This window comes from Aedes albopictus, chromosome 2, assembly GCF_035046485.1.
Source record: "Aedes albopictus strain Foshan chromosome 2, AalbF5, whole genome shotgun sequence".
Classification (NCBI taxonomy): Eukaryota; Metazoa; Arthropoda; class Insecta; order Diptera; family Culicidae; genus Aedes; species Aedes albopictus.
This window is the reverse complement of record NC_085137.1, coordinates 196,615,137-196,842,964: the sequence shown is the minus strand read 5'-3', so window position 1 is coordinate 196,842,964 and position 227,828 is coordinate 196,615,137. Positions and strand designations below refer to the sequence as shown.

Below are 227,828 nucleotides of genomic sequence, written 5' to 3'. Positions count from 1 at the left end.
TTTGTTATTGAGGGCCTTTGCTGCTCCGCGATTCAGGCGGATGTGCAGCTCTGCCACCGATCCAAATGTTCTGGCGATAATGTCCATGTCGTCCGCAAAGCACACACATTGATCGGATTTTGTGAAAATCGTTCCCCGGCTCTTGAGCCCGGCTCGTCGCATCACACCTTCCAGAGCGATGTTGAAGAGTAGGCATGAGAGTCCGTCACCTTGTCGCAGTCCCCGACGAGATTCAAATGAACTGGATAGTAATTTGTGTACAACCCCTAAGGCTATGGATCGCCAATCCGGAGACGAGATATGGGTTCGATTCCCGTCCCAGTCGGGAAAATTTTCTCGACTCCCTGGGCATAGTGTATCATTGCCCTTGCCTCACAAGATACAAATTCATACAATGGCAGGCAAAGAAAGCCCTTTAATTAATAACTGTGGAAATGCTCAAAGAACACTAAGTTGAAGCTATGCAGGCCAAGGTCCAGTGAGAACGTCGAGGGATAAAGAAAAGAAGAACCATCCTTTGCGCGGATGAATGGCACCCTTAACATCCTTCAGCGTGGGTTTTTTGGTATCATGTGCACGCGATTCAGGTGCTTCCACTTTTTGATCACCTCACGTCCGTCCGACCAAACGAATAACTCGATGAGCTATTCTTTGTCGGTGACTCAATACCTACACAATATCAAAATAAGCTGTTTCCAAGACATACCAGGCTATCCATCCAATACCTGGTCTTGGTATAATACCTGACTTTGGTATGCTGCAGTTATGTGTCAGGTATTCGTTCCAGCTCGGGTACAGCGGCGTTTTATGAGATTCCGGAGGATCTAGGCGCTTTACAGGGTCCGGGGTGGTTCCAGAGTGTTTTTGAAGGCATTTTGGGAAGTTTCAGAGGATTTTCAGCGGGTTTCGAAGGCTTTATCCCTTTCGTGACGGAGCGCAAAAATGTTAAATTTCCATACAAATTGCTCATCTTTGGCTCTCCAGAACTCTTAGATTTCCCAAAAAAGCAACAATTATTTTTCCTCATTTGAAAGAACTACTCTTTATCTTTCGATTTCTAGCTTTGACTACCTAGATAAATCGGAAATAATATTGCGCGCAAACCCCAAAATTTTATTCCCACCTTTGGGTTTCCGCGCCGAAGACCCAGCGTCACATTCGGCGACAACGGAAACTGACAGCAGTCGCCGGACAGTTGGCAATCCTGATATTTGACGGCGGCAGCCCGGTAGTCATGGGAGTGGATTGTTGTCACGCAAATAGATCTTTTCGCTGAAAATACATGTGTATTGATTTATTGTTGACAGATTTTCTGCAGTGTTAGTGTGAAATTCAGCGATTTTCTGTATCGCGTAAGTTTTCGCTGGAAGGAAACGTCATGTTGTTCAGCGAAACAAGAAAAATTTTCAGTGAAAAAAGCAATAAATATGCGACAGATAAAACTTTTTCATGTTTTACGGATTTTGGTCACTTTTTGTTTACCTTGTTGTGGTAAATTTCACAGGCAATGTAAACAAAAGTTTGTTTACACACAAACAAGTATAAATAATGGCTGAATTGTTGAAATAGTTTACATCACATAAAAACATAAAACAAAGTATGAACAGATGAAAAAAAATGCAAAACTGTTACCGCTCAACAGCACAATTGTGCTGGTTCGTCACGAAAGTAGACATGGGTAACTCACTCGCGAATCGACTCAATGAATCGATTCGCGGAACCAGGTGAGTGAACCATGATTCTTCTCAAAAGAGTTACGATTCACTGATGTTCATTACGAGTCCCATGAGCTTCCGAAAAAAGTTGGGTTGACTGCGCACTTAAATGATGATTACACACAGAACATCGCAATCTGTGCCAATCGATCATTGTTTCGTTCGTATATTCAATAGCCGAGCCGCACCAGTGATTCGATTCTTTAGTGGAAGGAACTTTCTTAAAAATTTGTTGAGTCGATTCGTGATTGAGTTACCCATGTCTAGAACGAATAAAAACTTACGTAACCTGCACATTACTGTGCCATGAAATGTTGTTCGGTGCAAGCGACTTTTCTAGGAAACTGGACAATTAAGAGAGGATTCGGCTAACATAGAATAATTAAAATTTCATCAGATTCCGGAAATGAGTTACTGAATCGATCAAAAGAGTCGATTCTTTTTTGAGAGTGAATCGGCAGCGGTTCACTTTCAAAATTGAATCAGATTCCCATCTCTACGAAAGGGTTATAAGGGGCCTTTACGGAGTTTTATGAGTGTCTCCTAAACACACACGAGAAAGAGCGCGATGAAAGAGAATGAAAGAGTAGGCAAGTTGCCTCGTCTTCTATCTTTCTCTCTCTCGTGTATAGTAATGAGAGTGAGTAAGAAAAAAGAAAATATTGATTCCGCCAATGGTCTCAGGTTCATCACAAGGTGCCCGGGGGTATCAGAAGGCAATTCAGGAAGCTTCAAGGGATTTTTAGCGGGTTCCAGACACGTTTTCGGAGAGAGATTTCGGAGGGTATCAAGGGCGTTTCAGGGGTTTTGAGAGGGCGTCAAGGGGCCTACAGTTTTTGACAATACATTGTGGATCTTTGCTATCGGGTGAGCTCCAAAGGGAGGATATCAGAGGCGTTTTAGAGCGTTTCGCAACAGTTTCAGGCGGTTTAGGAAGGGACCCAAAAACTGGACATGCACTGCGTACTGTCTATCAGTTAAATTATGGCTCAGAGCTTAAAAAACATGTTCGCAGTTGTAATGCTACCACCTTTCAATACCGAAGAGGGAGTCGTTAGCTTCGTACTTTTTAGATGATGTATTGTTTGGGTTTAGTTTTACCTAGAGGGAATTTGAGCCAACGGTCTGGAGTTTATTGGTACAAAATTTAAGTTCTCAGAAAATAGTGCCAGGCTGCCAGGTATGACAGAGTATGTCGAAGCTATTCATTTAAACAGGCAGCTTTACAACAATCCACGGTATTTCAGTACGCCTAAAGTGGTAGCAATTGTGTCTTTTTTTTTTCTTCTTAACCATAAGGGTAAAATCTGCTCAACAGACACCCGAACAGCTTATCCGGTTAGTCTAGGGTTAAGACCGTCTTCTACAACAAATATTAAAGCCAGGACTACTCTCTTCTCGACCCACTTAACACATTCCTATGGTCGCTAAATCCTTCGCTCTGCGGAACCACCCAGAAGACATTGCTTCAGAGAGGGGATGGTGCACATCGCTTAGCTGCGTAGCCTGCAGCAACGAACATCGATGACTCTCTTTGGAGAGTCCATCACGGTGTTATGCTGGCGTTTAGCCAGTATCCCGAGTGGTCCTCACCTCTCCCTTTGTCCTCGGAAGGCGGGCAGGGTCAATCCCACACCCGTGCCCAACTGTTTTGCAGATATCAAGAACTGATGCCCACGTGCAACCAGATCTGACCTGCTGAAGGCAAGGGTGTCACTACCCTTCAGGCCCTATAAGCTGCACCAGAAGGTTGCTGACAGCAGGGTCTTCATCTGCCGTGGCCCTTGCCGGGGACCCCATTCCAACCGCAGGCTCGGATTCAACCCAAGTGTTTGACGGAGCGCTTTGACAGGATAGTGCACTCTCCTACACTGATCTCCGTCTGCTGCTCTGACTTCCGGTTGTTAACAACCGTCACCTCTGTCTTGTGGTGAGCCAGCTCCAGTTTCCTGGACCGCATCCACCCCTCCACAACCTTGATCGACTGGTCGACCTCCTCGATCGTTTCACCGTAGACTTCGAGCGTAATGTTGTCGGCAAATCCGACAATCTCCACTCCCACTGGGTACTCTAACCTCAACACGTCGTCGTACATGACATTTCATAACACCGGACCCAGGATGGAACCTTGCGGGACTCCTGAGGTTATGTGAAAGCACTTCCGACCCACTTCCGTGTCGTAAACTAGTATGCGATTCTGAAAGTAGCTTTCGAGAATCTTGTACATACAAGTACTCCGGTATCCCCAGACGCAAGAGCGCATCGGCAATAGCAGACCAGCTGGTGCTATTAAACGCATTCCTTACATCCAGTGTCACTACCGCGCAGAAGCGGATTCCCCTCCTCTTAGGCTCGAGTGCTTTCTCGGCGGTTTTTGTAACCGACAAGATAGCGTCTACGGTGGACCTCCCCTTCCGGAAGCCGTACTGGTTGCTCGAAAGACCATTTTCGTCCTCAGTGAACCTCAACATTCTATTGAGGAAGATCTTTTCGAGCACCTTCCCCGCCGTGTCAATCAAGCATATTGGCCTATATGCCGACGGGTCTCCGGGTGGTTTCCCCGCCTTTGGCAATAGTACTAGGCTCTGCCTCTTCCAAGCTTCTGGGAAAACTCCCTCGTCCAGGCATTTCTGCATAGCAGACCTGAATATCTCGGGAGCCTCTGCAATAGCTACTTTTAAGGCCAGGTTCGGAACTCCGTCCGGTCCAGGGGCCTTACTTACACTAAGGCAGGGGTTCTCAAACTTTTTCAGCTTGCGACCCACTTTTGATTATTATAGAATTTGGCGACCCACTATTACACTAGTTTACAGCATTTTTGAACTCGGTAAGCCGATGATCATTTTTGGTGTAGAATCATGCCCTGAGTTCGAAAACGCGAAAGAAAAAATTACAGTAGAGCGGAAATTTTTTCGATTTCCCATACAAGGAAATCGAATTTTTGTTCTATTTTTAAGCAAAGTCGCTCACTTCAAACATCTTATTCTCCATAATCAATGCTCCGATTGAGCTGAAATTTTTACTGTAAGTCGCCTACATATGATATGTCAAAAAAACGTCGAGAAAGAATTTTTACGTTGGTTTTTTTCTTATTAAAAAAAATACATTTCTTCAAAAAAATTAGAGAATTTTGCTAAAATATAAGAAGATCGTCCCTAAAACTCGCTAATATCTTGAATTTCATCAATCTGACGCAAAACCTGTATTCAGATGATCGAATGGTATTGCATTCAGCTTTTAATTTAAGGAAAAAGATTTAAAATTGGTTGAACAAAACGCAATATATGTGAATTTTAGTAGATTATATATTTTGAAAAGTTGCAAAACTCGATATTGAGCTAAAATTCAAAAACTGTTCTACTTAAAATTTTTTGAAGGTTGGTTTCGAAATCAGTACTAAATTGTGCTTCAAAAATTTTGGTCGTTGACAGAAGTTCACGACTTTCGTTTTATTTTGTAAACTTGTGTTATCAGAATATACGTCATTTTAGAAAATTTGGGCTATTTTTTTATAAATACATTATGTCACTTTCATAGACTTTGATAAACTTACATTACAAGGCACTTAATTTGAAAAAAATTCAAGTTTTTCAAACTCACATTTCTTTATCGCTTTTTGGAGAAGTCAAAGCAAGGCTAAGACGCTCAAGTGATTAATTTAAGTAAGCTCTCAAAGAAATTGAGATAAGTGTGCTAATTTCTAATACAACTTTAATTAGCCTGGCTCCATGAAACACTACCGATTTTACAAGATTCTTTCACTTCCTAATCCAAAACTCATAGAATCAGAATTGAATTCAGAACGCAGACATTAGTTTCAATATTCGATATTCTCCAGACTTAGATTTATAATACACACGTTTGAATAAAATTAAGAATAGAAAGAAATAATGAGATGCCTAATTTCTTAAAATAACTGCCAATTCTCCAAAGTGAGTATTTCTAAATTAGAACATGGCCAACAATATCATTTGACTAACTTACGTCAAGGCAATTAATAAAATATCACCAAAGCCTTCGCGACCCACCAAAAATCGACCCGCGACCCACCTGTGGGTCGCGACCCATAGTTTGAGAAACGCTGCACTAAGGGACTTAGCTATCCCCGCAAGTTCCACGTCGGTGACCCTCTCCTCATCGCCAGCCCCAGTCCCCGGCTGTCCTACGAAAGGAGGCCAAGGACTAGGATCATGACGCGGAAAAAGTCCTCCAATGATCCCCTCCAACATCCCTGGAGATTGCTCTGTATGAGCCATTACACCTCTCGTCTTGGCCATCACGATCCTGTACGCATCAACCCACGGATTCACATTGACACTCTGACAGAGACCCTCAAAGCAGGCCTTTTTGCTTGCCTTCTCGGTCTTCAGCGCGGCTTTTGCAGCGGTGAACACCACCCACCGTTTGTTCCGCTCTTTCTCAGATCGTTCTCGCTGCATCCGCCGCCTAGCCCATAAGCAGGCCATGGTCACATCGCACGCACGCTAGAGCACCGCTACCAGCTCGTCGCCGTCTAAACTAGACATGGGTAACTCACTCGCGAATCGACTCAATGAATCGATTCGCGGAACCAGGTGAGTGAACCATGATTCTTCTCAAAAGAGTTACGATTCACTGATGTTCATTACGAGTCCCATGAGCTTCCGAAAAAAGTTGGGTTGACTGCGCACTTAAATGATGATTACACACAGAACATCGCAATCTGTGCCAATCGATCATTGTTTCGTTCGTATATTCAATAGCCGAGCCGCACCAGTGATTCGATTCTTTAGTGGAAGGAACTTTCTTAAAAATTTGTTGAGTCGATTCGTGATTGAGTTACCCATGTCTAGAACGAATAAAAACTTACGTAACCTGCACATTACTGTGCCATGAAATGTTGTTCGGTGCAAGCGACTTTTCTAGGAAACTGGACAATTAAGAGAGGATTCGGCTAACATAGAATAATTAAAATTTCATCAGATTCCGGAAATGAGTTACTGAATCGATCAAAAGAGTCGATTCTTTTTTGAGAGTGAATCGGCAGCGGTTCACTTTCAAAATTGAATCAGATTCCCATCTCTAGTCTAAACCGAGTAGGTTTCGCTCACGGCGGAGCGCCTTCCTAAATACTTACCTTTTCGTCGAAGTATGATGTCTTCCACCTGCGAGGACTTGGCCTAAGCCTAGCCGCCTCTTCCTCTACCCGTTGCGTGCTGTTGTTGCAGTCGATACTGTAGCGAACCGCTATCGTCTACTCTCCAGTTCGAACTACTTGCTAGGCCAGGACTACAAAAAGCAACGTCAATGATCGACTCCGCAGCATTCTGACTAAAGGACTCTTGGTACCGACATTAGCCAAGTCGACATCTAAGATGTCCAGCGTTTCTAGCAGGATCTGACCCCGCTGGTTCGTGGAACGGCTTCCCCATTCCACGGCCCAGGCATTAAAGTCACCCGCTATTACCACCGGCCTTCACCCTGTTAGCACGGTCGTTAAGCGGTCCAGCATTTGCGTGAACTGCTCGACCGGCCACCGCGGAGGCGCATAACAGCTACAGAAGAAGACCCCGTTTACTTTGGCGATCGCGAAGCCCTCATAGGTAGTAGACATCAACTCCTGGACGGATATTTATTCATCGTCCATATCGCCGCCATTTTTCTGGACCCATCCGCGACCCAGTAGCCGTTGCCGGCGGATACTCCGGTATGCGTCCGCTATGATAGGGATATCGCCACTCCGTCCCCCACTCAGAAACCGCTTGACAAAACAGTTGCTGAACCGCACCACAGTGGTGCAGGTTCAGCTGCTTTACCTGCACTGTGATTTGTTCACTGCTGCTTTCTTGAAGGCCGGACACCTTGGACCACCCGTTGGATGCCTGTTGTTTACGGGTTTCCCGGTACAGATCAGACAAATGGGTGGACACGTGCAGCCTTGTGCCTTACGGCCTTCAGCGCCGCATCTCCTACACAGTTTGCTGCTGTCAGGACCTTTTCAGTCCCATGACTTGTGCCCTGGTTCCAGACACCTGAAACAAACCTGTGGTGGTTCGTGGAACGTCAGATGGCATACGCACCAGCCTACCTTAATCCTCCTTACTTTAACGGACTTGTATACGGTAGCTGAACCAAAGCTACATGTGTCCCTGCCGGCGTGGCCTACGACTGCGATGGCCACCTGCACCTCGCACTGTTGCCACAGTGAAATTGTGTGTCTAGTGCACATCGAGTGTCCACTTTATGCTACAATGTTACCGAACATCGTTAGCCGAAACGCTATGGCGAAACTTCAGCTACCCCATTGCCCCATATTTCTATTCGCATATGATTGTGTTTCATTTATGGTTGTGGCTTTAAAAAATGAAACTGATAAGGTATTGCGATGGTATTGTGTTTGTTCCAGTGCTGCAACCCAGGAGTAACAAATCAAAATGACTTATTACTCGTCAAGATACTTTGCCATTGATCTCGCTTCACGTTCCTAATAACTTTTATGCATCTTATCGACCCTGATCAAGGCACGATCTATAATGTATACCAAATGGTGGGACGTACTAACAGATTAGAACAAACTAAGCAAGTCTTTATGCGAATGTTCATTGATAAAGTATAGGGTTGCTCCATGTCGCTCCACACTGGCAGCTTCTAATCACGGTTCGCTGTGCGATGGACAACAACTAATCTATTATAACAGTAGGTATAGGTTAACCATGTGTGCAAACCCGGCTCAAAAAACGGCCGCCAATGTGTCACAGTGTTCGCGCGCGGATTACTGTTTGAAGCACTGCAGCACTATAGTCAGCGCTCGATTAAAAACAACGAAGCCCATATAATTAATTAGAATACACTGCATTCAGAAGTGGATCGGGTTCAGTCCGTGAAAGTACGCGTGCGAGTGCGGATCTGTGAGAGACGATTGGGTTCAAGTGGAACCCCGCTCGAGTGCGTTTGCTTTGCATCGAATTTACGGTGCTCCCACTGACTGGAGAACGCGAGAAGCTTTGGTGAAATTGTTGCGTGATTGACCTTTGCTGGGGTGGATCGTTTGCCGGCGATAAGAACAAGGTGCGATAGTATTTTATTTTTATTTTTATTTGAGGAAGGTGGTTGATTTTTGGTGATAAAAGACTCAACTTGTTTTTAATCAGTGAACCCAGAGTTTTGGGAAGACTCAGGTTTTTACCTTGAAGTAATACTGTTACGGTTGAAACAAATAAAATATACTTTATTAACCCCGCTAGTGTGTTATTCTTTTACCAAAAAGGTTTTTAAATGTTCATACTTATTTTCAGAAGTAACTTATTTAAAAGGGAAAATCAATTTAAGTTAACAGTTTTTGCAGCAGATTTGTTATTTTAAGTTCTAGAGTTATGGTACCGTAATCCGGGGTCAAATTGATCACTTTAAAACAACTTTTGCGGATAACATCAGTGCCTGTTCAAATATTGCCAAAAGAATTTCTGTAAAACCAGTACCCAGTGGATCTCCATGGAACCATGTGACAGAATTTTGTTCAACAAACTTAAACCTTATAACGAATTTTAATCGATCGTAGAATTGACACGAATCGATTGCCGACCAGCTCAAAACAAAAGCGGATCAAAAGCCCGAAACACAAAACCACAAATACTAAACATTGTCTGGCATATATTTTCTCCTACGTACATATTATTCTAGCCTGTTTTCCCTACTGCGCCTCCTAGTACAAATGCGCATCGCTTTACAATAAATGCATAATGGGTTTTTACTCACGGGCCCGTTTGTTTACTTAATCCTCTACTGCAACTGCATGTCGCTCTCTCGGCTTGCCGCACCGTCGCTCGCATGCATCGCCACTCGCCGTCTGCCGCGTCACTCACCACCATGCAACACCACGGCTGAAGTTGAAGCTGTATTCTGCGCTCACTCACACCACTATTCCTCCGTATCGACCTGGCTCACGGTCATCACACGACCCACAATCTCGCGAATGCACTCTCACGTCTCAGCAACCACTGCCGGCGTCGTGTTTTTCTCCGTCCCCACACGACGACGGTTAATTTCTCGAACACCGCGCTGTATCGTGGATCCCGGCGATACTACACACCTCACTCTCGTGATGCACTACCGAACCGACGCCTGCAAACAAAGCCCTGAGGCAGAAAACACATTACTCTTGGTCGTACATAGCGGGCGCGTCCACGACTTACCTCCTACAGTAGGAAGGCTTCGTTCGTTGTGTGTGTGTGGATCTGCATATACACGATTGCTGGGGCGTACACGATTCTCGCTCTTGCCGCGACTGCTTGGTGTCAATATGGGGTGCCAGTGAGTTCCCGTGTAGGGTGATCGTTCTATCCTGGACCTGTTTGGAAGTCGGAACTGATCGTGAGAACTTTCACGTGATGCAAATTTAGCTTAATGGAATTACCTCGCCTTCGTTCTTTCCTATGTCGATCGGAAACGTGCAATTGTTGGAGCTTCCCGGTAATGCTGAGATTCGAGCACTGGAGAAAGAAATCGTTTTGATAAAGCAAGTCTACTTCGGATCGACATCGCACTCACGTGTTAGACAGGTTTTCTGCCCTCGAAGATCTGTTATCGTTACTGTAGGTTGGCCCGCCCTAGCCTCGGCGTCTAGCCTCGATACACCACCGTGCCGATGATGGTACCGCGTACAGCGTGGACGTGCGTCCTGTCTGTAGGTTTCTTCTGAGGACTAGAGATCTGCGAAAAAACGTAATATTGTGGTGACCAGGTGATGCCTATGGTTTCTCCATCTTTTCAACGGATTCTCTCCGATTACCCAGCGAAGCCCGTCCCTCGTCGAGCACGTTGTTGAACGGTCTTGATCGGTCGGAAGGGATCTGCGGAAGTTTTCAGGGTTCGTGTTATGCGCAATTCTGCTGCGAATCATGTTCAACTTACGAATCTTGCCGAATGGGTTTTCAGCGTCTCACCACTTGTAAAACGGGCTTTCTGCTGTTTCGGACACTATGTGACCGCCTACGACGAGGACCTATAGATGTTCTGATGCCAGCGGAAATAGTGTCTGATTGGTGTATGTGTGGCAACGGCGAAGGTACGTGCCAGCGATTTGCAGGCAAATTTTCTTTCTTTTCTCATGTTCAAGCTAGACCATGTATTCCCTTGTGGCGCATTTTAATTATCAATATACATGTTTATTGAGTTTTCTAGATTTCGGGTATAAATTCATGAATTTAGACTTCATATTCCTAGGCTAAATACTTAAACGTAACACACACTGTCGCAACGAAAAAATTTTTCATGAGGCAATAAAAGTTGGCTCATGAAAAATTTAAGCTACTTTCCATAAGAAGTCGGTCGGAGACGCAAAGATCAAGCAGTTTAAGAGTTTGGGTAGATCCCATAGTATGTCATAAGCATAACGCAAGCCTCTTGCCTGCCAGATTCACTTACATCTAATTATCGTACTTATCGTCTAATTTCCAATGGTAACACCAGCGAGTCCTGGTAAATGTGGCTTGATCGCACGCCATTTCAAATGGCCAGAAGTCTCCGATAAAGTTCTTGAATCCAGCTGCTTTAATTCTGTACTGTGTTGCGACTAACATTCAATTTACTCTTAATCCCTTAAAGGCTAAAAGGGCTAAGATAAGTGTATTCTACTATGCACGAGTGTCTACTATTAGCTGTACATATTTACACTTTGAAATTTTGGATTTTGTAGTTGTGAATGATCACGGGAAAGGAGGATTTAGTTTCCTGTATCGACAAGAGCCCATGTAGAGAGGTTTTACCGCGCCTCGGGTCGCGTTACTTTTGGGTAGTACCCGGGAAGAATTTCTTGCCGAACCCCTACATTTCAACTACTAATTTAAGTTTGGGATTTGTTGTGCCGTTTTGAACTGTCATATGGACCCATCGACTAAATTGTTGCCGCCTTCAGATCAGTGATTTCTCTGCTTCATCTGTTTCCTCAGTGACGGTCTTGGCGCTTGCTGATTAGGTAGGATGCCGGTGAAAACCTAGCGAAGTCGTTGTCTAAGCATCCTGTTGGTGTTGGTGGAGGTGCTTCATCAAGACGGAGAGGTAGGAATCTAACTGTTTTTGCTCATCACGTCTGACTACTTGGTGTTCCCTTTCCGGTGTTTTCAAGGCCTGCGGCTCTTTGTTGACAGGTGTTACCCATGGACATAGCTGTAGAACAGAGGTTCTAGTATGCGAACCTCTCGTTGGTGAGCGACTACTTCTCTGGGACTGAAGTAGAGCTTCTAAGCTTAGTTGGCCTTTATGTCTTTGGCGTGATACTGGCCACGTTTTCCTGTGACGATGTCTTCAAGAGTATACAAATTACTTCCACGTATCTCCCTCACAATTGCCGGGATGAATTTTGGGTCTAACTTCCGGTTGACATGGTCCACTTTCGATGATAGTGTGAAGCTTCTGCGCCAGACAACATCTCCTATTTGGAACGATACGGCTCTTGTTCGCAAGTCATATCGCTGCTTTGTCCTCTCGTGATTTAGGCGAATCTGCTGCACCACAAACTCCTGGATGCGACGAATCGTTGAGAGCCGGATGTCCTGTGCTACGTTAGGGTCATCTGGAGTGTTCAGGTTTTGTTGGGTGTACAAATCTGTATGGAGAATCAACTCACGGCCAAAATTAGCTACGTGAGGACTGACACCTGTTGAATCATGTTTGGCACTGTTAATTGCTGCTACTATTGCCGGAAGCTGTTCATCCCAAGCACGATGATCCTCGTTAAGCAGTGCTCGTACGCATGTAATCAATACTCTGTTGACTCTTTCGCAATTGTTGACCATCGGGCAGTAAAAAGCTGTCCTCATGTGTTCGATTCTGTGCTTTAACAACAAGGATTTAAATGCGACCGACAGGAATTGTTTGCCATTATCAGAAAGAATGATTCGTGGGCGCGAGAATTTGAGAAATACTTCTTCTTCCAGGAATCGTACCATTTCCACTGCGTTGGCCGACTTCATGGGGTTCACTACCACATACTTTGTAACCCAATCCACGACGACCAGTAGAACTGTGTTGCCTTTCCGAGAACGAGTGAAGGGACCCACAAAATCGATGGATATTAGTTCCCATGGTATTCGAGCCGGCTTTGGTCCTCCCATGTTTGGCATCATCGTCGAGTTCGGTGCCTTGCTCGCCTTACAAATTCCGCAGTTCCTCACATAATCGGAAACGTCCTGCATCATTTTTGGCCAGTAGAAGTAGGTTTGAAGCTTTTGCCATGTTTTGTGGAATCCCAGGTGCGCGGCGGATTCAGTATCGTGGAACCTTCTTATGCACTCTATCCTTTCTTCCATCGGGACGACTTTCTTCCATTTGTGTACCGCAATACCAGTTTCGTCCTTGCTGCTGCAGTTCTTATAAAGTTCGTCGTTGATGAGGCGAAAATCAGGGAATTTGGCCTCATTTTCCTTCGCCCTTTCTACTATTTTCTCAAACCAGGGATCTTTGGAGCTACCCAGCGAAAAGACCATGGTTGATACGATGCGGGATAGGGCGTCTGGAACGGTGTTGAAGGCTCCTTTTCTGTATTTTATGTCAAAGTCGAATGAATTTAAGCGTAAGAGCCATCTGCTCATGAGGGCTGTTGGGTTTTTCATAGTCTTCAGATAACTTAGCGCTGCGTGGTCACAGAAGACAGTGAACTTAGTTCCTTCTATGTACCCTCTAAATTTCTCGATTGCTCTTATTACCGCTAAGCATTCCCTCTCTGTCACGGAGTATTTTCGTTCGGACGGCGACAACTTTTGGGAGAAATAACTTATCGGATGCTCTTCACCCTCTACCTCCTGCGTCAGTACAGCACCGATGGCTACGTCACTTGCATCACATGCTATGCTGAAAGGCCTCGCATAATCCGGCATCGTGAGAACTGGAGCAGATACTAAAGCGGATTTCAGTTTTAAGAAGGCTTCTTCTGCTTTTGCGGTCCACCTATATTTCTCCTTCGTTTTCGTTAGTTCTGTTAAAGGTGCAGCTAGCCTGGAAAAGTCAGCAATGAAACGCCTATACCAATTGCAAAGGCCCAAGAACCTCTGAACCTCCTTCCTTGACGTTGGTGCTGGAAACTTGACGATACATTCGATTTTTTCTGGATCCACATTCCACCCTTGCTCGTTGAGAACATATCCCAGGTATTTCATTTCTGCTCTGCAAAATTTTGACTTCTCTGGAGAGATGGTTAGTTTAGCTTGCTTCAAGCGCCGAGCCACTTCCTTAAGCAGCGCAATGTGTTCTTCAAAGGTCCGTGTACAGATGATGATGTCATCCAGATAGCAAAATACCTGTGGTTCCAAATCCACGAATAAGTGGTTCATGAGGCGTGCTAAGGCTTGGCTTGCAGTGCAGAGTCCAAATGGAACCACTTTAAACTGAAAGTGGCCCCGTTGGGGTATTGTGAACGCTGTTAGTGGTCGTGAGGACTTGTCGAGAGGCAGTTGCCAAAATGCATCCTTCAAGTCGATTGAAGAAATGTACGAACAGCCACTGAGGTTGTTGATAATAGCTGCAATTTGTGGTATGGGGTAGCCTTCGTTAATGCTGATGGAGTTTAAGTATCTGGCATCCAGACAAACTCGGTATTTGCCCGTTTTTTTCTTCACAGCTACTAGCGGGTTATTCCACGGGGAGAACATGGCTTCTTCTATAACGTCCAATTCCAGCATCCTATCCACTTCACGGTTTACCTCGTCTAATATGTACTTGGACATCGTGTAATAGCGCTGCTTTTTTGGTTCAGCATTCCCAACGTCGATCCGATGTGAGTAGAGGTCTGTTCTCCCGAGTTTTCCTTTTTCTGCCCTTGGAAACAGCTCAACCACTTCCCTTAGTTGTTGACTTTGTTCCGAATTCAGGATTTTCATCGGCTCTTCCTCTTGCATTTCGTCGATGTCAATTGATTGCAGCGCGCAGCAAATAGGTTTCACTCCAAATTTCTCCCAGAAATCCATACCTAAAATAACACAGTCCGGTATGGATGGTGCTAAGAGCATTGAAAGCATTTCATTACGATGGTTATATGCGATTGGAAGTCTAGCGAAGTTTGTGATAGTGTGCCTCGTACCATCCGCTGTCCTGATACCTCCTACGACTGCACCTTTTCTTAGACCCAGCTCTTCCACTATGTTGACATACTTTCCTCCCAATAACGAACAGTTTGCACCACTATCAAGTAAGGCTGTCAATTCCCTTCCCAGCACTCCAATAATGGCATGTGGTCTGTTGTCTTTTCCTGGATTTACGATTATAGCGCCTACGTTTGCAAGTTTTATAGTTTCTGCGAGGGGGTCTGATGATTGCGGAGATTCTCGTCCCTCTACTGAAGATTCCCCGCCTCCATGTTTTCCGCTTCAGCTAAGCATATGTAGCAGTTGCGTAAGGTATAGCCCCTTCTTCCACATCCATGGCAGAACAAAAACGTTTGTGGCTTCTTGCAATCGGCATGACGATGACCGTCCTCTTCGCAATTCCAACAGACTACCTGCATTCGACTCCTTTCCTGCGTTTCTTGATCCGCTGCTCGTGTAGCACCAAGCTGACGGTATCGCGGCGGCTGCTGATGATTCTCCTGTTGCCATGTTTGCTGCTGGGGTAATGCCGTCGCTGCACCGGACTGCTGATCTAGTTGACGTTGTATGAAGTGTTGCTGAGGAGCCTGTTGTGGAAACCTGGGCGTAGGACGCTGCCACTCCGTTTTTGGTGTAGTAGTACTTGTTGATGCCTCTTTTTTGTATCTACGGTCCACGTATGTTCGGATTGCGTTGACTTGTTCCATCAGCTGATCCATTTTTAGGTGCCAGTACTCTTCATCCCCTTCCGCCGCCTGATTCGCCTGGGTATACGGTTGAAGTGTATGTGATTCGCCTAGCTGCTCTAACTCCACGGCGTGTATTCTTCCAAACCTTTGCGAAGATGATGCGTTTCCTGAATGTCTCTGCGGTGCGTTTGGAGCCGGTGTCGCTAGATTTGGTTCGAGCAACGACTCATGCGGTATAGTAACCCGCCGCTGCTGCCTGTTCAGAAGCAGTTTGGTGTCATCATAGCTCGCGCAAACTTCCACAAGCTCCTCCAGAGTCCGTGGTCTGGCTGCTGCCACCGTGGGTGCATATTCTGCGTTCATGTTTTTCTTTACAATGAAAAACTTTTCTGTTTCTGACATCTTCGGCTGAGCAAAACGAAACAGTGAAACAATTTCTCTGTAGTACTTCACAAATGGTTCTGTTTGTCCCTGGTAGCGAAAGAATGCTTCCGCTCGAATAAACTGCCCGTACTCTGCTGGCAAGTACTCCCTCCTAATCTCTTCTTTGAACGCTTCCCAGGATGTAAGGAGACCTTGAGAAATTGCTCGTGCGTACCAATCCAGTGCATCGTCTTGAAGAAGGTGCTTTACCGATGTTAGCAACACCTCTTCGCTCACCCCTTCCGACATCGCAAAAGACTCTACCCGATCCAGATACGTATTTAACGATTTTGTGTCCTTTTCACCCCTGAATTTAAAGGGCCAATTGTGGATTGCTTTTTGTATTCGCCTCTCTTCTCCTAGTCCTGTACGCTCTCCTCGTTGTACGTGAAGCCGTACCAAATCGTTGATCAGATCGTTTCGGAGTTGGTTGTATATATCTCCACTGTCGATGTTTCTCTGGTCCTGTCTTGCCATATTCTCTCCAGATGCTCGTCGGATCTCGTCCATACTGCTGCTGTTGAAGCGTTGATTGAGCGATGTCCTTTGTGGCGTAACAGATCCTCTTCCTCGGCCACGCCCTGTTCCTTCTGGAGTTCCCAGCAACGGAAGCTGAGGGAGTTGTTGCTGGTGTCCTTCATTTTCTGTTGGGTAATTACTTGCAATACCAATTGCTGCTGATCCATCCTGCATGCCAGTCACCTGCGTAGCTGATAGCACCTGTGGCGTTTTCTTAATTGCACCTCGATCACTGTTCACTGATTGGTTCACTGACTTAACGGCAACATCACTGACACTCGCGAATAGCGTGTTGACAATTTGACGAAGTGAATTAAGCGTTTCAACCGAATTTTCCGGTGGATTGATTATTGCCAATCGGTTTTGGTAGTGTATCAGTCTCGAATGTGCTTGTGTCAAATCATGCGAGTTGTCTAATTTGTGTGCTCTTTCAATTACGATTTGCAGCTGTTTGATGCCTTCGACACAAACATCTATATTGACAGATGGGTCCATGACATGCTCTGAACTGTTGTAAACAGTATTCTTGGCATTATCTTCATCAACAAGGTCTTTGAGTCGCATTACCTTGTTGCGATGAGTCATACTGCTTAAGTTAACTACATGTCGTAGTGCTAACTCATAAGCGATTTCCTCGCTTGTTAAATGTGTGAAATTCATGGCTTTAATTGTAAAGCAGACAACTAAAGCTCAAATCCCAAACTTATCCAAAAAAAAAGACAAGAACTAATGTTTAAGCAGTACTAGTGTGTGTTTGTGTGGGTAATTTGTGTTGGGCGCCAATATAACGAATTTTAATCGATCGTAGAATTGACACGAATCGATTGCCGACCAGCTCAAAACAAAAGCGGATCAAAAGCCCGAAACACAAAACCACAAATACTAAACATTGTCTGGCATATATTTTCTCCTACGTACATATTATTCTAGCCTGTTTTCCCTACTGCGCCTCCTAGTACAAATGCGCATCGCTTTACAATAAATGCATAATGGGTTTTTACTCACGGGCCCGTTTGTTTACTTAATCCTCTACTGCAACTGCATGTCGCTCTCTCGGCTTGCCGCACCGTCGCTCGCATGCATCGCCACTCGCCGTCTGCCGCGTCACTCACCACCATGCAACACCACGGCTGAAGTTGAAGCTGTATTCTGCGCTCACTCACACCACTATTCCTCCGTATCGACCTGGCTCACGGTCATCACACGACCCACAATCTCGCGAATGCACTCTCACGTCTCAGCAACCACTGCCGGCGTCGTGTTTTTCTCCGTCCCCACACGACGACGGTTAATTTCTCGAACACCGCGCTGTATCGTGGATCCCGGCGATACTACACACCTCACTCTCGTGATGCACTACCGAACCGACGCCTGCAAACAAAGCCCTGAGGCAGAAAACACATTACTCTTGGTCGTACATAGCGGGCGCGTCCACGACTTACCTCCTACAGTAGGAAGGCTTCGTTCGTTGTGTGTGTGTGGATCTGCATATACACGATTGCTGGGGCGTACACGATTCTCGCTCTTGCCGCGACTGCTTGGTGTCAATATGGGGTGCCAGTGAGTTCCCGTGTAGGGTGATCGTTCTATCCTGGACCTGTTTGGAAGTCGGAACTGATCGTGAGAACTTTCACGTGATGCAAATTTAGCTTAATGGAATTACCTCGCCTTCGTTCTTTCCTATGTCGATCGGAAACGTGCAATTGTTGGAGCTTCCCGGTAATGCTGAGATTCGAGCACTGGAGAAAGAAATCGTTTTGATAAAGCAAGTCTACTTCGGATCGACATCGCACTCACGTGTTAGACAGGTTTTCTGCCCTCGAAGATCTGTTATCGTTACTGTAGGTTGGCCCGCCCTAGCCTCGGCGTCTAGCCTCGATACACCACCGTGCCGATGATGGTACCGCGTACAGCGTGGACGTGCGTCCTGTCTGTAGGTTTCTTCTGAGGACTAGAGATCTGCGAAAAAACGTAATATTGTGGTGACCAGGTGATGCCTATGGTTTCTCCATCTTTTCAACGGATTCTCTCCGATTACCCAGCGAAGCCCGTCCCTCGTCGAGCACGTTGTTGAACGGTCTTGATCGGTCGGAAGGGATCTGCGGAAGTTTTCAGGGTTCGTGTTATGCGCAATTCTGCTGCGAATCATGTTCAACTTACGAATCTTGCCGAATGGGTTTTCAGCGTCTCACCACTTGTAAAACGGGCTTTCTGCTGTTTCGGACACTATGTGACCGCCTACGACGAGGACCTATAGATGTTCTGATGCCAGCGGAAATAGTGTCTGATTGGTGTATGTGTGGCAACGGCGAAGGTACGTGCCAGCGATTTGCAGGCAAATTTTCTTTCTTTTCTCATGTTCAAGCTAGACCATGTATTCCCTTGTGGCGCATTTTAATTATCAATATACATGTTTATTGAGTTTTCTAGATTTCGGGTATAAATTCATGAATTTAGACTTCATATTCCTAGGCTAAATACTTAAACGTAACAACCTTTAGTTAAATAACTTCAAATATCAAAATATTGGAAATTCCACTTTGGGGCGAAATTGATCAGTATACATTTAAGCATCGGTTGGAAAGGAAAATTTCCATCACCGCTTAATTTTGCTCTTCTAAAACCGAATAACGCGTCTAAAATATTACAATTAGTGAATTTAATACTTTAAATGCAAAATTAAATTTCGAAATTTCCCCTTAAACGCCTGAAGGTAGGCAAGTTTATTTGAAATAAGTGATTTCTATTACAATAAATGACTATTTCTTCAAAAAATGAACCTTTTATAACAATTTCATGTTCTGATTAGCTGCATAACATCCCAACCAAGGCTCCACAAAAATGTTAAAACAGAGAATTCACAGGAAGTCCTATTAGCAATTGATTGTTTAGCAGCAATGATTTCAGCTAAATGAAAAATACATTGCAAATTCCTTGAAAAAATAAGGCAAAACTAATTTTTTTCTAAATATTATAAGTCTACACTCATCTCTAGACATCTACGAATCAGATGACGTAAAAAGTTTAAGATCATTACGACGCTTAAGAGTTCCTAGTATGGAATTACAATGTAGTGATCAATTTCACCCCGCTGAATAATTTGACCCCGGTTTACGGTATCTTAGATAACATATATCTGATTCTCTTTTTGAACAGCATTATCGTACCAATGTTTTTGTCAGTTTTATTTTTGCTCTAAAAGAATTTCTGGAAGCGTTTGGTACGGGAGGTCCACGCTTCCATCTTTCCCCTCGATTTCAAGGTGTAGAATGTTTTCAAATATTAGCTATGTTGAAATCGTTCTATCCCTTGAAATCTTCTCTGCGGTACATGCTGCGCAGTTGGCCTGGCCATTAGACAAGAAAAATGATAGACTGAAGTCTTCATTTTCCAGGATGCATTCAAGTAATGGCTGCGTTAGTGTGAGATTAGATTAGATTAGATTAAGACACTTGGTTGAAAAACATCTGGTCGAATGACATTTAAACGAAAGGCACATGGAAATGTATTCGAACGGAAAGATTTCAATATTACATTGAATAACAGCCTGTACTTTAAAGAAAAAAAAAGTACCTGATGAAAAGTCAGCAGCTATAACATTTTAACACAGTACGGAAGAATAGCATGTATGCAAAAGAAGGATAAATCTCTAATGAATAAAAAAATAGCAGCTATAATAATAAAACAAAGCAAAGAGGAAACTCGGAAGAACTGACTACGTTCAAAAGAAGGCGAAATCTTCGATTTAAAAATCAATATTTACCAAATAAAACTTTTACGGATAAGTTAACTTGAAGGAACAGCATATGTTTTGAAGAAAGAAAAAACATCTGAAAAATCAGGATCTCCAACATAGTGGAAACCAGTGCTGCAATTTTTCGACAGGCCTTTATGATAACGATATTTTGCTTTTTTCATTTTCTCCGTTTTGGTTTTCCTGTCAATGTTGCTTTCCGATCAGCAACATGGGAGCGAAATGAAATAGGTACTCACACTCGCACGCAGCGTGCTGAAAACGAGAGCTGACAGGGCTAAATTTCCATTCAATTTTCTGTAGTTGAGTGTTTTCACCCGTGGTAGCGTATAGGGCACTCACTCTCACAAGCCACCGCTTGAGATGAATGGCCTTTCAGCATGAGTAGTGTGTGGGTGATTGGGAATTGATCTTGTTGGGTCGCTCACGAATGGAGCTCTCAGACTCTCAGTTCTCACATCGAGGAACTGAAAACGACCGCCGCAGTCATTCATTTTCGGCTGAAAAACAGGCACTGAGACTGATATTTTGCAAGACTGGTGGAAACACATTTGGCTCTTGCCTATGTACAAAGGAAAAATAAATCTTAAATGTAATTCAGTAACTCAAATACTGCGAACAAAAACTACACTTCGGAAACAAGCTATAAAATGAGCAACTTCAATTATACAACCTCACTTCGAATTACTTTAAGACCAAATATCTTAAAACAAACTTTCTACCAAACGTCCATTTGGTCAAATGTCTTTTTAGCTAAAAGCACTTTCGACCATTCGACCAAATGTTCATATTCTTCTTCTTTGTAGCTCTACGCTCCCATTCGAAATCAGCCTACCTCTCTTCAACTTAATGTTCCTTAAGCATTTTCACAGTCATTAATTGAAGGGCTTTTTTCTTTTTTCCCTTATCTATTGAGCCTTTGAACCACTGCTTCCATTCTGTAGGAATATTGTGGCATGATCCATTTTTGCTTGAGTGCTTATCAAATATCCTGTCACAATTGAGAGATGATGGACATTGATGGTTGGTGTAGAACTCGTTCCCAACTAGGCTCGGCTCGTATTATAAAGTCAATTACATTGCCGAATCCCCAAGGGCTCTAATAATCCTTTTCCTAATATTGACGACCTTAAATTATATAATGTACACCACATTTGCATAGAATGTGTTCGGTAGTTTCGTTTTCCGTTAAAAAAAAGCGACATTCAAGGGATTGCATTTTCCCAATGAGCTTGAGCTTGAGCTTGATTGACCGCCCGTAGATGCTACTCCGTTATTGCTAGATCAGCTGAATTTACACAGAGAACCAACAGATAATATTTGGGATTAATATTTATCATCAACGTGTAACTTCTGGTGATCTGACATATTAAGCAATACCGGCGCCGGCCACGTCCGAATGCAGGTCAATTTAGGGTACGGGGAGGAACTGCTGTTGTGATACTCGCTTGGCCCCCAACCGCATCACCGCCCATCCGACCCAAATAGAACAGAGTGTACGATTCGGGTCGACGCGACAGTAATGCAAAAGGACGGCCAGTGAAGCCGAATATACCTCTGCACTTCCACGAGTATCACGGAGTTTGGAATGATATGGGAAAGAATTTTATGATCTGGATGCACTTTGGTAAGTGATTTCGACCGGCGGATAGGGTAGCACACTCGCGACGAAAACACTCGAACACACGAACGATACTCTGCGCCAATAGTTTCTTTCTCGTTTATCCAGGGCGTAGCACAATACCGAACAAGACTGCGACACCCAATCCACCTACGCGGCATTCTGTTTCTATAGGCAATAACTAGACCTCTGTCTTCCCGTGATGTTTGGTGCACTTAAGAGCCTTCCGACCGTTTATGATTCACCATAAAAATATCAAGAAATACTGTAATTTATAATCTAAAAAAAAACGGCATTTCGACTTTGGCTCCAAAAACACACTAAACCGCCCCGTACGAAGATGAGCACTGTGAAATAGACAACGACGACGACGACGCGCTTGCGGCCGATCCGAATAAAAAAGCGGCATTTCGATTTTGCCTCCAAAGACACACTCCGAGTCGGAAATCATGTTGACGAACTATACAAATTCACAAGAATAAATGATAAACAATTAGAAGTCAAATTCAAACTAATGCTTAAGCCGACCCACATAGTGACGGACCTTTCAATATTAGATGATTAAATTCTTGTAAATATTTTATATATCTAAACACGAATTGTTAACAATAATATGAAACGAGCTCACCCATTTGCGTCCATCCAATCGTCCACCAGCGACAACTACACCAGCGCTTCCGACAAAATAACAGTCATCATGATGACCAGTCAATGTAGCAGAAATACATACACGACCTCACAAACATAACTGATTTTTCCATTGATGACGACGGAATCGCGTAACTACGCGATCGAGTAGCAATTTCCCCGACCGAACCTCACTTTTACAACTTTTGTGCACGCACACAACCCATTGACGACGACGACGACACCGCGGACATTCAAGGGATTGCATTTTCCCAATCTTTTTCAACCCGTCAACGCCCAAGGTGTCTCACAATTGAATTCTTTATAAAGATTCGTTATCAACAGTCAAGTTTCAATAAAATAAACATGATATCATGAGAAAATTGGAAGTCTATGGTGCAGTTCCAAAAAAGTCTTCAATGTGAGTCCTTCACATCAGATAATTTTTTCAAGTTCTATTTTGGCACAACTTTTATACTCTCGTTTTATCCGGATCCGTATAGATACAATGCATCTATAATGAATAAAACAGAGGATAAACACTTAAAAATAATAAGAAAATAAGTTTCAGATGACATCATGGTTAACTACTCATATATATGTGTATCAAAAAGCCTATTTCTCTTTGATTCTCCATTTTTTTTCCTTACTCTCGCACTCTCATAAGCAAGTTAGAGCACTGTTATAGTACTCTTTCTTTCTTTGTCAAAACAAATTAGAGATTCTTCAAAACCTACGTAACGCTATTGAAGGAGGGGATGGGTCCACAACAGTATTGCGCCTCATAAAAAAATAAATTTTTTTGGATTTCTTTCAAAATCAAGTCCGGCAGAAATCCCTGACGGAATCCCGAAAGGATTCCCTACAAGAGTTCTGGGAGAAATATCTGGTAGAATCCTGAGAGGAATCGTGACTGGAAGCTCGGCAGGAATCTCTGATAGAATCACAGAAGAAACCCCGGAGAAAATCATGGGAGCAATTCAGGAAGGAAACCTTGAACAAATCCCAGAAAGAATTTTTCAAGAAACACCAGCAGTAATCTCAGCACTTATACCTAAAAGAACTTCCATTGAATTCTCTGAATATATCTTGTCAGAAACCATTGAAAGAATACCAGGAGAAATCCGTGAAGTAATCCCAGCAGGAATCCCGGAATGAATGCCAACTAGAATTCCTGAAAGAATCCTTTCAAGATTTTCTAAAGCAATCCCGGCAGAAATTCCTGAAGTTATTACTGAAGAAATCCTGTAGATAATACCTGATAGAATCATTATACGTAGAAATCACACGACAGGAATGCTGGATGAAAGCAGAGCAAGAATTCCTGAAAGAATCTTAGAACACATCCCGGAAGGAATTATTGAAGATATCCATAAAAAAACTCGGAAAGAATTTTTGAAGGAATCCCATCAGAAATTCCAGGTCGAATACCTAAATATCCAGGATTGCCGGCAGAAGCCAATATTCTTTCATATTTCTTTTCGGGAGGAATCCCTTGAAGAATCGGTGCAGAAATGCCGAATAAAATACCTAAAACAATCCTCTTAGAATTTTCTAAAACAATCCCTGCAAAAATTCCTGTAGAGATCTCAGAAGCCTGTAGGAATAGAGGAATTCCGGAAGAAACATCCTGAGAAATTCTGAGAAGATACTCGAGAGGAATGCCCTTGGGAATGCCTGAAGAAATTTCGGGAAGAAGTCCTGATGGTATCTGGAGAAAATCTCTTCTCCTTTAATTTTATCTCATTTATTCACCCTACTCTCTACCTTTACTCTCTACTTTACCGTCTCCCAACCTTTTATCCTAACCCTCTATCCTAACTCAACTTTCTGCCTTACCCTCTAGTAAAACTCTCTACCCTACCCTACTACACTATCCTCCATCGTATCAGCTGCCCTAACACTTTTTCTCTATCCTAATCTTTACCCTAACCTCTATTCTAACCCTCTATCCTATCATCTACACTAACCATCTACCCACTCTCTATCTTATGTCGTTTTCGTTTTTGCGGCAGTGCTATACCGATGCAACACTTTTGCACCGAAAATGTTCGTGTTCGATTTTCGTACCGCAGCGGTGTAGCACAGAAGACAGTATTTTTAAATTTTGCCAAATTTTGGATATATTCCCGTAAAAAAGTAAGTGATATTTGCTCGGGCAGTGCTTAGTTATCAGACCGGTTATTGCCCTGAGAGAATTTTGTTCAGATTCAATATGTCCTTGGCTTTTGCTGCACAGGGTACTTTTAAGGTATTCGTAGCACTATTGTTAGATTTTTATGTTCTATAACCTCCCGGTTCCTTGCTAATGGCTGGCAATAACATGAGCCGTGAAATACTAAGGCGCATCATCAGTGGAAGTCGTGCCTACTACGGGCTCCAGAAGAAATTGCGGTCACTCCCGCACCTAATGTACTATGTACAAGATGCTAATAGGACCGGTGGTTCTCTACGGACACGAGACATGGACGATGCTCGAGGAGCACCGCAAGCACTCGGAGTTTTCGAGCGACGCGTGCTAAGGACGATCTTCGGCGGCGTGCAGGAGAACGGTGTGTGGCGGCGAAGGATGAACCACTAGCTCACTGCACTCCACGGTGAACCCAACATCCTGCAAGTGGCGAAAGCTAGACGGATACGGTGGGCACTGGGCAGGGCAGGTGCAAGAATGCCGGACAACAACACTGCAAAGTTGGTGTTTGCTAACCATCCGGTTGGTACAAGAAGGCGTGGAGCGCAGAGAGCACAATGGGCGAACCAGGTGGAGCGTGATCTGGCGAGCGTTGGGCGTGTCCGACGTTGGAGAGCTGCAGCTGCAAATCGAGTATAATGGCTGCAAATTGTTGATTCAGTGTTATCATGAATTGAATGTTGAACTAAATAAATGAAATGAATCTAAGAGCATCCGGAGCTCCACAAAATAGCTCAGGGCCAATGAAACAAGATGCTGCGCCCTGTCTTGCTAAGTTGTCGAATTTTTTATTTCTTTGCATTCCACAATGGCCAGGGACCCGATACAATAAAACCTCGTTCCTTATGACCAATTGCTCCAGAGAAGGAATGCATTGCCACACCATTTTAGATTGGCACGTCAGCACGTGGCATTTAGAGCAGCTTGACTGTATGGGAAAATACAGATTTTGGCAAACCTGTAGTTTCACTTGAGGCATGTATCAGCACACCTCAAAATTGCTTGAAGTTACCCTTGAAACACAGTGCGACTGTATCCCATTGGTATAGTTTTATTGGTGCCAGAGCTCACAATTCCAGCTCCTGTATTCTCACCCACTTTGGAACCATCAGTATAAAATACAACAGAACTTGGACGTAACTAGGCCCACCAGAATTCCATGTATAGCGGCTTTGTTTCACCACTTCTAAGGGAACATCACCCGGGTAGAGGTGAATGGCAAACCAAAAACAAAAGAATAACAAATTTTATTGTTATAACTAATTTACCATTCATGAGTTCTTCATGAAGAGCTTAAAACAACATATCAATAGCTAATTTTGATATCATATCAAAATATGTCATTTGCTTGTCATTTATCAATTGATTTGAAAATTTGAAAAAAAAAAGCTACTGAATGTCTTATTTTGCTATCATAACTAATTTTGCAATTGGCGAGATATTGTTGACCTCTTTCGAGTTTGATGAACCTTTGCAGTTGTGGCACTTATTAAGAACAACATAATGACAAATTTTGAATTTTTGTTATTCTAAAAGTAACATTTGATATTTGTTTGCAATTACATTCTATCCAGAAAACTTATAATATTTTTATTTTCCCGGGCAGAAGAGAATTACAAAGCAATGGCAAGTTTTACCATTAAAAAAGAATTACTGATTGGTAAAATTTGCCATTGGTTTGGTAACAAAAGGGCAAAAATAATTACTGACATTGTTCGACGGAATAACTGAAGAATGTCAAATTTTGACATTACAATGGCAAACCAAGAACAAAAAAAAATTAAGGTTGAAAATTGCAAATTATACCATTATTGAGTTATTGAAAACCGAACAATAACAAAATTTGTTATCCGCTTGTCAACCAAAACAATGGTATATTAAGTTGTTTATTCCAATAACAAAATAAAAATCTTATAAGTTTTCTGGATGGAATGTAATTGCAAACAAATATCAAATGTGTCTTTTAGAATAACAAAAATTCAAAATTTGTCATTATGTTGTTCTTAATAAGTGCCACAACTGCAAAGGTTCATCAAACTCGAAAGAGGTCAACAATATCTCGCCAATTGCAAAATTAGTTATGATAGCAAAATAAGACATTCAGTAGCTTTTTTTTCAAATTTTCAAATCAATTGATAAATGACAAGCAAATGACATATTTTGATATGATATCAAAATTAGCTATTGATATGTTGTTTTAAGCTCTTCATGAAGAACTCATGAATGGTAAATTAGTTATAACAATAAAATTTGTTATTCTTTTGTTTTTGTTTTGCCATTCACCTGTTCTTAATAAGTGCCAAAACTGCAAAGCTTCATAAAACTCGTAAGAGGTCAACAATATCTCGCCAATTGCAAAATTAGTTATGATAGCAAAATAAGACATTCAGTAGCTTTTTTTTTTCAAATTTTCAAATCAATTGATAAATGACAAGCAGACGTAAAAACTTGAAGTATTTTTAGGCAACCCGGGCAGAAAAGAATTACAAAACAATTGCAAGTTTTACCATTCAAAAAGAATTACTGAATGGTAAAATTTGTCATTATTTTGTTTGAAATAAGTGACAAAAGGGCAAAAATAATAACTGACATTGTTCGATAAAATAACTAAAGAATGTCAAACTTTGACATTACAATGACAAACCAAGAACAAAAAAAAAATAAGATAGAGAATTGCAAAATATACCATTATTGAGTTATTGAAAATAGAACAATATCAAAATTAGTTATTCCCTTGTCATCCAAAAGAAGGGTATATTAAGTTGTTTATTTCAATAACAAAATGAAAACTTATAAGCAAGCTTGCTATTTGATGAAAACATTCGCGAAATGATGCGATCTGCTTTCGACAACGAATACGTTTTCACCCATCCTCGCTTTATTCAATCAACCTCCCATACGAGTAGCACACGAACGGACTCAACACTAATCAGCATAGTTGACTCTTCCTTTTCGCCGTTGAGCCGTTGCGTTCTAGCCAAGCATCTCTTTTCATCGCTTTCGATGCTTTTCGACAGCTTATCGCGAAGCATCGTTGGCTGGAAGCTTTATTAGTATGGTATCGGTACATGCGAATGTTGCTTCTGTGTGCGTGTCGAGCGTTCATGCCGTAGTTTCGCAAACCAACCTATTCGGTATGGTTCGGCTGTTCGGGCGAGCGTGTGACGGCCCAGTCAGATGTGTGCAAAATCGTTTGTGATTTACATCATGTTCGTTTTGCCACCTCTTTGCTGCTGGTCATCGCTGATCAGTGCACAGTTCAATCGCACGCGATAAATATACAGTTGATGAGTTGTGATGAGCACTAGTGAGGTGATCATTTGCATCATTGCTTATAAGTTTTTTGGATGGAAAGTAATTGCAAACAAATATCAAAATTTACCATTAGAATAACCAAAACTCAAATTTTGTCATTATGTTGTTCTTGATGAGTGCCAAAACTGCGAGTTCATTAAACTCGCAAAAGGTCAACAATATCTCACCAATTGCAAAATTTGTTATGATAGCAAAATAAGACATTCAGTAGTTATTCTTCCAAATTTTAAAATGACAAGCGAATGGAATATTTTGATATGATATCATATTATGATATTCACATGTTGTTTTAAGCTCTGCATGAAGAACTCATGAATGACAAAATAAGTTATGACAATAAAATTTGTTATTCTTTTGTTTTTGGTTTGCCATTCACCTCTACCCGGGAAAGTACGTTTAATTGGCAAATTGAGAGATAAATTTGTGAAAAAATTACCACTTGTTTTGGTGGGATTCGAACCCACGACTCCGTTATCGGTAGTCTGGCGCTTTAACCAACTAAGCTACAGAACAAGTTACAACTCTGCAGAATAGAAAGTCAAACTGGATTCGAAGCACCACCCTAAACCGGGTCCGTCTTTCACAACTTTATCTCTCTTTCGGCTCTTAGATGCCAATCAGTCGAGCTTCAATATCAACATTCTAAAAACAATACGCGCACACTTGTTGTTCGTAGGCCGCGAGAGTGCGGGAGATCCGGAAAATTGCCCGTTGGAGACGAAGCAAACTCAAGCTCCTCAATTTTATCATATAATTTGTTTGCACCGGATTTAAACGCATCTGAAGAGAATTCAGTTTTCTATACCTAAATGGCTTGTTTTATCCTCTGAGGGGCATATAACGATTAGAAGTAGTGGCACAAGTGAAATTTAATTATTAGGCATGTCATTTTTTTTAAGGGGTATTCTGCTTAGGGGGTTCGAAAGGTTGGTACGCATATTGTTGGTTCAAGCCTCAAACGAAGGCTAAAGTTAAGCATAAATATGCACGAATCTACCATGACAATAAGTGGACTGGTAAACCATCAACCACAAATATTGTTGATGTAAGAATAATCAAACATACTTCTTGTGCTGATCAGATCATCAATTCTGTTTAATTCAAGCTTCCATTAATCTCCAACCTATCATATCATACGTAATACAATCTCTAAAAAGGATTATGTAAAAGTCAGTGCATAAATATGCTTGTTTTTGACCACAACTTGACTTGACTTTATTTTTTCTCCGTGTTCATGTGCAATGACCGTGGTGATATGGTAGCTGCGGTATCAGGCAATAAGGCCGAAGCACGTTAGGCCAAAGTACGTTAAGCCGAAGATCATTAGAGGGACTATGCTTGGAGTGCGCCAATTACCGAGGAATAACGCTCTTCAACTCGGTGGTCCAAATTATGTCATGTAAGTTGTTCAAAAGATTGAGATCGTTGCAGGAAACCTTCGTCGGCAAATACCAATCTGGTTTTCGTGAAGGGTGCTCAACGACGGATTGAACGTTTACTTTGGGACAAGTCCTAGACAAATTCCTACAGTACAACTTGCAGATCTACCATCTTTTTATTGATTTTAAATTGGCGTACGATTCAGCGCAAAGAAATGAGTTTTGCAGATAATGATAGAATACGGTTTTTCGACGAAACTGATTAGACTGATTCGTGCAACGCTTGATAGATCGAAATCAAGTGTACGGTTTACGAATGAGATTCCGTCGTCTTTCGCCATCTTAGACGGATTGATGCAGGATAATGCGCTGTCAATTTGTTGTTTAATAAGTTCCGTAGTTTGGAGACGTAGACAAAATTCACGGTGTCTAAGACATTGATCCTTCAGGTTATTTTTTATTACGGCCTTCAGACTTGGACGTTGAAGGAAGTTATCTTTGAACGTAAGGAGCTGCGAGCAATAGCGGGCAATTAAGAAGAAAATTTCATCTGGCAACGTCTTATGAATAACGAGCTATAGGTATTAGGTGCATAGAAAAGGCAATTGTCAAGCTAATAAAACATAGCGAGCTGAGTTGGGCTGATCACGTCTCAAGGATACCGGAAGAACGGCAGGCGAAGATAATATTCACTCGAGAACCAGGTAGAGGCCACCCACAAGATCGCCATTTGCGGCTGAAGTGGACATATGAGTGCACTGAACGTTCAGATAAACTGGAAGCGATTGGCCGAGAACCGAGCCCAGTGGAAAGGATGCTTCAGTCAGCAATTATTCCGGAATGAGCAACTCGTTTGGTTTACAAATCATCTTGGTATACCAGAACGTATTGATCTTGGCATACCAGAACGTATTGATACGTCGAACTAACATTCCTTCCTTTTCCCGGATTACCGTAAGGACGTGGCCGGCGCCGTTATCAACCCAATAAAGTTTGAGCTTTCGAAACGTGTACATTGAGAATGATAAGTAAATCCCAAGCCACAAGCCTATTAACTCTTTGTGCAATTTCGCTACCTCAGGTTAATCACGGAGTAGCAACTACGCAAGCAGGAGTAGCAAGTGTACGGTCACCAATGATAATGCTTATGCTTATGCACATGCTCTGATGTGTTATCTCCACACAAGAGCCTCGACAGGAGCAATGCACTGAATATTAAATTATTAACTGCCAAATCTACAATGAAAAGTTAATACCCAGGGAGTTGCTACGAGGTATTATTTTTTTACAGGTGAGCTAATTTCCAAAATTCTAACCTTTCAGTCAGTAGTTGATGGCAAAACTTAACTGTTTTGGTTTATTTTACCCTAATTTAACCCATTCCCCCATTACATCTATGAAACGACTACATTGAAGTGGTCGGATTATAAAAATCACCCACTGTTTGCAATTTACTGTTTACTCATGCCTATCGCAGAATCAGATCTGCTGCAAGATTAGCTGCCCGGAGCGTGTGCTTTCGAATAAGGGTTGTTACACTTCAATAAAGAGCTCTTTGTTTATGAAACACTTATCACTCGTCGTAGCTAACTGGAAGGCAAACGATGACCAATCAAAATTAGTGTAAACTTGCTGAAATGTTTAGAAAAGTTCAACATTCAGTAATCTTCCATGAGGGGATTACATTCGCGGGGTAACAACTACTGGTGCGAACCCTAATCATGCGGTTGGCGCATGTGCAGTAGGGGAGACTGAGGATACTTGACTTGAACCATGGTTAAATTTAAATCCAATCAGTTACTTGGACACTTGGAAATATACTGAATTTTTGCGTGCATGAAATTTGAATCCTACTCTAAGTCTCACATCTTAGAATTAGAAATACAGTGTATGGTATGGCATCTACTGTGCATCACTAGAAGACCATAGAACACACCTTAGAACCTGACCCGACAATTTGTATTTCCGAAGGTGCCCAATCTGCATACTGATTAATTGGTGCGCACTCGTGCGATCGCTTTGCATACTAAATATACACCTGATATACTGATGTGATCACACTTTCTTTAGGTTCAGCAGTTGACGACGACGACATCGGCGACAACAGTCATGTCGGAGAAGTTAGCCGGTGCACCTGCACTGATTACAACGATCGCCAACAAGTATCCCACGTTTCGGGACGAACCGTTGAAGACGGTTTACCGTTGGCTGGAGGGTAAACGTCACGACGATGGAGCCGAGGGACTATGGCGGATTCACGACACGCTGTACGACTTGACGGATTTTATCGACCGGCATCCGGGTGGGGCCGAGTGGCTTCGACTGACTAAGGTGAGTAATATCTGATCATCCTTGGTGAACAGGTACCGCAGTTGTGATAAGAAATGCATGGTAATACTTCCCCCCTTTTGCTGGCAGCCGAAAATACGTGGCTTTTTTGCAATTTTTTTTTTTATAAATTCTACAAACATGTTTTTGTTGAAATTTCATCGTTTTGCTAATCATCAATAGTTTTCGCTGATCTTTGACATGCAATGTATTACTAAGTACTCCGAAGTTTGTGACACAAATCCAACATTCTCAACCAAATTGCCTATGCTCATGCTCATGCTCATGCTCAAATCCAACATTCTCAACCAAATTTTATACACAATGAATGATCACAGAACATAGTCTACGGTACTCAAGTACCCCCAGAAAATTCATGGTACGTGAATTGGCTGATCTAGGTCATCCAAACTACTCTGGAACTCATTATCCTAAGATCTACAACATCTACCATCGTTTATGGTCACTCTGTTCAAGAAATTCATTCACGTTGATGTCCATTAGACCCAAAATGCTGATATTGTGGTAGTTGGACATTCCGTGAAATACAAATGGCCTCTAATACACTTTGAAGTTTGGGTTACGATAACTACATACTGCATTATGCTTGAGTTGTAAACAATTTTCTTGGAATGAAGTCTATACTGCTGATCTGACCTCAGTGCATAGCCATAATGCTTTTGGTACAGTCATGGGATATCTCAACTAACATTTTCAGCACTATAAGCTTCAGTCATTTGCTTTTTGTTGTGTAACCATAGAATAAAAGCAGTCAACGCTGAATAAAAGGGAAGCTAGTCAAATATAAATCATAAGCTAATACACGACTGTAAAACAAGCACCATACAGCTACCAAACTCGGTTTTTAGAAATCCATTGCTTGTCACTGGGGCTGCCTCTACTCCACTCTATTACAACTCCGGGAGATTTCCCGGAAGATGTGAAAACTTGAACAAATCGAATAGGAGTCCCCACTAACAAAACAGCTGCTTCTATACAGTACAATTCGTTATACTGACAAATCCCCAAACCAGCAGCGCGATTTCATTACAGCTAGAAGCTGTTATAAAGAAACTGTTGGTTTACCAACACGGCTTGTCGGATGTAAACATTATTGTCAATACAAACTTCAAGCGGGATTTATAACTACTACACAATTTCTTTACAGCTATCCATCTCTGTGCTGTGACATTATTTGGGTTGCTTTTATTGCACTCTAATTCAATGCCGGAAGATTTGCCGGAAGATGTGCAAATCGAATAAGAGTTCCAACCAATAAAACAGCTGCTTTTATACAGTACGTTTTGTAATGTTGCCAAAAAACAAAACATCAGCGCTTCGTAGCTGTTTAAAGAACACTCTTTCAGCTAGAAGCTGTGACGAAGAACCTGCTGGCGCAACCACAAAGCTTGTTCAATGTAAACATTATTGCTTTTGACGGTTCACAAGCTTATGCAGCAAGATGAAGTTTGGTAAGATTTCTTGTGGCACAATTATGAAGCCTTGTCTGGAGTAAAACAAAACGGGCTATTTTCTATGCTATTTATATATAGCAGTGTGGCAGCGAGGACATCATCGGGACCAATGGATACGGAGATCGAGAGTTTGATTCCAAGTAGCGGCAAGTACTTTAATGATTCAATTTTAAAAGCGATATTCCCAGTCTAACATGTATTGCGTCACGGTATCCACAACCTAATTATATTTAATCGATTAATCTGCAGATACCGTATAATTATTATTTAACAACTGCGAAAAGTCTGAAAAAGCGCCATCTCAAGATGTTATTCAATTAGTGGTTATATAGGAGCCGAGAAAAGAGCTATGACTTCGTGGCATAGAAGCTGATTCGTACAGCATATACATGTGGATTAAGTTCGTCAGATTCATTGGTATAGGGCTTGCATAGAAGCTTCCGTCCATATGTACAACACAGTAACTAAGCATCAAGCCGTATTGAGGACGCTTTGTTGACGTTTACATTCACAATAAATGTTAGTTGGGATACTTTTTTTTATTTTCTGAAATTTGCTTGTCAAGATAATGGCATCAATCCGAAAAAAAATAGAATTCCTAAAATGAAACTGAAACTTTTGTTTCAACGCTGATTATCTGATTCTCTGATCCTCTTACTTTTTTTATTTTTACAATGATTTTTTGATTTTTTTTTTGAATCTCTGGTTTTCTGATTCTCTAATTCTCTGATTCTCTGACTAGATTTTCACAATGATTTTTTAATTTTATTTTTTGAATCTTTGATTCTTTGATTCGTTGATTCTTTGATTCGCTGATTATCTGATTCTCTGATTTTCTAATTCTCTGATTCTCTGACTAGATTTTACAATGATTTTTTAATTTTGATTTTTTTTATTTTTTGATTCTTTGGTTCTCTGATTCTGTGTTAATCTGATTCTCTGATTCTCTGATTATCTGATTCTCTGATTATCTGATTCTCTGATTCTCTGATTCTTTGATTCTCTGATTATCTGATTCTCTGATTATCTGATTCTTTCATTGTCTGTTTCTCTGATCCTCTGACTTTTTGATTTTTTACAATAATATTTTAATTTTTGAAAATTTTGATTTTTGATTATTCAATTCTCTGATTCTCTGTTTATCTGATTCTCTGATTCTCTGATTCTTTGATTCTCTTATTCACTGATTCTCTGATTCTCTGATTGTCTGATCCTCTGACTTTTCGATTTTCTACAATGAGTTTTTATTTTTTTTTAATTTTTTGATTCTCTAGTTCTCTGATTCTCTGATTATCTGATTCTCTGATTTTCTGGATCTTTGATTCTCTGATTCCCTGATTCTCTGATTCTCTGATCCTCTGACTTTTTGTTTTTTTTTTTAAATTTTTATTTTTTTTCGATTTTTTGATTCCTTAATTCTTTGATTATCTGATTATCTGATTATCTGATTCTCTGATTCTCTGTTTCTCTGATTCCCTGATTCTCTGATTCTCTGATTCTCTGACTCTCTGATTCTCTGATTCTCTGATTCTCTGATTCTCTGATTCCTTCATTCTCTATTTATCTGATCCTCTGACTTTTTGATTTTTTACCATAACTTTTTAATTTTTTAATATTTTGATTTTTTGATTTTTTGATTCTTTAATTCTCGGATCCTCTGTTTCTTTGTTTCTCTGATTATCTGATTCTTTGATTCTCTGATTCTCTGATTTGTAAAATACGATGTTTCGTATGCATATGTATATACACGGACACATTTGCTTACATCTTCCCTAGGAGGAAGACAATTTCTTTATTCACATACCTATTACCGAAAGAAAAAAGTTTTTTTTCGATTTTTCTGCATCCTAAATCCTAAAAATGTTTCAATGTTGGTCCGGAGCTTGATGAAATTTTACGATAAAAAAAAATTTCTGAATAATCGTAGAATTAAAATTGATTTGTTTTAATTTATTTCAAAAGTACGCAAAGTTCTTGTTGATATATTTTTTCACAAAAACTTTCACATGGAAGAATTATGATACTTTCTCGAAATTTGTAAACGAAAAGAAGTGTTTACATATTTCTATAAAATATAAACTTTAATCAAGAAAATACACTATAATAATATCTTTTTTTTTTAAATTTCACTGGAAAAAGGAAAAAAAAAATGTTATTTCTTGAGCCAATTTCTATTATTTTTCTTCATTCGTGCCACGAGCCGCACAGGCTCTACTCTTGTTTGTCTTCACTCTATCGGTATGATTCTTTCACGATTGTCTCTATTGCACCTCATTATATTACGAGTATCTCTATTTGTTGCTAATTTGGGTTTCCACTGGCATACAAATGAACCCAATGTATTTTGAAGTATGGGTCGCAATATCTGTAAATCTTAGAATATTTTTATTGTAGCGAATGCTACGCTACTCTTAGAGCCTCAGAGTGAAATTCTGATAACTCATCAACATTCACTTGGTGATCTAGGTCATCTAAACTATTCTAGAATTAAGACCTCCAAGCTCTTCAGTCCACAAGCTCTATTCTTGTATCTCCAGAAATATTTTGAGTATTTCTTTGTGCTACTTGTGCATCAACTGACATACAAACGATCTTTATCATATTTTTAAGTGTCAGAAATTACTCAAGAATTTCTCCAGGCGTTCCTCGGAAATTCCTCCAGCAGTCCCTCAGAAATTCATCGTGATGTTCTCCGAGAATACCTCTACGAGTTCCTAGGGAATGCCTCAGGGCTTTCCGTGAAATCCTTCAGGAGTTTCCCAGCAGTTTCTCGAAAATTCCTTCAGGAGCTATGCTGGAATTTCTTCAGGAGTTCCTCAGGAATTACTTTAAGAACCTTTCGGAAAACCCTGCAGGAGTTCCGCGGGAATTCCTCCGGAAATTCCCCGAGGATTCCACGGGAGTCCTCTAAGGATTTCTCCAGGCGTTCCCATAAAACTCCTCAAGGAAATTTTTCCAAGTGTTCCTCCAGAAATTTCACCTGGGATTCATCCAGGAAGTTTTCCAGGGATTCTTCCAGAAATTTTGCTAGGAATTTCTCCAGTGATTCCTCCAGCAATTTCTCTAGAAATTCTTCCAGGGGTTCCTTCGCGAATTCCTCAATGGATTCCTCCATGAGTTCACCCAGGAATTCATTCAGGTATTCCTCCAGGAAATCATCCAAGATTTCCTACAAAAACTAATCCAGAGATTTTCCAGATGTTCCTGCAGGAATACCTCCAGGAATTTCTCCACAAATTTATCCCGGAATACCCCCAGAACTTCCAACAGGGGTTCTTCCCGGAATTCCTCACAGGGATTGTTCCTGAAATTCTTCCAAGAGTTCCATTCCTCCAGGAATTCTTCCTGGATATATTCCAGAAATTTCTCCAGCAAATACTCCAGGAGATCCTTCAGGAATTTCTCCAGGAATTACTCTACGAATTCCTCCTGGAATTACTACAGGAAATGGTTAAGGAATTGTTCAGGGAAGAAATACCCTAGGAATTCCTACAAGAAATATCCCAGGAATTCCTCCAGGAGTAACTGCAGGAATTCCTATAAGAATTTCTGGGAAATTCTTTAAAAATCCTTTACAAATTACTACATGAATTCTTGCAGAAAGTACTCCTGGAATTCCTGCAGGGTTTTCTCCAGGTATTTGTTCAAGAAGTTCTTGAAGAAATTCCTGAAAGTATTCCTGAAAAAAAATCTTTTAGGAATTCCTGAAGAAATTCCTAGAGAGATTCTTCGAGGAATTCTTGAAAGATTTCTATGAGGTATTCTTGAAGGAATTCTTTGAGGGGAATTCTGGAAGGGATTCTGAAGGAGTTCTTGGTGGATGTCTTGGAGGAACTCCTGGACGAGTTCTTGGAGGATTTCCTGAAGGAATTCTTGGAGGAATTCCTGGGGGTATTCCTGTAGGCATTTCTGGAGGAATTTCTGAAGGATTTTGAAGGTATTTATTCCTTGGAGGTATTCCTAGAGAAATTTATAAAGGAATCCCTGGCCGAATTCCTGGAGGGATTCTTGGAGGATTTTTTGACAGAAGTATTGGAGCAGGTCTTGAAGAAATTCTTATTAGAGTTGCTGTCGGAATTCTTGAAACAATTTCTGGAGAAATTCCTGGACGAACTTTCGGAGGAATATTCCAGAGGTATCTCGATCAACGATCATTTTGGAGGAATACTCCAGAGATATCTGGAGAAATTCTTAGAAAAATTGCTGCAGGATTTTTTGGAGAATATTTTGGAGTATTTCCTTGAAAAATTCTTGGAGGAATTCTTGGAAGAAGTCGCGGAGCAGTTCTTGGAGAAATCTTTGAAGAAATTCTCGGAGGAATCTCTAGAGTTGTCCCAGGAGTATTTTCTTGAGGAATTTCTGGAGGTTTCCTGAATAATCTAGAAGATATTCGTTAAGGAATTTCTGGAGGATTTTTTGAATGAATTTTTGAAGCAATTTTTTGGAAAACCCCTGGAGGTATTTCTGGCGAAATTCCTGAGGGAATTCTTGGCAGAATTGTGTCCAGGTTCTTTTTGGACGAATCTCTGAAAGACTTTCTTAAAGAACATCCTCAATACATCCCTAAAAAAATTTAGAGGAATCTCTGGAAGACTTCCTGAAGAAATTTATGGATAATTTCTTGGAGAAAAAATAAATTCGGGTTAAGTGCTGTTCCTTTGAATTCCCCTAAGAATTTGCATCCTTCGACAGATACGTATTTCTAGCTCAACTGTAAGGTCGTCTTCAGTGTCTCGTACTTGGCTCGACTGTCAAGACTGTCTTAATTCTTGAAGAAATGCGTGGATGGATTCCTGAACAAATCCGTGGATGAACTTCTGAAGGAGTTCATGAAGAACATTGTGAAAGACTTCCTGGATGACTTCCAGGTATTCCTGGAGGCATAACTGGAGAAATTTTTGGGTGATAATGGAAGGGGTTTGGATATTCCTGAATGTTCCCTGAATAAACCTTTGAAGTCATCCCGAGAGGAATTTCTGAAAGAATTTCTGGAGAAATCCCTGGAGCAATCTCTGGAAGAATTCGCGTAGCATTCCGTGGAGGAATTCCTAGAAAAATTCCTGGAGGATTCCTGGAGGAAGGCATGGAGGTATTCCTGAGTGGATTCCCGGAGTCATGCCTGGAGGAATTTTTGAAGGAATTCCTAGAGGAATGCCTGGAAAAAATCCTGTAGGAATTCTGGGAGGAATCTGGAGGAATGCCTGGGGGAATTTCTTGAGGAAAATATGTACAAAACCCTGCAGGAATTGCTGGAGGAACCACTGGAAAAATCCCTAGACTCTTGGGGAATCCGTAGAGCAATTCCCGGGGGAATTTCTGAAAGTCATCTGGGAGGAATCTGGAGGAATGCCTGGAGGAATTTCTTGAGGAAAATATGTACAAAACCCTGCAGGAATTCCTGGAGGAGTCACTGGAGAAATCTCTAGAGGAACTCTTGGGGAATCCCTAGAGCAATTCCCGGAGGAATTTCTGAAAGTTATCTGGAGCATTTCTTGATATTTCCTGAAAGAACTCCTGGAAGATTTTCTGGAGAAATGCCTGGATGAACTCCTGGAGCTATCATTGAAAGAATTCTTTGAGGAAACTCTGATTGAATTCCTGGTGGAATCCCCAGAGGAATTCTACGATAAATGCCTGGAGACATTTCTGAAGAAATCTCCTGAGGGATTCCTGGAGGATCCTCCTCCTCTTCTTGGCGTAACGTCCTCACTGGGACAAAGCCTGCTTCTCAGCTTAGTGTTCTATGAGCACTTCCACAGTTATTAACTGAGAGCTTCCTCTGCCAATGACCATTTTGCATGTGTATAACGTGTGGCAGGCACGAAGATACTCTATGCCCAAGGAAGTCAAGGAAATTTCCTTTACGAAAAGATCCTGGACCGACCGAGAATCGAACCCGTCACCCTCAGCATGGTCATGCTGAATACCCGTGCGTTTACCGCCTCGGCTATATGGGCCCATATTTCCTGGAGGATATCCTAGTAGAATTTCTGCAGTAATCCGTAGAGGAATGCCTAGATAAGAAATTACTGGAGGAATCCATGAAGCAATTCTTGGAGAAATCTCTGGAGGGCGAAATTCTTTTACAAAATTTTGGGCAAATCCTTGGAAGAATCCCTGACATAATTGCAGAATCTCTGGCAGAATACCTTAAGGAATGCCTGGAAGAGTTACCGGAGGAATGCCTGAAGGAATTCCTAGAGGTATGCCTGGAGGAACTCCTAGCAGAACATCTAAGAATCCTTGGAGAGATCACTAGATGAATCCCAAGAGGAATTAATCGAGCAATTCCTGGAGGAAAAATCTTGAATGAATTTCTGGAGGAATTCCTGTAGGAATTTCTGTATAAATCTCTGGAGGAATGCCTGGAGGAATTTCGAAGGAACTCCTGGAGAAATCTCTGGAAAAATCCTGGAGGAATTCCGGGAGGAATCCCTGCCGGAATTCCTGAAGGAAAGCCTGGAGGAATCCCTGTAGAAATATCTGAACCAAGATCTGAACAAATCCCTGCAGCAATTCTTAGCGGAATCTCTGCAGGAATTCGTGTAAGAACCCCTGACAGGAACTCCTAGGGAAATTTCGGAAGAAGAATTTCCGAATTTCCAAAAAAATAGCTAAAGGATTTCCTGAATCTTCCTGAAGGAATTCCTGGAGAAATCTCTGGAGGAATACCTGAATGAATTCCTGGAGTAATCCTTTTAAAAAATCCTAGAGGAATCTCTGATTGAATTCCCGAAGGAATTCCAGGAAGAATTCCTAGAGAAATTTGTGAAGAAATCCTTTGAGAAATTCCTGGAGGATGTCCTAGTGGGATTCCTGAGGAATCCCTTGAGGATGTCCTAGTGGGATTCCAGAGGAATCCCTGGAAGAATTCCTGAATAAATTCTTAGAGGAATTGCTGGAGAAATTACTATAAAAATTCTTGGAGGAATCCCTGTACCAATTCGAGGAGGAATCTCTGGAAGAATTGTTGGAGAAACCTGGTGGAATGCAGGGCGGAATGCCTGAAGGAACGCCTGAAAGAATTTCTACAAATATTCCTTAAGCAATTCCTTAAGGAATATCTGGAGGAACATATGGTGGAAGTTTTTGAGGAATTCGTGAATCTATAGGAATTTCTGGAGGAATCCCTGAAAAAAATTCTGAAGGTATCTCTGGAGGAATTCTCAAATACATTCTGGGAGGTACTGCTGTATGAATCGCTGGAGAAAGCCCTGGAGGAATACTTGGAGAAATCTCCGGAGGAATGCCTGAAGGAATATCTGGAGGAATCGTTGAATAACCACCTGGCGGAGACTCCGGAGGAATTCCTGGAGGAATCGCAGCAGAAATCGTCGGAGGAATCCCTAGAGGAATTCTGGGCAGAATATCTGGAGAAATTTGTGGATATATTCCTAGATAAATCCCTAGAGAGATTCCTTGAATAATTCCTAGAGGAATATCAAGGAACTCCTGGAAGAGTTCCTAGAGGAATTCCTGGAGGGATTCCTGGAGGAATGCCTGCAGGAATGCCTGGAGGAATGCCTGGAGGAATTTCTGGAGTAGGCCCTGGAGCAATTCCGGAAGACATTCCTGGAGGAACCTTTAGAGGAATTCCCGGGGAATCCCTGAAGGAATTCCTTGGAGGAATCCGTGGAGCAATTCCTAGAGGAACCTATGGAGAATATGCTGAAGCAAACACTGGAGGAGTTCCTGGAAGAATATCTAGAGTAACTTCTGGAGAAATCTCTAGAGGAATTCCTGGAGGGTTGTTTAGGAGAATTTCTAGAGGAATTCCTGAAAGAATCCCTGTACGAATTTGCTAATGAAATTGATTGATATATCGTGTGGCAGGCACAAAGATATTCAATTCTCCAGAAAATAAACGAAATTCATGTTCTATTGTATTTCTTTTCCAGGGAACTGACATCACCGAAGCGTTCGAAACGCATCACATTACCACACGGGCCGAGAACCTGCTACCGAAGTTCAAAGTTCGAGAAGCCAAACAGCCACGGAATGTGAAGCTCACCTTCAAGGAGGATGGATTCTATCGGACGTTGAAACGCCGAGTGCGGGACAAGCTGCCGGAGGTCGATAATACTCCGATTCAAAAATCTCGGCTCATTATCGACTCACTGCTCGGGAGTGCGTTTGTGTTTGCCTTCTTGGCCATCAAATTCAACAGCTATCTGCTGGCGGTGGCCAGTGGGCTGTTCGTCAACTGGACCATGATCTGTGCGCACAACTATTTCCACCAGAAGGACAACTGGCGGATGAAGCTGTTCAATTTGGCGTTTTTCAGCTATCGGTGAGTGAGAATCGGAAGAAGTTTAGGTATTTTATCATTATAAGGTTGATTTATTTGCATGAAGTTTACCGTAAGATTGATAATTACTGCATGACAAATTGTTGATGCAGCTCATCGTCTTGGCAGCGATTTGTATACTTCGTTTCAACGCAAAGCCATCAACAAGTCAATGATCCTTCAACCCACTTCATTCACGCAGTAGCGATGCTTGAAAAATTGGTTAATTTCAATTAGCATGTGCTTTGTTAGTGTGAATGGTAGTTCACGACTCCATTGACTAACATCGATGGTGCTTTAAACTGATGAGAGGTTTATGACTTAGTGTCTACTAAGTATCTAGTTAATATGTCTTGACTGCGTGTGGTTTTAAATTCGTCACTATGTACATATTTAATTGAAGACCTGACAATATGAGCATACACCGTGTCCAATAAGTTCTCATACAAAATCATATTGAGTTAATATCACTTCTGTAATAAGGACTTTCAAAGTAAATTCATTTATTGAAAGACCATCTAACACTGACCAAATACAGCATTTGTTCTGGAATTAACTGCCTTTTATCCTTCTCTGCTGATCGCTTATGTGTCGTAAGTGTATTTGAGTTGGCACGCACACGAACCCCATTTCATTGGTATTTGGTCTCATTTCAACGAGTAATGGTTTTAAGTTGAAACAAATTAGGTTCCTGTCCTCATTGCTGGTAGCAACTATGATCAGATGAGAAAAAAATATGAGACTTTGTGTTGGTGAAGTATGAAGCTGTTTTATTTTGTAGGTACAAAATAAAACATTAAATAAACAAAAATGTCCGTTTATCTGTTTCAATGCGATTTGTTGTGATGAAGAAGCATGACTGCATCTTATCTTGTTGATTTACACCATTCTAACTTGCAAAACATGCTTGTATCCCTATTGTGGTGAATCAGCCCAACGTTGAGCTTACTGGCAAAATTCTTACCATATCATCACTAAAATTGTATTGCTTTAGCCTTAGTATATCCATTTGGTACAATACTTGGGATAAAACTCAAAATTTACCCTTATGGACTTTTTTAGCTACCGTAGAATGAAAAAGTTTCCGAACATTTTTCTTGCGTGCCGGAGCAAACGGATGCCATAAAACGGAAGTGTACAAGAAAAAGGTCTAGAGAGCGTCAAAACCAAACAATGATATATTTTTCATATTTTTGTTTTAACTACCGTCTACCCCCGTTGGTTTGAACGACACCTCATGCAAACCAACGGGGTTCATTTTTTAATTTGAACTTCTAGTAACCCTGTAGGCACCGAAAAACACACTGATGGTAATCCTTTTTGCTGTTTTGTTTTGATTCTGCGGTCCGTTTCACTCCGTTTCACTTTCACGTAAAGTGGACAGGGTACAGTTTCATGGCTTTAATTGTTTTTTTTTTTTAAATGTTTTAACGATTGAAGCTTATGCCTAAGACTGAATCATTATTCTTTTACTGATCTTGAACGTTAAAATAAAAAAAAAACCTCTTCAAAATGTCAAAAACTTTAAAAATCACGTGAAAAATCGGAAATGATGTAAAATCTGCTTATTGTTGCTAAGGTTTTCTCATAAGTTATTTTCAAATTATTACAAGTTTTAAACCCTAAACCAATAAAGGCCACGTAGAAGAATATATTTGACCGAAAAAAAATTGAGTTTTGTAAAAAAAAGTTTTGAAATAGTAGTTTATGCAACAAGGTGCAGAATGAAGATTTTTACAGCACGAGTCGTACATTTATCCAACGAGGCTTGCCGAGTTGGATAATTACGACGAGTGCTGGAAAAATCGAGTTCTGCACCGAGTTGCGTACAACGTTTTTTGCAATTTCATAAATTACCACTTGATGATAGTTTTTAACAAAACTTTTTCATCAAACTGCACACTGATGTTCATAGCCATGTTTAAGGAAGTCTGATCATAGTAGGTTATAATGTGCAGTTGTCACAATTTTTCAAACTTGCATCCAGAAAGCATCAAGAAGTTGATCAAAATTGAAAACAGTGCTGTAATGGTTCATTGCGCAACGCAAATCAGTTCTGTAATGAACCATTACCGCACTGTTAATTTAGTGTGAGAAAGTAGGCCTTTTCTTGGCAGATGTGCGTGAGGTAAAACAGCCTATTACGATGAGAAATTGCAAAAAAAAAATTAACTGAATCAGACTTTGGGGGTAAAATAAACAATCTTCAAATTTCACCATTTTTTTTGCAAACTCCAGCATCATCAGCCACCATATATATATATATATATATATATATATATATATATATATATATATATATATATATATATATATATATATATATATCGTGAGATAGTTGAACTAAAAAGTTATAAAAAAATATTTTATACCAACAAAATATAACTTTTTTCCAAAATAGTGCTTATTTTTTACACTATTTTTACAATAATTATAGGTGAATATAGATCGAAGCCACACCTTGAATTTTCGAAAGCACAAATCTGAAGAACCAAGTATCGCACTAAGCTGAAAAGTTGATCGATTGGTCACGACCAGCGGGTGACCAATCGATCAACTTTTCATCTCGGTGCGATGTTTGGTTCCTCAGATTTGTGCTTTCGAAAATTCAAGGTGTGGCTTTGTTCTATATTCACCTTAAGTGTATTTCAAAGTTTGTACTAAAAGTTTGAATACAACAAAATAAAGGCATCGTATGAAATTTGATAGTTTGTATTTAAAAACATATAAATAATATGCTGTTATATAACTTTTAACGACTTGTTCATTTTACCCCCGACGACATTTTTCACGCTATTTTGATGTACGATTTGGTGAAGAAAACAATAATTTTTAAATGCAATCCCTTACAAGATTTATAGAGTATACCATTACCTTCCATGTTACTCGCAGATGGATTTTGCCGCATTTCCACGAGAAACGACCAAAATGCTTAGGTTGGTCACTTTAGCCCCACCACCCCTACATAGAGGAAAAAAATAAAATATGTACGGTATTTGGGGGCAAGATGGGTCAGTGCCGTTTTCAAACGTATATTTTTGGAATCTTTCAATAACACTAGTTTGCAAAATAAAATGAAAGTCGTGAACTTCTGTCAACGACCAAAATTTTTGAAGCACAATTTAGCGCTGATTTCGAAACCGACCTTCAAAAATTTTTAAGTAGAACAGTTTTTGAGTTTTAGCTCAATATCGAGTTTTACAACTTTTCAAAATATGTAATTCACTAAAATTCAAATATATTGCGTTTTGTTCAACCAATTTTAAATCTTTTTCCATAAATTAAAAGCCGAATACAATACCATTCGATCATCTGAATACAGGTTTTGCGTCAGATTGATGAAATTCAAGACATTGGCGAGTTTTAAGGATAATCTCCCTAAATTTTAGCAAAATTCCCAAAAAATTTGGAAGAAATGTATTTTTTCCAATAAGAGAAAAACTATTTAAAAATTCTTTCTCGACGTTTATTTGACATATCATATGTAGGCGAGTTACAGTTAAAAATTCAGCTCAATCGGAACATTGAAAACGGAGAATGAGATGTTTGAAGTGAGCGACTTTGCTTAAAAATAGAACAAAAATCGATTTCAAATCATCAACTTTGTATGGAAAGTCGAAAAAATTTCCGCTCTACTGTATTTTTGTTCTTTCGCGTTCTCAGGGCATGATTCTACACTAAAAATGATCATCAGCTTACCGAGTTCAAAAATGCTGTAAACTAGTGTAATTTTCCCAGCTCAACGACGTGGATTTACAGAAAAGTGATACATTTATTTGATTTTTTTACGTTCCTTACACTGAAAAAATGAAGAATATTTTCGTTATACTCCTTTTGCTAAACATCCCATAACTACGTGTAATATTTAGGCAGGGCGAGATGGGTCACCCTTAGTTTTTGGCATGTTTGCATAGTTTTTGAAAATGCTTTAGTTTTCATCGAAAGTCTATTCCGTGACCTACATTATCGAAGCGTTTAGAGAGCTGGAAATTTGTGTACTTAGATTTAATATTTTTGTTGCAAAAACATTGGTTTTTGAAGTCCGTTTATGGCTGCCTGAAGAAAAATCTTCAAGTTCTTAGAATCAACTATCAATTTGTTCCATCACTGCCTTCATGTAATCTGTACGTATGTGAAGTTTAGACGTGTAAAGAAAAAAATAGAAGATATAGTTTTTTGTCGGAGAAAAATCTAATTTACTGCTACCTGACCCATCTTGCCCCCTAAAAAATAGATGGGGCAAGATGGGTCATGTTTTGAAAATTACTTGTCAAGAACCAGGTCCCAAACCTTATGACCTTTCTATCATCTTATATCATAGCTGACTAGTGTATCTGAATGTCGTGATAGAAAACAGAGAAATGCGATTCATATTCAGAAAGTAATAAGAAACCATTGACATTGCCCCCCCCCCCCTAATCTTACTATAATGCATACAAAAACTTTGAAGGAATGAAGGAGTTTTTGATAGATTTGTTTTTTTTTTTAATTTAGACTAATGTTTTGTTTTTTTTTTACAAAAGACCACTTTTTTCTGAGCCACTATGATTTTTTTTTCAGATTTTTAGAACTTTATTTTGATACCCAAAATCAATTATAAATTATATTATATTATATTATATTAGCGGTTGTTCGAGTCCGTATGAAGTTGATCATCAATATTAACTTCTTTTCTTGATCAGCCTAGATAGCTGTGTAGTGTCGGTAGCGATTGTCTCAATTGGCTAAGAATAACACTACGGACCGCCTGTTCCGGTGGTAAGAATCCACCAACAGGTGACCCCTAATTCATGGTGTGATGCGGTTTTATGCTTACCGTGCCTAGGAATGAATGGCTAGGGGGGTCTAATAAAAACCTAACCGCTAACGGAGCCTGTGGAGTACCAGGGCGCCCTCCACAGTATGTAGCCCTTACTGCGCTAAGCGGAGCAATGGTGCAGTGACCTTGTGTTTCTCCGAGACAATCAGCTGCCCTTCTTTAGTTTCACTTGAGGCTAAATGAGGGCGGGATTATGAAGATGTTGTTAATTAGTTTAAATTTTCACCTATATGGTTTCGCATTATGCGATTTACACAGTGTATTCTGTGTATCCTCGCCTTTGGCGTTTTCCAATCGATACCGATTTGGTTGTATTGTTGCTGTTCTTTGTTGTGCTGTTGTTGCGAAGAGTTTAATCTTACCTAGTTTGGGTAGTGGCTACGGTTAAGATAGCTCAGATCAATCTTCAGCATAAAAGAACAGCAACGATCAATCTTTGCAGACTTATGCAAAATGGTACAGCCCAAGTGGCCTTGGTACAAGAACCTTACTTTCGTAAGGGAAATTTCTATCTAGGAAACCTTGTGAACCCGGTGTTTGCCACTTTCAGTAAACATGAAATGGCAAACTCGCGTGTCATGCCTCGAGCCTGTGTGCTTGTCAACAACGCAATAGTTGCTACACTCATCTCTGAACTAACCACCAGAGATGTATGTGCTATCACAATTGATGTATCTGTTGGAAACCTCAACAGGAAATACGTCTATTGTTCTGTGTATTTACCGCATGATGAACCATCCCCTACGGATGCTTTCAAACAAGTCTTCGCATACTGCACTTCCAAAGGCCTTCCGCTAATTGTTGGCAGTGATGCTAATGCTCACCATATCATCTGGGGCAACTCAGACATTAACTTGAGAGGCTCCAGTTTGATGGAGTACTTAAGTAGTACAGATCTTGCATTACTTAACATAGGCAACCGCCCAACCTTCATGGTATCTGCTAGAGAGGAAGTGTTAGATATAACGCTTTGCTCTAGCAGAATTAGTCACGAGCTGACCAATTGGCATGTGTCAGATGAAGAATCTTTATCTGACCATCGCTACATCTTTTTTGAACATTTAAATGTTACTTCGCAAACATTGCGTTTCAGGAATCCTCGGTCAACAAACTGGGATCTCTATACTGATTTGGTTGCAGCCAAATTTCATGGATATTCGCCATCCATTGACACTCCAAGTGATTTAGATGATGCCGTTGATACTACAACGACCTTCATCATGGAAGCTTTTGAAGAAGCATGCCCTCTACGGTCGGTGAAGATCACAAGAGGAACCCCTTGGTGGAACTCTGATCTGGCGAAACTCAGGAAACAATGTAGAAAGAGTTGGAACAGACGACGTTCGGCTGGTTCGGAGGCTTTCAGGTCGGCTCGCAATGCCTACAGGAAAGCTCTCCGGTCTGCTGAACGATCCGGCTGGAAAAACCTTTGTACAAATGTTTCCAGCTTGAGTGAAGTCAGTCGGTTAAACAAAATCCTTGCGAAATCTAAGGATTTCCGGGTGAACGAACTTCGTTTGCCAAATGGCGATCTGACTTCTTCTGATGAGGAAGTTCTGGAATGCTTATTCAGCACACACTTCCCTGGATGTGTGGTGTGGATATTACATCTTCGGATGATCCTGATGTCTTTTCTTGTAGTTATGATTCTTTAGCTTCGGCTCGGAGTATTGTAACTATAGAATCGATTGAGTGGGCTCTTAATAGCTTCGCTCCTTTCAAATCTCCTGGGGCAGATGGGATTTATCCTATTTTGCTTCAGAAGGGATTTGATTATTTCAAACATGTTTTGAAAAAACTACTTGTTTGCAGTTTTGCTACAGGGTATATTCCCCAATCCTGGAGGGATATTACTGTAAAGTTTATTCCGAAAGTGGGTCGTGCGTCGTATGAAGAAGCAAAGAGTTTCAGACCTATCAGTTTGACCTCTTTTCTTCTGAAATGCTTAGAACGCATTGTGGATCATCACATCCATGATGTTCATCTGGCCAACGTGCCTCTTCATGTGAACCAACATGCCTACCAATCTGGTAAGTCCACTGTGACTCTTTTACACAAGGTTGTTTACGATATCGAGAAAGCATTCGCTCAAAAACAAACTTGTTTGGGTGTTTTCTTAGATATCGAAGGTGCCTTTGACAACGTGCCTTTCGATGCCATATTGGAAGCCGCACGGAGTCATGGTATATCTCCAATGATTTCCAATTGGATTCACCAAATGCTCAAAAACCGATATCTCTTCTCGACATTGCGTCTAGCAGGGATTAGGAAATTGAGTGTTTGTGGATGCCCCCAAGGGGGAGTCTTATCACCGCTTTTGTGGAATCTCGTAGCAGATACGCTATTGAGGCAACTCAATAATAGCAGTTTTCCTACTTATGGTTTTCCCGACGACTACCTAACATTGTTAGTTGGTATGTGCATCAGCACCCTTTTCGACCTGATGCAAAACGCCCTTCAGGTAGTTGAGGGTTGGTGTCGCCAATATGGCCTTTCGGTTAATCCGAGTAAAACATCTATTGTTCTTTTCACGGAAAGGCGAAACCGTAATGGCGTTCGACCTTTGCGTCTCTTTGATTCTGAAATCGATGTGACTGAACAGGTAAAGTACGTTGGAGTCATTCTTGATTCCAAGCTTTCCTGGACACCTCACATTGAGTTCAGAATCAAGAAAGCTTGTATGGCCTTCGGGCAATGCCGGCGTACTTTTGGTACTACTTGGGGTCTAAAACCCAAGTATATCAAATGGATTTACACAACTGTTTTTCGGCCAATATTGGCTTATGGGTGTCTTGTGTGGTGGCAAAAGGGTGAAGTGAGAACGGTCCAATCAAAATTAGGTCATCTCCAAAGGATGTGCTTAATGGCGATGTCTGGAGCGTTCTCTTCAACTCCTACGGCAGCGCTAGAAGTTCTCTTTGACGTTGCCCCATTACACATTCATCTCAAACAAGAAGCCCTTTCTTGCACTTACCGGTTACGGGTACTCGGTCTACTAGAGGAAACTCCTGTGAACCGCACATCAACACACACCTCGTTGTTTCCACTTTTAGTGAATTGGGACAAAATTGTCCTTGCTCCAAGTGATCTTACAATTGCTTGTAATTTTCCATATAGGACATTTTCCACGAAATTCCCTTCCCGGGAAGAGTGGACATCTGGTTATCTGGAAAGAAGTATTTCAGACGGCATCGTATGTTACACTGATGGCTCCCTTCTCGAAGGTTGAGCAGGTGCTGGTGTTTATTCTCATGAGCTAAGGCTGTATCAGTCTTACTCACTTGGTAGACACTGCACCGTTTTTCAGGCCGAAATCTTTGCTCTTATGTGCGGAGTGCAATCAGCACTTCAGCAGCACGTAATGGGCAAAGTAATATACTTCTGTTCAGATAGCCAGGCTGCTATTAAAGCACTTGCTTCGGCCAACTCCAGGTCGAAGATAGTTATCGCTTGTCGAACTCAAATCGAGGAGCTGAATTCAGCAAACGCTGTTCACCTTCTATGGGTACCTGGTCATTCTTCCATAGCTGGAAATGAATTGGCTGATGAGTTAGCTCGCTCTGGAGCATCACATGACTTCATTGGCCCTGAACCAGCTATTCCGATATCGAAGTGTTGGATTAAGCTTCAGATTCACACGTGGGCTGTCATTCAACACAGACAATATTGGAATAGTTTGGAGTCATGTCGTCAAACCAAATTGTATAGTGCTGAGCCATCTCTACGGGTGGCGAAGTATCTAACTAATCTGTCTAAGCAGAATTGCAGCATGTTGGTCAAAGCATTGACTGGCCACTGCCGACTCAGCTATCACATGGCGAATATTCAGCAAGCTGATTCATTTGCCTGTGATAGCTGTGAATCCGATTATGGAACTTCGTATCATTTGATATGTAACTGTCCAGTTTTCGCGCAACTGCGTTTCCGAGTATTCGGTAAACACTTATTAAGTGAAACTGACTTCAGAAACCTGAATCTTCAGGATATTCTGTTGTTCTTAACCCGCTGTGGTAAAGAGCTATAGGCTCTCTTTCGCTTTACGCGTTATTACAGTGCCCTTTTCAGGGCGCTGTTTGAACCCATTGTGGTACGCTTGTGCGTTAGTACCCTCTTCCAGGGTATTTTTTCTATTTCCCTACCTGTCCCTATCCCCATCCAAATCCTTTTTCCTTCCTTTTCCCTCAGGTAGATGATGAAATAGGCTGTTATTTTGGCGATGGCACAAATGTCCCAAATGTCCCAAATGGAGGATAACGTGCCTCTGGAGCCGGCCTTCTGATACCTGATAATGTTTTGTTTTTTTTTTTACAAAAGACCACTTTTTTTCTGAGCCACTATGATTTTTTTTTTCAGATTTTTAGAACTTTTTTTTTGAAATCACCTTTTGACAGCTGGGCAACTGCTGGACAGCTCCGCCCAGTACAAAATGTGACGAGGAGGGATTCGGCAAAACGCACCCATAAAAACTTCATATTTAAATAGGTTCTCGGGCACAAAATATTATGAAAATTTGAATTGCGGCTCAGTTTGGCATGCAGATTCAGAATATGAAATTATCTCAACACCGTTAAAGAAGCCAATTCTCATTTTTTTCTTTCTTTAGCAACTCCTGTAGTATTTTATGGAGACATTCTTTGCAGAATTTTCGTAGAACAGGTTTCGGATGAATTTTTACAGGTGACATTTTTATATATGTAGATTCTGACTGATTTTTAAAGGATAGGGGTAGGCGGGGCAATATGGGCACCCTAAGGTTTTTGCCAACTTTACCTGGCAAGATGTCAAAAAAGTTTAGTTTTTTGATACATCTATCCTTTTATAGTCTATTTAGCATCTATTGAAGAAATGAAGAATTGAAGAATGCTCACGAAGAAAAATGATTTATCCACTTCAAAAAGTGTTATGAAAAATGTTAGTTTTTCATGACCGTCTTCAAGCATACGGGGCAGAATGGACACCATGAGACTTTTACGAATTTCGTACATTATTCACACCCTTAAATTAATTTCATTACACAACAACTATTATGGATGAATAATACGCCGAAGTAGTTCATTTTTGTTCAGTTAATTTAAATTCAGGCTGTTTTGGATAAAGCTTCGTTTTTGTCGGCATGTACAGCTGTGCCTAGAACAACTGTTTTCCACTGCTGCCGTTTTTTGACCAATTTGTTTCACCCTATGTCTACTATAGTGAACTTTTAACCGAAAATATACTGAAATCGAAGAATTTGGTTGGTTTGTGATTTAGGTTATATTTTTCCCTTGCCGCTTCTTTCAAAAAGGTGAGTGTCCATTTTGCCTCGGCAGCAGAAGATATTTCCAAACTTGATTTTTGATATAATAAAGAAGAAAATATAAACATGTTAAGCATGTAGATACACCAAAACTACTTGCATGTGTTCTAGAAATATCAGGTTTTAATCGACCGGCAATAAATTAATCACTAAATCTTATTTTAGATGGTGTGAAAATTATAATTTCCATGCACAAAAAAACGGAGGACGCAACTTTTTCGTGTAAAATCAAGTATAATTTTAATTTCGAAAGTTTCTTTCCTGAAACTACGTTTTAGACAAATCAGGCCAAACATGTCTAAAGGTCCTATCTGCAGAAGAGAGGCTCTCTTTGGTTTCCCTCTCCTTCGGTAATATCTCAGCTGTTTATTTGTATTATGATTGTCTCCTTGCATTGAACGATGGTCAAAACAATCGTCTTTTGATTTCTACTGCAAACATAGTTAAAAAGTGTACCATTACATTGCAATAATTGCAAGAGAAAGTGAACAAAGAGAGCCTCTCAAATGCAGATAGGACCTATTGAAATGTTTGGCCTGAAATGTACTATATTCTCCATTCATTAAAAGTTCAAAAAAGTTCGCATATTTCAAAATATTGAGGGTGTCCATTCTGCCACGGGTGTCTATATTGTCCCGCCTACCCCTACCTAACTGACGAACGAAGTTAAATTTTTGATGTCAGACAGACAAATAATATTTACTAAAACATCCTTTAGATAATATTACAATTGTTTTAATAATAGATTTGAGGAACAATTTCTGAACGCAATTCCTGCAATATCCACAGCTCAGAATATGTAAACTGGTTTCGTTATTAAACGATTTTATTTTAGCGTGTTGGCAAATTTACTTCAATGATTTCTCTTGAAATTTCTGTTAATGACAGAATCGATGGAATTGTTGAGTTGTCGTTTATTCTTGAAAATCTCTGAGAAACTTTATGAACGAACAACAACACAAATAGAAAATCTTACTTCTGCTAGAGGTCTATGATAAATTTTTGCAGAATGTTCGTCAATCCTCCTATCAGTGGTTCCCAAACTTATCGGAGTTATAGCCCCCTTAAAGATAATAAAAAAGTTTTCGCCCCCTAGTTTGAATTAATAAAAAACAAAACTAAAACCTTTAGAATTCTGTAAAAATCTGAGAATTCTCATGATGGCAAAAGTTTTTTTTATTCTTCAATCACTTAACCTTATTTACAGCTCATTTGTCCACTGCGTGAGCGATTCCAATTGGAAGCTGAACTTACCCTTTGGACAGCGCCTAAATGTATTCTTTTTTTAATTCTAGTTTCTCCAAAAACCACCTTAAAACGAATTGTTGTTGAAACGAGGAAAGATACAGCTACTATTTACAATAATAAAAAGTTGGGTCAGCCATATTGATTTTGGCCGCCATCTTGGATTGTTATTCCAAAATATTTTTTCACCATGATGGCAACCACCGATTTTCAAAATGTTTGCATCATTTGAAAGCTGAGACATTTATACATAACATATATAAAAAAAAAATAAGATATCTTTTTCTTCTTTCAAAAGTTATCTGCATTTTTGTAAATCATGCCACTTTGCGCACTGGGCCCGGTGCTGGCCGTTTACTTCAATGCAGCGTTATTTCGCAGTGATCACCAACACGAATTTAAAATCTAATGGAAAGCTGAAGGTTTATTTAAGCTTTTCAAAACACTAAAAAAGTTGTGAAAGCAATGCCCGCATCATTGAGAAACAGTCAAAACGGAAACGAACCTCCGATTTGCCCAAATTTTTGTGTATACATGCAGGCGTAAACTCGGATGTCGTTGCCGATGCGCATGGAAATGTATGGAGAAAACGTGGCTTAATTTACAAAACTGCAGATAACTTTTGATAGGAAAAAAAAGATATCTCTATTTTTTGATATGTAATGTATAAATGTTTAAGCTTTCAATTGATGCAAAAATTTTGAAAATCGGTGGTTGCCGTCATGGTGAAAATTTTTTTTCTATAAAAATCCAAGATGGCGGCCAAAATCAATATGGCCGGTCCAACTTTTTGTTATTGTAAATAGTTGCTCTATCTTTCCTCTTTTTAACAACAATCCGTTTTGAGGTGGTTTTTGGAGAAACTTTCGAGTTATAACGGTTTAAATGAGCCACCATTTGACCAAAATCGAGGGGTCTGCATTGCAATTGTTGTGGCTCTAACTAACGGGGGGTCTATCAATTTGAGTAACCAAATGCATTTTCCTTCCTTTTTTTTGCCTGGACTTTCAGAAAATCGGCAGTTCACACATTTTTGAAGACAAGATGTAATTTTTTTTTCTATCTGTATCAACGAGATTTTTAGCCCTAGGCTAGTTCATCTCGGGACCCACGATTTACTTGTGAGTTTATCGGGAGTGGGATTCGATCCCAGGTCCTCCGCGTGATAGTCAAGTGATCTAACCATCACACCAGGTTCGCTCGACCAAAGGTGTAAATAGCGAGAGTTATCCAGCAAAAAAAAAGCAGTAAAAGCAGTACTAAATAAAAGAGCAGAATTTTCTTACGTTCAGTGCGTACAAGCCTGCTCTCGAACTTTTCAAAAATGTTTTCAAACACGCATTTTCAATACTTTTAGAGCTGCAAATCGCGCTTTGAATACTCATCCTAAAAAAATATGGAGAGTTAATTTCAAATGTTAGAAAATTATTTTAAAAATGAGGTCTGTCGCGCAGGGCTGGCATTTCCTCACTCACTGCGCGCAATGCGCAGTTTCTAAACGCAAAGCGCAAAGAGCAGGTGGCTACGCAATGAGAAATAAAAAGAACGCAGTGAGCAAACTCACACGCAGAGAGCAGTTTGCCATTACACACTGCGTTATTTGTTCTGCTCACTGTGAAAGAGTGTGAAAGTAAATTGACAATGAGTGAGGCGAAACGAAGCGAAATCAGAGACAAACAGACGTAACACTGTCGAAATTTGCTTCCTATATTTGTCAAGATCCTGATTACTTTGAGAATTGATGTTTTCAGTTAAGTTGTTAGGCTGATCAAGGGCCTAAAGGTTATGGATCGTTTGATTCAGAATTCCACCACTAGGTGGTGCTAGAGGTCAAACAAATTTTATATTTCATATATCTCAGGACTCTGATCACTTAGAAAGATGGTGTCTTCGGCAATGTTGTTTGGTTGTTTAAGGCCTTTCCGTTGATTGGTAAATTATTTCAATATTCTACCACTAGGTGGCGCTAGTTAAAAATGAGCAGAAGCAAACAACTTTTATTATTTATCGCAGAAAAATTCAGCAAGCTGTAACTTTTTATTAAGTGCACCAAACATTCTCAAATTTTTATCGCTTTTTGCACAACTAGTTAGCTCTAAATGGTACAAATTTGGGTTTGATTGGATAATTTTACATGAAGTTAGAGCGATTCTAGTTAAATGATTCATATTTGAGTATTTTTCATTAATCTGCTATATCTCAGAATTTAGTGAACCGAATGAAATGAAATTTTGCACATTTACGGCTAACATATTGGTCTTTGTAAAACATTTGACTTGACTTGAATATGTTCAAAGAAAACAAAATTACAGCATGTTGAATACTTAATGAAAAAAATCAATCATTTTCATGATCTTGCAAATATGTAACTAGCGCCGCCTAGTGGCGGAGTTTCGAAACAAGTGGTCCATTTACTTTGAGCCCTTGATTTACCAAACAACATTGCCGAAGACACCAACTTTCTAAGTGGTCAGGGTCCTGAGATATATGAAATATAAAATTTGTTTGACCTCTAGCACCACCTAGTGGTGGAATACTGAATTAAACGATCCATAACCTTTAGGCCCTTGACCAGCCTAATAATTATGCCGAAAACACCAACTCTGTAAGTTATCAGGATCCTGAGATATATTGGAAGAAATGTTCGTCAGTGTTACGTTCGTTTATCTGTGATTTCTGTCATACCAACTGCGCAATGAGCAGCGCAATGAGTATGCGTGCATCATGTGTCCTTAACTCTTTGCGTGAAACAGATACATTACGCACTGCGCCAAAACGCAGTGTGCCTCAAAGAGCAAAAGATCCGTGAGAATGAGCATCCGCACGCAGCACATTCGTTTGTATTGAATGCGCGCAGCCAGTGGCTCACTGCGTTTTTACACTTTGATGAGATTTCCAGCCCTGCTGTCGCGCAAAGACAATGATAAAATCGGAAGATTACTGTGTACCCATATTACATGGTATTAGAGCCTAAAATTTTTCAAAACAACCACCAATGGTCCCCATTTCTGATCCCTATACCAAATTATCCCTATACTGCATGATTTTAGAGCCTCAAACTTCTTGAAACAGTCTTGAATTTTTAGTCGCCATCTTTGATTTTGGGTAGTCATCTTGGATATCCTGGTCACCATTTTTGGACTACGGACATTTTCTCCATACCAAATATACACAAAATGCATAGTTTTAGAGGCTAAAACTCCGCCATCTTAAGTTTTCGGTCGGCATCTTAGATATGTTGGTCGCCATATTTCAAAACTTCACACAATAGCTGCCATCTCGAATTGCCAGTCGCCATTTTTGGTTTTAATCCACCTTCTTGAATATTCTGGTCACCATCAGAGCCGTAGCGTGGTCCCATGGCGCCCTTGGCAAGCATCCAGGTTGGCGCCCCACGACAATTAGAAACTCCTAATTTGCTAAAGTTTGTATTTATTCCCCCGATTTTTTATAGTTTTTTTTCATTTGTGTATTTCTTTTATTTCTTTAATTTTAAGAGAAAAATATTTATCTTATACAAGTACAAGTATGAACACATTTTACATCTCAATAATTTCACTAACACTAGCTCAATAAGAAATCATATTTTCCACATAATTCTGGAGAAATTTCAGCACAAATTCCCAATAGAATTCATGGAGTAATTCTTGCAGGAATTCCTGGAGTAGTTCGTGGAAAATGCCTGTATCTAAAAGAATCTACAGATGATATTCTAAGGGAAACTTTGATCGAATTTCTAAAGATAAGATTTTCTAAAAAAACCTTGGAAAAATGTCGGAAGGAATCCTTTGACTAATTTTTGAATTAATTCCTAGATAGCTACCTGATAGCCTCCCTGGAGGAATTGAATTTGTTTTGAGGGAATAAATGTACAAAAAACCCTAATTAATCCACCTAGCGGTGATGGCGCCTTTCTTGTGCTTTCGAATACCAATTTCAACAAAGCTTAAGTGACATGTTGATGAATATCACACTTTCATGTGTTTAACAAAAATCCATTTCATGGCACCATTAATCATAACGTCTATCTGGATTTTAATGCTTGAGCCTTAAACATTAAAAAAGTCGCAACCTTCAATTTTGAGCCACCATTCTGGATTTAAGTTCTTTTAAGTTGATTAATTGGGTTGCTATTTTTTGACTCCGGATATCCTCCCTATACCAAAGGGGCTGTTCATAAACCACGTAGACCAAAATTTGGCCATTTCAGACCCCCTCTCTCCCCTCGTAGACTTTTGTCCGTACAAAAAATTTGAAATTTGTATGGAGCGTAGACTTTGGCCAGAACCCCCCTCCCCCCTCCCCCAAAAAGTCTACGTGGTTTACGAACGGCCCCAAAAATACCCATATTGAATGATGTATTAGCCTAAAACACCATTGAAAAGCCATCATCTTGAGTTTTGGGACGACATCTCAGATTTTAGACCACCATCACGGATATTCTGGCTACAATTTTTGGACTCCGGGCATCTTGCACGTATCAAATATACCCATTTTTAGATTTTAGAGCCAAAAATTCCATTAAATAGCCACCGTCTATTTTGAGATGCCATCTAGGATACTCTGGTCGCCAATTTTGAACTCCGGTCATATTCCCCATACCAAATATACCCCTATAACCTAAAACACCATTAAACATCCGTGAAATGGAATTTGGAGCCGACATATTGCATTTTAGACCGCTATCTAGGATATTCTGGTCGTCATTTTTGGACTCCTGACATATTCCCCATAACATATGTATATCCCCATATTGCTTAGTTGTAGGTCCTAAAATTCCGTTAAACAGCGGCCATCTTGAATTTTGAGTCACCATCTTGTATTTTAGGGCGCCATCTTGGATGTTTTGGTCGACATTTTTGGACTCCGGACATCTTCCCCATACCAAATGTTTTTTTTTTCATGCAGAACCATGCATATTACATGGTTTTAGAGCCTAAAACACAATTAAACAGCCGCCATTTTGGAATTTAGGCCGCCATATTGCATGTTGTGGTCTCCACTTTTGGAGTCTAGACTTCTTCCTCATACCAAATATACCCATACAGTACGGATCCGATTTTGCCAGCCCCATTTCGCGCTGAACTTGCTCTCATTATCTAACGGTCAAATATGGACCAATTCATTTAAGATCATCATCAAACTACTGTTGAAAGGCAGAACATAGAGGGATAAAACGTATGAATGTCTGTTTAAATTTTGGAGGGGAGCGTGTTCCGGAAAGGGATCACTTATGTATTGCATGGTTTTAGAGCCTAAAATTCCATTATACAGCCGCCATCTTGAATTTGGAGCCGTTATCTTGGATTTTGGTTGCCATCTTGGATATTCTGGTAGCCATTTTTGTAGTCCAGACTTCTTCCTCATACCAAATATACCCTATTGCATGGTTATAGAGCCTAAAACACCATAAAACAGCCACCATCTTGAATTTAAACCCGCCATCTTAAATATTAGGCTGCCATCTTGAATTTTGGGCCGACGTTATGAAATTTATGGTCTCCAGTGTTGATTTCCGCATAAAATTCGTCAACCATGCTAAAGGTTACAAAAATGATGTGTCGTATGATGGGGATTGTTCAGTTTTATATACGGCCAGTTCTACCGGTGTTGGTCCGGATCACTGAAATGGCCATAACTCCGGAAAGCCTTGACCGATCCGGACCATTTTAAATAGCAAACAATACGGAGCAATTCCGGTTCGATTAGAGCTATAATCCAAAAAATCTGTCAATGGGAAGTGCCTTAAAAGCGAGTGAACTTATTTTGCGCACAGACATACACACATAAACACATACATACACACATACAGACAACATCTCAAATCATGGAACTGAGTTGATTGGTATATGTGAGTTGATCCTCCGAGCGTTTTTTTTTTTCGAAAAATCGATGTTTGAGAGAACATATAGCCTTTCCAGTACACTTAGTGTACGCGAAAGGCAAAAAGATTGATTTTTTAATCCTTCTCAAGGTATCTTTAAGTTATAACCCCATAATAGGCCGAATTCGACACTTCCTCTACTTATTATTGCTTCGATATCTAATACCCTCTAATGTCATTTCAGGGAATGGCGCGTATCGCATGCAATATCGCACCATCACTATCCGAACTCGATCCTTGATTTGGAGATTTCCTACTTTGAACCTATGTTATGTTGGTTACCAAATCCTGACATCAAGGGCACATTCCAGCGTTATGGTTCCTGGATCTATGGACCCATCGTTTACTCGTTCATATTCATGGGAGAGTTTTTGAAAAGGTAGGTATACCTTGAGTGCTTCCATTCAACAAGAGAACAATATTTACATTTGTTTCTCACCTCGCAGAGTAATCGAAACGATCCAGACTGGGAAGTGCACCTTCTTCGCGGATGATTTGATCACGTTCATTTTGCCAACCTTCATGTACCTGAGCGATTCCACCAGTTTGGGCGCAGTGCTGAAGATGTGGATCTTCATCGTGATGGTTGCCAGCTTTGGATTCGGTGTAATCGGACTGAATGCCGCCCATCATCACCCGGAGGCATTCCACTCGGGGGATAAGCTACCGTAAGTGTGCTAACTAGTACTCTTTAGTTAGAGCGATATTTCAAAAAAAAAAACGATTTTATGCAATTCAGTATCATAATTTACATTTTATATAACTCATTTTGTTATCATAATGGCCAAATTTTCCGAACTGGCTCATTATGCAACTGAAATGAGTTGCATAATGAAAACTAGTTGTATAATGTTCATAATGCAACTCATTTGAGTTGCATTATGAACATTGTGCAACTCAAATGAGTTGCATTATGAAAAAAATCATTGCATAAATTTTTTTATGCAATTCAGTATCGTAATTTGTATTTTATATAACTCATTTTGGTATTATAATGGCCATTTTTTCCGAACTGGTTCATTATGCAACTGAAATGAGTTGCATAATGAAAAATAGTTGTATAATGTTCATAATGCAACTCATTTGAGTTGCATTATGAACATTATGCAACTCAAATGGGTTGCATTATGAAAAAAATCATTGCATAAATTTTTTTATGCAATTCAGTATCATAATTTATATTTTATATAACCCATTTTGGTTTCATAATGGCCAATTTTTCCGAACTGGTTCATTATGCAACTGAAATGAGTTGCATAATGAAAAATAGTTGCATAATGTTCATAATGCAACTCATTTGAGTTGCATTATGAACATTATGCAACTCAAATGGGTTGCATTATGAAAAAATCATTGCATAAAATTTTGTATGGAACTCGTTGCAAAACTCGATTTTTCAGCACTCTTCGTATTTATCCAACTCGGCAAGCCTCGTTGGATAAATGTACGACTCGTGCTGAAAAAATCAACTTTTTGCAACTTGTTACATAAATAACTAGTATGGAACTCGTTGCAAAACTCGATTTTTTCAGCACTTTTCGTATTTATCCAACTCGGCAAGCCTCGTTGGATAAATGTACGACTCGTGCTGAAAAAATCAACTTTTTGCAACTCGTTACATAAATAACTATAATCATCTTTTTTTTCCAGTGACGAAATCGACTTCGGAATCTACCAGATTGCGGCCGTCATTGACCGGGCTGACGTCAAGGGGTCACAATTTGCCGTGTTGACCAGCTTTGGGGATCACTGTTTACACCACATGTTCCCGACGCTGGATCACGGAATACTGCCCCAGCTGTATCCGGTGTTCCACCAAACATGCGCAGAGTTCGAAACGACTTATCGTGAATGCTCGTGGTTGCATCACATTGTCGGTCAACACTGGCAGTTGGCCAGAGTCGAGACGAACGTGTACGATCCCAACAAGAAATTGCACTAGTCAAAATTTAGGGGAAACGTAGTGCCAAAGAAATTATTTAAGTTCATGTGAAAACATTTTTGATAGAAAATTGAAGCAACTTAACCAAATGTAGTGATGTAGGGTTACACATGAGCTGTAGAATTATACTGAATTTGATATTTTTTTAACCAGTGAAAAAAAAAAAAATGTTATTTTATTAAAATATTATCTTTTTAAAACTTGTTTATATCTAAAACAAAGAAAAGTAAGCCCAACCATTATCACAATAGTTCTAAAATCTGGACGCAGTGATCTTCACCCGACAAACGACAGGAAAAAAAGCTCAACCATCCCCAATATCAGTACGATAATAACTATTTCAAAGACAAAAGCAAACGGAATGCTGTGGAAATTTTCGTCGACCACAATCATTTTACGACCTACGACCTTCATAACCAGAAATGCTTGCATCGTTGGACGTTTTCCACAAGCGCAATATAAGCTTGGTGATCTATGAGCATAAGCATGCGCATAGATGACCGTACAATTCGTTGTTGCTACTCCGTGATTGACCAGAACAATCGAAACTGCACAAGGTACCAACAAACGGAGCTTGGGAGTAGCTACCACTCTATGCACTTTCGGAAATTCCCGATTTTATTAAGTCGATAACGGCGCCGGCCACGTCGGCCTTACGGTCATCGAAGAAGGGAAGGTATGTTAGTATGACGTGCGTTGCTACTAGAGACCGAGATCTCCTCATCTTCTAATCTCCACTACTGTCACGGGAAGGAGGTTTTATTTAATCGCTGGACAAATTTTTAAAGGGATTCTTGGAGGAATATTTGACAGAACTTTTGGATTAGATTAGGCCTTAGAGAAATGCTTATTAGAGTTCCTGTAGGAATATTTCAAAGAATTTCCGGAGAAATTCCTGGGCGCATTTCTTCTGAGGTTTCTTCAGCAATTCCTGCAGGCAAGGATGGGAAAAAATCATTAATTTATTGCGTATCCCTCACTCACATCCACGCACAATCTGATGCGAGTGTGCTTCTTGTTGATATATACAACGAGCATGCCACGCTACACCTCTTTTTAGGTGTACTCTTTATGCTGCATCCTCTTTCTCGAGGGTCTTTAGTGGCAGCAGCATCATTGCGCATGGAGCGCCATTTTATCAAAAGTAAAACTGAATTCGAAGTGTACAGACGTAGTTTAATAAAGTTCCGTTTCTTTCGTTAATTAAACAAACTCAGCATTTCATTCCACTGAAACCTCAAGCCCAATAGGTTATTGGCCCAGTTAGCGCTGGAAGTGCGTGAGTTTTGTGGACATTTGTAGCGCGGAAGCACCGGTAAAATCGTTTTGTTTCGTGTCGAGTGTCGTCGGGAGTGCTTGTGAAAAACAAGATGGCGGACACAAAAGCGACGGTCGAAAAGTTAAACGACGGGAATTACGCGGTGTGGAAGTTTAAAATGCGTTTGCTCCTGACGAAGGAGAAGCTGCTGAAAGTGGTCACCGATCCGAAACCGACAACCGCGGATGCGGCCTGGATCTCGGACGACGAGAAGGCGCAGGCGTTAATTGGTCTGGCATTGGAGGACACGCAGCTGATTCATGTCATGACGAAGGAGACGGCGAAAGAGATGTGGGATGCGCTGAAGGACTACCACGAGCGCTCATCTCTCTCAAGCATCATTCACGTGGTGCGTCAGCTGATTACCATGCGTATGGCAGAGGATGGCAGCATGGCCGAGCATCTGAAGCAGATGACGGCATTGCGGCTTCGCCTGACTGCACTCGGCGAAGAAGTGAAAGACAACTGGTTCGTCGCGTTAATGTTGTCGAGTCTGCCGCGGTCGTACGATGGGTTAATTGTTGCACTTGAAAGTCGCCCGGATGCAGATCTTACAGTGGACTTTGTTAAAGGTAAGCTGCTTGATGAGGGTCGACGTCGCGTCGAAAGTGAGTGTCGCGGGGACAATAAAGCGTTGGTCAGTTCCGTTGAGTGGAAAAGTGCAGACAAACCGAAAGTGAAAAGGGAACGTTTGTGCCATTACTGCAAGAAGACGGGTCATATTCGGCGTGATTGCAAAAAGTTTGCCCAGGACATGCGTGAGAAGGAGAAGTCCGATCGCGCGAAGGCAAACGTGGCCGTCAAATCGGAATCCAATTTCGAAGTGTGTCTGGCAGCGGGAAGAACCGACGGATCGAGTTTCTGGTACCTGGATTCGGGGGCAACGGCTCACATGACCAGTGATGTGTCGTTGTTGGAAAGTGTGGATGAATCAAAAGCGACGACGGTTTGTTTGGCGGATGGAAAATCCATCAAATCGTCTGGAAGCGGTACGGGTAAGCTCGTCTCGTTCAACGGGGATGGTGCGAAAACGAAAGTGCGGCTCGACAACGTTTTGCACGTACCGTCCCTTGCTGGCAACTTGCTGTCGGTGAGTAGAATCACGGATTTGGGATTTCGGGTTCTGTTCGAGAAAAAGGAGTGCTATATCCTGAAAGGAGAAGAATCAGTGCTAGTTGGTCAACGAAAAGGAGGATTGTACCACTTGAAGCAGGCTCCGGAAAAGGCATTTCTTGTGAATCCGAAGCATTCCGCCTTGTGTAAGCATCTGTGGCATCGGCGTCTCGGACATCGTGATGTGCAGGCAGTGGACAAAATAGTGCGGGACAATCTTGGACATGGATTGAAAATCGATCCTTGCGAAGTACAATCGGTGTGCGGTCCGTGTTGTGAGGGGAAAATGGTTCGTGAATCGTTCCCAAAAGTATCGGACAGTAAATCTAGCGCGGTGGGAGGTTTAGTGCACACAGACTTGGGTGGTCCGATGGAAGAAGAAACACCCAGTGGTAACCGGTTCTATATAGTGCTCGTGGATGATTATTCGCGGTACAGTGTCGTGTATCTGTTGCGACGAAAATCGGACGCTGAAGAGCGGATCCGGGAATTTTGTAGTCTGGTGAAGAATCAGTTCGGACATTTTCCAAAGAAGATTCGTTCGGACGGCGGTGGCGAATATATGAGTAACTCGTTACGGAAGTATTTCGCGGAGCGCGGTATTGTGCACGAAGTGACGGCGCCATACTCACCGCAACAGAACGGCGTCGCGGAACGGAAGAATCGTTATCTTGTCGAGATGCTTCGGTGTATGCTAGCGGAGTCGAAGTTGCAGAAGCGGTACTGGGGCGAGGCGATTTGCACTGCAAATTACTTGCAGAATCGTCTGCCATCGTCCGTCGTGACCAAGACACCGTACGAGCTGTGGCACGGGAAGAAACCATCTTACGGACATTTGCGAGTCTTCGGTTCGGAAGCGTACGTGTATATTCCGAATGAAAAGCGACGCAAGCTGGACCACAAAGCTGAGAAGCTGGTGTTCGTTGGCTACGCTGACGGTCGGAAGGCGTATCGTTTCTTGAACCCAGGAACGGATATGATTACGATCAGTAGGGACGCCAAATTTCTGGAGCAATGCGTTACGGCGGAAGCTGTTCAGCGACAGGATCTCGAAACAGGAGGAGTACTGGAAGTACCGGTGACGTGGCCATCTGAAGATGAGCGGCGGCGCCAGCCGGATCCGGCTGAAGAAGACGAAGAGCTGTTTGAAGAAGCCAGAGGTCACAACGACTCGTTCGAAAGTGTTTCCGACGGGGACGGATCCTTCCATGGGTTCCCATTGGATGAGATAGCGCGTCGCTCGAGTCGGTCCACGAAGGGAGTTCCACCACGACGATTGATCGAAGAGTTGTTTGCTGCGGGATCGCTGGATCCGGACGAAGTTGAGCCGAAGACGTTGAAGGAAGCGGTCACCTGTGAAAAGCAGGATTTGTGGAAAGCAGCGATGGTGGATGAGCTGAAATCTCACCAGCAGAACGGAACGTGGGAGCTCGTCGATCCACCTGAAGGACGAAAGGTAGTTGGTTGTCGCTGGGTGTATAAGCTGAAGCGGAATGCGGCCGGCGAGATCACCAAATACAAGGCACGTCTAGTGGCTCAGGGATACTCTCAGAAGTACGGTGTCGATTACGACGAGGTATTTGCACCGGTGACTAGCCACACTACCCTGCGGGTGCTGTTAGCCGTGGCAAGCAAGCGGAGAATGACGTTGAAGCACTTCGACGTGAAAACGGCATACTTGTACGGCGATTTGGACGAGGAAATCTTCATGAGGCAGGCGCCTGGATTCGCAGTGAAGGGTAGGGATGGCATGGTTTGTCGGTTGAAGAAGAGCATTTATGGTCTCAAACAGTCTGCGCGGTGCTGGAATCAGCGACTGCATAGTGTGCTTGTGGAAATGGGATTTGAACAGAGTGCTACCGATCCGTGTCTCTACACCAAAGTGGTTAGTGGGAAGCGTGTGTATCTGTTGGTATACGTAGACGATATTATGATTGGCTGTGAAGACGAAGCTCAAATTGACTCGGTGTATGAACAGTTGAAGCGGTACTTTGAAGTGACAAATCTTGGGGAGCCTAGTGACTTTCTTGGGCTGAAGATTGAGCGCAACGACCGAAAGTACAGTGTTTCAGTGGGAGGTTACATCGACCGGGTTGCGGATAGATTCGGTCTCCGCGAAGCGAAGAGAGCAAAGACGCCAATGGAAGAAGGTTTCGCCAGTTCGGAGGATGAAAGTCCAAAACTGTCGGATGACAACGAGTACAGGAGTCTCGTTGGAGCGCTGCTCTACATTTCCGTCTGTGCCAGGCCGGATGTAGCAGCAAGTGTGGCGATACTAGGCCGGAAAGTGAGTTCGCCATCCGAGGCGGATTGGGTGGCGGCAAAACGTGTTGTTCGCTACCTGAAGGCAACGAAGGAGTGGAAACTGTCATACGGCGACGCAGGTGGACAGCTGGTCGGCTATTCGGACGCCGATTGGGCCGGCGACGCGGGTACGAGGAAGTCTACGACCGGATTTGTCTTCAACTACGCCGGAGGAGCAGTATCGTGGGTCAGTCGGAGGCAAAGTTGCGTCACATTGTCTTCGATGGAATCGGAGTACGTGGCGTTGAGCGAAGCTAGTCAGGAGCTAATCTGGCTGCGGAGCTTGTTGGCTGACATGGGAGAGCAGGTCGAAGGTCCAGTCACGGTGATGGAGGACAATCAGAGCTGTATCCAATTTGTCAAGTCGGATCGGAAGAGCCGTCGCTCCAAGCACATCGAAGTGAAGCAGCATTTCGTGAAGCAGTTATGTGAGGACGGAAGCATGGAGTTGCAGTACTGCCCAACGGAGGATATGGTGGCTGATGTGCTCACTAAACCGGTGGGTTCAATCAAGCTGCAGAAACTAGCACGTATGATGGGATTATCATCGTAGGCTGGCAATGTTCGTTGAGGAGGAGTGTTGATATATACAACGAGCATGCCACGCTACACCTCTTTTTAGGTGTACTCTTTATGCTGCATCCTCTTTCTCGAGGGTCTTTAGTGGCAGCAGCATCATTGCGCATGGAGCGCCATTTTATCAAAAGTAAAACTGAATTCGAAGTGTACAGACGTAGTTTAATAAAGTTCCGTTTCTTTCGTTAATTAAACAAACTCAGCATTTCATTCCACTGAAACCTCAAGCCCAATACTTCTCCCCCAGCCAAGCAAAATCTTTCCACTTTCATTGCCCATTCTTTCTAATCGCCGAGCACCGAGCGACGCAAGCAACGACGGCCGAATGAATCGCTACCGAATCTGAGTGCCGAAGGCGAACGAACCAAGATTGAACGAATGTTTTCGTTCTGAGTCGGGTGCGAGAGCATTCATTCTGGAACGTTCATTTGGCGTTCAGTGGAAGCATTCAGTACTGGGAATTGAATCAGTGAGTGCGTTTTGATTCAATCAGCCGAATGCCACTCGGTAGTTGAGAGAACGAACGTTCTTGTCATATAGGGTATCGGGATGCTTCGTTGGCATAGTCCCCTCGTTCGGCCTATCTTAACGTTAACCAAAAACTCAAACAAACTCGCCGAACTGGATATCGGAAAAGCTTTGCGCCAAACAACTGTGACATTTCGTTTCAGTTTTATCACTTTGGAGTATTAAAATTGTATGAAAATGTCACTCTGTTTAGCTTTTGTAGACGCCATGATTCTTCGGCTTAGTGGGTAGTCTATACACATGATCATAAATGGCATGATTCTGGAATATTTCGAAATGCCTTTTCAATAACTGAACATTTGATGCGACGGTCAAAGATGCTATTTTGAATTTGTATGTTTGTTTTTAACGAATAATAACTATTTTGCAAATTACATGTGGGCCGAATATTGAGGACATTTTTTTCACTATGTACCCAAATCTTGGCCCATCAGTAAAGTGACGTCAAAAACACCGATAAAGTGACGCCAACAACATTGCTTGCGCAAGTACCAGAAAGAACGAACAGAAAGATAGATTTTGTGTGCGGTGACTGTAAAAATATAACACAATAATCGGGTTGCATTGTTTTCGTTACTTAATAAGAAAGAACTTTAGTTTAAGTGATTTTTTTACAGTTTGTTGAAAATTTGGCTGCGCAAATGTAATTTGAAAGTATGATTGGTAACCAAACAGAGGTAATACTGTAGCAGAAATATTGAGAAAATGAGATAATAAGTGGTTCTAGTGCATGGAAAGCAATAGGCCAACGTTGTATCCACTAATAGGCCAATTTTTGTACCATAGACCAACGTTGCATACCATCACATCGAATCTTTTCAACTTAGTTAAGTAAATTCTTGAATATTTACGTTAGTTTACTTCCAATTGGTGAAACATGCATTGCCTAGAGTGCGTAATAGGGTCAACATATCATTTCTAGTGCTATTAATTCATGAGTTATGGTCAAAATTGTCAAGGCGGTTTGCAAATTAGGCCAAGGAATGATCCATATACCCTACACCGATGCAAGCTGATTCATATCGCACTCTATTTGTTTCTCTCCTGATTCGCTTCGGTGACGTCGGTGGCGAGCCGTTCGGGTTGCGTTCGTTCCTAGTGCGCCGTGCTTTCACTCAGCATTGGGTTGTTGGCGTTCTTTTTGCTATTTTGCATCGCCGGCATTCGGGTGAGCGAATGAGTTTTCCCATGCTTGCCTGCAGGGATTCCTTTAGGACTGCAACAGAGATTCCTCAATGAGTTCCTCCACGAACTCTTCTTAGGATTCCTTCAAGATTTCTGTAAGAAGCCCATGCGCGATTTCTTCAGTAATTCTTCCTGGGATTCCTCCACGAATTTCTACAGGGATTCCTTCACAATTTTTTTCAGGGATTCCTCTGGAAATTGCTGCAAGGATTCCTCTAAAAATCCGCCAAGGATTCATACAGAAATGCCGCTAGAGATTCCTCTAAGAATTCCTCCAGAAATTATTCTAGATATTTATCCAAGAGTTTCTCCAGAGATTCTTCCGGGAATCCCTGTATTCATTTCTCTAGTATACCTCCAGGGAGTTTCTCCAAGAATTTCGCCAGGACTTCACTCGGGAATTCCTTCAGTAATTCTTTCTGGAACAACTTACATTCAAAATTCCTACAAAGATTCCCCCTGGAGCTCTTCTTAGGATTCCTTCAGGAATTTCTCCTTGTTTTCTCTATGAAATTCCTCCAAAAATTTATTTAGTATTTCCTCTACGAACTGTTTAGATATTCCCTGAAGAATTCCTCTTGCAATTGTTTCTGGGATTTTTTTCTGGAGTTTCATAAGGGAATCCTCTAGGGATTTCTTCAGGTACTGCTACAGGGATTCCTCCACGAACTCTTCAAAGGATACCATCAGAATATCTCAAAGAATTCCATCTGAGATTTTTTCGGGAATTACACCTGGTATTCCCCTTCGAATTTCTTAGAAGATTCCTCCAGAAATTTCACCAGGCATTCATCCAGAAATTCTTCCCGGAATTCCTCTGGAAGTTCCTGCAGGTATTTCTCTAAAAATTCCCCCAGGAATTCCTCCGGATATTTCGCCAGAAATTCCTCTAGGAACTCCTCTAGAGATTTCTTCAGGAGTTCCTCTGGTGTTTCTCTCAGGAATCCCTACAGGCATTACTTCCGGATTACTTCCGGGATTCCTCCAGAATTTCTCCAGAGTCTCCTCGAGGAACTCCTGCAGAAATAAACCCAGGAATTTCTTCAGGGATATCTGCAAGAATTTCACAACCCGAGCAGGAGAAAATAGCTGAAGAATAACTAACTCAGGTATGGAAAACCGAATACCTACAACCTGAATGAGGTATTAAGTAGCCCTGGATAAGAAGTAAAATACCTAAAATAATAACTGGTGTGTATTCTGTGCATAACGCGTGATTAATGATTTCAGGTGTGACAATACCTAAATAATAATCAGCGGTTTTTCCATACAAATAGCGATTTTTCCATAATTGAATAATACCTCAAGCAGTCCTCAACACCAAACCAATAACTCATTGAGGTACTGTATCAATACCTACAAAATACCAAAATAAGTTATTTTCAATACCTGGATAACCGACCAATACCTTGTCTTGGTATGATACCTGATTTTGGTATTCTCCAGTTATGTGTCTGTAATTCATTCCTGTTCGGGAAGTAATTAATCTGGGAATTCCTTCATAAATTCTGCCAGCAATTCATCCAGGAATTTCCTCAAGAAAACCTTCACGGATTCCTCCAGAAATTCGTCCAATATTTTCTTCTGGAATGAATTTCCTCCAGGAATTGCTGCAGGGATTCCTCCAGGAATTCAACCAGGATTTCCGCTAAGAATTCCTCAAGGAACTTCTGCAGGGATTTTTTCAGGGATTTCTCCACATTTTTTTCAGGGATTCTGTCATTAATTCCTTTGATAATTTTTCCATGAATTCCTCCATAAATTCCTCTAGAAATTCCTCCAGGAATTCTCAAGGGATTGCTTCAGAAATTTCTTCCAGAGGTAGAGAATCCTCCAGAAATTCATCCACTAATTGTTTCAAGGATTCCTCTAGAGCTTCCTCTAGCAATTCCTTCAGGCATTCTTTCAGCAATTCCCACAGAAATACCTCCATGCATTCCTCCAGGATTTCATTCAGCAATTTCTCCAGGAACTCGGAACTTCTCCATGAATTTCTCCGGGAATCAATCTAGGAATTGCTCCTGGACAGCCCTCAGAAATTTTGTCATCAACTTCTTCAGGAATCTCTCAAGGAAGTACTGTAGAAATTTCTTTAGAAATGCTTCCAGGATTTTTTTCGGGAATGCATTTAGGAATTTTCCAGAGTTTTCTTCATGAATATTTCCAGAGATTCCTTCAGGGATTCCTCCAGGAATTTCTCCACGATTTTTTCAGGGATTCCTCTAAGAAATCCTTCAAAGATTTCTTCTGGAAATCCTCCAGAAATTTCTCCTGGAAATCCTCCAGAAATTCCTCCAAGGATTCTTTCCCGATATCCTCTAGGGCTTTCTGCAGAAATTGTTCCGAGAAACTTTCCAGGAATATATTCAGGATTTTTTAGGGATTCCTCCAGGTAGTCCAAATATTCCTCCAGGAATGGCTTTCTCTACAATTTTTCCCCGGATTCCTTCAGAAACTCCTTCGAGGATTTCTCCACAAATATAGAAATAATAGAAATGGAAATATGAATCTCTCAGAAATCCTCTACAGATTCCTCCAGACATTCATCCAGTATTTTTTTTCCAAGAATTTCCCAAGAGATTCATTCAGGAATTTCTCTACGAACTCCTTCAGGAACTACCCCAGGAATTTCTTCAAAAATTCCACCAGGAATTTTCCTGGAATTGCTCCTAGACATCTTCCAGAAATTATGTCAGCAGTTTTTCCAAGAATTTCTCCAGGAAATCCTCTAAGAATTTCCTCAGAGATTTTTTCAGGGATTTCTCCAATTATTCTTCCATGAATTCCTCCAAATATTCCTTCTGGGATTGCTTCAGGGATTCGTCCAGAGATTTCTCCACGAATTTTCCCAGGGATTTTACCAGAAATTCCTCCAGGAAATTCTTCGAAGATTTCTCCAGCAATTCCTCCAGAAATTCCTCTAAGGATTCTTCCTGGAAATCTTCCTGGAGCTGCTCAACGAGTTTTTTTTTTAGAAATTTCTCCCAGAATTGGCTTTTTTAGCGGTGTTGAGACCATTCCATATTCTGAATCTGCATGTCGAAATCCAAATTTTCATCAATTTTGGTGCCCGGGAACCTATTTAAAAATCAATTTGAAGCTTGTATGGGAGCGATTTGTCGAATCACCCCTTGTCGCATTTTGTACTGGGTGGAGCTGTCAAAAGGTGATTTCAAAAAATCTCTTTGAAATTAATTTTAGGTATCAAAATAAAGTTCTAAAAATCTGAAAAAAAATCATAGTGACTCAGAAAATGATGCTCTTTCATATAAAATCAAAAAATCATTACATTTTTCAAAATTTAAAAACTCGATTCCTCTGGAGATTTCTCCAGGAATTCTTTCAAGGATTGCTCCAAGAATTTATCTAAGAATTTCTCCAGGAATTTCTGCTGGGTCTCATCCAAGAATTGCTCCTGGGATTACACCAGAAATTTTATCAGAAGTTCCTCCAGGCATTCCTTCAGGATTCCCTCTACAGATTTTTTCTAGGAATTGTTTCAGGGATTCTTCCAGGAATTCCATCAGAAATTTTCTCAAGAATTCCTTCAAGGATTTCTTTAGCATTATCTCCGAGATTTTCTCAGGGGATTCCTTCCTGATTTTTTCCAGAAATTTCGCCAGGAATTCCTCCCAGAATTCCTCTGGAGATTTCTCCAGGAATTCATCCGGGGTTTGCTAAAACAATTTATCCGAGGATTTCTGTAGGAAATCCTCCTGCTGGGTCTCTTTCAAGTATTTATCCAGAAATCCCTCCAGGTATACTTTCAGAAATTCGTCTGGGAATATATTCCAGGGATTGTTCCAGGAATACCTGCAGTGATTTCTTCAGTAATTCCTCTCAGTTTTAATTCAAAAATTCAGGAAATCCTTCCTTCAGAAACTTCAAAAATCATTCTATCATTTGTTTCAAAGATGTACCAAAGAATTTTTCCAGGGTTACCTGAAGCTGTTTTTTTAATTACTTAAAGAATGTCTGGAGGAATTCCACCAGCGACTAGTATTGGTAGATAATTAAAAAAAAGATGCATACAGGAATCAGGAAATTATCCAGGGATTCCTCCAGACATTTCTTTTTGAATAAATTCCAGGATTTTTTCAAAAGTGCCATTATTTGAGAGTTCTTCGGAAATACCTGCAGCAAAATTCTTCAAGAATTTCTCTATGCATTTCTTTCAGGAATTCTCGCAGCAATATTTCGAGGGTTTCCTTCAGTGATAGTTTCAAGGTTTTTATGAGAATACTTTCACAAATTCTTCAAAGGATCCTCCCGGAAAAACGTCAATTGACATTTCTATAGGATTATACTCTGAGAAGAGTATATGCAGTGTATGAGTATATGTATAAAACGATCTTTAGGGAGATTTCGACAAGGATGTACTCGGAACAATTCAACTGAAGGTTTATTCTTAGAGGAGTAGAGGTCCAGGACATTCCAAGATTGCCAATTAGCATATACAAACTGGATGATTAATTACTGAAAGAACTTCAGTTAGTCATTGATGATGATGATGATTGAGTACCCACCATCAGCGCAAGGATTACCTATGGCTGCAGAGTCATACCGGAAGGGAATGATCTACCTGATGGTTTGTTGTAGCAGGGTAAGCTAAATTCACTGGAAACCGTCGGAAGACAACACGATGGTTGTTATTTCGTGACAAAAGTCTGGTCACCCCACGAACATTTGCCCAGAAACCAGTTCATTTGGCTTCCTTAGGCTACCCCTCCCAAAATCCCAAGTATCATGTAATTTAAATATAATTTATTATATAGTTGACCAATTACCTGATTTTACCTGAAATAATACATATTATTATAATACATAGAATTTTGATTGTAGGTCAAATTGCAATTACAACTTTGTTTACCTGAACAGCGTTGTAACAAATCATTATCATATTAAAGTTAAAATAATGCAAATAGCACTGAAACAAATGGCGTATTAGTAGTGATAAAACAAAATATAAAAATCAAACAAAGCACAAAAAAGTAAACCAAATTTTGATCTTATAATTCATCTACATTTAAATTAACCAAGCTAAAGAATTATGATATGAAAATTTGTTACGGTAGATCTTAAACCGTAACGCACCATTATAAGGTGATCTACCCACGTTATTGGTAAAAGAACTTCAGTTAGGTAGTCATATTGACAAAAAATAAAATCTTCGGACGGGTTTCCATCATGTTCTATTGGAAAACATTGTTTAAGGAAAAGAAAATTCAGGATTAGTCCTCAAATGAGCTCTAATTTCTTACGAATGTTTTGTAGATATCACCAAAAAATCTGAGGTCCAGAAGAAACAACACCCGAGTAATCCTATATCTTCTAGAAATTGTCCACCATTGTTATTACATTCAATTTCACTGTGTTGCGTTTAGTTATAAAGGCTAGTAGGTACAAATTTGCCAAGGGTGCTTGCCCCTCCCTGACCAAAAAGCTGGCTACGCCCTTGGCTGCACTGGTGTCGTCATATCCTCCGTTGCCGTGATTTCCCGTGCCTACGTTCTCCACGCTATAGGGCACTGCATGCAATACTCTCCTTCTCTTTCACTCTTACAGAAATTTCGTAAACAACAAGGCCAAGAAACGTCAAAATCCCATATAAAATCAAAACAATGCAGTGCCCTATTCAGGTGTTGATGGAAGTGCTGCTTCCACCTTACGATCACCTCACGCTCATTCGTCAAGAGGCCTCCGTTCTTATCCCTGCATATTTCGGCTCGAAGCCGTTGCGGGATACATTGAGCTTCCGGTAGAACTTTCGTGTTTCTTGGGAACGGCACAGCAGTTCCATTTCTTCGCACTCCACTTCTTCCAGGCGGCGCTTTTCTCCCGAAAGAGGCGGGTCTGCTGTTTCCGCTTCTGTTTATAACGTTCCACGTTCTGTCGAGTCCCTTGCTGCAGCATTATCGCCCGTGCTGCGTTCTTCTCCTCCAAAACCGTTCTGCACTCTTCGTCGAACCATTCGTTCCGATTCATGTTCCACGTACCCGATGGCTGCTTTCACTGTTTCACTTGTTTTAGTCGCTCTAGGTTGTACCGTGGTGGTCGCCGGTACCGCACATTGTTAATGATGGACAGTTTTGGGCGCAGTTTGATCATCACCAGATAGTGGTCGGAGTCGATGTTGGTGCCACGACGTCGATAATGCCGGAGTAGTGCCGTCCATCAATCAGAACGTGGTCGATTTGAGATTCCGTCTGCTGCGGTGATCTCCAGGTGTTACGATAAGGGAGGCTGTGTTGGACAAAGGTGCTACGTATGGCCATGGTTTTGGAGGCGGTGAAATCAATGAGTCGTAGGCCGTTTTCGTTCGTCTGCTGGTGGGCGCTGAACTTTCCAATCGTCGGTCTGAATTCATCCTACTGGCCTACCTGAGCGTTTAAATCTCCTATGATGATCTTGACGTCGTGGCTTGGGCATCGATCGTACTCGCGTTCGAGCTGCGCGTAAAATGCGTCTACACGTTTATTATACTGAAGTTGAAGAATTGGCCCTTGATCCTTTCGTCGCTCGGCCACCAATCGCTCCTGTTCAACACACCTCCTGCAGCGCTACGATGCCGAACCCGCGGTCCTTCAGTAGATCGGCGAGTATGCGGGTGCTCCCAATGAAGTTGAGAGATCGGCAATTCCACGTATGGAGTTTCCAATCGCAAGTCCTTTTTGTTCGCTGGGGTCGTTGCCGTTGGTCTCGGTTCGTATTAATCTGTTGCTGATTTTCCGCTACAATGGTCTTCAACGGTCGGCTCGTAGGGCCTGACACCAACCCACTACTTTTCGGAGGACCATAGTGCACAGTTGAGCTTAGAGTCCTTCCCTGGCACTCAGCCTCCCTTAATATGAGTATCAGATGCCTCTCCTGGAGAACAGTTTCCTGGAGAACAAGTTCCCACCGGGGTTGATTACCCGATCTTCCCTAAGGTTGCTCATAGTTTCCAGCCAGTACCACGCAGAGGTAGGGATAGGAGTTACCGGGCAGAGGCTAGTGGATCACAGGGATCTGAATTACGCAACATACCCAGCCTTTACCGTGCCAACATGGTAAGGTAATGCATTCTAAAACAAATCCTTCAGCAACAATAGGGGGACTTACTAAACAGATTAAATTATTGCGTAAGCCATGATTTTCTGCTAATTAATGTTTCATGAAATTGCGAATGAAATTATCAAAGATTGCCTTGGTGATCCCGACGTTTAATCAGAATACTATTTAATCAGTGGCACGGTGTACAACATTTAGATATTTATGCCGTGATCAGTGGTTTACGCTGTTTAGTGAATACCCCTAATCAATGGTTTCTCTGTGTTTCGACCACCTTTCCGCATTGACCACAGAGGAGCAACTACGAAGAGCATGTTCCAAATGAATGATCGATGCCGATTATCGATCGGGACTGCTGATCGATTGATGTACACAGATAAAAATAATGAGATTTACACGTCATGTAAACTTCATTTTAGTCATGTAAACTTAATGGTATGATGGTTTACATGATATGTCATGTAAATTTGTGTTATATGTCATGTAAAAACTCAGAGTCATGCTGAATTACATGACATATAACGGAAGTTTACATGATATTTTATGACTTTTACATGATATGTCATGTAAACTTCTGTGATATCCCACGCTCCAATTATGTGCATCATATGTAACAGAATTTTACACTCTTTTTTCGATCTGTGTAGATCAGCAGATGCGTGCTCGAAAAATGCAAAGTCATGATGTGGTAGCACAAGAAAAATGGCATTCATTGCGCAACATAATTCGCACTACCGCAAACCTTTCACTGCTCGCGAAATTGCGCTGTGAGAGCGTTTTATAACATCTGATCGGCACGCTAAGAGATTTTGATAGATCAGAGCTGTAAAGTTGATGTCGACGTTTTTTTTTTCCTGAGTGATGCCTAATTATTTCATTTATATACTTCATTGTGCATGCCATTCTCACATTCAAACGGCGATACATTAAGAGTTAAGGTTTTCCGTCATTTGTGATGGTTTTAAGATTGTAGAACAGTCTGTAGCGCTCTGTTCAATACCAAAAAAAGTAAATTTGAATGGACTATTTTTCACGTGAAATGCATCCCATTCGTCAAATCACTATGAATGATTGACGTTATGGCTAGACTGGTTCAATGATTTTATTTTATGTTTACGGGTCACTGTGCAAGATGGGTCAGTGCCGTTTTCGAGCGCATTTGTTTTGATTGTGTTGATCATTCTGTTAGTGATCAGCATGTATTCTCATTTTGCACACCAAACTGGCCGGATATCTAAATTTTCATGAATTTAGATGTCCGGAAACCTATTCAAAATCAATTTGAAGTTTGCATGGGAGCGATATGTTGAATCGCCCCTCGTCGGATTTGTTTTTTTTTATTCCTGTTCGGGTTTGTTACTGCGACCAGTTTTTAGATCTATTGTAACATTACCCGTATCCTTAGTGTAGTGCATGTCGCATTACTCAATTGCCATTGAGGGGCAATAAAGTATCGATTTTGATACAGTTTTTGTTTTGTTAGGACCCGGGTTTTAACATTAGCAGCAATATCATTCCAATAATGGAACATGTGTTCAGCAATAAGACTTCTAGTATGTTCCTTGCGTACTAGCACTTTCCAGTTTTCGAAGAGTTAGTACATACATGGATCCCTAACCCAATTTGATTCCTTTTGCATTGAGTTTAGCCTCAGATGGTGAGGTTTTTAACTATATGCAAAGTTAAGTTGGTAAACTCAGTTTTATTCAAAAGCTGGAAGTCACCAAAACACCAGTAGTAAGTACTAAATACTATAATTCCTTGAATTAACAGAACACATATTCCAAAATTGAAAAATAGGACGACACTAGATTTGGGTTTGGTAGATCTATCACCGCAACGCAACCCAAAAAGGCGATCTACCCACGCTACGGGCTCCGTTAAAGATTGAGCATCTTTTAAACCCCCTCGACCATTCATCCCTCAGCACGGGTCGCCTGACACCTTGGATTGGGGTTACCTGTTTGGTGGACTTTTACCCCCGGAACAGGTGGTCCGTAGTGCTATTCTAAGCCGGCAGCTACACGGACTAAGTCCCATCAAACAATGATTTCGAAAAAACTCGGACAAAGGTGCAGTTTTGTATAAAATAAAAAAATGAATAAAATTGTCAAAATAGGAAAAAAAATAGTGAATTTGGAACAGTTTAATATGCTCAAGTTTGATTAATTTTATTGCACCGGAGAGCGCCACAGTAGAGTGTGGCCGGTAACCAGCGCAGAGAAAAATATTACTCTTTTCGTCGCCGCCGCTTGGCAGTGGGTTTATCCGGTTTACTCACCTTTACCGATGATCTGCGGAGACCGGTAGCGATTGTACCACCATGCAAACCTTGTGGAGAATATGGAAGCCCATTGGAACGGGGGAGCTGTGGTTCAATGCCAGAGCGTGGAGAACGAGAAACCGTTCCTTTGCATGTCTTACCTACTACTGGATGAGTGATATGATATCCGAAGAAACAATCCATCGTTGTCTGATACTGTTCCAAGGACCTGAACAAAGAATGCTATTTGTTCTCCAACTCCAGCAGTGGCTTGTCAATCGCTACGCGCCGTCGTCGTATGACGCACTGTGGCAGTCAGTCGGTGGCCAGTGCTGAACTGTTGAGTAAAAGTCTATAAAGATTGGCGATGAGACAAGGTGGACTGGACAGGCTTATAATTTTGTTTTGTTTTGCTCACGATCGGCACTGAACCGGAACGTCTGAGCGGACAAGAGCTTAAGCCATCGAACGGGTGGATTGGTCGTTGCCTGCCGCCTGCCAGTAGAGTGCCAGTGCGTGGACGTTACGGATCACGGAATCGAAGTTGAAGTGTAAGTTGGTAGTGGAAGCCGGACGCATTATCGGTATCGGAAGTAATTGCTGAGATGTACAGAAATAGCATGGCGGTATTTGAAAATAGTGGTGTTTGGATAATCATCAGAAAGTGTCAATTTTGAGATACAGAAGTTTAATTTAGCATGTAAAAAAATGGTAAAACTGTGAAATTCTATAAAAGGCTATTGCCGACGCAACCTCGCTGGAGCTGTATACGAGCAGCAAAGTTGCAGTCTCATTGTTCAAACTAATTGGAACTTCTAATGGGGTGCAATCAATTTGTATTGTACTATGTTAGGACTCCTAAGCACTGTTTTTTTATTCTGCACTTTTTTGCCTACATTTCAACTGGCCATCAGATTTTCTGTTGAAGTTCAACAACAATGAAGCAAGCACAATTGTTTAATGTAATGCAGTGAGATGTATTATAGCATCGTGATCAAGCCTACCCAAGTAACCACAAGCATTATATCATTGCAGTAATTTAGTATAGCTAATGCAAGATAACATTTATTTAACATGTGTCAAATAATGAAGCATTTGACCTACATTATAAATACATTGAAGCATTAAGGGTTTTTGACAGATCCATATAGTTCTATAGGGCCGTTGTTTAAAGCTTCATAGCAAATAATAATGCAATCATTTATTGCTTTATTTATACCATTTACTAAAGTTTGCATCGTTTCTGAAAAATCCATTGTAAACAAAGTGAATTGCGAAGAAATGCGTTGAAAAGTATTGGTTGGAAAACCCTTTTGAAAAAGGAGAAAACATGAATCTAAACTGTATATAACGCATTAATTTCACTTCATAGTGTTTTATATGACCTGTTATATAAAGTTGTTTTGTCATATAGGCACCATTAAAGTAGGTTTAAAGTGGAAAGTGGCGCTACTATTGTGGATATAAAGCTTCACCTACAAGTTTTATAGTAGTTATTGCTAAAGCATATATAATGCTTGTCATCGGGACTTTGCAATAAATATTTAAAACGCGAGAAAAAAAAAGATAAAAAATGGCGACCCGAGAGATAAGAACATCCCAAGTAACACAGCTTGTTAGATAATAGTTAAAAATTCACTTCTACAACTTAATCAGAAGTATTTTTCTGGTTTGATTGACTTAAAATTGAACACTTATATCATCAAAGCAGCGCAAAAAATGGCGGCTTATATAACATCTTACAAGTTACATAAGATGTATTCGAATACTCTTATAGTACTAAAAATGAATTGGGCGCTTGAGTTATTATTATCTATATATAAAAATGAGTTTGAAGTTCCTTTGAGGCAACAAAACTCAAGAACGAATGAACAGATCAGCATGATTCTTGCACGGTTCGTTTCGTATTCGTGGTGGCTGTGTTTATATGTACAAAAAGTTACCAAAATCAACTAGAAAAGTAACAAAAATAATAAAGTACTGATTTTCCATGAGCTGGGAAGGAAATCAACACGACTAAAATTAAATCAATCTAGAGTGCGGTGCTATTTTGAGCTCAACAGTTGTCAAACCATCACAAGACGGCAAGACAAAGGTTGCCGGGACAGCTAGTTAGTTATAATTAAATAATTTGACTCTATTAAAACTTGCAAAATTCATTTATAATACTGTCATATATATTAGTTGAAACTAAGCTGATTTCAAGTAATATAACTTAGAGAACACACTTATATCGCATACCATATGCAGATGTTAAAGTAACGCTAATTTCAAGTGATATAACTATCTTGCATTGCCAATTTAGAAAAAAATCAATGTGAAACAAAAAACTGTCCGAAACAAAATCTTAAGACTGTTTTGATTAATACACTTATATTGAATTCCTTCAACACGAAATATATTTTCTTATCGATGGCTTCGATGGCTTTTCAAAACTATTGAATACCCGTTTCAGAAATGGGTGTTCCTTAGTAATGATAGTTATGTTTACATGCGGTTCGAAATTTATCGTGAAACCATCATTTTTACTCGCCCATAAATTCAGCGCCAGTAATTTGAAATGATTACGCAAAATAAATCATCCAAATAATACCCCTTTGTGATGATTGATTGTTAACCTGCCTGAAGAAGCAATATGGCAGCTGGTCTGAAAAAGCTACTACAGTACCGTTCAAAATGGTATAAGCTGTTCTAATCACAATTTTAATTGAAGGAACGAACCAAGTCGAAAAGATTATTACTGATAATAGCAGCATAAAATTACCATATCAAAATATTAACACGAAGTTTACAATATATCAAACCCTATTTTTACGCAATAAATGCGTCCGCCCAAAATCAGAATCGTATTGAAAAATTGGGTATCTTCGAACAAATTATGTTGAACAATCAAATCAAAACGATCTTTTTTACGTAATTCATCCTCCGCAATGTAGTCGAAGTGACTTCGAAGAAATCGTGAAAAATATGAAAAAATAATTCGCGTAAAACGTACTGTAGAAAAAAATAAAGCATACGTATTAATGTTTGTGAACGGTACTGTAACGTGAATCCTACTGAAGGATTTATCCATGTCTACAGACTTTGATTTGAAAGTACGTTTAAATGACGTTCAAGATACATTATGACAGCAATCCATGGTTTTCCGTTACATTTACATATATAATATGCCTAAATAACATTTCTACAACATACACACATCAAAATAAATTTTTTTTATTTTTAGCCATCATTACAACATTTAAATAACTAAATTATAACTTATTCTCTGGTTTGGCTAGATCTGTCAAATGTCAAAGCATTATTGTCAAGAACTGCGTTGTTTACCTTTTTGATGGTAAAAAAATCTCGTCGGTTTTTACAGTTTCCACGGGCTTGTGCATGTTGCATTGTCGTCGACGATTTTCCAAGTCAACGCTTTCGTAGTAATTGGAGACGCTTCTACAAATGCATGCAACGCAAGACGAAGCAGAACGAAGACGCCTAAAATGACGATAGAGCATCTGGAAGCTGACGAATCCATGGTGGATGTGGATGTGCACTACCGGGCGATTTCTCTGGAAGTTTATCATTGGCGTATCTCGGATTTTTTCCTAGGGGGTGCCTGGGGGGTGCCAGTTTCAGTGGCTTCCAGGTTGTTTTTCTTTTTTTTTATGTAAAAAGAAATACCGATCCACCCCCAATTTCTCAGTACAATGATATACTGCGTCGCGGGACAAATTAGCTCGAAAATTTTAACGCGCAATATATTTTTTTAATCCGAACCATTGTACTGACTTTTTATTTTGCAAATGTCTACTTTTTTTGGGTTTTCGTCGATTTTTTGGACTTCCATTATCTATGCTATTAGGTATTTCTTTACCAATTCCATCAAAAACTCCTTTGGAAGTTCTTTTATAAATCGCTTATATAATTTAAATAAAAATTATTTAGACAATTTCTTCTAGATTTCTTCAGTAATTATGTAAGAAATTATTGCAGCAGATGATTTTGGAACACCTTCGGCATTTTCGATGTTACTTGCATTGAACATTTATTTGGGAATTTTATAAGCGCATCCTTCGGAAATCTTGGAAACTTCTATTATTACTTTTTTAACTTCTTTCTTTGGCAATTGATTCGGCAATTTTCTTAGAAATTTCCTTCGGAAATTTCTTTGAAAAAAATCTTCGGCGGTTTTTTTTTAATTCTGTCACTGCAATCACTTTTGCAATTCTTTCTAAATTTTCTTCAGAAACTTCTTTGATAATTTCGGAAATCTCTTTGAGAATTCCTTCGATTTTTTTTGTGAATGTTTGTGGAATTTTTTATATTTTCATCAGGAATTCTTCTGGTAGTTCTTATATGAATTCTTTTGGCAACTACTATGAAAGCTCTAAGGTAATTTGAATAGATTTTTTCCGGATAGGGTTCGCTTCAAGCAAATCCAGTTGAGAATTTCTGAATTTCCAGTTCAGCAATTTTCGGAAGCAATAAATTTAAATACATTTAAATCATAAAGAATTACAAAAGTAATCACGATAAAATTGCCTGAAAAATTTGCAAAATAACTGAAAAAGAAATTGCAAAGATAATTAATGAGGAAACGCCATTGAAATATAGAAAAAAAAATCCAAAGAAATCGTTGATTGCATTCCCAAGAAACGTAACTAGTTGAATATCAGTTTCTTAAACTAAAGTTTGCTTTAGAGTGGTTTGTTCCTCTCCTATAAAGCTAAAATGTTTGTTGGGTTCCAATGAAACTACCGTAGAAATTTTCAAAAAAAAAAACAACCATGCCGAAAAAAAAACCTGAAATGGTCATACTGCGGTTTAGCAAATACGGATCCATGTGTTCTTGAATCCCACACATTCATGTCTCATTTTGTCAATTAACAACATTCTGTGCCTTCTAATTAATTACAAGTTTTCCCGTACATTCCTATAGGATTTCACTAGATATTTTTCTAGTAACCCCCTAGGATTTCTCTGGAAATTCCAACTATTCCCGAATTTCGTTTAGGGATTTCTATTGGGATTCCTTCAGCTAGAATTCCTTGAAGAAGGCCAAGAGGAGTTCCACGTGTAATACAATGATTAATTTCTAGAGCTCCATAAATTCCTGGATGAGTCTATAGAGAAATCCCTAGAAGAATCAGAAGTATCCTAGGAAAACTGGCTAGAAGAATCCCGCCAAGAATTTCAGAAGAAATTTCTAGAGGGATTCCTGCAGGTATATCACAGTAAGAATTTCTGGAGGAGACCTAGGAGGCATTCCTGAAACATTAGAAGCAGCAGGAATCGCTTATGGAATCCTAGGAGGAGTTCCTGGATGAAAGTCAAGAGGAGCTCCTGGAGAAGTCCAACAAGAAATATTTGGAGAAATCCCAGATTTTTTAGGATTTCCAGTAGGACACACCGAAGGTACTTCTGCAAGACGCCAAGAAAGATTGTCTTGAATAATTCCAGCAAGTTTTTAAAGGAATCTCTGGAGAAATTCTTAGAAGAATCCGTAGAAGAATTCTGGGAGGTATTGCGGTAAGAATGACTGGATGAGTCCTAGGAGAAATTGCTGGAAAACCACAACAGGAATAGCTTGAGAAATCCAGCTGAAATTCCTGGATGAAGGCCAAGAGGTGTTCCTGTAGGCATCCCATGGGAAATTTATGAGAGAATCCATGGACAAAATATCTTGGATAAAAAATCCTGGAGAAATCACCGGAGAGTTTCTGAAGAAATCACAGAAAAAATCTCAGGAGGTATTCTTAGAAGGATTCTGGGATGTATCACTGTAGAAACCTCAGCTGAAATGTTAGAAGGAATTGCTGGAATAAGCTGTACAGGAATTTCTAAAGAAATCCCATCAGGTGTGCCGGGGGGAATCCAAAGAAGAAATCCTTGGAATACCTAGAGAAGTCCCTGCAAGAACCGGTAGAGGTATTCTGGAAGAATCTATAGAGAAGGCCCTAAAAGATTCGCAGGAGGATTTTCTGAAAGAGTCTCAGGAAGAATTCCAGCCGTAGTGCTAGGATAAACTCGTATATAAATTACTACGAAGAATTTCTGAAGGAATTGATGGCAGAATCACAGGAGGAGTTGTTTGCGGTATTCTTGGAAGAAGACCAAAAAGAGTTTCTGCAGGAATTCCATGATAATGCTTGAGAAATCTTTGGATAAAATCTCCGGAGGAATTCCTGGATGCATCCTTGAAGAAATCCTTGGTGGAGCAACAAGAGAAATTTCTGCAAGAATTCCAGGAAGATTGCCTTGAAAGGTCTCAGCAAAAAAGCCAGGATAAAGCTCTAGGACAATCCGTAGCATAATTTCGGAAGTACCACAGTAAGAATTTCTGGAGGAAGAATATCTTACATAGAAGTAATTTCTAGAGAAATCCTAGAATCAGCCATGCCAGGGATATCTTAAGAGAAGTTCCTCTAACAAATGCCTGGAGAAATGCCTACAGTTCTCCTTGAAAGAATCAGTAGAAGTATACTGGAGGAATCCCTGATGGAATCGCAAAGGAATTTCTGGAGGAATCTCAGGAAGGTTTCCTGAAAGTATTGCAGCAAGTAAGTATGACAGGAGAAATCCCAAGAAAGATTCCTAATAGGAATTGCTTGAAGAATTTCAGCAGAATTTCATGGAGGAAGGTCAATAGAAATGCTTGGGGAAATCCCCTGTGGAATTTCTGGAAGAACCTCTGTAGAAAGTCCTGGATATATCTTTGAAGAAATGTATGGAAGAATCAATGAAGGGATTTCATAGAAAAATCTCAGAGAGATCTTCCGGAAGAACTTTCCTAGTAGAATACCAGAAGGTACAACCACAGACAAATAGACGTAACTCTTAAAGGAAATTCCTCAAAAACTTTTGCCCGGTGTCGTTTTCATGAGCACACTGCCACCTGTTGGTAGAACCGCGTGCCACACTGTCGGCCATGATGGATTTTGATTTGAAATTTGTCTAACACGCACACTACTAAACAAAGTGCCTGTAATTTTCATTTGCATCATTCAGCAACGTGTAGGGGAACTGGGGGTAAGACGCCCACGTTAAGGAAGAGTCCAATTTCAACCACGAAACACTTTATTATACACACTTTTTTGGCACTAACATGAAGCACCAACATGTTTCCTTCCAAATGGAAGAAACCATAAACCAGTTTTATGTTTTACTACTAAACAATTCAAATTTGAAAAAAAGTTTGATTTTCAGAATTTTAGTTTTAATGCGGGGTAAAACGCGCCACTAGTCACAGCTAACGCCAGGATGCCAAATTGTGTACATATACTTGCGCGACTGGTTTTTTGTCAACTGTTATTGTTCGTGAATGGTATACAGTCATTACATAATTATGGATCACCTGTAATTATGGGTCGATTCCATGTAAACGTCATAGTGAGCTGTTTTATCAATAATTACTACAAAATGACGCATGGCTGTGTGATTAGTGAACTTATTTACAGTAAAAATGTGCTGTTGCTTGGTTCCAACTTGTGTTCTACATAATTTGTGCCAGAATTTGGATCTTAATGGCTATTTTATTGTAAATAACTAGGGGTGGGCCTTTTACCCCACATATGTCTCAGAAGTTTGGACCCTTGTAAAAAAGTTGTAAGGGTCAAATTCGATACTTTTTCCGCTTGGTACACAAATAACGGGAGTGTGCAAAACAGTTTGTGGGGATAGCGAGAAAAAAAATCGTTTAAATGATGTGAAAAAGTGCAAACATTTGACAGGCTAAATTACATCTGTTAACTGCGCTACGTCTAACAGCCCGTCGAACTCTTCGTGCCCCATTGCCGTCAACGACGTCTGACACTGACAGGCTCTGTACCTTCGACAGCGAACGATATCCTAGAGTGCTGCAAAACAATCGAATATGCAAATCACGCGAAGACTGCTAAAGTGCAAACGCTCGGAATATATCTCCTCAAATTAATTTGTTTGGTTTATATAAGTTTTCTAGTTAAATATTCATACTAAGTTTATTGAATTCGGCATAACAAATATTCTAGTTTTCGGATTCTATATCTAAAAGTAAGCGAATAATTCCTCATGAAGTGCACAGAAACTTAACCCTAATTATTATTGTTTACTTATAGTTAATGATTTCTTTTGTCTGAATTTGTTGAATTACACAAACATTATTATTATATACACATTTCTTAACTTGTTGGGTAAGTTTGCTGTGATTTAAGACGTGCCAATAATGCTAATCTACATATTCCTTAGTCCTTAGTGTGGGCCATAGAATTGGTTTAATTAAAGCAGGACAGCGCATATGAGTCTGACTACTGATAGTATAGGTGAGCGAACAAACCGATAAAGACATGAGGATTTCGATATTAACTGCAATTCTTAACAGACTAGACATTACGAGGACTACAAATTTGAATTCGACGAACATAAGTTGAGTGGTAGCAAGCACCATAGTAAGATTATCAAACCTATACATGTTATAATATCTAACTGTACCTCTATTCTACAGGAATTTTGTAATTACATTTCGGTCGAACAATAAATTAACAAAATCTTCTGCCCGCTACTGCCCAACAACATCAAAAGTAACCAAAATCTTTTTTCGAAGTTTTTGTACAATTTTTTCAGTAAAAATATGTAAACTCAAGTGTAAAGAAGCATTTTGATTCTTATTTTAGCGATTGCAATTGAAAAAAGTACTGAAAATAACGTGGTTTGCCTAAAACAAGGGTGGCGCAACTTGCCCCCTATGGGCGTTATGGCCGCAGTTCCCCTACACTGGCAAACGTCAAAGCGATCGAGCACTAGCGCCTCTGGTGGGTGAATCGCGCAAACCAAATGAAATTTGAAATGATCGTTGAATGCATGAGCCAAGTCGTTTTGAAAAGTGTTACGTCTGTCTGTCTTTGGTATCACAGTGAGAATTTTTAGAGGAAGAAAAATAATGCTGGAAGAATCGCAGCAGGATTTACTTGAGGAATGCTAGCCAGCTAGCCACAATTCCCGAAGGAAGGCGCCTGGAGGAATTTCATGAGAAATTTCTGTAAGAATCTTTGAATGAATTCCTAGAAGGAACATCGGAGGAGCTGCTGAAAGGATCCCAGGAAGATTGCTTGAATAATTCCACCAGAAATTCTTGAAGAAATCCCAATAGAAATTTTTAGAGAAACCCCTGGAAGAATCATAGTAAGAATTTCCATAGAAACCCTAGCAGAATTTGCTGGATCAATCTCTGCAGAAATTTCTAGCATGTACAACCTCATCAGGACTGCATGGAGTTTACTAAGGGAAGATTATTGAAGAAATATCGAGAGGAATCCATAAAGGAAGTCTAGAGAAATCATTGTATGAATAGATAGATACAAGTATTTCTGGAGAAATCCATGGAGAAGTCTGTTGATTGTTCTTACTAATATCCAAACCGCCAAAACGTACAATAGTTATAAAAGTTATAAAAGTAATGGAATTATTATGTGAAGTTTTGAATTTTAGGTGACTGTCAAGGAAAAATTGTAGGGGGTGCCAAATTTGTTCTAGGGGGTGCCAGGCACCCCTGGAACCCCCCCTAGCTACGCCAATGAAGTTTATCATTTGGTTTCAGTTCAACTCATAAAAATTGCAATATTGATGTCAGTCGAAGACAAAAGAGTTTGCTATAGTGCGTAGATTTGTTGTTAATGCGGACGGATCGCACTGCTTTTCTGGCCTTCTGGAACAGGGAGCTAAGTGTACCAAAAGTTGTGTTTGCTAAATGTTGGAAGAAAAACTGATTACTTACAATTGTTTTGTGTTTCGATGTTTTAATAATGTTATGTTATAGTATAATTATTATATTTTATACACGATGAAATTAATGAGCGAAGAACATTTATTTTGTGTTGTTTGTTATTCAAGTACATAATTAGAGCTTAAAAATAGATAGATGTTTTTTCAAGCTCATTTATGACATTTAAGCAACAACTTTAGACATTTTAATTTAAAAAGATGTTTTCTGTGTTACTTGGGAACTTAATTTACATTTAAGCTAAGTTTCGTGTTGCCAAGTAGAGCGCTCAAGTTAGATTCCCTCTTTTTCCGCAAGTAATTTTGACAAATGATCCAGTACGGGGAGAAACGTTACTTTTCCTTACGGAATAAGAGCGCGGTCAATTTTTCCGCAAGGAAAAGTGACAGCTCCATTTGATTCGCACGGGAGGCGTTATGAGTGTTACACTTTTATCCTTACTTGCCATTTGCGAACCGCTCAAGTAATTTTGATGCGGAATCATTACTTGACCATTACTTGTCCTATCTTTTTGCACAGTACGTATGAAGTGGAAACTAGCCATTAAAAATAAACAAAAAAAAGTGTTAAACAACAAAAACATCTCAATTTATCTAAAAATAATCACGTGAAACGAGTTAAAAGAAAAACGCACGAAAAGAAAAAAAAAAAGTTAGCGATCCAAAAAACACATCCACACCCGCGACATTACGAAACTCGGCTCGAAGAAAAACGACGCGGACAACGTGGTCTACCCGCCACAGAAAAAAAGGGATGTTTCGACGTCCCGACTGTAGGGTTGCACGCTTGTACATCTGAAATAGAAAATAATATTAAGTGGTGATAGACTCACGACAGTAACATAATTTTTGACAATAAATCTCTCAAGACAGAGCTAAACATTACCTCAACCCTCCTGAAACAATATTGTGTATTAAAAAAAACAAAATACAATATAATAAATAAATAAATACATAAAACACAAACTAAAGTAGACCAAATTTTGATCTTAGAATCTTCCGGCATTTAAATTAACAAAGCTAGAAAATTACAAGATCAAATATTTGTCATGGTAGATCTTACGCCGTAACGCATAAAGTGAGACAAGTGACATTAATACAAAAACTAAAACAATCAATTAAATGTTCAAAACAACTAAAAAAACTTTGCTATTTTACTATACAAACATTACTGCATATGTACTTAAGGGTATAGAAAACATTTAGTATGAATCTAAAAAGCCTGCTAAAAATCATAACTTAATGACAGCATAATCTGTACTTCTATCAATAAGTGAGACTGTCTATCGCGACCTCCCTGTTGAAGGTTGGCGACTATCCACGGGGTCCTGACCCACAGTTTGGGAAACTATGGTCACGGTGTCTGTGTCAAAAATATTAGCTAAAAAAATTGTATTGCCAAGTCACCTACCAAATGAAAGCTAAGAGTTTCCTTTTTAGTTTTAAGCTAAGATGAAAATGGTGTTGAACAATTTAATTTGTTTATGGTTTCTAGAACAAATTCGTGAAAAAATACGATTTTTCACCTAAAATTTATGTGGGAAAATAACTGTTTAGAAAATTTTGCTCAAACAGGATCAAAAGAAAGACCTTCAGCTTTCATTTGATGAGTGACTTAGCGATACTGATTTTTTTTGTCTAACGATATTCTTCTACCATAGACACCGTGGTTCCCTATTTGGTCATACTTGTTATTTAGAAAATTTCAAAGTTTTTCCTTATTTCATATTTGCCTTTATGTATGTGTTTTATTGACAAGAAGCATTTGAACTCTCGATTATCTGTTTTGCACATGAGACAGTTATGCGTTCACCAGCAGTGCAGCGTTAGTTAATTGCTATTGATAGCTGAGACTCGTACATGTCATCCGTGCGCATCCAAACACGACATCTGCCTTAAATAATTTGATTTTTCATTTATGTTTTTTAGGTTAGGATTTTATTCTTTTTTCCTGTTTCTTGCTAGCATCCACTTATAAGGGTTTTGTCTAGTAAGAGACTCTACTGCACATTGCTTTCACCACAACGTATCTAACGCTTCAAAGCCAAAGAAAGACTTAAGCGACGAACCCGAAACTTTCATAAAATCTGAATTCCTTGCTTCCTTCAATCCCATCCATCGGCATTCAGTTGACTTAGTGTACGATTCGTGAAATCTTATGTGTGAAATACGTAAATATTATAGATTGAATGGATTACACAGACTGCCCAACGTACGACTAGCGGCTCGCATCCGTCTCGCGAGGACATTACGTGCGGCTCGCGGTATAAATTAAGATCAATAATGACATTTGAACGTGGCACAACATATCTAAGTATTTTCTTTTTCTTTTTGTAATTTGAGATTGAAATAAGGTGTGTTTTAAAAGATTCAGGTAAGCTTCTTGATATAGATCCTATTTATTCTGAGTGTCTCACAAATTCTGGGCGAAGTCTTTAATTTTCAACTTAAACTTGGAGATTTTTTCGAGATGCCCAATAAATTTGCTGACATGGCGTGAATACCATTAAATCTTCTATAATATTAATACAATCTTCCAAACTCTACAAGCACGGTAGGTTTAGCGAATTTAGATTTCTGGTCCGCTATCTGGTATAGAGTATACCTATGGGCCGCGACCATAAAAGGTTGGGCAGGCCTGTATTCAATATTTAAACGAGGATTACTGACACCAGGCTTGTCCGCACTGATCGCATGAAAATTCTGCTCTTTTGATTTACACCACCAAAACCATCGTATTTATCCAATCTTCCTATTTTACCTGATAGAAGGATGTTTGAATATTTTAAATGTCATTTCGAACTGTCAAAAAATCGCACCGCAGTGCCGCACTGAGCGTGCAAAGAGAAATTCACTGGGGTGAATTCACCCGGGTGAAATTCTCTTTGCGCGCACAGTGTGGCACTGCGGTGCGATTTTTTGACAGTTCGAAATGACATTTAGGATATTTCAACATCCTTCTATCAGGCAAGATAGAAAGATTGAATAAATACGATGGTTTAGGGGATGTAAATCAAAAGAGCAGAATTTTCATGCGCCGAGTGCGGACAAGCCTGACTGACACATATGATTTCAAATGTCATAGTTCAAACCTTCTACGTTTTTAATAATAATCGCATCTGTAATAAGAACGAGTAAGTTTTACATATAAATTATTCAGTTTTTTTTAATTAGGTAAATACTGGTGTGGTGTATGTAGTCATAGCATAGAGTAACATTCTATTTAGACATTAACAATCATGAGCTTCCATTTGATTTTTACATTAATCGAAACATGAGCATGAGCGTGTGCATAGATGACCACACAATTCGTAGTTGCTACTCCGTGGTTGACCAAAGCAATCGAAATTGCACAAGGAACTAATGAATAGGGCTTTGGACTAGCTTAGTATTCTCAATGTGCACAGTTCTTGAGCTCTCAATTATAGTAACGTCAAAAACGGCGCCGGCCACGTCCTTATGGTCATCGAGGATGGCAGGGAATGTTAGTGAGACAAACGTTGTTATAAAGACCGCGAATCGCTGCATCTCCACGTTTGTCTCAGGAAGGAATTTTTGTTAGCAGGGTAGGGTACATTGGCAATCTTGGGGTTACCTATGGTTGGTGATGTAATTTGACAATGGATTAATAAACACTAACTTTCGCGCACAATCGTCCACTTTTCTATACAAAAACATATCTAATAATAGAATCTTGTGGCGCGTCTCCACCTCATTAGGGAGTAGAAACTTTAAGACCATTCCACGCAGGAATAAACTGAACGCAACAAAAAACACATCAATAAACCAAACCATATGCATTCACAACATGTTACAACATAATACTAAAAATCTGATGTTTTCGTTTTCACGCGAGATAATTGCGAACGCGGACGATTATGCTGCGATACTCACTCCATACAGGAGCGATGCATGCACAGCAAAGAACAACACGATACTCTCGACTATTTTTCCTCACTTAAACAATCCAAAAAGAAAAACTTATCGCGCGCCTCCACCACAATATGAAGTGGAAGTCTTTAGTTCAATTCCCACAGGATGAGCTGAACGCGAGGCTTAGAGTTATATTTACTGATGCATGTATCGTAGGATCATGATTCACATTGGTCATATAACTTTTTTGATTTTAAATCATGCCGTGAAGACTTTCGCGCTATTGTTCACTTTACGCGGAAAGCAAATAATGGATCATTCACGTCAGACGATCGATCAATGTTTCTTCTCAAAACTTAATGTAGTCTACAAAAAAAAAGAGTCTGAGCCGTTATTTGAAGAGACGGACTATACAAAGTGTGTTTCGAAGAATACAAAAAAAAAGTCTACGACTGTCTAAGTCATGTTATTTTACAACGAACATTCACAATAACATAATAGCATGAAACGAGCTCACCCATTTATGTGTCTCCATCGTTGGTTGTCTGTGTATCTCGACGTCGAACAAATCACAAAGGTAAGCGCGCACTAATTTGGATGATTAGCTGCAAAGCTACCGCACAACTCCGATCTTTGGCTACCGCACGACCGAACCACCCCTAACGGAACTAATTTCGGCTCTAACACACGCGTGCCATACACTAGCTGTATATGTGATGTACCCTTACATTTGCATCTACGTGAATGCTTTAAAATCCCGACTTCGATTTGGTGCTCCGCGAAGGCACCACCGGCACATAATGATAAAATGCGAAAAAAAAAAGAACGAACACACGCTCGCCGACCGGGTGGCTTTACGAAACACCGAAAAGCTCATTTCTGAATAGAAAATTAGAAAAAAAAAACGAACCACCGAAGCAAACTCGCGCAACACTGGCACCCGGACGAAATCCCACCACACACTCCATGTACAGCAGAGAAGATGTCAAGGGATAAAACGATTTCAACATAATCAATATTTGAAAACATATTACACTTTGAAATCGAGGGGAAAGATGGAAGCGTGGACCTCCCGTACCAAACGCTTCCAGATAACGATATACATAGATATTTGATAGGCTAACCATTAGGGTGGCCCACACTTATATGAAAAACAAAAATTTCGAAAAATGCCAAGTCTTACCTCCTCAATCAGTTGCTTTGGACTCCCAGAAGCTACGTTCAAAATTTGAGCAAAATCGGTTGAGCCTAAGGGGGCGCTCAAAACGCTTGAAGTTTGTATAGGAAAACTTGGCCAAATGTATGCAGAAATTTTAAGTTTTCGAATTTTGCCGCTAGGTGGCGCTGTAAGCGTTCAATAATCAAACCCTTTGGTATTATTGTAGGTGACTATATGCCAAACAACTTTGTCGAAGACCGCAAAGTGATCCAACGTCTGTGAAAAAAGTTATACCCTAGGCAAAGTGAGGCAAAGTATTGAGATTTCATTATTGATATTATTCCTTTACATGTATTGGAAAAATAACAATAAAGTATATCCTCACTTTTCCTAGGGTACAACTTTTTTCACAGACGTTGGATCCCTTTGCGGTCTTCGACAAAGTTGTTTGGCATATAGTCACCTACAATAATACCAAAGGGTTTTATTATTGAACGCTTACAGCGCCACCTAGCGGCAAAATTCGAAAATTTAAAATTTCTGCATACATTTGGACAAGTTTTCCCATACAAACTTCAAGCGTTTTGAGCGCCCCCTTAGGCTCAACCGATTTTGCTCAAATTTTGAACGTGGCTTCTGGGAGTCCAAAACAACTGATTGAGGAGACTTGGCATTTTTCGAAATTTTTGTTTTTCATACAAGTGTGGGCCACCTTACTAACCATACGTCCCGTATTGAACGGGGCAGTGCCGTTTTTATGACCTTTTAGGGTTGTCCCGTCGTATTGTGGAAAAAGATCGAAATGTCCCGTATTTTTCGAAAAACGAGCATCTTAGTGTTAACAAAAAAAAACTTAAGTTTAACCATCCGTTTAACTTATTAAGATAATGTTTCGAAATATTTTTCTATCATTACTCTTTTCAACAGAACAGATCTTGTTTAATAAGTAAAGGTTGATCCTGTTAACATTTAGAGTTTAATATTAATAATTTAAAGTATCAGAAATAATACCTAAGAACGTACTGAAATTTACAGTTCAACAGGTTTTGCGTGCTTTTATTCAAACTCTCAACAAGCTTAAAATGTACAGGGGATGGCCAAAATGTTTGGGATAGGCAACTTTTTTTCTCCCACAAAAAAAAATCAACATGCTGTAACTTTTCATAGAGTGCATCAAAAATCTCAAATTTTGACTGTTTGTCAATCTATTATGTGTGCATCATTGGTACAAATTTGGGCTCGATTGATTAATATTTCGCGAAGTTAGAACCGTTCGCGTAAAACACTATTTTTAGACAACTCGTTTTTGAGCTGTCATAACTCGGAAACCAGTGAACCAAATTGAATGATTTTTTTAACGTTTATCAACAATATATTGATACCCAATACGGCGTTATAAAATGTAATATTTTTTCACGGCGAATTAAGTTATATCGGGTTGAAATTTTTACCCATATAGAGGAAAATAAGTAAAATTAACAATACCACACAAAAAATATTGAATGTGTTTTTCCTTCAATCTAAATAGGCTCTAATATATCTGATTAGAGATAATTTGAGAACAGAAGTGGAAAATCTTTGGATATCAACACTAAAATTTATTCACATTAATGTAAAAAAATTGCATTTTTTCGAGAAAAGTCCAAAAAGTGTCAATCCATGATAAAACGTTTAAAAAGTACCTATGTTTTAATAGTTTGTGAAGCATTTACATATTGTTAGTGTACGTTCAAAATTTCATTCAATTCGGTTTACTGGTTTCCGAGATATGACAGCTCAAAAATGCGTTGTCTAAAAAAAGGTGTTTTACCCGAACGGTTCTAACTTTGCGAAATATTAATCAATCAAGCCCAAATTTGTACCAATGATGCCCATATAATAGGTTGACAAACAGTCAAAATTTGAGATTTTTTGATGCGCTCTATGAAAAGTTATAGCATGCTGAACTTTTTTGTGAGAGAAAAAAAAGTTGCCTATCCCAAACATTTTGGCCATCCCCTGTAGTTTGTGAAGTGTTAAGCCATAATTTAGTATTACCTATTACGTCAGAATACACCCTTTAGATTCTTCAGCAATTCTACAGAAATTCACTAGAATTAAATGTTAATTTCTCCATTTTTTTCTAAGTCTTTTCTGAATTTTTTTTGACGGAAATTATTAGGTAACTGCATGAGTTAAAATAAAACAAAATAATTATTTCAATATTGTGATTTACCGAAAGCTTTGATGACATCAACACTTTTTATATGATTATGATTATTATTTATATTATTTCTTGAAAGAATCTCATACATTTCTCCTAAAATAGTTGCCCATAAATATGAAGAAAAAAGTGGACAAAACTACGACTATCATAAAAAATCACATTCAATAATAAACAAACAGAACTTTTAGCATTTTCAGCCATTCTTCAATTGCAAAAAAATAATGAAACAATAAAATATTATAACTTCGAGACATATTCCTATGATTATTTTGGTGCGACCTAAATTTCGAAAGCTATTCAGATTTGTGTGCTCTTATTTAAAACCATTTAAACCATCACATAAAAAGGCTTCTTCAAAGTTTTACCCAAAAATAATAGAATTAAGAGGCGATGAATAAAATGTGATTTGGACTCTGACTAATATAACTCTTATTTTCTTACCGGCTTTGAATCTTGCTGTCTTCAATTGTCTTCAAATTAAATTATGCTGAACTTCAAATTTCAAAAAGCATCTAATTTCTTTGTCTTTTCTTTGTTTTATAATTATTTAACTTTTGCACGCTTTAATTTTTTTAATCGCTCGATTGATTCCATCTCAAGTAATAATAACAGCTGACTAACAGCTTATTCAGCCAATCATTAAAATCAAGTTTAAGAACGACTTATTCGTCTGTTGTACAACACTAATTGTTGCGATATTTTTAAACATAATTTAAAAGATAACTTAGTGGTCTCAAAATATTGTTTACACGCGCAGGTTTCTTTTCTTATGTATTTTGCTAAGAGCACTTGAATTTGTATATCTGAGAACTTTTGGAACATAATCGTTCCCTAATGTGTATATGAAACAATTTATAATTTCAGTCCTAAACATTTTGTATGTCCCGTATTTTATGCTCATATGTCCGGTTTTTATCTTGTTAAGGACTGTTCATTTTATAAAGAGGACAACTTTGCAAGGCTATAAAAAGAAAACGCGTAGTTCAAATTTGAGCAGCCTTGGTTAGTTGTTCAGTACATTATATTAGTCGATAATAACCATAAATAAATTGGGTTAAAATTATTAAACTTCATAGAAATGTGGCAAAGTGTTTCGAGAGATCAATTTTTCAATTCCCAAAAACTAAAGATAAACACAAAATTTCTGTAAAACATCGGTGTATCGTTTTTAATTGAATAAAAGTGTTTGCCATGCTGCAGCAGTTTGAGTGATACATATTCTGGCAAAATATAAACCTAATCGGAATAATGGTTGTTGAGATATTAAAGTTACAAGTTGGACTCGATTTTCAGAATAAAATTTATTTGTTAAACAAAAATGTATAAAAATTTTAAATTTTGAATGTTTTCAATGGATCTAGTCGAAAGTACTAATAATGCAATTTCAAATGCAGAAAACCGCTTCTTGATAGCATTGTTGGCTTGGTTACTGTGCTTCATGGCAGTTACCGGAGATAAAACCGCTTCGTTCTTTGAAGGTTCTTCTAAATTACAATGTACTCTATTGCAAATACAACTTAACAGTGATGTCGAAAATAAAAATTGACATGTAGTTATTTTCAAATAAGGTATATAATCACATAGGGTCAGACCTTGCTGAAAATAAATAATAATAAGCTTCTCTAGAATCAAAAACTTGCATTTATGGAGCAAAAAGTATGCAATTTTTCATTATGGCCATCTTTAAGTATTAAATTTATGATGAAGAATGTACTTTAACGCATATTTTTCTTCGGTATCATTGAGAATGCGATTCTCTTCTATACTGGACAAATTTTGAACTGATTCCGTAGTGTTATTGCATCACTGGACTTAAATAAGTATTTTTTATCAATTTCATTGATAACAAGGCAACTCACTATATCAAGCTGTATAATGCTTGGTGCATTATTACTGACCAACTATTACACTCTACCTTTAGAAGAATAGTATGAGATCCCAACACATTGAAAAGTTCTTGAAAATTTTAAAGTTATGTATGTGGAAAGTTGTGTAGAATTTTGAGAAATGGGGTTTTATTGAGTTTTAACGAAAACCGCTCCAGTTCCATAGCTAAGGACAATTTGTATAATGTTATATTTTTGCTATACTGTAGAACAGCTATGGAAATTTATGCAAAAAAAACGATAATGATTTTATTGAAAAATAAAAAAGATATCGCACAAATAAGGTGTCCTCTTTATAAAATGAACAGTCCTTACTATCTATTTGAACATGTACGCATATATCAATATGATGATGTGTATGGTGATTTGCTAAAAAAATTGATTAATGCGCCAGCTATGGTGATAAGTTTGACTGAAAAGAGAATAAAGGATTAAAAAATAAATACTGGATAAGGCATAAGTGATACGCTCGTTACAGTTACTATTTTTCAAAAATGGTATTATTATACAGTAAAATTACCTGAATCCCCCTGAAACGAAAGGTTTATTAACAGTTAAAAACAAAACATAAAATAAAACATGAACATAACAAAAAATACATCAAATTTTAATCTGCAATGATACCACTTTAGGCAGGAAAATAGCAAGATTAAAATTTGAAGCAGTGTGGTAGATCTTACACCGTAACGCACCGTTCTAAGGTGATCTACCTACGTTACGGGACTTGATTTTTACATTCATCGAAACACATAATTAATAACAAAGTCTCCAAAAAGCCTGAAAATTTGATCTCGTTTGGGCCATTTGATCATGGGGCTAGCTTTTGTTTTATTTTCGAATTTCGATCGGTTATTTTTCTGCAAAAAAAACAGCAGAAATTTTTGGTTTTCCCCAGGTCTATCAACTCTGAATTGAAATGTTCAAATCGTCTGCGATATATAAGTCAGAGGGGACCAAGTAACAAAATTTATGAAAATGAGATTTTTAAGGCATTTAATCAAGAATCACATTAGCTACATGGAACATCTACTCGATTTGCTTGATGTTACAATTGATGAGAATTATAGCACAGTTTTATCATGGTAAAACTGCTAAAATGGATAATAGTGTGCAGTCAGAGTGGATCAAATGTTTGATATCGAGAGAATTGAAAAAAAAAGTTATGGTTGAAATCGATTACTCAATAAACCCATAATTTGGGAAATAGGACCTCAAAATTTGAGAATTTGAGCAGATCACTAAATTGTCTCTACTGATGCCGCAAACTAACTGCATATGTAAAGTATATTTTTCTATTTTACTACGACCTCAACTTCATGTTTGAGTAGTACTTCATTAGAAGTTTGTAGCTTCGTTTTCTCGATTCTGTAATTTGTTCGAAATTTGTAATTTGTAATGTGGGTAAATCTCGCTGAGGCCCAATATGTACACCTTGTCTTCAAAAATGTTTAAGGTGGCGATTTTCTGAAAGTCCTCGCTAAAACAAAAAGAAAAATGCATTTGGTTACTCATATTGATGGATCCCCCGTTAGTTAGAACCACAACAATTTTTGCAGACCTCTCGATTTTGATCAAATGTTGGCTCATTTAAACCGCTATAACTCGAAAGTTTCTCCTAAAACCACCTCAAAACGAATTGTTGTTGAAAAGAGGAAAGATAGAGCTACTATTTACAATAATAAAAAGTTGGGTCGGTTATATTGATTTTGACCGCCATCTTGGATTTTTATACCAAAACATTTTTTTCAACATGATGGCAACCACCGATTTTCAATTTGTTTTGCATCAATTGAAAGCTGAGACATTTATACATAATATATCTGGAGATGAACCAGCCTCGAGCTGAAAATCTCCCTAATAAAGCTAATAATAACATAACATATCAAAACATTAGAGCTGTGTTTTTCTTCTTTCAAAAGTTATGTGCCGTTTTGTAAATTAAGCCACGTTTTTCCATACATTTCTAACGACACAACAGCATCAGAGAATACGCCTACATGACAAAAGAAAAAAAAAATGAAATTTGCTCCGGCCTAAATAAAAAAAAAATAATAAAAAAAATATATGAATTTTTACCTTTATGTATTTTTTATTTGTATGTTCGTGCATTGGAGGAGCATTAAAAAAGTGGTGTCTCGAAAATCGCCATTTTTCATTTTTAAGAATCTTGAAAACATAAATATACCACAAGCAGTCTGGACTAGAATATATTTGGGCATTATAAGTAAAAAAAAAAACGAATATTTTCGCACATTTTTCACAATTCAAAATTTTCAGGAGGTGTCCAAAATTATATAATTATTTGTTTAATTGGTTTAATTTGTTTAATTTGAGATGAAAGTTCACATTAAATGATTATCTCTTCACCTTGGATTTTTAGCCGTAGGCAGGTTCATCCCGGTACGAACAAATTATTTTTGAGACGATTGTGATAATTTTTTCGGTTGAAATCGCTTAGATTTTTCGTAAAGTGTGTTATCGATGATGACAAACCTGTAGCATTTGTAAAAATAAAATATATGTCGAAGACTGCTAGGCGATTCCACATCTATGAGAAAAGTTATGACCTACAGATCGCCTGAGGGTTCTTAACACCTTTTTTCAAAAGTGCCGGATCACTTTGCGGTCTTTAATTCAGCTTTTCGGCATATCTTGGTCTATATTTTCACATAATTGATAATATGGTTTTAGACACATTTGAGTTCCTCATGAGACGAATGCAAAAAATATGTTTTCCTACTCAATAAAAAAAAACATCCATCGTAATGCGAACCCAAATTATCCACAGTTGTTTTTGGAAGTAATCGATGCTTGTTCCAATAATTTAACCTTGTTGACCCAGTCTATAAAACATGTGGCACATCTGCACCAATCTCACTAAATTTTGTTGAAAACCCATCTCAATTTCAGATTTGTTAAAATTTTACAGTCGTTTTGATAAAGCCTGTATCCGCAATAATCGGGACACAGAAATACAGCTGTAACTCTGTCATAGATACATTAAAATTGCTCAAATTTGGCCCAATAACATCTTTAGATGTGTTCATTTCACCTACAAAATTTCATGTGAATCGGTGCAGTACTTTTTGTTGTAGCAATGAAAGAGTAGAGTGAGCGCCATTGAATTTTGTACAGCCCCTAGTTTTGCTTGTCAGGGCTGCAACTTTTGAATTTGGCAAATGAAATGGCTGAAATTTTGAACACAAACCTCTCAATCTACATTCGTTGCATAGGCAAAATTTCAAAAAAATCGATGCACTATTAACAACTTTATAATCGAAACATGTATTGGGACTGAACGTGATTTTAGCCCCTCAGACAGCAATTAGTCAGCACCCTTTATTGTTTCGAATAAAGAAAAGAAAAAAGAAAAGAAAAATTCAAAAGTTATGAATAGGCAAACATCGCACATGAAAAACACGAAACATTTGCACTAACACTCACCCCTATCAACACCAGTAGCTTTCGAATCAATTGACAAAAGCTGATGAAATTTTGCAAGAAAGTGTATCTATAAGTATCATAACTGCTAACGAAATTTCATAATTATCATTACAGAACTTTGAACTGTAGCGTAAAAGAACCATTTACCATGCGAATGAAAATTGGTCATGATTGTACAAAATGCTTAAAACCACGTCTGTTTGTTCTTCATCCACAGTTAAAAGTAATGCATCGATTTTTATGAAATTTGGCACAAATAATAAACATACACCAGTTCTCAGTCAATTATTTGGCCAATTTTACCGATTCACTACAGAGCTACAGCCGTACTTCTGTGTCCCGATTATTGCGGATACAGGCTTTAGCAATAACTTGTTTTTTTTTTTAAATATATTAATCTTTTCTTATGATTTTTATTGACATTTGTTATGTGGCACATTTGGAAATTTTTCATAAAATTGGGCATAACTCAGGAATGGAAACAATGCATTTTAAATTTTTTGGGATAAATCCAACAACATTTTTATTTAAAAATTTGTTTTGAAAAATTTCCGTTAGTTCCGACGTACTCGAGCAAAGAAATACTTTACCACACAAAGAGCAACCTGTGCTCCAGTAATATCTCAAACTGTTATTGCTATGTTATTCTACGAAATATTATGAGAGAACATCACAATATCAATTGGAGGTATTTAAGCAGAGTTTTGTACGTGGTATTGGATTTAGTAGTGAACATAACTGAACAACAGGTTTTGTAATTACATAAAGTAAGAAATGTAATTACTTTGTTATTCATTTTTTTTTTTAAATTTTTGGTATGCAAGGGACTTATAGCCACTGCTGCAAATGCGTGGATAATTAGCATAGGCTCATATATATATAGCCGATGCTTTATGCACACGTGTGAAATGCACATTGTCAGAAGAAACTCACAAGTAATAATTGTGAAAGTGCTCATAGAACACTAAGTTCACCAACATTTTACGCTGAACTTACATTCAATCGAGCTGATTTTTTGCACACAATAAGCTTACAGCCTTCCAAAAATCAGCTAAATTTTATAACACCTAAGAAATCGCTGTTGACGTAAAGTGGGTGGCACCGTGTTCTGTTCTTTTATGTAGGAGTAGTTTTTCAGGATTTTTTCAATGATGAACATTTTTTTAGATTTTATGTTTCAAAAAAAAACTTATATGGTAACTCGGGAGCCGTAGTGTGGTTTTCACGACTGCCTTGGCAAACACACAAATTGACGTTCCACAATACTTGACAAAAAGTTCAATAGCTAAAAACTTATACATACTGTAATTGAGGGGCCCAGATGCAAAGGGGTGTGTGACAATTTTGTCGACTTTGAGCTGAACATATCAAACAAATTTTCAGATTTCAAGCATTCAGGAACTTTTTTAGGATTAATTTTCCGATGATTAGAAAAATTACAATATTTTGGAGAAACTTGGGTCGATTTTGAAACTCCATACAGTTTGTATGGGATAAAAAACTTTAAGCCTCATTTACTTGAAAGTAGATTACGCTACACCCCTTTGCTTCTAATCCCCTCAATTGTGGAAAAGTACATAGAAACACTATATTGAAGTAGTTGATCGAGTTCTACTGAAAATGTGGAACCCGAAAAAAACGGCAAAACGTTATTTCGACTATAGCATATTGCAAATGTTCCATAAAGAATAAACATATCTTCCATAAAAAAATGTGAAATATATAAACATCAATAAAAAAAATATATAAATGCTCCATAGCTCTTATCAAACTGCGCCAAGAAAATATTATTTACTCCACAAAAAAAAATGAATATCACCATAACACTAATCTTCTGCACTACTAAAGTAGTGCTATGTGAAGCAGTATTGAATAGGGTAAGTGTTCCAATCAGCGCTGAAAATTTCATTTCGTCATATCTAAATTCAATCACCTACTGCTCATTTTAGAAGCTGAACCTGGGAATATGATATATGAAAAACTTGTGCGGCTAGACCAGTTCTTCAAGAAAGTCACGGAAAAACCGCTATATTTCGAATATTTAAGGTAAATGTCACGGACTACCTTTTAAAAATGCGAAATGATATTCACCGTGAATATCGTTGGCATTTTTTGAAGTTAGTTCGTGACATTTACCTTAAATATTCGAAAAATTGTGGATTTCCCGTGACTTTCTTGCAGAGCTGGTCTAGCCGCACAAATTTTTCATATATCATATTCTCTGGTTCAGCTTCTAAAATGAGCAGTAGGCTAGGCAGTAGGTGAATGAATTTAGATATGACGAAATGAATTTTTCAGCACTGGTTCCAATTATGGATATAGTACCAATTATTCGTCTTAGTTGATTTTCACCCTTTAACGATGTGAATCAACAAGTAAAATTTTGTGAACAACAGATCACGTTCACAAAAAATGGCTGCACTCATATTATAGACTACACATTTTGCTCAAATTATGGAAGAAATATGTAAATCATTTTCCTTAAAATTTCGGCTTCCTTGCACCCTTTTTTGCCACAGTGTACCAGTTATGGCTAATCGCATAAGGAATGCATGCAAATAGTACGAAAAGGAACCGAAGTTAAAAAATGTAACCATAACTGGTGTATGGCTCTTATCATTGGCACGCGTTGCAATAAATTCTAAAAGTAGTTTTGGCTCCGTTTCTATATTTTTCCTTTAAAGTGTAGAAACTAAGATACCTTTTATCATAATGATGACATTCGTTGGTCCTCTCGATATTTTTGTACAAATCATTTTCCTTGGGTAGTGCCATAATTGATACAGGCACCCTAACTGAGTTCAAATTATGACAATGGTTTATACTAATTTTCAATTTTCTGTGGAGCAATTCATATTTTATGTGGGTGCATTTTGATCTATGGAGCAATATTCAATTTGTTATGGGTACATTTTTAATTTTTCATGGAGCATTTTTAGTTTATTATGGAGCATTTCTGTGGAGCGTTTATAGTTTTTATTTTTACTAGCAGTCCCGACGAACGTCGTACTGCCTGCCTACTCTGTTTTTTAACTTCCGGTTCCATGAAGAAATGCCCCTCAAAATGGAATTTCTGATTTTCTCGTTTTTTTTTTTGCCTTACCGATCGCTTTTCCTCATTATTTTTTCATACGAACACGTCGGAGCCCTGGCGGAATGCAACAGTGAAAGAATCATGTCGATCTGTTGACCCGTTCCCGAGCCTATTCGTGACATACAAACACCATTCCATTTTTATATATATAGATTTAAGAGGTTTTCAGCTTGAGAGCTGGTTTGCCTTTTCGTTTATGGTTTTTTATTGGTGCAATAAATAGGCCGCCGAAAAAAAAAGCCATTCAGGATTTTATTGCTTAAGGCAAATGGATGACTTGCAAAAACGACTGAAGAAAAAAACAACATCTCCAGAATACAGGAGTCAAATCTATTAATAAACCATCAATCTCCGGTGCAAGTGAAAGCAGATATTAGACAAAGTGACTAAAGTACGTGTTCTACTTTATTTATAGTTGGACGCCCCATCTTCCGCGTCGGATCAAAAGCTATGAAGAAACGAGTTTGTCAATCATCACACCACGCTACGCTATAGGAAGCAGCGCCTCGCATCATTTTGCATTCTTTTTAGAACCGGTGCGAGGCTGCGATTTGTTGTCCAGTTTTGTTCTTCTCCGGTTTTTGGCTTTTGCCAGTTTCGGATTGAGCGTCGCTACGATCGGTTGTTGCAACGCCTAGGTTATAGCTGTGCGAAGGTCGCTCTGGACGCCACGGTGCAGCTTGGCGTTTGATTCCGTTTATTAATTGCTCTTTTGGCGATCAGTTTATCAGTTGCTTCGGGCCACTGCGGGTCTGAGGTTTGCTGTTCTCGCACAGTGTGATATCATCAGGGGTGAAGTGTTTTGGTACGTTGAACGCTAAAATCGATTAGCTCCGGAGTGGAATTTTTGCGAATTCTTGTCTTTGTTAATCAGTTCGCGCCGGACTGGGTGAATGGACGCGAAGCACAACAATAGGGACACGTGCGTTGAACATTTGTCATGCATGAGGAATTACAAAAACATTGGAAGAGTGCTCATGTTGAATCAATATATAAGCTGTGATCAATAAGCTGTCCCAAGTTGATTTTAAACACTTTTGAAAGTTCGTTCTAAGTGTTCATTCAAACATTGTAACACATATCAAGTCGCTGGAAGCGCTTTTCATTGAACCAGTTAAGTTACTTTTAGTTTTTAAAAGTAGCTTGAACTAAGTCGGAAAAAGTGCTAGTTACTCGGAATTCTTCGAATTCGCTACAAAACAACAACAATAAAAATATTAAAGTATAGTTTGAAATTAAAAATATAAGAAATAAAAAAAACATCATTGTATTTATAAAATGCGAAGAAACCTTAAGCAACACTTTAATTACGATATTAGCATTTCACGTGCGTAAACCGCGGTTTTTCAAAAAATATTGAAGAAATATTCAAGAAAATAATGCCGCCCTCTCACGCTACTTAAACAAACAAGCAAAAAAATATTATTTAAAGAAGGCTGTTGATTCAGTTTTGGAATAAGATTGATTATTAATTGAGTTTTCACCTTGAACATTTTGAGTACAGCTTGACAACTTTTTGATGAAAAAAAGGTTCAAGCAAGATTGTTAAATCACCTCGAACAAGTGTGAGCGCTGCGACGTTGAAAAAGCTGGTGTTGTACGATCGTAAAAGAAGGTAGGTTTGTTTTTTTTTCTATGTTTCGCTATTTTTCCTTGTGTGTTTTTTTTTATTGCGGGGGTTGGGGCGAATCATTGGTTCCCTGCTAAATAATAAATGGAGAACGTTTATAATTTATAGCATTTAAAAAACAAGGATTTTTAGATTTTATGACGGTGAATTGTTATTATTATTATTATTATTAGCTTTATTTATAAGGCTTTCAGTCCTAGGCTGGGTCACCTCAAAACTATCGCGATAAAAAAAAAACTTCACGAAACAGTAAAATTGTCGAAACGAAAAATAAATGTATTTTTTATCATCCATGAACTACAACACGTTGGTCGAAGTCCAAATGAAATGCGTGAATTTGGGTGAGTAGTGTTTAAAACGACTAGAGATAAATAAGAAAACAGAGATGAGCCAGCCTAGGGCTGCAAATCTCTTTAATAAAGATAATAATAATAATAAATCAGAAAAAAACACTGTACTTTGTCTTAAGAACTAAAAAATAACACAACCATTTTCAATTCATTGTATTCTACAAGTAAATTCCTTAGAATCGCTGAAACAAAAAGAGTAAGGTAACTTTTAATTTAATTTTAATTATTATTGATTGACGTATGAGAGTTGTAACAGTTGGCACAGTTTGTTGCGTAGAACAACTTTATAATGAAAAAAGGACGCCTAAAATTTTTCCATATGAAACTTTGTATACTTTCCCTCAATTTGATAGGTCGATGGAAAACATCCATAAGAGGGTCTAGAACAGTGGTGCTCAGCGCTTTTCATTTTTTTTGCACAACATTTGGTTAGAAATCAATAAAAACAGAAGAGATAGGGTATTGTACCATTTGGGCAGGTGTACCTATTTTGGGCACTTGCCTCTATAACTAAGTAATTTTCAAACCGATTGATTTGAATTTCTGTAGAGTTAGATACTGTACGTGCCTAACTCTATACAAAGTTTCAAATCAATCGGTTTGAAATTGACTTAGTTATAGCGGCAAGTGCCTAAAATAGGTACACCTGCCCAAATGGTACAAGACCCTATGTTGAAAATTTATGTTCAATCCAAAGCTTGGCACGGTAAAGGTGTGATCCACTAGCCTCTGCCCAGCAACTCCTATCCCTACCTCTACGCGGTACCGGCCGGAAACTATGCGCAACCTTAGGGAAGATCGGGTAACCAACCCCGGTGGGAACTTTTGTCGTAGGCTAACAGGGAAGGGGGGTGGGGGATTGCTTCGGCAAACCTGAGCGTCTGTTCTCCAGGAGGAGCGGCTCACAACAGTGTCTGATCCCCATGTTAAGGGCGGCTGATCTACGTCCGTGTGCCAGGGAAGGACTCTAAGCTCAACTGTGCACTATGGTCCTCTGGAAAGTAGGGGGTTGGTGTCAGGCTCTACGAGCCAGCCGTAAAAAACCATTGTAGCGGAAAATCAACAACAGAATAATACGAACATGGACCAACGGCAACGACTCCAGCGAACAAAAAAGGACTTGCGATTGGAAACTCGGTACGTGGAACTGCCGATCTCTCAACTTCATTGGGAGCACCCGCATACTCGCCGATCTACTGAAAGACCGCGGGTTTGGCATCGTAGCGCTGCAGGAGGTGTGTTGGACAGGATCCATGGTGCGAGCGTTTAGAGGTAATCATACCATCTACCAGAGCTGCGGCAACTCGCGAGCTGGGAACAGCTTTCATAGTGAAGGGTGATATGCAGAGGCGCGTGATCGGTTGGTGGCCGACCGACGAAAGAATGTGCAGGTTGAGGTTCAAGGGCCGATTCTTCAACTTCAGCATAATAAACGTGCACAGCCCACACTCCGGAACTAGCTCCGGAAGTACTGATGATGACAAGGACGCATTTTACGCGCAGCTCGAACGCGAGTACGATCGCTGCCCAAACCACGACGTCAAGATCATCATAGGAGATTTGAACGCTCAGGTAGGCCAGGAGGAGGAATTCAGACCGACGATTGGTAAGTTCAGCACCCACCAGCAGACGAACGAAAACGGCCTACGACTCATTGATTTCGCCGCCTCCAAAAATATGGCCATACGTAGCACCTTTTCCTAACACAGCCTCCCTTTCGTTACACCTGGAGATCACCACAGCAGACGGAATCTCAAATCGACCGCGTTCTGATTGGCGGACGGCACTTCTCCGACATTATCGACGTCAGGACCTATCGTGGCGCTGCCATCGGCTCCGACCACTATCTGGTGATGGTCAAACTGCGCCCAAAACTCTCCGTCATCAACAATGTACGGTACCGGCGACCGCCACGGTACAACCTAGAGCGACTGAAGCAATCGGATGTCGCCTCAGCATACGTGCAGAATCTCGAAGCCGCGTTGCCAGACGAGGGCGAGCTAGATGACTGCTGGAGTACAGTGAAAGCAGCCATCAACGACGCAGCAGAGAGCACCATCGGGTACGTGGAACGGAATCGACAGAACGAATGGTTCAACGAAGAGTGCAGAACGGTTTTGGAAGAGAGGAACGCAGCGAGGGCGGTAATGCTGCTGCAAGGGACTCGACAGAACGTTACAAACAGAAGCGGAAACAGCAGACCTGCCTCTTTCGGGAGAAAAAGCGCCGCCTGGAAGAAGCGGAGTGTGAAGAAATGGAACTGATGTGCCGTTCCCAAGAAACTCGGAAGTTCTATCAGAAGCTCAACGCATCCCGCAACGGCTCGTGCCGCGAGCCGAAATATGCAGGGATAAAGACGGAGGCCTCTTGACGGACGGACGTGAGGTGATCGAAAGGTGGAAGCAGCACTTCGATCAGCACCTGAACGGCGTGGAGAACGTAGGCACGGGAGCCCACGGCAATGGAAGAAACGACGACGCCAGTGCAGCGGAGGACGAAAATGAACCAACTCCCACGCTGAGGGAAGTTAAGGATGCCATTTACCAGCTCAAAACCAACAAAGCAGCTGATAAGGATGGTATCACAGCTGAACTCATCAAGATGGGCCCAGAAAAGTTGGCCACCTGTCTGCATCGGCTGATAGTCAGGATCTGCGAATCCGAACAGCTACCGGAGGAGTGGAAGGAAGGGGTAATTTGTCCCATTCACAAGAAAGGCGACCATTTGCAATGTGAGAACTTTAGGGCGATTACTATTTTGAGTGCTGCCTACAAAGTGCTATCCCAGATCATCTTCCGTCGTCTGTCACCTAAAACGAATGAGTTCGTGGGAAGTTATCAGGCTTGCTTCATCGACGGCCGGTCGACAACGGACCAGATCTTTACCGTACGGCAAATCCTCCAGAAATGCCGTGAATACCAGGTCCCAACGCATCACCTGTTGATCGACTTCAAAGTGGCATACGACAGTATTGACCGCGCAGAGCTATGGAGAATCATGGACGAAAACGGCTTTCCTGGGAAGCTGACTAGACTGATTAAAGCAACGATGGACTGTGTGCAAAACTGCGTAAGGGTTTCGGGTGAACTATCCAGTTCATTCGAATCTTGCCGGGGACTGCGACAAGTTGACGAACTCTCATGCCTACTCTTCAACATTGCTCTGGAAGGTGTGATGCAACGAGCCGGGCTCAACAGCCGGGGAACGATTTTCACAAAATCCGGTCAATTTGTGTGCTTTGCGGACGACATGAACATTATCGCTAGAACATTTTGAACGGTGGATGAGCTGTACAGCCGCCTGAAACGCGAAGCAGCAAAGGTCGGACTGGTGGTGAATGCCTCAAAAACAAAGTACATGCTGGTAGGCGGAACCGAACACGACCGGATCCGTCTGGGTAGTAATGTTACGATAGACGAGGATACTTTCGATGTGGTGGAGGAATTTGTCTACCTCGGATCCTTACTGACGGCTGACAACAACGTGAGCCGTGAAATTCGAAGAAGAAGCTGCGGTCGAAAAAGATTCACTCACGCACCAAATGCACCATGTACAAAACGCTAATGAGACCGGTGGTCCTCTACGGGCACGAGACATGGACCATGCTCGAGGAGGACCTGCAAGCACTCGGAGTTTTCGAGCGACGCGTGCTAAGGACGATCTTCGGCGGTGTGCAGGAGAACGGCGTGTGGCGGAGAAGGATGAACCACGAGCTCGCTGCACTTTACGGCGAACCAAGCATCCTGAAGGTGGCCAAAGCCGAAAGGATACGGTGGGCAGGGCATGTTGCAAGAATGCCGGACAACAACCCTGCAAAGCTGGTATTTGCAGCTGATCCGGTTGGCACGAGAAGGCGTGGAGCGCAGAGAGCACGATGGGCGGACCAGGTGGAGCGTGACCTGGCGAACATTGGGCGCGACCGAGGATGGAGAGCGGGAGCCACAAACTGATTGTGGCGTACTATTGTTGATTATGTCTTGTCTTAAATGTGATGTTGAACAAATAAATGTATGTATGTAGAGCCAAATGAACATCAAATTTTGAGTGAGCAAAAAACGTTAGGGACGCAAAGGTTAATATTGTCCCAGATGCACATAAAATTCGTCATTGTCTCTATCAGGGATTCCGGAGTGCTAAAGTTGAACAAGCGACTGTTGATTCTGCACATGGTTGTCTACAAACCCAAAAAGCGCCAAACCCTACGTCTCTCCGGAACCACCAAGAAGGCATTCAGAAAGGGGCTAGTGCATATCGCACCTTCTAGGTTAGCTGCGTAGCCTGCAGCAACAAACATCGATGAGACGCTTTGGGGAGTCCATCAAGGTAGCATGCTGTTGCTTAGCCAGATTCGCGGGTGGTCCTTTCCACTCCCTTTGTCCTCGAAAGGCGGGCAGGGTCAACCACCACGCCCGCGCCCAACTGTTCTACAAGCATCAAGAACTGATACTTTCGTGCAACATAGTGGACGGACGCCATACAACAACGCTACTAGGATGTTCTCCCCGCGGCCACTTAATTGCTGTATAAGGGATGATACACAAATTATGTCACGCAAAAATTGACCTTTTTTCAACCCCACCTCCCCCCATGTCACACTTTTTGTATGGGACCTCAATATTATTTGTATGGGTCGTAACGTTATGCCAAACCCCCTCCCCAGTGAATCACAATTCAACCATCGCGCAACAATAATGACAATGTCGCAACCTGTATTTGTTACGAATGCAACATAAGATTGTCCCAACTTGAAAATAATAGGATAAACATCGTACACCACGAGTTTAGAGATTTTTCAGCCTTGCTTTGCGATTTTCGAACGGTAACTTCGAGTAGGTAAACACTGCAACTCGGTTGAAGATCTATCATCAAACAGTTTCGACTTTAGGTTTGTAAAATAGAGTTAATAAACTATAGAGGACGAATGTCGCTGGCGTCGCTGCCGAAACATCTCTTGCTGGCGGAGATAGGCCGGGCTATAAGTGTCAAAGCGAAAAAGTATGCAGTTTGACAGATAGATACCCGACATGTTTCCGAACGAGAACAAAGGGAACAGCAGCGACATTCGTCCTCTATAGTTTATTAACTCTATTGTTTGTAATAATTGATTATTCACGAGTTGAAACTTTTCGAGATCATGTCATTTTCTGTTACCAGTAGGGATAAAGAGTAATCGCCGCGCAATCTTTGATGCTTGTTTTGTGCTTTTGTCTGATAATTCTATTCACTTCCCCTCCCCCTAAAAGCGTGACGTAATTTGTGCACGGCTCCTAAGGGTGAATTTCAACCGCAGGGCACTGATATGACCTACGTAGCCGACACCTTACCCTTGCACCACCTCTTGTATAGCGTCTGAACTTTCTCTGTAGCTCGAAGACGAAGTTGGTGATAGCCGACGAAACGGTATTCTAACCAAACTCATTGTCATTGCACATTCTCTGGACAAGATTATCCGGAGTTATGCCCTCCCCACATGCGGTCGTGCATAGTGAGCATACGAACAAAACGTGTTCCGCCGTTTTCTCTAAACCAACACAAGCTGGACATTCGGGACGATGTGGGGATACTGTCGGAAGCAATCACAACCCGAAGAGATCTGAGTCAGGTTGAACGTTACGTCCCCATGGTGCCTGTAACCCAACTATTTATCTACCCTCAGAACTAACCTGTGGGTCCACCTTCCTTTGGTGGAACTGTCCCGCGCGCGTTGCCATTTGACCATGGAGGCCAATCTGGCAGTCCTACGTATGCCTCTTGTGTCGCACATTTCGAAGCATTTTATGTCCTCACGATAAGGATACCAATAGGCACCATACCAGTGATAACGCAGAGCGCGTCGTGTGACACGGTACTGTACGCGCTCGCAACGCTTAGGCACAATAGCCTTGAGGTACGTTCCAGCTTACCACGGTAGCTTTTGGTACTTAATTTTGGAGGCTTTTATGCAGACATAATCAACGTGGCTTCCGAATGTATCAGGCATCAGAAGGCCGGCTCCAGAGGCACGTTATCCTCCATTTGGGACATTTGTGCCCAGAGATGGCATAGGTACACTGATAAACAGCTCTGCGTACACATCTTCAATAAAATGTACACCGCTCTCTTTTGCTACTAATGTGGACCGGCAACAAACACACATCGCTCAGCCGTAAAACTTTGCGTGAGAGTGCGAATGTGTACGATGCCACACCAGATGCGCGAGACGTCGCAGAGCTCAAACTTCTTCTGCGTGAGCTTCGCTCATTTCTAGGAATGTGCTACACAGCTGCGCTGTCTGAGCTGCAAGTTGTAGCCTCTCGGCAGTACAGAGTAGCGCAGCGCTGCGATGTGAGCTGTGTGTTGGACTGTACTTTCTCTTGCTTTCCTGCGCTCACCGCCGTGCGCGATGCGACGACGATGCCGAGCGCGTACAGTCAGACCACGCAGAAGATAATAGGCTCCTAAAGGCCTATCTCAATTTCTGCATAATTCGATCAAGCATTGAGTAAAACGACATGTTTACTCATTTTTTAAGTATTCCTATTAGGTAAAGCCCATAAAATATATTTTCAAAAATTTTAATAATTTTTGCAACACTCCTTGTTTAGCACTAAATTTTGGGTAAATTTTGTTTACCGTGTATGTCAAACAGGAACATTTATTGTCAAAAGTGAGCCAATGTGGTGTCTTTTGCAACCCGCCGTTTCACTTTCGTTACGTCAAGGTTGACCTCGAATGTCAAACAATACCTGCTCATCATTATTTTATTTTCAAGTTTATTAACTATTCTGTTATTGTTTAAGTTCGGAAAAATTACCACTGAGATCAGAAAAGCATGCTCTTTCGTGTTATGCAGCAAAACCGGGGAAATATTTTTCATTTTAGGACCCTATTCTTTACACGCACTCTTTCTCATCATGCAGGCTGTGTGTAATGTGTATTTTTTTATCTTCTCACTTAGCGCTCTGAGGTGTATGCCATCTCTGTTTGTGCCATCGCCATACATATCCGCCTATTTCATCATTTACCTGAGGGAATGGGACAAGGGACGGAATGGGATTAGGAAAGGGAAAGGTGATGAAATAGGAAGGGTGCCTTAGAAGAGGGAATGGACGCATAAGCGCAATGAGAGCTAATAGCCCACAACGGGTTTAATCAGTGCCCTGAAAAGGACATTGTCAAACGCATAAGCGTAAAGAGAGCCTATAGCTCATTGGAGGTAGCTTGTGACGTAATGCCTCTTTCAATATGACATTGAAAGGCACGTCATCGAAAGCATCCTCAATATTCAAGAAATCACCCAAGCAAAAACTACGTTGGAGCGAGTACTTTCTTGAAAACGTATACAACTTTGTGTAAAAGAGTCACTGTGGACATCCCAAATTTGGAAGCATGTGAGTTCACATGAAAAGGCATGTCAGCCAGACGAACATCACAGATGTGATAATCGACAATGCGTTTCTAGCATCTCAGAAAGAACGAGGTAACCAAATGAATCTGGAACTCATTCCTTCTTTATACAACGCATGCACCCTTTCGTGATAAAACTATGGAGTAATTTCACGCCATGAAAATACCCAATAGCAAACTACAAGAGTTCAAAACATGTTTGAAATACTCAAATCCCTTTGGAGAAAAATAGGACCAACCCCCATTTGCACCTGGAGATTTTAAGTAAGCATAGCTTTTTAGGGCCCACTAAGTTGATTATCTTCTATATATATAAAAATGAATTTCCGTCTGTCTGTCTGTCTGTCTGTCTGTCTGTCTGTCTGTCTGTCTGTCTGTCTGTCTGTCTGAACGCTATGCATTCGGAAACTACTGAACCGTTCGATGTGAAATTTTGTATGCGGGTATGTTTGAGGCCGGGGAAGGTTCTTAGCTTGGTGTGAGACCTCTCCGGTCTCTGGAACGGGGGCTCCTATACAGATAACTTCGCGGGGGACGTTCATATGGAGCTGCATGTCAAAAAACACAGTAGGCAGGCAGTACGAAGTTTGCCGGGAAATACAAATGAGCGAACAGATATGTCAACAGTGTGATCGTGTAGGGTTATTTTGGAATCGGAAACATCACCTCTGGATTAATGGATTACAAGTGGAAACCACACTCACGTAGGCACCGGAAAAGCATGTGCAGGATTCGGCTGGGTTCCGCGAGTGTTTTGCTGTGCACCAGAATGTCGTCGAGGAAAACTTCAACGCTGCGTAGTCCGGCTTCCATCTTCGCCATCAGCTGCTGAAACGCGCCGGGGGCTGATTTGACACCCGGTGCCAAACGGTTGAATCGGAAAAGCCTCAGTGAGTGTTGATGGTCAACAACTTTTCGGATTCGTCGTCGACCTTCACTTGCAGGCATGCGTCCGAACCCATAAGGTCAATTCCGAAGATATCGGGGCGCGGAATGGCCGCGCTGGCATCCACCGACCGAGGAATTTAACAGAAACCTTTTTTTTTTTTTAATATGATTTCTGCGAATCTATTCTATAAATGGTTGTTCTTAAACTTATCCTAAGCTGGCAAATTTTCTTTAAAAAAAATCAATGAAAGCTTCTGCTTGAGAGCCGATTAATCGAATGGAGAGCCTAGAAGTCAAGAGATGTGTTTGTATTGTGATGTGAAATCCCTCTCACTCTGCATGTTTTAATATTTTCTTCAGTAATTCCTCCATGAGCTTTTCCAGGGATTCCTCCGGGATTTCATCCAGGGTTTCCTTGATGATTTTTTTCAGAAATATATCCTGCAAGGATTCCTCCAGTGATTTCTCCAGGAATTCCTTCTTGGATTGGTCCAGGTATTTACCAGAAATTCCTTCAGGGATTCCTCCAAAGATTCTTCAGAGACTACTCTAGGAATTCCTCCGATGATTCCTCCAATAATTCATCCAGATTTTCTTCCAATAATTTTTCCTAGAATTTCTTCAGAAATTTCTCTGGAAATTCCAAATGGAATTTCTGCATGGATTTCTCCAGGAGTTCCTCTGGAGATTTCTCAAGGATTCCTCGAGGAATTCCACCAGGTATTTCTCTAGAGATACCTCATGAAATTCCTGTAGAAATTCCACAAGGGATTCCACGAGAAATTTCTCCAGAAAATCTTTAAAGGATTCATCCAGGGATTCGACCTGAAAGTTTTCCAGCGATTCTTCAAGAAAATCCTCCAGAACTTCCTTAAGGAGTTCCTCTGACAATTTCTCAAGGATTTTCTCTAGATATTCCTCCAGGAATTCGCACAGACATTCCTTCAGGGGTTCCTCCTAGGGAATCTTTTAGGAATACCTCCAGGCACTCCTCCAGGGAATTTTATAGGGATTCGTCCAGGTATTTCTTCAGGATTTAAATATGGGACTCCTCCAGAAATACCTTTAAGAATTCCACCAAGAATTACTCCAGGAACACCTCAGAAAATAAAACGGCAATTTATCCAGGAATTTCTCCAGGAAATCGCATTATTCCAAGCATCCAGGTAGTCCTTCGGAGATTTCTCCAGGAATTGATTCAAGGGATTCCTCCAGTAATACAAACAGGATTTACCAATTTATCAGCAATTCCTCGAGGAATTTATGCCTTCAGGGATTCCACTAAAGATTCTTTCGGAGATTCCTCCAGAGGTAAAGGCTCTCATACAGATAAAACATGAATCATAATTAAAAAATTAACCAAGAAAATAAATCAAAATTTGGCATGTGGAGGATTTTGAAGGCAAGGAATGTTTCAAAAGTTGAGGGTCAACGACCATTCCTTCATCTGGGAGCAAAACCAAACAATCCTAATGAAACAGAATCCAGAGAATATCTGCATAATACGTGTAAAACAATCTAAATTTGGAATGTGGAAATTTTTGAAGGCATGGAATGTCTATGATATTGTGAGTGCTTCCAGAGAGTGCAGGGGGTTCTCATGCAAATTAAAAAAAAAATTTTGCATAACTAGGAAAAGTGTATGGCCGACGGTTATTAGGCCGAAGTTCATATATGTAACAGAATAAATCCACAGGTAGAATGACCATGTCCTCTTTGTCACACAGGTTGTACATCCTGCTGCTTATAATGCTCACTCCATCAGAGATTTTTCCTTCTTTTAGTAATAGGCTGTTCCTTCAAGTCACAATAATAAATTTTCTTTAACCTTCCTTAGTCCCTAAAAAAAAGTTGCAAATAAGACCCTGGGGTCATTTTTGACCCCAAACTTTGGACAGCCCGCAAAAATCAGTGGCTTGACCAATTTTGGATCTCTTTGGCTCAAATGAAAGGGGCACAAGTCTAGTTTTCAAAACCACCGGAGAAATCCGGATTCGGCCACTGTGGCCACCGGGAACCTGCTTCAACTGAAAAATGCCGCTTTTGAGACCCTAACTTTGGCAAGCTATAACTTTGCAACCAAACAAGTAATCAGGACCGTTCAAGGGTCGATGGAAAGGTATTCACGTGGGCTATGATTATAGACATTAATATTGACTAATTATTGAGAACCGGTTCCGGAAATCCGGAACATCCGAAATTTTAGTTTTCATCATTGCTATGTGCTTGAAAATCCACAAATGTATTCCCTTTATGCATTTTATTGCATTACTTCTCTGCACGCTTCACTGAAATGAGATACATATTGTTTAAGACCATTTTTGAAGGGTTCTGGGCAGGTCTGGTCAATGCGGAACGGGTTACAGGGACTCCGGAAGGTGGTCAATTAGGTAACGACAATGAACTTCGTATAGTTTTCGCTCCAAAACCCGGCGCCACATGGTGCAATCTTCGTGGATTTTCATATCTGTTGTTCACAAAGAGATCGATAGTCATCTTCTTCTTCTTCTTCTTGGCGTACCATCCCTACTGGAAAAAATCCTGCTTCTCAGCATAAGTGTTTTATGTGCACTTCTACTAGTATATACTGAAAGTTTTCTCTGCCAATCATTAGTTTACATATGTATATCGTGTGGCCGGCACGAAGATACTATATGCGCATGGGAGTAAGAGTAATTTCCCTTACGAAAAGTTCCTAGGCCAACCGTAAATCGAGCCCGTCACCCTCAGCATGGTCATGCTAAATGCCTTTGGGGCCAGCTATGGCTATAGGGGCCCAAATGAATAGTCATATTGGTTCCACGTGGTCACCGGAGTGGCCACCGGAGCAATCCATATTGTATTACTCTCAGATTATTACAATAAATGTGGGCTTTTGACGGCTCAATTTTTATTATTTATCGTAACTGTAATGTTCTGGTATAGAAATGAACAAATGATGATCTCGATCTTTTTAGGCCACTAGAGCGACCACCGGAGTAACCCCAATTGTGTTACTTCAATTTTCTGCAACAAAAGTAGGCATTCGGAAGCTCACCATACTGTCGTGAGCGCTATTCAAAATTTTGACTTTCTTGTGTATGTCTCGTAAAATAATAAAACTACAATATTTTTGCCAGATTATGATGCAAGATTTTTTCATTATCTACCGATGCGTGATAATGTTTGCACCATCGTACAAATAGGGTTCCCGTATCACCTGCAAACACACTGGACTGGCCTAGCCGCACCTGGAGATTTTAAGTAAGCATAGCTTTTTAGGGCCCACTAAGTTGATTATCTTCTATATATATAAAAATGAATTTCCGTCTGTCTGTCTGTCTGTCTGTCTGTCTGTCTGTCTGTCTGTCTGTCTGTCTGTCTGAACGCTATGCATTCGGAAACTACTGAACCGTTCGATGTGAAATTTTGTATGCGGGTATGTTTGAGGCCGGGGAAGGTTCTTAGCTTGGTGTGAGACCTCTCCGGTCTCTGGAACGGGGGCTCCTATACAGATAACTTCGCGGGGGACGTTCATATGGAGCTGCATGTCAAAAAACACAGTAGGCAGGCAGTTCGAAGTTTGCCGGGAAATACAAATGAGCGAACAGATATGTCAACAGTGTGATCGTGTAGGGTTATTTTGGAATCGGAAACATCACCTCTGGATTAATGGATTACAAGTGGAAACCACACTCACGTAGGCACCGGAAAAGCATGTGCAGGATTCGGCTGGGTTCCGCGAGTGTTTTGCTGTGCACCAGAATGTCGTCGAGGAAAACTTCAACGCTGCGTAGTCCGGCTTCCATCTTCGCCATCAGCTGCTGAAACGCGCCGGGGGCTGATTTGACACCCGGTGCCAAACGGTTGAATCGGAAAAGCCTCAGTGAGTGTTGATGGTCAACAACTTTTCGGATTCGTCGTCGACCTTCACTTGCAGGCATGCGTCCGAACCCATAAGGTCAATTCCGAAGATATCGGGGCGCGGAATGGCCGCGCTGGCATCCACCGACCGAGGAATTTAACAGAAACCTTTTTTTTTTTTAATATGATTTCTGCGAATCTATTCTATAAATGGTTGTTCTTAAACTTATCCTAAGCTGGCAAATTTTCTTTAAAAAAAATCAATGAAAGCTTCTGCTTGAGAGCCGATTAATCGAATGGAGAGCCTAGAAGTCAAGAGATGTGTTTGTATTGTGATGTGAAATCCCTCTCACTCTGCATGTTTTAATATTTTCTTCAGTAATTCCTCCATGAGCTTTTCCAGGGATTCCTCCGGGATTTCATCCAGGGTTTCCTTGATGATTTTTTTCAGAAATATATCCTGCAAGGATTCCTCCAGTGATTTCTCCAGGAATTCCTTCTTGGATTGGTCCAGGTATTTACCAGAAATTCCTTCAGGGATTCCTCCAAAGATTCTTCAGAGACTACTCTAGGAATTCCTCCGATGATTCCTCCAATAATTCATCCAGATTTTCTTCCAATAATTTTTCCTAGAATTTCTTCAGAAATTTCTCTGGAAATTCCAAATGGAATTTCTGCATGGATTTCTCCAGGAGTTCCTCTGGAGATTTCTCAAGGATTCCTCGAGGAATTCCACCAGGTATTTCTCTAGAGATACCTCATGAAATTCCTGTAGAAATTCCACAAGGGATTCCACGAGAAATTTCTCCAGAAAATCTTTAAAGGATTCATCCAGGGATTCGACCTGAAAGTTTTCCAGCGATTCTTCAAGAAAATCCTCCAGAACTTCCTTAAGGAGTTCCTCTGACAATTTCTCAAGGATTTTCTCTAGATATTCCTCCAGGAATTCGCACAGACATTCCTTCAGGGGTTCCTCCTAGGGAATCTTTTAGGAATACCTCCAGGCACTCCTCCAGGGAATTTTATAGGGATTCGTCCAGGTATTTCTTCAGGATTTAAATATGGGACTCCTCCAGAAATACCTTTAAGAATTCCACCAAGAATTACTCCAGGAACACCTCAGAAAATAAAACGGCAATTTATCCAGGAATTTCTCCAGGAAATCGCATTATTCCAAGCATCCAGGTAGTCCTTCGGAGATTTCTCCAGGAATTGATTCAAGGGATTCCTCCAGTAATACAAACAGGATTTACCAATTTATCAGCAATTCCTCGAGGAATTTATGCCTTCAGGGATTCCACTAAAGATTCTTTCGGAGATTCCTCCAGAGGTAAAGGCTCTCATACAGATAAAACATGAATCATAATTAAAAAATTAACCAAGAAAATAAATCAAAATTTGGCATGTGGAGGATTTTGAAGGCAAGGAATGTTTCAAAAGTTGAGGGTCAACGACCATTCCTTCATCTGGGAGCAAAACCAAACAATCCTAATGAAACAGAATCCAGAGAATATCTGCATAATACGTGTAAAACAATCTAAATTTGGAATGTGGAAATTTTTGAAGGCATGGAATGTCTATGATATTGTGAGTGCTTCCAGAGAGTGCAGGGGGTTCTCATGCAAATTAAAAAAAAAATTTTGCATAACTAGGAAAAGTGTATGGCCGACGGTTATTAGGCCGAAGTTCATATATGTAACAGAATAAATCCACAGGTAGAATGACCATGTCCTCTTTGTCACACAGGTTGTACATCCTGCTGCTTATAATGCTCACTCCATCAGAGATTTTTCCTTCTTTTAGTAATAGGCTGTTCCTTCAAGTCACAATAATAAATTTTCTTTAACCTTCCTTAGTCCCTAAAAAAAAGTTGCAAATAAGACCCTGGGGTCATTTTTGACCCCAAACTTTGGACAGCCCGCAAAAATCAGTGGCTTGACCAATTTTGGATCTCTTTGGCTCAAATGAAAGGGGCACAAGTCTAGTTTTCAAAACCACCGGAGAAATCCGGATTCGGCCACTGTGGCCACCGGGAACCTGCTTCAACTGAAAAATGCCGCTTTTGAGACCCTAACTTTGGCAAGCTATAACTTTGCAACCAAACAAGTAATCAGGACCGTTCAAGGGTCGATGGAAAGGTATTCACGTGGGCTATGATTATAGACATTAATATTGACTAATTATTGAGAACCGGTTCCGGAAATCCGGAACATCCGAAATTTTAGTTTTCATCATTGCTATGTGCTTGAAAATCCACAAATGTATTCCCTTTATGCATTTTATTGCATTACTTCTCTGCACGCTTCACTGAAATGAGATACATATTGTTTAAGACCATTTTTGAAGGGTTCTGGGCAGGTCTGGTCAATGCGGAACGGGTTACAGGGACTCCGGAAGGTGGTCAATTAGGTAACGACAATGAACTTCGTATAGTTTTCGCTCCAAAACCCGGCGCCACATGGTGCAATCTTCGTGGATTTTCATATCTGTTGTTCACAAAGAGATCGATAGTCATCTTCTTCTTCTTCTTCTTGGCGTACCATCCCTACTGGAAAAAATCCTGCTTCTCAGCATAAGTGTTTTATGTGCACTTCTACTAGTATATACTGAAAGTTTTCTCTGCCAATCATTAGTTTACATATGTATATCGTGTGGCAGGCACGAAGATACTATATGCGCATGGGAGTAAGAGTAATTTCCCTTACGAAAAGTTCCTAGGCCAACCGTAAATCGAGCCCGTCACCCTCAGCATGGTCATGCTAAATGCCTTTGGGGCCAGCTATGGCTATAGGGGCCCAAATGAATAGTCATATTGGTTCCACGTGGTCACCGGAGTGGCCACCGGAGCAATCCATATTGTATTACTCTCAGATTATTACAATAAATGTGGGCTTTTGACGGCTCAATTTTTATTATTTATCGTAACTGTAATGTTCTGGTATAGAAATGAACAAATGATGATCTCGATCTTTTTAGGCCACTAGAGCGACCACCGGAGTAACCCCAATTGTGTTACTTCAATTTTCTGCAACAAAAGTAGGCATTCGGAAGCTCACCATACTGTCGTGAGCGCTATTCAAAATTTTGACTTTCTTGTGTATGTCTCGTAAAATAATAAAACTACAATATTTTTGCCAGATTATGATGCAAGATTTTTTCATTATCTACCGATGCGTGATAATGTTTGCACCATCGTACAAATAGGGTTCCCGTATCACCTGCAAACACACTGGACTGGCCTAGCCGCACATACGATATTCTCGGGATCATCTTCTAAAATGTGCTGTAGGTGGTTGAGTTTAGATATGTCGAAATGACATCTCAGCACTGACTATGATGTGAGTTAGAGCTTACGTGCATGCAAAGAAAACCAAGACATTGTGTGTGATACGGGATACGGGAACCTAATTTATACGATGGTGCTAACATTATCACTAGACCGGCCCAAATACAAAAATGTCGAAAAATTCCACGGGGCACCCTCTAGAATCGTGCCTTTGGATGAGAAGAGCAATCTGTGAAAATTTCAGCTCAATCGGTTTAAAACTGAGCTGGCGCAAATGAGTTGAAGGTTTGTATGGGATTTTCAGTCCAAATATATGGGAAATTGGATGGCTTACAGTCTCTCACTCAGTACACCGGTTCAGCGAGTTCGATTTAGCTCAAAATTGAAAGAATGGTAGTTGATACCCTAAGGAACAATTTTGTAGAAGACCATATCATGATAAAACTTAATTTATTTGCAGTTTCAGCTAACGAAAGCAGGATGAGGAGATCTTCTCCCGTTTACTCTCGGTTGTTACATGCAGCACGTGTTTGCTGTTCGAAACTTGCGCTCTACATCATAGGCGGCTATGTTGTCCTTCATTTCAATTGCTCACGCACGTGGGCGGGTATCGAATCAATGAAGAATTAAATAGCTGCCTATGATGTAGCGCGCAAGCTTCGACCGACAAACACGTGCTGCATGTAACAACCGAGAGTAAACGGGGGAAGATCTCCTCATCCTGCTTTCGTTAGCTGAAACTGCAACTAAATTAAGTTTTATCATGATATGGTCTTCTACAAAATTGTTCCTTAGGATATCAACTACCATTCTTTCAATTCTGAGCTAAATCGAACTCGCTGAACCGGCGTACTGAGTGAGAGACTGTAGGCCATCCAATTTCCCATATATTTGGACTGAAAATCCCATACAAACCTTCAACTCATTTGCGCCAGCTCAGTTTTAAACCGATTGAGCTGAATCTTTCACAGATTGTTCTTTTCATCCAAAGGCACGATTCTAGAGGGTGCCCCGTGAATTTTTCCAACTTTTTTTTTCTCGCCATACAAATGTGGGCCGGTCTAATTATCACGCATTCGGTTGCATCTACGAAAGAAAAGTAAAATAATGACCGATAGATTGTTAGGTGAATAATTAAAAAGGAGCCATAATTGTCATAGTCACTTACGTCATTCTGCAGAATAACGACAACATAGCATGGCATTATCAGTTCCGGGTGTATGATAGTATTCGAGAGATTCCATAAAAACTGGAAATTCCAAAATAAAAATACCAGAAATTCATGAGGCAGTTCCACCTAGAATTTTACCAGGACTTCCACTAGGAATTACTTTTGGTGTTGCATATATGATCACGTTTCTTTACCAATAAATGTATAGATTTGTAATTTTTTGTTAGTGTTCTCACAACAACAATTATTGTAGATGCAGCAATCTAACTATCAATGAGTGCACTCTCATTGGAAATGAACTCAAAAATTGTTATTGCAAATTATAAAATACAAAGATGAAGAAATGAGGAGGTTTCATACCTGTTGGAGGAAGGATTGTTTAAAATTGCTCTATTCCAGCGGCCTTTTTCATCTCCGGTGAAAATTTAAAAAAAATCCTTCGGGAGCTCCCACGATTATTGCTATAGGTAGGAGTTTCACTTGGCATTCCGGCAGAATTTCCCTCACAGAGTTCAAACAAGAATCTCTCACGAAGCTCCACCTATTATTCGTCTAGAAGTGCCCGCAGGAGCCCCTGCAGGAATTCCTCTAGATCAATGGTGCTCAGCACTATACGCATTTCATCAATAAAATTGCTTAGTACTTATCGAAAACCATTTCAATAACAAGCAAATTTGTATTCAAACTGAAGCTTAGAATCGAAGTTATTTTGTAGTACAAGCTTACTAAACTTAGTTTTGTAACTTTTCGTAATTTAGCGAACTTTGGCAAATATGAGTGCTCTTTGTTTTACTCAATCGAGGATATCTCGAAAGATTGAAAATATAACTAAGGATTTTCTCCATAACGTCCAAAGGTTGCCCCGGAAATTCTCTCGCCAGTAGTAATTTTTTTAACTAAGAACTGTTTCCGAAGTTACAACGGAAATGCCTCTACAAGTTTCTCAGGAAAATCCTCTAGGAGTTCCGTTACGAATTCTCTTAGGAGTTCCAAATAGACTTTCTCTAGGAGTTCCACTAATTGTTTTTTTTTTTCTAGTTCCATTAATTATTTCTTTGGTAGATCCACTGGGAATTCCTCTAGGAGCTCCTGTCAGAGTTTCACTGGCAATTCTGCTCAAAGTTTCAATGGAAGTACTTCCAGTAGGGTGGCTCAAGCTTGTATGGCAAAACCACATGTCAAAAAGTTCCATGGGCCCCCTTCTCATTTCGTTCTATATGACGGCACGATGCTCTGGTCAAATTTTTCAGCTAAATCCGTTAACATTAGGGCGGTGCTAAACTTGTTTGAAGTTTGTATGGGAGTTTATATGGGAAAACATCGTTTTTTGCAGATTTCTTCTGAGGGGTTCCAACTTCCCTTAAAACAGGTAATCGATCCTATAGAAATATAGCCTGGGATATGCCGAAAAACTTTGTCGAAGACCACTACGTGATCAGACCCTTTGCGAAAAAAGCTATAGCCTAGACAATACGGGCCAATTCAATGAGATTTTATTGCTATTGTTATTCCTTTACATGTTAAATGTTAAGCACCACCAGATGGTCTGCGTGTAATATCTTTTCCTACAAGCTTCGGATGACTTTGCAGTCTTCGACAAAGTTTCTCAGCACATGTGAGACTATAGTTCAATACAATCGGTTATGTGTTTATGTAAAAATAGTGCCCCTCATGAGAAAAATGCTAAAAACGATGTTTTCCCATATAAACTCCTATACAAAATTCAAATGAGTTAAGCACCGCCCAAATGTTAACGGATTTAGCTGAAAATTTGACCAGAGCATCGTGGCGTCATATAGAACGAAATGAGAAGGGGGCCCATCGAACTTTTTGACATGTGGTATTTTGAGCCACGCTAACTTCCAGTTACAGAGGAAGGTTCACTCGAAGATCATCTATACTTGTGGGACCCCCTCCGCTAATATCCAGAATTAGTAGTAGTTGATCCACCTTGAATCCGTTCAGCAAATACACCGTGAATTCCTTCAGTACATTCACTGGAACTCCTCTAAGCCTTCGACCAGAAATTCTTCTAGGAGTTACAGCAAGAATCCCTCTAGGAAATCCACTAGGGATTCGTCAAGGAATTCCAAAGAGAATTTCTCTAGGAGTTGCATCGATTATTTCTCGAAGTTCCATCGGGAAGTCTGGCAAGAGTTTTATCGGGAATTCTTCTGGTAATTTTTCTCGAAGTTCCACCGAAAATCTCTACAGAAATCGTTCTAAAAGTTCCAACGAGAATTTTCCCAAGAATTCCTCGAAATACTTCTCTATGTGTTCCGCCGCGAATTTCCACTAGGAGATAAACTTTTAATCCCTAGGGAAATTCTGTCAGGAATTCCTTTGATAGTTTAATTCACAGGAGATACTTTCCTAACAGGAGTACCGCCGAGAATACTTGTGGAAATTTCTTTTCAAAATACCTTTGGAAAATCCTCTAGGAACTCCACTAAGAATTTCTCTAAGTAATTGCTTTAGCAGTTACACCATACATTCCTGCAGGAATTCCATCGAGAATTTCTCTGCAAGTTTCACTATATAGTGCTTTAAAATTTCCGCAGAAAATTCAGCGGAAAGTCTACTAGGAGTTCCTTTGGAAATTAATCTAGGCAGCATCAATTTATTACGTAATACATAAATCTCAATTTTCGTACCCTCCCCACCCCTCCATGACGCATTTTCTTGTGTGTAAATCTAGAGTTCCGCTCTAATTTTTCTCAGATTTTCACCGTAAATTTGTTAAGAAGTTTAACCGTAAATTTTTCTGAAAGATCCATCTGCCTCCAAGAGTTTTGCTGTGAACAACTGTAGGAGCTTTGCATCACAGATGCTTCGTGAATTCCTCTAGCTCCTCCTGAAATTCCACTCTAATTTACAATAGTTACACCGGATATTCCTCTAGAATTTATAGTAGGTACACTCAGAGGAGTTTCACCGAGAAATCCTCTAGGAGTGCCACTAAATGCCCAATGTTTCTGGTTTAAAGTTTATATGGATGCTCTACATGGAATTCTTCAAAGACTTTTATTCGATTTTTTTGGGATTTTCATCGGGAATCCCTCTAAGATTTCCTATTGAAAATCATCAAGAAGCTTTACCGGGAAATTCTGTAAAAAATTACCAGGCGTTTCACCAGTAATTCTACCAAAAGATAATTTTATTATTTTTTTAATTAAAAAAAAAACTAACATCCACCAGGAACCATACTAACAAACGTAGCCGCATAGCAGCTTATAGAACAAACGCCTTTGGACGAATGCTCTTTAAGCTCTTATACAGCAAAAATGTTAGTTGGGAATTCCTCAAGGACTTCCACAGGAATTGTCCTAAGAGTTCCACCCCTAATTCTTCTAGGGTTTCTACTAAGAATCTTTCTAGCAGAAAGTTCTTCAGTAGATCTCTAAAATTTCGTTCAGTAATCTCTCAGGACATTTCTTCGGGTGGTCGTCCGAAAATTTCTTCAAGAGTTCCTTCGGAATTTTTTGCCATAAATTTTCCATGAGTTCCGAAGGAGATCGACCCGCAATTCCTTCAATAGATTCTCCGGGAAACTCTTAGATAAATCCGCGGAAATTTTAGATAATTTATCGGCGAATCCCTCAAGAAGAGATACCCGGTGTGACTCCTACAAAAATTCTCAGTGCATCTTCTGGAGAAATTCCTGGTGAAGCTTTTGGAGTTATTCTCAGAATAACTTCTATTTCTAAAGCACGGAAAACTTCATTTCCTAAAGTACGGAATCATTTTATAATCAATTCTTTGATCACAAAGAACCAATGGATCACTAAAATAACTCAAACGGCCGCTATGAAAAGAGCAGATAGCGCCACCGTAGCCTTGTGTGTTTGACGTAACTCGACTGCTGTCAACGTGTTTCATTCCATATACGGTGGCGCTTTTGTTTTGATGCGGTGAGTAACGAAAAAGTTGGCTACAATAATCCATTGACAGATTGGTTTCTCACACTTTGCACCTCAAGTGTGGAAAACAATATGAGGTCAGCTGCTAAATGTCTACTTATGCTGTAGAACAGTTTCTCTGGTGACCATGGCCGGGAATGATCGAGATCATCTTTGATCTTTGAACGAACTTTAGTCTGGCTTGCATAATAAATTGGCCTACGATTTTTTTTTTTTTTTTTTGGCTCCAACGTTTGCAACCCAATTTGTAATCTTCACAGTCATCATTTGTTCCTTTTTATACCAAAACATTACAAATTATAAATGTAAATGATTTTAATTTAGCTGTCGAAGCCTACATTTGTTGTAAAAATCTGAGAGTAATACAATATGGATTGCTCCGGTGGCCACTCCGGTGACCATGTGGAACCAATATGACTATTCATTTGGGCCCCTATAGCCATAGCTGGCCCCAAAGGCATTTAGCATGACCATGCTGAGGGTGACGGGCTCGATTTACGGTTGGCCTAGGAACTTTTCGTAAGGGAAATTACTCTTACTCCCATGCGCATATAGTATCTTCGTGCCTGCCACACGATATACATATGTAAACTAATGATTGGCAGAGAAAACTTTCAGTATATACTAGTAGAAGTGCACATAAAACACTTATGCTGAGAAGCAGGATTTTTCCAGTAGGGATGGTACGCCAAGAAGAAGAAGAAGATGACTATCGATCTCTTTGTGAACAACAGATATGAAAATCCACGAAGGTTGCACCATGTGGCGCCGGGTTTTGGAGCGAAAACTATACGAAGTTCATTGTCGTTACCTAATTGACCACCTTCCGGAGTCCCTGTAACCCGTTCCGCATTGACCAGACCTGCCCAGAACCCTTCAAAAATGGTTATAAACAATATGTATCTCATTTCAGTGAAGCGCGCAGAGAAGTAATGCAATAAAATGCATAAAGGGAATACATTTGTGGATTTTCAAGCACATAGCAATGATGAAAACTAAAATTTCGGATGTTCCGGATTTCCTGAACCGGTTCTCAATAATTAGTCAATATTAATGTCTATAATCAAAGCCCACGTGAATACCTTTCCATCGACCCTTGAACGGTCCTGATTACTTGTTTGGTTGCAAAGTTATAGCTTGCCAAAGTTAGGGTCTCAAAAGCGGCATTTTTCAGTTGAAGCAGGTTCCCGGTGGCCACAGTGGCCGAATCCGGATTTCTCCGGTGGTTTTGAAAACTAGACTTGTGCCCCTTTCATTTGAGCCAAAGAGATCCAAAATCGGTCAAGCCACTTATTTTTGCGAGCTGTCCAAAGTTTGGGGTCAAAAATGACCCCAGGGTCTTATTTGTAACTTTTTTTATGGGAGCGCCCCTAGGGGTCATTCAATGCTTTTGATTTTTGGGAAAGGTTTATTTCCACAAAAAAATAATTGTCAGAAAATTTCAGATTGCTAGGATTCGTTAAACAAAAGCTACAGAGAATTGAAATTTGAAAGAGGTCAAAAAAGACCCCAAGACCTTACTAAGGTTAAGGACCATCTGCTAAAATTTACAACATACCAAAATGTTTCCTTCTTTTTATTGAAGGTTTTTCTTTCGAGTGGCGCTGTTGTGTAGTTTATGGCAGTTGAACTGTGAACTCTATGGTCGATTTGTCCCTTTAAGATACATTGATAAAGAGTTGGTTAGCAACCAAACCACAAAACAGCATTCTTTATCTGAGATTTTTCCTTCTTTTGAAATAGGCTGTTCTTTTGAACTGTTATGAAAGAATAGGCCTTCACATAAAAAAATTAACCAGAGATAAAATAAGATAAAGTCAAATGATTCAAATGGAAGATAAAGTGCTTCTGCAGACAACCTTCCAATCAATACACACAATGATTTACATATCATTTGTAGCCATAAAAACTAATAAACGAAAGAAATGATCAACAAGGTTTTTGAATTGTTCAATTTGTTCTCAGGGTGAGAGCATTAACATTAAGAAAATAAACAAAAACATTAGAAAAATTGAGAAAATATCATAAGTTATATGAGAACAGAAGATATTCAAAACCATCAGAACTAAACCGATCTAAAGTGTCGTAAAGAAAGATCCACTATTAAAATGGGGCAACACAAAGTTTGCCGGGTCAGCTAGTCTATATATATAAAAATGCAGTGGCATACGTGGGACCGCGCATAACTTGCGAACGGGTGGTCCGATTTGGGTCGTCTAAGTTTTGTTCTGTTAGTTTTCACCCAAGGAAGGTTTATGAGGCCTAAAACATAGGAAAATTGAGAGTTTTTGAAAATCGGGTTTTCATACATTTTGAACGGGGACTTGGTCGCTTGGCTAGGGACTTGAAACGTCAAAAAACCAAGTAGGCAAGACAAAGTTTGCCGGGTACAGCTAGTATAGCTATAATTCTCAAGCGGGAGCTAGAGATTCGTAACTATACAAACGAATTGTTTATCCGAAGATATTTTGAACTTGAACAGATCAGAGTTCCATTCAGGAATACCTCTTACGGTCCGCACAGACCGCAGAGGACAAGCTTCTTTCAAAGCAATAGTTATGGTATACCACAATGGAGGGCGTTGTAGGTACAAAACCACAATAAAACTCTCTTGGAGTAGCTATGGAAGCGAGTTATCCATAAAATGTGGTCGCAACCAATTAGTACAGGTTCCCTAGTTTGTTGAGCAGGATCGCCTGAATACGCAAATTTTGCGAAGGAACACTCAAAAGTGCAAAGAAGGTCAAATGGAAACTCCTCATCTGACACATGCCAATCAGTCAACTCATGAGTTGGGTTAGGTGCAATTCTATGTTAAGTTATCCATGAACTGTAAGGTACTCCGGGGCAAGTGGGACCTAAAAAAATGCTAGTTTGGGTTTGTCAAGCCAAAAAATTCTAAACATAAATAATTTTATAATTTCAATGGTTCTAAAAGACATTGTTGGTATATTTCTTCTTATTAACGGGCATTAAAACTGCTTTAAATGTTTTACATTCTATATATTATGCATATAATGAAAAGTGTAGCAGATCTTCATTTTCTCCGTATCACGGGGCAAGTGGGACCTATTCGGGTTTTTTTTGTACAAATGGCTTAATATAGTTGCTGCATATATATAAGGTAGTATACATTACAAATATCTTATGCGAATAACTATGTTCAGCGATTAATGTTGGAAAAGTTTTGTGGTATCGTGCATAAATTACGTGACATATTATACGAATCACTGAAAAAAAAAATGATTCAACTCTAGCAGCTCGTACAAAACAAATTGATTTTATTAAAACAAAAAGCGCCCTAAGGTTAAATGCATAGACTCCCAAACTTATTTTTCATACTACGTAGTTGATGAGTCTCGCCAAAGATTTTTCAAGATTTACAGGTGTTATGTTTTCCCTTAAATAATTTTACGATCATTAAATAAAGATTTCTAACCGTGAACTTCAGAAAAATCGTTTTCCAATTTTTTCATACTTTGTAACCGGTTTCTTAACACTCAGAAAAATCATTATGCAGCGAAACCAAAAAAAAAAAAATAGAAATTGCTTGAACGAAAATATGAAAAATAGATGATTTCGAAAAATTCTACTAAAACAAGTAAATAAGAAAGTAATTAAGTATAATTCAACGATTGATTACTTAAGGCGCCGATTTTTACTTCACTTTTGTGTAAATTTCGACTGAAGAAAGCGAGATCAAACTATGAAATTGTGTTTGTTTACTCTCATAGGTCTCACTTACCCCAGATGCTGTAATGCACTGGGGTAAGTGAGAGCAGTCAACAAAAGGTAATAAATAAAAATAAATTACAGCTTTTTCGCTTAAAATAATTTGCAAGCACTCCAAATATTATCCTGAAACCGAAAAAGAGTTACTTTGTTAGTTATTATATTTTTTAAAGACGAATGTAGTAGACTACGTTAATCTCACTTAGTGAATTGAAAATTACGAAAGAACAACAATAACATATATGGTCTCTTTATGGTGAGAACAATAAAAATTTTTGAATTAAAAGTATCCGTTGGTGTGATACCTATGTTTTCTGTGAAGAATGTTTGCCTTGAAACTAACAAATAAAACAAATTATAGCAGTAGGTCTCACTTGCCCCGGATTCTCACTTGCCCCGGGGTACCTTACTACCTAAGTAATCCATCCAACTGAAGCATCTCAAATTAATGTTCGAGCTATTTTGGATGATGTAATCATCATAGCAATACTGCCAAATACCAGCGAAAAGATGCTGAATACAAGAGCTTGCTTGAAGGCATCCATAAGGAAATGTTGAAACATACTGTTAACGTTTTTCTAAGGTATAGCATGCTCGAGGCACGACACTTCATTTATAATGAAACAAGCAAACTGGGTTCACAAGGTAACCTATACAGAAGTTACCCTACGAAAATGAACTTTTCGAAGTAGAGCCACTTGGGCTACGCACGCTTCTTACGCTGAAAATTGATCTGAGGTTTCCTAGCCGTAGCCACTACCCAAACTAGACAGGATTACACTTTCCACAATCACGGCACAAAAAGGAAACATCTACGCATTAAGCGAAACCATAAAGGTAGTAATGTAAGCTAATTTACAACATTTGAATAATCTTGCCCTTATTTAGCCTCAAATTTGAGACTTAAGAAGGGCAACTGATTATCTCGGAGAAACGCGAGGTCCACTGCATTATTGCTCCGGTTAGTGCAGTAAGGGCGTAATACTGTGGAGGACGCCCTAATTCTCCACAGGCTCCGTTTGTGGTTAGGTTTTTATTAGACCCCTCTAACCATTCATACGGCTGTTCGGGTTCGTTTGGAAGTTGACCATCAATGTTAACTTCTTTTCCTGATCAGCCTAGATAGCTGTGTAGTGTCGGTAGCGGTTGTCTCAATTGGCTAAGAATAACACTACGGACCGCCTGATCCAGTGGTAAGAGTCCACTAAACAGGTGACCCCTAATTCATGGTGTTATGCGGCTTTATGCTTACCGTGCCAAAGAATGTATGGTTAGGGGGGGTCTAATAAAAACCTAACCACAAACGGAGCCTGTGGAGAATTAGGGCGTCCTCCACAGTATAACGCCCTTACTGCGCTAACCGGATCAATGGTGCAGTGGACCTTGTGTTTCTCCGAGATAATCAGTTGCCCTTCTTAAGTCTCAAATTTGAGGCTAAATAAGGGCGCGGTTATTCAAATGTTGTTAATTAGCTTACATTACTGCCTATATGGGCTCACTTAATGCGTTTTCGCCATTGGCGTTTTTCAATTGACACCGATTTGGTTCGTCATTGATGTTTCCTTTTTGTGCTGTGATTGTGAAGAGTGTAATCCTGTCTAGTATGGGTAGTGGCTACGACAAGGAAACCTCAGATCAATTTTCAGCGTAAAAAGCGTATGTAGCCCAAGTGGATCTACTTCAAAAAGTTCAATTTCGTAGGGTAACTTCTGTATAGGTTACCTTGTGAACCCAGCTTTGCTTCTTTCATTATAAATGAAGGGTCGTGCCTCGAGCATGCTATATTTTAGAATAACGTTAACAGTATGTTTCAACCTTTCCTTATGGATGCCTTCAAGCAAGTTCTTGTTTTCAGCATCTTTTCGCTGATATTTGGCATCTGAAGTAGCTTAAACATTGGTTTGAGATGCTTCACTTTGATGGAATACTTAGGTATAGTACAGTTCATGGTTAACTTAACATAGAATTGCACCTAACCCAACTCTGCATGAGCAGAATTTGTCATGAGTTGACTGATTGGCATGTGTCAGATGAGGACTCTCCATTTGACCTTTTTGCAATTTGGAGTGTTCCTTCGCAAACTTTGCGTATTCAGGCGTCCCTGCTCAACAAGCTAGGGAACCTGTAATAATTGGTTGCGATTTTATGGATAACTCGCTTCCATTGCTACTCCAAGAGAGTTTCATTATGGTTTTGTTATTACAACGCCCTTCATTGTGGTATACCATAGCTTGTCCTCTGCGGTCTGTGCGGACCGAAAAGGGTATTCCTGAATGGAACTCGGACCTGTTCAAGTTCTAAATATCTTCGGATAAACCAGTATTTTGTATAGCTACGAATCTTTAGCTTCTACCCCGAAGATTGTAGCTATAGAATCGATTTAGTGGGCACTAAAAAGCTCTGCTTACTTCAAATCTCCTGGAGCAATTGGGGCTTTGTCCTATTTTTCTCCAGAGGGATTTGAGTTTTTCAAACATGTTTTGAACTCTTGTAGTTTTCTATTCGGCATTTTCATGGCGTGAAATTACTCTGTAATTTTATCCCGAAAGGGTGCATGCGTTGTAAAAAGAAGGAATAACTTCCAGATTTATCTGGTTACGTCGTTCTTTCTGAAATGCTCGAAACGCATTGTCGATTATCACATCTGTGATGTTCGTCTGGCTAACATGCCTGTTCATGTGAACTCACATGTCTCCTAATTTGGGATGTCCACAGTGACTCTTTTACACAAAGTTGTATACGTTTTCAAGAAAGCACTCGCTCAAACGTAGTTTTTGCTTGGGTGATTTCTTGAATATTGAGGATGCTTTTGATGACGTGCCTTTCTATGTTATATTGAAAGTCGCATGACGTCGCAAGCTACCTCCAATGAGCTATAGGCTCTTTTTTCGCTTATGCGTTTTACAGTGTCCTTTTCAGGGCACTGATTAACCCCGTTGTGGTATGAGCTATGAGCTCTCGTTGCGCTTATGCGTTCATTCCCTCTTTTAGGGCACCCCTTCCTATTTCATCATCTTTCCCTTTCCCAATTCCCATCCCTTGTCCCATTCTTCCTCAGGTAAATGATGAAATAGGCTCATATGTATGGCGATGGCACAAATGTCCCAAATGGAGGATAACGTTCCTCTGGAGCCGGCCTTTTGATACCTGATACCTGAAGGGCGTAATACTGTGGAGGACGCCCTTATTTTCCACAGGCTCCGTTTGTGGTTAGGTTTTTATTAGACCCCTCTAACCATTCATTCCTTGGCACGGTAAGCATAAAGCCGCATAACTCCATGAATTAGGGGTCACCCGTTTAGTGAACTCTTACCACTGGATCAGGTGGTCCGTAGTGTTTTTCTTAGCCAATTGTGACAACCCGCTACCGACACTACACAGCTTTCTAGGCTGATCGGGAAAAGAAGTTAACATTGATGGTTATCTTCCAAACAAGCCCGAACAGCCCAAAAAATAAAGTACGTTCCAGCTTACCACGGTAGCTTTTGGTACTTAACGCTGTGCTCCAAACTGGGCCGCCATACGTTAGTATGGATGAGACGACACTAGCCAGAAGCTTGAGCTATTGGACATTATCCGGGACAGTACCGCTATAGTTGTGGAGGCTTTTATGCAGACATAATCAACGTGGCTTCCGAAGGTAAGTTTATCGTCGATCATCAAGTGTTTGACGAAGCGCTTCGAAGTGATAATGCAATCGCCTACACTACTGATCACCACTTGCTGCTCCAACTTTCGGTTGTTCACACCCACGACCTCAGTTTTGTGGTGTGCCAATTCCAGTTTCCTTAATCTCATCAACTACTCCACAACTGCAACCGAAAGGGCAGCATTCAATTCCACTTCTTCGATCGACTTACCGTAGATATCCAGTATAATATCGGCAACGAAGTGTACTTTAACCTCAACACCTCGTCGTACATGACATTCCATAGCACTGCGCGCAAAATGGAACCTTGCGAGACTCCTGCGGTTACGTAATAGTTATTTATGTAACGAGTTGCAAAAAGTTGATTTTTTCAGCACGAGTCGTACATTTATCCAACGAGGCTTGCCGAGTTGGATAAATACGAAGAGTGCTGAAAAAATCGAGTTTTGCAACGAGTTCCATACAAAATTTTATGCAATGTTTTTTTCATAATGCAACCCATTTGAGTTGCATAATGTTCATAATGCAACTCAAATGAGTTGCATTATGAACATTATACAACTATTTTTCATTATGCAACTCATTTCAGTTGCATAATGAGCAAGTTCGGAAAAAATGGCCAGTATGATACCGAAATGAGTCAAATAAAATGTAAATTATGATACTGAATTGCATAAAAGTATTAACAATCCATCTCTCCAACACACATTTTGCACTACGATGCGCAATATTACGGGGTCTCCAGTTAGCCTAGTGGTTAAGACTATGGATCGCCAATCCGGAGACGGCGGGTTCGATTCCCGTTCCGGTCGGGAAAATTTTCTCGACTCCCTGGACATAGTGTATCATTGTACTTGCCTCACAATATACAAATTCATGCAATGGCAGGCAAAGAAAGCCCTTCATTTAATAACTGTGGAAGTGCTCGAAGAACACTAAGTTGAAGCGAGGCAGGCCAAGTCCCAGTGGGGACGTAGAGCCATAAAGAAGAAGAAGCGCAATATTACTGCACATTGGAGTGTATGGGGAGTGCTCTGGTTGAAGTGTAGGGTGTTCCCAATAGCGATTCCTGTTTGGTCGCTTGTCTCTAAATAAGCTTAGTTTGTAAAGCATTGCTAATTGCTGTTGGAAATCGACTACGCAGTCTTAGGCTTCAAAAACGAGTTTTATTATTCACCCGACGTTTCGAGACGAGGATAGTGTCTTCCTCAGGGGGAAAATAAATAATAACGTTTTTGGTCAAACGTCTAACTTTAACTGTCTCGTTTTGTGTCGTTTTTGGTACATGACTTCGGAATCACTTAAACAGTTTAACGATTTTTTTTGTCAAAAACCAGTAAAAAAACCTTTAAATTGTTTAAGTGATCCCGAAGTCATTTACCAAAAACGACACAAAACGAAACAGTTAAAGTTAGACAAAATAGTTGACCAAAAACATTAATATTTATTTCCCCCCTGAGGAAGACACTATCCCCGTGTAGAAACGTCGGGTGAATAATAAAACTCGTTTTTTGAAGCCGAAGACTGCGTAGCCATTAATCTATAGAGTATTGCCAATTTAATTCTGTTTCCCAACTCACAGGACATCATGGCGAGCTATCCGTGGACTGAAACGTCTTCAGTCACCACCACAACCACCGTGGTGGCAACACCGGATGGTGATAGCGATGGGGCATGTGCCGCCGACAACAACAATACTCCCATGACCAAATTCATCACCGCTAAACCACCTTCCTACTATCGGAAACCACTGCGAACAGTAACCCAGTGGTTGAAGGGAAAACGACGTGATGACGATGCGGAAGGCCTCTGGCGTATACACGATTCGCTGTACGATCTAACGGAGTTTATCGAGTGCCATCCGGGCGGATCCGAATGGATCCGGTTCACTAAGGTTGGTTGGTCTTGTGAGATGCTTCTAGCAAGTTTTAAGTTCGCTGACTGTTCATTTTCTAGAAAATAGAATATTGATACAAAAACTAACATTCCATAGAAATCTCAAAATTTAATGAACTTAAAAACTGATAGAATCGAATAATATGAGCTTGATGGCCGTCTACGTACAGGTGAGTGCAGGTTCTTGTATACTGTACTCTATCTACTCCAGGGAACGGACATCACGGAAGCCTTCGAGGTCCATCACATCGGAGCCAGACCAGAACAGCTCCTGCCACGGTACTACATCCGCGCGGCTCGATCTCCCAGAAATGTCCGCCTGACGTTCCACAAGGATGGATTCTACAAAACGTTGAAGCGTCGAGTGGCCGAAAAGCTGACGACGGTCAACAACCAACCAGCGCAAACTTCGGAACTGATTTTGGATTCCTTGCTTTGTGGATCTTTCGTTTTGGCTTGTTTGGCTCTAAATTGGAACAGTTATCTGCTGGCGGCACTGGCAGGATTGCTGGTGGCTTGGACGATGAACTGCGCGCACAACTTCCTGCATCGGAAGGACAACTGGCGAATGATGGCTTTCAATTTGGCGTTTTTCAGCTATAGGTTTGCATGCGTTATTAACACGAAAATACTTGCTTATGGAGTTATCATTCTAGGGAATGGCGAGTATCGCATGCGCTGTCACACCATTTGTATCCCAATTCAAAGTTGGATTTGGAAATATCGTTTTTTGAACCATTTCTTTGTTGGTTTCCGAGTGCTGCTGGTAAAAATCTGTTCCAAAGGTTCGGTTCGTGGGTATATGGTCCGCTGATATATACTACCATGTGTCTGGCTGAAGTTGGAAAACGGTAAAATATAACTCAGATTGACTTGCATTTTACAAATCCTAATTGTTTTCCTTAATTGATCAAGTTTACTGGAAACCATTTTAACGAGAAAGAATACATTCTACGCCGACGATGCGATACCCGTGCTACTACCGCTCGCCATGTGGGTCTCCAGCAATAGTGACATCTTTGATGTCCTAAAAATCTGGTTCGTGATAGTGCAGGTCGCTGGGCTTGTTTTTGGAGCCATTGGTTTACATGCAGCTCATCATCACCCGGATATAGTACATTCGGGAGATTTGATTCCGTAAGTTGGCCGGGACTTTCAGAACCGCATCTATTTTCCATCCCTTTATCCCATTGCAGAGCGGACATCGACTTTGGCGTGTATCAACTGGCGGCCATCATCGATCGGACCGATCTCAAGGGATCGCAATTCAAGGTGCTAGTTGGTTTTGGGGATCACTGTTTGCACCATTTGTTTCCTACGCTGGATCACGGAATACTACCGCAGCTGTATCAGGTGCTGTTTGAAACATGTGAAGAATTTCAACTGGAGTACCGGGAGCAGCACTGGCTGCAGGCTATCGTCGGTCAACATCAGCAGTTAGCACGGATCGAGCCGAGGGTTTACGTGCCATGGAAGAAGGTTAAATAGGGGTGGAATCGTCGGTTGTACTTCTTAAATCTTAAGGCTGTGTAGTGTTTAGAAATGGGAATTAGAACTGTGGAAGAATGTGATATCATTGCCTTTCAACTTCTGTCTATATTTGGAACCAACAAAGTTAATGATGAAATGCCAATTTCAAAGTTAAACGTTAGAGTCTGATATTTAAATTTGATTGAACTTCAATGGTATTCCCCTATAAATGCTTGGGTAAGTAATGCATTTTATATTTATTTTAAGATTATTATTTGTTTACAAACTTAGGCATTATTAAAGTTAAACTGAAGTTTAGGAAATGTTGGAAATACTAATCCAAACAAAAACTATAGAATCACCAAGAAAAAATAAACTATCCTATCAGATAAGGTATCCATGCAGGTATCCGTGTCTTTTTAATTGTACGCACCTATTTTCATCCTACTTTAAGCAAAGGAATGAATTGCATCTTATTTTTGTATTTTTTTTAGAAGTGAGTAGATGGAAACAAAAAGAACAGAATCAATCAGCATACTAAGATCTTGTTTTCGAAAAAAAAGATGAATTTGGGAGCGTAATGACATTCAGATACTACATTAAGTACCTTTTAATTTAAACCAATTTTCTAGAAGGCCAAAAGGCATCAGCTTGGCTGAATGCTGAAACGTCGTATATTCCCACATTTTGAGTGGCTGGTATGTAAATGATGATATACTTCTTGATATGATTGTCTTTCGTTATAATACGTTTGTGATTTTCTACCGTGTAACCCCGAAAAAACGTTCAGATCAAACGCAATCAAACCAATAGTTCGCTTGTAAATCTTTGCTAGTAAACCTTGCTTCGGCTCATTGCTGTACCCTGAGTTTAGTTTTGTTTTATATGAAATTGGTATTTTATAATTATTGGGACGAATGTTCCAGTGGAATTTAAACGCAGTATTTTAATTTAGTAAACGAAATAAAAATATATTGAAAACGAAACGATGTTAACACAGCGAGAGCACTTTTGGTTTTGATAAAATGGCGCCTCTTGCGTTACGCCTTGCTGCTGCTGCTGCTGCTGCTGCTGTGGGGTTGCCACCGCTGATGCGCCTGTAGGGGTGTGCACGCAATCGTACACTTGATAGGGATGGCACGAAAGTTGTCTCTCCAATACTCCTCCTCAACCTTTGTTGCCACCACTTGCTGACTGACAACCCCATCATCTCCGAAAACTTCCTCTGCTTGATCGTACCAAGGGGCTTCGTCAGAATATCCGCTACCATATCTTCCGTAGGGCAATACTCCAGCTTGATAATCCCGTCATGGCACAACTCCCGCACGTAGTTCTCCCGCGTCTCGATATGCTTCGAGCGCCGGGTGGTTCGCTCCGAGCTTGCAAATGCGATGCAACTCTGGTTGTCCTCCATCACTTTCACAGGCCCGTCGTACGGTTCACCCAAATCGTTGAGTAACTTCAGAAGCCATACCAACTCCTGACTCGCTTCACTTAGTGCCACGTACTCCGACTCCATCGAAGACAGAGTGACACTCGACTGCTTCCGGCTGCACCAAGAAACTGCGCCGCCAGCGTACCGGTAGACAAAACCAGTGGTCGACTTCCTGGAACGAATATCGCCCGCCCAATCCGCATCAGAAAATCCGTCCAGGTCGCCACCAGAATTGCTGTACTGCAAACGCCAATCCCTTGTCGCCTTCAGATAGCGAACGACTCGCTTCGCTGCTACCCAGTCCGCCTCGGTTGGTGCACTTACCTTGCGTCCGAGTATCGACGCACTCACGGCCACATCCGGTCGAGCACAGATCGCTATGTATAGCAAGGCACCAACGAGACTGCGATATTGCTTCCCATCACTCAATGCACTACTTTTGTCCTCTTCTTTTACGTATCCGGTGTCCATCGGAGTTTTCGCACATTTGGCGTCACGAAGTCCGAACTTGTCCACAACACGATCAATGTACCCCCTTAACGACACACTGTACCCGTTTGCTTCTTTTTCAACTTCCATGCCAAGAAAATAACTCAAATCACCGAGATCCGTCATGTCAAAGTACTTTTTCAGTAGTTTGTACACCACATCAATTTCCGAATTGTCCTCGCAACCGACGAGAATATCGTCCACATAAACCAGCAGATACACCATTTTCCCATTCACTTTCTTCGTGTACAAACAGGTATCCGCTGTGCTCTGCTCGAAGCCCATGCTTTTCAGGACTGCATCCAGCCGCTTGTTCCAGCATCTTGCGGACTGCTTCAGCCCGTAAATACTCCTCCTCAAACGGCACACCTTGTTCTCCTTGCCTTTGACCACGTGACCGGGTGGCTGCACCATGTATAACTCCTCATCAAGTTGGCCGTGCAAGTAGGCGGTTTTCACATCAAAATGTTTGAGTGTTATTCGCCTTTTACTCGCCAACGCCAACAGAAGCCGAAAAGTTGAGTGAGTTGTCACCGGAGCAAACACCTCGTCGTAGTCTTCGCCGAACTTTTGCAAGAAACCCTGCGCTACCAGACGAGCTTTGTGCTTCACCACCTGGTCAGCTGCATTCCGCTTCAGTTTGAACACCCAGCGGCAACCGACAGGCTTCCGACCTGCAGGTAGGTCGACCAGATCCCAAGTCCCGTTGTCTGAATGAGACTTCAGCTCATCCCGCATTGCCGATTGCCACTGCAGCTTCTGATCACAGGCCAGCGCTTCCTTCAGACTCTTCGGTTCCACTTCATCCCCCGCCGCAGTTTCAGCCACGAAGATTTCTTCTATCAGCCTGCTCGGAGGAATTCCTTTCGTTGAACGCTGCGAACGCCGAGCGATCTCATCCACCGAAAACCCATGAAAGGATTCGTCCTCAGAAGCACTTCCATAAGTATCCGAATCGATATCCGATCCCACACTGTTCACGTCCGAAAATTCACCGTTATCTTCTTCCAGGTCCGGCTCACTTGGAGGCGACGACAAGGGCACTTCAATCACTCCTCCTGACGCTACAGGTTCCGCGCGGACGGCTTCCTTAACACCACACAGCTCAAGAAATTTCGCATCCCTACTGATGGTGATGTGCCCCGTCTGCACATCCAGGAAGCGATATGCCTTTCGACCCTCTTCATACCCAACGAACACTAGTTTCACGGATTTCACATCAAGCGCCCTTCGCTTTTCTTTCGGAACATGCACGTATGCCTCACTACCGAAGATCTTCAGATGGATGTACGATGGTTTCTTCTTGTTCCACAACTCGTACGGTGTACCCACGATTGATGACGACGGACAGCGATTCTGCAAATAGTTTGCAGTGTTGATCGCCTCGCCCCAGAACTTTTTCTCCAAGCTCGATTCAGCCAACATACAACGCATCATCTCCTTGAGGTGGCGGTTCTTCCGTTCAGCCACACCGTTCTGTTGCGGCGAATACGGGGCCGACATCTGATGCACGATGCCATTATCCGCGAAAAACGTCTTCAACGCACTACCGGAGTACTCGCCACCCCCATCCGACCGGATACACTTGGGGAAACGACCAAATTGATTCTTCATCATATTGCAGTACTCACGAATTTTCACTTCCGCGTCGGACTTGTGCTGCAGCAAGTACACTACCGAATAGCGACTGTAATCATCCACCAGCACCATGTAGTAACGATTTCCCCGCGGCGTTGCCACTTCCATCGGCCCGCCCAAGTCACTGTGCACAAGTTCGCCAACCTCACTAGCTCGGCTCTTCGACGCCTTCGGGAAGGAGTCCCGGCTCATCTTCCCCTCGCAACAGGGCCCACACACCGATGTCACGCTACACTGCGTAATGTCCAGACCGTGACCAAGTTTCTCACGCACTATTCTCGTTACAGCCTTCGGATCGCGGTGCCCCAGACGACGATGCCACAAGTGTTCACACTTTTCACTGTGCTTAGTTTCGGATAGAAGGGCCTTGTCGGGAAATCGCTTCAAATGATATAGGCCACCGTTCCGTTGACCGACCAGAACAACTTCCTTTCCCTTCAACACTTTGCACCCGGACTTTTCGAACGACACAGTGAGTCCAAGGTCTGCGATCTTGCCCACGGAAAGCAAATTGCCAGCGAGCGACGGCACATGGAAAACGTTTCCCAGCTTCACTTTCACTCGCGCACCTTCACCGTTCACAAACGAAATCTGTCCGGAACCAGAACCAGTCGATTTGATGGTCTTCCCATCAGCCAAGCAAATCACCGATTCGTTGGACTCGTCGATCTTCTCCAGGAAGGACGCGTCGTTCGTCATGTGGGAGGTGGCACCGGAATCAAGATACCAGTCACCTGTTTCACCAATACTCCCAGCAGCCAGACACATCTCGAACTCCTTCTTACGCTCGGCAGCCACTGACACTTTCTCCTTTTGCTGATCCTGGAGGAACTTCCGGCAATCCTTTCGGAAGTGGCCCTCCTTCTTGCAATAGTGGCAGACTTTCGCCACCTTCTGCTTCGCACTAAACGGCTTCTTCTTAGCCGGCTCCGTCACAAACACTTTCTCACTCTCGGGATTCTTCTCCAGGCGACGACGACCTTCGTCCAGCAACTTACCCTTGACGAAATCGACCGTGAGATCGTCATCCGGCCGGCTCTCAAGGGCAGTGATCAGCCCATCGTACGACGCAGGAAGACTGGAAAGCATCAAAGCCACAAACCAATGATCTTTCAGATCTTCCCCCAGCGCCGTGAGTCGAAGTCGCAGCTCCGCCATCGTCTTCAGGTGTTCCGACATATTTCCTCTTTCCGGCATCCGGGTGGACACCAACTGCCGCACGACGTGAATCTTGCTAGAGAGAGATGCTCGCTCGTGATAGCTTTTCAGAGCATCCCACATCTCCTTCGCCGTCGTCTTCTGCATCACGTGAATCAGCTGAGTGTCCTCCAGCGCCAACCCCACCAATGCCTGCGCCTTCTCATCGTTCGAGATCCAGGCCGCATCAGCATTTGCAGGTTTCGGATCGGTCACCACACTTAACACTTTCTCCCGCGTCAACAGAAGCCGCATCTTAAACTTCCAGATGGCATAATTCTGGTCGTTCAGCTTCTCAATCGTGACCTTCGTGTCGGCCATTTTGTTTCTGGCACTACGCACTTTACTGTCCCTCGATTGAAAAACAAAATTCACGATTCGCGACGAACTACCGAAATTAAACCACAGAGAACAGACATCCAGGCTAGAACAAATTTCATTCGGAAAGTTGTGTAAGGATTTGAATCTTTACTTGAGTATGGTTGCAAACCAATACACGATAACAACACTAACGCCACCAAACACCATATTGCCACAGTCAGTGGTGAATTGAAACATTTCAAGTGGTGAATTAAATTAGTATGGGAAATTAACCGATTGCAGCGCCACGCTATTGCCACTTATGTTGCCGATTTCAAATGGCCGTTAAATTCCTTACACAGTTTCGGAACTGGACTTGGATGTCTGTTCTCTGTGATTAAACTACCGCACTTTCACGCAACTGGGCCCATGACCTATTGGGACGAATGTTCCAGTGGAATTTAAACGCAGTATTTTAATTTAGAAAACGAAATAAAAATATATTGAAAACGAAACGATGTTAACACAGCGAGAGCACTTTTGGTTTTGATAAAATGGCGCCTCTTGCGTTACGCCTTGCTGCTGCTGCTGCTGCTGCTGCTGTGGGGTTGCCACCGCTGATGCGCCTGTAGGGGTGTGCACGCAATCGTACACTTGATAGGGATGGCACGAAAGTTGTCTCTCCAATAATAATTAACTTTTGCCTTTTAATGTATGGTGTATGTTCTCTATGAAGCTGAAAAGAAAAAAAACATCAAAATAAGGACCATTAGGAAAACTGAAAGTAGCCAAACTGGAAGACAATTTTGCCTGGTAGAACTAAAATGTTTCGTTGGGCCATTGTTAAAACTAGCTAGCAGCGCGTGTGATCAACTGTAATTGTACTTAAATAATCTGCAATCATGGATGGTAAGATACAAATAAAGGTTAAGCAAAAAATTCCTAGTAATTCTAAAAATTATTGACCTCTTATTGCTTCTTCTTCACGCCCTTTGTTGTTGTTTTATTGAATATTGCTGTTTTAGCATCACAATCTGCCCTCATCACTTGACATAATTTTCTCAGTTAACCTTCAAGGAGAAGAATCGATGTAGTTTGAAACAACTAACACGTTTGTTGAATTACAAACTCAACAATTAGTAGTTTTGAATTTAAATTTTGCTGCATTAAACCTGAAATTGTCGTTTGAAACAAACTGGTAGGCCGGTTGTTTTTACCTTTAGAAATTATTACAAAACAACAAACATAATCGGTTGTAAAAACTTTTAATATTTGTTACCATTATTGTGCCGGAACCACCAACACGGAGAAAAATAATTAGTAAATTCAAACAAATTTAAGTTCAATAGGCTCCTAAAGTCCTATCGGGTTTCTTGTTTTAAACCACAATATATGGTTCAATAGTACATTTTTACTCAATTTTTGACGTTTTTATTAACCGTAGTTGAAAATATATAATTTTTATTTGTTTAGCCTTTTGTCTCGTCCCTAGCTTATAACACATACATTGAGTGATTTTTTTTCACCGTGTTTGTCAGACAGGAACATTTTTGACATCCCAGTGCGAAAAATGTCGAGCTCAGTCACACAAGGTTGACCTCAAATGTCAAAGTAGAACTATTTACCATTTAACTTATTTCGAATTTTCTCATTATTCCTTTGTTTTTCAAGTTCGAGTAAAGTACAATTCCGATTAGAATACCATGCTTGATCGTATTATTCAATATAAGCGAGATTTCGTATTTAATTTTAGGACCCTATTCAACCAGATTATCGGGTTGAATTTGGCACAAACAAAATGTTGGTTTGATTTTACTGCCTGGGGCAGTTGTTTCTTATCAAAATTTAAAGTTGTTTATCTGGAAGTTTGGCGTCTAAATTCTACAAACGTCCGGTTGGAAATAACCATCCGTCGGTTGTTTCGTTTTCACAAACAGGGAAATAAACATTTTTTTTGTTGTTTTCAACTGCCCTCTATAGTTTATTTTGAACAAATTATAGTTTAATCCTAACGTTCTTGGCAATTTAAAACAAACCAAACGATTGGTTGTAATAATAACAAACATCTTTATTCAAACCAGCCCCCTCAGCCCTCCTCCTTTGTTATACCTAAAATCTTTGCAATTATTAAAATCGAACAAAGATGAGGAATGCGGGGAGGCGCCTTACAGAAATAATTCACTAGCAATACGTCAGGGAGTGGGCTACAAAACGGAGAGTCGATAAGGTCACCAAGGAGGTGCGGCTCAAACAGCGTCTGTTCCGGCATCCAGTGGCTGAGCAAGAAATGCTGCATCACGCTCAGCTAGAATCAAGGTGGTAGCAATCGACGGTTATTATTGACTGGTTTGCTGAATATGAAACACCGCGCGGCCTTTGAAATGTTCCAAATGCGCATTTGCACGAAATTCCACGCGGCAAATCCTCTTGGAAAGGAACAACCGCACTTGAGGAAACGCCGCAATGTTATCTCCCATAAGAAATGAGTAAAAGGGGAGCAAAAAACGCGGCTGTTTCTTTCCTTAGGGATTTGCCGCGTGTACTTTTTGGCAAATGCGCATCGAAGTCGAACGCCACGGCTATACATTGAGCTGCTGCGGTACTTGTGGCTCAATACTACGCACAGCAGTTAGGATTCGTTCAAATATTACGAAGCGCTAAGAGGGGAGAGAGGGCACAGACAAACAGACGCAACACTTGTGAAATTTCCATCGACCACGCTTTTAACGATCATTTTAAATTTCCATAGTTGTGGCTTTCACAACCAGAGGGGCGCGCATCGTTTTTCTATGCGTTTGACGTTTCACACTAGCGCCTTCTGTTGACGATATGGCACAACACAGTGATTCGTGCAACTTTTCCACCAGGTGATGGTAGTGTGAGCTGGGCGATGGATTTCCATGGAAATCGTTGAAGGTGTTACGTCTGTTTGTCTGTGGAGAGGGTGTCTAGATTTATGTTACGCTTCATACAAAATTCTCCATACAAAACATGTTACGTGGGGGGAGGGAGGGGGTCTAAAATTGTCAAATGTTGCATTACGTAATATTCGAATGAACCCTTAGCAGTGGCCCTACCAACGGAAGAGCAGCTTGGCGCAGCAACACTTGAAGAAGGCTGAAGGGAAATCCAATCCGCCATAGGTAGTACCTCGGCTGCAGCACTAGGCTTCGCGACCCCGAATCAAATGAACGTCTGTTATCTGTGATTATAATGAAAACATCAGGTCCGATACCGGTTACTTAAGACGTGTGTCCGCGTTGTTGTACCGTGTGAGAAAAAACTCGGTTACCACAGGAGAGACGAAACTACCCAAAACTGAGTTCTTTCCATCCAACTTCGGGGTTGCGTGCGTCAAGCCAATTTTGAGTTGATGGAATCGATGTTTATGTTGGGTCGCTCCTGCTTGCTTCCATGTGAGAAAAATACCTAATTTTAAGTTTTTTTTTCACCCAACCGAAATTTTGACTATAGGTTGTATTCACTCAAATTTGAGTACCATAATCTGGGGGGTAGTTGATCAGCGTGGTGAAGTTGATCACTATCACGGTGTGCCAAAAACCGTTATTAACAAAAAAAAAGTCCACCCAAATGGCACCCGGCATTCGAAAGATATACTATTCTAGTATCTCCTCTGAGATGACTGGTCACTGCCCGAGTAAATATCATCTAAGTAAGATTGGAAAAATCCAATCCTCCGAGTGTCGTTTCTGTCAAACGGAAAACGAAACTGCTGAACATTTACTCTGCAACTGTGGAGTACTATCCAATCAGAGATTGGCGGTTTTTGGTAAAGGGTTTTTAGAGCCCTTGGTAATTTGGCGAAGTAATCCCAACAGGGTAATAAACTTCATAAAACGAGTTGTGCCTAGTTGGGATCAGGCATTACATCAACCATTGTCCATCACAGCTCAATTATGACAGGATATTTGACTAGCACCAAATTAAATATGGGTCATACCACAATATTCCTAAATAATGGACGCAGTGGTTAAAAGGCTCTACAGATGAGGAAAAAAAAAATCTCCTCTGAAAATTTGAAAATGTTTCATCGAGGGAAACTAAAGTTTTTGTGATTTGAAGATTTTGAGCCATTTCTATAGGATTTTCTTATATGAGTAAATATGCACACACGGTGTGCCTGATACCACTATTAACAAATAAAAATGTACTCCAAACTTTCACCCGGCATTCGAAAGATATACTATTCTAGTATCTCCTCCGAAAATTTGAAAATGTTTTATCGAAGGAAACCAAAATGTTTACTGTTTGAAGATTTTCCCCTATTTTCATAGAATTAGCTCATATGTGGCAATATTGTTATAGGAAGTTTAATTGGCTCTTCAAATCATAAACAAATATTAATAAGTTTCACAAACACCATTCCAAAGATACAACATTCAAACAACTTCTCTGAAAATTTGAAAACTTTTTAATGAAAAGATCGCGAATTACAGTGGTTTGAAAATATAAGATATGATAAAGTATATTGAAAATGTAGTAACTTCATAGAATATTATTTCAATTTCTCATGATAATCATTCCTCGCAATGAATATATATTTTGTAACTTTAGAAATATTAGTTAGATTCTCAAACTACGATAATTGATATTCCTCTCAATGAAATGTTGCTAAATTTTCAGAGAAGTTGCTTGAATATTTATTGTACTTTTGGAATTTGTGAAACTCATGACACCGTTCAACACTAGTTCGCGTTATGGGATGAGAAGAAAAATAATAGGGGTTTGGGACCCTAGAAACTCTAATGCGTATATCAATTGAGCACCCCAAGTTCTCAATTCAAACTTTGGTCTTGAACTGTGAAGTCCCGTTCCAATATTGTTCGAAAATTCTTTCACCATGACACTTCTAGGGTTCCTAAACCCTGTTCTTTTTTTTCTCATCTCATAATACGAAGTTTTTTAAAATTTTATTGAGCAGTGCTATTATTTGTTTATGATATAAAGAGTACCGTATGACAATATTGCCATATATGAACTAATTATCGTATTTTTGATAATGCGGGTAACTTTGATAGTACGACAGGCATAATATACTTTATTTTATAACTATGATCTTTTCAATCAGTTAAGAAAAAGACAAACGTAGATCAAAACTATACATGTGAAAGTCTATCTTAAACGTATTTTCATTAGAACCGAGTTTACATTTAACTTTTTGAATGAAAAATAAAAATTGGCGATATTTTTGTCATTTGTAAACTCCTTCAAACAAGACTTCGTTTCAACTATTGTTTTCAATGAATGGCCTCTTATTCTTGGTAGATCCATCATAGTAGATTCCAAATCTCGCCTTGAATCTCCTAACGAAGTGTATTTTTACAAACTGGAACAAATGTTGTAAGTTGGGACTGTAAATCTCCATACATCAATAAACACCTAAGAGTATGCAATGTCATTGTAAATTGATATAAATAATTCTACTATGTTCAAAATTTGTTAATAAAACATTCTGAAACAACAAAAAATCACGTCATGGACAGTTCCCTAAAATTTCTGCATATCGTTCCGTTTCATACTGTTTTGCTAAATAGTAGTAGTATTCTCATCATACTATTTATCTATTTTTGTGGTGCTTTCTTTCCTCGGCTGAACATCGTACGCTATCAGGTATCAGAAAGAGAAAGGTGATGAAAAAGGAAGGGATGCCCTAGAAGAGGGAATGTACGCATAAGCGCAACGAGAGCTTATAGCCCATACCACAACGGGTTTAATAAGTGCCCTGAAAAGGACACTGTAAAACGCATAAGTGTAAAGAGAGCGTACACTACCCGTCATAAGTACGGACTCACAAAAAGTATTGCAACAATATTGCATCGCCCTGACTCACCTCGATATCTCAAAAACCAGAACACCTATAAAATGCCGCCTTCAGTTGTTGCTTTTGGGCTTCTGAATAACTTTGCTGAAGACAGCATCTTTGTAAGTCCTTAAGTTTTGGAGATATTGAGGCGAGTCAATGTGATGCAATATTGTTGCAATACTTTTTGTGAGTCCGTACTTATGACGGGTAGTGTATAGCTCATTGGAGGTTGTGACGTCATGCGACTTTCAATATGACATTGAAAGGCACGTTATCGAAAGCATCCTCAATATTCAAGAAATCACGCACCCTTTCGGGATAAAAACTATAGAGTAATATCACGCCATGAAACTACCCCAATATAAAACTACTTATGGGAGTGTCACTGAGTCGGAGGCCTCTTAAATAAGTGCTAGGGGAAAGAGGGGCATAACGCCCCGGCTAAGCATATGTGGTCATAAATCTCAAATGATGCTTATTTTAAGGTCGTATTCTGCCTTGGAGAGCAGTTTACTCCCTTACCTAAGAGACTTCAACTTTTGGCGCGCGTGCCCACAAAATTTCCCATTCAAATAAACAATTCAAAAAAGTGTTACTTTTTAGGTGCCGGAAAACTGCAGGAGGCAAAACGCCTTTTTGGGTGAGGCAAAACGCCCGCTGGCATTTCCCGCTTTGACTTGTTGTGAAATACCAAGGGGCTCCATCGAACTCTTCCCAGCAGCAAATGGAGGAGTAGGAGGCGCGTGGTAGTTGAATGGGTTGATTCCATGTAATCAGCGCGCAATGTCTTAATTTCTGTGCGCTGCAAATTAGGGAATCTTTCCAAATGTGGAAAATCGTCGTTTTTCACGCTTTTCTTTCTACAACAGCAGCCGTTCTTGGGTTTAACCTGCTCATTTTGAGTTCTAGTTTGCTTGCATCTAACGAAGACCTCCACAATATGATGAAATCGCGTGAAGGCGTTTTGCCCCCTGGGGGCGTTATGCCCGCAGTTCCCCTACATCAACATTTCCTTCCCCTATCCCAAGTTACGGTAGAGATCCCAAGTTCCTTCCCCTATCCCAAGTTACGGCCGGGAATAATAACATTTGTGCTTTTGGTATTGTTGCATAAGATTGGAACAAAGTTAACTCCTCGGCCTTGTTCCGAAAAGCAATCCGAGCAAGATTAGCAAAAGGTACATGAATGTTGTTAGTATCCAATCTACGAAGTATACCGTAACTACGCTAACGCTACAAAACCGGTTTGACTATTTTGGCTTTGAAGTAAGTACAATATTTTGAATGCTTGTTGAATTTTCTTCAAACGCGGGACATTTTTACGATTTGAGACGAACGCGGGACATAAATTGTCGCGGGACATTTGGTCAAAATGCGGGACTGTCTCGCGAAACGCGGGACGTCTGGTCACTTTAGGTTAGGTGCAATTCTATGTTATGTTATATATGAACTGTACTACCTATGTAAGTATTCCATAAAACTGAAGCATCTCAAATTAATGTTTAAGCTACTTCAGATGATATAATCATCGTAGCAATATTTCTCCACAGACTCCGTTTATGGTTAGGTTTTTATTAGATCCCCCTTAACCATTCATTCCTTGGCACGGTAAGCATAAAGCCGCATTACACCATGAATTAGAGGTCACCTGTTTAGTAGACTCTTACCACAGGAGCAGACGGTCTGTCAACTTCCAGACGAGCCCGAACGGCTCGAATTATTTTTTTTTGTGGTAAATTCTTTTCTTGACTGAACATCGTACGCTAGGTCTATTAGCTTGGGTGCGATGTTCGTTAGATCCGATCAACTTTTTTGCTTCGTATCAAGCACTGCACGTACATGTTCTGTACGTTACTGACAAACCGTATGAAACAACAGCTCTCATCTTATTCATGCAGCAGCAATAGTTTCGTTAATGACAAATGCCTCGAAAAAAAAAAAAAATATATGCCTGTAGGCGGAAACGACCAAATCTTATGAGGGTTTTGCAGAATTTTGATGGACGATAGTGTACCGTCAAGATCGATGATCGATGACGGAACACAACTCTAGTCGTAAGATAGGATCAAAAGAGATCCACCTTCGCACCAGAAGTGGTCTTGGACTATAACTATGGACGTACCATAAGACGCCTTGAGGTATGACTCGAGGTTTATCGGATGAATGATTGATATCTTGGACCTGTGTTATTTTTTTTTTAATAAAATTTGATTTATTTTAGAAAATTTTGGCTTTCTTCTTCCACACATATACATTTACAATAGCTTTCTTCTCTCCAAGAAAATTCCTTTCCTTTCGGCTTTACAGATCGTAGTTTCAGGTCAAATTCGAATTAGTATGTTTTTGCGGCATTTTTCTCCGTTTTGTTTTAAGTTTCTAGTGTTCTCTCTCAGTGTATAAGGTCGTGAAAATGGATTCGTTTTCAGGAGGCTGCGGTTCGCGTCTGGCTTTTCTGGGTTCTGCATTCGGAACCTGCTGTACTGGTACCCGGGTGGACCCCCGCGTAGCCCGTTTGGGAGCCGGATTGCTCGCCTCGGTGACAGGGTGGATGACAGTTTTGGGCGGAGGAACGGTCGAACGTTTAGACAATTGCGAAGTTTTCTTAAATTGCTTTCGATGGGCTGATGTTTGTTGGATGGTAATTTGAACGTGTCTCTATATTTCTCTCTCGTTTTGCCTTGTTGAAGATGGTCGTTTCGGCTGTACTAAACGTACCACGCGTCGCAATCAAGCCCCTTCCGGGGGCACTACGAGGGGAACGGGACTAGCAAACAACTTCCAATGCATTGATTCGGATTGTTCGGCTGCGAAGCGCAATTTCACAGTAAAAACTAAATCATTTTCATTTTGTTTCAGTTTCGAATAGTATCTTATTTCGTTATTTTAATTAATAAAAATAAATACATTTTTTATTAATAAAATTATAAAAGATTCAGAGCGAAAGTATAAAATAAAAACGAACACAAAAAATAAATAGGAAAATAAAGAATGATAACGTTTGAAAAAAGTATCATTATCATTATGTTTTGATGGACATAGCGTTCCTCTCTTGTTATGACAGGCGATTTGTTTCTCTTTGTCCTCGCATGACGCTCGCTAGATCTTCCAATACCTAATATACATGTTCCTCTCTCGAAGATAATACAGTGACGGGCACGTCTTCTCACTTCCACATGCAGATATTGCGTAAACGTAAAACAATACTAACTCTTTAAGGGCTGAAAAATGTGTATGTGTGAGCGTTGATCATCGTTGTTGGTTGTGTCTCTCTCTCAATTATTCTGATGTTGGCAAGATGTTCGTTGCTGCGTTGTTTCTCGGAGACGCTTCTCCGCATGTGTACGTGCGAGGGGCAACGTGCCACGTGCACCGGCTTTGCTCTGAAATCTTTTTTTGGTTTTTGTTTGTGGTGGTGACGGCCTACGTCAGCGAGTACGCGTGAGGATCTTGTTTTTAAGTGTAAATAAATTAATTAAATAAATAAAAAGGTGTGTTTTTTTTATCTATAAATTAATTTGGGTGATTCAGAATTTAGAAGCCATGGTCATCGAATGTTGGGAAGTTAAGACCTGCAAGTCCTGGCATAACAGATGGTTGTCTCTGGGGCTGCGGAAGAGAAAAGAGCAGGAGAAAAATACGTTTATTTCTAAGGGTTGGTGAATCACTTTTTTTCTGGTCAAACAGTGCAAAACGCGTTCCTTGGTTATAAGTTGGTTGGAATTATTTCATGATATTTCATCGACCAAAAGTATGTTGATGTTGGTTCAGTTGAAGTGCACGTGAATGAAGTTTTGAGAGAATCATCACTTTCTGTAGTGATTCGAATGGAGGTAATGAAGGCATTTTCGAATTATTGGGCATGTGATAGTGAAATTCGTCCGGTGCATAATACGTGATTCCGATGAGTGTTACTCAGATTCTCTAATAAACATGATTTGTAGGAGATTGCAGTAAATAACTGAAGAACTAATCGTTATCAACTGCTATCGACTGAGAAAGGTAGGTACATGAATCACACTGAAGGTTGGATTAATCAGGTTCTTGAATAATCAAAAAATATTTTACCATTTGTTAAACTTACAAATGAGAACGGTTCGTTCGGTCAATTTACTTGTAGGGTTGGGTATTGCGTACAATAGTCTATCATTTGTTTAACAGTAGCGATCTTACGCTCTGATGACCGATGGCTGAATTGATACGAGAAAAGAGGAATAGTTAGGCGTGAATTAAAACACGTCTAAATATATTTTCTTGAAATTGAAATGAATGAACAGTGAATCGTAATAAAGGACACTATTTCAGAAAAATTATTATTGTTTCACTAGCGAAGAATATGAAGAATAAAAAGAAAACTAACAGTCGCTTTTTTACGATATACATTTTTAGAATGAAAATGCATGAAACGATACTGTCGAACCTAAGCAAAAATATATTTCTAAAAAATACTTACTGCTGGGCTGGCACCACGCTGCACCGAACCAGCACGTCCTCCCTTGGTGCGGAATTTGGTGGCAGCTTGCTCGGCAATGTCGGCGCGCTCTTCGGCTTCTTCCAGTTCCTGCTGAGCCTTGCGGAACTTGGCAAGATTCAGAGCGGCGATTTCCTCGGCTTCCTCAATCTGCCTCTTGTAAGTCTTGATCTTCTGCTGCAGCTTGTCGACGAGATCCTGCATGCGTTCGTGGTTCTTGCGGTCTTCCTCGGACTGGAAGGTCAGTTCCTTGATGCGGCGTTCAGACTTGCGGAGGTTCTTCTGGGCATCGGCGTGTCTTCTCTGTTCGCTGTCCAGTTCGGATTCCAGCTCGCGGACGCGCTGTTCCAGTTTCTGGATGGCCTTCTTGCCTCCCTTCAGGGCGTTGGTTTCGGCATCGTCCAGGCGGACCTGCAGTTCCTTGATCTGTTGTTCAAGGGCCTTGCGCAGTTTCTCCTGGGTCTGGGCATGATCCTGTTCGGCACGGAGTTCATCAGCCAGGCGGGCGGCATCAACCATAGCCTTCTTGGCCTTTTCTTCGGAGTTCTTGGCTTCGTTCAGCAGCTCATCCAGGTCGGAGTGCAGGGTCTGCAGTTCAGACTCCAGCTTCCTCTTGGCAGCGGCGATGGAGGCGTTCTGGGCGGAAACTTCGTTCAGCTGTTCGTGAGCATCGCTCAGTTCCTGTTCGGCCTGGCGACGGCCACGGTCGGCCTGTTCCAGCAGGGTGCGCGATTCCTCCAGTTCGTTCTGCAGGGCGTTGGCACGGCGCTCAGAGATTCCAAGCTGTTCGCGGGCATCGTCACGGGCACGCTGTTCTTCCTCCAGGGCGCTCTGGACATCCTTCAGTTGTTGCTGGTAGCGCTTAATGTTCTTCTGGGCCTCAGCGTTAGCCTGTGTAGAAAATGAAAGAAAAATAAACCGAATAAGTATGTTGTTTCATTCCACCGTAGCCATATCACGTTACCTTGTTGGCATGATCCAGAGCAATCTCAAGCTCATTGATGTCAGCTTCCAACTTCTTCTTCATGCGCAGGGCCTCAGCCTTACCCTTGGCTTCGGCTTCAAGAGAGGCCTGCATGGAGTCCAGGGCGCGCTGGTGGTTCTTGCGGGTGTTTTCGAACTCCTCTTCCTTCTCCTGGATGCGGCGGTCGATTTCCTGGCGGACCTGAGACAGTTCCAGCTGAGCGCGCAGAACCTTGTTCTCTTCCTGTTCCAGGGCAGCTTCGGCTTCCTCGAGAGCGGCCTGGAGTTCGTCCTTTTCGGCTTCCAGACGCTTGCGAGACTTCTCGATCTCGTGGATGTTGCGGCCACCCTCGCCGATCTGGTCCAGCAGATCCTTGACTTCATCAGCCAGGTTCTTGTTCTCACGGCGGACAGCCTCAAGCTGCTCCTGGCCTTCTTCGTAGGCACCCTTGAGACGGAACAGTTCGGTGGAGTAGTTGCGGCATTCCTTTTGGGAAGCATCCAGCTCGGCAGCCAGATCGTCGACCTTGAGCTTCCATTCTCCAATGATCTTGTCGAAGGCCTTCTGCTTCTTCTCGGCAGCGTTGGCAATGGAGGTGGCACGGTCGACCTCGAGCTGCAGATCCTCGACCTCGGTGGACAGACGCTGCTTGGTCTTCTCCAGAGCGACACACTTCTGGTTGAGCGACTCGATGGTTTCCTCGGCTTCGGCAAGGCGGGCCTGGAGTTTCCTCTTGGCTTCCTCGAGCTCCTCGGCGCGGGCAACACCCTCGGACTCGTACTTGGTACGCCACAGCTGGGCTTCGGCGTTGGCCTTGCTGAGCTGGCGCTGGATGTCAGCCTTGCCTTCGGCTTCCTCCTCAACCTGCTCGCGCAGGCTGTCGAGGTCGTGCTCCAGGTTGCGGAACTTGCCGAGCAGGGTGGCGCGTTCGCGAGATTCTTCGTCGGCGAGACGCTTGGTGTCCTCCAGCTGCTGGGTGAGCGAGATCTTGATCTTGCTGAGCTGCGAGACCTGGGATTCGGCATCCTCCAGCTGGCGGAGCAGGTCGGAGTTTTCGATCGACAGCTTCTTCTTGGCGGAGTCGAAGTCGTTCAGGGTGCGGTTGGTTTCATCCAGCTTGCCCTGGACTTCGTTCAGAGTGTGCTGCAGCTGCTTGGCAACCTTCTCTTGGGCAGCCTGTTTTATTTTTGAATTTAATGTTTGCGCGAGCGCGTGAGGTTGACGTCACGTCGGATTTTGATGGAAGTGGAAAGAGAAAGTCATATGGTTAGTATCAATAATATGAAGCCGGATGTTGGAGCCACTCATTTACAGAAGCTGAGGCTGTGCATGTTTACTTTCTTTTACTTTTATATGTACAGTAGGATTACTTTCGCTAGAGTGCTTGGTGATTCGATATTTTTAAATCGATGAATTGTTGTGAGTGAGTAAGTAGATGTTACTGGGTGATCTGATGTGTGCTAGGTGCAATTGATATTTCTCTACTTGATGTGAGTAGTGCAAGTTTTAGGGGCAGGTATTGAGCAAATATTTTACAGCTGTTTCAAGGGGTAAGTCGTGTACCGGACGGGTACCGTAAAATTATTTTTTTCGGCTGATTTGGTTTAAGAAAAAGCAGCGTTAGGATTCGAAAGTCGTTGGGTCTGATTGAAATACGCCTGTACAGAATTTTAGTTGTAGCTTGATTGAAAAAAGTAATGACAGCTGCAATTCTTCTAATACCTTCTCATTGGCCATATGATCTAAGCTGAGACGGGCGTCGTTCATTTCAGCGTAGTATTGGCTGCGCTCTTTTTCGGCTCTGGGAAGATAATTGGACGACAAACATACAAACGGGTAACGGTTAGAAACGGTGACGTTGTGGGTTGTGAGGAAATATTTTTTGAATATTAGAAAAAACGATCAACCAATTCTGTCGCTGCATCTACTCGTGGTTGTGGTGGTGGTGGTGGTTGGGCTCGCTGAGGTTGGTTGGATGCATGTTGTATTGTATAGTTTGAGGGGTGTGGTGGAAGACCATGCTCAGTCATCAACTTGCTGCTCAGGCAGATTTGAGAGGGGACAGTTTGAAAAGAGGATAGGAGATACATTACCTTCTCGCGAGCAAGAGTATCGCAAGCGGAGCGAGTGTTGTTCAGCTCATTGTACATGTTAGCGCGATCGTGTTCAGCCCTTGTTTTGGGGCAAATTTATATCCGAAAAGAGGAAAGGAGTGCACAAGAAGGGTGGAAAGAAAAGAGAAGAGATTTTGCATTTAGAGAAGTACGGTTGAGATTCAGCGATGCATTCCAACCAATCGACACAATTGGGCAACCTGCGAAAGAGAAGATCGAGAAATATTTGCGGGCATGTGCATGATACTCACTTAGTCTTCAGCTTGTTGAGCTGGTCAACCTGTTCAGCCATCTCGGCGACGGCATCGTTGTGCTTCTTGCGCAGGTTGGCCAGGGTACCTTCGTGCTGGATGTTGGATTCTTCCAAGTCGCGACGCAGCTTGGCGAGTTCAGCTTCACGCTTCTTGTTCAGCTCGATCTGGGCAGAGGTGGCACCACCGGCTTCCTCCAGGCGCTCACCTAGTTCCTCGAGTTCACGAGCCAGATCGGCACGCTGCTTCTCGGCCTTGGCGCGGGCTTGACGCTCGGCTTCGACTTCCTCTTCCAGTTCCTCAATGCGGCCCTGCAGTTCCTTGATCTGCTTCTGGGTCTTGCCAACCAGGGACTGTTCATCTTCCAGCTTGGCGGAAAGGGCAGAGATTTCCTTGTCCTTGCGCATGACGGTCTGTTCCAGTTCCTTCTTGTTGCGCTCCAGATCGGCCACGGCTTCCTGAGTCAACTTCAGGTCACCCTCAACCTTGCGCTTGGCCTTCTCAACATCACCGCGCAGCTTCTTCTCGCGTTCCAGAGAATCCTCCAGTTCATCCAGAGTCTGCTCCAGCTTGGCCTTAACCTTGTTCAGGTGGTTGACCTTATCTTCAGCGGCCTGCAGTTCTTCGGCGGTCTTCTGGTTGACCTCACCCTGCATCTTCTTTTCCTTGTTCAACTTGTTGATCAGCTCGTCCTGGTGGGCGATCTCATCGTTCAAGTTGCGGATCTGGTGATCCTTGGAGGCCTTGTCCTGTTCGATCTTCTGGATCTGCAGTTCCAGATCTTCGGCATCCTTCTTCTGGCCGTTCATTTCCTGCTCCAACTTCTTCTTGGTCTGCATCAGTTGGTTGCGGGCATCTTCCTCCTGAGACAGGCGCTCCTGGGTGTCGCGCAGCTGGTTCTCGAGGTCGTTCTTCTGGGCGGTCAACTTGGCGGTCTTCTCCTGGAAGTCCTGGAGGGCACCCTTTTCGCCGGACAGAGAATCCAGCAGGGCGGTCTTTTCAGCCAACAGCTTGCTGTTCAGGGCTTCCAGTTCCTTGCGGGCCTTCTCTTCCTTCTCGAAGGCTTCCTGGGCCTTCTGAGCCTTGGATTCGAGTTCCTGTAATTTAGATTTAGGCGTTGGCACATTTTTAGCACTGATCACACGATTATCTTCGTCAACGAGACTAGCGGCGGTCGGTACGGTTCCTTTCACGGGTTTTTGATCATCGTTGGATGGGGGAGCGTTGGCAGAGTTGAAGTTGAATGTAACTTCCACATCGGGTTCGATTTGATTTTCCATAATCCTTCGAGCGTTCGAGTTGAATGAGGTAAGTGTAAACTAATGAAATGCTTCTACTGGCCAAATGCTACTGAATCACTATATATTGCTGGAGGCTATTAAACACTACTTAATTGCACCACAAATGGCTATGAATACTGGTTGATATTTCTTTAAAGTCGTTGGACCACGTAAAGCTCAGGTAGAGGTCCGTCCGCTGTACTGCGAATCACTGGAGTGTATGTTCCTCGGGGCTGACTAGCTATCCAGCAAGAGCTGTGTCACCAACTTCGGCTCCAGCAACGAGTGCAGAGCCGAACGGCTTCGTCTCACCTTCGGCACCTACACGGTGGGCCTACGCAGTGGAAATCTTCGCATCTATTACCATTCCCCCGAAGCCGGAGGACGAGGGCCATTAAAGAAAACGACACACTTAGAAGATCCGACAGGTTGAAACAATTTTCCACCGGTGCTGGCACGGGGCATGTGTTATAATTATCGCGACGGGAAATTTTGATCAAAAATTGTTCAAAAATAACCTGGAATATTCTCCACCCACTTTGCATCGCTTACGGCGAGGCCGATCCAATCACGGGTTGAATAAATAATTTATCTCTTCCCCTGGAGGACCAGCGGAGGCGAATTTTCCGGGTGCTAATGAAATTTTATGTTCACTAATTTCCTTCCTCGTCGGAGCTCCCACGAAAGTGTGTTTTTGCAAGAAGTGCCAAAGGTGATGCGCGAGTATTTTTAGCGCTTGAGTCAGCGACCATAAATTATGGATCCGACACAGGTGAAAAGCGTGGAAAACTGCTGGCCGGAGTTTCATGGAAAATCAAATCGCGATGATCATCGTCGCCGTGATGCAACCGTTGTCGTAGGCGTCATCGTCCCATACTTACAGCGATCTGGTCCTCGACGCGGGAAACGTTCAGCAGAGGCTTGACCTTCTGCCACAGTTTCCACCAGGCCCAGGTGCGGAGCTTCATGTACTTGCGCAGATTGCGCTGGACGGTCTCCAGGGCGACGCGCTGCTCCTGCATCTTCTTGAACTCCTTACGGGCGAGGTAGCCACGGCACCAGGACTGCATCCAGGACATGATCTTGGACAGACGCTCGTCACGGAATTCCTCCATTTGACCCAGGACACCGGCACGGAAGAAGACCTGTTGGTGGGAAAGTCGGGGGAACGGGGGACAAGCCGCGTGGTAACGCGGAGTGGAGAAAACATCGGTTAGATCACGTACGGCTTTAGATGCCTCCGGAGCAGGACGGCGCGCGTGTGCGGGAAGCACACACACGTTCTGATCCGGAGTTGTGTCATGATGGGCGAGGTAGATACAGACATGAAAACACATAGATTGGATTTTTACACAGAGAATGGGATGCAAGCGAGAGGAAGCAATCAACACATATAATAAGTTGGAATGACGTTCGGTGGGCAGATGACACATGTAATGGGAAATTTATGGATGTGGAATGTGCGTTTGCGAAGAGAGATAGGAGAGTGTGGAATGTTATTTTTAGTGGAAATTGAGGGCGAGTGCAGAAATTCGGCACTGTTTAGAGCCGTAAATTTTCGGGTTTTATTTTTATTTCTCAAAAGGTGAGTGAGGAAAGGAAAAATTAACGCCATCAAGAGGGCGGATGTGTTAGATCTCACGCAGAATCACGGCATTTCAGTTTTTAATTTTGTTTTCTAGTGTGTGAGCTAGAAAGATGAAGTAGCACAACATATAGAGCAAAGCTATCCGGATGCGGAAGATGAATCGCTTGGTTTAAATGAATCAAATTTCAAGATTCTAAATACATGATAAACTAGATCTAAAACATTTGTAAGGTTTTATGAGAGAAACCTCACTAATGTGACCCGAATTCCCAATCATCTCCACCAGCCGGATACCTTTGCCCATACACTCAACACCGTATTCAGAGACCGTCCAGTTATACCTTGGTCTTGCCCAAACGGAACTGTTCGTCCGGTAGTTGAAGATTGGCCAGAATAATCTGACAGGCCTTTTCTGGTGAACAGGGTTCTTTAATCTGCTGGGGGCACAGAATTTTGTATCTGTGTTGGGGAGAGTAAGAGTACACAGGACATAATGATATTGTGGGTGCGTGCGCTTTGTATGGTACAGTATGAATCGACGAAGAGGGGGTTAGTTCAGTCGAGAATATCCTAACAACCTTAACTCTACGGTATTTCCTAGTTGGAGGGTTATGTACATAATGTATGATCTTTACTACACAGTCTGTTCATTGGGGAGGTTCGTCTTGGGAAACCTCTTGCGGACAACTGCTGTTTTGAGAGTGAACAAATGAAGTCCCTAAGCAACGAAGTGTTCCCGTGTTCAGGGGAGTCAACGGTCTCAATCGTTTGACCCCTGCCTGGGATCTGCGCGCGGATGACCAAAATGGAATATTTATAGTTCAGCATTCACGGCTTCGCAAGACGCCGGCGCGGATGATGGAGCTGCTGTGCTGCTGCGGCTGCTGGTTGCTTTTTACAGTTCGCCAAATTCTGATGATGATACTACTCAATCGAACTACTACTACTACAACTATAGGAAAATTTTGACCATGCCTTGGTAACGCCCAATCGGTAGTGCTCCTGGCCCATGTTGACGCTGTTGATGATGATACCACCGACGGTTTTGCCGTCCTCGATGCCCTCAATGGCCTTGGGGCAGAGGATTTTGTAACTATTCGTATGGTGAAGTTGATGCGATTCGAGGGGAAGCATGTTAGGAGTTAACGTATTTTTTGGGGATGTGGAATACAGTTTCCGGGGAAAAAGAAAATAACCAATTGGTATATGATTAGCATTCAGTGGATTGTGGGTGCATTAAAGGGTGCGGATGAACTCTATGTTTCAGTTTGGGTTCATCCGCTAGGTAGGAGTGGAATTCATGGTGTATGGTGGTGTGTGTTTGAGAGAGAGCCAAGCCAAGTCCAGATCATTGACGTTTAGCTTTGGTTCATCTCAACGAGAAGCATAGACTACACAAGTGTCACGGGGTTCATGGTAGATTGCAACAGACAGGCATAACGGAACGCATACAAAAGGGTTGATGTTGACATAACAAACGGTATTGTATTGGGGATTCATGCCTTGGTGTGTCCGAGACGGTACGACTCGGTATCGAGACCGATGGAGGTCAAGATAACGTCGGCGACATTCTTCGGCTCTTTCTGTTCTTCGGCGGCCTTGGGGTTCAGGATTTTGTAGCTGGATTTGGACACAAACACATTGTGTGGTATAACAAGTGAGCGTGTAGTTCAGGGCGAACGTGGTGGGACATTCACATTAACGGGATTTACACGATATGTCGGAGAGAATAAAAACATAAAAAATCGGATGAATTATTGTGTGCTGGGAGATTTAGATCAACTTTCAAGTTGTCGTCATCACTGCTGGGAAATGGTTCGGTTTGTACTGTCAACGTGGATAAGGGCGTATCATATCTCCAAGTCCTTACGTGGATGGGATTGTATGTGTTTCGGGGGCAACAGTGAGTCGTAACAAAACATGGGGGACAATCACAATTCGGTAACTGGTGGTGGGGAACTAGACAAGACAGAATTGAACAGGCTGGTCAACAGTATTCAAGTTCATGGGAAATTCATCGCGTTGACCATACACGTGAAGGGTGGGCTCAGACAAAGACGACTGGGTAACAGATAGGAATTAAAGAGAGTTAAGTTCTCGCCTTGGTGTGACCAATACGGTAGGACTCGGGATCCAGACCGATAGCATCGAAACATTTCTGAGCGGCATTCTTTCCCTCCTTTTCAGCCATCATGGCAGCTGGGGCCAAAATCAGATAACTACGAATTGAGAGAGGTCAGCTATTAGTCAACTGCTCTATGCTAGAGTTTGTCCAAAAAAGTCTGAACTGTTTGTCAATGGTGTTGGTTCCTGACACAGTGTGTTACTCTACTGTATTGCTGAAAAGTGGAAAAGTACATTTGTTCATACATGGTTGCATCAATTGATACTTACCGCAGCTTGAAGTCAGGGTACATCATTCGGTTGGGGAAACCTTTACGGCAAATACGGATACCTTCAAGTACACCGTTACAAGTCAGCTGGTGCATGACCAAGTGGGCATCGATGAGACCGGTCTGCTTCAATTCGTTGGGAATGATACAACGGACGAAGTGAGGTTGAGTCGACTTCAGAGTGGTCATCAGGTTGTTCAGCTGTTCCTTGTAGGACGAGGAGACAGTGGCGAAACCAGCACCCTTCTTACCACGTCCACCCTTGCCGCCACCGGCATCAGCGCCGCCAGACTGTCCTGGGTGATCAGCGAAGATCTCCACCACCAGCTTGTTCTGACCCTTCTTGAACTGATCGACAACGGTATCGTTCAGAGGATCCTTGTTCTTCTCAAGCCATCCAGTGATGTTGTACGAGACAACACCGGCGTAGTGACCAATGGCGAAGTGGGCGGCCTGGCAACCTGGCTTCGGTGGCTTGGGCTTCTGGAACGGAGCAGACTTGCCCAAGTGGTTGTTCATCAGCTTCTCAGCAAAGGTCTGATCGGTGGCTTTCGGGAACATAGATTCTTCTTCAAGAATGGACAGGATACCCATAGGCTAGTGAGTACAAAAGTTCGGATAGAAGAGAAAAAGAAACGTCGATTAACTCGGTGCTGGACGCCGTCGTCTCGGGAACGTTCACGAAACGGACCGTCCCGGCATCAAGCATGCTAAGCTAGAAAACTGCGTGCATATATTCGGTTAGTGCGCCATCAAAGACTTGCATTCTCCTACACCGTTAGTATCACCTACATATCTACACAACAAAGATTCTTGCAACCTTTTCAGGCGCTTACCTTACTCGTTTAGCTTTACTATTCAAAGCGCATTTTGTTTACAGCAATTTTAACAGCGGAAAAATGGCAGATAATGAGTACGTGAGAGAAAAACATGAGTGAGAAACACGTCAAAAATCAAAATCGTCACTGTTTCCCACTGTGGTACAGCAAAAATGGTCTCAGCGCGGGCACGTGGTCGGGCAGCGTTTCACTAATCTACCGGTCAAAATAAAAAAAAAGGGAATGGAGGCATCGCAGGCCGTACCGCCGGTTCGCAGCTAACTACGGTTCAACTACCTTCTCGATCAGGTCGATCGTCGGCTGGAGGTCCAGACCGAAGTCTATGAACGTCCACTGTATGCCTTCGCGTTCGTATTCCTCCTGCTCGAGAATGAACATGAAGTGATTGAAAAATTGCTGCAGCCGCTCGTTGGTGAAATTTATACAGAGCTGATTAAAACCATTGTACTGTACCATGGCCGGGGTTGAACAGGTTGGTGGGTTGGTGAGGTTGTGTGTGTAGGTTGAAAGGAGAAAGAGAAACACGTTTTTTTTTGGTTTTGATTTGATGAGAGCTATGAGAATGATGACGGAGAGAAGAGAGTGATTAGTTGTTGAGAATAAAACTGGGGGTTTCTGAAATGAGAACCGTCCTTCGGGTGGAATATAACGTCTCGTGGTTATATTTCGGTTGGTTGGGCAAATTAGAAATGATCGTGGATTGAAAACTCTTGATTGGTTATAGAGAACTTGTTTTGTGTGTTTGTGGAGGATTCACAACATTCAAAACGTGTGTTGGTAAGATCTATCTGCTACGAGAGACTCAAGGAGAAAATACACAAAACGCAGCGAGCTGTGGTTGGCCGGCAGAGAACACTCCCGAACAAATGGGCGCTCTACCTTCTCAATCAGTTCAATACACTGTTGCAGATCCATGCCGAAATCGATGAAGGTCCATTCGATACCCTCGCGTTGGTATTCCTCCTGTTCCAGGACGAACATGTGGTGGTTGAAGAACTGCTGCAGCTTCTCGTTGGTGAAGTTAATACAGAGCTGTTCGAAGCCGTTGTACTGTATGATTCGCATGGGAAGGAATAGGCGTGGTTAGTGATGAGAGAGTAAACTATGAACGTGCAGAGTCGCATCGTCCCAAAACAACAATTTTCGTATTGTTCTTTTTAGACTTCTGCCGGGAGGTGATGTTGAACCCATGGGGAATAGCTAGGCATCGTCGCGTATTGTGTCAACTGTGCGGCAGAATCCTACGCTCGGATCGTTTGAAATTCTGCCAACAGAGACACCTCGACGTGACCAATGATCAACGCAACTGACATGACGTAGTAGATGGCAATGAAATATAATGGTAGTAGTTTCGTCTTTAGCTCGGGAATCTACGAGTTCATTTCGTCGAGATCCACGTAACGGTTGGTTGTAGTTGTTTGTAAGCGTTTTGCATTGAAGCAGTCATTGTAGGCGTCGTTGAGTTGTACCTTTTCAATCAGATCGATACAGGCCAGCAAGTCCATACCGAAATCGATGAAGGCCCAGTTAATACCTTCCTTCTTGTATTCTTCCTGTTCCAGGACGAACATGTGATGGTTGAAGAACTGCTGCAGCTTCTCATTGGTAAAGTTAATACACAGTTGCTCGAAGCCGTTGTACTACAGTATCATGAACAATGGAAACGGTAAGTTGGTATCGTTAGTCAAGTCCGATTCGGGTCGTTCATATATCCGATGTTTCCTTTGTCAGTGTCTATAGTTTTCATGAGACGGTGTGGAATGATGCTATTCTACTGAGGTATATGGATATGATGTTTGGTCCACATGGGGAACACAAGAATACCTGTTCGTTTGTTGCTTATGACTGAAAGAAAGCTAGAAAGACCAACTCCGTGGTGCATGCGGGCATTGTGATTCACGACTTATTCATGCTACAGAAGATACTCGTTCACCAATCAAAGTCAGGGGTAAAAGAGGTCCCCGGCTTGGATGCGGAAACATTAAATCACAGAAAACAACTCGTATAACGACGGGCAATAGGATAGTAAATTGATATGAACCTTTTCAATCAGTTCAATACAGGCCAGCAGATCCATACCGAAATCGATGAAGGCCCAGTTAATACCCTCTTTCTTGTATTCTTCCTGTTCCAGGACGAACATGTGGTGGTTGAAGAACTGCTGCAGCTTCTCGTTGGTGAAGTTAATACAGAGCTGCTCGAAGCCGTTGTACTATTGTTGTATACGGGAGGTGCAAATCATTTAGTGTGTGGTTTCTATGTCTCCCCAAATATTTGTTTGGTCGTGTTGGTTGATCATTTTTGAAACTCTCCTCCCCTTTCCCCTTTACCCAGTTTGGACCCTTGATTTTTTTGGTATTAGAGAAATTCGAACAGGACCCAAACGCCTTTGAACATCACCTACTGGTAGTAGATGATGTCCCTGGCCTCTGACGCCCCATCCGAATCGCTCAAGTGTCGCTGTCAGTGTAGTGTCGAATACTTACGTCGAAAATTTCGAAACCAGCAATATCCAGTACACCGATGAACTGGACGCGCTTCATCTGAGTGTCCAGAGTCTCGTTACACTTCTTGACCAGCCACTTGAAGAGACGATCGAAGATACCCTTGCAGAGGGCACCGACGGCGTTGGTGACCTGGTCCTTGTTCTGACCCTTGGTGACGAACTCGGCACCGACCTTGATACGGGGCTTCAGCAAGTTCTTGTACAGATCCTCAGTGACGCAGCCCAACAGCTTGGCGACGCGATCACCTTCCTCCATACCGTCGGCTTCAGCCTGCTCTTCGCGACCCTTCTGCTTGAACTTCATACCACCCATGTGCATGACAGCGGCGGTGATACGGTAGATGTTGTCCTTTTCTTCCTGGGTGAAGCCCAAGACGTTGAAGGCTTCCTGTTTTGGCGCAGAGGGACCGGAAGAAATTGTGCATTAGAATGTGGTCGTTGGACATTGCGTCTTTTGGGAGTATATATGACACATAGAATAAAAACCGCGATCGACCAGCTTGATCGACGTTCCTGAATTTCTCGACAAGGCGCTTGCCAAGTGCCAAGAAATTCGGGAAGCCTGTTCACACCGACGACCTGCGGGGGTTAGTCAACAATGGCGTTGAAGCGTTATGTTCATCAGCGTATTTTTCTACACAGAAGTTTCGTTCGATTCGATTTCTAGGTGTTCTGTTTCAAACAGAGGTGCTTCGATTCGGCGAGACGGACGCATAACTGTTCCAGACAGCTTCGTTGCGCTCAGGGGATGTGGATTTGAAATACACGGGGTGCTCTGAATTTTTTGGATGTGGGTTTGGTTTGGAAGAAGAGTTCCCAAGTGGAACAACAACAACAACTTACATCGGTCAACGCACATTCCTCGCCGTCATCGACATTAGGAATGGTAATTTTACCCTGGGCGACGTTGTAGTAATCGTAGATATCGTTGGACAGGAAGCACATTTCTGTTGAGTTTTGCGGCGTTTGTTTGAAAGAATGGATCTTAGTTATTGAATTCTAGCGGTATCGTGGATAGAAGTCCGTCTTGTTTTGTGATTCATTTCGGTGGTGATGATTCGGAGATTTCTTCAGTTCATGGTGAGTTGTGCTGCAGTGCGCTTCGGCTCTTTTGGTAAGTTTGATTACAGCGCATGAAAACACAAAGAAACACAAACACAAAAACACGTGTACGGGAGATACAATACAAACACACACACAGTGCGGATGACAGACAAAGACGTAGACACGGGGACGAGGATCTGGTAGCAGGGATAACATCAGCAAAATTCATACATTTTGACGGCACAATCCGACAGCACGTTCCACAGTGGATGCTTCATCTTTTTACAGCGGCACTCGAGTTTTTATACAACAATGGAAGGGAATCGGTATGTGCGGCCTTCTGTTTGCTCTCTATACAAGGAAATTAGATCGGTGTGCGAGTGCACGTAAGAGGTAAAGAAAGGGGTCACGGCACGACGGTTCGGGCAGACTTACGTCCAGCGTTTCGAGTTCTTCCGCGTCGTTGACGCCCGGGATGCGCGTCTTGCCCTGGGTGATCGTCGGGTAATCGCTAATACGCGTACTAAGCATCGTTAACTCTGTCCAATCGGATCGGTTCAAAATGTATGGATTTCAAAGAGTAATGATGGTAACATTTGGTATTACTTGGTAACTTGAAGTGAGGTTAGCTGGGGAGGTTGGATAGTTAGTATTATGGTAATTTTGTTGTTGGTTGACATTCTTTTCGAGGAATTTTGACTGAGGACAACAACAGAAGCAACATTGAGATCAGAGTCCAGTTTCTGCCGATTCTTACTTCGGTACCCAGCATTTCTTCGCCATCATCGACGCTTGGGATTGTAGTTTTTCCCTGCGATACGATATGGTAGTCGTGGATGTTGTTGGAGAGCATACACATCTCTACAGGTTGATGGTGGGAAAGCACGGTTGCATGAAACAGGTGATTCGAATTGTGTAGGGTGCGTTAGTGATTTTGGTGTGTAATCAAACGAGGGTGTATGACTGTGGTCCCGTATCTGCGTTAGGGTCTCCTTGCAGCTAAAGGATATCGGTAAACCACCACCTGATGTGATCCGTTCCGAGGGATCCATCAGGGGCCGGTGCTACTCTACACTAGGTAATAGGTATATGAACTGGTATGACTAAGATGTAATATCTACCAAATGGGACAATGAGATATTCGACGCCTCATGGGGTCGTTCCATTAAGCTACTGGAGGCCTACATGCGAAAACATGAAACTAACACCTTCTCACAAAACCTATGCTATCGAGTGAACTGTTCACGATTCCTCGAAATCTTACATCGGTCAGAGACATTTCTTCGCCGTCATCTACGTTGGGAATGGTAGTTTTACCCTGGGCAACAACCATGTAATCGTAAATGTTGTTACTGAGATAACATTTTTCTATTTGAAGTCCATTGAACAAAAGAAAAATCAAAGATTAATGTGCGATCCCTGACGGTTGCTGCGCTAGGTTGTGCTGCTGATGTGGTCTCCTGTGGAAAAAATGAACTTTTCCTTTCGCGTTTCAGATGGAAAGGAAAAGTTGTGCTACGGGGTGCACTCAGGTGCAATCATTAACTCGTACACAGTGTGAAGTGGGGAGTGGGGGTGCGTCCAACTGAACAATTTCCAGATTGCGGTCGGAACAGGTCAGGTCTCACAACAGGGATAAGGTATGAAGTCTCTTCATGAGTACGTCGAGTGGTAAGTCGTCCGGTAAGTGGTAAGTCGTCCGAGAGTACAGTTCGTCCCTGTCGGTTCGAGTATATTACCTTTAAGTCCCTTGACGGAACCGGACATCATCTGGTAGAAGATATGGTAGGAACGCTCCAGCGACTGTTGGGAGATGACACGGGCCTTTTCCAGCAGGTAGGTCTCAATATCGGCACCAGCCAGCTTACCGGATCCGGTGAAGTGGATACGGATGAACTTACCCTAGGGGGTGGCAAAATGGAGGAGAGAGCTTGCGGTTAGTAGTCTTTCCAAGTTGGCCGATCTTTCCAAGTAACTTACGAAACGGGAAGAGTTATCGTTACGGACGGTCTTGGCGTTACCGTAGGCTTCCAGGACGGGATTGGTCTGGACGACCTGATCTTCCAGGGAGGCCTTCTTTTCAGTACTCTCGTCCTTCTTGGTCGAGGCGCCAATGGTGGCGAAGTACGCAATGACCTTCTTGGTGTTCTCAGTCTTTCCGGCACCAGATTCACCGGTAATCAGCATAGACTGGTTCTCGTGGTTGGTCAACATGTTGACGTAGGCACCGTCAGAAACGGCGAACAGATGGGGCGGCACTTCATTACGACGCTTGCCACGGTACATCTTGGCGACACGCAGGGTGTACAGCGGCCAACGCTTGTAGGGATTGATGACAACGCAGAACAATCCGGAGTAGGTCTGTGGGCGATCGGGGGAAGAGATTTTTGATTAGACGGCGTCTTGTGATTGTTAGGTCATTGAGCTGAAAGTTTCGAACAAAATGCGACGGGGTACGGTACGAGAACGCCGGTCCCGGACACGAGGCACATTGATATCATGTGTTTGTCGGTCCGGGACGTAGTGGCGAGTATGCTTTGGCCGGGGCGGTGTAGATTTCGTTCTACGGTGCCGCCTCACGGACAAGTCGAATGAATTGTGTTCAATGGGATCTCGTTGAAGAATCTATCCGATGACTCAGAGAGATGAAGTGGTGGTGATGTAGTGCAGGTGTTCGTCGAGCCGGGTGTGTAGATCCAACACGGGTGCGTTTTGCGATTGATTGGTCCTTTTTCGAGGAGGTTTCACGCTCGCAAAAGCTGATGGTGCGATTGGGGATGGGAAGTTCTGGGGTGTTCTAGTTTTGGGTTTGGGATGTCAATGGTTTGTGTTAGCAGGTGAGATGATCGTTGACAACAGTGAAGAATCAGTAGGGGTTAGCGTTTGGGTTCTTGAATGGTGGGCGGTGTTAGCGAGCTTAGTGCTTACCGCAACAGCCGGATACTTACGTAGATAAGCTTGGCCCTGTAACGCTCTCTCAAGTTATGCAAGACAGAGGCATCGTTAAGATATGTCAAGTTGGACATATCCTCGCATTTCTCGTATTTCGGTGGGTTGACCTGGCTGACCAGATCCTTCTTGAAGTCCTTGGTCTGTATAGGTCATGCGTTCGACAAGAAACGCCAAGTACCCCGAAGTGTGGAAGACCACACGGAAAGTCGAAACCCCATGGAGTCGACAATATCGACAAATTCGATTTGTTTCGATGGAAGTATAAAAGAAAAGAAGAGCATCTGTTAGTCCCGGTTGTCGGACACTTACGTAGATCAGTTTGCAGTAGTAACGTTGGCGCAAGTTGTGCAGTACGGCAGCTTCGTTTAGATAGGTCAAATCGGCCATATCTTCGACTTTTTCGAACTTTGGAGGATTCACTTGGGATACCAACTCCTTCTTGAGGTTTTTCTCCTGCTCGTGTAGATGTGAATGGAAAAGAATTGTGGAAAGTGTGTTAAGTGTGCGTTCTTTGTACGAGTACGGCGTTGAATAGGAACTTGGTAACTCTCGGTGACCTACCCGGCCGACGAAATGGAAATCGTACTCTCAGAGTTCGACATCCATTCTGTCTAGGCTAGACTGAGATCATCCCAGAGTAAAGTTCCAAACGATGTCGTGTTAGAATCCTCTACGGTTCCGTCGATACTGCGCGCTGTTGTTGAATCGATACTGTAGATCGTGTAGTCCAGGCCAGTGGACAGTAGTGGAACGATTGGCTTTACCTCACCACCGGGCAGGCCAACGGTGACCAGCTCACCCTTGGTGGCCTTGATTTCACCGAGGACGTAGCCCTCCTTCTCATCTGGAACCCAGCAGGCCTTCTTGGCATCGTACGGCTTGCTTTGATCGATACGCTTCTGTTCGAGCGAGACGAACAGCCACTCGCTTGGATCGGGGTCATCGCCGACTTGGACAACTGGCTTCGGCATCTTGAGCTTGTTTTAGTTTAGAGTGAGACGGGGGCTAATGAGAGACACGTTTGTTTGGTTTTTGAATTTTTCAGCCCTTAGTTGCCTTCCTGTGAAGGGGAGAAAGAGAATACTATCGGTTAAATGTTGGCACTATTTCTTTCGGTGGGTTAGTCCGGGATTCAGTCGGAGCCATTTCCGGTTTCGGTGAGATCAGTGAGGACCTAACGTAGGAAAAATTCAGTGACTTTATTCGACTCGACAATTGATCTAATTATTATCAATTGTTGATCCAAATAAAGTCACTGATTGGTAACAATCTGTCAAAAATTCAAAGCTTAAAAATCAAATATTAAAAAAAAATCAAGATGTTTTGAAAGTCTGCAAGTTTCATCCATATTTTTATGGCAATAGATTAAAATTTGCCCAGGTGACTAGAGCTGCATAATAGTTTCAAGACAATAAACTAGAAGTGGCTGAATAGAACTGGTGAATACTTTCATCAGTTTGAATTATTTCTCTATTTTTTCTTATATATTTTTACTGAATTATAGAAGTAAAAGAGTAGAGGCTTCAGTAACTGTTGAGTTAGCACCCAATGTTAAACTAAATAACAACCAAGATAATGGCTTCACAAGAAATAACTAGAAGTGCCTGATAGTTTTATCAGTTAAAATTATTACTCTTCAAACAAATGAATAAGTAAAAAAGTTGTTGTTGTTTGTTTATTAACAGGGATTTTAACCTTTTATGGGTCATGCATCCCATAAGTAAAAAAGTACCTAGTAATTTTATTTTTTATTTTTTTTTCTATCACTAAGGTAATAAATGTGGTAACCCTACTAAACAGTCAAGTGCTCATGGTGTAACATTAAATAACGTATACATGAGAATAAACGCGAAATTGTATGACAGAACCAAGTGTAGAATTAGCATAAGTTAGCAGTAATAAAAAATATATAACAGAACTGCTCAATAGTATCAGATTGAGTTTTTCTCTGTTATTTTTATGTTTTTATTTCAAATTTTTTGCTTTGTTATGAAAGTAAAACCTGGTTGAACTATGAAGAAAGCGCCAATTTTAAAGTTTATAATGTTTACATAAGAAAAAAACTAGAACTACCTGAAAATTTCATCGGTTCAAGTTTTTTTTTTCGATATATATTTTATTTTTTTAATTTTTTTTCCCTCTGTTATAAAGGATAATTGTAGAGACCTGGTTAAACTCTTGAGGATGCGCCAGGTGTAATAGTTAATTACGTTTACTTGAGAATGATCTCGAGGTAGCTTAGTAGAATTGCCTCATAGTTTCTTCAGTTTGAGTTTTCCCTCTTTTGTTTTTTTTTAATTTTTTTTTTACTATTGTGAAGACTATAAATTATTGTGGAGACCCAGTTGAACTGTTAAGTAAGCGCCCAAAGTGAAAGTTAATAGCATTTGTATAAACTAGAACTGCCTATAAAAGTTAGCAGTTTAAGTTTTCTCCCATTATTTTGTTTTTTTTTTATCTTTCATGAAAAAATGTTATTTAGTAATATTTAAGGGGTCTCAGCATTCTAGTTTTGAATTTTTGGACCAGGATTTAAGATTGTTTTTCACATTTCAGAATAGAAATCCTACAAATCATTCTATTTCATTATCAAAATCAAATTCTGAGAATCAATTTGATGAATCCAAAAAAAAAAAAATCAAAATTTTCAAAAAGTTCAATCAACTTAAATTTGAAACTCCTAACTGATGCATGCTTATGTTGCATCCAAACTATTGTTATTGCATGCGATCTTTGCTCACAAACTTCTCCCTGAAGGATGAGTCAATCTCCTTCAAAATTTTCACGCCTGCGCACCCCTACTACCAGAGGATCACCCAAGCTGGACAATCGGTCCGACCGAATGATCCCACGCAGTAAATTCCAACCAACGAACGAACGTTGTTCACCAGCAATCGTCGCCAGTAGCCAGGTTATGCAACCTGCGGTGGTGTTGAACACGACCATTTTCACATTTTCACATTTCCACATTTTCACGCAGCCGGGCACTACTACTGGGTGGCGGCGACGGTGGTAGCGGGTTCTATTATTAGCCCGCACCGGGATTGCACAAGTCAAAAATTTTACGCCTCTCTGTGGGCCATAATTTTCAAACTCTCTAAGCGCAGAAGAAAATTTTTGCGCGCGCTTTGGCTGGGATATTTTTAAACTTTTTTTTTCCTTTCGCAACGAAAGCCGAATCGTACACTCCATCAGGTTCTGACTGTTTGAACAGGGACATGGGATAGGTTTGATTCGTTGATTTGAAATGTACCACTATCTCTTGACCACTGATTTGTGATATGAAAAGTTAAGTTGGAGTTATTCAATTTCAGGAATCAATCACTTTCAGAAAACTGGCAATAAAAGCTAAACTTTCGAATGATTTTATCGTTAAACCTCCATCACAATTTCAACTATAATCACGATCACCAACTTTTCAAATTACCTCAGCACTAAGCACGATTGCTTCGAGATCACTAAACTATTCGATAAAGTTCGATAATGTTCGTATAGTCCAATAACTATCACCGTTTAATAAAACTACACTGAACAATAATTGTACTCCAAGGTGTAACACCGAGAGAGACACAGAGATCGGCTAAACTAGAGACTAGAGAGAGACGATCTGCAACCAACGACAATTGCGATCGAATTGAATAGACCGAGCGACCGATCGCTACGATCAAGTGTCCGAGCCACGGTAGAACCGTGCCGAAAATTCACGAACATGCGCGGAAAGCCGACACGACACGAACGTGAGTCACACACCACCACCGCCTGGGAAGGACACCGAAGCTCGGGCCATCGTGTGTGTCATCAGGAGTGTACGATTCTGGGTCCTAGGAGTACGGCTACGGCCACGACTGTTGGCGATGACGACAATCGGTTCGTAGATGCGTTTCGGCAGTTCTATTTTTGAAACAGATCGACCGACCGGCTAGGGGTGTCATCTATTTACGTAACCAGCTTAGCACAATCGGCTATCGGTCGGCTCGATGCCAACCCGTGCCCCAATACGGACATGGAACGTCCATATCGCGCTCACGGGGGATGAATTGCGTGTGCACGCGTGCGCAAAAACACACGTGGATGCGCATACGCACTTCAGATATCGGTGACTCGACTGCGTCACTACGTCCAGGTGGCGATCCCTGCAGAATTGTCCAAATGATTCACTCCACTCAAAATTTCTGAAAAATTCTCCCACTGTCCCAGCTGTCAAAGCTGTGTGGCGCCAATTTCATTCACAACAATTTTTATGTTATGTAACTTTGCGAAAAGTCATAAAGTTCATTCATCAAAACTGCCACGATTAACTTATGGATCTACCGCGTAATTAATGATCGAAGATCAAAAAGCGCCTTGCACTGCTGCTCAGTTTCCAACTGCCACCTTCTTCCACATCAATCACTAGTCACTGGAAGACTACAGTCATTAAAGTCCATCGTATCACATCTTCCACATCAGGAAATTTTCACTGATCAGTCACTGTAAGGCACTTTTTGACTTCATATCCACTAATTGCGTGTCTTCCAAATAAGCCCACAGCTGTCACACGATTCATCCAAATCTTTAATCCAATGCGATCCAGGTAGGTATCCAGGTATCCACTCGATAAATCTCGATCCCCCGGAAAATTTTCACACCGTTCACACCGGAGATGATGATGATGTAATCCTCGATCAATGCAGCTCCAGATCTCACACCTCTCACCCCCTCACTGGTATCACCGTACACCGCAGATCAGCAGAAATGGCTCTAGCCCCACCCGGGTAAACAGGAGGCAGAAAGCTAGGATCAGATGTTATCACTTACGCGTTCGAAAGCCGTTCTAACCGAGAAATGTGTGGAACTTGCTTTTTATACGGGGCAATTTGATCGCCTGTTGAGTGCCCTGGGATGTGCCTCCCGATCGTGACGCACACCATCGCACCCATCGGTCCATGTATTCATTATTCGGGGTGGCACCCACACACGCGATCGATCGGCGGTGACCTCCCCGTACATAGCATAGGAGGGAGCATGTGCGCGAGGATCTGCGAAAATTAGCAGCCAGCAGTCCAGATCACTAAACTATTCCACACATTTTCACCACCTCACACTGGGTGGCGTGCGTGAGGGGTGGTGAAAGGGGGTTGTCTGCAGAGATCGCTATTGAGAGTCTGGAACAGTGGCGTATGCGAAGGCCAAATATTTCGTGGAATAGAAGAAATTTTCTATCGGAATTTTTATCAGTCGACAAACCACTTAACGAGTAAATCTCATGTCGTTTTCGTTTTTGATTCAGTTCCAACCTGGGTTGGAACTGGATGAGATCACAGTTTCAACCCCAACCCGACTTCGGTTTCGCTTGTACTAAAGTTTGTTTGAGTTTGTTTGACGTTTGTTTGTTTACCCATTTTCCGCCAATCCAGTTCCAACCCAGGTTCAAAAACGAATTCGACATCAGTTTGACCGATTCCTTGAAAACTTTTCATTGTGATTGCCATTTGAACTGCGTTTTTTGGATTTTGGTAAAGGCATTCTTTTTCGACTGTAAATCACCCTTTTTTTATTGTTCTTTAATCACTTAACCTAATTTTCAGCTCTTTTGTCCACTAGGGCACTACTTGAGCGATTCCAATTAGCGGCTGCACTTGCACTTTGTACAGCGCCTAAATGTATTCTATACTTATTTTACTATACCAAACTGGTTGCCTTTGCGCTGTATCACTTTTCTACCCTGTCCATGGTAGAATGATGAGCACGAGGATGTTGATGTATGGCTCTTGTGCCTTTTCCAGTCCGATTGGGGGCCCATTATGAGTTGCCGTTAGCCGATATCCAATCAAAGTTTTCAGGTCCGTTAGAGCATATGCTCCGAAAAGGGTCAGGTCTCAGGTGCCAGCCGCTCTAGGAGGGAAGAGCAACTGACGAAAAATTGCAAGTGCCGGGGCTGGGATCGAACCCATGACCATCCACTTATGAAGTGAACGTGTAACCATTACACCACGGACCCCTGCAATGTAAATCGCCCTTAAGGGCGAACGGGACGATCGAGGAGATACTCGCCATTGCTACTAAGATGGTAATCTCAGAATCTACAGGGGCCAACCAATAGTTCACACCATACGCCTTCAGCAAATCTTTGAATACCCTGGACACGAACTGACTTCCGTTATCCGTGAGAATGATCTCCGGAACTGTGAATAGTCAGAAAATTACGTTTTCATCAATTTCCGCTAACGGTTCTGCTTGGGCCTGTCGGAAAGGTTGCACGAGCACGAACTTGCTATACACTACTGTCTGCAAGAATGTTTGACGCCAATTCGTCGTAGTCCGGCTCCCGATCGGTCGACCTGGAGAAAAACTCCGCGGTAATGTTATTGTTCACTTCACGGTATCCGAATTAGATGTCGTAGGATTGGATATGAGAGACCCACTGTAAGAGGTAGGAATTCCCGGATTCCACACCGATTTTGAAGACCCACTTCAGACTTCTCACATCCATCACCACCGTGAATCGAGTACCTTCAATAGGCCTTTTCATGTGACAGATCTGTGTATGCAGTTGTTTACAATGATTGAACAAAAGCTGCTAACACGGATCTGTCATCTCCATAGAAGGACTAGCCTAGGGCTAAAAATCTCGTTAATACAGATGAAAAAAAGTGCGAAAGAGGATAGAAGTGAGATAAAAATGACTGATTCGTGAACTCTACCACATTGTAAGTGTTATAACCACAAACATACCATTACCCCAAAATCCATAAGTTTCAGGAATGTTACATATTTTAATTTAAATGGCATTTTCATCAAAAAGTTACCCCTTTGCTTTGTACCCAAACCCAACATCTCGAATGTAATAGTATATTCGGAGGAATGACATTCGTTGTAATCGTTTTTGGGGTAATGATGTATTTGTGGTTTTAACACTTACAGTTATATAGGGTAGAATTCACGAATTAGTCATTTTTATCTCACTTCTATCCTCTTTCGCATTTTATATAATGAACTTAGCTGTTTTAGTAAGGATTTTATACACAATTTTCTACCTTAACTTAGTCTAAAACTTAGATTATGAAAATTTCATAGCCATTTCTGCGTCTTGCCATTCAACTATCATAGAAAAAACTGGAGTTGCACCAAAAAAATGACGATTTGAATAAAAATCCGACTCAGACTTCATTTGAAAGGTGACCCCAAACTTTTACACGGTGGCTTGTACACTTAACTCGATAATTTAAATTATGTTATGATTTTTTCCGCTAAAATCTAATGAATGGCTCTCAAAGAGGATAGAAATAGGGTTCTGATGCAACTTTAATTTAAAAATTTGATCGATCCAATTTTGAATTACACAGAAAACATTTTTTCGTACAGATTTAGGAAAAACAATTAAGTTTAGGTAAACTTTTGTACTAAAAATTTCATATGAAATTTGTGAAAAGTACCTACGAATCAAATCTAACTATTTATCTTTTAATAGAGCCTAAGAACGAAAGGATTAAATGAAAGATGACTGAGACATGACCGAATAACATTTCCATGTTTTTGAGGGGGTGACCCCAAACTTTTGCACGGGAGTGTAGTGTCTGAAGTTGTCGATCGATGGGCAGTATGTAGGACTCCAAGGCCCTCCTTCTCTACTTCTGCTGGGTACTATTGAGCTTCTTGCTGAAATATCCGATTACGATCGTTTCTTCATCTTGCCTAGAGACAAACCAGCCAAGGGCTGAAAGTCTCTCAAATAAAGACAAATCAATCAATCAATCAATTCATCTTGCCTCTGGTCCAACGCAGCTCCGAAAGAACTCTCAGAAGCGTCTGACTTGATGGTGAACGGCTACGTAAAGTTCAGATTGGATAGAATCAGAGCCATAATAAGCACTGGTTTCAACTCGTTGAACGCTGATTCTCCATCTTCCGACCAGGTGAAATTATTCAGGAGATCCATATAAGCGAAGACTACTTTATCAAGAAATTTTCCCATACTAACGGCAAGCGTCACCGACAGCATCACAGCCTGGTGAGCTAAGGTGGTACCTTTGTGTAAAAGTGTAAGAATGTATTGGTCCGAGTATGAAAATTTATACACACTATCATGAATAGTGCCACCTTCACCCGGGATGGCGTTGCTAGAGTTACTCCCGATTTTCGCTCGCGAAAAAACATCGAATAAACCAATAAAATATACACAACGTATCAGAACATTTGCTCTGTAAGCATTGTTTCTACAGTTCATAAATTTCAAAGGGTTGATCAATTCATTCAAAATGTATCAACGTAGCATAAACAATCGAATATTTGAACCGTTATACATTATAAATGACTTTTTCACCTAAATAAAGGATTGATGGTCCCTTTTTTAAGGCTGTCTATATTACAATATCACGCTGCTCATAATACCAAAAAATAGCACAGAACCATCTAAAAACGCATATTTTTTTGAAATCATGTACGATATAGTATGCTACAGTATTGGTTCAATGTAGTTTTCTGAATACCCTTGGAATTTTAAATGCAGTTTTGACATACAGGGCGTAAGAAGAGGCTTTCCACCCTTACCTGCTGTTACCCGGCAGGGCGGCCTAAAGCAGGGTACTTCCACTTAAAATTCAAATTTCGGATGAAATCAAATAATAAAATATAAATAAATAAATTTTGCAATATTCTTTTAATTAATCTATCTGACCTGCGTTTTGCCCCACTATCCCCTATGTGGCACTTCTCGATGGTCGACTTGTTGGGGCCCTTGCTGCAGTGGTGGTGGTGGTCGCTGTTGGCTTCTGCGCTCCCGCACGGTCTATGCGGAGCTTTCTCTTCTTCTTCTTTCTTCTTCTCACTTCACCTTTCTTCTTTGGGCACTGATTGACTGCAAAGCAGTCGTCTTTGGCTATTAGCTAGGGGGAGGAGATGGACTCCTTTATCGGACCCCCCCTAGCGACGGTGGTGATCAAACACCGGACAAACTACTCGCCGTAGAATGCCCCGATAGCAACCTCAGTTGACTATCACAGGTGGTACGCCCCTTTGTACCTACCTGTCTTCGTTCTCCTTGTCGGTTAGCTACACGGGCGAGACAAAGCTCTATTGGCTGAGCCCGTGTAGCGAGAACGGTGGGGTTAGACACTCTCTCCCGTCAGGCTAAGGCCGGGGTGGCCTCTGCTGTACATAGTAGCAGCCTCCATTCCACTCGGTCCATGGCTGTTTGTCTCCAGTTCCGCACTCTGCGTAGGGTCCGCAGATCGTCTTCCACTTGGTCGACCCACCTAGCTCGCTGCGCTCCACGTCTTCTTGTACCGGTCGGATGACTCTCGAGAACCATTTTAGTCGGGTTGCTATCCGACATCCTGATGACGTGACCCGCCCACCGTAGCCTCCCGATTTTCGCGGTATGGACGATGGTTGGTTCTCTCAGCAGCTGATGCAGCTCGTGGTTCATTCGCCTTCTCCAAGTCCCGTCTTCCATCTGCACTCCGCCGTAGATGGTACGCAACACCTTCCGTTCGAAAACTCCAAGGGCGCGTTGGTCCTCTGCACGTAGGGTCCATGTTTCGTGCCCATAGAGGACGGTCTAATCAACGTTTTGTAGATGGTTAACTTCGTGTTACGGCGAACTTTATTCGATCGTAGAGTTCTGCGGAGTCCAAAGTAGGCACGATTTCCTGCCACAATGCGCCTCTGAATTTCTCTGCTGGTGTCGTTGTCGTCGGTCACCAGTGAGCCCAAGTACACGAATTCTTCAACCGCCTCGATTTCATCACCGTCGATATGAATTCGGGGTGGCGGGCGCGGTGATTCCTCCCTGGAGCCCTTTGCCATCATGTACTTTGTCTTCGACACATTAATGACTAATCCGATTCGCCTGGCTTCACTCTTTAGTCGGATGTACGTTTCCGCCATCGTCTCAAATTTACGAGCAATAATATCAATATCATCGGCGAAACCAAGCAGCTGAACGGACTTCGTGAAAATCGTCCCACTCGTGTTTATCCCCGCTCTTCTTATTACACCCTCCAAAGCAATGTTGAACAGCAAGCACGAAAGACCATCACCTTGCCGTAACCCTCTGCGAGATTCGAAGGGACTCGAGAGTGTCCCTGATACTCGAACTACGCACATCACTCGATCCATCGTCGCCTTGATCAACCGTATCAGTTTATCCGGGAATCCGTATTCGTGCATAATCTGCCATAGCTGTTCTCGATCGATTGTATCATACGCCGCTTTGAAATCGATGAACAAGTGATGTGTGGGCACGTTGTATTCGCGGCATTTCTGCAACACCTGGCGGATGGCGAACATCTGGTCCGTTGTAGCGCGTTCACCCATAAATCCAGCCTGATATTGCCCCACGAACTCTCTTGCAATCGGTGATAGACGGCGGCAAAAAATTTGAGAGAGTATCTTGTAGGCAGCGCTCAGTAGTGTGATCGCGCGGTAGTTCCCGCAATCCAACTTGTCGCCCTTTTTGTAGATGGGACACACGATACCTTCCATCCATTCCTCCGGTAATACTTCCTCCTCCCAAATCTTGGTAATGACCCAGTGTAGTGCTCTCACCAGTGCTTCTCCACCGTATTTTAGAAGCTCGCTTGGTAGTTGATCTGCTCCAGCGGCTTTGTTGTTTTTCAACCGGCCAACCTCCTCCTCAATCTCTTGAAGGTCAGGGGCCGGAAGTCTTTCGTCCTGTACACATACTTCTAGATCTGTTACCACGCCACCTCCGGTACTTGCAATGTCGCCATTGAGGTGCTCATCGTAATGCTGCCGCCACCTCTCGACCACCTCACGCTCGCTCGTGAGAATATTCCCGTGATTATCTCGGCACATGTCGGCTTGTGGCACAAAGCCTCTGCGCGAGCGGTTCAGCTTCTCGTAGAACTTTCGTGTGTCCTTAGCGCGGTACAGCTCTTCCATCGCTTCGCGATCTCGTTCTTCCTGCTGGCGCTTCTTCATCCGGAAGACTGAGTTCTGCCTGTTCCGCGCCTGTTTGTAACGTGCCTCATTCGCTCTCGTACGGTGTTGCACAATTCTCGCCCATGCTGCATTCTTCTCGTTTTTCAACTGTTCACATTCGCCGTCGTACCAGTCGTTTCTGTGATTCGGAGTCGCGAAGCCTAGTGCTGTAGCCGAGGTACTACCTATGGCGGATCGGATGTCCCTCCAGCCATCTTCAAGTGTAGCTGCGCCAAGCTGCTCTTCCGTTGGTAGGGCCACTGCTAACTGCTGCGCGTAGTCTTGAGCCACTTCTACGTTACGCAGCTGCTCGATGTTGAGTCGCGGCGTTCGACTTCGACGCGTGGTGATAACTGTCGAAAGTTTTGAGCGCATGCATACAGCGACTAAGTAGTGATCCGAATCTATATTCGCACTGCGGTATGTGCGGACATTGGTTATATCCGAGAAGAATTTACCGTCGATCAGAACGTGGTCGATTTGGTTTTCTGTTTGTTGGTCGGGTGATCTCCAGGTGGCTTTGTGGATATCTTTGCGGGGGAAGAAGGTGCTTCGGACTACCATACCACGGGAGGCTGCAAAGTTTACGCATCGCTGGCCGTTATCATTCGATACGGCGTGCAGGCTGTTTCGCCCGATTACACTAGTTTACAGCATTTTTGAACTCGGTAAGCTGATGATTGTTTTTGGTGTAGAATCATGCCCTGAGTTCGAAAACGCGAAGGAAAAAAATTACAGTAGAGCGGAAATTTTTTCGACTTTCCATACAAGGTTGATGATTTGAAATCGATTTTTGTTCTATTTTTAAGCAAAGTCGCTCACTTCAAACATCTCATTCTCCGTAATCAATGCTCAGATTGAGCTGAATTTTTTACTGTAACTCGCCTACATATAATATGTCAAATAAACGTTGAGAAAGATTTTTTGAATTATTGTTTTCTTGTTGAAAAAAATACATTTCTTCATATAATTTTGAAAATTTTGCTAAAATTTAAGGACATCGTCCCCAAAACTCGCCAATATCTTGAATTTTATCAATCTGACGCAAAACCTGTATTCAGATGATCGAATGGTATTATATTCTGCTTTTAATTTATGGAAAAAGATTTAAAATTTGTTGAACAAAACGCAAGATATTTGAATTTTATTAAATTCCATATTTTAAAAAGTTGTAAAACTCGATTTTGAGCTAAAACTCAAAAACTGTTCTACTTTAAATTTTTTGAAGCACGGTTTCGAAATCAGCGCTAAATTATGCTTCAAAAATTTTGGTCGTTGACAGAAGTTCACGACTTTCGTTTTATTTTGTAAACTAGTGTTACCGGTCTGTACATTTCCTCCCTTCCTACCTGCGCGTTCATGTCGCCGACAACGATTTTCACGTCACGCGGCGAGCAACCATCGTATGTTTGCTCTAACTGCGCGTAGAACGCTTCTTTCTCGTCATCGGGTCTCCCTTCGTGTGGGCAGTGGACGTTGATGATGCTGTAGTTGAAGAAACGGCCCTTAACTCTCAACATGCACATCCTTGCGTTGATCGGCTGCCACCCGATCACACGTTGTCGCATCTTGCCCAACACTATAAATCCTGTTCCCAGTTCATTGGTGGTGCCACAGCTTTGGTAGAAGGTAGCCGCTCGATGCCCGCTTTTCCACACTTTCTGTCCAGCCCAACAAAGTTCCTGCAACGCCACGATGTCGAAGTTGCGGGGATGTAGTTCGTCGTAGATTATCCTGTCACATCCTACGAAACCTAGTGACTTGCAATTCCATGTTCCAAGTTTCCAATCGTAGTCCTTATTTCGTCGCGTGGGTCTTTGCCGATTGTATCGAGTCGTATTTTCTCCTATGTTATTCGCAATGGGTTTTTTTACGGGTGGCTTATTGGGCCTACGCCAACACTCCTGTCTCGCCGGAGGGCCATCGTGCCAGTTCTGTTTAACGTCCCAACCAACACTAGGACGACCACGCTGATGGGGCTACCACCTTGGATCTAGCTGGGCGTGGTGCAGCGTTTCTTACTCAGCCGCTGGATGCCAGAACAGACGCTGTTTGAGCCGCACCTCCTTGGTGAACAGACACTCGGATCGTACCTCCTCAATCTAGCTGAAGTCAGAAGGACAACAGTGCCCAGGCTGCACTACCAGCTAAGCACACAACTCTTAGCTGGCGGTCTTTGTCATCGCTTGACCCGTGGAAGCATGAGGTAGGAACTTGTGAGGACCAGAGCTATATTGGATGCTCTCCTTATCGACTCACCGTTTTGCAGACACTTGGCGAACCGCAACTCAATGGCGGTGGTCTAACGCCCTTGTAGCACTCACTGCACTACACTTTTGTTACCGAATCACGGGCCGGCAAAAGCTTTGGGGAACAATTATTGTTTATTGCTTCACTCCCGACAATGCTGGGGACAACCATCCAGCAGACGCGCGTCGTGGTGGCACAAATTCACTATTGGAACGGCACTTTCGGACCAAACCGCGGACGAATAAAAATACGCGTCTATCACTTACCATGACTCGTAACTTTCTCCCCTAATCAAAAACAAAACAGCCACACACCGCAAACGATTGTTCTGCTGCTTGTTGCTGCTCGATGTGTGCCATGTGGTGGGGAGATTGGGGGTCAAATGCCTCATCGATACAATTTATACGATTTTATTTCCCTAATTTAATTCGATACAAAAAAACTAAATAAAATAAAACAAATTAAAATTAACCAAAACACAGTGGTGTAGGTGGGTAAAATGCACACAACAAAAATACACAAAATTGTAACCACAGGTTACAAGGGGGTGGCCAAAATGTTTGGGATAGGCAACTTTTTTTCTCCCATAAAAAAATTCAACATGCTATAACTTTTTATAGAGTGCATCAAAAAATCTCAAATTTTGACTGTTTATCAACCTATTATATGTGCATCATTGGTACAAATTTGGACTCGAATGAATAATTTTTCGCGAAGTTAGAACCGTTCGTGTAAAACACTATTTTTTTAGTGAACTCATTTTTTGAGCTGTCATATCTCGGTAACTAGTGAACCGAATTGAATGATTTTTTTAACGTTAATCAACAATATATTGATACTTAATACAACGTTATAAAACGTAATATTTTCTCACGGCGAATTAAGTTATACCGGCTTGAAATTTTTACCCATATAGAGAAAAATAAGTCAATTTTACAATATCACACAAAAATTACAAAATGTGTTCTTCCTTTAATCTAAATAGGCTCTAATATATCTGATTGAAGATAACTTGAGAACAGAAGTGGAAAACCTTTGGACATCAACACCAAAATTTATTGACATTGACGTAAAAAAATTACATTTTTACGAGAAAAATCCAAAAAGTGTCAATCCATGATAACTTTTTTCAACGTTCAAAAAGTATCTATGTTTCAATGGTTTGAGAAGCATTTATATATTGTTAGTGTACATACAATACAATTTCATTCAATTCGGTTCAGTGGTTTCCAAGATATGACAGCTCAAAAATGAGTTGTCTAAAAATAGTGTTTTACCCGAACAGTTCTAACTTTGCGAAAGATTAATCAATCGAGCCCAAATTTGTACCACTGATGCAAATATAATAGGTTGACAAACAGTCAAAGTTTGAGATGTTTTGATGCACTCTATGAAAAGTTATAGCATGTTAAACTTTTTTGTGAGAGAAAAAATGTTGCCTATCCCAAACATTTTGGCCATCCCCTGTAGTTAAAAATGTCCAAAGTAGCCCCCATCCAGTTCTAAATGAGATGTGTCCGATTAATGGTGTATGAACAACTTTTTTGTTTATTGATGGATTTAGCTCAAGTTTTGCATACATCCTACATACATACTCACGATAATTGTGTGTAAAAAATGTGGAAATCCATTTACTACTCTAGGAGTTATAATGCCATAAAGTTGAAAAACCACGAAGAAGTGTATAAAGAAGCCCCGCACGACGGTACTTAAAAATAAGTGAAGATCTTCAAAGTATTGCAAAAAGAAATCATTAATAGAAGTCATATTAAAACAGGTATATTGCAGAAGATTCACAAAACGAACTCCATAAAAGTACTCCAGGGAAAAATAGTGCAAACTGTTTGAATATGTTCAAAAATTACCACTATTATGGCCATCAGGTTTAAACAGATGGTTCGTAAAGTGCTTATAACTTTATCGTTTTTCATCGGCGCGGGGAATTTTTTTCGGCGGCGTGGAAAAATATGAACAGCGGCGCGCTGGGTCAATTTGACTGGCGGCGGCGGCGTGGAAAAATACGCCACCTCTATGTGGTGACAAATTTTCTGCATGGAAAGAATGTAATTGGCACAACACGTTTACAATGCAACTGATATGTAGCAAAAATGATGTGATATCACAAGAAATTTTTTGCTGTGTATGCCAAACAATTTTGTCGAAGACCGCAAAGTATTGATCAACATGTTGTGGATGATCGTTATTTTCAAAAAAATATTAAGTTTGAAAGAAAGTGGAAATAAAGAAAAGAAGGGGAAATGTCAAATTCAAACACCAGTAGCTCTTACAGAAATAATTAGACTGATTAGAACTACACAGCAAAAAAAAATCTTGTGATATCACATAATTTTAGCTGCACATTAGCAGCGTCGTAGGGGACTTTTTTTCATTACCATACGGGTTTGTGCTGAAAGGTCTAAAATTTACATGAAACTTTTTCCACAGATAGGGTTCAGGAATATATGCATAAAGAAAAAATCGAGAAAAAAAAATCAGGGCCGCCTATTTTCCGGGGAACCTCAGGTGGAAACTTTTTGTTTTCTCCTAACACTACTTACTTTGAAAAATCTCAAGAACGAAGCATCGCAGAAACAAAGTTTTTTTAAATGAAAATAAAAGCAAATATTCTTAGGAATCAAAAAAAAAAATATATATATATATGAACTGGAAACAGTTTTTCACCGTTGAGAAAATTCGTAAAAAAACGTAAAAACTACGCCCAAACTCGTGGAAAATTAAAAAAAAATACTTTTGAGATTTCATAAGCTTTAATTTTTGAAATTTTTGGAATGCACTTTTTTCGCTTCTGAGTTATGGCTAGGGGTCGCAGTACCGACCACTTTTGGTGAGTACCGGTATTTCGGTACTAGGGTTGACAGTACCGGTAGTACAGGGAAAATACCGGTATTGAGAAATTTTTCACTAAAATGAAGAATCATCTATTTTGCACAGAAAATCTTCAATTTACCAGGAAAATGTTAATCCCGGTTTTCAGGGATGCCATTGAAGCTAACCAGTAAATACCTAATTAAACAAAAATATCAAATAAAAATGCTGAAAAGAAATGAGTTGTATGAAACTGCTTTGTAGCTTTTGTTTAGCTTCTACGCAGTTCCATAGGCAGTATCTTTATGAGTCTAAAATAAAACAGGAACACCCTTTGATATACCAAATTCAGATAGGCAGCTACAAGGTGAAGACAGAAGAAGATTTAACTAATTTTTCCTTGATGATGCTTTCAATGGATTTTAAAGACTGAATTAATAACAAAAAACCCTAATCTAACAAGTTTGTTTAAAGCTAATAAATCCATTTGCAGAAACGTTTTGCATATATGAAATGTTTGTTCGTCACACTTGGTTTTAAATAAATGTTTTCGTTTATTCCCGACTAGAAAATTATGTCAAGTGTGTAACATATTGTTAGAAAGATGTTACATTTTTGTTATAAGCTTCTAGTCGAGTTTCCATTGCATATCGGCTATACTAATGATCGGATTAAAAAAGAAAAAAAAATACCGGTTTCCAACATTTCGGAAGAGATTTCACGGTACCAAAAGTACCGGTACTAAGGCTCAGTCAGTACCGGTATTTCGGTACCAAAAATTGGTCGGTAATACCGGTATTTTCGGTACCGGTACTACCGGTACTACATCCCTAGTTATGGCCAATTATGTGAAAAATGTTCAAATGTGCCATATAAGCCTTTTCTTTTAAAAATCCCAACTCAAGGAAAAACCATCGTAGAAACAAAGTTTTTTGAATTCATTTTCAGTATTTTTTTTTCTCTCGATTAACTAACTAACGATTAAGTAACTAAGCAAATTTATGTTAAGACAAAATTGTTCAAAACCCAAATATGTACCAATTACAGTTCCCCCCTGAGGAAGACACTATCCCCGTGTCGAAACGTCGGGTGAATAAAACAACTCGTTTTTTAAATCCCAAGACTGCGTAGCCGTTAATCGAGAGATTCAACCATACAGTCGTATTTCAATAGCAGTATTTTTTTTAGTAAATTTTCTCAGGAATAAAAAAAAATATGAACTGGAATAAGTTTTTTACAAAATTTTCCACCATTGGGAAAATTCACAAAGAAAAGCCGGAAAAACTATGCCCGAACTCACGAAAAATTTTTAATGAAATATTTTTGAGAAGGAATCTTTATAAACTTCAATTCCAATAACTTTTACGATGTACCCTTATTTCGTTCTAGAGTTATGACCTGTTTTGTGAAAAATGACCATATAAGATTACATGACCATTTTTTTTACAAAACTGGCCATAACTCAGGAACGAAAAAAAAGTACATCGGGAATCGCGCCACTTGGGCGGTGGCTTCTATATTCGTCTGTTTTCCACTATAACTCAGTCAAATTTGAACCAATTGACACAACTTTTGGAATGTTATGAGATAGGTATAGTATCTACCCGTGTACAACATTTCAAGAAAATTGGTTCAAAATTGACTGAGTTATAGTGGCAAACAGACGAATATAGAAGCCACCGCCCAAGTGGGGCGATACCCTCCAAAAAGTTACTGGAATTGAAGTTTATAAAGTTACCTTCTCAAAAATATTTCATTAAAAAGTTTTCATGAGTTCGGGCATAGTTTTTCCGGCTTTTATTTATGAATTTTGTCAACGGTGGAAAATTTTCTGGAAAATTTTCTCTTGTTCATATTTTTTTGATTACTGAGAAAATTTGCTTTCATTATCATAAATAAACTTTGTTTCTACGATGCCTTGTCTTTGAGTTATGATTTTTCAAAGAAAAAGCTTGTATGGCACATTTGGACATTTTTTACAAAATTGGCCATAACTCAAAAATGAAATAAAAGTACATTCCAAAATTTTCAGCGATTCAAGCTTATGAAATCTCAAACGTATATTTTTGAAAATTTTCCGCGAGTTCGTGCATAGTCTTTCCAGCTTTTCTTTATGAATTTTCTCAACAGTGGAAAATTTTGTGGAAAACTTTTTCCAGTTCATGTTTTTTTTGGAACCCTGAGAAACTTTGCTATTATTTTCATAAAAAAAAACTTTGTTTCCACCTGATTTTTTCGGGAAAATAGGCGACCCAGATTTTTTTCTAAATTATTTTTTTTATTCATATATCCATGAGCCCTGGCTGTGGAAAAAGTTTCATGAAAATCTGAGACCTTTCCACCCAATTTTTACGATAATAAAATGATCTCCTGTAAGGACGTTGCAAACTAAATGGTAGTCACACAAAAAGTCGCGACATTGAACTTCTGTGGTTAGTTATTCTAATGCACACAAGACCTACGTTTTGTATACAACGTAACGCAATGTGTGACTCACTCTTCCCTATTGCGTTACGTAATTTGTGCTATACGATACCTTCTAAATAAGCGTTATAGAACAAAACTAATTGCTTTTGATTCCATTATGGTTAGATTAGCTAGGATCGTTTGCTTGAAAACAACCTTGCAACTATACCATTCTTCCTAGGAATTAGATTGACAGCCTTATCATGATCCAAATTGGCGATTAGGACTAATCCATGAAATTTATTCTTCAAGGGGTTGATATGTATAACAAACATATTCTGAATAGGGTGTCTACTATGCTAGTTTGGCATTTTTTAAGCTCTGCTTACGCCCATGTTTCACCCCGGGATGGCGCAAGACACGTCATTCGTGCGTTCGGAGGCTAGCAACCCCGGTGCGAAGGTGGTCTGCCGAAAATATACTTACACTATGGCATAGAATTTTCATCTAAATCGCAGAACACTAACACGTCCAAAACTCGACCACAAAACCTCAGCGAGCGAGTTGGGAAAATCTGTCGCGGAAAATCTTTCCGTCGCCAGCAGCGGCTGAATCTGGCAGACCGGACCAGGCACTGCGTCCCGGTGCATGCTAGTTGCTTTCGTTCCACAGGCGCGAACTGACGCGATCGTTGCGGCCGTTTGTGTGATCGCGCGAACTTTATTTTCGCTCCAGAAAACCTTCCCGGCCCCTCCCGACGTTTAATCTGCTCTTTTGTGCTATTACCGGAGAAAAACACGCATCCTAATTGGTCGAACGAACCTCAACGAACAGCGAATGATCCAGAACATCATGTTAGGGGTTCAGTTGGAACCTCAACCTACGCCTAAGTCTTCAAACAGTATTGCGAAGACTACTGTGGCATGACTTCTTCGTGAAAATGCCATTCCAAAATACAATCTGGACCGGTTTCATCATCCCAGTCAACAACCACCGGCCGGCAAAGTGTCATTGTTGCTTTCCCTGAGAATAGCTCTGCGCGAAATGGGTCAACAACGCCTATCCCGGCTCTTTGCTACTAAGGTTCGAGTTTATTTTTACTTGCACAATCGGATGGTGCTCCGAAAGAAAACGCCAACATACCATCGCCACCACCATCACCACCACCACCACCATGATCGGTAGTAGAACAGACATCGACATCGAAAACGAAGACGACGACCACCGGTTGTTCCTTTGGAATGCATGGGTCGTGGCATGGCAAATGGATGAAGCAGCCGCGCGATTTCCGTAAGTGCCAAGGCAGGGGAAAATGGGCTAAAGTGGAAAACCCCATCACTTTATTATGACATTTTTTAAGTTATATGCTTCAGTTTTGATGAAAGCATTTGTTCTTAAATATCATACTTCTGCTTGATTTACGAGAACAGACGCATTACAATTTATAATTATTTTCAGTGAATTTTGCCGGGAAACAATTTGAAAATACGTTTAACATTAATGTATTTCATGCATCAATTCAACCGTAAATAACAAAAACTTCTTAATCATGTTCTTGATTAAAAGTTTTTACAAATCAATTTTTAAGATATTTTGAATTATAATGTGTGTGCTCTCATACCCTTGAATGGAGACGCATGGTTGTTAATTGTTCTCAATAGTTATGTTAGGCCTGAAGTACACAGGGTCAAATATTTGGCAAGGAAAGAACTCAAGAAACAACACGAATGAAAATTCGATTGAGTCAAACAAGATGTTTGAACAATGGTTTCTTTTTGGGCAAATATTTGACCCTGTGTACTAACGGCTTCAGAACGACCAAGTGATATGTTATGTCAAACAGGTATTCTAAATAATCTATAAAATATCGATAAAACCTTTGCAAATTGAAAGCAATGCACGACAAAATGATCTTTAAGTGTACATAAAGCACAAACAGTATCGGGAAAACTCAACCAGTGCATTCTGGAATATTCTCATCCTAAAGAAAATCCCTTCAGAACGCAAGTTGCGCGGAGATGAAAATGAGACTGATGGTGGGAAACCTACTCCACACCCACCACTCACCACCACCACCCATGCCCACCTCATCATACTTCACGGGCCACATCACATACTTGGGTGATGAATACATATCTCATGCTGCCACTTGGCGTGATCTGTTCGTGGCGGCCTGTGGTTAGGTTAGGCAAGCGCAGAGTAAAGAATATGTACCTACACCAGCCGCGCCGCGCCGGTACAGTGTGGGAGTACTGAAATAAATTTCTTTATTTTGCAGCCCCCGGCTTGAATGGGAACGAAATTTTCCCAAATCTATTTTGAACCGAACGGAGGAGGCGCCGACGATGTCTTTTCTTGTGGAAGAACATGGGCAGTTTTGGTCTGTTTGGCTGAGATTCATACTATAGTCTCAATTTATGAATTTAGTTCTATCTGTATTACATAAATGAAAGTAAATTCGTGAGCGAAAACAATAGGTCGAATATTTCTCAGAACTTTTCTTTCATTATTGTTACTTACTAACGTTACTTGCTACACACTAAACGCTTGCAGCACCAATAGCAATTTTAAACAAGATTTTATTGAATTTCTTGCTGGAATTCAGCAATTCGTATTGCTGGATGCAAACAGTACAAGAAAATCAGCAAAGTTTGCTGATTGCTACCGAAAAAAATGACAGTCTATTTTGGAACATGTTTTAATTTGAAGAGGTAGTGATCGTCCACTACAATCATGTCCCAGTCCCTGTAAAACAAAAATCATCATATTTTTGAAAAGTTTTTTTATGTTTCTGGTGCATGTACAATGACTAAAATATTAACGCGCACTGAAACGGCAAAAACTAGCAATAGCCAATATCTGAGAGAAGCAATATTTAAAAACAACCAAAGTCTTTAACAACAGAGAGATGTTCCTTCTTTTTATTATCTGCACAAAAAACTATTGAAAAATATCCATAGAATTTCCAGTTATTCAACAAAAACCTGAATTTTTATTGCTTCACCCATATAAAGTGTTAGGCGATTTTGATCAAGTTTATTGCTAATTTCTAATTTTTAATTGAGCGATAATATAGCTGCCATGTACAATAGGTTTTATCAAGGAGGATTCACTCAAAAATTTGATATAGAATTTGGAGGTTGTGGATATGATTCTAATAGAAATTTTCTGCATGTATGCCAGCTGGAGTTTATCTCAGGATTCCATAAGGAATTCCTCCAAGTAACCTTACGGGCAGGGTACGAAAAACGGATCACGCCGAAAAAACAAACGCTTTGTCCTAAGCGGTGCATGTCGGTAACAAAGGCGCTCCGCAACAAACGCATGTCAAACGATGAGAGCAATAAAACAAATATCGCTTGCCATGCGTATGCCAATATTTCGGCTTTTCATCTGAAATTTTCGACCCACATCATCGAATGCATGAGCATTTGGACGAATTAAGACTCTTGCCATCCTCAGAGTCGAGTTTAAGTTGTAAAACATTGCGAAAATCACGATGTGAATAGAACGAGACAAATATTCCTACCGTTTTTGTTGTGAACAAACTCGGGAGCGATTTTGTCATTATCTGCTAACAAAAAAACAAAGCGTTGTTGCCGTGCCTTCTTTGTTGCCTATTTTTCGCATGCGGTGCCATATTCTGCGTACACTGCTTACGGGAATTCTTCAAAGGATTTCTTAAGGAAAACCTTTCAATGTTTATTGTAGAAATTTTCTAAGGCTGCCCACAGAAATTTCTTCAACTTTTGCTTCTTTCGGAAATTCTTTAGGAATATCTGCATAGCTTATTTAAAAATTGCTAAAAAAATCTTAAGCAAATCCTGTCAACAGGAATTCTTCTCAGGAAATATCAGTAACCCCTTCTGAAATATTCTTCTGTATTTTTTCAGGGATTCCATCGAAGATTGCTTGAGAAAATTCCTCCAGTGATTGCATCAGCAACTTCTCCAAGATTTTTTTTTGCACTTCTTTAAAGGTTTGCGCTAGAAATTTTTCAGGAATTTCTTTAAGGATGTCTTTATACTGCATACTTCTGATATTTCTCCAGAGATTCCTTCAGGATATCCTTTTGAGTTATCTTTCAAATTTCTTCGAAGATTTCACAAGTTATAATTCCAAGTATTACCTTTATTAATTAGTTTATCAGGATTTTCAGCAATATGTATTTCATTATAGTTTTCCTTAAGAAACTGCTTCAACGCTTCTCTCAAGAATTCCTCCAATTATTTCTGCAGGAATTCTCTACGGATTTCCTCCAGGATTGCTTCAGAAATTCCTTCAAAAATCGCTCAAATGATTCCTTCAGGATTTCGTCCAACTATTCCTTCAGGAATACATACACGAATTATTCAATCGAGAATTACACCAAAGATTGATTCCGAAATCGTTCTACACAAATAATTATTTCTATAAGGATCCCTTCAGATATTTCTTCATAGAATACTCTAGAAATTTCTTTAAAGATTCCTACATGGTTTGCCCCAAGTATTATTCCGGAAATTCCTTCATAAATTTCTTTAGAAATTCAGAAATTTTGAAGCATTTCTTTGGAAATTCTTTCCAGATTTGTTTTGAAGTCAAGGATTTAATTATGGATTCAGCATAAATTTAAATGCTTCATGAATTCCTCAAAAAATCCTAATTAATTGATGATGATTAACCTGGGCTTGTTAGGGGAATATCTGTAAATAAAAGAAAATCGGGTTAAGTACGGTTCCTTTGAATTCCACTAAGAATTTGCATCCTTTGACAGATACGTATTTCGACCTCAACTGTAAGGTCGTCTTCAGTGTCTTGTACTTGACTCGACTCGAGTCGAGTCAAGTACAAGACACTGAAGACGACCTTACAGTTGAGGTCGAAATACGTATCTGTCAAAGGATGCAAATTCTTAGTGGAATTCAAAGGAACCGTACTTAACCCGATTTTCTTCTAATTAATTGATTGATAGTTTATATTATAATACTAATAATTTCGCATGGTTTCCCAGTTAGTCTAGTGGTTAAGGCTATGGATTGCAATCCGGAGATGGCGGGTTCGATTCCTGTTCCGGTTGACAAAATTTTCTCGATTTCCTGGGCATAGTATATCACTGTACTTGCCACACGATATACAAATTTATGCAATGGCAGGAAAAGAAAGCCCTTCATTAATAACTGTGGAAGTGCTATAAGAACACTAAGTTGAAGCGAGGTAGGCCAAGTCCAAGTGAGGACGTAGAGCCATAAAGAAGAAGAAGAAGAATTTTGCCTGTAATTCATCACAATGCTCAGATAGTACAGAAATTTGTACAATAATAGTGTACGCACGTCGTAAATACAGGGGATAGTCAATATAATTGGGAACGGTAAAATTTTCACTTTTCAAAAAATGTTCAATTAGCTGTAACTTTTTGAAAAGGGCATCAAATACACTCAAATTTTCAAAGTTCATCAACTAGCAAAGCCGTAGCATAGTCCCATGGTGCCTTGGCAAGAATCCAGATTGGCACCCCACGACAATTAGAAATCGTTAAATGGTTTAAGTTTGTACCGTCAAGGCGCCATTCACCGTGTGCCTTCGAATATTTTTTCATTATTTCAATATTACGATTGAATGATATGACAATTTCCCTTCAATTTCACCAATACAACACTAATGTATTGTTACCATGTTAAAACGCTCATTAAAACATTTAAAAGTATCATTTTGACACTAAAGTGTGTTTACATGAAGCGGATTTCTGCTTGTTCACTGCATTCATAGTGAAAAAACGAAAACTTCGCTAAGGTGATTTAAGCGATAAACTAAATGTAGTAACGTTTTTATTCCACTAAGAAGCGATTAAATTCATAAATTAGGTTTGTATTTTGCATTACCGAAGTAAGTTTAACAAGAAAGTACGATCACTCGTACTTTTTAATTGAAACAAAAAGGCACGGTAAATGGGTACCCTAAAAATCAATGGTATCCATTCACCGTGCCCCATATTGTCCCATATATCCAGAAAAAAAAATGAAAAATGAACATTCGTTTTTCTAATAAAATCTTGCAAGTTATTACTTGAAATGAATTTAAACAAAGAAAATTGGCTGGGTTGTTTGGATCATTTTTAAACAAAATAGAAAAAAAAAATTCTCATACACTGGGTCCCTACTACCACGGTGAATGGTGACCTACCACGGAATCAGGCGACCTTACTACCCTCTACTAATTGTACTATATCACCAAATTTTGTGAAAATTTTTCTACTTCTGTAGATATTGCTTTAATTTTAACCTATAATGAAACCCAAAACTTATCCGAAATATATTTCTCTTATACAAGTATAAGTACGAACACATTGGGCATTTCAAGAATCTCACCAAGACTAGCACAATAATTAGAAATGACATTTCAGATTATGCATTTCCTTGATGACATTTCAATTATGCATAAATTTCTTCTGGAAATCTTATTTTTTTTTTAAATTTTAGTTTGTTTTGTACTTAAATGAGTTTCACGGGCTTTCAGGACTCGTAAAACGAACTATTTTAATAATTTTTGGTGATTAGTTTAATTGGTTTCTGCAGAATTTTCCAGGAGAAATTTCCAGCAATCATTAGTCGAACCATGAACAAGGAGGAAATCGTGAAGGAATCTCTTCATAAGTTTTTGTTGGAATCTCTGGCAGAACTTCTGCTGGAATCACTGGATTAAAGGAATTTCAGCAAAAATATTCGGAACAATACTTGATGAACATTCGGGGAAATTTTAGCAAGAATTTCAAATGGAGTCAATGGAGTACCTCTTGCAGGAATTCCTGGACTAGTTCCTGAAGCAGTTCGTGAAGAAATGTCTAATGGAATGCCTGTAAGAATGCTGGAGAATGTCTGGAAGAATACTTGGAAGATTATTCAAAGCAATCCCTGAAAAAGTTTCTTAAGGAATCTTTTCTGGATTGCGAAAAAAATCCTTAGCACTGTTCTGATTATAGAAGCACCTTTGCAGCTTTTTGTCTAACGAAGCTCAAAACTAAATCAACAGTTTTATTAGTCGTATATGTATAGTTTGTGGGACTTCATGTAAACTTGCGATAGTCTTCTCACAATCTTCAAATTCGCGGTCTACCCTGAGCAAACCTTTATGAGGATTTATCGTCCTTTTAGAAAAATATACACGGTGTGTCTGGTAGAACAAATTTATTACAAAAAAAATGGGCATCGCTAATTTTTACGCTACGTGAAAGTTGACGCTACCAGCTTTCATTAAAGCCCAACATCGAAATATTCCATCGGGGGAACTTTTTCATACAAAAATTGGGTATGTTTGTTAAGTAGAAATAGGGATTAATTTGGAACCGTGCATTTTGTATGGGGAAAAACAGTATTCTGAAAAAGATGTTCGGGATCCCTCGGTGGATTTTTTTGAGGGACCCTGCAAATGAAAGCTGAAAGCCTCTATTTTTGAATAGCGAAAAATTTGACGATGCCCATTTTTTTGTTATAAACTTTTCCCATACACACGCCGTGTACAGAATTAGCAAAAGGGTATTCCAATAAAGGTTAAGTTGAGGTTACCTATTATCGAACTCTTGCAATTCAGACTGCTACAGTTCACTTGCAGAAATATGAACGGCGTAATTTACAAATTCTGAGGAAAAATACTCTAAATTGGTTTCACAACTGTGGTATAACATACGAAACTTACTTTTAAGCCACCTAATAACAAATTATATAATCATTTGCAGCATCTCAAAACATTAAATAAATCGTCATTTAATCACGTTTCACGTTTGCTACCTACACCTTCTGTCGTTATGCATTGGCAGCTAGTTTCTTTGTATCAGCGAGTTCGCCACTGTTTCGTGAACCCGTGATGCCGGAACAAGCACTTTTTATGAAGAAGTCTCTGGAGGAAGTTCTGAAGGAATCCATGGATGGCTTTCAAAAGAAACCGCTAGAGAAATTTTAGATGGAATCAACGGCAAATTTTCTAATTATCTGGAGATAATTCTGAATAATTTCCAAATTTATGATTTTCTGGAGGAGTTTGCAAGGCAATTCATGATAGGATCCTAGCGGAATTCTAGCAGAAATTTATGGAGCAATTCTTAGTAAGCATGGAACAATTACGGAAGGTATCAATGGAAAAGTTTCTAAGCGATGTGATAGATTTTTTATTATTTTTTAATGAATCTATAGATGACTTTCTGAAGGAAACTTTGGTCGAATTTCAAAAGAAATCCAAAGAAGATTTCAAAAGATAATCCCTGGAAGAATTTCTGAAAGAATTCTTTGGATTTTTATCGGATTCTCAGCAGCATTTTTCATAGGAATTCATGGAGGAATTATTGAGAAAATCTATTGAAGAGTTTCTAGGTACCTTATCCTTAAATATATTTTTGCAGGAATCTAGAGAATTTCGAAGAAAACTTTGTAACTTCGAAGATCATTCAATAAAATTATTGGAAACATATTGGGAGGAATTCTTTGAATAATTTCTGAATAAACTCCTAAATAGCTGCCTGAACGCATTCCTTGAAGAATTTCTAAAGGAATTTAGAAATTATTTCGAGAAAGTTCAAGAAAAATCTCCAATAGAATTTTTTATCTATATATATAAAAATGCAGTGGCATACGTGGGACCGCGCATAACTTGCGAATGGAAGGTCAGATTTTGGTCGTCTTAGTTTTGTTCTGTTAGTTTTCACCCAAGGAAGGTTTATGAGCCAAAAAACATGGAAAAATTGAGAGTTTTTGAAATTCGATCTTCCATACACTTTGACCGGGGACTTGGTCTTGGATAGAAACTTGAAACGTCAAAAAACGCAGTAGGCAAGACAAAGTTTGCCAGGTACAGCTAGTTTGATTTATTTTTAAGGATCCCTGAAGGAGTTTCTGAAAGAATTTCTAGAGGAATTCCTAGAGAATTTCTAAAATTTTTTTGAAAGATTTTCTGAAAAAAAAAACCCTGCAGTAAATTTTAAAGAAATATCTGATAAAATTGATATAGGAATTTCTGGAATATACCATTTGATTTGGGGGAATAGGAATAATAAACACTCACTGGAAGATTTGCAAGAATTTAAACCCAATGAACATTTACTGGAAATAACAACTTGATGAAAGAGCATGGTTTGAAATTTGATTCATTTGGTATACTGTTCTTTTCAAGACCTTTCCCAGTACGAATGTTTTGGAATTTGCAGAAAAGAGCTTTCACTAGACTTTCGTAAGCTTATTGATTTTGCTATGTTCATTAAAAACTAAAATAGCTTCTCAAAACAAAAAAGCATTTTAATTTCCAGGTAGCATAAAAGACAAAAAAGACAATTACACCGTCTTCGACCTTGCGGTCTCTACAGACTGAACATTACAAACATTCGACAACGGACAACACAGATAACACCCAGTGGCCCGATGGAGAATGTTTCCGTTTAACGAAAAGTTTTCCCCGACTGGAGCGGGAATAGAACCCACACTCCGAGGCTTACGAGACACCTAAATACGGGAGAACGTTAAAACACATATTCTAAATAATGAAATCTTGTTAAATAAAAAAAATATTTTTCTTTCTTTCTAGCCTTAGGCCTTTTCGGCTCCCCTTTGAGGCTAGCGTCCTTGGCGGGGGCAAACCTGGCCACCGCATATCAGTGGTCCAAATTTAGAAAAGATCAGGCTATTCTACACGAAGTTAGAAATATTCTAGATGAAGGTATAATTATCCGATAGCCGACTTTGAGCTGTTATATCTCCGGATTCAATAAACCGAATGCAATGAAATTTCGTTCATTTATGACTAATATAATGAACTTTGAAAAATGTTTGACTTAATTTGAAATTATTCGTAAGAAAAAAGTTAAAGCGATTTCATTTATTCTCTGTTTTTTTAGTAAATTTATCTATTTTTCGTTTGCATCCCATTACTTTTTCAATTAAATGCCGGCCATTTGGTTGCTTTCCTTCAAAACTTAAATATATTCAAGTCAATTAGAGGGATTTAAAATGAACTATAATTACCATCTGAAAATTTGAAACAATGATGAAGTTTTGGATAAGTTGATGTTATATTAGAAAAATATTCTAATCGTTATAATTTTCTTTCGTGTTATGAATTTTAAGTTTAGTCAAAAGTTGATATCAGTGATTACATTAATGATTAAATTTCATTCATTCGGTTTGTTGAATCCGGTTTGTTACCTTTTTTATAGAATCTTTCTAACTGTAGAATAGATACACAACTATTTGATGAATTTACAGTAAAAATTTGAGAATATTTAATGTCCTTTTAGAAAAGTTACAGCTAGTTGTACATTTTTTGAAAAAAGTTGAACATTTTTTGTCCCAATTATTTTGACTATCCCCTGTAAATACTTTACCATACGTTAGATTAGAAAAACCCTTACTTGTCCTATACTACACGTACACCGTGTCCAATAAGTTCTCATACAAAAACAAATTGAATTAATTTCACATCTGCAATTAGGGTTTTAAAAGTAGATTTATTTATTGAAAGGCCAACTAACACTGATCAAATACAGCATATGTTTTGGAATTAACTGTCTTTTATCCTTCTCAACTGATCGCTTATGTGTCGTAAGTCCATTTCAGCTGGCACGCACGCCATTTCATTGGTATTTCGTCTCATTTTAACGAGTAATGGTTTTACGTTAAAACATATTAGGTTCCTGTCCTCACCATTGCTAGTAGCAACTATGACCAGAAGAGAAAAAATATAAGATCCTTTATAGGTGAAGCATGAAGCCGTTTTATTTGGTACAAAATAATACATAAATTAAACATAAATGGCCATTTACCTGTTTTAATGATATTTATTGTGTTAAAGAAGCATGGATGCATTTTGTATTATTCTTTCACACACTTCCCACTTCTAAAACATGCTTGTATTCCTATGTGGTAAATTTAGTCCAAAATATACGTTTTATGATGATTATGTTTAATATAACGATCATTTTCAAGGAAATCAGCCCAAGCTGAGCTAACTTGCAATTTTTTTTACCATATCATCACTAAAATTGCATTGTTTTAGCCTTAGTATATGCATTTGGTGCAATACATGAGATACAAATTCAAAATTTAACCTTATGGACTCTTTTTAGCAACCGTCGAATGAAATACTTTTCGAACATTTTTCTTGCGTACCGGAGTTCAAGAATTTCAGAAAACGGAAGTGTGCTTCTAGGTTTATAAAACAAATAGAAAATAATGTTATTCTAATCCGTATGCTTCATTTAATCAGCATTATGTGGCCCTTCAATACATGCATGTGATGTGAAATAAAATTATATTTTCTAAATTTGTAATTTGTATGTGAACTTATTGGACACGGTGTATGTTACAACATTATAGCACTATTAAGTTTGTATTATTTTGTTTCAGTGGTTTTGGTAACACTGATGTATGTGAACCAGTAGTACTGGTCCAGTACCGTTACTAGTTGAAATGACAAATATTCAAACAACACTTTCTCTAACTACAACATAATGTATACGCCTTAGGCTCCCAAGCTTCTCTAGCTTTCAGCTTACGAGCTAATTTCCATTTCCATGAAACTTGGCGATCCACTAGCAAAAAACACAAGACAATTATCAAGGTTTACTGATTTCTTACCAAAATTGGCAGTGTGTTTACAACATGTTTTAATTTGAAGCAACCAAGTTCCCTCACCATCCACAGGGATAGCTCAGTTGTGTTCCAATAAGTATGGCTAAATTTCAGTATTCGATAGTTTTGTTTAAAAGCTGGACCTTAAAAAACCAGGTTGTATTAGAATGTTTCCATTTAAAGCAAACGAAGTAAATGCATTTCTAATTATAATAATCCCTACAAATGATTCAAATGAGCATTTAATTAATTATCAGTCATAACTCTGCCAACACCGTAGTCCTTGTCCACCTATCTCGGTTTCCACCATAAAACAATCCGTCATATTCGTTTGATCAAACGCGAGATTAATCGAAACTCCTCCACATCTTGCTCGCTTGATTTGTGCATCGTACGCATGCCACGAAAATTGTATGTACACCCACAAACACCCACCCACACGATGTCGGTGTGAAAAATCGTGAAGAATTTCGGGTTCGAGCATCACAAAACGCTTCTAAAGCGATGTGCGACTGTGATGACTAGGTGCTGCCAGCTCCAACTGCTAAACGGTGTTATTTTTGCCATCGCGCCGTGAAAAACACAACACAGCTCTACCTAAGTCAGAAGCCAGCAGCCGGGCGGAATTCTTGCCAAACTATTTTCTTCACCCGCGCCGTCGTCGACCCCGATGACTTGTCTGAACCTACGCGGCGGAGCTATGTATGTACCTACCGACGAATGTTATTGTCAGACGGTCAGAGTTTGTGAGATTCGGTGTCTGGTTAGGGTATTTGGCCCCAGAAGCAGATGCTGGTGTGCTGAATCTTAGAGGATCATCACTCTTCTTTACGGTGCTTTAGAGTTGGGGAATTTTTCCCCTCGAAACGACTGTGTATTGTGGTTGTAATATTTTAAGTACCGTCGTGCGGGGCTACTTTTGAAATGCGGGGCTACTTTGGACACTTTTGAATATGGATGTTTTTAATTCAAAATATGGTTCAAATCTGTTTGATGTCTTAAGAACTATTATAAAGCAATAGTTTTCCCTTCATTTGGTTGAAATTATTTTTCAAACAGACCGTTTATTGCTTGTCAGGACGAGAAAAAACATCGAATGAACCAATATAATATAAATAACGTATCAGAACATTTGGTCTGTAGGCATTGTTTCTACAGTTCATAAATTTCAAAGGGTTGATCAATTCATTCAAAATGTATCAACGTAGCATATACAATCGAATATTTGTATCGTTATACGTTATAAATGACCGTTTCACCCAAATAAAGGATTGATGGTCCCTTTTTTCAGGCTATCTATATAGCAATATCACGCTGCTCATAATACCAAAGGTAGCACGGAACCATCTTAAAACGCATATTTTTATTGAAATTATGTATGATACAGTATACTACAGTATTGGTACAACGTAGTTTTCTAAATAACCCTGGAATTTGAAATGCAGTTTTGTTATAGATAAAAATGTCCAAAGTAGCCCCCATCCGGTTCTATTTGAGATGTGTCCGATTGGTGTATGAAGAACTTTTTTGTTTATTGATGGATTTAGCTCAAATTTTGCATACATCCTACATACATACTCACAATTATTGTGTATAAAAATTGCGGAAATTCATTCACTAGTCTGGGAGTTATAATGTCATAAAGTTGAAAAAACCATGAAAAGTGTATAAAGAAGCCCCGCACGACGGTATTACTCAATTATATTTGGCAGATTTGCTTGACGTACGTCACCGCGTTCGGATGTTGAGTGGGAGACCAACCACGAGAGACAGGAAAAGCACTTGAAAGCTAGTCAACAACCCAAGTGCTCAATGAAAATTTCGGTATTTTGCAGTTCATGGCGAGTGAGCGGTGAAAGCTAGGCTAAAATTATTAAATGTTCGATACTTATGTCAAGCATTGAAGCCCACAACGAAAAAGTAACGTCAATACGAGACCACAGTGAAAATAACCTCCCATTTCGTAACGTTGCGTATATTGGAAGTGGTGAAAATATCTATCTTTGCTATTGTCAGCTGAGCTCGGTCTCAAGGCAAGGACACGCAGTCAAACTTTGCACAGAGTTGTTTCTATTATTACAACTTGCGCGAAACAGTCGAGATTTCAAACACACAGTCGTACATAATATTACAAAAACATTGAATGGTTGGGGGCTTTATCGACTTGACAATGAAAAACTCGGCGCGAAGAATGCGTAACGCGTAAGCCGGGGGATGTTCGCACGTGCTGCGTTAGAGGATCTGGTCAAACAACTTTCAAGGGCTACGAAAATACCAGAGTCGATCACTCTCAAGTGATGACAACTAGGATATCTGTGGAGAAAGAAAAAGTTAGCTTCTTCTTCCTTATGACTCTACGTTCCCACTGGGACTTGGCCTGCCTTGCTTCAACTTAGTGTTCTTTCAGATCGGCTCGCGCCAGGCCTACCAAAAAGTTCTCCGGTCTGCTGTACGATCCGGCTGGAAAAACCTTTGTACAGATGTTTTTAGTTTGAGTAAAGTCTCGATAATAAAGATAAAAAAAAAGTCAGTCGGTTGAACAAAATCCTTGCAAAATCTTGCAAAATCTTAGGATTTCCAAATGAACGAACTTCGTTTGCGAAATGGCGACTTTACTTCCTCGCATGAGGAAGTTTTCAACTGTTTATTCAGTGCACACTTCCCTTGTGTGGATTTTACATCTTCGGATGAACCTGGTGTTTTTTCTTGGAGTTATTATTTAGCTTCGGCTCGGAGTATCATAATCATAGAATCGATTAAGTGGGCATTAATTAGCTTTGCTCCTTTCAAATCTCCTGGAGCAGATGGGATATATCCTATTTTGTTTTAGAAAAGATTTGATTATTTTAAACATATTATGAAAAACAAACTACTTGTTTGTAAAGTTTATTCCGAAAGTGGGTCGAGCGTCGTATGAAGAAGCAAAGAGCAAGCAAATGGCGTTCAATGTGATCGATCAGGTAAAGTACGTTGCAGTTATTCTTGATTCTGAGCTTTCCTGGGGGGCACTAGTATGGGACAAACATCAAATTCTCTCTCCAGTTGACTTTTTCGATTCCATTTAGGTCTCATATGAACTGTGCAAAATTTCAGTGCAATCGGTGGAACTATAATTTAGCGCAAGTGGTTCGAAGTTTTCATAGGATTTACTATGGGAAAAGTTACACTTTCAAATAAAAATTCCCAGAGGTCGCCCCTTGTCTCGTTAATTCAAATCGATCAACGCTTCCTGTAGCATAATCATTTATGAAACTTTCCTTCGAAGACCACAAAACAATTGGATGATTGTGGAAAAAGTTATTGATTTATTACCGATTAGTGATCCGACGAACGGCTTTTTGTTTTGTTTTATCAGCAGCACTGCTGCTGCCGTTGCTGCGTGGGGTGGCGGGTGGCATCACCACCCCCAGAAACAGCAGCAGCCAAGGCAGCAGTTACAGTGCTGCTGATAAAACAAAACAAAAAGCCGTTCGTCGGATCACTAATCGGTAATAAATCAATAACTTTTTCCACAATCATCCAATTGTTTTGCGGTCTTCGAAGGAAAGTTTCATGAATGATTTTTCTACAAGAAACGTTGATCGATTTGAATTAAGGAGACAAGGGGCAACCTCTGGGATTTTTTGTTTGAAAGTGTAACTTTTCCCATAGTAAATCCTATGTAAACTTTGAACCGCTTGCGCTAAATTATAGTTTCACCGATTGCGCTGAAATTTTGTACAGTTCATATGGGACCCAAATGGGATCTAAAAAGTCGACTGGAGCGAAGATTAATTTTTTTCCATACAAGCGTGTTCCATACTACTGGGCACCTTACATTGAGTTCAGGATCAAGAAAGCTTATTGGGCCTTTGGGCAATGCCGGCGGTCCTTCGGTAAAACTGGGGGTCCTAAACCCAAGTATATCAAGTAGATTTACACAACTGTTGTTCGGCCAATATTGTCCTATGGATGTCTTGTGTGGTTGCAAAAGAGCGAAGTGAGCACGATCCAATGAAAATTAGACCATCTCCAAATGATGTACTTGATGGCGATGTCTGGAGCGTTCCCTTCAACTCCCACGGCAGCGCTTGAAGTTCTCTTTGACGTTGCTCCACTACATATTAATCTCAAACAAGAAACACTTTCTTGTACTTACCGCCTATCGGTATTCGGTTTACAAGAGGGAACTCCTGTGAACCGCAGATCAACACACACCTCGTGGTTTCCACTTTTGGTGAATTGGTACAAAATTGTTCTTGTTCCAAATGATCTTACAATTGCTTGTAATTTTCCATATGGGACATTTTCCACGAGATTCCCTTCCCGGGAAAAGTGGACATATGGTTATCTGGAGAGAAGTATTTCAGACGGCTTTGTCTGTTACACTGATTGCTCTCTTCTTGAAGAGTCATCAGTCTTACTCACTTGGTAGACACTGTACCGTTTTTCAAGCTAAAATATTTGCTCTTATGTGTTGAGTGCAATCAGCACTTCAGCATCACGTAAATGGCAAAGTCATATACTTCTGTTTAGATAGCCAGGCTGCTTTTAATGCACTTTAAACCATTAACCCCTTCATCTCTCCGGAACCACCAAGAAGGCATTGCATCAGATAGGGGCTAGTGCATATCAAACCCTCAAGGTTAGCTGCGTAGCCTGCAGCAACGTACATCGATGACTCGCTTTGGAGAGTCTATCCCGGTAGCATGCTGGCGCTTAGCCAGTTTCCCGAGTGGTCCTCACCACTCCCTTTGTCCTCGGAACGCGAGCAGGGTCAACCCCACGTCCTCGCCTAACTGTTTTGCAGACATTGCTGCTGAAGGCAAGTATATCACTACCTTTTAGGCCTTATCAGCTGCACCAGAAGGTTGCTGACATTAGGGTCTCCACCGGCCCTTACCGGGGACCCCTTTTCAACCGCGGGCTCGGATCCAACCCAGTAGACCGACGCCATGACAGCAACGCTATCAGAACTTCCTCTCCGAGGGCACCGGTATGGCCTACGATTCCGAATCCTCACTTGCACCACCTCGTGTACCGCATCTGAACTAGCCATTCTTTGAGTCCACATGCCACCTCCTCTGTAGCTTCAAGACGATGTGGATGATAGCCATTGAAACGGCATTCCAGCCAAACTCATCCCCACACATCCTCTGAACAAAATTGTCCGGAGTTGTGTCCTCCCCGCATATGGCAAGCATGCGATTACCCATTGTGCGAAAACGTGGGCACACGAACAAAACATGTTCCGCCGTTTCTTCTAAACCAGTACAAACAGGACATTCGGGAGAACCCGCATCCCTAAACGGTGTAGATTCTGTCGGATGTAACCATGGCCTGAAAGGACCTGTGTCAGGTGGAATTTTTCTTCCTCATGGCGCCTTTCGATCCAACTATCTACCCTTGGGATCAACATATGGGTTCACCTTCCTTTGGTGGAACTGTCCCACGCTCGCTGCCATATGACCATGGAACCCATCCTGGCCGTCCTGCGTAAGTCTCTTATGACGCACATTTCGAAGCCCTCTATGCCCTCTCTGATAAGGATGCCTATAGGCATCATACTAGTGATGATACAGAGCACGTCGTGTGATACGGTACGGTACGCACTCGCAACCCTCAGGCACATCAGCCAGTAAGTACTTTCTAGCTTATCACGACAGCTTTCGATACTTAACGCAAAGCCCTATGCCGGGCCGCCACACCTTAGTATGGACGAGGCGACACTAGTCAGAAGCTTGCGCTTACTGGCATACACCGGACCTATTGGACATCCGGGACAGTGTCACTATAGAGTCTGTGGAGGCTTTATTGCAGGCGTAATCAACGTGGCTATCGAAGGTAAGCTTATCGTCGATCATCACACCCAAGTGCATGACGGAGTGCTTCAAAGTGATAGAGCAATCGCAAGGATCTTTTCGATCACCTGGCAATCGTTTGACTCATTTGTCCATAATTCAGTTCAGAAACCAAATATTGCAATGTGGTGTTCAGCAAAGTTGTAGATTGGTGTTTTTTCTACAATTATCACCAAGGACGCCATAGTCTTACTCGATGCTGGGTCATTAGACCGAAGGCCATTAGGCCGAAGGTCATTAGGCCGAATGGTCATCAGGACGAATTGAAAGTTAGCCGTTGTTTTTACCTTTTCCAACAATTTTTGCCAAAAACTAGTTTAACAATGAAACTAGAAAGAATAGCCTATGTTTTAAAGAAGGAAAAATTTATGAATCGAATATCAGCAGTTTCAGCGCCAAAAACTATTTTAGCAATGATACTAGAAAGAATAGCCTATATTTAAAAGAAGGAAAATTCATAGGTAAAATATCAGTAGATTCAGCATCAATAAGTATCTTCGTGCCTGTCACACGATACACACATGCAAAATGGTCATTTGCAGAGGAAGCTCTCAGTTAATAACTGCGGAAGTGTTCATAGAACACTAACCTGAGAAGCAGGCTTTGTCTCAGTGGGGGCGTAACGGCAAGAAGAAGACCCAATGACCATTCGGCCTGATGACCATTCGGCCTAATGACCATTCGGCCTAATGACCATTCGGCCTAATGACCATTCGGCCTAATGACCATTCGGCCTAATGACCATTCGGCCTAATGACCATTCGGCCTAATGACCATTCGGCCTAATGACCATTCGGCCTAATGACCATTCGGCCTAATGACCATTCGGCCTAATGACCATTCGGCCTAATGACCATTCGGCCTAATGACCATTCGGCCTAATGACCTTCGGCCGAATGGCCTGACACCGTCTTACTCTTATATATACGGCGCTAGAGCGCACAGTGTGACCATTCTGAAAAAAAGACGATCAAAACCTCTAAGAGCCATTAGATGACATGTTAGCATATAGGTGTCTTTGGAAGGTATGTTCATTAAAATCTACTCTATTTTTATGCATATTCACTGTATGGTAAAACTGTAAGGTGAACCCGACCAAAAAATATATTTTCAAAACAATTTTTTAAAGGGCAGATGTCTTCAGCAAAGTTGTAGAACAAGTAATTTCAAGTAACTTTACTGAAGACACCATATAGCTTAGACTTCATTTTTCGGGAGAAAATATGAAAGTTTTAAAAAACAACCTCAAATTCAACTTCTCCATGATTATTGATTATATCGTAAAATTTTAACATGATATGTTCTACAAGTTTGTAGGTACTACTGGAATACACTATCTTGCCGAAGACACCAATTCTGTAAAATTAGAAATTGCTTCAGTAAATCAATTTTTTTGAAATTTTTTCACTATTTTCACTATTGAATATTTTTTGAATAGGCACTTTTTGGCAGCCGTGATGTCAAAATTTCAATGGTTTATTACGTTCAGAATAGACCAAAAGTGACTTAACAATCGGGTCTGACAAGGCACTTTGATTTCTGATGCTATTTTAATGGTCATTTTTCAAAGAAAATATTCACAAATTTCATGCAAATCATTCAATACAAACTGAAAACTCAAACTTTTTGACATTATTATTAGTTAATCCAAATAGCATTCTTATTGAAATAGTCTACATTTCTAACACTTTGGTTGACTTTACAGTCAATACCCGACAAAAAATATCGCTTATTAAATTTAAAGATGAATTTTTAAGCACCAATTAAAAACTGTCTTTTTATCTAATTTTTATTGCAATTCTCAATGCATTTGTTTATGTTTAAAATACATACATCAATCAATCAACTAAAACAATGATAACATTTTTTTCATTTGCTATGTTAACATTTTAACTTCGGTTAAAAAAACTAAAAAGGCGAAAGTATAATGAACGCCTCTAAAGGTTTTGTGTTGAAAATAAAAAATAAAATAAAACGAGTGAAACATTGTTACTTCACATTGAAATAGCCAGTATCTGTTAGAGATATTCTTGATTGGAAATCTTTCGTCATGATGAAAATTCTTCACAGAAATTTTATTGCTGTTGGATACTATTTAAAATGTATTTTTTCCAGTTTTCAAGAACTGCGCCCCTTAGGTCGATTCCTGTCATTGATGTTCAAAATTCCTTCGTCGTAGACATATTACCTTGGTTCATCCCTTAACAAATCCGCATCAAGATCACGGCTCGATTATGGATACTTTTCCGGAGGAGCCTTTGGCTTAAAGTTATTATAACGATTTTTTGAAAAAATACAGAGGTTTTGTGCCTTTTTGAGAAAGATTTCGTAGTTGAGAAAATCACTCAAAGAGGCTTTTCCCCCTTTCAAAATTTTTAGTTCAAAATAAATGACACTAACAATTGAAATAGCCTGCATTTATTTAACTTGTTTTTTTATTCAGAATTACTACTCGGTTGCACTACAAATAATATCGAAAAGTTGTATGAGATTTGTGAATATTTTCTTTGAAAATGACTATTAAAATAGTATCCGATATCAAAGTGCATCAGACCCGATTTTTAAGTTTAATTTGGTATATTCTGGACGTAATGAACCATTGAATTTTTGACAGCACGGCTGCCAAAAAGTGCTTATTCAAAATATTCAATAGTGAAAATAGTGAAAAATTTAAAAAAAAATAGTTTACTGGAGCAATTTTCAATTTTATAGAGTTGGTGTCTTCGGCAAGATAGTGTATTTCAGTAGTACCTACAAACTTGTAGTACATATCACGTTGAAATTTTTCGATATAATCATGGAAAAGTTGAATTTGAGGTTGTTTTTTTAAAACTTTCATATTTTCTCCCGAAAAATGAAGTCTAAGCTATATGGTGTCGTCAACAAAGATACTTGAAATTACATGTTCTACAACTTTGCTGAAGATTTCTACCCTCTAAAAAATATTTTGAAAAAATATTTTTTTGCTCGGGTTCACTCTACAGTTTTACCATACAGTGAATATGCACAAAAATAGAGAAGGTTTATCTGAACATAACTTCCAAAGACACCTATTTGCTGAAATGTAACCTAACGGCTCTTAGAGGTTTTGATCGTCTTTTTCTGAATGGTCCCACTGTGGAGATCTAGTATCACCTGCTCATACTAAACGATCGAAAAATCCGATCGTTTAGTATGAGTAGGTGGTACATACTAACATTTTTACGACGTAAATATTAGAGTAAAACTATGGTGCCCTTGGTGATAATTGTAGGAAAACACTAATCTACATCTTTGCCGAACACAACATTTCAATATAAGGCTTCTGAGCTGAGTTATGAAAAAAATAAGTCAAACGATTACCAGGTGATCAAAAACATCCTTGAGCAATCGCCTACACTGACCACTGGATGCTGCTCCGACTAATAACCACCACCTCAGTTCTGTGGTAACCAACTCTAGTTTCCTGGATCTCATCCACAACTATGATCGAGTGGATAGTAGGTAGTGAACTCCACTGCTTCGATAGATTCACCGTAGACTTCCTGCGTAATGTCATCAGCGAGTTCAATGATCTCCACCCCCACCGGGAACTCTAACCTCAACACCTCGTCGTGCATGACATTCCATATCACCGGACCTAGGATGGAACCTTGCGGGACTGCTGAGGTTATGTGAAAGCACTTCCGACTCTAGTATTAGTACTCGATTATAACTTCCTAGAATCTTGCGGAGTTTCAGAAGAAACTTATGTCAATCTATTTAGAAGAATTGAGAAATATCTGGATAAATGTTTGAGGGAACATTTGAAGGAAGCCCTGCAGAAACTCCCTAAAATATCCCTGGAAAAATTTCTGGAGAAACCGGATTCCTGGAGTTATTTCTGAAAGAATGGAGCAATTTTGAAAGGAACCAATAGAAGGTTTCTCAAATTAATCGTTGAACAATATGAAGAATCTCATAAGAAGTTCTGAAGTAATCTTCAAGGATATTTCTTTAGTTTGTTTTTGGTCAAATATTTGAGTGCACGTGGAAAAACAGGAAAAAAAATCTCGTAGTGGGAGTTTTTTTTCGATCTCAAGAGTTGGTTACTTGTTGAGTAACCTAGAGTAACCTCGATGACACCACTGCACTAAGGGCCAGAATCGCAATCTAGCGGAACAAAATTAATTACTCCAAAACGAAGCATTTCCGACACATGGTATCTTCGACAAAGTTGCTTGACCTCAGCAGGGGCATCTATTGATAAGAACGTAGTAGTTCGCAAATCGTCCGCATAGGTGGCGCCACCATCTAACTTCTTTGTTTTACTTTCTAGAGACTTGGCGTCTTCGGCAAAGTTGTTCATTTTGGCAAAATAAACAACTCTTTCTCAGACGTCAAAATTCCACAGCCTACTGTTTTCGAGTTATTTGAAAAATAAAATACATTCAATGAAAAACAAGTTTTTTAAGCTAATTTTGACATTTTTACTAGAAACCATGTGAGTTTAATTTTTTTCCCAATGCAAATATGTCAAATCAAACACATTCTATGGAAATATATTCAATATTATCATTAAAAATTTGAAATTAAAATACAAATTCGAAAAAATAGTGTGAATTTCAAGCCTTAATATCTCACAAAGCGCAAAAAATCGCAACTTCAAATTTTCAGCAAATACGAAGCAATACTAGGTGAACATACTGTCAAAAATTTGGAGAGGTATTTTTTGGTGTTTTTGAGATAATAGCTTTTTAGTAACACCATAAATATAAGTAGTGCTAGCGTGTAACTTTTTACTGTTACACATTAGAGAGTTTATGTCTTTGAGAAAGTTGTTCATTTTGACTAAATAAACAACTGTTTCTTAGACGTCAAAATTCCACGGCTTACTGTTTTTGAGTTATTGTGTATTAACTAGATTTTATTGATAAAATTTGTCAATAAAACACATTTTGATGCAATAGTATGAACTATTTTATATTGTTTTTGATTTTACGATACAAAGTAGGTCATGAAAATGTCAGTTTCGTGGAGCTCCAGTTTTACAATCTCTAGAGATTGATCAACGTCCTTTCCATCCAGGAACAAATCCACGAGCTCTCAGCAAGATATTTCGTTCTCTAAAATTTAAAATGATTGACAAAAAAGGTTAAGCTTAAAACATTTGGAAAATAACATGCGAAAAATTAAAAGTTAGCTTGAGCCATGCTGACAATAGTATACTGACATTTTCATGACCTACTATGTATCGTAAAAAATAAAACAATAAAAAATAGTTCATACTATTGCATCAAAATGTGTTTTATTGACAAATTTTATCAATAAAATCTAGTTTATATACAATAATTCGAAAACAGTAGGCCGTGGAATTTTGACGTCTAAGAAACAGTTGTTTATTTAGTCAAAATGAACAACTTTCTCGAAGACAGAAACTCTCTAATGTGTAACAGTAAAAAGTTACACGCTGGCACTACTTATATTTATGGTGTTACTAAAAAGCTATTATCTCAAAAACACCAAAAAATACCTCTCCAAATTTTTGACAGTACGTTCACCTAGTATTGCTTCATATTTGCTGAAAATTTGAAGTTGCGATTTTTTGCGCTTTGTGAGATATTAAGGCTTGAAATTCACACTATTTTTTCGAATTTGTATTTTAATTTCAAATTTTTAATGATCATATTGAATATATTTCCATAGAATGTGTTTGATTTGACATATTTGCATTGGGAAAAAAAATAAACTCACATGGTTTCTAGTAAAAATGTCAAAATTAGCTTAAAAAACTTGTTTTTCATTGAATGTATTTTATTTTTCAAATAACTCGAAAACAGTAGGCTGTGGAATTTTGACGTCTGAGAAAGAGTTGTTTATTTTGCCAAAATGAACAACTTTGCCGAATACGCCAAGTCTCTAGGACGTAAAACAAAAAAGTTAGATGGTGGCGCCACCTATGCGGACGATTTGCGAACTACTACGTTCTTAGCAATAGATGCCCCTGCTGATGTCAAGCAACTTTGTCGAAGATACCATGTGCCAGAAATGCTTCGTTTTGGAGTAATTAATTTTGTTCCGCTAGATTGCGATTCTGGCCCTTAGTGCACTGGTTTGGTTATGTTCTAGAAAGTTTAAAAAAATCTTAAACAGATCCAAATCCCCCCTGAGCACTCGCTACTTATTTTTCCGTTAACCATCCTTATCCCTAATTTAAAACACTCCCACTGCCCTGAACACAATCAGATTCCATTTAGGTAACGCTGCCTTCAAAAATGAAACCAGCACTAGTTTTGTAAGAATTCAAATAAGTTTTTTTTTCATTTCTTCTCATTCTGTATTAAGGCAAAATTGGACGCATTTCCTCATGTTTGGTTTTTGATTTTATTGCTAACGAAGCAATATTTTCAAAATCGATTTTTGTTCGTATGTAGAGTATGGATCAAGGGATCAAGGTATCTTCTTATTTATTTTTTCCTGGTGGAGCTCATTTTTAGTTTTTTTCAAAAACATTTTTAAACGAAATTTCGAAAAAAAAATATTACTGCAAAAATGAAAATATGTTCTACCAGCAAAAAATCAGGAGATACGTTGATCCATACTCATACATGTGTATGAAAACCAATTTTGAAAATTTTGCTTCGTTAAAAAATCAAAAACCAAAAAAATGAGGAAATGTTTCCAGTTTCGCCTTAACAAAAACGTTGTCTCTAGAAAGAGGGCCTCCACGAAACTGTGGCCTTGAGCCTCTGAATTTGTATACTCGCTTCTGATTACATATTAACTGTACCAGTAAGTGCAACCGTTTTACTAGAACGTAACCGTTTTATAAGATAGACAAAAAGTATACTTTTTACTATTTTACTATTGTCATGACTACTGCTGCCGTTCTTCTGCAAAGTGACATAAGCGCCATTCTAAATTTTGACGTCTTTTGATACAGGGAAATTGTGTATTTTCGGCAGTTTCGTTCTCTTCGCTATCAAAGGTTTTTTGAAAGCTTTTGAACACACAGTTGACGTAGATTCCTTCCCAACCAAGCTGATTTATACGACCAAGTTTCAGAAAATTTGGCCGACAAAACCCCTTACGACGCTGAGAACAAACCTACCGAAAATACCCAAAGTCACCCTATATCTGGTGAAATCATGACACTGTGGTATGTCTGCTATATTAGGACGCAAGATCTAGTTTTATTTTTTTTTTTCGTTTTTATTAACGTGTATTTTAACTTAAATGCTAATTCTACACTTACAAGATCTAGTGGTAATCTGGCATTTATGGATGAACATATAACGAACGATCAAGAGTTTGATGAACAATAACCAAAAATGTACCAAAATAATCATTGTCGCTTACGTCACATTACTGAAGAACGATAGTACGTAAATAAATTTTTGCAATTTCTCATCGTAATAGGCTGTTTTACCTCACGCCTACGGAAAAGGCCTACTTTTCACACCAAATTAACAGTGCTGTAATGGTTCATTACAGCACTGATTTGCGTTGCGTAATGAACCATTACAGCACTGTTTTCAGTTTTGGTCAACTTCTTGATGCTTTCTGGACGCAGTTTTAAAAAATTGTGAGAACTGCACAATATAACCTGTTATGATCAGATTTTCTTGAACATGGCTATGAACATCAGTGTGCAGATTGATGAAAAAGTTTTGTTTAAAACTATCCTCAAGGGTAATTTATGAAATTGCAAAAAACGTTGTACGCAACTCGGTGCAGAACTCGATTTTTCCAGCACTCGTCGTAATTATCCAACTCGGCAAGCCTCGTTGGATAAATGTACGACTCGTGCTGTAAAAATCGTCCTTCTGCACCTTGTTGCGTAAACTACTATTAATGCGTACCAATAAATGGGTAAAACGGTTTAACATACAAAACATTGAAATATATAATCCATCTTTTACTTATGAACGTTAGATTTAATTTTTGTAAACAATGTTCCACTTGTTGCGCTACAGCACAGCTATCAAATCCAACCTTAAATTAGTATATTTTTCACTCTATCCTTCCACTACTCCCACACCAAACCAGAAAACTACATAATTTTCCTCATCGAATAACCCACGCAACGAATGAGGAACCAATTTGTAAATAACCGACTCAATCGGTTATGTATAGAAGATGGTCGTAACGACCACTACCAACCCGCAACATTATTCTCATAATATTTTGTTTTGCAGAATCGCAAGTGAACCCGTTTTAGACCTATTTTAGACTTGTCAGCACACACAGTTTGTGAATCATCATTCTTGTTCAACAAGACATGTCGCTCCGATAAAAAAAGGAAGTTAATGGGAGAGTTTTTAATGTTACATGAATATGTTACTTAAAACATGTTGGTATAGGCTATCCCTTAAAGTATGAACACAACTTTGCATAGTGAGAAAACAAAAAAATTGTAAACAAGCAGACGTTTTTAAAACGAGTAAAACTAGTTCTTATATACAGAATGTTCGCTATAGTAAACCAACTTTTTAAACGAACAAAATACGAATTTTGTATGTTAATGCCAAATACGCTGAGAAAATTTATTTTTCAAATTCATTCGCAAGTTTTAGCTTAGAGTGAAATAAATTTGTAATTAATTCTCATTTTATTTCCTAGAGTATGTTAACGATCCACCAATGACGGGCGTAAGAATATAAGAATATTAGGTACCTCTAAATCTCCACAGATGCCAGTAAAAGGCATGTGTGTTAGTTTGTTATTTCGAAAACAGAATTTGAACTGTGAATTCCTGAATAGTTACAGATATTCTGAATCAGTCTAACCAATATTTGGTTCATCGTACAAACTGAAAACCCGTCTTCATAACTCGCATCTGTGGATTTGGGTTAGACCGACCGAAATAGAAAAAAACGAAAATCCGAATTCCCTGTGGCTGGTGGTGTTGGTGCTGGCGATCTACCTACGTGCGGCGAGCGTCGTTCGACTCAGCGACCACTCTCGCTTGACCAGGGTGCGTGTTTTTCATCACGGCAGCAGCAGGAAAAACGAGGACACATATGCGATCAGCAACCATGGCATGGCAGCGGGAAGGTTTGCTAATGGTGGAAATATTTCAATTAGCACACCAAACGGCCAAATGTAGAACGAAAGCAACAACCAACCGAACGATGCGGTGGTGGATTGCCTTGAGTGGCGAACCGAAATGACCGAATGGATGCCTTTTCCTCCTCCGGGATGAGATGCTGCTTAGGTAGGTACATTTACATAGAGGCACATAATGGTATGACGAATCTGTGAGGAATCCGAAATTTTCTCCATTTTCTTGTGGGTGACGCGGCTGCAAGAAGGTGGGGGTCGGGGAGTTTTATTTATTTTTTGGCAATGAAGTAAACGTTCGGCACTGCAAGCTGGGATTTCATTGCTGCAAGTTTTTGTGCACATCTGCTGGAATGATGGAAAGAAAAATATTTTCATCCGGTCGAGGCTAATGAGGTGGTAATCAAGTTAGGATTGAAATACGGTTGAACCGTGAAGCAATCAAAATAACATCTTTTAAGAAGAAAAATAAAATAATAGGGGTTGTTTAGCCAACTTACATTAGCTCAGCTTAGCTTATTTGAAAAACTATACTCGGTGTTCAGTAAGCTCGAATACACCATATTTGAATTAATTTCACAAACTGAACACTATTACTCAATGAATACTAGACGAAATACCAATAAAAGACTTGCGTGCCAGCCGAAAGGAACTTGAGACACATTTGCAATTATTGCAATAGGGTAAATGACAGTTTATTTCAAAACACATATTGTATTTGATCAGTATTATGTGAGCTTTCAATTAATACGTTCACTTTGACAATCTGAATTACAGATGGAAAATAAATTCAATTGATTGTGTATCCGAACTTATTGAACACCGTGTGCATACAGAGTGTTCCAGCAATTATGAACAACACATTGCATCTCTTTTGTTACTAGGTTGACTTAATTTGGTGGAACTTTCAATGGTTTCGGCTTGCAATCACAGAGTTTAGCGTTGATATTTTAAGTTCGTTGCCGACATTTCGATCCGCTGGTTTGGATCTTCTTCAGGGCCTGTACTTTATTGATGGTTTTGTTATCGGTAACTCTACATTTTTTACATTTACTTACTCGAAGTTAATCAACTTGTGACGTGCCGTATTTGCACGGAGGTATGTCGGGGTTATGGTGGAATGACCTCACTGAGAATGGACAGTTGGAAAATGTGGAGCTGTTGTGGAGAAATTACATATAGAATCTACTTAACAATTTTGAGCCCTTGCTAAATTAATGGGAAAGTAAATAATGGGGGTTTTCGGCCCTTTTCGGGTGTTTCACCGTCGAAAAAAGGGATTGTTGTGGGTTGTGACGTATGGGAGGTTGTTGGGTGGTTGAGTTAACTAGTGTTGGTTGTGTGCTTACCTTACCGATCAGACTAAGGCCGGGGTGGCCTCTGCTGTACATAGTAGCCGTCTCCATTCCACTCGGTCCATGGCTGTTTGTCTCCAGTTCCGCACCTAGCTCGCTGCGCTCCACGCCTTCTTGTACCGGTCGGATGACTCTCGAGAACCATTTTAGTCGTGTTGCTATCCGACATCCTGATGACGTGACCCGCCCACCGTAGCCTGCCCATTTTCGCGGTATGGACGATGGTTGGTTCTCTCAGCAGCTGATGCAGCTCGTGGTTCATTCGCATTCTCCAAGTCCCGTCTTCCATCTGCACTCCGCCGTAGATGATACGCAACACCTTCCGTTCGAAAACACCAAGGGCGCGTTTGTCCTCTGCACGTAGGGTCCATGTTTCGTGCCCATAGAGGACGACTGGTCTAATCAGTGTTTTGTAGATGGTTAACTTCGTGTTACAGCGAAATTTATTCGATCGTAGAGTTCTGCGGAGTCCAAAGTAAGAACGATTTCCTGCCACAATGCGCCTCTGAATGTCTCTGCTGGTGTCGTTGTCGGCGGTCACCATTGAGCCCAAGTACACGAATTTTTCAACCGCCTCGATTTCATCACCGTCGATATAAATTCGGAGTGGTGGGCGCGGTGATTCCTCCCTGGCCCAGACAACCAATTTGCTCGTATAATGAAGTTTATGTTCATGGTATACGTACTTTTATGCGTTAAAGTTACATCGCATAAGATGCAGCAAAAGTGCCTTATGCGTACAAAAGTGGAGGCGCTATACGTGCATTGACGGTACAATAATAACGCTATATGACTTGAAGCGATATCTTATGCGATGTACCGTGTGCACTATAGCGACGTAATTTAGAATCTTATGCGACTTAAAAATATTAAAAAAAAAAAAAACAAACAATTCTTGTCAGCTCGATATTGAACTAATGACCTCTGGATTGTCGAGCTACACTTCACATACAACACCAAACGCTACTTATGTAATAAGCTGATCAATTATCATGATATTCTAACTCACCTCAGTGTTTGTTGGAAAGCACTTGGTCGATATGCGCTGTGCGTTTTTGGCAGGCTAAAAACGACGAGCACCATTTTCCGCACAGTTTTCACTGCCCCTCTCTGGCTAGCGTCTCCATTGTTGATTATCAAGCCAACAAAACAAATATTCATGACTTTGCAACCATAATTACATGTGTTCACTTTCTTGTAGCTTTTTGGCACTGCGGCCACATTCTAACAGAATCCCTTTAATTGTTATCACATATCAATCAATCAATCATATTTATTTTCATAATTAAAGTTATATAATACAATAAATTTCAAATTCTAGTATAATGAGCTGGGTAAACCTTTCATCATTACAGTAAATCTTTTTTCGTATTTTGCGTTACAATGATTTAGGAAAAATAAAGTGGATTAAAATAGAGGAAAACAATCATTTAGATGAAAAAAAAAACCTCACCATTGAACAGATCGAGAACTTAAAAACTAGACCTTAATACTAATTACACAAAGCACGTAACATATCAAAAGAAGAACTTGCACATTTCTGATAATAATTCGTTTTCATTCGATTTACATACTGATCTAATGTTTCAATGTGACTCATTTCATGTAATTCTTCAGTACAAAACCATGGGGGTAAGTTGTGGATCATTTTTAAACATTTGTTTTGGAAAATCTGAAGCTTTTTTCTATGAGATAGAGCACATTCTGACCAGACTATTGAAGCGTATGTTAGAGTTGATCTAAATACTGTTTTATAAAGCAAAATTTTGTTTCTATTGTTCAATTTTGATCTTCTATTAATAAAAGGATGTTATCACATATCAAATCGCATTATGTCAAAATAAATTCTTCTAGCTTATGCGAGTTTGTATGCACATTTTAACGAGTTTTTTTTAAATACTTTTATGCGATTTCTTCTATACACCAAAGCGAGGTAAACTGACACAACAAGAAAAGTACCAAGCGAAGTCGTATAATCATCGCAGTACGCAATTATGCGAATTCATGTCACACTTTGCGAGTTCGCTCGCACGCGTTTGCGAATAAGTAAAGTTCATCGCAATAAAACATCAGAATAAAATCTACTACGATGTACTCATACATTATAGAAGTTAATTTGTATTCTTATATGACTTAACCCGATACATCGTAATAAGTTCGAAAAATATCATCATATGCATTGAAAATTGTCAGTCAGCCGTACATATATGCGATAGTGACTTAAAATAGTACTTTATACGATGTACAGCATGGTTTCTTATGCGACTCCTGGTTGTCTGGGGGAGCCCTTTGCCATCATGTACTTTGTCTCTTTGTCGACTCATTAATGACTAATCCGATTCGTCTGGCTTCACTCTTTAGTCGGATGTACGTTTCCGCCATCGTCTCAAATTTACGAGCAATAATATCAATATCGTGAGCGAAACCAAGCAGCTGAACGGACTTCGTGAAAATCGTTCCACTCGTGTGTATCCCCGCTCTCCTAATTACACCCTCTAAAGCAATGTTGAACAGCAAGCACCAAAGAACATCACCTCGCCGTAATCCTCTGCGAGATTCGAAGGGACTCGAGAGTGTCCCTGATACTCGAACTGCGCACATCACTCGATCCATCGTCGCCTTGATCAATCGTATCAGTTTATCCGGGAACCTGTATTCGTGCATAATCTGCCATAGCTGTTCTCGATCGATTGTATCATACGCCGATTTGAAATCGATGAACAAGTGGTGTGTACGCACGTTGTATTCGCGGCATTTCTGCAACACCTGGCGGATGGCGAACATCTGGTCCGTTGTAGCGCGTTCACACATAAATCCAGCCTGATGTTGCCCCACGAACTCTCTTGCAATCGGTGATAGACGGCGGCAAAAACTTTGAGAGAGTATCTTGTAGGCAGCGCTCAGTAGTGGGATTGCGCGGTAGTTCCCGCAATCCAACTTGTCGCCCATTTTGTAGATGAGACACACGATACCTTCCATCCATTCCTCCGGTAATACTTCCTCCTCCCAAATCTTGGTAATGACCCAGTGTAGTGCTCTCACGAGTGCTTCTCCACCGTATTTTAGAAGCTCGCTCGGTAGTTGATCTGCTCCAACGGCTTTGTTGTTTTTCAACCGACCAACTTTCTCCTTAATCTCTTGGAGGTCAGGGACCGGAAGTCTTTCGTCATGTGCACATACTCCTGGATCTGTTACCACGCCACCTTCGGTACTTACAACGTCGCCATTAAGGTGCTCATCGTAATACTGCCGCCACCTCTCGACCACCATACGCACGCTCGTGAATGTTGGTTGTGTGGGAATGTTGTTGTCATTAGGTTGTGTACTACGGAATTCCGTCGTCAAATCGTATCCGTTAGAGTAAAATATTCAAAAAACTGTAACTTGTGAATCCTTTAGAGAAACATTGCTTAAATATTATACATTTTGATTGATATTTGATTTACCAATGTATATTTATTGAAATCATAAATGGCCATAGAATACATAAATGGCCATAGAACCACTAACTGTTGGTCGCCATTTTCTCTGAAGTTCAAGTACGATTCGGGAGACCATGGAAGTAAAAGAATCCCATTTGTCCACCCCCGTACACATCCTTACAACAATGTTGTCCGGTGTGATATCTCTATCGCATATCTCCTACATACTTGGCTTTTGATTTACGAAGCGTGGACATTCAAAGAGCACATGCTCCGCGGTCTCGTCGCGGTCTGCGCATTCTGGACATGCGGGGGAGCCCGCATGTTCAATTCTGTACAGATTCCACCTAAAAGCACCCATGGCCTGACAGAAATTGTGTCAAGTGAAAATTCACTTCGCCATGGGGCCTGCTTGTCCATTTAGACACGCTCAGTATGAGTCTGTGTGTCTATCTGCCCTTACTAGATGAATCCCATTATCCCTTTGCCGGCTTACGCTTACTTGAGACTATTGCAGAGCTATTTGGCATTATCTTTGACAATGTCATTATCGCCATGCTTGCCCTTTTGCAGGAATATTTCACGTGGCCTCCGAATTTCAGCTTCGTCGATCATAACCCCCAATTGATTCAGTGGGCGCTTAAGTAATAAAATTAATTTTATTATGCTTTTGAACACCTGTTCTTTAAAACCATGCATAAACCAAATTGCTCTGCAAAACGACATCAACTCAACCATAAACCCGCCATAAGACCAAAGAGGCCCATCCTAAGATGCTCTTGGAGAGTTGTTTTAAAATTTCTCTTCAAACTTGTTGTACTTCCCAAGTTGTCCTCAAGTCGAATTGCTCTCTCCTTGTAGAGTTCTTCAAGTGCACGATAAAACGATAATAAATTTGTAAGTGTAGTTGCTGATGCAGCTTTTATGTCCACAGAATTTCTGTGAATTAAATTAAAAACACAATGAAAATTACACATTATTGTAATCGGTATTAATTTATTACACAAATTGAAAATATTTCCGTGCTGTAACAAAGATGCCATATGCCAAGCAAAATTCATCGTATATATGTTGCAAGATACTTCCAAAAATTGCAACGCGCTTCCATTATAACGCACTAATAAAATATTTAAAAATATTATTCCTGATCATGCGAACATTGCTCATGAGTTTTCTCAACATGGCTTCCATTGAAATCTAGGCCGGTGGTCGGTCCATCATTGATGGTTTTAATCAACATCACCATAAGATCGTCTTAAATTTCTTTCAACTTAGGCCAGAGCTGAAAGCATAACTCAAGAATACTAGGATTTATAACATTCTCAATGCAGCATGGTTGGTCTCCATCAAGAACGTCTTAAATTTATTTCATCTTATGCAAGGGTAAGTATTACTCAAGAGTACTCAGATTTATAACGTTCTTGATGCAGGTTTATGCAAACTCCGCCGAGAACGTCATAAATCATGTACGCCAAATTGTGAACAAACAATAAATTATCGCACCGCGGAGGATTTTGTGAATCTCGTCCGATGAATTTAATTATCAGCCCGGTACTGTTGCCAACCAGGCAGACCTTTTTCGATAACCGGCCTTGATGTGGTGCAGTGCCTCATTCCTCCGGTCAGCACTTCCAACAGGTAAGTAGTTGTTGATATTGAAGATCGATGATTGGAACCCCGATTGCACGGGAATCGACGTCCTGGATGACCATACCCACCTCATTTCGGATGCTGCAACCGGAGGAACTTGGCATTGCACCGCGTCGCGGTTGGGTTTCCGGGTATTTAGGTGTTCTTCATTGGCAGCAATTATGGAACGATGAGAATCAAAATCTGATGCTTGAGTTTTTTCTTGTATTTTTCATGAACCAAACTGTTCTCATGCGAGACTAGTTGCTCTAGATCAAGAACGAATGATTGAAGATAACTACAAGAACCTTATAAAACTGAAAATAAGTTCAACAGTTCTTGTTGTGTTTATGATTTTATGAACTGAACCTCAAGTATTCTTGGAGGTGTTTTTAAAACCACATAATGACAAAGAATAGTTGTGCTCAGCTGAAACTTCGATAAGATCAACTAGAATATGCAATGTTCCGATAAAACTATCATAAAACATATAAAACCAAATAGAATTATGATTGTTGCTTGGATATTCTTAATTTATTCAGTTGAAAATCGGAGTTTTCGGCTAGCGAAGTTGGATTTTTCTCCAAATCCGTGCGTCGGACCAAACTTCGGAAGTGGTGCGCTGTATAGTAAACCTGCCCAAGTATCATTTTTTAGTCAAATACACTGGAAGAGGCTACTAGAACCATCATAAAACCAGAATAAAAGGTAAAAGGTTTTATGACGGTTTGTAAGACCTCTACAAGACTAATTGATTATCAAAATTTTACTTGGGCTGGTCCGCTATACAGCGCACCACTTCCGAAGTTAGGTCCGACGCACGGATTTGGAGAAAACCCCAACTTCGCTAGTCGAAAATTCCGAGTTTCAACTGCACGGAGAATAGATTTGATCGTGCCCCACATGCCTGTAGTGACCACTGCCTGTTGTTCAGACTTGTGGTTGTCTCGACCTCATCCAGTCCTCCACTATTTCGTGCGTGCGCGCGTGCGTTGCTGTCAGTTCCACTTCCTCTATCGGCTCGTCGTATACCACGAGGGTAATATCATCGGCAAAGCCGACCAGCTTTACGAGCGGTGGAAGTTTGTGCCTCAATACGCCGTCATACGCCGCGTTCCATAGTATCGGGCCCAGGATGGAGCCCTGAGGTTGTAGCTCCTCTCACCTTCCTCGGTGTCATAGATTAGCACCCTATTCCCGTTCGTTTCTTTTGGAGCGCCATCTCGCTCGTTTTGGTTACTGCCCTAATAGCGTGCAGCGTCGATCGACCCTTTCGGAAGCCGAACTGGTTATCCGAGAGGCCGGAGTCATCGGGTTTCTCGGTAAAAACCATCAGCCTCGACAGAATGAGCCGTTCCAACAGTTCCCCAGTGATGTTCAGAAGGCAGATATGCCAACGGGTCACCAGGTGGCTTTCACCTCCCCGGGTAGAGGTGAATGGCAAACCAAAAACAAAAGAATAATAAATTTTATTGTCATAACTTATTTTGTCATTCGTTAGTTCTTCTTGAAGAGCTTTAAACAACATTGATAACACAGCGCAACATTTTTTTGTCTCAAGAGCAAACTTATGTGTCTCCGAAGGATTTTGGGCCGCTGAATCCGAATCCGGGCTCAGATTTGCTCCAACACGTCACAATTTTGAGCTATACCTCAATTTATAGGGCAAAATATGCGATTTTGGGCTTTTTTGACTGCAAGCCATTAAGCATGGAAATATTTTTTTTAAGCAATCAAAAGGTTAATTGGTCAATTAACATCTAAATTAACAACTCATGCAAAATATTTCGTTTTACCTAATCAAATTTGATAGATTTAAGCATCTTATGTAAGTATGGAAACTTGCATGCAACTTTTGGAGGGTGACTTGTATGGGAAATATCGTACCTAACATAAATCGCTTAAAACTATCAAATTAAATTTGGTAAAACGAAATATTTAGCATGAGTCGTTAATTTAGATGTTAATTGACCAATTAACCTTTTGATTGCTTAAAAAAATATTTCCATGCTTAATGGCTTGCAGTCAAAAAAGCCCAAAATCGCATATTTTGCCTAATAAATTGAGGTATAGCTCAAAATTGTGACGTGTTAGAGCAAATCTGAGCCCGGATTCGGATTCAGCGGCCCAAAATCTGTCAGAGACACATAAGTTTGGTCTTGAGACATGTAGTAATAGAGACAGAGAAGAGAATGATTGAAGCGAAAAATATGCGCCTTCTGATTGGCCGACTCAGTGGAAAGCTAGAATGAACAACAAAAGCGAACATACAAAAAGAGCTGCGCATCGTGGATTCAAGTCAGTTGATAGACGATAGTGGATACGAACGGACGCACCAAAAGGCAGCAACAATGGCATTTGCAGTACACAGCAGTCCACCACAGAGAGGTTTTAAAGAATTTCCTCTCTGTGGTCGGTGTTGTGGCTGTAAGAATAGCCGCAGCGGTCACGACAATTGGCACAGTAGAGTCTCCCTAATATTTGTAAGTATAAATGCATCAAAAACAGCAAACTGGCGAGTAAAAGGACAGTTTTGCGCTAGTAGAAAAATAGCAGTCTGGCGGAAGGACAGACTTGCTGGAAATTGAAGCAAATTGGCGAGTAAAAGGACAGTTTTGCGCTAGTAGAAAAATAGCAGTCTGGCGGAAGGACAGACTTGCTGGAAATTAAAGCAAACTGGCGAGTAAAAGGACAGTTTTGCTTCTGTTGAAAAGAAGCAGTCTGGCGGAAGGAGAGAATTGCTGAAAATTGAAGCAAACTGGCGAGTTAAAGGACAGTTTTGCGCTAGTAGAAAAATAGTAGTTTGGCGGAAGGACAGACTTGCTGGAAATTAAAGCAAACTGGCGAGAGAAAGGACAGTTTTGCGCTAGTAGAAAAATATCAGTCTGGCGGAAGGACAGACTTGCTGGAAATTAAAGCAAACTGGCGAGTAAAAGGACAGTTTTGCTTCTGTTGAAAAGAAGCAATCTGGCGGAAGGACAGACTTGCTGGAAATTGAAGCAAACTGGCGAGTTGTTATGCTCGTAAAAACATGCGAAATTGAAAACTAGAGAGTAGGGGTGAGAGGGAATGTAGTAATAGAGACAGAGAAGAGAATGATTGAAGCGAAAAATATGCGCCTTCTGATTGGCCGACTCAGTGGAAAGCTAGAATGAACAACAAAAGCGAACATACAAAAAGAACTGCGCATCGTGGATTCAAGTCAGTTGATAGACGATAGTGGATACGAACGGACGCACCAAAAGGCAGCAACAATGGCATTTGCAGTACACAGCAGTCCACCACAGAGAGGTTTTAAAGAATTTCCTCTCTGTGGTCGGTGTTGTGGCTGTAAGAATAGCCGCAGCGGTCACGACAAGACAGACCAAAAGTTAATTTTTGTTACGCTGTGTAATCAAAATATGCCATTCGCTTGTCATTTATCAAATTTGGAAAAATATTCTACTGAATGTCTTTTTTGCTATCATGACAAATTCTGCAATTGGTGAGAAATTGTTGGCCTCTTACGAGTTTGATGAACTATCGCAGTTTTGGCATTTATTAAGAACAACATAATGACAAAATTTGAATTTTGATTATTCTAATGGTAACTTTTGATATTTTTTTGGTTGACAGATGAATAACTAATGTTGATATTGTTCTGTTTTCAATAACTCAATAATAATATATTTTGCAATTCTCTACCTAATTTTTTTGCTCTTGGTTTGCCATTGTAATGTCAAAATTTGACATTCTTTAGTTATTCAAATTCATAGAACAATGTCAGTTATTATTTTCGCCCTTTTGTCACTTATTTCAAACAAACCAATGGCAAATTTTACCATTCAGGAATTTTTTTTTGAATGGTAAAACTTGCAATTGTTTTGTTATTCTTTTCTGCCCGGGTCTCCGGAAATTCGCCTCTGTCATCTGAATATCAGGAGCTAGCCTCGATGGCCATCTTCATGGCTACTGTCGGGATATCGCCCGGGCCTGAAACCTTGCTCAGCTTAAACGACTTCGCTATTGCGATGAGCTCGTCGTTCGTTGACGGGGCGATCGCGCTTTGGCCGGTTTGGCCATATGGGGCGGGGGCCCATGATCTCGTATAGTAGCGCAGGAACAACGTTTCCAGGATCTTCTACATCATCTCGGCCGAGCGTTCTGGGAGTGCTGCCACGCCCTTTGTTTTGGCCATGCCTATTCTGTAGGTATCACCCCAAGGGGTCGTGTTGGCTTTCTGGCAGAGATTTTCAAAGCACACTCGCTTACGCGCCTTAATGTCTTTGTTCAGTGCCAGTTTAGCCTCACTTCGCTCTATTCTACCCTCATCGGTGCGAGTTCTTTGCATTCTCCTTCTAGCTCTTAGACAGGATGCGAGGAATTCTTCGATTTCTGGGCACCTCCAGCATACCGATTTGCGTCCATTGGTCCTTGGCATTGCGGCGTCACATGCACGGCTGGATCATCGCTGAAAACTAGCATGTTCAGCGCTGAAAACAATTCAAACTCTTCTTCAATTTATTCGAACACACATAATCTAGATCCTTTTTTGACGACCTCTTCTACAGTGACTGGCACAAAAAAGATCCACCATAAAGTGATTACAGTTTCTAATGAAAACTACATCCAATAATGATAAAACATACCTTTCAATGAATGCACTTCATCCATTTTACATTGTTTTAGTAATCTGTGTTGGAAAATATTTGGTTTTTGAAGAATAAAGTGATATCTGATACAATTGGGAAAATTGTTTAAAAATTGGGTATGACAGAAAAAAAGATCCACTTAGCAATTAATTCTGAAACTTCAAAATTTCGCCAAATTTTCACATGTTTTGTTTCTTGGTGTATGCTATTGTGATGTTTTAGACATATGAAATTTATTTTGACATGAGTTTTATCAATATTAGGGTGATATGGGTCGAATTCATTTTTCATGGTCAGTATAATGGGTAGAAAATTCTCTAAACTACAGAAACTATTTTCAAGCAAGAATGAATGCTAGAAATTTACATTATAACTATAATTCAGCCTGCAGACATACATGGATGTCTGGGGGCCCATATAGCCGAGGCGGTAAACGCACGGGTATTCAGCATGACCATGCTGAGGGTGACGGGTTCGATTCCCGGTCGGTCCAGGATCTTTTCGTAAAGGAAATTTCCTTGACTTCCTTGGGCATAGAGTATCTTCGTGCCTGCCACACGATATACACATGCAAAGTGGTCATTGGCAGAGGAAGCTCTCAGTTAATAACTGTGGAAGTGCTCATAGAACACTAAGCTGAGAAGCAGGCTTTGTCCCAGTGAGGATGTTACGCCAAGAAGAGGAGAGGACATACAGGGATGTACTTTTTTGGACAATTTTGATGAGTTTTGGTCGACTAATGCAAATAAATGCACATGTTGTTAAGATTCTTAAGTAGTATTTGATAACTCAAAACACTTTCGCGTTTTTGTAGCGCAATGATCACCTCCATCTGCTTGTGCTAAAGCTTACTGGAGGTACATTCTATCATATACACATTGTGATTACAAATTTTCAATGTATTACAAGTTATAGACATGGTGCTCACTTATAACTTTATAAAAGTGCATTAAAATTATAGGAATATATACAAGTTAAAACAAGTAAAAAGAAAATCGTGTTAAGTACTGTTCCTTTGAATTCCACTAAAAATTTGCATTTGACTCGAGTCAAGTACAAGACACTGAAGACGACCTTACAGTTGAAGTCGAAATACGTATCTGTCAATGGATGCAAATTCTTAGTGGAATTCAAAGGAACAGTACTTAACACGATTTTCCTTTACTTAATTATTCTGTCTTATAATTGTAACCAATATTTATACCCGTAACAGCATGTGGTGCATCTATGTCGCACTGCTGTTGCTGTTTAAGTTTTTTTTTCACACTGGAGAATCGTCTCCACCGTTAGGGCTCTTACCTGCGCTATTTCGCTCAGTACCTCATCAGCTAGTGCTTTGTAGAAGGTGCCTTTCTTGGATATTTATGGGTCGTTTTATATTTTTGACACATAGTTTCCATTTTTTTTATGGATCATTCTATAGATTATTTCAGTCACTTCATGGAGCAGTTTGATAAATTTTCTGAAAAGAAATGTCATTTCGACATTGTTTTATAGATCCAAGTGAATAACTCAAGTTTTTCTGGAAACTTCTATGAAATGACGAAAAGTTATCATCAATGATCTATTTGTTAATTTTTCATGGCTCATTTTAAAATTTGAACAGCGCAAGCAATGGGCTGCCCTTACATGATAACAAAAAACATTTTTAGACGATACGACTAACATTCACGAGGAAAAAATACCACCTCAATTTGCTATACAAACTTTAGATTAGAGGAACAAATCTGCCGAAAGAAACATAGAATCACGCTGTTTATTAATTCTGCTGGCATTGCTCACTTGTAAAATGAGGTAGATAATCCAAATTAGGGATGTTTGTTTAAGAGTTTTCCGAAATAAAAGATCTTGAAAACGCGAGTAGAGGGTAAAATCGGTCATTGTGGCAGCCATGTTTGTATTCACCTCTCTCTCTCTCTTCTTGGCGTTACGTCCTCATTGGGACAAAGCCTGCTTCTCAGCTTAGTGTTCTACGAGCACTTCCACAGTTATTAACTGAGAGCTTCCTCTGCCAATGACCATTTTGCATGCGTATATCGTGTGGCAGGCACGAAGATACTCTATGCCCAAGGAAGTCAAGGAAATTTCCTTTACGAAAAGATCCTGGACCGACCGGGAATCGAACCCGTCACCCTCAGCATGGTCATGCTGAATACCCGTGCGCTTACCGCCTCGGCTATATGGGCCCTTGTATTCACCTATAATGTCGTTTAAATGTCAAATATGCCAAAACCTAACTATGAAAACTTTATATTGTGGAAACAGGGCCCTTAGATGTTTCCTTACAGAAATGTGCATTTACCAGAATTGACGTAAAACCCACATATTTTTCTGAAATTTTATTTACTTTTCCGACAGTATGTAGTTACTGGATTCCATACAAAAGAAGTGTAACAACAAATTTCTAAAGCTTCTAACAAAAGTTTTCAGGAATTATTATTGAAGGTGTATTCACAAACTTTATCACAGTGAGGTATTTACCTTCAGAATGAAAATATGTCCCCAGGAGCATTGAAAACCAGTTATGCCGCTTGTCTATCATTTATGGTCATTATTATAACTGGAATACGTAAAATTTGCAGAAGAATAAAATCTTGGATCTAGGGTTTACTATCTACTCATTTGATTAACCTAATGATCCCTCAGATAAAACACATGTGATAGAAGGGATTTGTGACAATTCCATTGAATTATGAGTTTTCAAGCATTATTATTTTCAACACAAACATTCCAACCCACACACCACCAAGGGGCGCAGCTAATAATAATTCAGGATGATGTATCTCACACCACATAGGTGGAGAATACAAATCTTTCGACTTTGGATCGCCGTTTTCGCGCCGCCGTCTTCATCGCCATCCACCGGTCACGTCGTTGTCGTCGATTATTCTAAAATTAATTTTGCCGAAAACGCCGGGAATATCACCATTTACTCGCAGCGCTCATCATTCTGCGGAGAGTTGTCGTGGCCGCTGTCCTGTGTGTAGCACAAATTATCTGCTGTTGCGATATGTACCCATGATGGCGGTTTTTGTTTTGTGCAGTCCCGAGACAGCGCAAGCATCTCAAGGTTGCATAAAATCTTGACGACCATCGTCGTCATCGAATGACAACGACTTGAGTGTAGGCGAATGAGAGCAGTAAAAGAAAGCGCATAAAATAGAACACTTCAACTTTTCGTATTTTTGTAAGACCTTTTTTGTATGTATCATATGAATCAATGGCGATCGGAAAATGGGAACATGGATTTAGGACATTCTTCATGCATGTGATTTCGAACGACGTTTAACTGAATTATCTTCAACTAGGTACATGAGGAAGCCGTTAAGATGGAGCTGCGCCATCAACTTTACAGTCATCGTTGTTTTTCGGCAAAAGATAACCAACTAGAAGCGGTAGGTATTGTGGTAATGGCTCCATAGAAATCCGGGCCACCATGCGTCTCCATTTGTTACACAGCGAAACAATTTTAACTATTGGTCTGTCTCAAAACCAAAGTTATGTGTGCCTGACAGAGTTGGGGTCACTGAACCCGAAACCGAGCTAAGATTTGTTAGAGCTATACCTCAGTTGTTATGACAATATTCGCGTTTTTTGCATTTTAGACAAATATCCGCTCAGCGTCCTATTTATGGGATAGTACTTTTGATGAGAATATCTAGAGAATAACACATAACACTCTATTTCAGCATACTGACTTCGGAGAAGTTGTTCATAAGATACATACTTTGTACATGGTAAATAATCAACTTCAGAATTGGCTCACTAGGTTTTACAATTGTTACTGCAAATAGTACATATGGTCGTGGTTTATCCAATGGCCAATCCAGTTTATATGCCCATTTTTTAAATATGAAGTAAATTAGTTTTCCTGAATGTGATCTCTAATTTAAACTTGCCGCCTTCGGTGGAGTTGTTCATTGCGATGTAAACATTAATCATAATTTTTTTCACTAGATAGTGTTGGCCTTAGCATGATGGATATGATGTGTTAATATCTCAGCCCAACAAAAAGATACAGTTTTGTTGTCAAGTATTTAACACATATAGGGGATAGACAAAATTATCGGGACAGGCGAAATTTTCACTTTTCAAAAAACGGTCAACTAACGGTAACTTTCGAAAAATGCATAAAAAAATCCCAAATTTTTACTGTAAGTTGGACAACTAGTTGTCTATCAATGGTCTAGATTTGGGCAAGATCGGGCTATTGTAGAAGAAGTTAGACATATTTCAGAAAAAGGCATCATTATCCGATAGCCAACTTTGGACTGGTATATCTCCGGATTCAATGAAACGAATGCTATACAATTTTGAGCGTGTATGACTTAAAAAGAAGCGGACGCCGTCTTCAGCCAGAGGCTGTACAGACTGAATGAAACTTATCACTAGACAAGGGACGCACGAAGCATGCACCAGTGGATACGGAAAAGAAAACATTCGTGAAGATGTTTTCATCGCCCGGAGCGAGAATCGAACCCTCACCCCATAGCATGGTGCGATTAGAAGCTCGGTGACCCTACCCGCACGGCTACGAGGCTCCAGACTTATATAATGATCTCTGAAAATCTTTTGACTTACCTTGAATTGTTAACACGGGAAAAAAATATAGCGATTAGAATATTTTTTTAATGAAACGCCAAATTAGCCAAAACTTCAACATTGCTTTAACGTTGAAGCATTCGTCATTGAAATCATCGTCATCATTAAACATTTGAAAGCAGTTTTCTCGTTCAAATCAAACATTTTTGCAACGAAAATGGATTCACTGTGTTCCACATGAGGAATAGAATTCTGTGAATACATTTTCGTGGTCGTTGTTTTGATTTACTGCGAAAAAACTGCTTTTCTATTTCCGAAAAATGATGACGAATGCTTGAGCCTTAAAATTCAAGATGGTAATTATGGTTTATTCAAATTCCCTCCAATTGACTTAAATATAAATATGTTTTGAAAAGAAGTAACAAAATATCCGGCAATAAATTGGAAAAAGTTATGGGATGCATTTTAAGAATAGAACAATTTTGTAAAAAATCACATAATAAATTAAATCGCTCTAATCTTTTTTGCTTGTAAACAATATTAAGATATGTCAGAAGTTTTTTTAAAGCTCATTATATAAGTCATG

The 227,828-nt window shown here is 40.5% G+C and overlaps 3 protein-coding genes across 34 annotated transcripts; 2 read left to right on the top strand and 1 right to left on the bottom strand.

Annotated features, from left to right (window-relative positions):
- The first annotated feature begins 8,499 nt into the window (after positions 1-8,499).
- On the top strand, positions 8,500-60,764 carry LOC109429398 (cytochrome b5-related protein). Its single transcript, XM_019705346.3, has 6 exons — positions 8,500-8,762; positions 31,359-31,619; positions 40,990-41,381; positions 58,807-59,001; positions 59,069-59,290; positions 60,273-60,764. The coding sequence occupies exons 2-6, from the start codon at positions 31,398-31,400 to the stop codon at positions 60,562-60,564; spliced, it is 1,323 nt and encodes a 440-aa protein (XP_019560891.2). The 5' UTR covers positions 8,500-8,762; positions 31,359-31,397; the 3' UTR covers positions 60,565-60,764.
- Positions 60,765-76,939: 16,175 nt separating this feature from the next.
- LOC109429397 (cytochrome b5-related protein-like) lies at positions 76,940-136,354 on the top strand. 3 transcript variants are annotated; one of them, XM_062850954.1, is made up of 7 exons: positions 102,375-103,112; positions 103,812-103,922; positions 133,745-134,056; positions 134,270-134,661; positions 134,715-134,909; positions 134,974-135,195; positions 135,255-136,354. In XM_062850954.1, exons 3-7 carry the CDS (start codon positions 133,751-133,753, stop codon positions 135,544-135,546), a joined length of 1,407 nt encoding a protein of 468 aa, XP_062706938.1. In that variant the 5' UTR covers positions 102,375-103,112; positions 103,812-103,922; positions 133,745-133,750; the 3' UTR covers positions 135,547-136,354. The 3 variants fall into 3 exon arrangements, with proteins under 3 accessions (XP_062706939.1, XP_062706940.1, XP_062706938.1); XM_062850955.1 differs by lacking the exons at positions 102,375-103,112; positions 103,812-103,922 and adding an exon at positions 76,940-77,452; XM_062850956.1 differs by lacking the exon at positions 103,812-103,922 and having other exon boundaries at positions 102,374-103,112.
- A 12,242-nt stretch (positions 136,355-148,596) lies between these two features.
- LOC109429391 (myosin heavy chain, muscle) lies at positions 148,597-170,459 on the bottom strand. Of its 30 annotated transcripts, none has more exons than XR_009997606.1 (17): positions 170,237-170,458; positions 167,574-167,869; positions 166,806-166,949; positions 165,838-166,218; positions 165,597-165,759; positions 163,657-163,760; positions 162,794-163,201; positions 162,349-162,519; positions 159,470-160,065; positions 158,578-158,695; positions 156,369-156,632; positions 154,208-155,304; positions 153,565-153,643; positions 151,843-153,018; positions 150,861-151,769; positions 150,476-150,597; positions 148,597-150,016 (listed from the first exon to the last, which is right to left on the bottom strand). XR_009997606.1 is itself a non-coding variant. In XM_062850943.1 (16 exons), the coding sequence occupies exons 2-16, from the start codon at positions 167,778-167,780 to the stop codon at positions 149,942-149,944; spliced, it is 5,892 nt and encodes a 1,963-aa protein (XP_062706927.1). In that variant the 5' UTR covers positions 167,781-167,869; positions 170,237-170,459; the 3' UTR covers positions 148,597-149,941. The 30 variants fall into 30 exon arrangements, 28 of the variants coding, with proteins under 28 accessions (XP_062706927.1, XP_062706924.1, XP_062706928.1 ...); XR_009997605.1 differs by having other exon boundaries at positions 150,492-150,597; XM_062850943.1 differs by lacking the exons at positions 150,476-150,597; positions 158,578-158,695; positions 163,657-163,760; positions 166,806-166,949 and adding exons at positions 159,177-159,294; positions 164,615-164,718; positions 167,119-167,262 and having other exon boundaries at positions 170,237-170,459.
- Between the last annotated feature and the right edge of the window lie 57,369 nt (positions 170,460-227,828).

Bases quoted from the DNA above. Each gene is read 5' to 3' on its own strand.
- LOC109429391 (XM_062850943.1), bottom strand. From the start codon at position 167,780: ATGCCGAAGCCAGTTGTCCAAGTCGGCGATGACCCCGATCCAAGCGAG. The intron at 166,219-167,118 runs GTAAGTGTCCGA...GATCGCCCACAG, and splicing joins ACTACTGCAAACTGATCTAC to ACCTACTCCGGATTGTTCTG. The intron at 151,770-151,842 runs GTAACGTGATAT...TTTTCTACACAG, and splicing joins CTCTGGATCATGCCAACAAG to GCTAACGCTGAGGCCCAGAA.
- LOC109429398 (XM_019705346.3), top strand. From the start codon at position 31,398: ATGTCGGAGAAGTTAGCCGGTGCACCTGCACTGATTACAACGATCGCC. The intron at 31,620-40,989 runs GTGAGTAATATC...TTTCTTTTCCAG, and splicing joins AGTGGCTTCGACTGACTAAG to GGAACTGACATCACCGAAGC. The intron at 41,382-58,806 runs GTGAGTGAGAAT...ATGTCATTTCAG, and splicing joins TTGGCGTTTTTCAGCTATCG to GGAATGGCGCGTATCGCATG.
- LOC109429397 (XM_062850955.1), top strand. From the start codon at position 133,751: ATGGCGAGCTATCCGTGGACTGAAACGTCTTCAGTCACCACCACAACC. The intron at 134,057-134,269 runs GTTGGTTGGTCT...TATCTACTCCAG, and splicing joins AATGGATCCGGTTCACTAAG to GGAACGGACATCACGGAAGC. The intron at 134,910-134,973 runs GTAAAATATAAC...TAATTGATCAAG, and splicing joins CTGGCTGAAGTTGGAAAACG to TTTACTGGAAACCATTTTAA.